The sequence below is a fragment of the Lethenteron reissneri genome, chromosome 23, assembly GCF_015708825.2.
Source record: "Lethenteron reissneri isolate LAM-NWPU_2019-01 chromosome 23, ASM1570882v1, whole genome shotgun sequence".
NCBI classification, from domain to species: Eukaryota; Metazoa; Chordata; class Hyperoartia; order Petromyzontiformes; family Petromyzontidae; genus Lethenteron; species Lethenteron reissneri.
This window is the reverse complement of record NC_083801.1, coordinates 15,456,431-15,719,961: the sequence shown is the minus strand read 5'-3', so window position 1 is coordinate 15,719,961 and position 263,531 is coordinate 15,456,431. Positions and strand designations below refer to the sequence as shown.

Here is a 263,531-nt window from a genome sequence, read left to right as displayed (position 1 = left end):
TGTGTACCGGGGGGGCCAATGAGGTTCTAGAAGAGGTACACATCAATAATCAGATTAAGAATATTTATTGACACTGGAGGAATCCGATGAGCTATAAGGGTCTTTTCCACAGATATCCAGTAGAGGCGGGTCAACAACATGTCTTTGGAGGCATGAGATAATTTACAGCGGTAGACAATGTGGCATTGTAGTGCTCAATTAAAGGAGTGTTGCATTGCATGAGGCAGGGATCAATATACAGAACGCAGAAGCAGAGAAGGAAGTGAAGGAGATGGATGTATGGTGGGGCAGAAGGAGATTGGGGCCTGTCAAGGAAGTGGCCTAGGAATGGAAAGTGACAATTTTACGATGTGTTGGTTCCTTAATGTGACAGGTGAAATGCTGGTCCTTGGATTTTGGGATGACGAGGTGTGAGTGTGGCAATGGGAGTGAGTGGGATATGAGATTAGTTGGAAGAGATCTATGGATTCTAAGATTGACTGGGAGGTTGTTGTGCTGCAATCAGATGGATGGTCAGCATGAATATTGAATTCGCTAGTAAATGATGACTGGAGACGCATAGAGACCTAAGGTCGAGGTGAGATCAGAAGGGTCACACGTCAAGTTTTAATTTGGCTTTGGTGGATGGTAGGTGACAGAGTGCTTGAGGTTGGGAGTAGAAGGTAGAGCTGGACATTGTTACTCTTGCACTATTACCCAATGGGAACACAACCCTGGTCAGTGTAACTCTCAGCTGAAGTGATTAGGTTACATGACTTGTGTGAGAAAACAGACGTTTGAGGTCTCGATACGCAATGTGTATCTGACATGAAGTCAAATATTATCTCATGTGTTGCTAAAATAGAAAGTCTAGCAGGAGGCAAGCCTATGATGCAATGCGCATTACTACATGTTATTGGCACAGCATAGGACCAGTTCAGATATCATTTGCCACTGGTATAAGCGGTGAGCTGACCAGATGCATAAGCACAATGTACTCACCAATGCACCAACACTCCCCCCCACCACCACGTGTCAGGGCCCACGTGTCCTGCGTCTCTTTGTGTCTGCCACCCTCTGTGTTTGTTTCTCTGTGCCTGTGTGTACGTCTCTATGTTACTCTGTGTTTCTGTGCGTGCTCTCTATGACATATCTCTCTTCTGGGTCTATGGCCGTCTCTGTCGCTCTCAGTGTCTCTTTAATTTTGGCCATTCCACTCCTCATCCGTGCAGGCCATTGCTTGCTGTTAATACTGCTCAGGCAGTGTGTTGAATTATAGCAGCATCAACATGTGTAGAGAGCACACCAAACTAAAATTAACATCATTCACATTGTTGTCTAGAATATAATACCAAAGTAGATAGAAGGACAATGTCTCCTCTTATACCTGCCTATCCACATAAAAAATTAAAGTATTATTTCCAATAACCCATCGATCGACCCCACGTCCTTCTGGTAGTGAATAATTTCAGCAGCATTGATTCAGTACAAGCGAGCTTAGGACCAGTTTCAGCATACAAGTGTTTCATCAACAGTCATGCAGGCTTGACTCAATGGTGGTGCACCGCCAGATGTTAAAGGTAACACATGCTCCTATCTACTGAAATTGTCCTCTCCTAGAATGCCGTGAGGCATTCGGGTTGCGTAAAAATATATATTTTAAAATTTTTAAGGACCGATATTTGAAGGAGACGTTGCTTTACGCCGGGCTGTGGTGGCGCACGCCTGTAATCCAGCACTGTGAGAAGGTAATGGTTTGGTGGATTGCACAAATGTTGCGAAACTCAATTCTTGTTGGGCGTGGAGGAGTTGTCCACACACCGAGGCTTGCCAGGAGAAGGTGGTGCGGCCAACCTTTCGTTTCAACCCTCGCCTGTATGGGTTTTATCCAGGTGCTCCGGTTTCCTCCGACATGTAGAACCACTCATTAATGGGTCGATTACACTTTCATATATGGAGGACCGCAGATCTTGGGCAATTGAGCTTGGGCAATTCATGGTTCATTGCGTAGCTTCCTTCCTGCTTGTCTGTAGTTCGTTGCACATTTGAGTCGTTGTCTCTCTCTACGAGATTGAGCAAATACTTGCACGAGACAAGTGGACATTATTATACTGTACTTTACAGTTTTATTATCCGTACAAAAATTATTCAGACGTCGTCTTCGCCGCAAGCAGTATCTCACTTTCACCACTAGAGGCTAGCAAAGGCTAAATAATGTTGTTTTATCTTACACATCTGCTGTTGCCCGTTGATGGGGATTCTCCAATTTATTTTCGGAGGTTAGCTCGTCACATACTCTACATGGTAGATTATGAAGTCCTGGACATATCTTGCGAATCTAATGTCATTATAGTATCCAATTGCTGTTTCGAAACGTGTAAAATAAACATCGTGGAAAATGTTGATGTGAATTGAAAATTGAAATTACAGCAGCCAGTGATGTTTTAAAGGAGTTCAACATAAATACACTGTGGAGATTCAACTCATGTGCAGGTACTATAGACGGGTTGTTTGCATGTTTTCCCACAAATATGTGTGGTTCATGCAGACTTGATGCCTTGCAAACGTTATCTCTTTAGTGTTTGAACATCTTAACACCTGTTTTATTGCCAGAAAGGGTAAACCAAACCTATTCAAATTATTCATAATTTTGGATATACTGGCAAATAGGTCCCATAGATTTCGATTTAAAGCTTTCGTGACTGCAGGGATTCATCTTCTTGGTTCTTTCGGTAAAGTCACGTAGAAGGGAAGTAATAAAATAATAAAAATAAAAACATAATACTTCCCTTCTACGTGACTTTACCGAAAGAACCAAGAAGAAGGTCCCATAGATATATAGACGAATTGTTACATCTCAGGAAATTGATGTACGTATATTTAACTTCTTTCGCATCGTACGGAGCCAACCGTGTTAATAATCGGAGGTGGAGGGGAATTATAGGTTTAGCCCTTTCTGGCAATAAAACAATTGTGTTAAGATGTTAAAACACCAAACTGAAACCTTTTGCAGGGAATCATGTCTGCATTAACCACATATACTAGTGGTAGACATGCAGAAAAAACACATGCTCTGGTAGTATATGCATTACCTTTGAAACTGATTGGTCCACACCAGAGACAGCTTTCTTTAGAGCCTAGTCTCAAACTGTGTTCGACCAGAGGACGCCAAAAGGCGAACAGGGGAAGGACAACAAACTAAACACAAAAAGCAGTTCTAAATACATTATTTTTTTATATAAATGATTTAAAAGTGCATAGCTTTCTAATATTGGAAGGAAGTGCGTTCGAAGACGGCCGCAGAATCGCATCTGAAAGCAGGACATGCAGTGATCGATAGTGATGGCTTTGGGAGGCCTTCATCCAGCAGTGGATTGATGATGACTGATGATGAGTAAATATCAAGAGTACTATATATTGCAGTGCAATTTCTACTGAAAAGTGAATAGATGCCTTACATGCATACCCATAATTATCAATGGCACAACACACTAATTTTATTGTAATTACAACCATGTAAAAAATATAATTAACAATGCATATCCATTTCCCTGCTTGCACACCAATACCTGGCCTGGCAGCACCTCCTGGGTAGAATGATTTAATGAAGATATAGACTCGTTTCGTGCTTTCAAATAAGCTCTGTGATGTCCACGTGCTGGTCCTGTAGAGTGCGATGAATACTCATTACAAACATGCTGACATCAACGGCAACAACGGTCTGTAAAATTACAGTCCTTTTGGCTCTCCAGACCAACTTTTTTTGTATTTACAAATACAGTGTTCCCAAATTAAATTTAAATTAGATATTGCTGTAATGCAATATTGCCGTAATGCAATATCTAATTACACGCATAATGGTTGCTACATGTTCATTTGGTGAAAATATGGAGGTGTACTTGCAGGCATGGAACAAAGATTAATATGTAAGCTTTGTGCAGCAGGCGATATTATCATCGCTTTATGAGCTCTCGATGTGTTTATTTATACTTTTATTTTAAATGGGTTTTACAACAAAAACACAAGCACAATCAAAACATATATATACACATTTTTCATATCGTAGTGAATGGTAGGGTGCCTGTACTATCGTTGTACAAAGACAACTTATTGGCATGGGTGTACAATATAAACGGTCGAGAGACCGTTCTCATGTGTGGGGTAAAGTGTGAGTACTCCCACCTGTTCCAATATATCTGGCCAGGATGGAAGAGAAGGCCAAATATTCTCGAGGGTTCTTTTGAGCTTCCTCGAGTGGAGGCCCTTTTGCCAGTAGTGGCGAGATGAAAAGTTAAATTGTAAGAGCTGCACCCTTACCTTGTATTTAATACTGTAATGTAGAGGCAACAATGGTGTATGACCAGCAAAAACAATGGCTCTGCATTTCACCATCAGCCGTGCTCAATCCACTGCTGTATTAATGTCTCCTCAAACCATCACCATCTCTTGTGATCCTGCAATTGAATAAACCACCTAGCACCCGTGCATGAGCAGATTTCATTGCTCTATCTCCTGAGTGAGCAACACCTTAGAGGCGTTACTGCTCGGGGCACCACGGTGGAGAGATGTTGCCTACCTCGTCTGGTATACAGGAGGTCGTGGGTTCGATTCCGACCCTGACACCTGCTGTATATTTGGAGTTTGCGTGTTCTCCCCGTGGTCGTGTGGATTTTTTTGTGGGTCCTCTGGGGTTTCCCTCCACATTTAGAAACATGCCTTTCGAGTATTTGGCGGCTTTAAATTTACACATGATAAGCCACTTCGTTGAGCTATCATTGGTGGCCAGATTGCTTCTGAAAAATAATTATATATAGCTCAGTGGGCCTTACCTGATAAAATAAAAAGTTTAGTTTAATCGTTTATGCAGATGAATACCCTTTATTTAAACTAATTGTTTGGTGATACTGCGTAATTGGCAGTGGTTAACAAGCACACATAACATAAACTCAACACATTAGTTAATAACACTATGGCCTTAAACGGAATAAATATATAATAGGTGACGTCTTCTTGGTTCTTTCGGTAAAGTCACGTAGAAGGGAAGCAATAAAATAATAAAGATGGATCCCTGCAGTCACGAAAGCTTTAAATCGAAATTTAATAGGTGACGTTTCAGGCAAAGGCTCTTTATTCATGGCGCCTGTCCTATATTTAGTCTTAGGTTTCATATTACACAATCTTGCAAAATTATTGGCAGTGGTTAGAGTATTTAAAGAAAGTGTAAAGTCACATGGCATACAATTTAGGCCGGCAGTGTACTCGCTCAAACACACCCTATAACATAATCTATGTTATTTACAAGTCTCCTAATTTACACCCTGCACCCCACCGCTATCCACTTTCAGCATAGCAATAATTAAAATAACAAACAATGGGAGATGAGCTGCCTTTGCAGGTGGTGCTTCATAATTGAGACCCTATAACATCTGCTGACAAAAAGGTTTCTTTTATTAGTACTTCTGCTTCCTCATAGTTATTAATCAGTGGGGAGTGATGGATGGTGGCATCAGATGTGATAATGCATATTCACCAGCTGCGTGCAATTGCACAGATCTTGCTTATGGTAATTTTGAGCATTTAAAATATCATGCGTTATGATGTTTGTCGTCTGTTGTGGTGCTGATATTGGAAAAGACGTGGGGTTTTTTCATTTCCATTTTTATAAAGGATCACTTGTCTACTCTTGGCTTGTAGGATCAGTAATAAGTACGACACTTTATATTTTAAATCTACAATGCAGTCCTGTATTTGTAGCCAAATTGTGGTAAGGGTAAAAGGTCAGTCCTGCAATTGCTTGCACAGTACTAGAGGGAGCTTTCGAGTGTATTTGGCCTACTCTTCCATGCTAACCAGCCGTGTTGGAAGAGGTGTCAATACTCACACTTTACCCCACCACACATCACCCTGCCGATTGACTAAATGTGGTGTTACCCATTTATTCCGCGGCGTGGACGAAGATCGAGATTCAAGAACCTTGCCGTTGTTTCAGCTGCCGCGCCGGGAGGTCGAATCGAACCGTCCACCTCTGGATTGACCGTTGCACCTTGACAGCTCCCAAATCGGTATACCCTGAATCAAACAAACATGCTATACAGTATTACATTTAAACATATTCAAGTTGGTTACGATTGTAGTCTCCATTCAATGCGATATAAACAATACGCCGTATCAGTTCTGTCCAATTTATATGGCACCTCTTGAACGAATACTTTCAGTGTTACGTGATATACACTGTGAGCAGGATTGTGACGCTGCTGTCATTTGAAATTGTTTTCTGAATTCTGGGTGAATATTGTGGAGTAGCAACGGCATGATTGTTTAGTTGAGTATTCTTTTTTTTATCACCCTGATGAATTATGTTCAATTATAACATAACAGAGCTACATATCATTGCACAGTGAAGCATTCATTAAATATAAAAAACAATATCGCCCATTAAATTTCGATTTAAAGCTTTCGTGACTGCAGGGATTCATCTTCTTGGTTCTTTCGGTAAGTCACGTAGAAGGGAAATAATAAAATAATAAAAATAAAACATAATAAAATAATTCTCACGACTCATCTTCTTGGTTCTTTCGGTAAAGTCACGTAGAAGGGAAGTAATAAAATAATAAAAATAAAAATAAAACATAATAAAACAATTCTCACGACGTTTCGGCCACAACGCAAGCAGCCGTCCTCAGGTGAAAACCAGGTCCGTCGAGGCGACAGAGTCAGACTCTGTCGCCTGGTTTTCACCTGAGGACGGCTGCTTGCGTTGTGGCCGAAACGTCGTGAGAATTGTTTTATTATGTTTTATTTTTATTTTTATTATTTTATTACTTCCCTTCTACGTGACTTTACCGAAAGAACCAAGAAGATGAATCCCTGCAGTCACGAAAGCTTTAAATCGAAAAATTCTCACGACGTTTCGGCCACAACGCAAGCAGCCGTCCTCAGGTCTTTCCGACAGACCTGTTCTTCACCTGAGGACGGCTGCTTGTGTTGTGGCCGAAACGTCGTGAGAATTATTTTATTATGTTTTATTTTTATTATTTTATTATTTCCCTTCTACGTGACTTTACCGAAAGAACCAATAAGAATATCGCCCATTCTTTCTTTCTTAGCCATTAATGTTCAACTGCTGGGCTAAGGTTTCCCTTAATGTATTCCACTCTTCTCTTGCCACGTGCATCATTGCTCGCTTGTCACCTCCATCCATTGCACTCCTCCATTTCCACTTTCTCATTTTATGTCTACCTCTCTTATTCTCTTGAACAGCCTCCATAATATTTTTTTAGTTTTGCCCATCAGTCCTCCCCGATTCCATTCCAGTCTTTCACTTTGTAAAATGACATCTGTTACCTCTATTATGTATCTTAGTTTTAACTCTCAGATGCTAATTTCTGATGTTTCCCTGCTCATTACATTCCACATCCTCTGTTTCTGAGTATACAGTACTTTTAACTCTGTTGCTTGTTGTTAAGTTCGAGACCAGGTCTGTGCGCTGTAAGTCATTATTGGTGAACGAAAATAACTATATACACGCATTGGTAAATTGCCCTTCGTGAAGCTTTTCAATGAGAAAAATCTTTCCAAGCACGAACGTCTCTCTTGAGATGTGAGATACTGTATTAATATTTTCAAACTACTTAGCATATGTAATTTGAACATACAAAAGCACTTTGCCATAATTGTATTGCATTACCTTAAATTTTACAAACATTTCTTAAATACAAAAATAGGTTTATTTTATAATTCACTAATAATACTAGATTGTTTTTTGTCATCTCTCTGAGACTAGAATTATGATTTCGGTGCTTTCACATGCCGGTCTGAAAGGTCACTAATGGAGTTGGGGTTGCAGTACGGATCAGGCCAGATGGCGTGAGATAAAGTTACAGGTTATTGGATTCGCAGCACATTATCGGTGGGTCTAGCAGATGCTATTTAAGTGAAAATGACAACATTTGCTCTGGCAGACCCATTGGGGGCAGGGACAGTTACTGCAACAGCCCCAATATATTACATGGACCATTCCCCATGTAACGCCTCTGGCAAAGCACTGCAACTCTCCGGAGTGATCGGTGCTTAAATTCTCATTAAAAACTGCTGGTAGCAATCTTCCCTTTTTCTTTGTACACTGTCCTCTCTCTCTTCTTTCCTCTCGTGTGTGTCCCCCAGCTACTCTTCCACTTTATAACGCAACTTCGACCACTAAGGTACCCTCTCAAGGCAAAATACACAATGCCCTCTTTTTATATCATTATTGTACATTCTATTGTACAAAAATGCAGTCTACCCATTATAACTACTGTACAGTGGATATGGCCTTCCCTTAAACAAATGTATGCTGGTTGATTAAACTGGCCATGTCTATTTGAGATACATTTTAATATTGTCTAATAACAGGCCATTAAGACACAAAACCATTTCCGAATGAGTTGTTTAAGACACGAATTCCCAAACCTGATTTCTGCAATCGAGAGAACGTCGTGTGTACATCCCATGTAGCCATCAAAACCATTATAATAGTGCAATATTAAAGTCACACCGTTTAACCGAAAAGCTAATGTGCAGTACAAGTCAACCTAATTGCACCGCATGCACTTCTGTCACAAGTTAATGCAGTCGATGCATTTACCAGCAGCTCATATGGTAATGGAATATCCGCCCCACCAAAAACTACAATTGCCCAAGATCCGTTCGAAAGTACTGTAATCAACGGTGAAGGGAGATCTGACGCGATGGCCACATCTCAAGCAGTGCAGGTAATTGCACGGTGCCAGTGGACTATATAATCGTGTGAAGAGACACAGATGCTGCCGAAGGCTTTATACAAAAAAAAAACGATGTTGGAAGCTGACCGGACAAGAGGTGATGGGTCTAAGAGTTGTGGGGCTTTTTTTACCGTTAAATGCGTAAAGTGAATGAGGTACACATTCATAACCACATATATGCCCTGGAGATAGAGGAGACGTGAACAACTACATCACGGTGCGTTGTTCCAGATGCATCACGTTGTCTTGGTGTGGTCGAAAACTGTTTTTGCAGTTTTTTTGCTTCCTTGCCCAAGCTTAGGAATTGATGTTCATATGCAATTTGAACTTATATACTTTATTACAATGTATTTATATGTAGTGATTTACTCACCTTTCCTATACTTTCCAATCCTATGGCTTTTTTGCAATTGTTATTATGATAGCTTTCTGACCTGCCCCTACTGGACATGTTTGAAAAAGAGTTTCACAGCTAAACGGATTTCTCCATGATAAATAAAGATTCTGATTCTGTGTGAAAAGAAACAGAGAAAAAGTTCCCATTGTATGAATGTACTGGATACCCGTAGCTCGTTTTTGTAGTCTGATTCCTCGCTTTTTGGTATGTTAAAATTATCTCTGTACTCAAACAACTGTAGCTGACATAAATATTTTTACTCACTTGTACAGACATGGGATTTTGGAAGCTGAATGTGAATAATGCTTAGAGCCACACGCTTTGAATGACCACTCACGATATTCCTTGGCTGCATCCTAATTCACTGCCATAGGCAAAGCACGAAGGCTGAGTGGTAATGCCTGCTGCATGCCACCCACCGCTCTCCAAATACATTTCCGAATAAAACAACACGGGGAAAAAACATCATAAGCATTACAATATTGGTAATGGTTTGTGTCAGTGCTGCATATATAAAGGTTTATAAACAAAAGGGGCTCTTAAATGTTTTAAATGCCCATCAGAGGCTCTCTAAAGCTCCCCCTAGTGGAGGCCTTTTCCGCCAGAATTGGCTTTAGCAAACAATTGCAGAGCTCTGTTTTCCTTCACCGTAATGTGGGGCTCACGTTCCCTGCGCCCATTCCAAATTTCTCCTGCACTGTATCCACGCTGCAGCCTGTGCCCCCCTCCACCCTCACTCACTGGGCTTGGGTTTGTTGTAATCCTTGCAAACTAACATCTTTATTTGTCAAATGTGTGAACTCTGAAGTCATTCAGTATTGGAGGTGTGCTTTTTTTTCTTTAAAGCAGTTGAAAGTAAATTAACTTTGGAATAATTAAATAATTTGTAAGTATCCGTGGGGTGTACATTTTATTCTAGCGTATGGGAATGTGCTAAGGCACTAAATGCCAATGTCGAGGAGTGCCAGCAACGAGAGAGGGCTTTAGAGAGAGTTGGTGTAGTTTTGCTGTTCCTCCTCCGTTGAAGACGCGCAGACTACATACAGTGGTTTACTCTACGGTCAACAGTTTGGGTTGACATGACCACGGTCGCACTGTGGCTCGTGTCTATAGTTTACCATTCATGAAGGAGATGTGCACGGTGGCCTGTTGATATTCTGATGCCGTGGACTGTTAACATCCGTGTTTTTCAAGGAATGTCAAAGCCAGGAGGTGCGATGTTTGGTTCTCAAATCACGTGTTCATTTCTAGTCGTCTGCGTTGTTCCACTCAGTTCGTCAGTTGACTTCAGGATCTGGATGAGATTCCAGGATGGCGACGGCACAATCCCAAAAGGGGGAATCTGGACTTGAGTCAGCGGCGAGATAGCATTGCTGAGGCCTTGGTTGATGGGTAGGTTCTTTTTGGCAAGGGATAATGTACACTCCTTTGCAGTTTGCAGGATTGTATAGATGTGAATGTATTACAGACTTGCTGGATCATGAACTGGAATGAGCAACAATAAAGAGCAGGCGGAAGCCGGACGAGAGGAATGGAAGTCGTTCACCCGAATGCATGCCCCTGTGTGGTTTCAAAAACACCGGTCGTCCGCACCAAGCGTGGAGGAGTGTAACATCGTTTAAAGGGGGTGAATACAAAAACACGACACACAATTTTGCATTTTGTCTAGCCCCCTCCAACTATCGCAGGGAGTTTGTACATCAAATAATAAGACTGTCAAATTGTAGGATGGCTGAGCCTTTGAGGGTAATCAGTCCCCCACCACCCCAATGTTATGAGGGTACTCCACCACACACTCAAGGAACAATCTCAGGATCGAGCCACATTGTTTTTTTTAAGGAGTTAACCTACAAACCACAGACATTTACAAATGGCATCAGAAAAAAAACCAACATAAACAAATATAATGCATGCCAACGGTTAAGTTAAAAGCATAGTTACATTCAAAGCATTCTCGGATATTTTTGGATCACACAATTACAGATGCGAGTTAATGTCACGAAGCTTGCTGCAGTCCGCACTCAGTGTACACATGCGGCATTGTGTGCCCGTACTTTTCAACACAACAGCGACGTTGTGTTCTCTGTGGTGGGTACGCAGGAAGCAAAAAGGTCCTCCTCCCAGCACCAGCTCAACGATTCAAATGTCCTCATCGTCTAAGCCACCCAGCTATTTGAGGAGAAGCCCTCTGAAAGGCCCTTTGTTCCTGGGACTTCAAATATACTAAACCTAAGCCAACTGCGAAATGAGATATCGCAGGCATAAAAGCGAGTTAGCGACAAATGAAAATCCCTAGGTGCAGTGCTGGCATCTCCTGGCCTTGTGGCGTGCAAACATTGGCGTGCATGAAATGCTTGCATAGACATAGACTAAATTATATCACAAATGAATGGGTGTTGGTCCTTTGAGGCCTATTTAGCATTCCTCCTTGGCAATAACTTACATTCTGTGGATTTTAACTGTGCTCTATAGTATAAAAAATCATCTCAGAATGGGTTTAATTCCCATGTGCTCATTGCCGCTATGCGGCTGAAGTGTACTTAAGTACATTGAAATTATTCGTGAGATACTAATAATTTGTAAATAGTTTTATGTTTTTTTTTACAAATTGCTGAATAAAAACATGACATTCTTGGCTTTGTAAAGGCTCTGCTGGTAATATTCCCCATACTGAGAGTAAAATGTATCATTTACCATACCATAAATAACGCAACACTTTTGATTCACATTCCACGCTGGAAACTAAATGTGCAAAATTCCAAACAGCATGGCGGTACTGATGATACAAATATTGACACCTGATTATAGTTATGGTCTGATTCTAAGTGTCTGTGAGGTTCATAAGAGTGACCTAGTTCAATGATTAATGTCATTTTCTCTTAATCTTTTTTACAATACATCCAATAATGCTTCGGACAACTGGGGAGTCAGGCTATTCATAAGCCTGATTTAAGTGCAGTTTAATCTTCACACCACTCCTTGATTCAATATAAACCTTACACTGACCTAAAAGTCATACCCACCCTTACACAAAGTAATTTAACATGACTACACTTTCTATTTAAATTATCCTAAATCATATTCAAATTTAAACAACAACTTTGTACCTTATTACATATATGATATTACATGTGCTTAAAATATTATTTATTACTATAATAAGCCAAGAATGTCTGTGTCCCGTACGTGACGTCAATCCACGGTGACCAGCCCCCCTCATTAGTAATCATGAACAGGTGACGTCTTTAATAATAATTAGCGGGTGACGTCACTCCACATGGGGGCGGGGGCGAGGCGCCTCCTCCCCCCTTCTCAGCATCAACTTCCAACCCTCACTACAAAGGCAGAACCCTCACGTCACGCGATCTCCGCTATTGAGACATCAAAGTAAAAAGGACGTCATGATGAACAAGAGATTATAACTTTAAAATGAAATATGTCTGTGTCACCGCTCCCTTACAAATTGCACACGAATTGATGCAATGAACATCACATCGCGGTCTGCTTTTCGCTTGCAAGTTTCAGATTTACTGCAATACACCCGTCCTTGGACGGGCAAAAGGCAAGTGCATGATATTTAAATACAATATGGGGTATGGGAGAGAGTGGTGGTGCACTGGTTCACACACTGTGCTCTGATTCTGGAAACCTGAGCTTGATTCCAGGATGTGGAGAACATCAGCACTGTCTAAACCTGTCCAGAGCTCTCCTCTTCCCTGCTGCTGAACCAAACTACAGCGAGAAATGATGACTAGGGACACAACCTCCATGACCAATTCTCAACGGGGAGGTCTTCATCCAGCAGTGGATTGACGAATGGTGGTAAATGATACATTGTTATCATCGCAGCATCATCATTATTTGGGAAGTATTACAATAGTTATCGACTAGATTTTAAACAAGGTTGGCTCTTCAGATTCAGACTGAATGCGGCGCCATGGTGGCGAGATGTTAACTACCTCGCCTGGTATACAGGAGGTCGTGGGTTCAATCCCAACCCTAACGCCTGCTGCTGTATATTTGGAGTTTGCGTGTCCCTCTCCCTGTGGTCACGTGGATTCTTTTCTGGGTCCTCTGGTTTTTTCCCCCGTTTAGAGTATTTGGCTGCAAAAAATGTTCACATGATAAGCCTCTTGACCTATCGTTTGTGGCCAGGTCGCATCTGAAAAAGAGCGATATAGCTCAGTGGGCCTTACCTGGTAAAATAAAAAAAAAGTTATTTCGTAAATTTGTATTTAAAGCTTTCGTGACTGCAGGGATTCATATGCTTGGTTCTTTCGGTAAAGTCACGTAGAAGGGAAATAACAAAATAATAAAATTCTCACGACGTTTCGACTGCAACACAAGCAATCGTCATCAGGTGTGAAATCTACAGCAAGAAAATTTGAAAAAGTGGCGGTTTTTTCTTAAAATCAGGTGGTAAGGCCCCCATAGTGCTGAGAAGCTCTTTTAGAACGACGACCACAGTCCAAGACTGTCGGCATTGGGGCAGTTACAGGAGATTGCAGGGTGGAATGCACAGGATAACAACGGTAAAAGCACAACATATTTCCATAGAAAACGTGCAAAAACTTACTGCAAACAGGATAAACTGAATATTCCTTACGAGAAAAAAAATCAAACGAAAAATGTCTGCCAATAAACCGCATATACAGCCTCAGACACAATGGTGTATATGTCACAGTTGAAGCATTTGTGGTTGCGGCAGAAGCAATCCATTATCTTAAAGCAAATTTAACCAAGATACATTTGGAATTAAAAGTTTGGAATATTAAGTGTTATCTTATTTTACATTTATATAGCACGTTAGCTGAAGGCACTTTACATAACCGATGTGATCGTCTCTTAATCTTTCTCACAACACATCCAATTATGCTTCTGGCAAACTGGGGAGTCGAGTAATTCACAAGCCTCATTTAAGTATTAAAATATATTACGTGAAACATGACGGAACAAACCGCATACCTGATTAATAGTAGATGGATCTTCGTAAGCCAGGCTCTCCTCCACGCCTGTAATCGAGCGCAGTGTGGAGTTTAAAGTTTTAAGTTTCATTTATTAGGTATAGCCCTGTGAGCCATTCGGCTCTTGAATCGGGTGCAACCGCAACAAACAAAAAAACAAAAAACATGAACAAGAAAACATCTTAAAGTGACTATGTGCAAACAGAAAAGACAGCAAAATATTGCAGAAAAATCACCGTACACCAACACTGTGTGCAAAAATCCCAGTGGGATGCAAGTCAAACAACAACAACCACAAGACAACTTAGATCAAGGCCATCAGTCTAACTCTGTACTACAACAAACAAACATGGCCAAACCGAAAAACTTTTCAAAAATCACCAAAATAAAGCCATAAAAGTAATGAAACAGTGATCATAGGAACTGTGACCGCATTTTCACAATAAACGACGTAAACAACATGTATTACCAAACTCTGCAGCCATAGCTGGCTGCATGAGTCACTCCATAACAGTGGAGGCGAGGGTTAGTGAACCACTGCAACAAAATGCTGCGAAACTCCCTTCCCTTGGGAGTCGACGTTGCCCATAGCCTGGCTCGTCAGGAGAAGATGGTATAGCAAGTGAACAAATCGCCATCTGTTTCCATGTGTACGGGGGCTCGAGTGTTGCCCTCTCGCACGCGTGGGTTTTCTCCAGGTGCTAGGGTTTCCACCCACTCGTATCATAAACACTCATCATTAAGTGGCTGGAAAAAATATTTATATAAAAACCCAATGCATGACCCTCCTGAAAAAGAGTTCTCCGACTCAGAGTGGGTTGCTATATAATAAAAAGTTTGTATTATTATTAAATAATTATAGGTAACATTGAAAACATTCTGCCATGGATCAACATTTATTTTACTGGTTAGAGATAATTTAACACGTAGGCTTTCGCGACCAATATCATTCATAATATTTTTTGAGTTATATCGCGTAAATTTAAATGTTGTTAAACCCGCCACCACCCGGCACAGCCAATTAGTAAGGTTTGTCACGTAAACAGGATATGCCAATTCGTTACTAGTACAACACACCAGTGTAAATGTTGTGGATTTGCTCTCCAACACACCGGTGTGCTGTACTAGTGACGAATTGGCATGTTCTGTTTAACGACACATTTATATATTTACGCTATCTAACCCAAAAACTGAAATTATGGTTAGAGATAGCATACCATTTTCGGAAAGAAACATTTTCGAAAAAAATGTTGTGTGTGTGTTTACATATCAGTAAAACACACAAACCAGGATGAGCCTTGACACGTGTTTCTCTGGAGGCTGTGATTACATTTCAGAGGCCTAATTTCCAATGACAATTGCCTTTGGCTGTAACTCAAATTTTACATCAGTCCTTATTTTAAGATTGCAGCTATTGTCACAGCAAGAAATTACGTAATGTACTCCTCCTATTTTCCTATATTGATTTTATTTTTTTCTATCCACAAACAATGTACACGTGTCATGGGTAAGGTGAAATTGCTTTAAGGAATATATTCTCAACAATCTCCCACTGAACCTTATAATTTTTTAAAATAAATAAGGCAGATCTGAAACAGGACCAATACCTCGGCCGTGGCTGATCATTGTTTTATTGCGGTGGACTCACACGAAATAGATTTCACTAAGACAAAGGTACTTTGCAAACCCACTGGCTATCAACACAGATTCGTGGATAAAGCCACCCATATATATATAGACACAGACACAGTTTCAATCGAGAAGATGGGTACAAACTGAGCAATCATTGGAAGGACGTTATTAACCAGTTTAAGTCATAACTGGCTGTGATGTTCCCATCCTACCACCTTCCGATGTTAGCTGTTATTTTCGGCTCTTTGATTCTTACATTAACAGATACAATTTCTCACACTAGCACAGCTACCTCGAGGTTGCTGCTCGGCGATCTCCCATTAACATGCTAATCTCTCACGTAAACATGCGAATCTCTTGACATTAACATAGCCACCTTGGTGCACTCGTCGTGGAGGATGCTCGGCGATCTTCCATTAACATGATCATGCATTTTGGCGTCATCTGGTCCAACACCGCGTGAGACTGGGCTCTAAGAAAAGCTGTCTTGGGTGTGGACCAATCAACTTCAAGGACAGTGCATATCATTATCAGAGTTGTGTTTTTTTTGCATTCCGACTGCAGGTATTGTGGTCAATGCAAACATGACTCCTTGTAAAAAAGGTGTCAATTTTGTTGCCAGATAAAAGGGTAACATTTTTTATCATATTTTGCTACTGGCAAAGGAGGTTCCAATGGTGAAAATTATCATTTTTACCTGGCAGCCCTTTGATTGGTGGAAAACCCACCACTGCTTCAGTCGCTGACCACCACTCACATTAACATTGGCTGCTGACATTTGGGCTACGCCCATTTCAAACCTTTATAAAGAGTTTACCTTTAGAAGCTAACCCCCTTTTCCTGATTACGACCGCTTGTGTTGCGATCAAAACGCCGTAGTTTTTTGTTATTTTTGTTATTTCTTTGAACCTATCTACGTGACTTTACCGGAAGACCCAAAGAATATGAATTCCTGCAGTCACGAAAGCTTTAAGTCAGCATCACCGAATTATTTGTTAATTTGTATCTTTCTTACTTGTCAGGTTACAGTGCAAAAGTAGTAATAGCAACAAATCTGGCGTACTTCTAAATGACCCAAAAATTTACATCACGGGAAGCGCCATCACTTCCGTGACGTCTCACCGGCGGTTCTCTGTCCAAAAGTTGTGGCACGTGGCATCGGGGTGATGTTGGATGTCTTGGATTTTCTGTTTGCACATAGTCACTTTAAGATGTTTTCTTGTTCATGTGTTTTTGTTTGTTGCGGTTGCACCAGATTCAAGAGCCGAATGGCTCACAGGGCTATACCTAATAAATGAACTTTGAACTTTGAAATGTTTGTACTCATGAAGGCGAGTTAAATTACTGCAGAATTGTACATGGTTCAAACACCCCGTGGGTATTGCAATTGTCAAATTGTCCTTCCGAACCTGAGATGTTAAAATCTATTGTACAGCATATACCGTATGAACATCCACGTTTGTTTAGAAAACTAACTCTTTAATAACAGCAAAGTCCCACTGAAGCCACTATTTACAAGGGCCTGACCAGCTAACGCTCTCACACACAGCTCTGTAAGCTGGTTTTACGAGCAAACGCTGCTTCAGCTTGCAGCAAGCGTGACCTGCACCATCATTCATTCAGAGCCGCGAGCAGCTGTGCACCAACCCGTGCCGGCCTGTTGTTTATTTAAGCACATTGACGTCCACCACTTTTATAGAGTCTATAGCACATAAAGAATGATTGCTAAGGCTTTCAGCAAATGAAAAGTATGATTTATAGGACATTTTTGGTTAGCCTAAGTAGATATAGGTTAAACATTTCACTTACAGCTCGTTTCTCGTCTTCTAGAGAATGTTGAGGCTACTGTATCATCCCCATTTGTGAGCTTTTTGTGTTTTCTTTACCATTTATTTTCACGTATAAAAGACACAATATGTTTCCCATGATAAGATTTTTTTTATTGTTTTAAAGGAGGCCTGCCACTAGTCGTGGAGATTCTAGTGAATGGTGTTTTTTTTCTTTCAATAATTGTTTCACAACAGCAGCACAAGCATGAATGCACTCCTATCGTGTTTTGTTTCGTTTGTTGTAACATTCTGACCCCGTGCCCCTACTGAACATGTTTTTTTAAAAGAGCTTTATAGCTCATCGGATTCCGCCAGTATAAATATTCTCATCGGATTAGGAACAACAGTGGTGAAAAGTCAGCAGAAGGAACGGTTCTACATTTCGTCATAGTGCTCATAAAGCCATGGTCAATCCACTGCTGGATGAAGGTGTCCCCCATCCGTTGTCGCCATCTCTCACAATCCTGCGATTGCTGCAATGAACGATATGTGAGATTTATAATTTACAACTTGCACTTAACATGTTGTCAGAATGGACTAGGATCGTATAAAAAAAATGCCCCGATGATGGACACCACCGGGCAAAAGGAAACCTGGGGGGCCAAGACCAGTGCCGACTGTGGCCTATTGGACAATACGGCCCTGCTCAAAGACCACGTGGCGTAAGGATGTGAAGGACGAGCAGTGTTCAGCCGCTCTTGGGGCGAGGATGAACACGTTGCCAAGGACAGGAAGACGTGGAGGGAACTGATTGCGGCTTCGTATCCCACAGGGGATGAAGAGGATTAACTAACTTAACAAAAGGTCACCATGTCTGAACTCTATAAAAAATAAATTGTTCAGTAAAGCCAGGTAAAGAAATTGTTTTTCAAACCTATATAATAGAGGTTTTAGTATTATATTTTTCCAATATTGTAAACCATTATTTGGATTGATGTTTTTTTTTTACATTTATAGAAAGTTGACATTTAACAATAATAACAGCTTGCTGAAATTTTTCCTGGAACCAAGCACAAAGTGCGATTGCATGCTGTTCCCCATTAAGGGGGATTATTTCATACAAATTAAATGTTTTATGCCTGTTATTAATGTTTATTGGGCTCCCGCAGCTAAAACAGCCTCAACCCAAAGTGATCCAACTATTGTTATTAGGAAGATCTGAAAGCAACGACTTGTTCTCTCTTGCACATATTCCAATACGTAATCTAATCTCAACGGGGATGTGCTGACTGGATGCTTGTTGTGCGATGAGCCGTGGGGCTATTTCGAAGCTCATCAGGAGACGTAAATGGGGAAGTGCGGCAGGGGCAGTGAACACATACCAGGATGAGAAGCTCACAAGGGAACACCATGCGAGATTCCTAAAGGAATAACGAGGTTTACTGCAATGTGGAACCATTTGTTGGTTTACATGTTATTGTGTATGGGTTCCCACCCCACCCCCCCCCCCCCCCAATGTATTTCTCAAAAAACAAAGCCTTCTCAAGACATTATGAATTACCAATAGTCACTCAGGCCTATCAGCGCATAAAACACTTCGCTCTGAAGATATCAATATCCATTACCGCGGTTATTGATCGGGACACCATCAGCTTCCACAGTTCTGATTTTGGAATGTTTGATGCAATTGTGATGTAAATTATACCACTGACGACAAAATGAGCGTTTGCATTTAACTGGAATGAATGTGAACACGGATTTATGGCCAAGATTTTAACAACTCATGCAGACTGAATTTTTTTAATTAAAAAAATAAACATGTCATACAGCATCCTTTTTACTTTTTTGGGGCGCCACGGTGGCGAGATGTTACCTACCTCGCCTGGTATACAGGAGGTTCGTGGGTTCGATCCCGACCCTGACGCCTGCTGTATATTTGGAGTTTGCATGTCCTCCCCGTGGTTGAGTGGATTTTTCTCCGGGTCATTCGGTGTTTTCCTCCACACTTATAAACATGCGTTTAGAGTATTTTTCGGCTATACATTTCCACATCAGCCATTTCGTTGAGCTATCTTTGTGATAGCCAGGTCGCTTTTGAAAAAGTGATTTGTAGCTCAGTGGGCCTTACCTGGTAAATTAATAATTAAGAGTATTATTCTTAGGTTTTTTTCGGTAAAGTCACTTTTATTAATTTTAATGTTTTACCTACGTGACTTTACCGAAAAAAACCTAAGAATATGAATCCTTGCAGTCACGAAAGCTTCAAATCTAGAATTTAAGAGTATTCTTTATATTTGAGGTGCCCCTGTTCAAAGCCTCTTTTGCCTATTTGCAGCTTTTCATCCCACCGAGTTAAACTGGATCGGATGCACGCGGCCCCCCCACGACATTTTTCTAACGAGATCTCCTTCAGGCAATCACGCAGCTTCTTATTCTTCTGCTCCAGTTGGCCGATGACGCGGGCCCATACAAATGTCACGCTGCGCGTTTCTCGCGAGCCTGCTCAGTCGTGGAGAAGGGCAACCTCCGACAATGCCACTTGCTAAGGCACACAGCTGCTTCTTCTGCACTCCAGCGTATTCCAAAAAGATAATTGTGTTGTTATTTTTGCACTCTTGTTTGATCTTGCGACCCCCCCCCCACACACACACCCATTGCAACAATGTTCCAATTGACAGTTGTGGAAACACTACGCAGGATCATAGCCTTGCCATTGCATACCATGACGCAATGCAGGGTGCCAATTATTAATCGTTATCGTTCCGCTCGTCTTGCTCAGCCAGGCGACAGCCGGCTCCGTGAGCAGTGTGTGTGTGTGGGGGGGGGGGGGGGGAGGACCCTGAGACCCCCGTCGAGTCCGGCCAGGGGGGGCACTCATCGACGACGCGAGCCAGAGTGGATTGTGGTCACGTTGGCCTCAGGTGCGGATGTTGGCTGGTGTGGAGGGAGGGCTGCCAAATGAATGCTGCCAATGTCGTAGAGAAAAAAAAGTACTTATTGAAAAGCAACTCTCTTATTCTTCATAACGTACACGTTTACATTTTGAGAGGAATAAAGGACACACAATGGTGCATCAACATCAAACATAACTGGGAAACGAAATTATGATAACATGGCAAGTGAAAATACAATAGTGTTACCGATTGGTTCGCCAAGAAACGTATGGATACATTTGAAAACCAACCCTGCATTCCTACTGTTGGACCGAAGAATACAATTCTCGGTAAATGAGTGGTTTCAAGACATATGTATGCAGAAAACAATATGACCAGACTTTTGGATCATTAAAACCCACCACCTTAACCTTCTGGCTTAAGCTAGAGATGTTGAGGCCTATGGGCCACCTTGCTGATCTCGGAAAGGGGCATAAACCATCATGCGAACTCCGGTCATCCTCGCAGCGGCTTTTGGCTGGCTGTCGAACAAAGACGGCCACTGCATCGAGCGCTTTCAGATGCGCTTCTGCGGCCGTCTGGAACGCTCTTCCTTTCGATATTAGGAAGCCACTGGAGCAATGCACATTTAAATCTAGATTGAAAACTCATTTATTTAGAATTGCTTTTTTTTGTTTCGGTTGCTGTCCTTCCTCCGATTAGCATAATTGGCTACGTACGATGCGAAATACGTTCAACATACATATACTCACCTGTAAAATGTGCTCAAAATCGTCAACTATATATCATTTATTCTAGATTTGAACCTTTCGTGACTGCAAGGATTCATATTCTTAGGTTTTTTCGGTAAAGTCACGTAGGTAAAACATTAAAATTAATAAAAATAAAAAATCACGACGTTTCGGAGGCAACACAAGCTTCCGTCTTCAGGTGAAACGGTCACAGCAAAATATCTGTACCTTATATAGATATTTTGCTGTGACGGTTTCACCTGAAGACGGAAGCTTGTGTTGCCTCCGAAACGTCGTGATTTTTATTTTTTATTTGTATTAATTTTAATGTTTTACCTACGTAACTATATATCACATAAATATTCAAGACTTGTGGACCATTATCCACATTTCTTCCCCTGAGCAAGGATTTATGTTTAAATATATTTCCTAATATGTTATCATTGCTTAATTAGTTCAAGACTTTCTTTGTGTGTCTATATAGTACGAATGCGTTAATGCATCAGTATATAACGGAACGTTAATTGAGATCTCTATATCTTCATTTCACCACTGAGCCGCATCGGTCTTCAAGTCAAGCAGTGACAATGTGGCCGCAGGTGCCGGCTGTGCATAATGGCGTAATGAGACATTTCCACAGTGTTGTAGATTATTCACGCATAACTGTGGGGCTCTCTGGTAGAACGTGAGGCATTGTATTTATCTCAATTATTTTTCTAATCGGATGGGACTGCGAGATTTTTGCATGAAAAGACGCAACGTGAAGAAATAACGTTAAATTGCACGGGCAATTATAGGGACTAAAAAATATAGATGAGCAGAACTATCGAGCCATATGGCACATTGTTCCAATTAAAAAGATTAGATGTGTATTTGAATCGAGTCCACGTATAAAGTATTAATCATCACCACAGCAATGGTTGTGTTTAAATGTTTACACATGTGAAAGTCGTGTTTAAATACTCTTTGGTTCTTTCGGTAAAGTCACGTAGATTTTATTTTTCTACCTACGTGACTGTACCCAAAGAACCAAAGAGTATGGATTTCTGCAGTTACGAAAGCTTCAAATCAAGATTGTGTTTAAATGTTTACACATGTGAAAGTATGGGACAGAGCTTCACCGCAATCAATTCGGTCATGTATTTATGTCATTTGTGGCAGTTGAAATTTGTAATAAACAGCATTTAAGTTACAATATAATGCAAAATTATCCAGAAATACATGCTTTGAGGGTATCAACTAGTTGTAGTCCCAAAATTAATTTAGTCTGATATAACCTTTTTATAGTTTCTGGGCGAGATGTTCACAAGAAACACAACAAAGCCAGCTCAGTGTAGCTATGGTGCCGAGGAACTGGATGCCTCCTCTCTGTATAGATTCATGGTGCAAGATGTGGCCTGCATCGTGATATATTACCAGATCTCAAAGCCACTGGCGTATCGCAATGCCCCTCAGCTTTGGGTCCTCAGGCCTCGTGTTTCACTCACTCCGGAGGAGATCACATGCAACTTTCCCCATTTCTTCATTTACAAGCTTGTTTGCTATCGTACGCTGAACAGGGGTGGCATTTTTTTTTTAGCAATGTAGGAGTGTGGTTAAAACCCAGCAAATGGGATTTGCCAGTCACACGACTCGCTGCTTATCAATCACACAAATCACTACAACCTGTGTTGTAAAAGCAGGGACATAATTCATGGGCAGGCAACATGACACGGTGATGATGTTTGGTGAACTCGGCTGGCCTCGCCGTAAGAGTTCCTCCTACGGCATTCTTGATCAGATGCTGTGCCAGAACACACATTCTAAATAGATGCCATAAACCAATTTTCAAGCGCACATTAGCAAATAATAAATTTGATGTGTAACAGCTTTTCCTAAAATCGCGCTCAAAATTAGGATTGAGGGGTCGGTATGATAAGAAAACGATGGCTTTTTCAGCTTGTATTGGTGCTCGTATATTAGCACAAGCCTCTCAACCTCCTCCACACCGACGCTCACATTACGAGTATTTCTCCAAAACGTGTTGCAAGATGCAACACGTAAGATATAGACCTGGGCTCATAATGTAATCGTAGTGATACTGCCAGGTCGAAACTGCTCGAGTTCGTTTGTATAAACAAATAATGCGAGGATATTAGTCTGGAAAGCCGATAGGCGGATGGAGTGAGACATGTTTTCATTTTAATGTGGACACAAAAGGGAGTTCTGTTCTTGAAATCCGAGAGAAATGTATTGTCTAATGCATTAATATCAGAGATGTAGCACCTGGAGGATAAATTTGAATTAAAATGGCAAAACAGTACTGTGAATACTGCATGAATCACATTCACATACATGAATCCGAGTCGGTGGAAATGTTTTGTTCAGCACAAAATGGTTTGTATTAAAAAACATTACCAAGATAATAAAGTTCCTGCTACATCTCATCTAAATGATACATTTCATTAAGTGTCGTATTTTAATAACAAATATAAAAAGTAACATACACAATATAAACAGACAGATGTAGAGTATTCTGTAAAGTTAATTTACTTTATTTTACAAAAGTGAACAGTTGATAATAATTCATAACAGCCACAGTTAAGCAATGTCACTAATAGTTCAAATACATGTCGCAATGGCAGTATAACAAACAAAAAACATTAAATAAAATATTTTTAGACTAAGCATTTATATCTCAATACCTTATAAAATATGACAGCCTGTATTCCGGTGGAATTAAAAGCCAAATTTAATGTCTTGACAAATACAGGTCACAAGCTCCCGTAAATATTCATGGATTTTTTGTTTCAATTTAACTGTTGATATAAACAGGGCAGCGCAGATGAGCAAAGAACGGCACAAACAAAGTGATTCTGTTGTTGCCGAGCTGCAGCTTTCCACGTACAATGTAACACGGGATGGTCGTGCGACTCGGAAGATGTTGCTCGCTACTACAATGTTCCCATTCCAGACACTTCTGAAGTGAGCCTGAAAGAAAAACGCAGAGGAACCGGAGGGGGCATATAAAGAGCAATACACGTCGCCAGAGTAGAATGTGACCTCAGTATGCCAATGCGGAACCCTGACTGAATGTGGCAACGCGCACACCGCAGGTGCTGCTGCCGTTGTTATTTTTTACGATACGGCTACAACACGCTGAATGGCGAGGTATTTAAAAAAAGTGTTACAAGGTTATCGTATATGAACGTACAGATTATGTGTTCAATATTACAGCGGCTGTAGTTGCGATATCGCAGGTTTGCAGCAGTGGCAAAACACGGAGAGGGCAGGGGGGAGGAGGAGGAGGGGGGGCAACGATGGTTTTCGCAAAATCGGTACGAAAACACAAGAAGCCCCAAGCAACAGCGTCGGCGGTCGTACCTTCGCGTGTTCTCAGCAGAAACGGACCGTCGTCTCGGCAAAAAAAAAGCTCATTGCGTGTAGTGCATTGCCATCAAAGTTAACCAAAGGCAAAGCGAACATTACAGAAGCTGAATATTAATACTGACGATGGCGCGCGGGTTTACACGCAGAACAGCCGCTTCGGTGGAAAGCCACCATACTTATAAATACTTTCGGTAGTTTTTCACCATACATAGACCAATACCTCCACTTTAACATACCTGGGTGTGTACATGAGCAACTCCCACAGCAATGGTTAGGGAAAAGAAATAACCCAGATCTAAAATCACAGGCCAGTATGTTAGCCTGCTTCACAATCTAAAAAAAAATCTATATGTACAATACGCAACTTTGCAGTGCTTTTAATTAATTTTCCATCTAAAACTATTCGCATCATGCTCATATACAAATGTCCAGTTATGCAATTACTACATACAGTAGGTAAAAAAATGTTTTCATATCAATTACGCATTAGTAATCCATGCAACAGGACTGGTTAAACTTGTGGGTGTGCGTCAATAGGAGGCGAAACTGTCAGACAGCAAAAACTCACTTCTGGCGGGGTCGATTAAAAACCGTAAGAAACATTTTGTTCTTATTGCAGTTTTAATACCTCTCAAAACTTTTTTTCATGTTTTTTTCCGCTCACTTTAATCTCAACAGAAAAATTATAATTACATTTTAAACTTAGCGTTTTGGCAGATTTTCATCAACCCAAATCGTGATTTCCTCCACACTTAACGTTTCCTTTACGACAGTAATCCGATGTTCACCAGCCACGTATCTCGTACAAGGACTAGATTGTTCTCACTTGATAGTTTGCATAAAGGGCTAGCTTTACATAGCGCTGAATAGACGTTAACCCAAAGGTGTACTGTAAGTTTTGTATGGCATGTGCTTGGTGTGCGCGCATGTGGTAGAGTCTGTCCAAATCCACACCGACGGCATCGACGATCGAACAATTATAGAGCTTCCGAGAAGCCAAACACACAGAATATACGCAGCAGAGGCAGCACATCCAAAACAGTGGAAGACATGACAAAAGTATAACAATGAATGTTATAAATAACACAATGATAAACAAAAAAGCACTGGCAATTTTACACTTTCCAACGAAGTATTAACTACCAAAAAATATATAAACTGGATAACAGTGAGGGTTTTATGTCGACAATGGAGGTTGTTTTGCATTGTGCCCTGCAGGTTTTTCTATCACCATATTCTGTATTTCTACAAATTACATACTTGCAGTTTTGACATAAAACCGAAAGGTGTAACCTTTGAAGAAAAATTTGTAAATGAGGTTTTGGTTTTGTTACATGAAAATAACATTGAGGTTTGATCCCTACATTACCTTTTATCAAATAAAAAAAATAACAAATTGACACCTTGGATTACATTTTTGATTCGTTTTTTTTGTGTGGAGGTGGCTGGCATTGCCTTTTCGACTGTTATACCTTTGGAGACGGGGTAGCATTGAACAACAATCAAGTTTAGACTTAATTTTTTATTTAGTTCTTCAATATTAATGACCAATTATTAATAGTAATTTCAACATTTTTTGTTACAATGCTCACTGTGACATGCAAATGTCCAAACTGCCAGTTACCTATAATCTCAAAGTGAATGCTTATTTTTTATAATTATCTTGGGCCCTGGTTGCTTCAGATCATGAGGACGAGCAGCCTCAAGCCAGCATCATCATCATCATTTTGCTCCCATCTGGTCAATACGGAGCAAACTTCTGGCGCTCGCCTTTCTTGCCCCCGGTGGCAGCTGCGGCTGCGGACGGCATTTTGGCCGTGTAAGCGGTCAGGCCAGCCAGGCCCGCCAGCGAGGCCCCGGGGGTGGCAGCGGCAGCAGCCGCCGCCGCATTTAAGGCCAGCAGCGGGACGGCCTTGAGGCCAAGCAGGCTGGAGACGGAGACAGGCACGGCGTAGGTGGGAGGAGGAGCAGGGTGGTGGTGGGGGGGCACAGCCGCCGTTGCAGCCAGGGGGGTGGGGGCGGAGGCTAGTGGGGTGGTGGTGGTGGTGGTGGAGGAGGAGGCGGGCTGAGGGAGGTTCAGGTCAACGGGGTTCTGGCCGGAGGCAGACTGGTTGGCGGCTTTAGCCATATCCAGGCTGCAAACGGAGAGAGGGATGGGGATGGGGAAGGCCGAGGGAAGGGGGTAGCATGGGACGGGGGGGAGGGGGGGTTAGGGAAATTAAGGGTAAGGGGGTGGCAGGGTCAACGGGAGGGACAGGGTCAAAACATTCACGGAGGGGTTAAGTAGGCAAACACAAGGGCAGTACATGGATGGGGAAGTTAAAGGGCAGGGGTGGGAGGCAGGGGGAGGAAGAAGGGAACATGGAATGTGTTAAAGAATAGAAACAACAAAAGGGCATCCCATGAACTGATGAAGAAACATTACAAAAACAAAAAAGGTGCGATGCAGCCAAATGAAATAACAAACAAAGAAGAGTTATTATTCATGGAAACAATGAGAAATAATCTAAAAAATAATCCAAAACTATAAGCATATTTTGAAGTTTGGCAATCATGCTTTGGAGGCCTTCTAATCAGTATGCTTCAGACTAAAGAGGGACATCTCTAAACACCAAAGATCAATTCAAACTGCTGATGCATACATCAACAAGTGCCCACACGGTCACCACATCGCGCACTTTCAGATGCGCTTCTGCAGCCGTCTGCAATGCTCTTCCTTCCGATATTAGGAAGCTACTGGAGCTATGCACTTTTAAATGTTGATTGAAAACGAATTTCTTGAGAACTGCTTTTTTTTTCAGTTTGTTGTCCTTCCTCGCACCTCCGATTAGCACGGTTGGCTACGTACGGTGCGAATTAAGTTCAATGTACATACATACACACACCAATTCAGTAGACTAAAACAAACGTTAACAGGAAGTATTTAAGATTCTAATGGTACAAAATAAATGTAAAATATTTCTTAAAAATGGTTACTCCTTACAATCTATACTATCTCCAAGAAGCATACTAAAGCTTGCAAGCATCATATAACTCCAGTTTTCCAGGAAAATAAAACAATTATGTCCCTTTAAGCAGTGATAACATAACTGTCAATTATGAAATATTTACAATTGTCAATTTAGTTTCATGATCAGCCTCTCAATTAAGCTCAATCCTCCTTCACGTATATTTTTGTAATTGGTTAATACAGTTTATTATAAACGTTTTACACTGTGTATGTTTAACACGTTTATTTTAAATGCAATATATATCCTGTGTAACACAACCACATCTCTATGTGTTAAGTGCTACTGAGGTTAAAGAACATTGGTTATTGATTTACATAGAATTCAGCATTTATGACAATGTAACGATTGTTACTTAATGGAATGTTAAATACACAACACCACTGGGATTAAGCTAAGAAGAAAATCAGACCAATTTTGCAAACAGCATCAACACGTACTCCAGTCAATTTGTGAAGCTCTTCCAATGACGGGTGACATTTTAAACTGGGCCCATTTTGAAAACAATCATTTTAATAGCTGTTTTAAAATATACTATTATAACAAGCATTCCACAGTCTTGGTATATGTCTGCGTGATCACACAAACGTCAGCCTTTCATTCCCCTTCTCTTAGGCGAATGCAGACTCTTTAACGAGCACTATTCATATGCAGTACCAAACACGCACAATGCCAACTGTTCACCCACGGGGCTTAAGCAACGACAATACAAGACATGCGTCACGAATGGCTGCAAACGGCTCCCCAAACTGACAGCATGGTGGAGTTCTTTGTTTTGAGCACCCTCCGATCGAGCTGGAGTCATTGTCTGGACAAGAGCTGCAGTGGGCCAGGACGAGGTGCAGGGCAGGCTAGGCTGTAGGCCTTGCGAGGCCTACCTTGCATTGATGAGGTACTGTGCCAGGCTGATGTTGGCTGGCGATCCTATGATGGTGATCTGTCGTTCTGCCGAGCCTTCTACCGCATTGGCGATCTTGATCTGCGCTCCAGACATCTGTCTGATCTCGTTGATTTTACTGCCTTGTCTTCCGATTATGCATCCTACCAGCTGCAGGGGAAGTAGGGATTGAGTTAATAAGAGTGCACTGTGCAGAACGCCATCTGCTCAGTACAATACACGTAAATCATGGAGCTTTTAATTTCATATTTATTTTTCCATTTGAACATCTTCCTCAATCAAATTGATATTTTATCAATGGAAAGCATTTCCCACCTTGTTACAAAAACACAATGGATTTTAAATAACTTGTGTACCTGACATACATTTTTGCAGCCAATATGAGGATTAAAAATTGATTTTTGGATTGATTACGAACCCAACCAAAAACAAATCTCTTCTGAAGCTCGTGCACTATTCATATTTCCCTGCTAGATAAATTGTGTGCAGGCGTGCAGTGAACTGACAAAGACATTTAGAGTTGACACTTGTGACACTTACATCATTGGGAATGGTAATTTCATGTGAGGTTGTCTGAGCATTGTCCAAACCTGCTGGGCGACAGCACAAGTGACAATTTTAGAATAGAAAATTCGATACAGATCTTACAACATAGTTCATTAAAAAAAGACAATGCACGTCTTGTATTTCTTGTTGTAGCCACACCAGAAGAATATTTTTGGTTGTGAATGTTAACACTGTACTGCGGTAGCCATACAATGACTGGAGGTGTTCAACCGTATAAACTATCCAAACTCAATGTGTTGATGATAAGTTGATCAAGTAAGTTTATATTTATTGTATGCCAAAGAGTTTGGAACCTATAAAAAATCTGCCAAAAATTGCAATTATAAATCGTCGACCAATGTATGAGAATACAATTATTTTCAAGACATGTGAAATTGTTTCCACGTGAAAATATTAGTGCAAGAATCACTGAGCCAACAGAGGATGGAGCCTGAAGATTTGAAGATATCAAGACGTACCATACATAACACGAAGGTTGAAGTGAAATAGAAGCTCTCACAAGGCAGTACAGAAAAGTGTGGATAAATCCTCTCAGAATTAATGAAGTAACTGTGTAAAACCGGTTTTCATTTCTCATAACCATATATTTTAGCAAAAAAATGGTAATAACCACCATTGCTGGGTTTTCCTGCAGAGGCGAGTGATATTAATCTGCATTCTCTCCCATGTACCTGATATCACGGGACACTGTTTTAGGTTTCAGAATAACATAGCCCTCATTTGCTTGCATGAAACATTTGCATGGCACTTTAAGAAAATGCTCACAGTGAACGATGGCATTTGCAACCTTAAATGTAGTTTCTGTAATGTAAATGTCGTATTGACCTGAAAATATACACCTGTTTTTTGGACCTAACCCATCTCTACCAATGAGATTGTTTAAGTATAATGTAAAGAGAAGTGCCAAAAAGAAGCAGATTGAAAGGCTGCAACGGAATAAAACAAACGCAAAATAGGTTTTTTGGGGTTAACATCTTAGGGAAATGGTTTGGATGTAACAGATGCAGGAAGAAGTTAGTAACACAAATGCGGAAGCCAGGGGAGGAAACATACTCACCTTCATTATAATCTCCCCTCCGCCAACTGAAGCAGGGGCATGCACAGTTGACTAATCCAGGGCAAAGATTTATGAGTGGATTTATTTATTTTTACAATTGTTTTTTTTTGGTTCTGTTTGGAAAACATAACTGTTTTTCCAAATCAGGTAGAGGCTACACAGGACGTTGAGACGACAACATAATTGTTGTCTCTGGGGAGCCTTAAGGTGGGTAGGTACGTACCGGGGAAACCAGGGGTAGTCTGTCCGAGGGGGGTAAAAGGGGTATGCTGCATAGCCAGCTGATGGAGCTTGGTCAACTGCAGGGAGGGACAGGGTGGAGTGTCGGGTGTGGGGTGCAGGGTTGTGTGAGGGCAGGATGGGGGTGGGTGGTGGGAGCACAGTGCAGGGCAGGGTAGGGTCAGGTGAGGGGAGGGGTGTCGGGTGAAGGATGTTGGGAGGCAGGGGGAGTGCAGAGGAGGGGGACACGGAGTGAAAGAGGGAGGGAGAGATGGGTCGGGGAGGGGGAGATTAGAGCTAACAAATCAAACGGAAGAAGATTACAGAAACAGTGCAAACTGGAATTAAAAAAAAGGATTAACGGTGTTATCACGGTGGGGAGGAAAAGGGAGGTTGAATTAGGTTGTAGTATCGATAGGTTGGAATCAATGATTTGGGGATGTCAATATGTAGCAAAGGTTGGAGAAATAAAACTGGACTAGGACACAACAACTCAACGTTAAACTGTCTAAAAGTGATATTACCCAGCAGTACCTTACAAGGACATACCACCGTAAAGACAGTAGCTGGACCACAGCAGATATTAAGATTTTTCAACATCTGCTGTGCATTCCATAAAATTATTTTGTAGAAGGTAAACAAAACAAGAAACCACACCGACATGTACAGCACTTGCTTTATGAAATTGTATTGGTGTGAGAGAGGACATTGGCTAATATGACTGTTAGACAGTTTTTTTGTATCTAAAATAGCGCTTTGGAAGTTTATTGCCATGCAGTACTTCAAAAGTTAGTGCTGGGTAGCGGGTTGGAGTACTGGTAACAGTAAAAATGAAATCATGTACCGGGTTTTGCATTGTATGATGCATGTAATGGGCAGAAGCAGCTCCAAAAGAATCGTATGCCTTTTGCATGCTGGAGAGCCATGGTGCACACCCATACATATCTATCCCTAAGCACGAATCCTGATGTGAAACGAAACGAAAATTATGTTTTTAAGAGTACAATAAGAAAAAGTATTTCATTTCTTTTGTGCAGCTCAAAATACAGAAGTGATTTGCACATTAAAAAAACTATTTGCATAATTCATAAACCGATATACCGTAATGAAAAACAACTCCACAGACATTTCACATTCTGTACCATCACCACAATGAAACACCTGAATGAACATTTGTATACTTCAGACAAATTGTTAAAAAGACTTGAGAGTAAGAAACTCCCAATAAGTTACGTCTCGCTTCCACACGTACTATTAACACCAAACAATGAGCTTGACGCAAAGCGTAATTACGCTTAAAAAAAAACACAATGCAACATGAGAAAGCCTGCACAGCCTTTCAGTATCTTGGGCTGACGTTTATACATTTGTAAAGTCATAATAATACAATTACAAAACCAACAAAACTATGAATCACAACAGCTGTTTATGTGATGTATAATAAAAGACTGTCTTTAAAAAAAATATCAGATTGGTGATTATTTCCTTGTGCTAAAAAACTAAGCTTCAGCATCTACTATGTAACATCGGATGTAAAATTCTGGCAAACAACAATAACTACCAGACAAACTTACAATACTCTCTTTTACTTATTCGGTCAAAACTTTTTAAATCAATAACAAAAATATAGATTACAATTGGCTTGCAACAAATTAATAAATTAACTGCAAACAGTTCAATCAAACGTCAAATGCTGCATGGACAGCAAATGCATACGTCACAGGTGGCTGCCACTCGCTGATACAAATGATCTGTGAAATGTCATCAGGAAGGACTCACATCTGGGTGAGGAATGGCATATTGTCCCTGAATGGTGTACGCCTGGAAAACATTAACGCAGAGACCAAAACTGAGAAGATTATAGTATCAAACCTCGCATGATATTAAACAGTGCACCCACATCAAAACCAGACTAATGGATATGGCCGTAATCCATACCACAGAATCAGATCTGCACAGACTTCTCATGTGCACGTGAGCGGCAAGTCTCGTGCATGAGGCAAACATTCACATTTTAGCTGTTTCTAATGAGCATGAAAACAAATCACTTTCTTTCACCTTTTACATATCCATGTCATTTTAAAGCATTTTTTGGAAACGAAACGTCTTACTTGAAACAAGCACATGCGTAGCTTAAAACAATTAACTTATTGGCAATTTAAATAATTCACTCTTTGCTACTCAAAATAAAACTGACCAACAATAAAAACGAAACATGATCAATATTTTACATTCATTAGCTTACATGTCTACAGGTAAAGAGGGTGATGTAATCCGTTAGCTCAAAACATTACTGCAATTTTAGTAGAAATGTAGACATGGAGTGAACTTGTTTGTCTCCATACAACAGTTTACAAAACCCTCTATGCCGTCGTTACACATTTACTTACACATTTTCTTTCATTTTAAACTTTTTTCCGTTAATTTATACGAGCAGCAGACCATTACTTTTTGAAAAACACACATATCAAAAACAGACAAATAATAAAGCTTTAACAAATTCAATGACATTTCAAAAAAACAACGAGTAAAAAATGAAGGCATTGGGAACTAACTGTGAGGGCTGGCGGGTGGTGCGGTAAGACGGCAGGGTTGCCCGCGTGAGCAGCGAGGCCATCCGGCCTTACCTGCCCGCCAGCGAAAATCACCGGGGCGGAAGCGGCCGGCTTGGGCCGGTACGGGATGGTGGCACCTTTAGGTGGGGACTGAGCAGGGCAAAGAGGGCAGTACGTGTGCAGGGTGGGTCAGGGGTGAGGGTGGCACAGGAACAACATGGGGTGTGGAGGGAAAGGGGAGTGGGGGTGGTGGGGTTTGAGGTGGGGTGCAGTGGTTTGGGGAAGAGGGAGTGGGGTGAAAGGACAAGGACAAAGGGGCAAGTGAGGAGTCCTTTGAAGGTGTTGTCTATTGCAACAAAAAAAAGATGCAGGGAAGACACAATCTTGTGAGGACATTTTATGATCTCATACGGGAAAATGGACGTAAAAACAATAAACATAAGCGTCTCGCAGAGTTACCTCACCAATGTTTTAATGGCTATAAAAATGATTGACTACAATTATTAAAGTGGAACCTGGCTAAACATTGTTACGGTCATGGGAATTTTCTCATTCACTTCATGTCGGTCAGACAGCGATTACTTCACAAATATTGCACGGGTAACCTCGCACGGCACAGACAGATTATTCAATCATCTTAAGAGTGCAATTGCAGCATCGGTCCTAAAAGTCTTAGAATAAAAATTACAATTCTACCACAGACGTCAGCCTTTCATTCCGAGAGTGCGGGTGACTCGCTGCCATGGCCATTACCTCCAGCATGACCACACAGATTTGCCGCACACATTGGATGATTGCTTCAGGCGTGCCAGAAATTGTGACGGCTCGCTCCGTGGAGTTTGGCAGCAGGTCGCCGGCAACCTGCACCTGTGCCCCTGTCGACTAGAAACACAGCTCAGGATCAACATCAACACGACGGAATAAGATGGACAATTAAAATGTAGTAGAGCTCAAGCAGTCCACCACAGTTACCAAGCATACATAAGTAAGAAAATGCAACTGATGTGTCAAATAATAAACGTTCATAAGTTTTTATGGTTAAATTAATAATTTATTTGTATACTATTCATTTCATGGAATAGTAATGTGGTTGCTAGAACCTTCAAGTTTATGTCCAAGTTTCTTTTGTTTAACCAGGCGACAACCCCCGAGACCATGACAGTTTAATTTTTAAGTGACCTGCCAGTATTGGGTGATGATTGCTACATATAATCCCAATCGAGTAATTTGCGGATGATTTTTCAATTGATGCCGACACATAATGGCCTATTCTTGCGAGCGATATCAGGGAATCTTTTAACATCCGCTGTCAAGTGGACGTTGTGTATTGTCACAGTTAATACACACGCAGGAGGAATCAGTGCGGCCGCTGGATTCGAACCGTGAACTTCTGCAATGGGGACTAACGTGCTACCGCTAGGACACGTCACCACCTTAAACCTGAGGACATTCAGACCCCTGGACATGGCGAATCGGTATCTCGCGAACATAATGAAAACACATTCACATTGATGTAGTAGATCAGGCCAACGGCAAAGCCAATGCCCGATCCAGAAATACAAAGGAGACATTACAGCGATACACTCCTGCACTGGATTGTGAAAGTGTAGTTGTTGCACTGCATCTACATCAGCCACACGAAGGAAGAAGATGGAAAATCGATCTTAAGCACTCCACTTTCACCCCAACCATTACTGACTAGCATAACAAAGTATGATGAAATAATGCATGGGGAGGCCTTCATCCAGCAGAACGGAAGTAATATTTATTCGTTTTAATGAATATATATTGGGGCAAATACGAGACAGCTTAAATTACTGTAAATCGAGGAAAGTTTTACCCGAGTCCTCGTTCTATTTTCAATGTTTGGCCCATTGCTTAATGATTCTTTAAAGACATTGTCCAACACAGATTGAATTCTGCAGGTACAACTTAATTGTAGCCCATACCACATTGTCCTGGGAGTCGTCTATACAACTGTGGAAAACTGTCACAGGCACCTTTATCCAGTGGATGCAATCTTCGACGTAAAAAAGTTCCCTCCAAATATCAATTGATAATTCCATTTTGCCTTTGCATACTTAAGTTTGAGGGAATTTACATAAAATTTGTATCCTGTTTAGTTAACCTCTCAGCTTTTTCATGCAAAATATTACATCTCTGTAAGAAAACTATGTCGTCAATATTTAATTCGATAGGCCTTTATCAGGGCCCAGCGTGAAAAACGAATTATGTCGCTCTTATCCAAGATGATGAAAGCCCATTGGCAAAAATGTCATTTATTGCATTTCTCTCCACAGCATGAATTTAACTGATATTCTTGAACGCAATTAAGGCCGTTAGTCAAGCACGCCAAGAACATTCTAATCACCGTCATCGTTGTCACCATTCGTAAAGATTTTTTTTCGCAGTCTCCCTAACATTGTCTGCGCGAAATGCAAGTAAGAATTATGATACCGCTTCTGCAATTTAAACGTGAATTCACTCCCGAGGATGACGACACCGCGTACACTTAAACCAGTTTCACATTACACAAAGCGCTCTTCAAAATGTATGAAACTAATTTTAATGACATTAAAGCCCAACAGGCATTGTATTGACCCATCTCTTCTTTCAAATAAATACTTAATGAACAAATGCATAGCTTTTTTATTTATTAAATTGCAAACGCTCTATATAACTTGATCATATGATGGTGTGGGTAGAGTGCATGACTCACATTTCGGAAGGTTGCTGGGGTCAAATTCCTGTAGGAAATCAATTCAACCACTCTGTGCAAAGTCAACAACGATCTTCGATGGACAGACTGGCCTCGGACATGGAAATGTGGTATTTCCACCATTGGCACTTGGCCACTAATTGCACGTTTGGTTAGCCGATGTTGGTGCACATCTCTAAAGCGCACTGTTAGCAGGCACGTAAAAACGAGGATAAGCAACTGTGGGTCGAGTTTTGTTTCCCCCTCGAGTTACGGAGCAGTCCCTCACCTCTCGGATTTCACGGATCTTGGAGCCACCCTTGCCGATGAGCGAGCCGCACTGGCTGGCTGGCACCACGAGACGCAGGGTGACGGGCGGCTTGCTGGTCACTGTGCTGTTTGTCATGGAGCTGTTAATGTCCTGCCAGTGTGGGTGTGCACAGCGAGAAGGCGGCATCTTACTCAACTACCCAGTGCTTTTATCGGTAATAGAAAACATAAGGATGACTCCATTCTGCATGTTCGCATAATAATAAAATTATGATTTTTTGGTAAAGTCACGTAGAAAGAAATGTAATTAAATAATAATAGCATACGACGTTTCGATTGCAACACAAGCAACCATCATCAGGTACAAATGAATGTACAAATGCATGTACAAATGAATGTACTTGATGATGGTTGCTTGTGTTGCAATCGAAACGTCGTATTCTATTATTATTTAATTTCTTTCTACGTGACTTTACTGAAAGAACCAAATAACGATTCCCTGCAGTGATGAAAGCTTCAAATCTAGTTTTATTAAAATTATGCTTTAGTCAATAGGCCTCCTGGCTTTTCAGACCAATATTATCCAGCAGAATGTATTTAAGTACGAAAACTCGGGACCGATTTCGACCTTCTGGATCTTATCAGCAGAGTCTGGCTTATTAAACAAAGTCTGATGGGTTACCAGACATTGTTGGTAAGCATACACCATCTAAATGAGGGGGCCTTGTGTTCAACACCAAGGTGCAAATTACCAGTCGATGCTTTGGTAAACCCAATAAACAATAGTGCTGTTGTGGTTGAAAGAAATACTTGAAAAAATAAATGACAATAATTCTTACAGGCACTTGGAAATATACAATTCAACAAAAATGCCGATGCAATAAAAAACATTCCTTTTGGATCCTATTAAAATTATCAAGGCTAACCCAATGGGGGTGGCTAAAGCAAGCAAGTACGAGTTTCAAATTCCCATGGAAATCCTTTCGAAGAGTGTTGTTTCGAACCTCTTTCACACACGTACGTAGCTAACGGTGCTAATCGGAGGGTGCGGAAGAAATGCAAGGGCGGAGGAAACGTTTCGTACTTCTTCAAACTTCTCTGCGATCATCGCGAAGGCCTTGAAGATGGCGTCAGTGGGGCCGGTGATGGTGACGATTCGCTCAGGACACGAGCCCTCGGAGATGTTGATCCGTGCCCCGCTCTGCCCAGTGAGACACGGAGCTCTCGTTAGACGGCACCCTTAAGACCCAAGCTCAACACGCAACCCTCAAGCAGTTTCGTCGCCACACACGTTTTCAGTGGCCGCACGTGGTGTGAGTAGAGCTTTGCTTGATTTTACTTGTAACAGGTTGATGTTTTGAGTTAATTGTGTTTTCCGATATACATGAGCTATGTTTTTTTTGTAATCAGCTAAGAGTGCTGAGATGAGGTCCACAATTTTGTTTTTCTTGTCATATTGTAACATTAAAGACGGACAAACAATTAAACAACAAAGTTAAAAGCTTGGCTGAATGCAGCAAATATGAAAGCAAACTTCACAAGATTTGCAAATGCAAATCAATTGTATTCAATTAATAAAACAATGTAACTGCAGGTAACATGAAAATTGAACATAATTTGCATAATGAGTGTAAATATATCTTGAAATAGAGTTAGAAAATATTAATGGGTTGCCTGTAACTTCATGTTTTGGATAACTTGAGAAGGACTTGCTGGTTACTGTCCTCAGAAAAAAGCACGCTTGATCATTACCAAGAAAGCCATGCCACCTCCTTGTACCCAGTTTACCCATCCTTTACATTTGGGCCATGCCCTTGTCAAGCAAGGTTAAAGGAAAACGCCAGAGCTCAGAGAGTCCTTCCAGAATATTCCACAGACAGCATGGCTAGAAGAGCAGTGCTGCTTCATTTAGCAGCGGACAAACCTCCCACAGCGGCCTATGGTTCAAACTCATTCCGCCCTGCTTCATTTAAACATTCCCTAGGAGTAAATTTTATCGACAGCACTTTTTAATTTTGCTATTTGTGTTCAATGACACCTAAAATAATGTTGGAATTTTCATCAATGTACAACATTGAATCGGCACAGGCGCTCCAGGGATTTGGCTGTTGGCTAATGGGTAAATCTGGAGAGACGACACAGGCATTGGCTTCTGCGTGCGAGAGTTTGGGGTAGGTCAGTTCACTATTAATAACCAGAGTGTCCTCCCTTTTATGAAGAAGTGAGTGGTGCAAATGGAAGTTATTGTATATGGGTACAAATTTCAAAAAATGCATAAGAAAAAGTTTCCATACCGACCGTACCTCCTCGCGCATTTTTTTCACCGTCTCCCCTTTCTACAAAAAAATAAACATGCAAGAACCTTACATGGCACCAATGTGAACATTACAAATGTTAATTATTTACGTCAAATGAAGTTTCCGGAGTGCAGTGTTCAACTGTATTCGCCAGCATTAGAAACCATCACTTACCTTACCAATGATGCTTCCAACCTCCTACAAAGACAAGAACACACAGCGTCACTAAGCAATAAAAATGTACATTATGGGTAAAGATTACATGAATAATGACACAATTGGTGAACCAGAGTCTATTAAATATCTATTCAGCTTCTCAAAGCAACGAAGCTCACGAAGAGCAAAGAATTGTCTTTCAAAAAGTTGGAAAACCTTTTGAGATAATTAAAAATGCAGCTCACGTCAGATGAAATCAATGTTACTGAAATTATACTGAAAGGTTATTTTTGTTCTGCTAGATAAAACACAAAATACATGTCTTAATTACTCCACGTAACAATTCCCAATTTTTTTTTAATAACCACCTTTATCAGTTTCATATATACATTAACAGAACAACAACAAATTAAGGAAATAAAAGTGTTAGCAGAAACCAGGTAAACAAAATAAATAAAAAAAATTCTTCTAAAAACTAGTAGACCTGTTGATCGATTTCCAGGGACATGATGAGCCATCATGCGTGACCAGCTGTGAATGTCACACTGCGCAAGCTTTGCTGCCCCCCCCCTGCTCCCCATTCCCTCCCCATGCCCCCAGTGGCTGCCCCCCCCCCCGTGCCAATCGTCCACTCCGCACCTTGCCATGCATGAGCAGGCGGATCGTGAGCGTGACACTGAGGCCTCCCTCCTTGCCGCTGCCGTCCATGGCGCCGCCCTCGCCCCCGCAGTGCAGGCTGATACCGTCGCTCTCTCCCACCCACGAGGGCACGGGGCTCGGGAAGCTCAGGCACGGGTACACCTGTGGCGACGCGGGCAAGGTGGGTTTGGGGGTGACAACATTCGTCGCATTTTAAGTCGAGAACAACACGAGGCTTAGTGCTGCAAAATAGGACGCGGGCTTCATCGCTTTAGGCATACCAACATCCCCCGTAATATTTAGATAATAGTGCAGCCCTGAAATTACTAGCCTCCATGACTGCCGGTGGAAAGGCCTCCACGAGAAGAGCCCCCACCCCCGAGAAGATATTGGCCTACTCTTCCACGCTGGCCAGCCACAAGAATATTTATGGGAAAAGAATGGAAATATTGTGCTTTACTCTTTTCCCAAGATTCTGAAAGGTATTTTGATACATTGAAACGAGCCATAAGATCCCATACTTTGCATCTGACACTTTATTTTCGTAGTCGAAAGCAAATCCTCATGCTCGGGGCATAAACATTTTCATTATCAGAGATATTTTAATAACAATTAAGCCACCGTCTTCTACATTGCCAAACGACACGGTGAAGAGAGGGGGGGAACAATATGTATTCGTGTCCACGGTCCATAATTAGCCACAACATGGGAATTCGTTTATCAGATCGCAAGGTTAAACAAATAAAAATACTCTCCAGTGACATGAATATGCTCTCAAGTGACATGAATATTGCTTCCATCAGCTGTTGTCCATCACAAGAGGCCGTAGATTGCAACTGGGCCCTTTGCTATAGATGACATACAGCTATTGTGCATTGCCTGTTGCCGATAACCTTTTCAACATTAGAACATTTTGAGCGTTTAATTTTACGGCTCCATAATCAATACGGTACATCTAACCTTTTTCTTGCGAGGAGCATTATTATAAGCTTATTACCACGCAGAGCACATCGTTTTTGTAAAAAGCAAGCGTAAAAATTTGCAACAACAAAAAAAACACTTCCATGTTCTCTCACTCCAGGGACAGCCTTACAAGTGAAACACAACCGAAAGCAGCGATGGCTGACACCTAATTTTCATCTAGGCAACGTACAACATAACAATTCCAGCACCTACAAGGGTTACACAATGCATTCGGCTGCCCCGCTGAGAAAATGCGATTATTAATATGTCAGTGACATCTGGACGGATTGTATTGCAACAAATGTGGAAAGGAGGAAAGAAGACACCTTATATGTTACGTGTACGCTTTTTTGGTTAATACAGGGTACATATACATACATACGGTAGAGGTACGAGTATGCTATATATTTCCAAAATTCTAAATCTCCTTCGGTGTCATTAACACAGTCCTGATAATGAAAGTACCTTGAACACACACACACATTTCCACAAAAGCAGATAAAGTATTATCTTGGATCTACCCCAAGAGACCAGGGGTGTAACGGTTCAATACCCCCACCACCTCCTACCGAGCGACGATTCCATTCAGGAATCGCTTCCGTTATTCTCACACACACCACAAATTCGTGATTTCGTTTCATCTGCACATCGTTTCTGTTCACTCCAATGGCCAAAATTAAAACGCAAGGCCAGCGTGTAATTTGTACATGACGGTCACAAAACACATAACACCAATAATGTACCGAACGCGCGATTCGACGCACGCATCGTGAGCCTTGAGTATCGAAATTCAAAGTGCGCAGCGCTGTTAAACAACGATGGCGGTGACAGAAGGGGGTGTGGGGGGGGGACTGCTAGCACAAACTACACACACGCAGTTCACCTGCTTCTAGTCGGAGGCGAAGCGCCGGGGGTTCTCGGGAGATGGGCCACGGTCAGCATCAAAGTGTGCTCTTCTCATTACCATGAGGGTCAGAGCCTCCGCGAGATCCTCGCTGCACGAATCCCGCCGTGTCGTAAAGATGCCCACTTGAGTAAATCCCAACCGTGTGTGTATAATACGGCGCTGTCACACAAAGCAAAGGTGGCTTATTATACCACTCTTTGAAACGAATATGTGATCTTAGGACTGCCAGCCACATCTTTTGGTGGGGTAGTGAGGAAAGGAGTGGCGAATGCAATCAGAAAAGCTCTTTACTTTTTTTTTCCCTCTCCAACAAAAGCCTGTAGCATAGCAAGGGGGCTATGTTTTCAATTTGCTTCCTCCGATTGGTTGCCTTTAAGTATTCCCAATCAGCTTAGGACGTAGTTTGTTAATCTGGGTAAATTTGAAGCCTCAGATAAAAGACAAAGCAGGGACAACAGCAGACACGTATCAATCGTAGGCAGCCTCGATCTTCGTAGGCACATGGCTGCATGTTTGATAACTATGTTAACTATACACATCGGTATTGCAGCAGTTTGAAAAAAAAAAAAGAACCAATTTTATAACGAAAATTTTTATGGTGAAAAATTATTCACGTTTCTTTTTCGTGTTTGGCCACGTGGGGAGTTTTATGCAAAAATTATTGTCATTAACCCTCCACCGCGCAACGAGATTGTCACGATTTTAGATATTATTATATACACGTGGCCAATGTGTTATTCACAAATAAAGCTCCTCCTCAACAGTGGCTTAAGACTTTGCACGACTGAATTCAATATCTACAGACGACGTTTTGCATGAACTGCTTTGAGCTTCAAGTAACGAATTCTGAAATCGAGTGCCCTGCCTCGTACGATTCGCTGTGACATCACCAACTGCCACTAAAAATAAAACATGGCATGCTTAATGGATGAATAGTTTTGGACGTAACACATTATTAGCAGAAATCACGTGGCAGGATTGTGGGGGAAGGTGGGAGGCTTGAGGAAGCCTTTATCCAGCAGTATATGGAGCATGGCCGATGATGCTTAACTGACATGTTAGAGATTTCTCGAGTTGACGGATACTTTTATGATTGCTCACGTATCTACATCGAAGCGCTGCCTCAAGATCAAACGTTTTACGTTCAAGGGGCAGTGTCTTATAACGCACACAGTAAGCAGTACTGTTAAGTTTGCATTAAATAAACGAATTTAGGAAAACAGAATGGTTGACCATTCTACGCAAAATACGTTTATTCGATATGCGTAGGTTATTTTGTTTTAATCTCTCATTTCAAATGTGGATCAACAAGCCTACTCACAACAGTGGTACGTGCACATATATAGAACGACTAAGATGGCAGAACAATGACGTATCAAATTAAGTCTGCCAGGTGCAGTCACCAAGCTGGACCTAAATAAGGAAAGCTTTTAAGCTGGGCGTGCCAAAGACTTTGTGCTTATATAAGCATTGATTTAAATTTCGACTACCTGTCTTGCTGGCCACTTTTATTTCGTGAATGCTACTTATTAATTGGAGCCAAGATGCTTACCTCATCTATGCTGTCACAGCTTTGGGCAATAACTTAATGGTACCAAGAAGCTCTTTTACTTCATGTGCATAGTCTGCTAATGTCTATACAATACTAGTGCTCGCATTTGAAAAGGTGGATTTGTTTTAAATCCATCTGTATAATTACTTAATTGTATTTACTGTAATTAAAACAGGCAAAGGTGCAGCCCGGAAATTGCCTGCTCACCAGTTAGTCGATCAACAGGTCGCGTGCGGTGGGGTAAAATGGCGGGTCCTTCATTAAACATCAGGCCAGAATGGAAGAGGTCAAATGGACGTATTGGCGGTACACTGGTGCAGAATAAGACACCGTCCTCATCAAAGTCTGATGATGTCACCGTTGCCCTTGAGTGAGATACAGACTCTCTGTCAGAAGTTGCCTTCGATTCAGCAGCTGTTTTCCCATTCGAACGTGCGACATGAGTCTATCTTTTGATGCCACCGTCCGCCAAGAAATGCCAGAAATTAATCGAGGAACCGTCCGACCAAGCCGAGGCCACGAGTCAAATTTGCCTTTTGAACACGGAGCCAATCGTTATCAGGTTGGGTGCTATACGCCAACAGACTGTGAAACTTTGTGTTAAGCTGCTCCTAACATTCGTCTTCGGGCTGCTTGGACATTATGAGAGCCGATTTTGACGTAGCCCGCAAGATATTCTAACTGGGGTTGCGAATCGTGGGAAAATATATAATTATCTCGCAAAAATGGCCTTTTTTTTATACCGCGCACTGATGTACCACCAATGCGTTCAAATACCCTGCTGAGGACCAACTCCAGGAGCTACCTCTCGTGCAGGCCCTTCCATGAGCAGTGGCATAAGCAAGCAATTGTACTCCAGTAATAATGCACAGTCATTTCTTCCACTGCACCACTAAAAGCTAATATCGTTGAGGAGATGCCCACGTGACTTATTTGAACCTCTCTCTGTATGACGGACAGACAACTTCAGGTTCTCGTGGGATAAACAAGGGTCCATCTTTCCAATTGAACCGATTGGTCCTGCAGTTTTCACATCACAAATACCACTGCAGCCTCGAGAGTTTTACTCGTAAAAAAAATCCCACTCACTACAAAGTCATGAATCCTTCCAAGGATTATATCCAAAATCAAAATGGTATTTAAAATGCTTCATGGTAATGACTTATAACAGGTTTAAGGCCACTGAAATACATTTTGCCAAGATAACGCGTATAGTGTCAGTTATGCAGAGACAATGATTAATTTTCACAACTTAGTGTATATTTAACATGATTTTTGTTTAATTACCATTGTGATCGTAAAGTTCATCTGGTTTCCTCTGTTGTTTAAACTATGTTACTTAGCGATTACACTGTTTTTAAAATGTGAATTTTTAATGGTTTGAAAGTTACGTGATCTCTGATTTGTCAACTGTTGACAGCCCAAAGCTCAAATTTCTGGCAAATCCTAAGATGCACTCATCCGGGGAGCAGCGGGTTGTAATAAAAGTGCGCAACCAGGAATGTCACAATGGTTAGTACACGGGTGAGTTGATTTCAAGACTAAAAAAACTTTACTGTGCAGCCTGGGTTAATAAGACCTTTAGACTACTTGCTAAAGCAGGCTTCTTTAAACAATTCCCAATGCAAATTCTATGATTCTTTCGATAAAGTCACGTAGATAGAAAAAATCTAACAACAATAAAGTGAATAAAAAGAAGAAACATATCACAGTGATATTTTTTATTCACTTTATTTTTCTTATTTTATTATATTTTTTATGAGTATTAATTCCTGCAGTCACGAAAGTTTTAAGTCAAAATCCCCATGCAAAATTAATGTGACGGCATTCCTGGCCGTTTAATTTGATGATTTACTTACATAGTTAGCGTAACATTTAATACACCTCGCGGAAGCAAGTACACCGCTACGCCACAGCGCCGGTGAAAAATGTGTCCAAATTACCGTAATGGCAGTGATGTTCCCGGAAATGTGCCGACTGGCTCTGCCAAACCCAGCAATGAACACATTTGCTTGAACCTTGACCTTCTTCATCCTGGTATCCTGATCCAGTGCTGTGAGAGGGGCCCTCACAGCACTTGCAACGCGAGGTTTATTTTTACATGATACCGTTTCACTCGCCATCGCGCCACGTAATCTAGCCATCAACCTGCACCCATCTGCCACGATAATGCAATGGGGAAAATCACCTCTCTACCCGTGAGCCGAAAACACCTTGTCCGGCGAACGTATGACTTCAACAGTACGACCAAGTTAACGCATGACGCAATGCAGAATACGTTTTAACAGTATATGTAGCACTATAGTACCGTACTGTGCAGTAATAAGCCGCAGTCTCATACCTGTCGAGTAATTTATTTTCTTCAAAAGTTACTTGGACATTGTTTATAACCAAACCAAGTTGTCGATAACAGCTTTAAAATGTTTGCACAGTATAGATCTTCCAAAGTATTTTCTGGTACACGGTCTGAGAAGTACAATGTCCTTCAAAGTAATTTTTACATGCGTGATACATATTACATTTCAATGAACATTTTTACCAGGGATAATCCCTTGAGATCGAATGTCTCATTTGCAAGTGTTCATGGTGTCAGTGATGTGTAAAATCGCAACACATGCTACATACACATAATCACGTATGCGTGTCATTTTTACACTTGAAGCTCATTATAGGACACAATAAAGTACTACTCTAACTAATGTACACCATGAACATAATATGTAAGGCAGGTAAAGATGTGAAGGCAAGGAAAAGTGGACCACCCAGTAAAATATACAATAGTGGAGGACATTAGGGAACGTAGTATTACAAAACAAGGATTTAATCTCTCCGATGAATTTTTCCCACATAAAAAAAATATTATTTTGCACACAGCAGCCTTCACACCGGGCAGTCTCAGAGAGCGTCACATCTCATCTCAAACATTTGAAAGGTCTTCTCCGCTACCTAAAACGATATTCCGCCATTACACACTGCACCAAAGTACAGTACGGTAGACAGCAAGACTACTTGATTTTTTTCAAGATGATTAAAAGGAATAAAGCGACAGTGGGTAATGAAACGTTCTGCTGTTGCCTCCACCCTTTAATCCTGATTAAGAGCTGTGCCATCAGTCCATGAGCCGTGATTAAAGAAGTCAGTCTGCTGGCAACGTGCATATTCTGGCTCAGCCAAAGCCCCATCTGACGGGCCAGGGATGATGGACTTAATCCACCGACTCATTGACTAATCGGCTTTGGCACCATGGAGACATCCGTACTGTGGCACCACGAGTGGTCCAGCAGCATCCGGGGATGCTTATTGGAGGCACAGGAATGAACCATTGCCACTTTTTCAGAAAATATATAATTCCACGCACAAAGTCACATGCATGATCGCTATGAATAGGACAAGTTGAGCCCCCTTAACTGGTTTCTTGATATAAAGCAACCACTCGGGCTGTACGAGTTCCCGCTCGTAAGTAAACGTTACCCCAAGTGCGTCTCTTGGCACGAGCCACTGGGTTTCACGGTGGTTTATGTGCAGTGTATGACGAGTACACAAGACAAAGGGTGTAGTGGTGTCTTGGCTCACTGAGAGGGCCAATAACTGCAGTGCACTTCCTTGCGTGTGTTTAATAGCCCCCCACTACACTTTATGCAAAGAATATCTATGGCGGTATTGAGCTTAAATTTTTATAATACAATTTGTCTGCGGTTGCCCAAATATCAGGAAAAGGGGAAAAGGCTTCACTGCCAATATGGTAATTTGTACGCACAACACAAGATGTAAATATGCTCAATACAGTACTGGTGTTATTTCAAAAAGTGCCCAACACAATACATGAAGTATCGCGTGTTTTACAGCTGTAGGCACTGACACATGATGGTAAAGTATGGACAAGATAAAGCGCACCACCAACATAGAAAACCCACACTGTAAAATGCAATGCTCAAAGGTGAAAATCACTCACTTCCAACGTTATTTTTTTCCCTGCCAGACACTCTAATAATGTGCCTAAGTGAAATGTCCAACAACTATCGAAAAGGCCCCTAGCTTCTGGCCTCCGAAGGTGCTCAATGAACATTGAGACTGAATTTTATTTCACTGGAGTAAATTGCCCAAGGTATTCCAAAGTGCAACGGGTAATGAATGGGTCTGTGGTGGATGTGTTTGAGAAGCTGCCCTTGACACAATAGAACCCCTGAGTCCTGTAATCGCTGTGTTTGTGGAAATAAAATAGACCGTGTTGGATGTCGGACTAGCTCTGTGATTCACAGCTGGGGTCCCCAGGTAAAACTTGAGAGAAAAGACACGAGTGCGAACCGGCGAGATACATGGATGCGGTGAGTTGTGGGAGATGACAAATGTCCACTTTTTCATTGAAGCCACAACAGATTTGACCGTTTTTAAATCCTTTATATTAAGTTCACTTGCTTGCTTGCTTAGGACCGTGTAAATCTTTCGGTCGTTTTTTAACCCACTTCCCGTGATCCAATCGAGCTGACATTTTCCACACAGACTCGTTGTGCGTGACAATTAATGTTCGTGAAAAAATTTTCCCAAAATTTTACACTTTTTAGGACAAAAATATTATATTTAATTACCAATTGCTTAATGCTGCCATGGAATCATCTGACCCATAGGTGGCTGCCATCTCAAGCCAGAGGACGAGAGGACTCTAGCCGCCACGCATATAAAGGATATATAGTGAAAAACTTTGTTTTTACGGGTTATACTTGTTTTTAAATAAGGCTACAATGTCTGCTATATTTTTTATACGTTAATTTTGCCTCGGTGAATGGATTACAATTAAAAACGATAAAAATGTTCACCCTGGCTTTACACCCATACAAAATGTCAGTAAATCGAAATGCAAATTGAAGCACAATATAGTTAAGTCTGTAACTATTGTCACAACCCGAGCCTGTGATCGATTAAAATGATTGTCTCAATTTTTTGTATCTCTTTTGGACCGTTTTTCATTTGTCTTGCTTGTATAGTTTTATTGGCACCATTACCCTAATTTTAACAAAACCATAACATATCCTTACATGAAAATAGATTATTGCGCAATTTAACTTGGTGGCCCACCCCTCCTGGACATCTGTGAAAAAGAGCTTCATAGCTCATCAAATTGCTCTAGTCGAAATAAAGATTCTGATTCCATATATTACAAGCATAAAAATCAGTTTCAAAAGTTGAATCAATGTATCATTAAAAGCCTACAATGTAATGTGAAAAGTGTTTTACCAATCTGTCAACACACTCTGCAATTAAAGTGCCATGTGCCTCATTATGTCGAGAATATATGGATTTAGAAAACAAATATCTGAAAAATAGTGCAGCACTCCACGGGAAATTGAACTAATAGCTCAACCCTTTTAGTAAAGAATGTAACTGTGTGTGCAACACCAAGAGGAATGACCTACTTTCGAAGAGTCAACTATTGTGCATTAAGGCACAGTGTGCTTCTGGGAACAAAAAATATTACTTATTTATTACCCAGGAAGGTCCACCCCGAGTCTGAAACATCTTTTTCAGGATTGGCCCTGAATTGGGATGTTTGGTCAACAGCAATGACATGTTTTTAGCATGAGAGGAAACTGGACAACCCAGAAGAAACCCACACAGAACAGGGAGAACATTAAATATTCACACAGACAGCCCTCAAGTCAGGAATCAAACCCAGGACCTTTTTTTCTGCGAGGCACGAGTGTTACCCACTCCACCAAAACTGATGCCCAACGAGGCATCCTTTGAAGAGAATACGGAAGGCGTAGTGCAAAACTGACAATTGCTCAGTGCGCTGTCCCCGAATGAGCCATATTTTGCACGGTGTTGAGTGTTCCATTCTCGCGGCTGCCGCCTCCTGTAAAGTGATCTCTCTAATTGGCGGTGACATAATTTTGCCAAAGTAGGCCATTATGTGCCGTGTCAGGGCAGGATCCCAAATTTTAAACAATGCTCACAACCGAATGACTTACATTTCATTATAAAAGAACATAATAGTAATAAATAATCGTTTGCAGACCTGTTGTTAATCCACTGCTAATTTAAGGCCTCCCAATGTCATGTTAGTCATGAGGGTTATATGACCACACTTCATCACGCTGGCGAGTGTGGGTTGAAGGGGGACAGACAAACCGTTCAGATATTGCTCGCCACAGTCAGTCATGCCTGAGATTTTGTGTGTTTTGTAAAGAGCCTTGTGATCTTCGGGTGAGAGGCGCTTCAGAAGTGTAAATTATAAATTATTATTTTATACAACATCAATTATTATTTTATACAACATCTCATCGGGTCATCTGGTTCTAAGGAAACTGTAAAGTGACAAAAAAAAAGGATGCGAGAATAGGAAATCAGCAGAGAGATTCGAGCGTGGAGGTCAGCCCAAAATGGGGTTTAAGATTTTTCAAAACCACGTACGTTGAAAAAAGAACCCTCTCGATCACATTAACTGAGAACGTAGCCCTGACGTGCGTATCAACCCCACTGAGAAAACTTCGGCACTACCAATTAATTTCTATAAATAGTGGATTTTAAACCAGAGTGAGAATTTTCACTCCAGTCGTTTCTAATTCAGTAAAAGAAAATGGCACCTGTGAAATATCATTGGAGGGCTCATACAGTTAAGTGTTGCCTGTCGCACGATGCACGACTACATAGCATTTATGTTCTACACGGTTCTTTGCGTTGTGCATAATTATACATCGTTTGGGCCACAAGAGATGTTCTCGAACAAAGTAAAATTTTTCTAAAATGATATTGAACAAGAAATAGAAGTAACATATTGCAGAAACACTGCAGTAGAGGCATTTGTAATGTGCCGCAGAAAATAACCGTTGCACTATACCCAAGGGTACAGGACGCGTCTCCAAATGAATTGCTGTGAAAAAAAACACTTTACATGACTCAGACCCGTCACCTAAGTAGCTGTGAAAAAATGAGAAGCAAGAGATCACATCACATGCTCGACTGCGCATAGAAAATCTGATGGTCTGAGCGTTAATAATGTGATGTGCCACCACTGTGAAGTTCTTTTTGTCACTTTTTGTCCTGGGCAGCATTTGCTAATGTAAATTGTTCTTGGGCTACAATTCAAGTCACATATGACAAACACAAATCCTGTTCTACTCCTATTAAAAATGTTAGCCCTGGCATATCACATTGTATTCAATAATGTTTGAATAAAAAAATTGTGGTTGAAAATGTCTGTACTCCATTCATCCTAATAGGACTGCTTACCGATTATGATTTTGTTTAAACATGCCCATGGGAGCTAAAGGAATGGAATGTGTCCAAGTGTACAACCCCTGATGAGATGGAGCGATGAAATCAGTTCGTGTGCAGGTGCCCGTTGGATTAAATAGCATCGCAGGATCGTGAAAGGTGGTGGTGGCCTTCATCCAGCAGTCGATTGATCATGGCTGATGTTCATGCCGATGTTAAGTAATCCAACCAGTCTGATAACTTATGGAATTCAATTTAGTAATTACAGATAGGCCAGTATTGCAGTTTTTTGTTAACTTTAAGGTGATTGATTTATTTATTTTGTAAAGTAAAGACATTTTTCTTCTAATTAACAGATAACGCAAGTACTGTACGGTAATGAAAAAAAGGTCACAACCGATTTACTGCACTGTATGCACATCAACGATTCAAGCAACTCATGCACACGTCTGTCGCTTGAAATGTGTTGGACACATTGGGCATTGCACTGCTCTTACTGTATCGATCATGCAAAAGTAAAACGGGGCATCTTCTGGTCAACCAAAGCGCATGCAGACAAGCGCTTTCAGTTGTCACTAGCCAGCCGAGGAAGAGTCTGAACCCAAACAAGGCACAGCACGTGCGACCATGCACTCAAACAAATGCAAAACTGTGCCCTTTACTCTGGCACGGCTATCTTCAAGGGTGGGTGGAGAGGATGGATGAGGCAAGTGGAGAGTGTCTGTTGTGTGGCTTTTAGTGTCAGTGATCCGACTTTCAGATGTCACTTCAATCGCTCTGTGCACACAAATACAAATATTAACACGCTGTCGGCATGTTTAGTATAACACTGCCTATGGGAATAGGCACAAAATAATGAAATGCGGAGCATGCACAAGCTTTAACGGGCATGCAAATCTTTATCTTCTTTAAAAACGTGTACTTTCCAAAAAAACAGTCCAGTATAGATATGTATGTGGACAGTTCGATGTGCCAATGCGTTCTTCAATACGTGCACTGCCCGACACTGAAAGCCTACGTATGGTGCGAAAAAAGTTTAACATACATACAATAAGATTAGGCTGCTAAAGCTGTAATTTTTATTATTATTGTTACTTGATTGTGAATATGAATTTAATAAGTACCTGATTAAAAGCCCTCAATTCATATTGTTAAAATGCACCGACTGCCACAACCATTTAAAAACGCTTCAATTTTTCCATTACTTTTACTGCTTTCTTTATAACACATGGAGCAGGACCTTTCATACGGGGTTTCTTTCCCTGAAAGCCTTTTTAAATAGGACTTTAAAACAAAAACACCCTCATTACGGGTTCATTATTAGTAATTATATTACATGCAGCGTAATGGCTCTGCACCCTCTATAGCCTGCGCTCTTTTTTGTGCATCATAAATGTTTGCATGTAAATAAATTACTCATTATATATACTCAGCTTAAAAGCGAACTGTTTTTTATTGTAATTCGTATAAGGCCTCTTATTGCGCTGCCTTGCAGAGGCCTTCTCGCTGGCTGTGCGTAGGGTCATGCCTGCGTGCCTTTTGCCGTTAGAAGTGAATAAATGAATTCTAAATAATGTATGCATTCATTGCTGATCTGCACATGGCCTCAATTCGTAGGCTAGGCACTTTACTTTGATATCACGCTATTTTGGGATATTGGATATTACTAACAATGTTATCGAGAAGCCTAACAATGAGCCCCAGTAATATTAATGGTAATTTTGTTATGCTGCAAGCACAGCAGCTAAAAGCCTCCTTTCACTACTGAGTGGCAATCAGATAAAAAAACAAAAAGCACATCCCACTACCATTTATCATGTTTCACAAAGCAGGCAGCAGCCATCTGTAACACAGGCCCACTAAGCAGGTTTGCCAGCTGCCCTGCCTTCCCCCTCCCCTCCTGTGGATCAATATTCTCTCCAAATGCTATTAGCGAAAACAGCTCCATTATCCATCATGCCCACACGATACCCCCCACCTTGAGCCTGCCACTCCAGTTTCCCCCACCGTCACTGTTGCACCCACCACCACTTTTATGAAGCTGCCCAGTATAGGCGTTGCGCGAGCGCGCAACCTCATTCACCGCTGCAGGAGGGCCACCTCCCTACCACTTTACATTCATGCACAGCTCCAAGCGTGCGCCCACAATGTGTGCCATCCCATGCAGCATCGTGCAGCGCAGCTACGGGTATGTGGGTATGTTGAACGTCTTTCGCACCGTACACGTAGCCAACCGTGCTAATCGGGGGCAGCACAACAAGCGAAACACAAAAAAGCAGTTCTAAAGAAATTCGTTTTCAATCGAGATTTAAAAGTGCATAGCTCTAATGGCTTCCTAATATCGGAAGGAAGAGCGTTCCAGACGGCTGCAGAAGCGCATCCGAAAGTGTGCTATGCAGTGGCCGTCTTTGTTCGATGGCTAGCCAAAAACCGCGGTGAGGATGACCGGAGTTCACGTGATGATTTATACTCCTTGATGAGATCAGCAAGGTATTGTGGGTAGCAATGTAAAGCTACATAGAGCCACATAGAGGCCCATATTCACCGTGCAAACCACACACAGCATCGTTAGAACACGTGCGAAAAGTATACGTACAAAACCAGTTGAAGAGTTTCCAAGCTGAAGTAAGCATTGGAGAAGCACGCATCTCTGTGAGAAGCCCTCAGCTAGTGGTGTTAATTCCACCTTTCAATTAAGGTGCCATTATCGCCATAGGGAAACCATTGCTTGTCAACCTGCAACACAACACGACTGTAATATCTTGGATGGCGATGCAAAGCCAATTATTGCCGGGTGCAGTTTTATCTATTTTGCCAATTTCTCTCAATATTATCCTGATTGTGCTCACGGTGTCATGAGCGGAAGAATCCATTTGTATCTCTCACACACAGCAGGTGGTGTTCACAGGTCCAGGTTATTTCCCATGTGGTCCCCAAACTCTGAAACTCTCCTCCACTAAATATCAGGATCTCTGAGTCTGTGGACATTTTTTAAAACATCTTAAAATGTATTTATACACTTCTGTTTACTCAACTATTAGTTCATTCAGCAAATGGCTTTTCAGCATTGATTTTATCATTGTGCCATGTTTTGGTTTTAGTTTAAGAACTAATTTATGATGAGAGTTTACTGCTATGTTTTGCACTTTGTTTTGAGATCCTCATTGAAAGGCGCAATATGAATAGAATTATTATTAAATCTTTACAAGAGAAAGATCCACAGAAGTGGCTATCATAGAGCTCCCTCTGAAACTATTGTAAGTGCCCTCTGGGTCAACACAGTAGGGGGCAGCGTTTTCCCACTCGCCCTGCCACCATGGGTCATGTTGCTTGCATCGCAGTCAAACCGATAATTGAACCTCTCAAAGATACATTTTGGTGAGTTGAGTGCCGAACCAATTTTAACACGATGGGTTTTTGTGTCCAATCATTTGTGACCGGGTTGAGACCTGCAACTCACAACATTTGAGAACTGGGCTTCATTCAAAGGCGGCTGCCCGGCTTCGAATGCACAATCTCATCGGTGCCGGCTCGGCACTGACCTCTGAGGCACCAGGTCATCTCTATCCGAGTGTAGTTTTAAACATTCTGGACAATTCTGTACAACCCAGGACTGTGACCACCTCCAATCACAGAGGTCACACGTTCTGTCCAGTCACGTCTAGTGCAACTGTGAAGACTCGTGAGTCCCAGACAGCTCCCGGCATGTGTCGGAATGCTCGCCCTTGTGTCGGTGTGATGTCGCCTTGTGTCGATGTGATGTCGCTTGTGTCGGTGTGATGTCGCATGTGTCGATGTGATGTCCCCTGTGTTGGTGTGCTCAACCCCTATATCAGTGTGCTCGCTCCGAGAGGTAATATGGCACCGGCCACGGAATGTCACACCACAATAGTCACACCGAGGCTGCCCACGCTCGCTGCTGGGTGCGGGGGGGAGTTTGTTCAGGGAAGGGACGGCTATTTTTTGACAAAGAGCCTGAGCAGTGGTGGAGGGGGTCATGGGGGGGAACACTATCAATCGTGCAAGCGAGTAACGTGGGGCTAGCAGCTGCAACAAAGGCCTTTCTTGTGTCGCCGTCATGTACGCTTATAACAGGACTAACAAACCACCCTATTTCTTTTCCCAGCAAGGTTTTTTTTAGGTTTTTTTGTTACGACTTAAATACATTCGGACGTGCATTCCATGCAATTACGATCGAAGGAGACGATTTTGAATCGTCTATACGAGAGATGTCTTGATGTACGTAATACGTGACTTCGTTTTATTAAATTTGTTCAATTCAAGAAGGGCACGTTGAGTCTAGACACTCTGTTGAGGTGCGGATTGCTTGGGATGTTGAGTTCATTTTGGGTTTTTGTTGTATTTTTGTACATTGGAGGAATCTTGAATGCTAAGAAAAAACCCATGATGAAGAAGAACAGAGAATATTCAAATGCTGCACAGACGGCAACCTCGGTGGCTTTCCCTGTCTCCAGGGGGCACCCCCCCCCCCCCCCCCCCACTGTATAGGGATGTGTCACATACACGATCTCAGAATGATCCACCAATCCTGCCTTCAAATCCATACAAACGTACACCGCTATCCACAACAGGTTTTTTTTGGTTAGATCACGTAAATAGATAAATGTGTCGTTAAACCTGCCACCACCCGACACAGCCAATTAGGGAGGTTTGTCACGAAAACACAACATGCCAATTCGTTACTAGTACAGCACAGCGGCATATTGGAGTAAATTCACAACATTTACAATTCGAGTTCGACGTTTGTAATGACAACTTCGCATCATCAGGCGGGACAGCCAGAATTGTGGATAAATCCTCCTGTTGTTGGACAAATGCTACTCTTTTGTTGTTAAATACACCGAATATCTCATCGTTTTACCGTCTGATGACACCATTCAGCAAACAGCGACTGTATTCACCCCGACTCGCTGAACCCAGTGCAGCTTTTCCGATGGATTTAATAATGTCAATAAAGCACAACAAGTTTTCTAATTACACTCCATGTTACGGCTTTTGTTAAAGAGGTCAAAGCCATCAAGCACAAAATATGCAATGCACAGTATTTCCAAAAAGAAAAACGCAACGAGGCTAATCCCTGCCGATCTTAATCCACATTTACATAATCACTTAAATAATTTGTTTTTGTATTCGTTCAAATACCTCGCAACGCTAACTAGCGGCGTCTCGTCTACTTTACGGCAATAGAAAAAAATATATATATGCGCATGTTAACACAAATCTCAGTTAACACTTTACATTTAAACTTGCAACTGCACACCCTGTATATATAAAATTCCATCAATTGACAAGCAAAAACACAGCCTCTGACACACTTCAATCTTGCAAGCGTCGTAAAAGCGCCCACCACCACCACCCGGAGGTTATTAAACCGCAGACACACGACAATACTTCACATTTCACAGGTCACGTTTAGAAAGAAATTTTAAAAACCACACGAAGCAAGCCGCCCGGCATGTAGAGGTGGGGTGGGTGGGTAAATATCACGTTGCTAACTAAGCCCGTCGTGAAAAATAACCTAAACTAATAAAAAACTAAGAGTATCTTATTCTTGGTTCTTTCGGTAAAGTCACGTAGAAGGGAAATAATAAAATATAAAACAATATTGTATTGTTTTCTTCTTTTTTTGTGAGAATTTTTGTTTTATATTTATATTATTTTATTATTTCCCTTCTACGTGACTTTACCGAAAGAACCAGGAATATGAATCCCTGCAGTCACGAAAGCGTTAAATCGAAATTTAAGAGTGTCTTTATTGGACCAAGGAGGGCCCACCACTGAGCTCATACGGCTGGCCGCCAATGACAGCTCCACCAAAAGTGCTCTCGTCTCGGGCGGTCATCCTCGGAGCCAAATAGTCCGACGGCACCCTTCTCTAAATGCGAAGGGGGTGGAAAAAAACAACTCGGAGAGCAAAAAAAATCCACACGGTGAGAGAGCGAGAGAGAGAGATGAGAGGAGACATGCAACCTCAAATATACAGCAGCAGCAGCAGTCGTCAGGGTATCAAACCGATGCCCTCCTGCGCACCTGGCGAGGTAGTCGACATCTCGCCACCGCGGTGCCCCCACGGCAGTAACGTTGGCGGTGCCCACCACCACCATCACGAGAGAGATATTACTTAGTAGATCTTAGAGAGACATCCAGAGAGATCTTACTTGCAGATATGGCGGCACAGCTGGGCCGTAGCACCCAAGGGGCTCTCCAGCACAGTGCATTGCCGGTGAAGCGGCTTCTCTTCCTCTCCCCCTCCCAGTGGCTCTCGCCAAGTCGCTACTTCCCAAAGAGGCGCAAGTCGACAGCAGCAGAAGCAGCAGTCTGCCGGGGCTCACACGACTGCCCCAAACTGCTGTGAGAGCTCCCCAAGCCCCATGGGTTGGAAGGACCCCAAGCCCACCCCTCGCAACGCGCACAGCCCGCGCCTCGCATCCAACTCCCTCCCCCCTCTCTCTCCAGCACCACCACCACTCGCCCCCCCCCCACCCTCTTACCCAGCCCCCCACCCACTTACCCAGCCCCCCCCATCCCCTTACCCAGCCCCCCACCCTCTTACCCAGCCCCCCCCCACCCCCTTACCCAGCCCCCCACCCCCTTCTCCATCCCCCCCACCCTCTTCCCCAGTCCCCCAACCTCTTCCCCAGCCCCTCACCCCCTTCTCCATCTCCAGCCCCCCACCCCCTTCCCCAGCCCCCCACCCCCTTCTCCATCCCCAGCCCCCCACCCTCTTCTCCAGCCCCCCACCCCCTTCCCCAGCCCCCCACCCTCTTCTCCATCTCCAGCCCCCCACCCCCTTCCCCAGCCCCCCACCCCCTTCCCCAGCCCCCACCCTCTTCTCCAGCCCCCCACCCCCTTCTCCAGCCCCCCACCCCCTTCTCCATCTCCAGCCCCCCACCCTCTTCTCCAGCCCCCCACCCCCTTCTCCAGCCCCCCACCCCCTTCCCCAGCCCCCCACCCTCTTCTCCAGCCCCCCACCCCCTTCTCCATCTCCAACCCCCCACCCTCTTCTCCAGCCCCCCACCCCCTTCCCCAGCCCCCCCACCCTCTTCTCCATCTCCAGCCCCCCACCCCCTTCCCCAGCCCCCCCACCCTCTTCTCCATCCCCAGCCCCCCACCCTCTTCTCCAGCCCCCCACCCTCTTCTCCAGCCCCCCACCCCCTTCCCCAGCCCCCCCACCCTCTTCTCCATCCCCAGCCCCCACCCCCTTCCCCAGCCCCCACCCCCTTCCCCATCCCCCCCACCCTCTTCTCCATCCCCAGCCCCCCATCCTCTTCTCCAGCCCCCACCCCCTTCCCCATCCCCCCACCCTCTTCCCCAGCCCCCCTTCCTATCCCCAGCCCCCCATCCCCTACACCTGCCCCCCACCCCTTGCCCAGACCCTTCCCCAGCGTATACCAATACAAACACTTACAGTATTTACAAAGCCCCCCCCCCACTTCCTCATCCTTTACCTCCATCACCCCCCCCCCCCACACACGAATCCTCCATCCGTGCGCCTTCTCCATCGCTTCACCCTATCCCCCGGGGGTAATTACATGCTAATGAGCCTAGGCCTCTTGTAAAGGCTTTCACTCCAATTATTCCAATTACAGACGAGCATGCGGACATTTTACCGTGGGGCTGAACACGCCTGTCATGTTGCGACAAAACTGCAGTGGTTGACGTAAGATTTCTAAGCGTATACTTGTGTAAACGAAAACTATTCAAAAGCACTTTTTTAAAAATCTCAAAACCACGACAATGTATTTCCCAAGTTTTCTACTCGTTATGATCCACACAGCATGTGTACTATTTGTTTTCATGCATAACTCTTCTTCAAAGCGGCAATATATATAGAATATGCATACAAAGACGACATCTCCGTTAATAAAACATGGTCACGCCTGGCCTGTCACCGGGACAAAAAGGGGCTTCTTCACTGTAAGAATACGCTTCTCTGGGAAACTTAGACGCGGGAGAGAGACCCACGGTGGGTTTTTTTGGTTCTGTTTTACATCCGATCTACCACGAACGCCACAGTTCGACTCGGAGCATTCGCGGGCAACATCTCGCCCAGTGGAAGCTCTTAAAAGAACATCAATGAATATTTGAACACACTGTGGAACGAACGATTGGAAGGGGGGTAGGGGCATCAGGGATGGCGCAAAGGCAATTGTTTTCACTCATCACTCGGTTCGCTTAAGGTGGAGATCAGCGATCATTCGTATACCTAAAATCTAAAAAATGTTTAATGGTCGCTGCACAGAAGCGTGCATAAGCAACAATATTTCCCAAATGAGACTGTTTATTGTGTAATACTGTACATGTATTGCTGGCAGCCAAAATGTAACTTCTGCCAGAAACAATTAGTGTATACATATTTAATGCACAAGTAATAAGCCATGAGATCTTATTCCGAAAAAATAATGACAATTTATAGCACATCTTAATGGATGTGAGTGTGCTCCAAGCCTGTCTAAGTAGAGGTCAACTCTTTTATGTATTTGTGAACGTCAGTTAGAACTGGAAGTGCAATTTATAACTTCCACAAATGAGTCTTGTCATAACCATAGAATACTATTTTTAAACGAGGGATATATATTTTTTACTAAAACAAATTGAAATTGGAGCTTTAGGCCACTGGCAGTAAGAAGACACTTGAAGATTAGCGTCGAGTGCATTAGCAAATTGGCTCATTTGAGAAAGTGCAAAAAAAAACATAAAATGTGGTCAATAACAATCGTGCGAATTATTACGACCACCAACAGAAAAACACATGGGGGGGGGGGGGCATGAGATAGCAACTATGAGGCCACGCATCACTCAGTGCTGCCGAGTAGCACGTAAGTGTTGGAGTATTAACATCAGCTGTCCAGTTATTTAAACGAAACCATACTTCAATTGACAGTTGTGTGGCCGGCAACTACAGCAGTGATACAGTACTTAAATGTTGGGAGCAATGTGGCAGGGACACCCAAATGAACGTGTCCCGTCTGCGCCGGATTCTTTCCACCACAGACGCACGTCTGCCGTTTTGGCACAGGTCGTTACATTACAACATTTATCTGTTCTGTCCGTCAGCACAGCGGAGCCACTAGTACAGCCGTCTTCGTCATCCTAACACACTGACGGCCCTCACCTAGCCATGACCAAGCACATATTTTTCAGGGCGGTATTTCAATTAAACGTATTCATAATCACGGCCTGATCTTGCATATGTACGCGAGAGCGAACACGAGGTCGTTGTAAAATCCATTGTCGGTTCCCTCTGTCCAAGGGGTGGGTCTCACTCGGAGCAAGACTCTCCCTGCCATGGCCCACTGATCTGACAGCAGCTGCCAAAAATCAGCCGTGAAAAAATTCAGAGTCCAGCTGCAATATGAAACAACAATCCTTTGACGCAAGTAAAGGTTCTTCTTTCAACTATTTAGGCCTTTTTTTCTCCAAACATTTTTGAAAAATTACTAATTTTTCTGAAAGTAACACCTACATAACGCATGTAATAACGACACACAATGTCTGTTTCAACGTGAGGGATTGAAAGTGATATTGGCAGAAATTAGAATGACTTGGTGCCAATGTATTCTTAGATCCACCGGTGAGATGCGAGAATATTGTGCAGCTTACCTCCCCCGTCCACACGTGGTCCTGCCCGCTTCTGCCCTGCATCGCCTGTTATTTATTTGGCTTAAGAGATTCCTTCCAATTTACTAAATAACCAATCAAATCACTTGCAGAATTTTACCCGTTAAGTGTATTATAAAGCCTTGTAGGCACACCGCCGTATTAAGGGATCTTTGATTTCCACAATTGCGCAGACATTTGAGTGTTTCATTTGCAAAACACCGTAATTTCAAGTTGCATTTCAACAATTACGTCGACGCAGCACTCATTTTAGGAAACCATTATACGACCACTTTAAAATAGCAAAAGAATGACACAGCGTTGTCATACAGCAGCTATTCACTGCACTACTTCGCCACACAACAGCTGACGTAAATGGAATCACAACACACAATACCTTAAACCGACGCCGGCAGGCAACAGCAACGCCCTGGTCACAGGATACAGATAAATCGTCGTTCAAGAAGAGCAAGCTAACACCCAGCAAAACAAACCAAATTTACAAAACTGCACATCCCTTACCAAACACTGGTCTCAAGAGTAACCGCCACGAGAGAAGGGTGAATATAAAAATGAAGGAGCAAAACGAACTGGAGCGTAAAAAGTAAAAACACACAGACTCTGACGGCAGAGGGAACGATTGATAATGATTATGGTGGGACAGATGGGGTTGAGAGGCTTAGCTCATGTGCTAAAGGGTCACTGAGCAACTGCAATCAGCTGATCCAAAGCTGGTGCCTGGCTGTCCAATCACAATGAGTGAGGGACTGAATCTGGAGGTCTGAAAGTCAGCCTGCACTTTGCCATGACCACCGCTGTCCTTCCATGATTGGTCTCCCCCATCCATGAAGTCTTTCATCGGGCCCTTGTGTTAGCAATGCGAACTTAAACAGACGCAGTCTGTTCTGTTCATTCCTGCTCGGTTGGGTTGGTGAAAATGAACGAGGGTTGGGACAATGGTGGGGTTTGTGTCCACGCGGGTCCTTCCTCTATCTCGATGATGGCCTCTGGCAGCGACGATACGTGGTCATGCGTCTGCCATGAGGCTTGGCATTCCTGCCTGCCCACCTACAGCAGGGTTATTGTCGGGCGTCACAATCATATACATTGTGCTCTCTGCTGTAGTACGTGAACCTCAAGAGCATGAAAAGCATCAAATAACATTGGCAAAATGAAAAAATATATTATTTAAAAAAATCTACATTTACATTTAAATATAATCAATACGATTGTACAATATTAAATCTCCAATATGAGTTATAGAAAGTCATACAATGAAGATTAAATAACAGGTTAATAAAAAATATACAATAGGTGTTTATCAATGAGAGCAAAGAAATATATCCGATGTTTGTTATTATATAACAACGCAAAACACTTAAAGCACTGTATAGACCTCCACAATTAGATTTTGATGACATTTATGAACACAAAGAGACACCATTGTATAGACCGTGGTGCCTTTCACGACATCAACATTCCCAATGGCCGATGGCACGGCCACATTATTCCGTCCTATAAAATCCAGCAGGCACCGTAAGCGTGCAACAAAAACGAAACTCTGAACTGCGTTACTTAACTACTGTACAAAGGCTTCTCCGAATTAGCACTGCTTCCAAGGTCGGGCTTATCTTGAGGGCTGCTTGGCCCTTCCGATCCACTCATCATCGGCGCATTGTGCATAACAGGGCACTGAACAGACAAATATAACGTCTCAGTGAAAGAAAAAAAAACACTCAGAGGCAATCAGCAAATGGACTCGGACCAGGCCCAGCATGCCTGGTGAGAGTGCGGGCTAGGCGCTTGACAATGGCAGGGCATATTTGCAGTGGGGGGGGGGGGGGAGCACAGGGATGTCCAGATGGAAGTCTGCTGGGCATACATGAATGGGGATATGTTTTATATCAAATCAAACGCTGTGGGGTAACAAGAGGCGAATCCAGCGGGGGTAATCTTTGTCCTTAAGAGTTCTTCCTCTGAACTAAAACAGACGTGGCCGTGTCAGTAAGCGGCTCTGTGTCGCAAACAGCTACATATACATTCCTAATCTTGGTAACAAAACGACAACGTGCTTTTCATTCGAGAATGCACCTAGTAAACAAAAAAAATTGTCAACCATTAGACCGACCCATAAGCATTCTAACCCCAAGCCGACGTTTCACAAATTATTTACTTGTCTGCAATGCGACCATGGGGCCGTGGTGACACAGTGGTTCACAAACCGTGCTGTGAACGTTCCCAATAAGGTATTATTTGGTAGTAATAATAATAAAAAGATTTAAAGTCCTTTATCAATACACTGCTAGATGAAGGCTTTCCCATGCCATGTCAGCCAATGAGGATGTTTGACCATACTTCACCACGCTGGTCAGTGGGTACTGGTTAAGGGGGATGCCCAGGACTGGTTCGGCTATGTTAGCCGTGGACAGGGTTCGAACTTAGGTCACCTAGTTCACAGTGCAGTGTGCTAACCGTTACTGCAGCACCCATTATTTCGTTAAAAGGCGCCTTAAAAATAATGCATTTTCTTAGAAATAATACTGAACGTTCCACTTACAAAGCATTGACTTAAAGCACTCGAGAGCACTTCATTTTGAGTGGACCAGCACACCCAAAAATCGTAATACATGTGCACCTCTGCACACGAATGTTGGCTTTTGCATTGTACTTCATGGGCTGAACACACGGCGTGGGCCTACAACCCAATATTCTATGGCTTTTTTTAATGATGATGAATAAGGGAACAAATTGCATTCACACAGTAGCACGGAAGAACGTTAGGCCCTTGACCTTTTATTGATATAACAGATGATGGAAACTATCCGTGACCATTTGGAAAATGTTACGGATTAATGTACAACGAAATAGAAAACTGCGTAAGTTACCGGTGGTGTTGGAACAAATGGACGATAAATCAACTGCAGGTCCTACATGCTATGAAATAAATAAGCAAAGCAGTGCTGGTTTTAGGAAGCCCTTGGATTACATCTGTGGCTCGACAGTGACAGAGACGGTCACTGCGTTGCAAGCTTTTCAGATGCATTTTTGCGGCCATCTGGAATGCTCTTCCTTCTGATATTAGGAAGAAGCCACCGTGGAGCTACGCACTTTTAAATCATCTTTCTTTAGAACTGTCTTTTGCATGTAGTTTGTTGTCCCCCCCCCCTCCTCGCACCTCCAATTTGCACGGTTGGCTACATACAGTGCGAAAGATGTTCCAACGTACAATGACAAGCATGTAAATGGCAGCACGCTGCAATGTAAGACGAGGAGAGGGACACTTTGAACTGCATCAGTGCGCAATCTTCTCGTTACAAAGTGACACTTTATAATTCAGGAATGTGTTGACACTTGTAAAAAGCATATTCGCAAGATGGCCAGTCGAGAACAGTCAAAATATAAGTGCTCTGCAAAATGCATTCCACTATTACGACAGCTTCATAAACAATGCACGATATAATTATATATACAGCAATTGTTGTTTTTATAAATTTAAAAAATCCCATTAATCAATGACTGTGATCTGTTCACAATCTCAATTATTGATGTCCTGCACAACATTTGCCTATTTCCCTTCTCTTTTAGTGCGTACATTTTTAAGGCTCTTGGGGTAGCCCTGGCTCTAAAGGCGAAGCACACCGGACTTGTCGATACATGTCCACTTACTCGCCATCCACTGCCTGGCGAGAAACAAGCCATGACCTCCAAACCAACCACCAGGCTAATGAGCCACAGGAAATGCATCTAAGATTCGCCATCACCACACAGCAGTGTCTGCCTTAATATCCTATCGAAATGAGACCCGGGGCACTCTGTATTACCACTGCGTGCCAAGCAAAACCTGTTTTACAATTTAATTTCATAATAGATAGAATACTGTATTACGTTTGAAATGTAGATGACCATTAATCATCTTCATCATCTGCCATGATCAATCTGCTGCTGGATAAATGCTTTCCTCAAGCTGTGCCATCTCTAACGAGAATGCCCTTTAATAGACATGTGCAATTCAAACCTATGACCATGTCCGTACATAAAGAGTTTGAATACAGACATCTGTACATCCTCATCAATACATAATTTGTCAGTATCATGCCCTGAAACACAACACAAGCCCGTATTATACGGCAGACTACTGTATTTTGATTAATACAAAGCCAAGTTGTGTCGTATTATTCTCCTCCATTTGATGCAACAAAACAAAAACATGTCAAATGGTGACTGTTCAGCAGACCGGTCCGTTGAAAGTCAATTCACACATGTGACTATTTTAAATGGGAGAGGAGACAATTTGGCATTTGTACTAAAGCAATCTAATCCAAAACAATTATGACGAATCATAACGATGGTCACGGAAACCTTCGTTATTAAATTAAACACTTTCGTTAACGACAAACATCACATGCAGGGCCCACCGGACAAATATTGTCAAAGATAAATGTCGAGCTGCTCCTGGATGAGGATTTGTCAAAATGACCTAATGACAAAAGGAGATGACAACATTAATTAACGAACAAAACCTGAGAGTGGCAATTAAACACATGTGGACAGACTATAAATAAATGCGTACACTATTGAATGTCCGCTTTAACAGATTAATTGACTCAAACACATTTGACTATTCTAAATATAATGCTGGGCTAAAAAATATCCTTCTTGATAAATATCCTTAGAATGTCCTCGGCAAACCATAACGTTCAAAACCAATAATGCGTTGTCAACATTCACCTTTCACTCATCTACCGGTTGAAACAAAAAACTGTCTGCTTAATAAATCCTGGATTTGGGAGCCAGTTTCTGCCTCTTCGACCTGAAGAAAAGTCAACATTGCTCAGTTCACCGTTTTTCGGGGGTGTGATCTATCTATTGCAGGGCGGCCGGCGGCTTGTGTTTTAGCTATCAAAGATTTCCAGAGCTTGTTAAGAACATTGCCAGTGCACAAAAGCGGATGCAATGACGAGAGTGGGGGGCTCTATATAACCCCTCTCAGTATCGACCCACGCCAAAGCATAAAGAACTGCCTGGTGTTGCGGCTCCATTTTGGACGGTGTGTGTGTTGTCTCTCAAACTGATTAATTCAAGAATCCCTAAAAAATGTATATTTGTCAATTATAGGAATGGAGGCAGGTGCTGCGAACGGGGTTTTTAAGCCTTCATCAACTTTTAACGGTGTATCAACACCATGGAATTTTAAATCGATGTTACCCTTTTGGATCAATTGTTATATATTTTTTCAAAAGCAATTCTCTTCACCATGATGAATATTTTTTGTGACAAAATATATTGGGCAGTGACTGCTCCATTGATTTGTGTTACCTACAAGTATTAAATCCCACTGATTAATGAGCTTACAGTTACCAAAATGATAGAAGCTATAAAATATGTATAATTTACAAGCCTTTGTCAATTCACACCTCACTGGCAGATGAAGGCTTCCCCAGACGTCATCAGTCATGGAGGTTGTTTGACCATACCTCGCCACGGTGGTTAGTGCGGATTGGTGAAGGTGGGGGACCATGACCAGGAGTTCTGGGATTGCTGAGACCACAGCGCAGTATGCCAACCACAAACTCACGACCCCACAGTAAAACATTGCAATATTATCAGTTGTATAAATATTGACAGGCACTCAAAAAGAACCGTAGGTCAATAGTTAAAATACTGGCTGAAACTTCAAGTGTGGCTCAATATTCTCAGTGTAAAGTGCATGCACCGACCAAACTTAATTGGCAATTCGCGCGTAATACATCGGCAACTTTCTTCGGCAGCGGAGAGCTTGGTACTGGGAGTGCTTGTGGAGGTTGCAAATACCACGCCACGTAATGAGCGAGGAAACGTAGCAAAAATCACACACCTGCAGAAAGTACGTGACATGCACCTGGCCGACAAAATTACCTTAACCAGCGTTGGCTGGATGACCGTAATTATGTCCATCGGTAGTTGAAAAAACTGACCCTGGCGAGGAATCTCAGGGCCAGTTGTCCGAAAAAACGACTACGTAGGTTTCCACGCTGCCTTCAGGTTACGCATGGTGTGTGACATCTCTGTGACCGAAAAATATTTTATATTTAGCGTTGGTGTTTTGTTTTTTATTACGGATTTCTTGGTAACACTTTGATCAATGTCACCAAGTCCCTAAATGCAAAAACGTAATTCACATTGGATCTTCAAGCACGTTATTGTGACCCCTGCTACAGACTGACAAGAGACGAACACACGGGCCCAGGTAAAACATTCACGCTTTATCAACATTGGTTACAAAGCGTTAAGAGAGAGGGGGAATACAAACTAGTTGGCCAGCGACGTAGCATTGGTGCAAGACGAGTGAGGAACCCCAGTGCTATTATACGGCCTCAGATGCACGCGACAATGCAGTTTGTTATTTTCTAACTTTTAGTACAGTGGGTATATAAAACACATTCCTGCGGAGGGAGCTGGTAGGAACGTTGGGTTGCTCGGTCAATGGCCAGGGTCAACGGCGGCGTGGTGTATTCCGCAAATATGCCCGACTGTGAGGGCGGGCACAAACCGGCGTGAGTAGGTTAAACATTGAGTTTTATAAGGGCACCACGGGGTGACCAGCCCCACCCCACCCAGCCCCTCCCCACCCAGCCCCACCCCTCCCACCCCCCCACCCAGCCCCTCCCCACCCTCCCCTCTCCACCCAGCCCCACCCCTCCCATTTTTGGATGCACGACGGACGGACACAATAATCCCCTGTGGGCTGGTGTAACCAGGAGGTTCCTACCAGTATCATATCCACCGTATATAAAATCATATCCATTGGTGGAAATAATCACCATGAAAAAAATGGCACCGTCATTTCTGATACACACATGCAAGTCAATATGCAAGTGAATAAATACTTCGTTTTTTTGCTGGGGCCCAACTACCGCAGTTGTACAACATTGTGAATCCTGAGACATTGTGAATCCTGAGAAAAGGTATATTGCAAAAACTGAACACTTTTGACACCTCGAGTAGTGAAGAGCCTTGTTGAAATGTGCAATGACAGCTTGAGAAAAGGTGCCAATGACAAGTCAAGTTTATTTATTTAACCCTGATGCAAAATCAAGAGACCGGTGATAGCCAAATTTGCAGGAGTGACCCCGCGTCACCAAAATAAAAATAAAAAAAATGTAAGAAAATAAAAAAACAGCGACCATTGACTGTGTGAGAACATCCCCCTCTCCCCGACGAAGCGCCTCCCACCTCCCACACACACTTGGATTGATTTCATCACACAATTTAGTAATGGAAACAATGCGATGAGGCATATTTTAAGTGTGACGTTTCAATTACAACCCTGGCACACTCTCGGACTGAATTCAGAAGCGATGCCAACAAAACGTACACAATGACCCACCTTGACTTAAAGCTTTCGTGACTGCAGGAATTAATATTCTTGGGTCTTTCGGTAAAGCCACGTAAATAGGCTCAAAGAAAATTACAAAAATAACAAGAAAAAACTACAACGTTTCGATCGCAACACAAGCAATCGTCATAAGGAGAAAAAAAGAGGGGGGAAGCTGTTGAGGCAGGATGTTTTAAAGGTTTGAAATGGGTGTAGCCCAAGGGTCATAAGCGAAGTGAGTGGGGCTATTAATGTTAAAGTGAGAAATTTGCATGTAAATGTAAGATCGGAGAGCTACCTGTTATTTTCTTTGAACCTATCTACGTGACTTTACCGAAAGACCCAAGAAAATGACCTGCCTGCCAATGACGGGCCGGCCAATAATGTCCTTCTTAATTTGGTTAACACATAATTTTACTTATTTGAGGAAATAAATGGTTGCATAATACAATAATTTGATTTTGTACAAATATTAATGAATCCTAATTTGCTGAATGCTACACACGGCTTCAGGAGTGATGTGTCGGCAGTAGTAAATATGATATTTACTGCCAAAGAAAATGGGCTCCATTTAGTAAAAAAGTGTGTTTGCTTGGATAAAAAAACTGTCATAACATATTCCAGACTATAAACAATCACGATTACTGTTTTATTGTTTAAAAATGCAGTATTTATAAACTTGCAAATAATTTGTTTAAGATAGATTGACAAGAAAAAAGCCACGCCAAAATTGTGTTACAAATTGGCAGAAAGAGAAGCCGTAAAATATCATATTTTTCCAGACATTATACTGCACGGGCAAAAAAAGGTAAAAAAGATAAAAGTCAAAACATGTAATCTTCTACACAATATTATGAGCACTCCATGCCCCCCCCCCACTGCTGATACTGTAGTAGGCTCAGGCACTAACACATCAACCCTGCACCGAATCGCAACAATCATGCACTATGCCTATCTTTGCCCTCTACACTGATGTTAGCATGAGACGACACCTGTGGCAGCATTGTCCGCACAGCTGCTTGTCCCAGATGAGCAAAAATATAAAATAAAAACACAACTCTCGACCATATGCGCGTTATGGGCCTGCTGTCATCGCGTACGGACACTTGAACTTTACAGGGGAATACTCAAAAATATAGCAGGATAGATATAGGTGCAGCTCCAAATGTTAAATGGATTCTGCTTGGACATTTTCATGCAGGTGTGTTTGCTCGTCGAGTGCCCATGATCCACCCGCATGGATCTGAGGTGCAATTGCTGATCAAGAACATGTCCAACAAACATTGACCATATTGAGGACAAAATGAGAATCAAGACCTTCTGAACTGCTGAGCCCCGGGCAGACGTCAGGGTTCAGAACGCATGTTCACATCACCAGCTGCCCTCCCTCTAAAAGCGATCAATAGCCCGCTTCGTCTGTTGTGCATAACTGAAGCCTAGGGGGCTATTGTGTCTTCATCGCGGTGTGAACGCATCTTCTTTTGCTCCCCTTGCGTTCAGCTCTTGATGCGTTACTGCCCCTTCGTACATAGCGCAGTTGGCTACGCACGGTGTGAAAGAAGGTGAACATACAGACCAACCTGTAAGAGGCTGTGAATTTGATAGCTGCACCAGGAGCACATTGCCCCATCCATCCATCTCTGATACCCATGCGCCACCCATTAGATTGTATGCTAAAAAACTATTTTATGTAGGGTCATTCCCTCGAGAAGATATTGATAATATTGCCCAAGCCCGTGGACACTTTCCATGCATTCCAAACATCACGCAGCACGGTTATTAATTATGATTGCGGAGCCATCTGCACATTCAGATAAAACCATAGATCAAAGAAATAAATCAAAGATTTATAGTTCCTTTGTTATAACGTTGTTTAAGTAAAACAGTTTTTTGCCACTTTCAATTGCGGCACATGAAAGCCCTTTCCAACTTGAGTATGCCCTTGATGTGTAAAAAAAATATATTAAACCCAACAATGTTAGTCAAACTGTTTGTTTACAGTTTACAGCAAATATAACAATGTCGCAAACAATGTTCACCTCTTGTCTGCTTCTGCGATAGCTGTCACTGCCAGTTTCACTCAAGTTATTGCGGCGGATTGATTATAGCGGACCGCCGCTGAGAGCAATTGTCCAACGAGACTCGGCGCGCGCTGATGGAACGGTGCGACTCGAATGGTGTGGCGGCGGTCCCCGGGGAATGTCGCTGCACTGAGCCCGACAGCTGGGCACATTCGTTATTGACGAACCGTAGAAGGACAAGGAGAATGGTAGAAAGGGCAGTGGGTGCTCGAAAACCTACACAGAACTGTCACAAGCAGGGGAGACAAAGGCATATTTATAATCGTCAGATTGTCTTTCAACCGCATTAGAGAATTGCCCAGCAACCGTGAGGCACGCAAGTGCTATGTGGCGTTGATAAATAGCGCGTAGTTTTCTTTCAGTGCTTGATAAAAATAACACATTTTACAAATCGCACCGTTTTGAGGTATTCCTCTGCCCATTAAGAAAATGTCCGTCTCAATGTCACGAATGAGGGAATGCATGAAATATCCTGCACGTGGTCCTGTCACGGTTGGACGGTGAAGAGAGCTCCTCCCATTACAAAGGGGTAAACACAGCGCCTGTCCCCCCATTATACCACAGCATATTTATAATTGTCTGGCTACGTGTTCTAGCTGTCTCGCTGAGAGAAAGCAAAGGCAGCACAATGAGATAATACCCACAAAACTGCTACATTTCTAACTGCTATTCACGCATTGATGTGCATTAAAATAAATTACATTTCACTATATTCCATCTATGTGATGTCCATATCTTACATCACATTTTCCCCCATATTGCAGTAGCCTAAAGGTCAGGCTAATATTATAAGAGATAAAAAAAAGATATATAACTGAATATGTACGTTGATTTTATATATCTCTCATTGGAAATTAACAGCGGCTGTTTTAATAGGCCTCTATGAGAGTGTACCACAGTTATTTTATTATATTTAGGTGGACGTGAGAGACGGTCACTTTAACAGCCCTCGTGACAAGGAGTGGGCGTCTTTTTAACACATCTGCATGAAGGTGGTGATGGTTCTAACTTCTCAATAAAAGTAAATAGTGCCCTTGCTTCAAAAGATCGCTATGGGGTTCACTTGAATACATCCCTATGGAAGTAAATTGCGGTCTTTAGGCCATGTAAAGCTTAATCGGTTTCACAGATTCCACCCCCCCCCCTCCCCTTATAGCGCCAGGCATTGTCGCTTAGACCGTAACAGCCGTTCGTGAACCAACCTTGGAGAGACAAAGCCCTGGCACTGGGTGGCACGTGGCTGCCACGCGTGCCACAGCGCCTGTTCACTCACCATATCCGTGTTTTGCAACGGGACACCAGCACCGAAAATAAGTACGCACGCAAAAAGATTTTGCACAGCTGTGGCTGGGGGATTTTTTTTTCTTTTGAAGCATTGTTTCAACACACACCGAGGATGCAATATGGTTAGACCAGTGTAAATTTTACATCAAATCGAAAGGGCAGAGGGCCCCTGACAAGTAGACCATTGTCAATCTTATATCAAATGTAGATGTAAAAGGGCCCACACAAGGGACATCAAGGGTCCAAACACCAATCACAAACAATATCAGCAGGAGGCCTTGCCGGGTGAAAGTTTTTCCTTTTTTCCAACCAAAATCGTGGACGTGTTTTCACGAATTGTGGGATATTGAATTGTGCTTACAGCCTGCCTCCAAGCTTCACTTTTGACTTTATTTTAGCAATGCGAGCATTACTATAGAGCGCATTAGACCTTAGCCCCTAATACCTTCTGTTGGGAGTTCATGTGTGACTATGCAGATCACTTATTTTGGTCTAAAATACGTAACTCATATCGATTCGTGATAATCTGTGCATGGTACCTAAGGCACAACAATACCACACATGCAATTTCCACATTTAAAATGCAAAGTTAAGTAATACTAATAGCCCTCGTGAGCCAGGCGCCTGTTCTAGGAGAAAGAGATGATTATATAGATTTCAATCACCAAAATTCTAAGCGATATTTGAAATACAAGTTTTTTAAAGTGCAATTTAAAATGCACGGTTTTTTTTGGCTGGTGAATGCAAAATCGAATGTGTTGATTTCATTCGCGGAGGAGAGAAAAAAAACAGCGGACAGGTTTGGGCAGAGGTTATGAAGCCGCGGAAACCATCGAGGACGCGGCGATTGGCTCTTGAGCCCCATCAATCATGCGAGCCACTCTGACAGGTCAACAGCGATAAACAGAAACACCCATCCACATCGCCTGCCACCGCATCCCTCTCCTCCCAGAGGCAGAAGCGTCTGCTTTCTTTACTCACGTGAGATAAACCCTAGACTGACAACAGGGCTCATAGAAAACTGTACTGCCTCTACTTGAGAGACGTTTACAGTTGATAAACCACACTGTCATGAAGCACAATGTGAATAATAAAGCATATTCGATGAAATAGTGAAATGGTCATTTGATATACATACCAATGTCACTTATAACTGATGTTTGGTGGATTTAAACGACATTACGGGGCAATATAGGTGCAAAACAAAATACACAACATATCCAATTAAATTAAAATTGATTTGTTTTACCATCAAGTTGAGAAAATTATCCGAAAGACGTTATACTTGTGAAATATTTCGCAAGTGTAAGCTAGCATTTTGGTCCGTAATAATGTTTTTGTTAAATATAATTGTTTCAACTATATTTCCTTCACAAGATAAATTCAGTCAAAATTGTGTTATTAACAAGTGCGTTTTATTAACATATGCTGCTGCTGAACCAGCCAACATTATTCAGTATCAATGAGTATCTATACTGCATATAGGGTACATATATAAATTACATGATTTACATAATACACATTGGCTTGCCATAATCCTGGAGACAGTATTGAACTCCCGGAAAAAAGCTTTTCGCCTTGGTGCTGCTAATACACGTCGTCGGCACTAGATGGCACCTTTGCACAACTGAATATTTCCAAAAATCGGATATTTAAAAAACCCAAGCAGCCTCACCATATATTTTCAGCAGAATGCGAGCGGTGCGTGACAATGCATGTTGGACCGAGGAAGTTATCCGGGGGTTTGTTATTCATGATGAAGAATTAATCATGAGGATTGCAATGATTCATCAAGTGAATTTCCGTTAAATGCCATTCTTCCGAGATGTATTAAACCAGGTCATGCCCAATGACGGCCAACATGAATCCAGGATGCTGCCCACAGCGTCATCCCCAGCAGTCTCAACACTCCATCATCCCTACAACCTTGCAATTATGTAATCTCCTATACCCAACACGTGTTAAACGTTTTCCCAGTGCAATTTGGCAGCCAAACGGAGGAATGCAGAGAGGTCACGCGATGCACGCTTCGCCCTGCCTCTCGTTTCACAATTTACACATTCATGTGGTCGGTCCCCATGGCTCATGCAAACAGCATGGGACGCACGAGGCATCTATTTGATCTGACGCTGCTCATTAGCGTTTGTTAAAAATGGCAAGTGTCAGCCGAGTCGAAGCACAAACGATACATTTCACCCCGAATATCGTTTTTTTTTTAAATGAGCAATTCTCCACACGTAGGTTTCGCATGATGTAACCTTATGGTCGGCTGGCCGCATGATCTCTTTGATGGCAGTTAACCTCTGTAAAACTTTTTGGAACGAAAAAATGTACAAGTTGTAACAACAACACAAAGGTGCTGACAAGCCGTCTTGTGGTCGGGGTATAGGGTAAAGTCAAACACTCATGGGGATGGTGCCGTGGTGATGGTTTGGCTAGGAAATTAATGTTGACAGTTGGGGCCTGAGATACAAATAGCTTTGCTTATTCTGCTTTGTCCACTTCAATCCACTTATACTTTCCCCCCCCCCCCCCCCCGATGACATTTCACTTTTTTTGGCGCATTTTATGTGCAGTTGCTAATTTCTATCACTGAATTTGTCATATTTCTTTTATAGCATGCTTCTTGCAACGGTACACGACTACTGTACTTCAAAGATACATTTTGCTCTTGTAAAGTGGACTGTACATTCACGAGCCACTTAAAAAAAAGAAACAATATTCAATACAGTATCTCAATGGGCTGGTTTTTGAAGGTATGAAGGCGGCGACTGCCGGCGAAACATCATTTCCTACAATGGATGCACGTTATCAATGACAATTCACCGCTTTAAAATATTGTCTCTAATCCAGAATGGGTCATGGATGCAAGTTATCAATGACAATTCACCGCTTTAAAATATTGTCTCTAATCCAGAATGGGTCTTATTTCACTGCAAAGGCCCCCTCCCAATAGTTACCGCGCCCTCTTAACAAGGTCACGCCAACAGCATTTCAACCTGCCGCTGGGCCAACCGCCCCCAAGGTCGATCCTCAAATAACCTTTGGTCAGGCCTCTAGAGATCAATTTGTTACAGATGGTTCTGCCAGCACAACCAAGGATATACAAAAAAAACACTCTGCCTATTATTCTATTCCAAAATATGTCACGAAAATATATGTAATGCAGAAAAAAATCTGTTAAGAGTTTACAGTTTGACAGATGTTGGTTATTATATTGTAAGTGATTTACAACGTGTGCATATTTGGCAAATTTAACTTGCGATTGTAATACCCGGGCTTCTTGGCTAATATCTAAAACATCCTCAACCTCAGCTCCTTAATCCTTTTGCCACAGTAAGCTCGTGTTCGTGATGACAATTTACCCACAGTATGTTTTAAATCTCAGGTTTCAAATCACGTTAAATACATTGCAGTACTACACACGAGGCTGGCTTGAGTAACAAAATGAAAAAACGATATATATATATAGCCGGTAACGTGCCTGTATTAAAACACTGAAAATAAATACTGCCGCTAATGCTCATCGTACAAAAACAGGGACCCACTGGTATTTGACAAGCTGGTGTATTTTAATAATAGAAGCGTGCTATGCAAAGATATTCATTTACTCTCTGTTGTTTTTCTTTCTCGCTATTTTGACAACGTACTGTGGAGTACCCTTTACTGGCTTTACAGCAGTGGACTGCCCCTTCTGAGCTCTACACGACATCTAATGAAACTAAACGACTGCCACCAATTCGCTTCTTATTGCAAAGCACTGTATCAGGACCATTAAACGATAATACCATCCTGGCAAATATTGACTTCATGACATTGCTCTCTGGATGTTTGCCCAGCACATGAACCCTACGCCACTGATCACTGCATCTGAGCCTCAGTGCAAAAGGACCACTCTCATTCTATTCACATGTCATGGCTCAAACCCCCCTCCCCCCAAAAAATTGAAATTTTCCCGCAAAAAAGTAATGACTGTCTCCCCTGTAAACTATGATAAGCGATGTCTCGCCTGAAAAAAAATAAGCGGTAACGAATCTTGGTGGCTTCTCTCCCAGTTAAATAAAGAACAGCGAATTGACCCCAGTCTTCAACACATGTGGAAGGGGCATGCTACGAATAGCCACTTTGCGAGTTTGTGTGGTAACAGGCCACATTCCCGTTATGCAGGATTTCGCTCAGAAAACACGCACACTGTTATACAAACCACGCCTGTGACCTCCAACCCAAGAACACCTGGGCTTCAAACTGATTGGCTTTAACACAAGAGAGATGGAGAGTGAGTGTGAGGGACTGCAGCTTTGGCAGGTTGAGAATGATTTTTTATGCTCACAACTACCACAGCAGCATTGTTATTCGGGTGCTGGGGAATGCTGGCACGGGCCTCTGTAGGAGAGAAGTGACTGAGTGGGCAGGTACGCAGAGCCCCAGATGCACAGCTTATTAGAAACATTAAAAACATCTTCACGCATCAATTACCAACAAACATGGGTGCTTAGAAGTAGTGTATTAACGTAGAACAAAGCACAACATAGAGAGAAATTGGCTTAAATATTTACCACTAACTACCTGCAGCACTAAATTCAGATACTAAACTTATATGAAAAAAAATGTATGCACTTTTCAAAAAGCGTTTCTTTTAAATAAATGAAATAATGCTATATTTATTTTACTGTATAATAAAAAAAATCGCACATGCCAGTCATTCACATCTAATGGAGCTTAAAATATGATATGCATGATATTTTTTTGACACAGCACAGTTATTTACAAGCAAGAGAAATGTTCAAATGCATATTAATGCACTGCTCGCTTGGCAATGTGAACTGTTCATTAAGGGCAGCAGCAGGAGCATGATTAGCTTCAATCTGCACAGCAGTTTTATTTTAATAAAGCAAATTACTTTCAACTTGGCTTACTGAAATATCCAAGGGAGAACTGTAAACAAATGCACCGTGGTGCATTATGTAATGATGAATTATTTTTAACTACGTGACGCAATTACTTATTTCTATTAGGTACAATTTAATGAACATCACCGCATTATTTTAATCGCTTTCATATAGAGTCTTTTTCTGGAAATGCATAAAGCCACTCCAATATTTAAATGCTCGTACAAAGTGAATCCAAAAACAGATAACATACACCCTCACGGAAACAGATAGTTTTGTTCAAAGATGACAAGTCACACGTGCATTGCCCACCGGTAGCAGCAAAATACTTTCATATCCTCCAGAAAAAAACCCAGCGGTGGCTGCAATTGAGACCAGAAGGGTGTGATAATTACGTTATTTTAAATCTGGCTATGCTCACTAACTGGCAACTTATGTCACTACAGATGGTAATGCGAAAACAAAAGTGGGCGACGTTGTTTAAAAGCCGCCTTTAAGTGTTTCACACTGGATGTTATCCAATAACTCAAGACAGCCCTTCGATGTGTTTCCAGGTTGCATCGCGCGTTGCCCGGCATGCTGTCCCGACGTTCGATCAAAGTCCTGGGAGCCTCTTTTGGAAGCACTCAAAACTGTTCAGTTCCCAGCACGTGGAGCGAAACATCCACCACAGCTACACAGCACAACCTTTCAGCAATGCCACTCAAGGAATGTATATAAAAATACAATGGGGCTAGCAATTGAATGGTTTACGAAAAGTACACTGAACCAGAGGGATGGATGCAGTTGCGGTTTGCACGTATGCGTCACAAAACGCAGAATTACAAAGTCCCATTCAGTCGCGATTGAGATGACTGGTGGCACAAAATGAGGTCGCACATTCAGGTAGGACCCGCACAACTCCATCAATGTACTCGTTGATGTTTGCAGTCAAACTAGATTACTTCAAAATGCAGAATTTAAAATAAAGAAAAACTGCTCGCATAATTTGTAAGCGCTGTAATACAGCAAATAAACATTTTGAAACAATTCAGATTTGTTTTTATACCACCCAAGTCTCAAAATCTATTAAGTAATATGTTGTTATGAAGTTCTTTCTGTCTTTGCTACATTTATACGGCACAATGTGTACTTTTGAGCACTTGCACACATTTAGGACGTGTAAAACTAAAGGAATCAAAACACAATTACGTTATAAATGTTCTATATAAAATGAAATTGCACACCAAGTATAAAGCCGAGTGAAAGAACATTAGTCTTAGTATGTTTTTTACGATGCAGATATCTCAAGAGGGCACTTTGGAATTAAATTATTCACGCTTGGCCATAAGGGAGTGCCAAATTGGCAGCTTGGGGGACGGGAGGGAGGAAGGGGGCAAAGGAAACATTTTAGCCCCCAAACCAAGGGTGGCACAGTCGGGTTTTTTACAATCGGGTTTAATTGTCTTTTTATATTAAACCCGATCATCTGAGATTGGGAGAAATCTGGTTTAATTGGTTCTAATTGCAGAACCGCACTTCTCGACGATGGGCTTCATCCATTCCAAGCTAAGGAACTCACTGGCGCCCACGATTGTGGAGGAGAAGCTCGTGTTCATCAAGACCAACCTGCCCGCCGCATTCTACGACTACCCCGTGCCCGATGGCCCCCCGAGTACGATAGCAGCACCGACGAGGAAGCAGCCTAAACCTATCAGAGTTTCGTATTCATTAAACCAGGTTTTAATTCACCAAAATCGGGTTTAATTGTATTAAAGAAAAAACCCGATGTCTGCCGCTGGAAAAATCTGTTTTTTTTCCACCCATGCCCCAAACAGGATTGGTGGACTGTGGAATGGGAGCCAGTTGTAAACGGTAAACTTCACATTCTAAATTATTTCAGTGAGTAACAACATCGCTCACGTCGGGAGATGCCGGAGCCCAGGAGTTACGACACCAGGGGGCGACGCTAGACTCGTCAAGGATGCAGATTCTGTGCATGAGTTCCTTGACGAATTTTTGGGAAGGTAAATTATTCAAGATACAGCAAACTCTGATTTGAGTCAGAAAATGTAACGCACGCCCTCTGCACGTTAAAAGACGCCGACTCGTATGGGACCTTTTTGCCATCATCAAAATGATGAATAAATAAGAACAGATTGACCCACACCAGAGACAGCCTTCTTTATGGCCTTGTCTCACGAGTGTCAGTAGACCAGAGAACGCCAAAAGGCAGACAGCCAATCAGCTTAAAAGACAATGCATATATTAACAGAGCATGCTTGTTTGCATGAATTGCCACAAGTATGTGTGGTTTATGCAGACTTGATGCATTGCAATAGGTATCTATTTGGTGTTTTAACATCTTAACACAACTGTTTTATTGCCAGAAATGGGGCAAAGCTTATTCTTACTCCTTTATCACAAGCAGACTCGTGTAAGCAACTCCTCTCATCGAAGGAGAGAGGAGAAACCATTCCTATCAACCCCTTATCAGTGCCCTACCTTAATACAAACCAATTCAGACCTTATTGGTCACCCCGTGCCCTTATAAATCTCAACGTTAATCCTACAAAGTCCCATCACAAGGGAGATACACAAACAAATAAGAAAAAACATGTTTTTGCCCATATCGAAACGGCTGTACATCGTATGGACCTGAAAACTCAATTTCCCTGTACAAGAATACGGGTAAACTGCATGGGCTTACAGGTATGAGGAACGTAACACGGCTACAGTCTCTCACCTAGAAAGCCACCGCTTTTTTTCCCCGACTGAACCATCACTGAGAAATCCACGGCATCGCCTAAACCACATTCCTCAAAGTCCCACCACCCCAATTCCACCATGGAATCAGTTAGCCCCCCACCACCACCATCCTCTATATCCTGACTATCAAAAGTTCAGAATGGTTGGCGCCACAGATTTATATTGGCATGCGTTGTATAGTTTAATTTGTTATAAAACTATACAACAGCACCGTGGTGGCAATTTTATATATATGAGCAAAGCAAAATGCATTCTTTTATGACACTGGACAGCGAAATGATTAAACGGGGGCAATATAAACAGGACATTTGAAAATCTCCACACAAGAAGTTGTCAGATAGCTCAGCAGGAATGGTAATCTTTTCGCGCTGCGGATGAACACAGAGAGAATAACTCCCTGTCTCACCACCACGTCGTACATTGATACAAAATTATAGTACCTAAAATTCACACGTGCTCTTGCAAATCCAGGGCGATTTCAATTGATATGCAGGACATTTCGGTAGCATAGAATATGCCCTGCTGAGCTATCTGACAATGTGTTTCAAGTGACACGTCTGTTATTTCGCTTCACGTACGTAAGATTGACTTCTTCAGGGAAACATTGAGTTCCAGCAGAGGCTTGCAGAGGATGGAGCGAGATGTCAGGCATCATACAGAACAATCCATGAATCAGGTTTTTTGGATTAGATCGCGTAAATATATAAATGTGTCGCTAAACCTGCCACCACCCTACACAGCCAATTAGTAAGGTTTGTCACGTAAACAGAACATGTCATTTCGTTACTAGTACAACACACTGGTGTGTTGGAGATCCAAGCTACAACATTTACAATCTGAGTACGACGTTTCGCCAGTAATTACAACTAGCTTCATCAGGCGACAGCCAGATTTGTGGAGAAGTCCACCTGTTTGGTTCCTTAAATAGAGGGGTAGAAGGAACAAAACAGGAAGACTTCTCCACAAATCTGGCTGTTCTCTCTTGATGCTAGTTGTAATTCATGCAAAAACGTCGTACTCAGATTGTAAATGTTGTGGCTTGGCTCTCCAAAACACCGGTGTGCTGTACTAGTGACGAATTGGCCACGTTCTGTTTACGTGACAACCCTTACTAATTGGCTGTGTCGGGTGGTGGCGGGTTTCACGACACATTTATATATTTACGCGATCTAACCCAAAAAAAACCTTGTATTGTGGATGATATTGGTCGCGAAAGCCTGCCGCGTGTTAAATATACAGAGCAATACACTCGGCGGTGGAACCCGAGAATCCAATGGACAGCCAATCACAACCCAACTATGTAATGCAAATCACAGTTGCTACACATGGATGTCCAGGTGCAAGGTGATTTAGCAGCATGTGCATGGTGATTTTTGGTTCACTGTAGGTTACTCAAGGACAGGAATATCTCGGATGATGATGATGGACGTCTACCGTGCCCTTGTGCTGCCTTGTATGGGCTTGACAAAAAAAAAGGTATCTGTATTACGAACGGCATTTCTGTCCGGAATAAACGTCACCGTGATGTTTCCACAGCTGCACACGCTGGAAGTGGTTCTACCGGGAACCGTTACACGTGGCAGTGTGCATTTCTGCATGATCGGTGCCAGAAGGGTCATTTACACCACACGTACACACACTGCTGCTGGTCCTACCGATTCACCGGTGAACCACCCTATCACAGGATTAAATTAAGAACAAAAAAGGAGGTTTACGTGACATACTATAGCAGTGGGTACTGTAATGGTAGCAGAATGAGGTGAATGGATATCAGCAACGCAAGTTCAGTGTGCACCATACGAGGGTGAACATCGTTGTAGCAGGAAATACGCACGGGCACGTAAGAAAACCCATGTTGGTACTATGACTCCACCGTCCTGTACAGGAATTACATTAACGTATACGTAATGGTAAACATGCATAAGCGATGCTAATGTTCATATACAGAGTGTACTGCCAAATATGTATTAAACTGTTGATCAAATGTGAAATATTGAAGGCTTTTTTTCCAACCAATTTCACAGCAGATGAAAGGAAATTCAGGACACAGTGCAGCACCTCTCTCTTTAAAATACACAGCGTAGCCTTCGTGCATATTCATCCGCATGTGACGTCGTCTCATATACCTTTTCTCGGAATCAAACCATCACGATGACAACTGCTAGTCGAATGCGCTACGCTCATTTTTGGGCAGCTAACAGAGGTTTAATGATGCATCAATTCAGTGATGATACACGCATATGTATGAAAATTCATTATTTTCTTGTCATATACGCTTTACGTAATGGCTTGCACGTTATCTCTCCAGCCACGAGAGTCCGTTACATTCCCTACAATGTAAAAAATTTTGATCCACGAATCGGATCGGGATCCTGAAGAGTGACACGTCATTGAATGACAAGGGGAGGCGAGTCGTTACAGCTCTGGTAGTTCAAACAGATATCACATGCTGACTACAATTCAACCATTCCTGTATTACTGTATAGAATTACCCAATGTTTCACTTGCTCAAGTGTAAATGTGTGTGAGAGGGGAGATTTAGCCGACTCTTTTTTAAATCCTTTATATTAAGTTCACTTGCTTGCTTGCTTGCTTACGACCGTGCAAATCTTTCGGTCGTTTTTTAACCCACTTCCCGTGATCCAATCGAGCTGACATTTTCCACACAGACTCGTTGTGCCAGACAATTAATGTTCGTGAAAAATTTTTCCCAAAATTTTACACTTTTTAGGACAAAAATATTATATTTAATTACCAATTGCTTAATGCTGCCATGCAATCATCTGACCCATAGGTGGCAGCCATCTCAAGCCAGAGGACGAGAGGACTCTAGCCGCCACGCATATAAAGGATTTATAGTGAAAAATTTAGTTTTTACGGGTTATACTTGTTCGTTTGTCTCTTTGGTATCCGCATGCCATTGTCAAAAACTATATTTGGTCAATCCTAGATCAGCCAACAAATGAGCGTATAAGGCGTGTGAAGATTGCAACTGATATTGCAGACATATTATGTTTAAACGATGGACACGCATTGCGAATGGCGAACATAATTTTTTTTCAAGAGTTGCAATTGTAAGCAAGATGAAAAGAAACCTTGACAACGGATTTTTTTTCTCTCTCTCCAGCAGCTCTTAATGCATCCCATGCCTAGCGACGTGTTCTAGTTGAGCTAACAAATGGTCCAAATAACCGTCCCATCTGCATTTTGCACAATGCATCAGTTGCCATGGCTGGAACTGGTCAGCTTGCAGATATCCATGTTACAAACGGGAACCCAGCCAACATGTCATTAGCTAGCATGTGCACGTGTCACACGACGTACACACCTCGGTGTGTGTGTGTGTGCACCACGGCAGGGGTGGTGCCAAAAGATGTGGCATTTGCACTTGTGCTTGAATGGAGAGCTTTGTCAATCAATCAAGCAATCTTTACTTTACGTGCCAATATCGCACTCAATAAAGTAGGCATCAGTGCACATTTGCAACAGAAGAGAAGCGGTACAGGGGGCATACAGCAGCAGGAATAAAACAAATAAACTCATCACGCTATATCTCTATGCTCCCACATATATGATCCTCACAATCAGCAACCCGCACTGATCAGTGTCGTAGTGAACGGTGGCTTTCTATATATAACCCCTGACAAACACAGGCTGGGGGCAGGCCATCGTGTTACTTACTCACTGCAACAGAAACAATGTCATTCCACGAATAATTTGCCACCTGGGAGCCACAAATAATTGAGTATTTTTAGTCACATTTGTATTGGTCCTTCAAAAGAGCCTTTTGTGAAACATCCAATTTTCAAAAGGAAAAGCAGTGTGCAATTATGCCCGTGATGATAACGCAGTGCATTTAATGTGTATTGCAGCAGGATTTCCTTTGTTCATAGAAAATGAATAGCTTGTTTGTCCTGATCACATGTGCAATACGATCAAATTAAAACTTGCAGCTGCAGTAATGAACCATGAGAAGCAGCAATGCAGTATTTATAAGAATCAATTTCTAGTGAAGGGGTTCAGCAACATTTCCTTTCAAATCTAAATGCCCATATCATGTGAACAAGAATGGTCTCCAAACGAGTTTATGAAAAAAAGTGCAAACAATTAAGCTTGAATATATATAGTTTTACAATTATACTGTAATCTGCATTTATATAGCTCGAAATTCCAAAGAGTCTGAGGCGCATATATCAGAATCCTATTATCAAAAATCACTCACACTTGACATGGACCAATGGCTCTACATGAATAAAACTCATCTAGATGATTATTTTGGAAATGGAGCAGTTTTAGTAGAGATGCATTGTAATATAAATAAAATATTGAAGGTTATTTGTGCAATGATTGTGACCCATTTGACATGAATTTTTGCAAGTACTTTAGCAGTAAATAGGTTTTTCCAGAAAAAAATGCACCTCCCGAACTGGTTTGCCATACCACTGATGTCAGTGCGGTTCTGTAATCACTATTAGAGTTTCAAATGGAATAACTAAAATATGCACACGCTATATTTGCCATTCCTGGCAAGGTCTACTTTGTGATTTAAATAAGAACCAGCATATCAGACACTTTCAATGGAGCGGTTGATATATTTAAGAAAAGGTGTGCCAGTTAATATGTTTTGATCATACAACTCTTTGTCATCCCTTTTGGAGTTTCTGCAGTGATTCAAATGAAACGAAGGCTCATGGGCTCCATTGTGACTTCATAAAAATGTGGCTTTGAAATAGGAACTCTTGAATGGAACACAATGCGACTGCTGTTACCTCTGATTTAAGTGGAGGACCTAATACATTGACGCAAATGCTATTCAGTGCTTCAGAACTCCAATAATCCGTATTGATTTGGATAAAACATTTTTCAGATCCTGCGATCCATGGTGGTTAGTTCTATAATCCAGACAAATGTTTTCACACCGACACACTGCTGAAAATCATTGGAAGTCTCGAGACTCCATTAATCCGCAAAACAATTTCTATATTACAGGGCAAGCACGGTACTGTACGTGACAAGCTGAGAAATTTGTAAATTACGAAGTTACGATTTTTTCTAAGACCCAAATGGCGCAAATCTGCCCAGTTGGTCTATGTTAAGGGTTATTTCAGAAATGTTTTGACTTAATATAAAAAAATGCTAAAAATCCTCCTAAAATGACTACACAAACTAGCTGTGCTAATGCTAAACAAAAACCGAACCTCTGTTTCCCTACAGCTCTGCTACTACAGCTCCACATTATCCCTGCCCACTTCTACAGATCGCGTTCAGCAGTCCTCGAAGTGTTTTCGATCCACTGCAACGTCGCGTGGATTACGGGATTCGCCGCGAACAGCCAAATAAACCGAAAATTACAGGAATTCACAGAGTATTGGGGCATGAATTACTGACGTTCTGCTGTAAGACCTCTCAAAGCCGGGCCAATTGGGGGTGAGAGCCTCTCCGGTTATAGTGGATGACTGGCGGAATGCAAACAATAAAGTAAATTAAAATTGGCTTCCCCATGCTGCATCAATCCTGGGAGTGTTTGACCGTACCTTACGGGAGGGTTGGTTCACATCACTCGCCACTGACATTAGCCGTGTCCAGCAATCTAAATCAAGTTGCTAGGTTCACTACACTCCTTCCTCTCAGTTCTTGATTAGTCAAAATACACTGCTAAAAATACGTTTAGATTAATAACAGCCATGTCTCAATGATTTCACCTTTGCCTTTACCATTATATGTGACTATGGCCCCAAAATTGTGGTGGCTTCTGGGATTTTGCAAGTTTCTAACAGCGATTTTACCCACGGAAGAGCAAAGATGCATGGGTCCCAGCCAGGTGTCTTTGTCTAATGTCCAAGTGGTGAGTTTTGTCACCTTCTTGACCATGGCCTGGCATAACCAAGTGTGGCACAGTACAGTCATTTGAAATGCACAATTATATTCTGATTTAGATTTCATAATTGCAAATTTTACAAAAAAAAAAGGCACTGCTTGTGATTAAAATTTAAATGGCAAACCTAAACAGGGCATACAGTACATTTATTATTTATAGCGGTATTGCACAATGTAAATTTACTGAGCCTATGTTTCTTAAACTGTCATCACAAAAGTCCAGTATGCAAGGACTATTTAGCATTACAGTGTTCATTTTCTTTAATGAACACTAAAGCAAAATAGTAGTTGTCTAATTTCACATTTTCATGCAATCCGTTCTGTAATCGAACGTAACGTAAAAAATAATATGGTATTGATGAAAACGGCACGGAGAAGCGGTGAAGTGGGTATCAAGCCCAGTAACCTGAGTTCGATTCCTGGCCAGAGCTAAATTCGTGAAGTATGGTCAAATGACCCTCTGCTGGCACGGTGCGTGAGATATCGTTCATTTGGTGTGAGGAAACATGAACATTATATATTACTAGCGGGAAGTACCCGGCGTTGCCCGGGCGAAAAAGACACACACACACATCAACACACACACACACACATCGACTCACACAAACACATCGACCTAGACACACATCGACTCACACACACAAACAAATGGACTCACACACACACATGGACCCACGCACACACATCGACTTACACACACATCGACTCACATACACACATATCAACTCACACACCCGCATCGACTTACGCACACACACATCGACTTACACACACACACATCGACTTACACACAGACTCACACACACACACACATCGACTCACACACACAAGCCACATCGACTCTACAATGTAGACTGTATCCTGGTTCTTAACCTCGGTGAGCGTAATGGCAGTCTATAATGGCTATTAAACGCTCACTCAGTTTAACAACCATTGCCACAGTCTACATCATAGACTGGCAATATGCTCACCAGCGTAAAAAGCAGTCAACAGTCTACATTATAGACTGGCATTAAACTCACCCAGCTTAATAACCATTGCTGCAGTCTAATATTATAGACCGGCAGTACACTCACCAAATATAATAACCAGGCTAGAGTCTATACTCTTTGGTTCTTTCGGTAAAGTCACGGAGGTATAAAATAAATTAAATCACGACGTTTTGGGGGCAACACAAGCGTCAGTCATCAGGTGGGACAACCACAGCAAGAAAACAATTGCTGAAGTGGGCAAAAGGGCTGCTGTAACAAGAGGCTATATAGGTAAGAGAGGGGGGAGGAGAGTCTACATTATAAACTGCTAGTACACTCTCTCCAATTAAGAAGCAGTCCACAGTCTACATGAGTGGGTTTTTAGTTACGTATTATTTTTATTTAATTTATACTATTTTATTTTAAATCAATTTATTTTTTTATTCTCATTTTTCTATCTACATGACTTTACCGAAAGAACCAAGAATATAGTACTCACCTAACAATGGCGTGGTGAGGCCTTGTCCCATGCAGAGCCCCTGGCCTCGCCTAGATTGCCCAGCTGGCCGAGGTGGCACCTTGGCAGGCCGGGGCTGGGCCGCTACCCCCCCCCCCCCCAACATCCCCCCCACCCACTCTACAGTAATAGTAAGTAAGCGCTAAAATGTTAATATATACCGACCCTATAGTAGTAATTGCACACATTGGGGTGGGTTTGGGGGAGAAGAGGACATCACACTTAAAAGAATGTACTTCAATCTTGTGTTTTTTTTGCATTTTTTACGCGAATGAAAATTCCCCGCCCATTGCCGTCAGAACGCGTGCGCGTCGTTCGAGGCAACCACGTCTCGGCTTTGTCGCGCATGCACAGATGCGTGCTTTGGCCCGTACTCAGCGGCGCAAGGAAAAATAATAAATACTAAATGCTTAATGAAACTACTTTAAAGTTGACGGATGCAAAATCGGAATAGCGTTGGCTCACCACGGGGCTTATCGCGTGGTACCTGGCTACTTTTTTTTATCACGTTAACCCCACGGTTAGCGAGCCAAATCCTTCGCAAGTTTCGTCCACACACAGACAGACACACAGACAGACAAAAAAATGACGTTTATAGGTAAGAAGATTACATGAGCCGAGTTGCTGTCCTCCTATGCTTGTACATATGGGCTGTCGTATTCCTGTATTTATATTCAAGGTATCTAAATAGGGCCAGAGGTGGGACAAAGTCATTGTTATGCAAGTCCAAGTCGAGTCTCAAGTCATCAAATTCATGACTCGAGTCTGACTCGAGTCCAAGTCACATGACTCGAGTCCACACCTCTGCTAAATACAAACGTGCCTGTTGACAATGTAAATGAATGGAGTATGGTATGAGAATACTAATGGAAGCTATTATGTTAATACAGTAATGTGGTCTACGCAGTTTAGTTGAACATAAGCTGCAGTAGGCAGGATTTGTGATGGCAAAAGAGGCTTCAACACACACATTAACTTATTTCTCTGAGTTAAATACTGCACTTCATATTTCACTGCCAAAACGATTTAGAGATTTTCAATCCTGTAAATGTATAAAGGTCCAGCTGCCCAACTACAATCAATGTAGAACAAGCATGAGTCATTACAAGTTCGACTGACATGCAAACACGTGGTGATTTTCACCCATGGTTGGTCAAAGTATGTCCACTATTCTTAAGGTGTCTCGCATTCCATTCTATTCTTGCGTATGGCTATATGTTCAGGAGCTAAATGCCAATGTTTAGGTCTGCTAAGCACAAGAGGGTTTCAGGAGGGGGTTTGTGTAGCTTTGCCATTCCTCTTCCATTGAAGGAGCGAGCACTATAGTGGTTTGCTCTATGCTGTCGATTCTCTCTTCAACACACCGGTGGGCTAAAGAAGTGAATTATTTTGTCCTTTGAAAAACGTGACACATTTTTTACTGTTTGGCCGTGTCGGGTGGTGGAGGGTTACGACACATTTATAAATAACCCGATCTGACCCAAAAACCTATATTATGAATAATATTGATCGCGAAAGCCTACTTGTTAAAGTTTGCTCTATGGTCCATATATTGGGTTGCATCGCCAAACTGTGGCTTTTCTTTAATTCTCTATTTATGAAGGGGCAGTGCACACTCACGCTTAAAGTATATGCATAAAACTCCCGTTTACACCATTAATTGCTTGCTCATGCCACTGTTTGTGAAAAGAACGACACTAGAGGGAGGTCAATGAAAAACCACACAGGATTGTTGAGCCTACTCTTCTACTCCCTGGATGAGCCGTGAGTACCCACACGTTATCCCACCTCACGTGACTTGCCTATATAACTGACGGTGGTGCTCTCATTGTGTACTGCTGGGTGGACACAAGAAGCATTGCGGGGGGACTTCAGAAGCCTTCCCATTTCAAGTTCAATTTATTTTGTCGAGCCTGGTGAGAACTGAAGAAAAAAACCAGGATCGTCTAATTTGTATCGCTTCAACTCCCACGTCGGAAAGACAAAACCAATGACATCCGTTGCCGAGGTTCATTTTCGTCAATGCACAAACCGGTGCATTGCAAGTCAGAATCAGAATACTCATTTATACTGGGGGAATCTGATTAGCTATGTCGCTCTTTTTCACAGATGTCCTTATACATTTACGGTCCAGGAGGACATCTGTGCTGTATGCTAACCATTACACCACGGCAGCATGCGTTCAAGGCAATCAATACATGCATAAAGCATGCCCTTGTATAGTAGCAATACATTGTAGATATTTAAAGAGAAAAAACTACCACATCGCCACATGTACGGTGAACTTCTTTCGCACAGTACATAGCTAACTGTGCTAATCATATCGTCTCTCGCTGTTCTTCGTATCAAACGTTGTTTAATGACACCACGTTATACATCCCTTGCAAGTCAACCCGCCACAAAATAAACTGCCTTTTGTGTAAAGGAAAGCAATCACAACGCATACGAAGACATTTGTCCAAGTTGCAACGAGTTAAAACGACCGCTCTATTGCAATCAACGCCGAGGCACGAGTGTGGCTCCACAGAGATACAGCAGAGCCCGAATATTCTCCTGCAAGGTGTGAAGCAACCCTGCTGGAAGTGAAAATGGGTTTTTGAAGCTCAGCACTTCTATTTGGTTGAGCATATGGTACCGGGAAATTGTACAATATACATTTACAAACACAAGGCAGGGTTATGCTAACTATTTACGATACAGCAAATACGTGGAGTGTCATTGATGGGGGCACTAGTTTAGCGACAGTACCGTGTGAGTGGTACTATATGGACGGAGTTAAGTATAGGAGAGGTGGGTTACCACCCTATGTCGTTATCCCGTTAGTGTTAAGAGTTTGTGATGTTAGTTAATAAAACGTGTTGCCTCCAAGTTCTAGTGTGCGCCTCGATGGAACTTATTACATACGTAAATCCCCCCACGAGGAACAAATATAGTATTTGTAGCAGGCGAGCTTTGAATATTGATCCCGCATTATAAAATGGGCCAAGTGCACTCTATAAAGTGCTCATGTTAATAATTTGTAACGTCGACATGTGAAAACATATAACCATCAATCAAATAATTTGCCAATACATTATATATGTTCAACTCGTGACCGTATACATTAGGGGTGAATGATCCACCCTGCCCCCAGAGTGATTCTACGAATTGTCATGGGCCATTAATTTTTTCCCACATTGTTGTAAATGTAGCGAGTGGCCTCTAACACGCAACAAACTTCACATGATTAAAATACAGCACACACATCTTCTTACAAACACAATTGGATGCATTTATCATGATTATTAAGCAATATTAATCTATGCATTGATGCATCATTACGCCCCACAATTAGCCACTGTACTGAAAACAACACACGGTATACGCACATGATTCAATCTCATCATGTTAACCATTTAAGAAAGAATACTCTAAAGTATTTGACAAATATGAAGGCTTTTTTATTTATTATAAATATACAGTACTATATCGATTGCCTTTATAGACATGTTTACTTCTAAATGCCTGCACGATTGCTTTAGGTTAGAACATAGGGTTGGTGGGGACCCTACATTAAGAGATGAGCAAACAAACATTCTCTGATAATATATGCATTGTCTTTGAAACGGATTGGCCTATAACAGAGACAACCTTCTTTAGGGCCTTGTCTCACCACCAGTGTCAGAGCAGAGAACGCCACAAGGCAAACAGCACGAAGACAAAACAAACATAATCTAGATTTGAAAATACTCTGATAAAATGTTAGTATGTTTTCTGTTTGCATTCTGACCACAAGCATTGTGGTTAATGCGGACATGATTCCTTGTGGAAGGTTTCAGTTTGGTGTTTCAACATCTTAACGCCTGTTTTGTGGCCAGAAAAAAGGAGAAAAACCTATTATCATATTTTGGTACTGGCAAAGGAGGTCCCATGATGTAGCAGTTCACCCCAAGCTCTTATTACTCTGAACTCTGATAGTGCATTGGCTTTGGGCTCTATGCCTTTTGGCGTCCTCTGGTCTAACACCGTTTGAGACGAAGAAAGCTGTCTCTGGTGTGGACCAATCAGTTTAAAGGACAATGCATATATTAGAGTATTTTTTTTGCATTCTGACCACAAGTATTGTGGTTAGTGTAGACATGATTCCTTGTGGAAGGTTTCAGTTTGGTGTTTCAACATCTTAACGTCCTGTTCTGTTGCCAGAAAAAAGGGGAAAAACCTATTTTCATTCTTACCACCTGTTTTATTGCCAGAAAGGGTAAAACCTATTCTTGTTTTTTCATACTTAGCAATGAACGTGTTGAGCAAACAAATGTTGCTTCTAAGCTTGAATGACGTCTTGTACAACGCTCAAACTCGGGGCCCATGGCCTCCAGCACAGTGGTTTCTTCAACCTTTTTTTGGCTACCACATGCCACCCTCTCCTCCCTCACCTTGTCGGAACTTTGTTTGGTTCTGAGAAATAAACGCATTAATTAATGAACATCGATATTTTAACCACTTCTCCACTGTGCGAGGTAAACCCTCCTAACTAGCTTTGAGGGAGTAAGAAACAAGAAAATTCAATGGACGCTCTCCTGGTTACTCTTGGATGCCACATTGTTCACAATCAATGAGTCCAGAAGGGCCTTTCAAATCGTTCTGGGTTACCATGGGGGATTCTTTTCGTTTCCCAGTTATTTTATATTGGCAGATTCACACATGAATATTCACCAATGACTCTCGTGCATAATTTCCACACATTTATAAAATCACCTCACGTACACCCCCCAGGGACATCGTCACGTACACCCAGGGGTCCCGCGTACCCCCCCGGTGGAGAACCACTGCCTCTAACACACCACCACAGCCTGACAAAGACCGGTGGATTGCCAACAACAAATGCTGCATTGTAACTGAGCAAATTACATAGTGCTCTACTTCTATGTCCACCGTCTCATGCTCACTTGCTTTCGCCAAACCAGCTCTGACTAGCGTTGGTGGAGTGTGGCACAGAGTGGGGATGCTGTCATCCGGCAGTAGATCGACGAACACCACAAGAGGCAATACATGGCTGTATGCGGGGAAAAAAACACGAGAACAGAGGTGGAAAACTGTGGATTCTCCTCATGGGCCACTTTATCTTTCTAAGAGAATCCATTGCTGATAAACAAGGGAAATTAACATATCCTGAAGTATGTGTATATCCGTAAACTACCTATCTGAAAAGCTAAACAACTGCATGCCTCGAGCAGGCAGAAGATACTGTTTAAATACCTAAATAAAGGGCAACAAAGACAAATAAAGCAGTCTGAAAAGCTAAAGGCTTTCAAATCTCGTCTTGGCATGCCACCAGTCTGCCATTTTATGTTTGCCAAAATAGACAACGCAATCGCTACACATTATTCACGTGATTATTGGGGGTGGAAGTAAATTCTTGACTGCGGCGGTAGCAAGAGGATGTAGATTTGGGAATCCCTGCCCTAGATGAACACAAATAAAATCTGGAAATGTGTCTGAATGACACGGGAATAAAAGGAGTCGGAGGCATCAATGGGACGCAGAGTACACAACGATGGGTGGTTTTCAAGAACCAGTGGCACAAAGGAAAGATAGTGCAGCGATATGGCGGGATTTAAGAAAACGTGGAGGAGGTATGGCAGCGCAGGGTGAAGCTGTCAGGTGCCACTGAAATCATAAGCAAGTTTGAGCGTATGACAGACAACGGCACTGTGCTTGCAAATTGTGTGGGCACACAGCAATGCATCAGGAGAATGTCAAATGATTAATCATTTCAAAGACACCATTAACCTGTCAAATAATTTCTTTTCAGCAAACATTGAAAAAATATATACAGGACGAGTGTAAATGGCAAAAAAATGCGATGCATCACGTGAAATTTTCATCCAAACCTACAAGAACCATAAAATGTTTTTTTTTTACTTTCGCAGTTGGCCTTTGCAAAAAATAGACCATTTCAAAAACTAAGAAGTGAATTCCTCTTGAGTGTGGAAGTCACAGCACTCATGGGCACTGTGGGCTCTTAGACCACCAAGAAGGTGGTCATTGCATCAAGCACTTGAATGGCTCTTATTGGCCCCCTATAATGGCTGGGTTCTCAAAAAGTTCTTAAACAGCCTTGTCTAAACACACATTTTCATGGGGCCAATATTTAAGCCGTTGTCTGTATGTGCAGTCTACATGTGTTTTGCATCGTCTGATTTAATCCAGATAATACTTTTTGCCACACTATTATTATTTTATTATCATCATGCACGGGTCACAACAGCTTCACAGCCAAGCTCAATGGGACTTTACACCGATATCATATTTCTGCAATTTGTTCTAACTTAGAAACAGCAACTGGCAGCATTTTTGTTGTTGGAAAGGACCATTCAAGAACAAGCACCAATTATTAAGAGACCCTTAGGTCATCTGACAGATAAAACCGGTATACACGGGGCAGTGTTGTCTTAAAATAGATGTTGCATTGGTTGGGAAGTGAGTGAGGACACGGGGGTCATTAATGCAGACGTGGCTTAAAAGAGACCCAAGGAATAAACCATCTGTGTACAACTGTCAGAGATAGACATGGCCACAGGCCTGTACACTGACCCATGTGAAAAGGAACTTTGTTACAAGAGGTTTCCCATGATAGCAGCGTGATGGCTGGAATTACAAAGCAATGTCTTAAGCTGTAATAAGGCGGTTACAAAATCCCTGCACAATGCGGTTCTATGTACGTCAGTTCCTAAGTCTGTATCGGCAGGGTGCCTGGAAGATGAACTGAAAAGTCTTCACAAAGTGAGAAACATCTTTTATAAATCACAGTTGGTGTCCATTGCAATGTAAGGGGTTAATGCTTGTTTGCAGAATATGAAACACTCATAATTTTTAAAACATGCCCTCCGGCAAGGCTGTCTTTCAAATGTCCCCTTTGTATCGCCACTCACCACAAACAGGATTGCTGTTATTGCAAAAAGATTACCGTTTTATAAGAATGTGTGGAGACTAACAAGAAAAGAAAAGCACACATAGTACAGGTGTGTACACGTTAAGGGTAATTTAACTCCTATTGCCTAATGGTTTCCATTTAAACTGCAGTATTAATGATCGAGTTACAGTTGAAACATGCATGCTATGAAGAGAAATCCAACGAATTTTATATCTATAGATTTCAATTTACACCCCATAGTGCAAATAAATACCAATAACTGTCACTTAGGAATGGAATAAATATACTCCCATAATAATTTTAATTGACTTTCAGCGTGCAAATGATCAAAAAAGTGTTAATATGTAAGCAATGTGCTTCGTTAAAAGGGTTAATACATAATTACACAGCTTCAACGCAGGCAGAATTAAAGGCTACCCTCTAAGCTATAATTGCAACATTTATTTTTCACTCATACATATTTATCCATTGATCACAATAATAACATATTACAACTAACAATTTTAGTATGTTGCTAGCAATCAATTTCAGCCCATTTTCAAGGACACAAAAGTTCTGCATTCATTAAGTCAGAGATAAAAGGAAAGAAAGATAAACGGCAAAACCTAGCATATTTAAGAAGATGTGCGTGCATAGCTTGGAAACGAGTGCATGTCTTGGCTGGATGAGCTCTGCGCTTTGGGGACTCAAGAGAGTGCTCAGAAGATGACCACATAGTCGTGGCCACGAGTGAACTCATCACTACTATTTGCTATTTTTATCTTACCAGCAGTTTAAGGCCCACTCAGCCATATAGTGCTTTTTCAGAAGCGACCTGGCTACAAATGATAGCTCAACAGAGTGGCTTTATAACGTGGAAATTTATAGCGAACAAATACTTTCAAACGCATGCTTCTAAATATGGAGGGGAAAACCGGAGGATCTGGAGAAAAATCCACGCGACCATGGGGAGAACATGCAAACTCCAAATAGACAAGCGTCATGGTCGGGATCGATTCAACGATATCATGCATACCAGGCAAGGTAGTTAACATCTTTGTACAGGCTGCGCTGTTCTATTGCTGCACATGTGTGAATATGATAACATTGCAGGGCTTTATAAGCAGTGTTGTTTGGTTTTAAGTCAATTCGAGGGACTCCGTGGCATCATTTTCAAGAGAAAAACATTGTGTCAGTGCCACACCCACATTAAAAAAAAGAATTCACTTACAAAAATAACAAAAAATACACTGCAATGTAAAAGAGACTTCTGGACTTTAAGAGCTCTTGGTTCTAGACAATTAAAACATAAAAATGTATGTTTAAATTTACATCGTGTTGTTCATGAAAATTGCATCTCACAATCGCTGAGGATCCACCGACAGGCTGAAAGGCTGCTAGGCGGTGAGCTGGCTCCCAACAATTTATCTGTTCTCTGTATATATGAAGATAGTTTTAGCCAATCAGTGAGTATTAATACATCTGGATGTTTAGCAAATTTCGTTATGAGGAATGTTTTGTATTTAGGATGAACTGGCGTACCAGAGACAACCCATATATGAGATGAGACTCAAAGGTATCTGCACAGGCTGGGTGACCAAATCACTTGCTGTACTGCCATCTCCTGGCCACCTAGCAGCACAGCATGTTATAATTTCACAAACCTGCGTGGTGACATCTATGCATCAACCCGAACCTCGGCAGAGCTGAATTACATGCATTATGCACCATTCCTGGGTAAATTATTCATTGCCATGCATGCATACTGTGCACATTTTATTACAGTGTTTAATCTTCAGATGAAAAAATGTAGGGTAAAGTAAGACTTGGGGTCATTTTGGAAAAAAACATTTATATGGGTAAATATGAAATGGATAAATACAGTGACGTTAAACAAACGTTGAGAATTATAGTACTCGGTATAAAATACAGTGAAAAGACTGTATGCTGCTTATCTTAAAATGGGTACATTGCCAGTAAAAGCATATATTGTACAGGTAAGCACAATTTTAATGGGTTTGCATATTGTATCGGTAATTTTTTTCTTTCTCTAGTCACTTCTGAAAATCCGTCCGGCTTACTAAGTGGCACATACATTGAGTGGCACATAGACTGAATGGCAATTGTAATTTGCCTGTCGAGGTGGCAGGTTTCAGGGTACATATCGGACTATAATCTGAAGGTGGCAATGCTCCTGAATCACCACCTCAGCTTGTCTTGTGAAAAGGGCTATCGTATTTTTAAATATCTTACATGGGCAAATAAGATAACTTCACTCCCACGAAGATGCAGGGTGGAGTGTCAGAACTAAGTTATGAATGCCCAATCAGCAGTGAGGTTGGCTGCCTCGCACATTTGTTAGATGAGTGTGAACTTCATCCGAGTCCAAATAATACAATATTTAAATGCATGCCGACAAAGGGCAGCGTACTTTAATAGGGATTACCGTTGGTAGGGCTATTTTAATAAACACAATAGACAGAAAGGACAAGTTCAAAGGGCTTGTAGAATGCATAATATACGTTGACTCAGTAATACCCCCCCCCCCCACCCACATTGTGCAAGAGCGCAGAAGCGTCGTCAACGCATCTACGCCTCTTATATAAGGAACGAAACAGGTGGACTTCTCCACAAATATGGCTGTCGCCTGATGAAGCTGGTTGTAATTACTGGTGAAACGTCGTACTCAGATTGTAAATGTTGTGGCTTGGCTCTCCAACACACCGGTGTGCTGTACTAGTGAATAATTGGCATGGTCTGTTTACGTGACAAAAACCTCTATTATGGATTATATTGTTCACGAAAGCCTACCACGTGTTATACATCAACATCTTGCCTGTTATGAAGATTATGCTGTGTTCTCCAGTAGTGTCCCTCCAACTTTTGTCGGTTCTACATACTATTTAGTTTGAGCGGATATTTTGCAGCCTTGTTTGTTTACGACTATGGCATCAGAAAATCTTCGATGGTTAATACCATTTAAGTTCTTGCCTTTATTTCTCCAACCCAATTTTTGGAAGACATTGCAATGTCACTGTGAATGTCCTTGGTGAGAGCGTCGCTCCTTGCCCGACTCTTAAACTGACAACTCAGTGCAGCTGATCACATCTTAATATATAATTTGAGATTTCTATGTACATTTTATCAACAATTGTACGTGAAATCTTGGATGACTGCATACATTCCCACTTATTCAGATAAAAAAGATAAATTTACAAAAGAGAGGTATAATGGTATTTCATATACAGTACATTTATTTTTAAACAATATAAGGGTGTATGTAGTCTGTAGTTAAAAGTAACATTTCTATCACCACAATAAGCTATCACTTGTATTTAATGTGTACATAGTAATTATAGCATCATGATGTATGTATCTGTTCTGAGACCAATACACAATCACCTGAGGTATAAAATCATTGTTTCTGTGTACAATTACAGTTTTGTTTGTTATTCCTTAATTGTAAAGGCCAAGTGTCGACTACATTTGTCTAATGTGGTATACATCCTACAGTTTCGAATTTGCATTTTCAAGACGGATTAACCTTTTTCTAATTGAATGATTTGCACACATTGACCCTTAGGGATTCCTTAATACATCTGAATAATAGATCGATTGTCTGACTAAATTGTACAGAGTAGATTTTTAGCATGGTATAAATACAATTAAGGTTGGTTATTTCCATTATTTAAACCCTGCCTTTAAATAAATACAATTAGTTTTCAGCTGCTAATGCTCAATGCAGTAATTCTACCAGTAAATGACAACTTAACTATTTCTGCTTGGCAGCTAACAGCAGATTTTTTTTTATTATGAAATTAATTTGTACCTAATCGGTGCCTTACACAAACAGCATTGAGGCTTGTAATACATTGTTTGGAATGCATTCGGTTTCAACTTTGTTTCACCTAACAATTGTTTTTTTTCTCGAAGATTGAGCAGCCATGTTAGGCAAAATTATTTGACCTTTGCCATTTAAAAAAAACAACTGTAATCTGTGTCGTACAGCAGGAGCACACATTGTAGAGGTTATCAGCCCATAATGCATGGGAGAAAAACACCGTTCATCAGCATTTGCCGAAGTTGCCTTGTTTGCAACAGGCAAGACGGCACATAGCCACTGATTGTCCATGCGCTCTATTAAATGTGAGAACCTATTTTCTGGCTTTGGTTTGTACTGCTCCCAATTGACATTTTCCAGCAATTATTTTATCCAAATTACATTTTCTGTCCAATACATGCCAGTAAAAATATGTTATTCTGTGAATTGTGTTCCGAAACTGTAAGGATTACAGAAATTCAGTGAAACTAAAATGTGCTGTTTGGCTTTAGCAACACCTTTGACCGAAAGTTATCGAGCTATACAAACCAATCGGGAGCAGCTCGCTGCTTCCACGGCAATCACTGGCGGAGAGCTTCTGGCCACATGGTGCCACTCACAGGAAACCATTAATGATCATGTGCTGCTCCCAGTGGCTGTTTTCTTTGATCTATGAAAAGCCTTTGACCCGTGCTAAATTTACATGGAGAATTTGTTTCATTATTAGTGACTATTTCACTGTATCACACCAACTTTCGAGACCCACTGAAATCCTGTTTGGAATTTAGCACATCAGCCTAACAATTAACACTCATTTGTCAAAGCAATAGCCTTCATAACGAGAAAAAAGTTTAGTCACTTTTGGTCCAGTGTTTAGTCACACAATCAATGAGACCTCCATCTGAATTATTTGCAAACTATGCAATTTGGGGGTAAAAACACGATTCACCCTGTTATTTTTTTCCATGCCAATGCAAATTATAAAGTGCTATACCAACAGCTATATATTTATCCACTGCCGAATGACAGCCTCCCCAAACCACTGCCATCTCACACGATCCTGTGCTGTAATGATCCACCTAGCTGCTGCATGAGCCAAATTCATTGCTCCATCTCGACGGTTGAAGTGCTATCGGACGTGTCACCCCTCTGTCATTATCCTTGACCACTTGCCACCATCCTTGACCACTTGCCACCATCATCATCCCTTTTAGAGAAGTAGCCTGCCCAAGCCCAATTACTTTCTAAAGCACTATACCATACTACACTTAGTTTCACACAAAATATAAAATAGAGTTTGCTCCTTTATACATTGTACATAAAATATTATTACTGTAGTTATAATTATATTGTAATAATTTCACAGAAATATTTTGTAAACGTTTGCAGGAACCATCAGCATATTCTCATGACCTATTTTTGTTCAACAACCTACTAACCTCTAACAGACCTCACTTTTACATGACCTTGGTAGGCATCATTAAAATTCACACCAAGTTGCACTCAAACGATTAATATTCCAACACACAACCCCCGTGGGTGCTAATACAGCACACTTATGTGTTTAAAACTATCATATCCGGAGGCTACATCACATTAAAGTGGCTCTGCCTGCCTATAAAGCGCGAATATTGCTTTTTCTACGAACTGCACGTAAAAAAATGAGAAGAGTAAAGTATCCACCATGCATTTAAAATAAAACTCTTTTTTCGTGCTGCTGTTGTACAACACGTAACTGTGTTTATACGCGTACGATAAAAGTCACGTACATATGTGGTGCCTCAAAAGTGAATCAAAGCGCAAGATGGCACCAGTTTTTTTTGTATGAAGAATGAGACCACAGTAGAGTACACGACCGCATTTCCCATTGTGCTCGATGCTATTGTGACTTTGCATCGTTTTGACTCTAATTGGCAAGCAGGGTTTGGCGGATAGCCCCTATTGACGAGTATCTGAGCCGAGGTTGATTTAAATATTCCTTCTCCAGAAACCCCCAGGGAGATTGTTAGGTAAACTGCGGTGCTTGATATTCTTGGTGTAGAAATGTAATTTGCACTCAAGGTGACTTGAAAAGCACTAAAATCTCATTATCAACCAATCCCTCAAGGAAGTTTCATGAAAGCAAGAATAGACAAAAATTTAATTAGGACAAAAATTGCTTACCCCAGTAGAGCCCAGTTTTTCATTTAAGGTATACAGTTTATATGCTCTGCCTTGGAACTTTGCATCAGTAAACCTTAATAAATGTACAGTATTGCATCACTATAATTCAACAAAAGTTGTACATGTAAATTAATACACGTTTGCACATACATTAGAAAGCTTGTTTTACAATAATTTGAGCTTTTTTAAACACTTATATTTAGAATTCTTCATTAGCCATTATCCATCCACTGCTGGTTCGAGTCATTGCGACCTTTCACAGTTCACAATGCATGCCACTCGTGTTGTTCCACCAAAACTTGATTCCCTCCATTGGCTAATTCAAAGAGTTTATATTCTTAGGTTTTTTCGGTAGCTGTATCGTGGCTGTGACGGTTCCACCTGAAGACGGAGGCTTGTGTTGCTTCCGAAACGTCGTGATTTTTTATTTTGTTTTATTTTACTTTTATTAATTTAAATTTTTTACCTACGTGACTTTAGCGAAAAAACCTAAGAATATGAATCCTTGCAATCACGAAAGCTTCAAATCTAGAATCAAAGAGTTTAGTTATTAGTTGATTATTAAAATTTACTTTATTATGAACAACGTTATGATTAACCCTCACTGATCACGAAAAAGCTTAATCATCCGCCTTCTTTGAAGCACCAATGTTTTTCATTTGTATGCATGCCACATATGCGCACGCTGCTGCTTTGTTTATACCTACCAATTCTCTCAACAACATGACATGCTGTCAATGATATACACATACGTTACTGCAATTCTTCGTTGAACATTTAAAAATGAAATATGTATTTCCATACATATGCTGAGCTGTTATGATGCAATTCTTCGTTGAACATTTAAAAATGAAATATGTATTTCCATACATATGCTGGGCTGTTATGATGCAATTCTTCCTTGAACATTTAAAAATGAACTATGTATTTCCATACATATGCTGGGTGTTATGATGCAATTCTTCGTTGAACATTTAAAAATGAAATATGTATTTCCATACATATGCTGGGTGTTATGATGCAATTCTTCGTTGAACATTTAAAAATGAAATATGTATTTCCATACATATGCTGGGTGTTATGATGCAATTTTTCGTTGAACATTTAAAAATGAAATATGTATTTCCATACATATGCTGGGCTGTTATGACTTCACGAAAAAAATGTCCTGCTTGACCCCCTACTCACTCCACATTTCTCGCACACTACCACTCGTGCAAAGCGGATAAAAGACACGGCAGGCATCGTGCGAACGGAGTCCTCAATGAAGTAAATGTACAAAGGGGGGTGTCGAAAATTCTAAAGCCATTTGTTTTCAACGATTCATTCACAAAACGGGAGCAGTTTAAATACCTCTGTCCCACCTTGCTCATGCATCACCCACCCCCCTACGCTTGGAATTGATAGCGTCTCACCGGCAGTTGTGAATAATGAATAAGGTCAGATTACATCACTGCTACCGTATTACCAAGGATGGAACTTGCAGACTTGTTAACGGTGACACAAGAAACCCACCCACCACCGAGCGGACCTCCTGACAAAATCCCTTCGGGGCACTCCGCACTGCTGTTCCACAACAATATTTCTAAGCACGAGGTTTGTGAGAAGGAACATGGCCAAGGTTAAAAAGAAAATATGTTCTCCTTGCAGGGTCGACCAAAAGAACCTGCTACGAATGGGGTGCACTCCGAATGTCTCAATGGTAGATTAATTTGTACTGCGAGTATAGCTCAACCACTCACAATAACAACAAATTCTCATCGCGTGGCTGCTGTATCCAAGTAAAAACAAATGATGTTCGACATCCAGGCACGTTGGAAACCTTCTCACGCTGTTTTCTCGACTCTACTTCAGAAGGGTTCTACCAAGTTTTCGCAGTAGGGGGTGATGTTGCTATGTGTCGTTCCAATTGTGTAATCTGCAGGAACAGTATTGTAATGTATCAACACTAGCTTGTGTGCACGTCCAAGGACGGGTGTATATTGCAGTAAATCAAGAAATATTAAATAGAGAAATTGTTCAGCTCATGATTATTAATGAGAGGGGTTTGCCCCATGCGGAGTGATGTCACCTGCTAATGGTTATTGGGGAGGGGTGCAGCATGTGGAGTGACGTGACCCTCTCATGGTTATTGGGGAGGGGTGCGGCATGTGGAGTGACGTCACCCGCTCATGATTATTGGGGAGGGGTGCGGCATGGGGAGTGACGTCACCCTCTCATGGTTATTGGGGAGGGGTGCGGCATGTGGAGTGACGTCACCCTCATGGTTATTGGGGAGGGGTGCGGCATGTGGAGTGACGTCACCCTCTCATGGTTATTGGGGAGGGGTGCGGCATGTGGAGTGACGTCACCCGCTCATGATTATTGGGGAGGGGTGCGGCATGGGGAGTGACGTCACCCTCTCATGGTTATTGGGGAGGGGTGCGGCATGTGGAGTGACGTCACCCTCATGGTTATTGGGGAGGGGTGCGGCATGTGGAGTGACGTCACCCTCTCATGGTTATTGGGGAGGGGTGCGGCATGTGGAGTGACGTCACCCGCTCATGGTTATTGGGGAGGGGTGCGGCATGGGGAGTGACGTCACCCTCTCATGATTATTGGGGAGGGGTGCGGCATGTGGAGTGACGTCACGCACAGGACACACACACACACGTTCTTGGCTTATTATGAGTAATTGGGATGTTTGGTCAATACCAGTAACATTTGTATGTTTTTTTAAGCCGTGTTGAAAAAGACTCTGTATTAACACTGTCATGTTGGCCTAAACATCTCCCCTACAAATAAACAAAGGGCTATAACTATGTGTCAAATATTTATTATAATGAATTGCAGTCCCTATGTTGACAGAAGCAAAGCCGTCACGTGCATTCCTGTATTTTGGCATAAGCAATCAAGGCAGTGTTTCTTTCAGCTCATCATGCATGCCTCCAAAGTGTTCATGTATTGTGATTCATCAATTTCATTCCCGCAATCATCATGCACTACTGCGAATTAATTAACCTTCCATGGAGTGTTTCTGTTGAAGCAATGAATTCACAGTAGTCGCGCATTACTGACCATGTACAAAAGTAACGGATCGTTTAGTCCACTGTCTAGCATAGCGAGTATCTTTTGAGTCTGATGAGCTGCTATATTCTCGTCTTTAAAGTGTGGAAATAAGTCTGGCTAGTTTCCAATCTAAATTACACCCAGACTGCCTAGCCACGTTTGCTGTGGGGGCTTGCTGAAACACCTCGAGAGTGACATATCCCAAATGCAGCCTCAACCGAATTGCACGCCGTAATGCTAAGTGGCACATCAAAGTTGCAAGTCAAACCAAAATGTCAAATTGAAGTGAGGCCCCCTTTGAAGTGCAGAGTCCCGCTGCTTGCAGGGCACTTTATTGAATGACAGACACAAACAGGAGGCCATCAGAGATATGGAAGTGCAGAGACCCAAAAAAATAGATAACCTTGACCTTTATTACCGTGCAGAAATGCCAGTCTAGCGTTTAAAGCTTTCGCTTTGCAGACACATCAGTCGGTTGTTAATGCCTTTCATTGTCTTGATGCACGAGTGCTTAATTCAAATTAGAGAATGTGTAAATACCATCATAAATAAATCTGTGAAAAGACTATAAATCAACTGCACAACCAAACTACAATCGATATCCAAACGTCATTTTTGCTTTCAATACATCTGGCATAATGTATTACAAGCTAATGCTTACTTGTAAGCTAATAAGCACATTTCTTGAGATATTAAGCTGTTAATTTACCTGCCACTTACAGCACAGGATAACCAATCTGTTTTGAGATGCAGTCAACAAATGTATGTTTTATATAAACCGCAAATATTTATTAATTTAGCCCAACACATCGAACCTGTACTATTGCACATATATGTGGGATGTTTGTGAAGCTCTCAGCAGACACATTGCATGTGCAAATAATACATTAGTTTACACATTAACTGATATTTATAATCACGAATCCAAATCTAGAAGCAACTGAGAGCTTTATACATTACACCTGTATGCAATTACTTTGGAAGTGTCCAGGTATATTTGGTCAAATACTACATTAATTCTAGATTTTAAGCTTTCGTGACTGCAAGCACTCATATTCTTAGGTTTTTTCGGTAAAGTCACGTAGGTAAAAAATTATTTAACTTTTATTAATTTAAATTTTTTACCTACGTGACTTTACCGAAAAAACCTAAGAATACTACATTAATTACTGCAGGGGCATTTATTGATGCTGATGCATTGGTCCTCCTTTCCACGCTCAATGATATTCTTCCTTTCCACGTTGAAATAAAAGGGCAGGCCCGGTTTCTCTAAAGCCACAATTAGTGCACCGACATGGAAAACATTCCCAAATATAGCAAACGTGCAGAAATGAGAATTAGCAGTGTGCTTTGTTCACAGTCTCAGTGGGCACTGGGAGCAAGGCTCCGTGTCTTTTTGATCAATCATGGTGCACGGAAAAGACTTCTTACTCACCTATGATAATAATTAAATGGGTCGTATGTGGTTTATGCTTGAATTAGCTAATGAAGGGAAGGCACTTAGGCTAAACGACTTTAAAATACAATTTTACGTAATTGACAGTAGGACCCAGCTGCCGTTTTCAAAGCAACTGCCACAATTCAAGATATTTGCGCTCGGCATCTGAAGAAGTAAAAGATGTTTGTAGTTTTTGACACTGTATGCTGTCAAACATACAGTCCCGGGTTACGGAAGGGTTAGGTTCCCGAGAACGATCCGCAACCCGAATTTTCCGTATGTTGGAAACTGAACAATTTCCCCCCCCAAAATCAAAGATGAATTCGATGAACTTAAATCATAGTGAAGCTCTCTCCACGTTATTAAACTTTACTGTGCAGCGCCTACTTGTGCTTACGTAACTAACGCCAAAAATTCGGTTTACTGAATTTTTTAAAACATGATTTAGGGGACCATTTCCGTAAGGTCGGATTTCTGAAAGTCGGGTCTTACGCAAACCAGGAGCTGTCTGTATACTCCTGTACACTTTGTGATCAAACATTGCCTGGATCTAATATAGCAAAGCATAACAACCGTACACGTTCAACCTGTTTGTATTGTTGTACTCATTTAAACACAGTTGCTGAGCACAGACTCAAAGGCCCAAAATGTCAAACGGCCAGCGACAAACAGCACTATCGGAACCGTGCCTTGAACCGAGCAAAGTTGGACGAGCTTTGGAAATATATCCAATGGGGAGGAGCAGTGCGAGGGAAGAAGCAGAAATAGATGTGCTTTCACCTGCAGTGCGGAGGTTGAAGACAGCGTGGATGAGATGCCACCAGTCGATATGGTAGAACAAGCCCTCAAAAGATGAGTGGAGGAAATCAATGGGTGGAGGAAATCAATGGGTGAAGTTCATGGGAAGAGTAACGACGGTCGTAGCGAGAGAAAGTCTGTTTAATTATGATATTAAAACGCAATCAAGGCACAGCACAGTCTATCGATGAAAGGGATTTGACGTAAACATCTGTATTCGAACTAAAATAATTTCAAGCAACCTGAAAAGTTTTTACCTTCGGGACACGATACCAGAAATGTTGTTTTATTTGAGGCAAGGCTACTACTTCCACGTTCACATGCTTGATAATCTTTCACGATTACAAATACCGTAACTGCGATGAATGAAAATGTTATTATAACCACGACAAAAATCAAGAAAGCAACATTTGCCAAAGTAATGCACTATATAGCAGATTGTTTTCTTTATTATTTTGCCAACATTACCATTGGGAGAATGTGCTATATTACCCAGTCTGCACAACCTACATGGATGGCCAAGTCCATAATTTAACAATAATACAGGTTTTTGGGCTAGATCACATAAATATAAATGTGTCGTTAAACAGATCACCACCCGACAGCCAATTAGTAAGGTTTGTCACGTGAACAAAACATGCCAGTTCGTTAAAAGTACAGCACACCGATGTGATGGAGAGTAAACCCACAACATTTACTATTTGTTTCGTGACAAAGCTTACTAATTCGGTGTGTCCGTAGTGACATATTTAACGACACTTTTATATATTCACGCGATCTAACCCAAAAACCTTTATTATGGATAATATTGGTCGTGCAAGGCTACGTGTTAAACTCCATACTATAATTTGGTAGAAATTACACAAGCCCCTCTAACTGTGATACTTCGGCAAAAGCCCTGCCAAGGGCACAACAGAACCATTAATGAAAATCACCACACCCAACACAAACTCTACAAGGAACTCCAAACATCACATAGAGGAAAATATATTAAAACTGGCACACTCTGAAATCTCACATCACCTACACAAGCCATTCCTTTTTACAAGTATACATTTCTATCACACAAGCAACCTTGTCTACTTTCCCGTGCAAAATTCTTAGTTACATATTCATGTTTTATTAATAGATGCATACACAGCACATAAACATACTATGTTGTTTTATATGCTATTAAGAGGGTAGGTAACACTCATCCCACAATTTGATTCATTGTCCAGATATGGGTGGCAATTCGATCCAATTACTACATTTTTATATCTGGTTCGTATTTTATTTATTTACATCTCATTTTTTAAGTTTTGTTCGTTCAATTAACCCAAATATAACATGTGCATATAATTTGCATATGTTTTAAGTAAAATTGTGAACACATTCTTACATGCACTATGTCATGCATGTAAAGTAAAACCCATATACTGAATGATACATTACATTTTGGTTCTTTTGGTAAAGTCACGCAGAAAGAAAATAAAATTCGATTGCAACACAAGCATTCGTACCTGATGACGATTGCTTGTGTTGCAATCGAAACGTCGTATTCTATTATTTAATTTATTTTCTTTCTACGTGACTTTACCGAAAGAACCAAAAAGTAATTCCTGCAGTCACGAAAGCTCCAAATCAAGATTATAACTAGACGTGTATGTTATACGTAAATATTAAACATTTTCTCCTGAGGCAACCTGCAGTGAAATCATTGTTACGGCCACTAATAAACAGCATCTTAAGGAGAAATTCAATTTAGGTGCTGTTAAAATCTAAATTGTGTTATGTCATGTTTACATGTTATTGTATTGTTCACCATATTCACTCAGAAAACCCCATTGTCTCAACAGGGCCTGGTGCTCACTGTTTTAGCCGTTCCGCCAACAGGCAATGATCTTCGTTTGACTGAAGCCCCACCGGAGTAGATGTGGGTTTTCATTTTCACTCACACTTGCGTTACACCATCTATTTTGGCTTACCCTAAAGTAACCACATCTGGCAAACGTTATATCTAGAATATATTTTTTGGGAAATGAATGCACACCACAAAATGTATTTTAAACTGGCTGCTGTTTCGGTCACCGTTGGTCTCTACCTTGTTTCTATTACAGTTTAAGCAATCAGAGAATATCTGTATCATCGACAATTGTTCTTAACAATGATTATATCAATAATATATATAATGCAGTTGTCACACGAGTTTTGTTGTTAAAATGAGCACTTAGAATACATATTAAATAAATATATTCTTTGGGTCTTTCGGTAAAGTCACATAGATAGGTTCAAATTAATACAAAATTAAATAAACAAAAAACTACGACGTTTTCATCACAACACAAGCGATTGTCATCAGGAGGAAAAAAAGAGGGGAGAAAGCTGCTGAAGGAAGGCTGTTTTTAAAGGTTTCAAATGGGTGTAGCCCAATGGTCATAAACGAAGTAGGCGGAGCTCGTGATGTTAATGTGAGAAGTGAGCATGTTAAGGTAAAATCGGAGAGCGGCCTCCACGGCGAGCGTGCTGAGGTGGCTATGTTAATTTGAGAGATGATTATGTTAATGTAAGATCACAGAGCCGCTGCCACGTCGAGGTCGGCACGCGGAGGTGGCTATGTTGGCGTGAGAAATGTAATCTGTTCATCTAAAATCGGAGAGCCGAAGCCACGGGGAAAAGAAAAAAAAACTAACATCGGAAGGTGGCAGGATGGGAACATCACAGCCAGTTATGACTTAAACTGGTTGGTGACGTCCTTCCAATGATTACCGAGTTTGTACCCATCCTCTCGGTTGAAATTGTCTGTATATATAGGAGGCTTCATGAATTAATCTTTGCTGATAGCCAGTGGGCTTACAAAGTACCTTCGTCGTAGAGAAATCAATTTCGTGAGCCAACCGCATTAAAACAATGATCAGCCACGGCCGAAGTGTTGGTCCTACCGTGTTTAAAATCTGCCTTATGCTCATGAACACGGTCCGAGACGTCGTCTAGTTTCCCCAATGTAACTACTGCCGCAGACACAGCTTAAAATATTTTTGGTGACCTCTACTATGTATGGCAAGGTGATGGTTTTGATTGGGTCCTCAGATGGCTCTTTCCCAACGGTTGGGGTGATAGCTTTACGGATTGTGTGGTCCAAATATCCATTCATCTTGAAAGCTTGGTGCACGTGTTTCAGTTCACTGGCTAGGTGATGATGGTCAGAGATACATCGAGCTCTATGGTGTAATAATTTTACTAATCAAAATATTGAAGAAAAAACACATAAGCAAGACTGAACTTACTAAATTATTTAGATTAATGTATATACTGGCAATTCTCCCTGTGAAATTTACTACGAAACATTTATTCAGAGCGTACTTTCTTTTTTCTAATACGAGAATCAGGAATCCTTTTCAGGCCTCGAAAGGTCACCTTCCTCACACAGTGTGCCCATTTTCTTCATGCAACTCTTTGCTCAAAGCCATTGCTGTATATGCCTTGGAGGACTAACTTTACTAAAATGTAAATCGTGTGTGACTGTGTGAGGCTTTAAGTGTCACCGTGAAAATCTGTAGAATGTTTGTCGAGACCAATGCGATCATGCAAGTACATATGCATGCAAGTTTATGCAACCGTATGATTAGTGATGTACATTGTGTCTTCATGTATTTATAACAACATTAAAATGTATCTTAGATACTGGGATATATACAGTATTACTTATATTAGGATGCATGTTCAGACGAGGACTATAACCCAAAAGGCTACAAATAGTAAAACAATTCAAGCAGATTTGTTTGTTTGGTTTCCATACTTCCTCTAAACCTTAAGAGAAGTCATCCCGAACCAATTTATATCTGACACTTCTGTGCGGCTGACACATCAATTCTTGTGTCTAGCGAGCAGGCAGCGTCTCCACTGTTGCACGCGGCATAATGTGGCCAGTACCACCAACCCACATCCTGACAGTCCCACTGCACGTCTGTGGCCACCATCGGTGTGGGTCTGCATAACAAAAAACCTGACAGGCACTGCATGTCAAAATCGGATGTCGGGGGGAAAAAAATTTACATTAGCGATGAAAAGAAGTTTAATGAGTTTTTTTTAACCAAAATGTCAACATACAAAATGTCATTTAAAAAAAATTAAACCGTAAAAACAAAGTTTTTCACTATAAATCCTTTATATGCGTGGCATCGGTTTTATTTTATTATTCATTTCTGTTTTTCTTGAGTAAGAGTTTCATTTTTATCACATTGGTATTTTAAATTAAATATGAAATTTTTTTTTTCCTAAAAAGTGGAAAATTTTGGAAAATTTGTTTCACGAAAATAAATTGTCACGCACAACGAGTCTGTGTGCAAAATGTCAGCTCGATTGGATCACGGGAAGTGGGTTAAAAAACAACCAAAAGATTTGCACGGTCGTAAGCGTGCAAGCAAGCAAGTGAACTTAATATAAAGGATTTAACAAGCATACGTGTCCACGGACATGCAATTTCATAATTCGATGTACGATATTTAAATTGTTTCAGGAATTAATAACATACATTTCAAACTTCATACATTCACACTCTTGAATGTTTTATGAAATGGCCCGTATAAAGTTACATAGGGTTTTAATGATCCCATTCACATAACCTGTCAATCCCTTATCAGTGCCTACATTACAGACCAATTCAAACCTTATTGGTTACCCCGTGCCCTTATAAATCTCAACGTTCATCCTACAAAGTCCCATTACAAGGGAGAAACACAAACAATAGACAAAACACGTTTTTTGCCCGTATTGAAATGGCTGTATGCCGTATGGACCAGAAAACTCAATTTACCTGTACAAGAATGCAGGGTAATCCGTATGGATTGACCAGTATGCATTCACACACATTTGAATATTAAAATTTATTTTGTAGCCTTCAAAGGCTTCGAGGCAAGCACACAACAGCTTTTTCCTGTATTTAAATAACTTTTGTTGTTGTTGTAAATTTCATTCAGCTCATAACTGTCATTCATCTGGCTATTTGGAAAAAACTAAACATGTGCACAAAAATATTGCATACAATTCATGTATATCAGTGTTAATTACTATTCCACATCTATGCAAAACCATTAACTGAAACTCTAGGATTGTATTTACAAGCTACTCTCCAACAATATATATTTTATTAGGTGTATAAGTATACTGTGCAAGTTGTATTAGCTCTTTTTGATCCTCTACTATTAACATACTAGCCTATTGCCCGTCAAAGGACGGGTGTATTGCAGTAAAACTTGCAAGCGAAAAGCAGACCACGACGTAATATTCATTGCATCCATGCGTGTGCAATTTGTAAAGGCGCAGTGACACAAACTTATTTCATTTGAAGATTATAATCCCTTGTTCATCATGACGTCCTTTTTACTTCTATGTCTCAACAGCGTTACGGAGATCGCGTGACGCGAGGGTTCTGCCTTTGTAGTGAGGGTTGTAAGTTGACGCCAAGGAGGGGGGAGAAGAGGCACACATTAAATAGATTTCTCCAAGACGAAGGTACTATGCAAACCCACTGGCTATCAACAAAGATTTGTTCATGAAGCCATCCAGATATATAAACAGACACCATTTCAACCGAGATGGGTACAAACTGAGCAATCATTGGAAGGACATTATTAACCAGATAAAGTCATAACTATATTCTTAGGTTTTTTTCGGTACCTACGTGACTTTACCGAAAAAACCTAAGAATATGAATACTTGCAGTCACGAAAGCTTCAAATCTAAAGTCATAACTGGCTGTCATGCTTCCATCCTACCTGCCGATGTTAGCAGTTATTTCTGACTCTCTGAGTTACATTACCTTGTTAAATGCCTTTACATTAACAGGCTAAATGTCTCACTAACACAGCTGCTGCTCCCTTTTCCTCGATGTGGCGGTGGCGCTCGTTGTTTAATCGGCTGAATGTATTTCATTCACATAGCCGCTGCTGTGGGAGCCGTCTAACATTGACATGCTAATCTCTAATCTGGAGCAATACAATGGCTTCTTCAGCACCGCAGTCGTGGGGTTACATTAACAGATTGACATGCTCACCTCTAGCAATACAAGGGCCGAGGTAGATCTGGCTCTGCGATCTTACATTTACTTGCAAATTCCATCTCTAGCCCCACCCACTTACCCTTGGGTTGTACCCATCTCAAACCTATATAACCTCTGGCTGCAGTAGCTCTCTCACTATATTTATTCCTGCCTCACCAGTCCGCCTGCTGTATTTTTATCACCTGAAGACAATTGCTTGGTTGCGATCGAAACGTCGTAATTTTTTAAAACATTTCTATCTACGTGACTTTACCGAAAGACCCAAGAGTATGAATTCCTGCAGTCATGAAAGCTTTAGGTCAATATATAAATTATGTATACACCTTTCTTGGTAAGGGAGAAAGACTCAACACCATGGTGACTTTTTTTTTTGTTTCCGCTGAGATATTAGGGCGCATTTCGTTTTGTGTGTATTAAACCATTTACCTATTCAACATTCAGTATACAGAACTCTTATCTGTCGCCCTATTAGTCCTATTAGCGGTGTCAGGTTTAGGGCCCTAGTTCTTCCTATTATTTTCGATTAGCCACGATTTTACTCAATGCGTTTAGAAGCTACTTCCTAATACTCACAATTTGTGCACAGATAAGAGTCACGTGGCAAGTTACTCCTAATGTTCATGGGTTATCTGCACTCCATGTCATGTAAAGGGACTTTATGCAGCAATGCATTAACAAAAGGACCGTACATTACTAAATTGTTATTAACATTTGAAAAATATACATGAAGTGAACTAAACATGAACTACTTACCTATATGAATTACAAGCATGTAATGTTGCATTTCATACTAAAATGATTAATTTAGTGAATAAACACTCACATTGGCAAATAACAATACAGAATTCAGGTAAAATATTTACAGACGTTTAAAGAGTACAGTGTAATCATAAGCTGCCTATAAATATATAATTCACTTGTAGTATTGTGCTCCATATGGCTATTACATAATACTGACATTCAGGCGACTTACGCTTCGTGATTATCAGGACAAATAAGGTTTGCAACCACAAAGTAAAAATTACAACGAAGTTAATTTTTTTTAGTGCACATCACGAAAGATGTGGCCAGGTGGCTCGAGGTTCGAACTTGGCACTGCTGAGATTGTTGATGATGGACAGCCATGCATGATTAAACTGGGGTCGTCTCTCAAGTTTAGTTCGATTATGTCAGCCCGCGTCACCCATGAATGCACATAAAACATCAAGTTAAATTTGGTGTTTCACTTAATTTGGCTGAATTCCAATTCCGAGAATAAATAACAGTATGGGTTGGACTGGCATGAATAAACATTTTCTCTGTAGCAGCGTGTGTGGGGAAATGTTGGGCGAAAATTTGTATTATTGCCTTTATTTTACCAATGTGTTAACAATGTCTCCATCGCCAACAAAGGAATATATCCCCAAGGCCACATGTGTTGATAATTTTTTAAAGATGTGTATTGGGTACACAAAACGAGGGCGTTTTAAAAACAAGTTTTTGAATGTGTGCAAAATCACACGCAGGAATCGATTTACTTTTTCACATTGTGCTTACCATTTTCAATTCCATTAATGCTCATAGAAAAAAACAGAAGTCCACTAACTATAACTTCAAACCTTTGCACTGCACTTTTCTGAAGCTATTATTTAATTTTTACTTTTAACCCGTTTACTGTCTCTGTTTTTTCTGAAACACGTTACAAATTAAAATATGAACAAATTGGAGAAAATTTAAGGTTATGTAAATAGTGGCTGCTGTAAATAGTCTTAGGGGGTTGACAACATGAAGATGCATTATTTCATTTCCTAACCAATTCACACATACAGTACTTTAAAACACAATTTTTACAAATCTACAAAACAAAACATTATTCTAGTTCGAAATTACTTCAACCATTTTAGAAGCTATTCTTACAAAATACCTCCTTATCTAAAACATCTGTTGTTTATTCGAAGCATCATAACAATATTTGTAAATACATACATTCTAAGAAGCAGGGCCCTGGTCATCTACAATAATATAGTATTATTAATAAAGCCTAGAATTCATTCATAGAAGACATCCTGTTTGCTTGTTTGCACAGAGGACCAAATGTGTGCCCATTGAGAGCTGGTGTTTTTGCTCAAGATTATATATATTTGACCATATATATAATTAAAGAGGAAATGCTGATTTTAAATCAATATGGTAAGTAGTGGGATGAATGGAGCTACATCATAAGAATTTTAAATCTAAGGATAAATGTTGAAAAACGATCTGTAAATTGAAAGGTGTCAGGTCACCAGATTCAAAATAACAAAAATTTCCAAAAGAAGCTACAATTTCCTCAACAAATGTGGCAACACAAATGAAATATATATAAAGCTGACTATAGCATCCATTATTAAATGCTGTCTCTAGTAAGAAAACACCCTAATATGAAAAAAAAATCCAAGTATACCAGCAAATGTATACTGTATAGGAAATGTAATGCATTAATCACTACTACATACAACACACGGACTCTGGTGACCAAAAACATTGTAGTCCGTACACATCGTGTACAATCAAGAAGAAACTATTTCAACAAGGCTATTCAACTTACGTCGTCTGAAAAATTGGAGAAATACACGCGTGAACATAACAGGGGAAAGCATTGGCCCTCTCGTCATGATGACAATCAGTATTGCTGATGACAATCCAATGGCAGTGATCTATCTACAGGATATGAATGAAGAACATTATAAAGAAGGCTGTGAAGGTGGGCTCAAAATAAATAAGCACGGCAAATCAAAAGAATGTGCGATAAGTTCACTTTTTAAACAAAAATACTTCGAGAGACAATGCTGCAAAACAAGATAGTACCGTATATCCCAAAGGCAATTATTGATGGAAAATCAAAGACAAAATGATTAAATAAGGAGAAAAAACAAGAGCACTGTTGGAATAACAATTCTCAATGTTGTGCCTCTAAAGGAAAACGTTACCACAGTACATACTAGTTGCTATCAGAAGTGTGGACGTTCGCAAAGTAAATGGAAGCGAAGCAAGGGGAGGGAAATGCATGCTGGCACTTCAGCTGGGAGATAAAATGGGCAACACGTGGATAGAGAACAAATGCAGGCTCGAGACATCAAATTGACTGTAAAGCGAGTGGGCTTATGCGAGAAAAATGGTGAGTGATCGAAACTAACGATGCAGTGGCATATAAAGAGGAGGGAACGAACGCCAGGATACATCCACCGTGGAAAAGGGGTGCTGAAATCTGGTCATATGCAGGAGCCCTGAATGGGCTGTTTCATCACAAGACTGAGCTATGGCGACAGGTTGAAGAGGCCTTATCCAGCAGTGAATATATCATGGCTACTAATGAGATCGAGCATTCACTTTGATTTAATATTGCTCACAAGTGCATGAAAACAGAGGGTGAGCAAAACAAGGACAAGGTTTAAGTAAACATACGCCTACACAGTCTTGCTCACTGCTACACAATGTGATGCCCTTAAACAAAACTGTTTTCAGATCTTTTAATAACGTCGACACGAGTGCAAGGCTGTGGATACAACGATCTCTCGGAAGGATGGAAAGAGCACTCGTGTTACACTGCCTTTGCTAAACAGGGTCTGAACAAGGATAACATTTAGCATTAATTCAGTTATTTATATTAAAAAAGCACACAATTAAATACATTTCATAGGGTGCTCTTTATGTGATTCAATGTCTGGATTCATGACCTAAAGCAAGGTACCCGACCACACCTACAACCGCTCCAAAACAAGCTCCAATGACTGATTTCAGTGGCATCACTAAGAGCTGTTAGTAAGGGACTGCGTGTGAGCTGGAGTCACCGTTCGGGTGTACAGGACCCCCCCCTCTCTGCCACCATAAATAAACCGATGCCACCGGGTGAAAAAGACAAAGTATAGAGTTAAGAGTATGACCAAATGACCATCAGATCTTTGAAGCTAAGCAGGTATGAGCCTGGATAGAGCTTGGTTGGAATGGATGACCACCATGCACACAAGGTTGTCATATGCAGCTACGAGGCAATGCTACCTAAAGGTTATCAGCAAAATGTGTTATACTATACTTCTATGCTCCCATATCTATGCTCATCACCATCACCAACAAGCACCGATCAGTGTGGTGATCGGTGGCAATATAACCCCCATGGCAATCGCAGGCTGAGGAGGCCATCATCCAGGCATGGATTGACAAAGGGGATGTTCAATAACATGAACATATCCTTAAGACCTCTCATTCTTCCATAGTACTGCCAAACCTTAATATTCCACATTATAATACAGTATATAATCGATTCTGAATTGCATGCGTTTTTTTACGTTTATTGCATAAAATACCCAAATTGTTTACCAAAAACACACACATATTTTCAATCTAATTCACCACTTCATCTAGAATTCTCTTCACACATATGCTAATTGCTGCAGGCACATTACATTGTCAAGTCTGCCACATTTGCAGATACTGGGTAATCTCTGCATACATTACATGATGATAAATGCATGTGCAAATTATTTCGAAAAAAAACTGTTATAAGGTACCCTACTCATAAGATGAAAAACACATGTGCATGCTAAATATTGGATGCCCCTGTGATATTCAGACACAGTCTGCTTTTGTACAATTTTAATTCAAGCAATTGGCTGCTGAAGTTGGTCTGTGCCTGCCATTCTTTAAATGCATGCATGCATTCATGATATATGCACTTTAAAGAAAATATAAAAACACATTATACGTAAACTAACTTCATGAGTTTAACGCAAAAGTATGATTTTTCAGGCCATCCACCTCATTCCATTAGTTACAGTTCTTACACTCGTCAACGTTATGCCAAATGTAGAGCCATGCCTGATACTTGACGCTTCTTCCTTCTACATGTGTATTCATGAATTGTAATTATTCACAGTATGAAGAGTTGAATAAAGAGCACAGTTATTATAACCTTATCACGGTTATCACATCTTCAATGTGCATTAATGCAGTATGCACGCTAATACCTGTCATGCCCTTCATGACTTTTTAATGAAAAGCTCTTAGGGAAATGTTCCATTATAAAGCACTGTACAAGGTAAGCGTGTGGCCGCTGGCAGTAAATGGGAACCTTGCCAATGTTACCTAAAGTCAATGGACCAACCATTGTACAATGGTGTGGGTTTACTTACCTATCCTAAGCTAAACGATGCTTAAAGGACAAAGTCTGAGATATGTTTGACCTTTGTTTAACCTGGGGCAAAAGGAATATACAAAGTGATAAATGAAGGGAAGAGCAATGCATCCTGGCAGATTCATCTTGCACGTGCCTGTGATGTGGTTTTTTTGTAAAAGCCAAAAAACATATTACATTTGTATGTTTTGAGGTTTAACTCAAACCCAGGGAATCTATTTCATTTCCTCTGGGATTGCAACCGTTGGGATTGCAGTCGAACCATTGCCTTGGAAAAGCAGATAATAAAGTGGTGCTTTGCAGTGCATGTTAAACCATCAACATCATATACTGTAAAAGGAAACACCAATGTAAAATATTACACAGCTAATGTGCTCAAAATTTGTCGTCCGTATAGCCTAGATTCCAACAAAAATAATATGTACATAGGACTTATTAAGTTGCTGAATAACAATTTCGTTACCAGTTCATTAGCATTTTAGGTGGGAAAGGAATATAAAATGAGCTCAGATTGCCTTTGACCCTTAACACCGATTTAACACGCCAAGTTCCATTAAGCCATGAAAATGTGCTTAATGCTGCTGTATGATGTTCAAGCCCAGACAATATTAATTACATTTTTATAATTATGGCGACTAAAGAAAAACAGTTGTCACTTTGGAATGGCGAAGCTTTCATTTAATATTCCTTCACAGTTTGAATGGTCTAATTTCTTAAGGAAAACATGAATAACCTTTCTGGCTTGTGGAACCAATATAAAAAAAAAGCCTTTGTCAGAACACAACGGGAAAATGCACTTTATCATCCTCGAAATATGTATTTCACAGAAACATATGGCATGGATGTAAAATTATGAAAACGATGCAGCCAATTCATATTTGCAACTCAATTTTCTTCATGGTGCTGTCACGAATCAACTACGCCACCTCTGCGTCAGAGTAATTATTTTACGTCCAACATCTTAAGAGCTCATTAAAATATTTCCCTGTCAGTGTGAACTGATTACACTCATCGTATTTTGTAACAAGATAGTCAATTCAAGATAGACATTTTTTTTGTGAAATCGTATTTTTTCAAAGGGTCACAAGAGGCCAGTTTATAAAAATAGGTAATCTCGCCTTTTTAAAAACCCCATAATCCTTGGTGGGTCATATTTTGAAGGTAATGATCTAGTTTTAGAATATATGGCTTACTTGTGGAATGTAAGTGGTGTTAGACCCAGTACTGAATATATCACAAAGTATTTTGAGCCTTTTTCCTTGCAAATATTTAAAAAAAAAATCTGAATTAGACCTATTTGCTTGTCACACTCTGCCCAAGTAAAAAGCCACTTCATGGCTATACAGTACCAGTACTTACCCACGTTTAAAGTGTCTGAAATGTACCTCTTAAATCGTTGACATTCCCAAGGACATTTCACAAACCTGCACGTCTATTCATTTATTATACTGTGCAGAAGTAGATCCAGCATTTTGCTTATCTCTTTAATACCCTAGAAATACAAAGTTGACGTAAATTTGCCAACAATTATCACCTAAAAGAAAGTTTCATACATTCACTCTGAAAAAAATATAAACTAAGGTTGTCTTAATCTGGCTCTCAGACCCACAACGTAACATTATTGACCCTTGTTTTCCAACTGCGTTTGTGGTTCCCCAAGTTTCAGCAAAAGCAGACAATACTGTCGTTTAGTAAAGTGCAGGACTATTGCACACAGTATAATATTTTGTTACGTGTTGTTCACAACAGAGTACTGCAGTTAGGTAACGAACATTTGCCTGCATGCACTGTTAACATAAATAGATTTACACCATCCCAAGACCGCGTTTACTCAGCAATGGATGCATTCTTCTCAGCAAATCAGCCTCGTAACACATTGCTCATAACGCCTAATTATCTCATAGAAATGTAGAATTTCATGGACCATCATTTTTCAGATCTTTTATCGCCTTTTCTCATATTTAGACCTTTGGTAAGCACAATCGTTGTCTTAAAACACATCTTTTTAGTCATTGAATAGTGGTTTTGCAAGTAAATACAACATGTTAAAGTTTTGTTTCTAGACTTTGCAGGTAGCAGAAGTTTGCGCACATTACATATAGACGAATTGCAATACGGTGCCACCCCCCTCCCCCCAGTTTCACAATGACCACATTACACTACTCACTCGCCACTACACACTTTACCTGTTCACACGGGTATACTTCCGTTACAGAGTAGAGCTGTGAAGTTATTACGTCCGTAGTAAAAAAGAAAACAACCCACACACAAATGCCACGCACACATATACATACACACGGCACACTGTATGCAGGCACACAAGCTGGCCCTGAATCACAGTGCAAACAGTAAAAGCGACACACAGCCCCCATTGACTTAACAGTGCAATTCACATGCAAATCACAGCAAACGCATGCACGTTCAGCACCACGGGTAGCAAACGGAAAGGTGACAGAAATCCCCTCCCCCGCTCAAGCATGCACACAATAAAAATGTCCAATTACCGTAAATATGAAGAAAGCATCATAATGAACGTGGATGGGGGGGGGGGGCAAGGGGGAGCTGTCAATATTGAGAATTATAATAATGAAATACAGACTGGAGTAACAAAATCCACAGAACCAAGAAAGGACCAAACAAAGTGGCCCACAAAAGGACGCAAATGGCAATGCAAAAAAACCCAAAAGAATAACATTAAAAAAAGGGCAGACAATTACCGGCATATTAAACAAGGCTGGCAGCGTGTAGGAGGAATTAGCGTAAGCCATTGCTTCCAGAGCCCGGTTGGCCATGGGCCCCATGTGGTGGTGAGGTCTACTTAGGGCCATGGGCCAGGCCATGTGCCACTGGCCAGACAGGGCCGGCCCTGGCGACCCCGACCTCCACTCCAACGTTGTAGCTGCTGCCGTTTCTGTAGCTGCTGCTGCTGCTGTTGTTGATATTTCTCCTGGATGCTGTTCCCGTCCGTCAACCCTGTCACGTCAGTCTATCTTGTCTGTTTGTGGCAGCGGTGGTGGCGGTGGTGGGTGCCGTGAAGTTTTACACGTACGGTCTTTTTGAAAGGTTCACCGCTATCACTATCAGCACCATCGTCGCCACCAGAGCAGCAGCAGCATCACACGTGGGTGAATGGGGAGGGATGGGGGAGGAGGGTGATGAACGAGCAAGGGAGGTCGCGCGTTTTGCAAAACGGCAAAAGCTTCGACTTTGCGAAACTCCAAAATGAAACAGGGGGTGGGGTTGAAGAGGGAACACTTTAGAGCAGAGGATAACAACACCCAGCGTGTACGGACAAATGCATATACCGATAAGCACCGAGCAAACACAACGCTGGGAATATTCACGGGTACAACAAAAGTGCCCTTCCACCCGTTGCGAGATGTCACGATGCCAATGTTAAGCGCTGCACCGCGTGCGCGGCTCCCAATGAACGCACATCCATCACATCATCATCACCACACATTGCATCGCCCATACACGACCACGCAGCAGCAGCAGCAGCGCTTTAAATGCAACACAGAGCAGCGACGGAATTACAAGAACAAAAATGAAGATAATGGATGGGAAAATACACACTCACCTCGGGGTTTTTTTTTGGTAAAAACGGGGTTTTGTGGGTTTTTTTAAAGGTAGGTTTTAGGAAGGAGGTTGATGCACGGGGGAGTGAAGACAAAAAGGAAGAGGGGGGTGGTGGTGGGTTCTGGCTGGGGATGACTGCGCAAGGACAAGGTTTCTCGGGGAGCCAAGGAGCAGCAGGAGGAGGAGGAGGAGCAGCGGGTTGGGAAGGTGCTGTCTAGTTTAGACCCTGAGCGCAATTCTCACGAGCAAAAAAAAAAACCACCCCACTCTCTATATATAATATAGCCTGGCCGATTTGTTTTCTGGACAAAACTCACAACCACCAAGCCCAGCCAAAACGCGAGCGCTGCCCTGCCAACAACAACAAACACGCGACTCGCAATGAATGCGCGCCGCCCGCTACTCAGCGTTGCCTCGGGTGTGCGTGCGGGTGCAACGGGGAGCGAGCCACACATGGCGAAAACGCGATTTTTTTTTACTTCTCTCGCCGCCCCCCCCCTCCCCCTCTTTGAATTTTGTCCCTAAGTGGCGCGCCGTAGTAAATGGGAGGGGCGTCGTTCCTTCGCTCCCATTGGTTTGTTACGCAGTTGCCCCGGGCGACGGGTCCCCCGTCCACTCGATGGCGCCACGCCCCCTTCTCGATGTCTACGCCCCCCTCCTCTCCTCCTCCTCCCCCCCCCACAAAACAAAGACAAAGATCCCTCCCCCCTATAGCCCACACAGACTATTGGGGCAAGTGCTGACAGCGAGTTAGTTCGAGGTGGTGGTGGCCAACAAACCACGCCCGGCCGCCTTTGTCTCCCCACAACAGCGGCGATGTTTTTTTTATTACACCGCACCAGAGACTCATTTTAGGCTGAGTCGACCTAGGTGGGGTTGAGGAGGAGGAGGAACCGGTTCAGATAATCGCCATCACCGGTGTTGGTGACCGTGAGCAGCGCATCGAACTCGCGTCTTCGGGTTCGTAGCGCAGCGCGCTAACCGCTGCACCACCACTCCCCCCCCCCCCACTGACCCCCCCCACTACTCCCCGCCTCCTCCCCCCTGCCTCTGACCTTTGCACTCGCGGTCCGCACGCGTGACAAGTCGGTCACATCGCACTCCGTCGCTTGTCACCTCTGAAAGCTGCGTGCAGCAGCCTCATTCAATGTTTTTTGTTTTGTTTTACCCTCATCGCATCGCGTCTCTCTCTCTCCTGAAGATGTCCACGCGTGGTGTCAACGCGAGTAGCAGCAGCAGCAGGAGCAGGAGGCCGCCGGGTGTACGCGATGCTGATTGTTGATGTGGAAACTGACCCACAACTTGTGCATTGCAGAGTGCCGTAGCTGAGCCAAAGTGCGCGCCTGACCGATTCCACGTCAGCTCCAGCTTGCCCGGTAATCTATGGGGGGTACGGTATTCGTCAAAGCCGTATTGTCATTATATCATTGAAAGGGGTACATTTGCTGGAAAATACAGTTGTGGAGCCCGAATATCCTGTGACGATATCGCCCGCATGATCGGTATTTGGAAGCATAACGTGAGTTTACTGCAGGAAATTCTCACCGAGTCTTTTTTTTTCCCACGAGGGTTCTGCCAAGCGTTAAGCAGTGCGTCGTGGGTTCATTCTAACCGCGTGAATGATCAGGGCGGCCGCTGGAATCGAACCGTGAACCACTGTGGAAATCACTTCGGCTAGGCTATTCCTGTATGCCGCGTTTATCAAGGGCTTCCCAGCTCAAAGACCGAGGCTTTGTTAATGACAAAACAATACGTTAAAGGCATAGTGACGAGCACTCCAGTGATATCACTTGAGCGTTTCTACGGCACTCTTTAACGTTACCTGCAGGACGATATGAGCGTCTCCTGCCTGTGATGTTAAAGTCTCATTAACGTGACTTTGAACTCGCGTCTAACAGCCGCGTGTCGGCAAGAGCTATTTGCCCTTTGGGTTGCCTCTTTAACGCAAACTATACACGTGGCTAACACTCACAAGTGCAGAACATTTGAAACTATTTCGAAGTGCTCTGAAGCTACCACGTTTTTTAAAGCATCCTCTTCGAAGAGACACATGATTAAATAAGTGACGGCGAATACATTTGGAGTATGAAACGAATGGATTGGACATCTGATGGGTACGTTGGTGCTGTGTTGTGATGTGACAACCGCGATGTTAATGACTACTCCAAAATTACTCATTGACAGGTCACACTCCTCCTGCAGCAGGCCTGAGGGCGTTTCAGGAATGGACAGTGGCGTGCAAAGCCCTGCTGGAGAATTCTTGGACCTATCCAAGTTTCTGGACAGTGCCAAAGGGTGGTATGGCTATGATGGCCAAATAGAAGCAATAGTGGAGAAGGATTTTAAGAGACTCAAAGGTACTTATTCTGCCAGTGGTTATAGGGTAACTGCATTGTATTCCCATGCATTTACCCAGGGGGATTGTTTTTTTTTTACTGGCATACAATTATGGACAAATGAATTGAGACCTTTGATCATTAAAGAACGTTCACCCACAACAGAGTTTTCCGTTGTTCTGTTCTACGCATTGCATTGACAGTCTCAATAGGCTCTCATCTAATTGAAATAAAGGTTGCCTACTCACTTAATATGGCCATGGGGACTGTATGGCAGTCTATAATGACAATATTAATATTATTTATAGTTAAAATATACTACTACCCTACTCGCCTCAAAGAATGCAACTGTGCTTATCCATCTTTTTCTGTGGCCAGTTATGGAAATTCTACATTTCCATAGTTGGGCACAGTCACTACATAGTACAATTATTATTGTCGTCCAAATTCGATGATAGGCGGAAATGAGTCAGGAATCGGATTTCATTTGACAACTCTTTGATTGAGTACTGTATAATGCTCTTAACCATAGCACCGATTTATATATGAATTAGTGGGCTTTTTAAATTATGTATCTTGTAAAAATGTCCATGATTGTCACCATATCTTTATACCAAGACATATATTTTTTACATTGACAATGTTATCTTTGGAACTCTTGATGTTATGCAACTGGGCAGCAGGGCATTGTAATATTTGAGATGTTTATCAGCATAGCTTGATGGACAATAATTAACATTTGTTCATTCTGTGTTCATACTAAAGTTTATTCGTACAGTGGTTGAGTGTTTCCTTTTGTTTTATGTGGTTCATTCAATTATTTGTGTATATTTTGCTTTAAAAGATTCAAATCCACAATTTATTTTCTAAAGATAAATCATGTCATTGTGTACCTATGCACTAACCAGGTCAGTACGGAGAGAAGATTAATTCACTCTGTGTCACTGGTATTGTCACTCTCTACATTAAATCATAAATATCCTGACAGCTGCACAAATAATGTGTGGCACCACAGACCTGGGTAATTGTCAGATATGTGTCACATTGGGTCATGAAGGATATTTACAAGGTCCTGACAACTTCACCTCAATACCGATATGATTCAGAATGATGGTTCCATTTGGAATCACTAATAAAAATGCACATTTCAGCATATGTGCATTTAAAGGGCTTCTAAACTCAGGAGCAAGAACACTCGTACAATTGCACACCCTCTGCTGATATCCATGCTGTGTCATGTCTTTTGGAAGCTCCGTGGCTCATGCTGTGTTGCACTAATCCACTGTTTCACAGCCTTTTGCTGGTTTTAGCAAAAATCCTCCCATCACAGCTCCCAGAAGTCATGCAGCCATGATCGTACCACAATTATAGCTGGCTCGCTGCTACAGTATTGACAGAATCTGCCTTTTTGTTTCTTGGCAGCAGTGGCAAATCCATTGAAGGTGGGGGGGGGAGGCAAAATTCCCATCTTGAGACACCAACATTTTTTATTGTATTGCTATTCAGAGAAAATATTTTTTTTTTGGTGTAAGGCCCTGTATAAAAGGCTTAAAATTCTTGGACCGACCCCCCTCCCACCCACCTTGGGAAGTTTTTTTTATCCACTTCTGCTTGGTGGTGGTGCTTCTTGATCAAAGTTATAATCAAATGTCCAAATGTTGTTTTTGGTTCCATCGCAAACCAATTGCATTTGCTTTTAGTCTAAACTGTACTAAAACTTTGTAGTATTATTACAAACCTTGTGTGAACCACAACAGCTTATTGAGGCCTTCTTCTGCTCCTAAAAAATATATAAAATACTTATAGGCTATTTCAGAAATTTTTTTTAATCTTACAATTCTCAAAGTGTTAATGATATATAAAAGAACACAAGGGATTACATGTTTTTAAGTAAATATAATCACCAAGTTGCTCAAATATCTCCCATCCATAACTTCCAATATAAACATTGGAATTTTAACAAGCGACTTAGAAAATACCTTTAATTCTACTACATTATATTGCTGCTACAGACACAGCAGTCCAAGTAATGATTCAATACCTGCAGTCGTATCATGACATGTGACCGCTCATTTACAAAGGTATGATTATTTGACTGCGCGGTATTATTACAGAGTGGGGTGGACAAGCATAGCCCTGATCAACTAGCATCTATATCTCAAATGTCTGCCAGACTCGTTTGTCAATGCATACCGCTGTGTTATTACTTTTTTATGGAATTATTTTCCACTTGTGTCATTAAATACCGTTGGGTAGTCCGTTGACATTTAATGGCAATAATTTTGTAGGAGATTTCTGCCAAATAGAGTATTTTCATTCAAGAGTAATTTCTTCTTTCCCAAAAGAACATGCATGCCCATTATATGACTTTCAAAAGGGGCTTGCATAGTTTGCAATGCTCTTGTGAATTATTGAGTGGATAAGCAATATGGTGACTGATTAGTTGAGTCCGATAAATTATTGGATGAAATATTGCTTTCATAAATTCTACCCTGTTCACATAAACTATATAACATAAGCTTCCAAATCACAACCATTTAAATTGGTGGAGCAGTCTGTAGATAACTGCTCTTCACATCTCACTCTAGGTATTGCATTCATATCATCAACGTTAAGTGATGAACATAATACTCATACACCTTTAGAAGTTCTGCTCCTTTACGTTAATATTCGAAAGGTTCTGCTACTAAGCATGACGTATGTTAATCTACATCGGAGAACCTATTATTTGCTGCAGCTGAAGCTACAGAGGGTCTTGTTGCTTCATTTTAAACCATTGCCCAGATTCATGAATGATGATGTTAATCCATACCATGAGCATGGTGTCTATTCAAGCGTTACCCTTGTGTCTTGGAGTGCAGGTACGACCTATCTCGATCATGCTGGGGCCACTCTCTATGCTGAGAGCCAGCTTCAAGGCTTCATGCGTGACCTGTCGTCCAATGTTTTCGGTAATGCAAATTGTGCTTCATTTATAGTTTTTTTTTATTAGAATGTATGTATTTATTTGTAGCACTAATGTAGCCCAGGTTTCCCCAGGCGACCATGTCAATTGCATTCATTTTATTAAACTACAGTTAAACTAATAGGTATTTAACTAGTTCGCCAAGCTGTGTTTATAAATGTAAGTCTTTTCAGTTTTTACTAAACGTTTACAATTTAATCGTGAACGCACAAATATTTATTCCTTAAATAAACTTTCTTAACATTTATATAGTCTATATATATGGAACTGATTAAAAACATGTTTTATTTTTTGCAATTGCAGGTAATCCACACAGTCATAATAATGTCAGCAAATTCACCCATGACATCATTGAAAATGTGAGATACAGGTATGTGATACTCGTAATAGAACATTAAAAACAAGACGGACATGCTTATCACCGCTGATGGCCATAGTCCTCAAAATGTGGAGGCATTTATTCATTTGTAATATATTCATTTTCAATAAATATTCACATTTTGTAAATTGTTCAACAATTGTCACTTTTTGTCATAGTTCTCAATCGTTGAGACATTTTTTTAAAATGGCAAATATATACCACTGCTGTAAACCTCAGCCACTGCTGTATTTGTCAAATGTACAATATATGTACAGTGCTGTATGAAACAGTGGCTATGTTATAAATATCACAGAAATTTCAGGAATTTGTACACGTTTTTCCAGATTGATCCATCAGGCTGAAACGTCACACGTGTCAAGTCCACAATAACTTTTTTTTACAAGATCATAATTTGATCAGGTTATGGTCGGGTTGTGAATATCTAATGGTGCCCATTCATCGATTAGCATTTTCCAGTATACAGTAGCATATTGTGATTGCCATGGGCCCTGGTGCAAGGAATGATATGGGGCCCCCTCTCAGATTTCTCCCCTCATCCTAGCACGGTGCTTGCACCCCACTGGCCCGTGGGTTCCGGTCCAGTCACAACCTGCGCACTTGATTACTACACCACACTCAGAATATTGACGCATAAAATACCAATGGAAGAGCATTCGTGAGCAGGTTGGCAGCACTGTATTTACGCTTGCACGATCTTGTGTTGAGCATGAAAAGGTATCTGCGATGCTCCAGTGGACACCAAGCAGGCACGCAATGCACCTGTGCACACAATGCACATGTGCTTGATTAAATTAAGTACAATATGTGTCAAAATCCCCATGAACTTACTGTCATTACATCGCAATGTAATATTTAGAAATTGCATGCATCACTTACGCCCATAAATAGAATACCATCTTTGGGTGACATTACGTTTCCTCAAGTGGTGTGTCCTGAGGCGACTGCCCAGCATGCTATATATATCAGTCTTAAACAGCTTTTACCAACTCTATCAATCTATCGTATTCTGCAGCATGCCTGCCGTCTCTGTCTACATGACCGGCCACAGGAGGCTTCCAATGTTCCCTAAGCATTTATAGCTTGAGCCATGTTTGAGATGCATTGTTCCTCAGAAGGATTTATTTCTCTTTTTATATATATATCACTTATTCTTCATGGCTACTTTTCTTCCTGTTCATTCCACCACCTGCCGACCACTAAATTTACCATATGAGAAATCGAACCTCTTATCCCACACACAGTCAAGTGATGTTTGATTGTCAAGTGGCACTCTCGTTGAGACTGGGACATTTGTACGGCATATTGATGCAAGTTATATAGTGGAGTGCCTAAAGATTGCAATACAAAAGCCCTGGAGCATACACAAAGAGGGAAAACATAGTATTTTATTGTGGAGTGCCTAGGAATGTCCGTGGAAGAATAGTTGCACGCAACGCAGTACATGCGAATTTGCTTTGTAAGAGAAGGCACACCGCTAAACGAAATATGTTACGCACATAGGCTGGGTGTCCCGGGCTGTCCGACATAGGTTGAAAGCTTTGTTAATCAGAACAAAGACTGTAAAGTTACACACAGGTTTGTCATCATAACCCTCCAGTGATGTCACCTGACGTCACTCCCATCAATCAAAACAGTGACGTGACTGAAGCAAACTGTGGCAGAAAACTTGACAATAATGCTCAAGTTTTGATTTAAAGCTTTCGTGACTGCAGGGATTCATATTCTTGGTTCTTTCGGTAAAGTCACGTAGAAGGGAAACAATAAAAGAATAAAAATATATAACAATAAAATTCTCACGACGTTTCAATTTTCTTGCTGTGGTTTTCACACCTGATGATGATTGCTTGTGTGGCATTCGAAACGTCGTGAGAATTTTATTGTTTTATATTTTTATTATTTAATTGTTTTATGTTTGTATTATTTTATTGTTTCCCTTCTACGTGACTTTACCGAAAGAACCAAGAATTATAACGCTCAAGTTAAATTTCTCATTACCAAATCTTGAAACTCATGTCAGACACTCTGGGACACACAGCATAACTATGCATCTATAAGATAACGGCTTTTTGTTGATTGAATTGCATCTCAACGCTGTTTTATTGTTCTGCATTTAATATTAGTTTAAAAATTGCACTGTACTGTATGTCATTGTAAAATGGATGGATGTGTCGTATTTTACTTAGGGGTAGTTTATGACAGTTTTCATTGAGAGAAATGTACAAATCATGTACTGTGTTTAATTCTTAACATCCTATTAGATTTTTAAATAGGTAATGCCCTTGTCTATTAACATCAGGGACATTTGAACATGTAATGCATTTTATCAGGAGAACATGATGATTACTTTTCCACAAATTGACCATTGAGCAGCTAAAGCCTTTCAAATTTTATTGTAAAAAAAAAAGGTGACTGGGCAATAGTCATTTGTAACCCTCAATTAAGTTCCGCCGTCGTGTAGGTCACAATGCAGACTTGGCACGGAGACCCCTAATTAAGAAACATCCACCTTGCAGAGGGGGCACGTTACTCGGCTCAACTGACGAACCCAAACCATTGCACGCGTCTTATGGGGCAGAGGAAGAGACCCAGACAGGGTTGTTTTTTTGCCTCGATATTAAAGACGTAAGTGTTTGAGCCGCACGTAATTTAAGGCAGCGGATAAAGTACTGCCATTCCTGTTTGATAGTGCCACAAGTAAATGCATTTATTTATGGTTTTCATACACAGTGTACGTGTAAATGCCGAGGCGTCAACTTTTAAGTATAATGAGCGAAGCGCTCTCGGGCACGTGTTATTTCGCAGTAGATGCGTATATAAAGAAAGCCAGAGCCGGGTGAAGTGTTTCTACGGGGTGTGCAGGTTAGCCTGGTGTGCTGACTGAAGCAGGCACGGGAGTGCTTGCATAAATGATACATTAGACCAGCTTGGTGATTCATATATTATGAATGATGGATGGCACAGCCTAGCGATTGCATAAAGAAAGAGGGAAAATATATATATCTTAGAAAATGTGATGTCCATAATAATTCATGCAGTGATGTTGAATGTCAGTTTTCATGCGGTTAGTTAAAGTTGCTTACAGGCATATAGACATTTTTAATCGCCATTGTGGCAAATGACAAAAAGGACACTTAGCATTCCTAGTGTAACCACACTTGACCCCACATTTACATCTTTCTGATTAACAAAAAACACTTCCCAGTGTTAAAATAAAATGTAAGAAATGTATGCACGCACACTGTACACCCTACACATATCGGTTTCTTAAATACAGTATATCGAGTGCTGCATAAATACATGCATATTATTAAACCTGTCACAGAAGAACCCTTAATACAATGACTGCAAAAGTGGTGGATAAGGGATATGACTCATTAATACAGTTTGCCTGACCTGTCGTGAAGCAATACTCTGGCTTAATGCATTTTTTTTGTGATTTATCATCTCGGAACCAAAACCACAAACCTTTCTCTGCAACATTTATGATAAATGGAAGCAGATATTCAAGCCGTTCATCTTGTACTTGTGTTACACAAATCGAAAGCACGATGTTTTTTAAATTAAGGAAACATTCATACTCTGAGAGCACGAGATTAATATCTATAATATAGCTCCGTGAGTTTAATATTTTGGAATGTGTAGGGCATGTGTATATTTTTCTCTGCCACAGAAGGAAACTGTGAGTCTAATATAGCTCTCCTGCTTTTCTTCAGGTGAGCTTTTCAAAATCAGTTGTTGATTAAGGAAACGGCCCACAGCCAGGCTACCTACCGATCTAGGGCTAGTTGTTCAACCATCTCGTGAGTCAGCCAATCAATTTAAGGCCATATTAATTTAGTGCTTTGCGGGATGGCTTCCTATTATCCGCGATTTTTCCTTAAAGATAAGTGGATAAAAATTGCGGGTAACCCCACAGATAATAGGATCCATGATATTGGTCCCCCAGATCACGACAGATAAGAGTAATGTATACAATATCCTCCTGTCTGCATTTCTGCAACAAAAGCAGCAGCATCAGCAAAGTGAAAAAAAAGTGTGCTTGCACATCATTCTAATACAACTCACAATATCTCAAAGGGCTATATGTTAACGGTGGAAAAGCATTGTTTCATTTTCCCAAAAAAAAAAACACCTGAGATTGAGAAGCTGTGCAAGTGATTGTGAAAGTGCCTCAGGAAAATCATTCATGCTGACCGTGCCGGACATATTTTTCAAACATGGGAAGAGCTGAATTACAAAACCTGCACGTGAGGTGCATCTGTAGCCATCGTTGTGCTCTAAAGCAGCCACAGCTGGGTCATCGGACTGCACTGGGCAAAATATGCAGCAACCACCCGCCATGGTTGCTATTCTGTGCATCAGTTAAAGCCATTGGAGTTAATGAGAAATATTCTACCACTATACTCATTGGTTCTTTCGGTAAAGTCATATAGGTATAAAATAAAATAAATTAAATTACGACGTTTCGGGCGCAACACAAGCGTTGCCCACTTCAGCAATTGTTTCTTGCTGTGGTTGTCCCACCTGATGACGGACGCTTGTGTTGCGCCCGAAACGTCGTGATTTAATTTATTTTATTTTATACCTACGGGACTTTACCGAAAGAAGCAAAGAGTATGGATCCCTGCTGTCACAAAAACTTCTAATTTGATTATTCTACCACTGTCTCGTTGTCACTTTATTGTATGTTCTTGCATTGGCAGATGTGGGTTGGACAGTTGCATACATTTAAGACACCCCTCCTGAGATAATTACTGGTGGTGGACAAACTATGCACGGGCATCCATGTGAACATACAAAGTGAAAGATTTTGTACCATAGCTATGTTAATTTTTTAATTAAATGTGCAAAACTTGGCCTAATATTCCATGGACACCCCTTGCAATATTTGCATTACTATGCTTTTCCTCTTCCTAACTTACATTTTTCCTTTTGTCACATTTTGTTTCTTGACACCAACTTTAGAGTACCGATGTCATCTGTTTCGTTTGTCATTTATATCATCAACATCAGATACGTTCAATCCACTGTTCCATGAAGGCCTCCCAGAGCCACTGCTGTCCCTCTTGAGCCTGTGATGTAATAATCCGCCTAGCACCTGCACACGAGCTGATTTCATCACTCCCATCTCCTCTGAGTCCATCCTCTTGGATGGATTCCATTCCTTGGCTACCATTCTGTAATTATTCCTGATCGAGTGACATATCCTGTCCAAGCCCACTTAATTTTCTGAACACGTTGAATTATATATGTAACTGCTTATTTTCTCTAATTCACATGTTCATCTTCAGATCTCGAATTGTAATTTTAAACGTGCATCTCTCAATGCTTCTTTGTGCACCTTTGAGTTTTTTTCCCATTGTATTGTTTTTTAATGACCATGTTTCTGTGCAATGTCATGATAAGTAGTTTGCGCTAATGAAAAATGTTATTTCGCCATATTGGAATGTTACTTTTTATAATGAAGTTCAAAAACACCCTAGACCCACTATCTTACCCCTCTTTATTTCATCATTTTGATCCCAGTCTGCCTTCAATAGCTTTCCGATGTACTCATTCTGCCGTCTTCCAGTTGTATCCTCCCAACAGATATCTCCAATGTAGAGTACTGTATTAAAACAGTGATTAAATTGTAAGCTGCTCTTCATTAAGTACATTTTTATATGGATTAACACGTGTTCATTTAATTACCGTAAACGTTTAGATTATTCCCCTGCACAGTATAATCAGTTGCGAAAATTCAAATATGTTCGGTGTATAAGTGCCTCTTATCAGTAGTAGTAACTGTAAGACTGTTAAATATAGCAATAATGTAACAATCACCATATTAATGACAGTAAAAATGATAAAAGTACAGATTATTTGGAAATGGTGGTGCTTTATAAAGAGAGTTACCGTTGTTTAGCTCTTATGAGAATACAATCTAATTTATTGTCCTGTTGGAGGTATCTTTGGGAATTACCTTGTTAAATTTTGCTTTAAAATGTGTTACCAAGACATCACTTACCAACATGGATTAGTGGTGCTCATCACAGTCATATTTTATTAGTCGGGGAATAACATGAGTTTGTTGTGGGGTTTGTTCTCTCTTATTTGAACTTTAGAAGAATAATTCGACATTCATCCTTGTTTTATATTTATTAATAATTACACGAGTTATTGACCATGAAATTGTTTCGTGCGTCTGATTTGTAGACACCATTTCAACGTTTATGGTGAATACTTTCACTGTCTTGAGATTCGCTGGTCAACATATTCATTATGTACTACTGTACAGTATAAGTAGATGTATGTGTCCGGACTTTGTTAATCAACTCTGCGGTAAATATGGGATTTCCCCCCCCCCCCCTATTCTGAAAATGAGAATCGGCATTGAACTATCAAGGTGGCATTTAGCATTATTGCAGTCAATCTATGTAGCAGCCACGAGATACAGTAAACAATTATGGTAACGTTTTGTACTTGGCTAGGACTGTCTTTTCGGTGGGTCACCACAGGCTGCTTCTGTGTTTCAAGTTTGTTGATACAATTTCATGGTCTGACACCATGTGATTTCGGAGAGTTTTGGCAGCTTAGACTTATGCATACATACACCGTTGCACACTAATGCGCACACGTTTATTCGTATCATCGCAATGGAAAAGCGAAATTGCGCAATTGGTTTAGTTGGAAAATAAATGGAAAAGTTATCTGAAGTTTCGGACCATACTGCTGGAGTGCACATTCACCGCAGTGAGAGTTTTTCTTTTTTCCCAACAGCACATCTATAAAGTATGCTATTACCACAAAATGAAATTGCAATTTTAATGGGGCACACTAAACAGGGCGAGTATTGCGATGGAAGTTATTACAGAAAGCGCTTCTACACAACGGCTGAGTTGCAAATGTGTTGCAGAATTCTGAACCGTTGAAAATATTTTCTTTTAATCTCTGTGTCACAATATTGCGAGTTTAAAAGGAATCACCTTTTCACTAGTGAATTGCCATACATAATGATATATTCGATTTAACATGTAGGATTTCGCAATCAATATTATTCATAATAAAGGTTTTTGAATTAGATTGCGTAAATATAAATGTCGTTAACCCACCACCACCACCCGACACAGCCAATTTGTAATGTTTGCACGTGAATACAACTCACCAACTAGAGTAAATCCACAACATTTACAAACTGAGTATGACGTTTCGCTGGCAATTACATCCAACTTCACCAGGCGATATGCCTGTTAATATTGTCGGTTTACTCTCCAACACACTGTGGTGCTGAAGTAGGAACTAATCGGCACATGTTGTGAACTTGACAAACCTTGCTAATTGGCTGTGTCTGGGGGTGGTGGGTTAACAAGACATTTATATTTATGCAAATCTAACAACAACAAAAAACCTTCATTATGAATTAAGATATTCATTTGTTTGAACACATTAGGGACGGTTTGAAAAATATGTTTTGTTTCTCTGACCAGGATCCTCCAACATTTCAAAGCGTCCCCTGATGAATATGCCGTTGTCTTCACCTCGGGGTGTACAGCAGCTCTCAAATTGGTGGCAGAAAGTTTCCCCTGGTCCAGCGGGAAACAAAAGAACCCATCTGCGAAGTTAACGGAGCATGTACAGCCCTCCAACGGAGAGGACGTGTGCAGTTTTAATGGCGGTGGTGATGCAACATCTGAGCTTGACAGGCAGAGCAGGAGTGTGTTTTGCTACCTCACAGATAACCACACGTCGGTGATTGGCATACGTGTCTTGGCACAGAATGCTGGTGCCGGATGCCTTGCAGTGACCCCTGAAGAGGTAGAATCGGGCCCGGCTCAGACCTCCTGTGGCCCAAAGTGTAGATGTGATATTAACAGAAATACAGCTGCTGACAAGGTTAGTGAATCCTCAGTGGGCCACCAATGTGTTCAGACCCAGCAGGATGGAGGTGAGCCGCAGAGTCACGAGCCACCGCCTCCCAAAAGGCTCGAGAGACCTGCCGATGTCAAGGAGCTCCACCACCTATTCGCTTTCCCGGCACAGAGCAACTTCACGGGCAGAAAGTACCCGCTGCGCTGGGTGACAGCTGTGCAGGAAAGGGGAGCGGCGGCCCTGCTGCCGACCCAAGCAGTGGTGGCGCGAGAGAGTAGTCGGTGGCACGTCCTGCTGGATGCCGCGAGCCTTGCAAGCACGGCCCCACTCGACCTGTCGGTCCACGCGGCCGACCTCGTTCCCATCTCCTTCTACAAACTCTTCGGGTTCCCCACCGGCCTCGGCGCCCTGCTGGTTCGGGCGCCCTGCCAGGCACTGCTACTCAAGCATAGGGCATACTTCGGAGGGGGCACGGCCGCAGCTTATTTACCCGCGGAAGACTTCTATGTTCCTCGAGACTCCTTCTGTGACAGGTGTGGTTCACGCTCGCTTTTCCACAAGCGCGTTAATTCATTGGTCAGTAATTAAGTGCAATTGGACGTAAAATTATATTTTTAGGGAGATTGATTAGGAATAATTGGAAAGCTGCCTTGGGAAATCAGTTACTGGCTGTAACAGTGATTTATTTTCGTGGCGGAAGTGGCTCATTGTGTTTTTTACACTGAGTTTGTTGTAGTAAGATTCACTTTTAATAACACTTGATTCCACTTTAGAAGCTAAAAACTAAAAAAAAAACTAAATATATACAGAACTACTATTATACACAAATCATCGGTGACTAAAGGTGTGCTTACTTGTCCGTAGCAGGACATCCATTCTTAAGTTGGTGAATTAACAAATTGTGGCAGCATTTCCTGCATTTACCTTTTGGAGTAATCTGTCAGATAAACAAACTATAGTATAGTATTTTAGTTATAAATAAAGTCCAAGAAATTCAAGTTACCTACAATTATGCAAGTTATTTTGACTGCACTGGTTCTATGTGGATGTATTTTACATCTATTGCAGTGGTTCTTAACCTGGGGTGCACTCACCCACTGGGGGTGTGAGATTCCCTTTCTGGGGGTGCGAGACATGGCCAGATTTTTTTAGAAGGTAAATCATAGATAACACAAATTAAATACGGGCATGTAAGTACAGCTACTTTGTTTCATCAAACCTATGTATTTATTAACATACATGTTTTTAACGATTGAGAACCATTGGGGTGCAGTCTGCAGTAAAGGTTAAGAACCACTGATCTATTACAATGCTTTTGAAAAGTAGGGGATCATTGCAAAAGTGCGACGATGTGAACTTATCGGCCACAGTTCCACAACCTCCATGCTTCTCTCGAGGGGTGTAACGATGCATCGATTAATCAAATCTCAATTCTTCTAGCTCATGATACCTGCACCGAATCGCATGAGTAAGCATTGATGTTTATTCGATTTGTTTGCGTTGTGCAGTGAGTTCACGTGGTGCATGTGGTCACTAAATGACCCACTGCACTCACCACAATGAAACAAATATATTGTTAAATTAAATTGTGATCATTCTATCGCAAAAACTTAATTGAATTGCAGTGGGAGTGGATGCTTACACCCCTACTTTTCTCCATCTGAAATCTTTCATGCAATGTATTGTTCATCATCGATGTACACGAGGGTGACATATACACGCATGCTCTGTGGCTAAGTGGTTACAAAGTACAGCAGCAGATGTGTTAATTTGCACGTGAATAAAAATAAACCTCACTTGACAAAAAATGTCACGGCCTTACAAATGTCACGCCTCCAAAAAATATGGTAAATGTCACCAATTGATATGATGGCTTGCAAATTGTCTTCTGTCACAGATATAAAACGTAGATTTATTTATATTTTGTTTGCTGGATCTAAGCTTTATCAGCGTTACCTTCCCTTAGTGGGATGGCATGACTTTTTTCCCCTCATCTTAACGGTGATCATCTCCCCATTTAATATATCAGTTTCACAATTGCTGTAAATGTTGAATGGAAAGGAACCTCTCATCTTCAGCAATATGTTGCTTAGGAAAGAGCAATTTGCACGCATTAAAATGTTATCTCAGAAACGTAAGGGGAATTTTCCACACCCTCTTTAAAGTGTTTTTCCTACCAGTAACAATATATGGCAATGCATGAATGTATTCCCAGCCTTGATGGTTATCCTAGAGCTATTAAACAGTGTTCAATGGTGGTGGGAAGCAGTGACCTTTATGTTTTGGTCGAAATTACCAAGCACTGGAACTGGGAACCTTGCACCAATGTTGGAGGAGAATATATTTTGAGGCATTCTTGACTCTAGGTTGTGCTTACAATCATGCGTTTCCCTTTTAAGGTTTCCTAATTAATGTTTATTGACCCCAAATTGAAATATATTTCAACAACGAATGACCATTTTGCAGACAAATGCACATTGCTGATTACAAGCCGGTCCTCTTACCATTTTTAGGAGACGTGTAATGATTCCTCCGTCCAGTGATTGAACAAATTGTCACAATTTGGGGTCGCGGTCCAATTAAATTTTGTTTTTGTTTTTAAGTCTCGATTTTACCGTTGAATTTAGTATTTCTCCCTTTTTCAAATTTTGCCCCATTCGCTTAAATATGATTCGCATACAATTGACATCATATGCATGTATCATGAATATTCTATCTTCACATGTGATTCAATGCATGTTGAGCACAGGAATTGAGGTTAATGAGTGACTCGATGCATCGTTACGTGCCTATCGACATGCGACAGACAAGAAACTGCTGAAATTATTGGAAATCAAATGTAATGGAATATGTCCTGTGGCACAGCCAACTGTCAGATGGTTTGTTTTGCAACAGCTTTGTTGGCCGAGTCAGTCGCGATCGTACTAACGCACTGTATGCGATGACAGCTCCTGGCTTTGATTTCGGCAGTAACTGCCAGTGGCGGCAAAAAGACCGTCCGTTCAGAATGTTGGGGTGGCTGAGAGGGCTGCGATTGATCCCCCGCGTATGCACCATTTGTCACGCTGCTGTTCATGCTTCGGGTGGTGGAGATCGATAGCGTGAAGGGCCCAAGCGAAGCTCTCTCGTTTCCCATTGCCTGGCACACGGTGCCACCAGGGGAGGTTCCAATGCCAGCGTAGCGATCTCAGCAATAAAATCTGTGCTTTGCTACTGCTCCATCAACCACGATAATTAAATTAGCAGGCAGATAATTTAATCAATAGTGTAAAATAAAATTCAGCATAAAATGTTAGCTAAAACCTTTAATTAAGTGAGCGTTGTTTGTAAATCGTCAGATTCTATGCTAACTATTGTAAATGGTGCTGTGAATAAATTTTATATTCCTTTAGGGCATTCCACCGCCCCTACATGATTTATAATTGGGCACATTCTAATTTACTCCCTTATATCATTCGTTATTGTTTGACTGCAAGTTTATTTTCACGTAATGCATTGCAATAACTGTGCATAATATTTCAATATCGATAACTTCATCTTTATGGATTTTTCTATACAGGGCTTATTTATTTTTGTACTTAAAACTGGAATTCTTAAGAATGTAACTAGTGCTGTAACCATTCATTATTTCAGTTGATTTTAATGTACGCACATGTTAGGTAATAACAGCAAGTAGATTTTATTGAGAGCCAATCAGAAATGAAGTGAGTTATTGCTAACTAATGTGGAAGTAGCAAAAAATTGGCTGCATTTCTATCCTAACAAAATGTCAATGGGAATCATTAAACAGTACGTAGTAAATTAATGAGAAGCTGCATTGTAGCACTGCAAAGCGGTGATGTAGCTATCAAGTGTGCAGGTGGTCCAACTGGTTCATGGAGTGGAGTGGCCCACATGCTGGACTACGATGAGGGTGGGGGGGGGCCCCCAGGTTAGGGCCCCCCTCCCACCCTCTTCATTGGCGGGGCCCATATCATTCCTTGCAAATGGGCCCATGCTAACCACATCACACCACAGCTGTAATGACACTTAGTAGAGCTAATAAGCAATATAGTGCATTCTCTGGGTTATGAGATGCTCCTAAAAGTAAGAGTGCCCTAAAATTGTGCCCAGTCTAAACAAAGTTATAAAAATTTTGTCACACGTACACACCTACTGGGGATATAAAATACATCCCCCAACTTTAACTTTAAAGTACATGGGGGTAAATTGCGTCATAATCCAGTAAAAATAATACTCTATCTACAGTTTAACAGCACAAATCTGTGGAATGAGAAATCGTTTTCATCGGTCACAAGCCTGGGTGTTTGGTAAAGTGGAATTGGAAAGCAAAGGAGCACACCCAGTGAATGTACAATCAAGGTAAAATAGTTCCATTTCAGCAAATAAACAAATAGGGCACAACTAATGCCATTCATTTGTACGTGACTCGCATGTCACAAGACGAGCATGAAACATGTGGCATTTCTTTTTGCCCACCTGCTTTTCTGCACATATGTGTATGCTCCTTAGGCTCAGAACTTGCCGCACATGTTACAACCAGATGTACATCGTGACCTTTGACGCTGAAGCCTGGGGGAGTGCCATGGTGGAAGAAGGGGGGGGGGGGCCTGTGACAAAACAATTTGTAGCGGGATGTTTGATGAGAGCCATGCATAGTGCACTGCGACAGCCCACTGCACTTAGAGTATTGTAATGCGAAGCGCCACACCTCCACAGACGCTGTGCTGACGGCACACCGACGGCTTTCAATTTAATCTCCTTAATATAATAGCAATGATAAATATGTTACAGCCCTTTGTTAATCCGCTTCTGGAAGAAGGCCTCCCCATGCCCTCTCAGTTGTGAGGCTAGTTTGACAAGGTACAGGTTGGATGAAGAGGCCCTCGATATCCCCGTTCAGATACCACTCTCCACTGATATGAGCCATGGCTGAGAATGATCGAGTCGAACTCGGGTGGCCGGGTCCATTGCATAGTGCTCTCCATACATATTTTTCTCCTTGGTGAAAACAAATACAGTAAATACAGCAAAATAAACATTTAAAATAAATTCAGTTCATGCTCAAAACGAGTGTGGGGTGGTGTGCTTTATCTGTTTCATTTCTGAAGCAGTGGTGAAAATTTCACATTCAAATGGAAAGGACCAGTCTCACCATACCACAAAGTTTAGTGCAGTTGCAATAATTATGTTGATTATCATATAATTGAACACATTTGCATTGAAGGATCACAGCAATTCTCCAGATCCTTGAACCCGGCCAATGTCCGTCCACTTGTCCACTTGTGGCTAATCAAGAAGCCAGCAAGCAAGGCACGTTTTGTGCAATTGTGTGCTCATGCATATGTCTGTGCGTTTGGTGCATTTTGCAGTATGGAGCAATAGTGCGGTGGTGAGCACACTGCAGTATAAACCCGGCTATCCGGGTTCGATTCTCGCTTATGCCCGCCACCAGTGACGGTTATCTGGACCGGTCCTGGGCCTCCCAAAGGTCAACTCAGCCTCAAATCAGTACCTGGTGCAGTGTGTAAACATCGCTACGAGGGAGACAAAACCACACCCACCCCCTCGTGTGCCATGCCGGCCTTCATATGTGCTCACTAACAGCACTTCCCAAACAGTCTATTTAGGCTACATGGGGGATATTTGTCTTTGGTGCATCTGCCAAACATCTCAGCCAGTCAGCTCAGTCAGTCAACCCATGTCGCCTGGGTCTGTCCCGTGATCTCCTGCCAGCAGGCCTTCGACACTTCACCTGGCCTCAAACATGCATCTAGCCTGGTACAAGCGCTATGGTAACATCCACTGTTACATAGTGATAAATAGGGACTGTTATCATAGCGTAGTGGTTAGAGCATTACGCTACAAACCCAGTGATCAGAGTTCATTTACAACACAAGGCCAACATCACTGACAAATATCTGAACTAGTTCTGGGCCTTCCCTAGGTCGACTCGGTCTTTTAAAAAAAAATCAGTACCTGATCCAGTGTTTAAACACCAAGACTCGGGATACAAAAGTGGTGGGGCATGGTACTACTATCACATGTGTCAACAGCGATATAGATGATCTTTGTCTTTGTGTGTACTGCTGGTACAAGCTCGATTAGCAGTCCTCTACAGAAGCCAGGAGAGCATCTAAGGGTAAATGGGGAACACACCGTTACTGGCCGGCTTTGTCTCCCAAGTGCTAGTTTTGATACTTTACGCCAGGAAACCAATTTTAGTTAAGTTGACTTTGGGGAATCCCACACAGCATATGCACACCTCAGATAATCGGTGCTCAAAAAAAGCATTTCTCCAATTAGTCTCTCACATAATGAGATGTAATTGTTTTCTCTTCATCTTTCTCAGTGCATTTGTATGCAAAGAGTCTAAGTTACACTTAAAGAGCAGATATGGAGAAGCCACGATATAAAATATTCACAGCTCAAATGAGATGCACTTTCGCCTTAACTGCACATACTGTAATTGCTTTGACATTTGCTATCATTTATCGTTAAACATAAAGTAAAATTTTAGCACCGATTATAAGTGCTGTATCATCGTTATTTTGCAAGAAAAATGATAAAACACTTTTTGACTGCATATTTTAACAGTTTAAAACTCGATACTTTAATTCAAATCGATTTTTTTACACTAATCAGACTGCATCAAATTATGCATAGTACAGTAGAAGTACCCTGGAGCTCAGTCTTATGGACATAATTCATTGGCATCAATATTAGATTAATGTTGTAAAACAAATTCAGTTGACCTTTGTGCACAGTGCAATATTGACTGAATACAGTTATCTTATAGATATAAGCAGCGATCGAACAATGAGGTCATTTTAGCGAGCTTATCATTGCAAGGTTCGTCTAACGTGAAATGGGAAATGGCTCCTGAGGTGGCCTTTTAAACACTACAGCACAACAACGGCACGTGTTGTGACCGCATTTTGTGTCTCTTTCACTGTGCCTCGGGTACACCCTCCAGGTTCGAAGATGGCACCGTCTCGTTCCTGGATATTGTGGCACTGAGGCATGGATTTGACACCCTAGAAGGACTCACAGGTATGCCCCCCCCCCCCCCCCCCCACTTTGGAGAAACAATAACACGATATGTATCATGGGAAGAAAAATATATCACAATACCAGAAGAGGGGAGAACTACATGGAGAGCATTGTCTTGAGCAGTGGCGGTTGATCATGAGATGCCATTGGGGCCCAAGCCCCACGGTTATTTTAAAGATAATAAGATACATACACCCAGCTCCCTGTCCCTCCTTCCCAGGTAGGCTTACATGCCCCACAAATATATTTACCCACTAGCTGCCACCGAGTGGTGGATTATTATCAGCGAACAATAAACCTGACTTTTTAATGTCCTGGGAAGAATTACAGATTTCCCAGGGTGGCAGCTACCCCAAAAAGAGGACGATGCTGAGAAAAGCAGGGACAGGTAATGAACCCACTCACAGCTATAGGCAGCAGGCGCAACTTCATTAGAACGCGCCCTATGTGAGCGTAGACCCGCTGCCGTTTTCAAATAGAGAGACCGTGGATTCAAGAACTAAAGAAGCAGTAATGATGGTTTGGAAATAAGCATTAACACGGCAGGGGGTGCGACCCAACATACAATTCATTATTACGAATGTAACACTAGGCTGCTGCGGTATGCATACTTTATACAGCATTTGTCTGCATGCTTGTGAAAAATATAATTATACCCATGTAGATAAAGGGAATGGTTTAATAATTGGGGCTGCTGAAACAGCTTAAAATGCCTAAACTCACACACATGGGTAACACGACATTTGGACAATGATTGCATTTGTAATGGGTTCAACTGTGTCGCAGACATAGACTTGGAGGCAACACATTTATTAAGTTCCAACACACGGGGTATCTTTCCCCTTAACAGAATACCAACCTATGGTAGTGACCACCAGGCTAACTACACGAGTTACAACGTAACTGCTACTACGGACCGGGACCAACAGCTTCGGCCTGGGTCCACGTGTTGGAGACTCATTGAACGGAGAACGTAGACGAAGGATTTATCTCGGGACCCGGCTTATATTCTATGTGGCGTAGCCGGCTCCACCCTTGGCCATGTCCACCTTCCAGAATATGGGTCCCAATCATGTGACCACCCCTAGCCCCCTCATGGGGCCCCTTTGTAGACTTAACTGGTCACGTGTCCTACTGGGTCAACCAGAGTGCCATGGCCTCGAATAACCTCATCCTTCGGCTGGCACCCACACACCCTGTCCTGTAGGGTCGGCACAGCACACAAAACGTGGTGCCATCTCGCGCTATAATTCAGCGCTCACCGGGCCCCTCTAGGGCCGGTACTACACGCACACCAGTGTGGTATCCGCGATGTCGCAACACCGCACGCCGTGCCCCTCTAGGGCCGGCACTGCACCCAGCATGTTGACATCCAGCGATGTCACTACACATTCATGAGATTGCCAAGATTGCCTCTGTATTTGCATCATGCATATCACAGGTACTACAGGATATATACCTGTTGCCTTTGATCTGTCTTGTTCCAGTACCAAATGAAACACGAGGTTTAATTGGAATTTTCCCTGGAAGCCTCCTGCGCTTCGGAAAGCTTTTGAAGGGGAAAGCGCACGGAGTCAGAAATGTTATAATTTGCCTTGTTGGGCGCGGCTCGTAACTGGACATCAATCGGGGGTTCGTGTTCTCTCCCGTACATTCAAAAAACGGTGAGTAGCCGGTGGATGCGTGAGGAGCCATCCTATATGCAGCTAGGACTCCGGGAATATACAAATCCCAGTCGAGTTGGGACTCGCTGACCCAATGGCTCAACATGGAGGTCAGAGTCCTGTGCAGCTGCTCAACCATGCCATTCGTCTGCAGGTGGTACTTTCTTTGTTCCCAAACAATCACACACCTCGTGCAACAATTTTGAAGAAAAATTATTGCTCTGATCGGTCAGAAGACGTTTGGGAGCACCTTTGTCCATGACATAACCATTGAGGAATGCCTCAGTGATCGTTGCCGCCAACTGGTTGGGGAGCGGCCAGGCCACAGGCCATCATGAAAAATACTCGACTCCCACTAGCAAATACTTATTTCCACAAGGGGTAGTGGGAAATGGACCCAGGATGTCCAGAGCAACTAGTTAATTTATGCGGGAGACCTGAATCGATTGCAACGGTGGACAACAGGGTTTCGCCAGCGGTTTCCGCCGCGCGCACTGCACACACCCTTTCAACAAATTAGCGACATCCTCAGCCATGCCAGGCCAAAAGAAGTCCAGCTTAAGTGTGGCCAACATCTTATGCACACCCAGGTGCAACAGGCGCTCATGTAACGCCCAAATGACCAATAATGTTATAACGGTGCAACCCTCCGTCCCAATGCATGAGCAATCCGCCTCTAAGAATGACAGAGGCAACACCCCGTCGATCCCCGCCCCCCATCAGCCTCCCTGACACAGCGTCGCAGTTTAAGCAGGGAAGCGTCCTCAACCTGGAGGCGCCCCCATTCTTTGTGGTCCAACCCAATGACGGCGTCACGCGCCACCAGACCCTCGGCCACCTCAGATGTTACAACCTCGGCCGACGCCGCAAGGGAAGGGGGCAAGTGCTCGTTGGGCAGCTTACAGTGCCCCGAGCCCGAAAAACACGCGCACTTCCCCGCTCTTTGGTAATCCCGACAGGGCTGTCAGCGTTCGTGTGTCAGGAGCCTTTGCGATAGGTAACATTAAAGGAGTAGTCCTGGAGGAACTCCAACCAACGTGAAAGTTGGCCAGACGGCTGTTAAACACGCTGCGCGTACTGTAACGCTGCGTGGTCAGAGCGCACCTCAAAAGAGTCGACCATACAAATAGGGGCGATGCTGTTGCACGAAAAAGACAATAGCCAACAGTTCCCGGCGTGTGACACAGTCCCGTTGTTCGGCCGGAGACAGCACTCTGCTTCCGTATGCGACAACACTTGAGACAGAACAGCTCCAATTCCGGTGTTACTAGCGTCTGTATCAAGGACGAACGGCAAGGAAAAGTCGGGGTAGCGGAGGGGAGGGGCGTTCACCAAGCCATGCCGGAGCGCAACAAATGCGGCCTCCCCCCAATGGAATTTATGACCCTTTGCCATCAAGGCGTGGAGAGGTTTAGGGATGGTAGAGAACCTGGCGACAAAACGGCGGTAATAGGACGCGAATCCTATGAAACTGCGCACCTCCCCCACCGACGTGGGGGTCGGTCAAGTACGAACACATGCAGCTTTGTCTGGGTCAGTCGCAATACCAGATTCACTATGTGGCCAAGATACCGAACCGATTCGATAACATCGTCGAGATATACGAGGCACGAGTCCCACTGGAAACCAGCCAGAACCAGTTCCATTAATTGCTGTAATGTAGCCGGCGCGGAATGAAGACCCATCGGAAGCTGATTGAATTCAAACAAACGTTGTGGTGTACGAAAGGCTGTTTTGGGCTTAGAGTCTTCGTCTAGCGGCAACTGCCAAAACCCGGATAGGAGATCAAGAGTTGAAAAGAACCGCGCCCCTGCTAGAGCAGTCTAGCAGGGGCGCGGTTCGACACTGCACGCAGAGCATGGTGTCATCCAGCACTGCCAGTCAGTGCTCACCGAGCCCCTCTAGGGCCGGTACTGCACCCACATCCTCATGGTGCCCATGATGTCAATACATGGCACGCCGTGCCTCTCTAAGGCCGGCATTACACAGTGACATCCGCGATGTCACTACATATGTATCAATAATGTAATGATAAAAAATAAGTGGGTTTTAAATGCGTATAATATCATAATGATCTACCATCAATTCACCACTGGATTAAGGCTCCCCCAACCCACCATCATCTCTCTTGAAGCTGGGACATAATATAATAAATATTTTTTTCCGTTTTCTAAAACAAATTCATGAGGGATAGCTTAGTTTATTGCTTATTGTAGTTGTATTTAAATCACACTGAAGAAATATTGCAAGAGCGGTTAATGATAATAGTTTGAGGAAATTGGAATACTGGAGTGAGTAATCAAGCTCGTTGGTCTGTGAAGTGTTAAGACAATGTGCCTCACCAAACGTGACCTCAGGAGGTTTATCTTAAGTTAATGTTATTGAGTATGTTCTGTTCGTGCAGCTACTTGGCCTTGACACTTAGTATGTAAAAATAGAACATTGTCTACATCTAGTGATTATTCATATCTCGGTATTTTAAAAAAACATGAACAATGTTCTTTGAAATGGTGTGCACTTTGTGTGTGTATGTGTGTGCATTGTCCTTGTGGTTTACACTCTGCCTTATGATTCAAATATACGTTTACAGCCCTTTGTCAATCCACTGCTGGATGAGGGCCTCCCCAAGCTCTGCAAGTGATGATGACGAGTTATTTGATCATAGTTCACAATGCTAGTCAGTGCGGGTTCGTGAAAAGGATCTGAATGACCTAGCCTAATAAATTGTTGGCCATCATGCGCCACAGCAGCGTTTGAAACTGACCTGAGAGTTCACCAAGTTCGCTCATCCTTCATACCTGGTGCAGTATGAGATCAACATTCCCAACCTACAATTCTCCACCTCCCCCCAAACAATTTTTTTTTTCGTGTACAAATGTCATCACGTGTATTCGATGTATAAATCCAACCGTATTGTAGCCTAAGCACTGCAGAGACAAAGGGGTGACATGGTCGTACTCTCACTTCCCCTTTTGGTGCCTTGCCGCCTTCAATATATTTTTACTATCAGGCTTTAAGGACAAAATCTGAGACCCTTTTTATTGTTCTGTACTTTATGTACACTACACCAAATTGTCACTTGCTTATACACTACGGATATTTTAAAACGTGCTGCCTGATGTTAAACCATGTTTAGATTTTTTTTACAAAATCAATTGAAAGCACTTCCTTTGATTGACCATGCAGAATTGTTTTTAGAAAATCCATACATATGGCCAAATGGTTCGAAATGATATCACTCTAAAATGCAGCCAGTCTCTGAATTATCCTTGACACCCGTGAACTGTAATACTCAACGAAAGATAAATTCAACAAAGGAACACAGATTTTGTTTTCAGATAGATGCACCTGCGTTTACAACCCTCAGGATTGTGTCTCATCACAAACAGTGATTTCTTACAAACACGTTAGCCCTTTGCAGTTACAGAATTATAATCTTTATTTATCCTGCAGAAATCCGATGAGCCATGAAGCTCTTTTTCACAGATGTCCAGTAGGGGCGAGTCAGCAAACAGAAAACAACAATGCCTTAAAGTTAATTTCATTTTGGCACATGTGCTTCACAGAGTACAATAACAGCCATAAGAAAAATGTATATCTGTACATAGGGAATTATGTAAAATTCTGAATATTTATCAAAACAACTCATTTATCATGATTATCATACTTCTGCAGCATTGAAAATGTGTTCACGCCATAGAGTTCGAGATAAAATGTGACTGTGAAATTGACTGACAACTTGCAATTTGGATTGAATGAACATTACCTCAAAATTGCACCTCGTAACCTGCAAAAGGACATCATCCAAGATATCAGAGCCTCACTAAATTTCCGCGCATGCCACATTTCCATTTTCACTTCCACCTTTCAAGCGTGAGAGGGAAGTGTGAGTTGTTGAGCACCCAAAAACCGCATGGCATTGCTGGGCCCTAAACGGAACGCTGCGGGATTTCGCAGGCGGCATGGAGCGAGTCATGAGACACGCGTTCAGCCTGGCGCGGCACTCGCACCATGCGCTCGCGTCTCTGCATCACGGCAACGGGCGCCCCGCTGTGCGGCTCTACGGGGCCACAGACTACGAGGATCCCAGCACTCAGGGTGCCATCATCTCCTTCAATGTGCTGGGGCCTGACGGCGACATCGTTGGGTACTCGCAGGTGAAGCGGAGAGGCGCCGTAGGGAAAGCGGAGTATAATGCCGATCTCGTCAAGGAGCATAAACCATCACGCAACTCCGGTCATCTTCGCAGCGGCTTTTGGCTGGCCATTGAGCAAAGACGGTCAATGCATCGCGCGCTTTCAGACGCGCTTCTGCGGCCGTCTGGAACGCTTTTCCGATATTGAGAAGTCACCGGCGCTATGCACTTTTCAATCTATATTGAAAACTCATTTCTTTAGAACAGCTTTTTGTGTTTAGTTTGTTGTCCTTCCCCTGCATCTCCAATTAGCACGGTTGGCTATGTATGGTGCGAAAGAAATTCAACCTACATACAGGGTGCGGCCGAGCCCACCGCGAGGGCGCCTTCTGAGAGTCGGCATCTAACGTGCGTGCATGTGCAACGAGATGTTAATGTTTCGGGAGCTGCACTTGCGGTGGTGTAGAAGCACAGGTGGAAAAATGCCTGACCCCCACCATTGTCATTAACGAATGCAGCAGTATAACATATATTTCTACATGCTAACGTTTTAGCTCATAGTGCTTCATCAAAGCAGAAGACAAACTCGTGCATTATGAAAAGTGCATGTAGAAACAATAAACAACTTTTTCCGACGTGCACAACAAACACAGTAGGCAAACACTTTTTTGCAGAGAGAATATGGACTTTGTCGAGCATTGAGTATATTACGAATACATATTGCAATTCTGGGGAGGGGGTGGTTGCTATGTAGACAATCTCATATCATTAACATGGACAATCTTGGTGCATCCTGGGACCGTGGAGGATGGCAGTGAATTTGGGAGGTCTTCATCCAGCATTGTATTTGATCTTGGCTAATTATGATGTTTATGATGAACAATCTTACTCGTTGCAATGCAATGTGTTTCCCGGATGTCGTTAACGTCAGGTGGACCAGCTGGCTAACCTGCACGGGATCTGCCTGCGCACTGGCTGCTTTTGCAACACAGGGGCCTGTCAGATGCAGCTGGGAATCAGCAATGGGGATGTGAAGAAAAACCTGCAGGTGACGCTCAACAAAGTTTTTTTTTGTCACTGCCTGGGTATTCGCAGTGGCGCTGTGTAGCTTTCTGATGTATTTTCGGGTTGTTACCGCTTGTTGTTCGGCATGATGCCCGACCTTTTGCTCCACACGCTGGGAACATCTTACGGAACTGGGAGCACGTGGAGCGGGTCTACCGGACATCTGTGAAAAAGAGCTTCATAGCTCTGGATATCTCAGTAAATGATTCAGATTCAGATATTGAATCGTCGTACGACCAGAAAGCATATCAGAGAGCAACAGCCCAGATGCCTCAGTGGTGTTCTACTGTCGTATCATCACTGAATGGCGGTTGATTTATACTTTTAACATTTTTATTTTTCACATTTTTCTTGAAATGTACATATGTTGAACTTCTTTCGCACCGTACATAGCCAACCGTGCTAATAGGAGATCCCATATCATTGCCATGTCAGTGTCATGTCCGATATCCTTTCAAGTGACCACTGGTGCACATAATGCACTCAATGGTAATGTAGCATTTTCCTACCAGCCTTACCAGATAGAGTAAAATTTGTCACATGACAGTCAAATAAAGTGCAGAAACATACCAAAACTGTTTTCTTTTTGTTCGTGCAATGAGTCGTGACCAAGCAGAGACTATCAGCTTACTCCACATGAGAACCCCGTTTAATGGCAGGCGGTTGCTTGGATTCGAACCCAGGTTCTCGGCGGTTTGACCTCTGAGCCGGTCTGTTGTGACCCGGTGGCTTTGAAATAAAACGCACAATTTCCATGTTCATGAATAGAGTCACGTACAAAAGGAAGTCACAAGACATATATCTAAATTATCATGTAAACCGCTACTGTGAATGTGAATAGTAGTTAGCTGGCATGAATGATGGTAGACGAGAGTAACACAGCACCGCGTGAACTAAACAAAGCATCATCGCGGAAACTCGCTGTTCACATTAATTATCCTGCCTCCAGTAATATTCAGTTAATTTATAGTGACGGGTGCAAAAAACGGAATATATGAACACTTATTTTACGTGCTTAATTACTAATTTACCTATGATTATCTACTATAAGTGTTTGCCCTAATTTTTTTCACTACCTACAGAGTTGTGGAAGTGTCACTTCTTAAGTGTGCTTGTATGTTCACTTGCCTGCTGTGCCCCTCTGTGCCTCTCCTTACATATCTTCCTGCACGTCTCCCCTGCCCACCGCCCTGCTCACACGGCGTGCCCTGTGCAGGCCGGCCATGTGTGCGGAGACAACATGGACCTGCTGGATGGCCGCCCCACGGGTGCCGTGCGCGTCTCCTTCGGCTACATGTCCACCTTCCACGACGCGGCCCGTCTCATCCGCTTCATCACTCAGTGCTTCGTGGAGGAACGTCTGCCCAGCACCGCTGCAGCCACCGCCGCTGCCGCAGACATCTGTCACGGCCACAGCAAGGAGGGCACGGGTCCGGAAAAAGCGGCCGGCACATGTTCAGAGGAGCTCTGGTCATGTACAGCTCGTGGCGTCGACCGGGGGCTGGCGTCTCCGAGGTTCGGTGCGGCGTGCGACATAGGCCACGCCATGTGCCCTTTGGACGTAAAGGCGGACGGAGCTCAGCAAGAGACATTGTCCTGCAGCATCGCGGACGCTAATGCGGCCAAAAGTTCAATAGCAGATGGCCGTCAAGTGGTCCTGACCAACATCTTTCTCTACCCCGTAAAGTCCTGCGCCGCTTTTGAGGTGCGTATCTCCAATCCAAGGTGGGCTCTGGGCACGTGCCTTTGACACACGCAGCCATGAGTCGGGTTGTCTCAACCCGACACGCCAACCTTCATAAATTGTTGGCAGAGGACCTAGCCTCTTTAAGCTGCTTTTGATAGAGTTGTTACTCTTTGCCTGGCAGACGAAATGTGCCTGCCTGACATCTGTCAACAATGAATGCAAAGCTGATTGGTTGGCAGTCAGTGCTATACTGAAAAAACTAAACCCAAAAGACTCACCGCCCGCATTAATCCTTAAAAAAAATTCGTTCTAAATTGCTTTAACCCTTTTGATTACTTAATGAACTGCATAGTGGAATTAGCCATACAGATCATATTCTCAAGATATTTAATTATATGTTAATTAAATATTTTGTTTTGATGTCGGCTGCAGGCAATATGATCGTAGTTAATGTCAATTTTACTAATTGACCTAACGCTGAGTGTGAAGGTATAGCAACAAATGAAAGGCTATGACTAGATGTGAAAGCTGTTAAGGCTTAAACCTTGCACTACATCTGAACGTTTAATATCACACTTAGAGATGAGTTCAGCATTGAATTAATCATGATCAGATTCTCTATTTAGACTGGAGGAATCCGATGAGCTACAAATTGCATAAGTACATGCAAAAGGTTTCTGTTTGGTGTTTCAACATCTTAACAACTGTTTCATTGCCAGAAAGGGTAAAACCTATTCTTATACATACATTCGTGTTGATTTTTGTACACTAAATGTGAATAGTGGCTGTCTGACCACTCTTATACCATTCATGTACTCCCAATTAAAATATTTCAATTTCCAGCCTAAACAGTTAAAACATGAGGCATGTTGTTTTAACACAATATTGCTCCTGCCTACCTATCAAGAGGTAGTTATTTGATACTACAGTGAGCTTATTTGTGGATTACTTGAGGCGGGGTAAAATAATGTGACCTCCCCATCACAATGGTTTTTGCTATTCCAACCAGCCTGAAATGCTAGACTACATTTCCTTCATACAGATGAGTATGATTGTTTTTGTGTGTACTGACATTTTCAACTGTAGATTAGTGTGGAGGGGTGTTGAGGGCAATGCCATAGGGATTGTTGAGTTCGATTCCCAGCCATGGCTAACATCGGTGGTGAGTGGCACTGTATACACACCGCCTTTGCGCACCCCCCATTCACTGATCTGCGCTGCCCAGCAAGGTGAAGTATGGTTCATTAAACCCCCATGATCGACACAGCGTGGAGATGCCTTCATCCAGCAGTGAATTTCCAAAGAGCTGCGACTTATATATATTTTCAGGCTATTGCAGGTTTACCCATTGTTGATGCGCAAGCGCTCTCCCCATGTGCTGTTCCGAAGCGTCGGCCACGGCAGCAGCAAGCCAACGCTGTGTGACCAAGCCAATCCCTGAAATGCACCCGGAACCCATTCAGAGTCACTACAGAAGGACTCTTAAGTGCAAAGACATGTGACATGCGGCATGCCGTCAGGGCACTCGGTTGTAAGCAAGAGCCATTTTCAGAACCTTATTACATTTGGATCGATCGCAGGACCCTGTGAACGCCCTCCTGGAAACCCGGCCCCATTTCACTTACGTCCATGACACATCCATTTTCTTCAGACGGCCTTGCTGTTTTCGTAATGGCTTTAGGAACGCTTGGCCCTGAGTTTCTGAACGCCACGTGTATTGCAGTCCACAGGTGCTGTTCCTTAAAAAATGGCTGGCACATTCTAATTAAAATGTTAAATATTTCTAACGATTAACTCACGAAAACTGTAAATGCATGACGTTTACAGAAATTGAAGTTAACTTGTCCTGCAGCTCTACTCATAATTGTGGTTTTTTTTATAACCAACTAATGTTTTATCAGTTGTTGGCTCAGCTGTTTGCAGTGTGCTGTACAAACAGCCTGCCTTCTGTAGAATATTATAAAAACAAAACTAATCCTATACTCAGGATAGCCTCACAAAGTTTCTAGATTAATTCAAGTTGGGGTTTGCAAGGGATACTTAGCAATGTCCTTTTTAATGCTTTCTAATAATGGTTGAAAGTGTTTATGCATTAGCTCTGTCTGCCTAAAAGAGAAGCGGGTGCACAATAGCTCTCAGCATGATTATGCAATATGTACACAACTTAAATTAAAAATTCTGTTGTCAAATGGAGTTACCCTATTAAAAAAAACCCTCTCAAATTTTTTATGGATTGCCAAAATATGTGCATATTTTGGAAACAGTATTCCATTCCATAGATGCTGTAATTTTAATGATCAAAATGGTATTCCTCATCCATGCTTTGTGTCTAAAATGACACCGCTTGTTCTGGTTTTTATTATTATTTATTTAACCAGGACATTAATAAACTCATTGACACACACGTAAACATTGCCTCTTTTGGAAGTGGGACCTGGGCCAAACCACTCATCCAAGAGTTTTTAGGACTGTGACACCAGGCGTTACTGGTCGACCGAATTCTGACACTTCCGTTTATATTTTGCGCGTCCATTTATTTTTCATGAACTAAGAGTTTCCTCGCCATGCAGTATTTATCAGTGTGTCTGCTTGAGTGTTTCACAAGTCTTTTTTTAAGCAGCCTCTGAGTGTAGGTATGAATTTGTTCTTCCTCATGCATATTTAAGTACGCGTGTATGGGTATGTGCATGTGTGCCTGTATACGTGCACATGTGTGCTTGTCGGAATGATTGTGTGTGCAAGTGTGTAGGTGGATGTGTGTGTGTGATAATGTAGCAGTTAGCACACTGCGCTATGAAACTGGTGACCCATATTCAATTCACGCTCATGGCTAACATCAATGGCGGATATCTGAACCGGTCCTGGGCCTTGTGTAGGTCGACTTAACCTTAAATTAGTACCTAGTGCAGGATTTAACCATTTCCACTTGGAAGACAAAGGCAACCAGGTGTGTTCCTGGCCACACCACCCGTGCTGGCCTTCATAGGTGCTCGCCGACAGCACTTGCCCTCAACAGCCCTTGTATAGGCTATAAGGGGGATCATTGTCTTTTATATGCAATGTTTGTGTACCTGTGCACACATTCCATGTCAGTTCAATTGTAGTGCATGGGTCTCTTCCAGGACCTCCTGCCAGCTAGCTTTCGATACTTCACATCACCTCAAAGTGCATCTCCCCTAGTGCAAGCACTGTGATGATGGCATCACCACCACTGAGGGGTGAATAGCACCTTTTGTCGTGCACGTGTCTGTGTTTGTGTTGAAAGAATGGGGAGCACAGGTGGTATCTGCCAGTCATCTTAGTCAATTAACCCATAACACATGGGGCTATCTTTAAACCTCCTGCTAGCGAGCCATTCACACCTCATGTGGGCTCAGAGTACACCAAGCCCGGCACAAATGCAGTGGCAAGGTTGCCACCACTTAGTGGTGAATGGTGACTGTTGCTATTGTGCGTGGGTTGCAAGTGGAAGAGCAGGCTTTGTGGTGTGTGTATGCGTATCTTGGTGTATTCTTCGCTGTGTGCGAGGCAGGTTGACAGCTGGCCAGTGGTGGAGCAGGGCTTGTGGTGTGACCGCGTGTGGATGGTGGTCACGTCGGGAGGGACCTGCCTCAGCCAAAAGCGAGAGCCACGCCTCTGTCTGATCCGGCCCGCCGTCGACCGTACCACGGGGCAGCTGTCGCTCACCGCATCAGGTAGCACCAGCCCAGCAACGATGAGCACCAGCATGCATGTGAAAGGATTCGGCTCGCGCAGTGTTCAGCAAAGGCTTCTTTATTTGACAACCCAAAAGGTAACGTGCCCAGTCACACAGCAGGCGCGTTCTTTGCCACCTCAGCGCTCCGCACTCAGAACTCCTGCTATCCCACCTTTATCCCCTGGTCTGCGTTCTTTGCCAGTAAATAGTTGCCCAGGGCTTTGTCCCAGGAGATGACTCACTGACCAAGCATCTGTGAGTCTCCTATCTAATCTCTGCACGGGGCTTTGCCCCAGGTTATGATTAACTAGCTAGGTGCGATCCAACATATGTGTTGAGATTATTTCACACCGTATGGAGCTTGAACCATGCTAAAGCGGGGGTGCGGCATGGTGGTGCACACCTGTAAGCTAGCGTTTTGAGGGGAGGGTTAGAGGATTACATGGAGATCACACGTGTGATCTCCCCACGTTAAGCACATTTGGGTGCATATATATGTGGCAGAGACGCGTTGGTCAGATAAATACTTTGTTGCCAGGGTTACATGTGAACCAATGAAGCAGTTGTTGCAAGGCTTTACAAGAGTTTTTTATTATTATATTATGTTGCTAATGTTTGTGAGTGTGAAACCAAGTACTTGATACTGCCGTAAGAAATATATATTTTTTTTACAGAATAAGGAGCTTGACCTGAAGACTCTTAATACAAACTAGTAAATGCCTTTGTCAATAATATTTAGATTATATGTCTTCCAATTAAATAACTAACTATATTTAATGATATACCTTAGAAGTGGCAATCGAGTTACATTTTACAGAATAAACCGTGGAGTTTACATATTGATAAAGTTGGCACAGTAATTCTAAACTTGAGTTCATCTGTCCTTGTCTCTCCCATGAAGGAATGAAGGTTCTGGTGGTTCCCTTGCGAGGAGCTGTGGAGGAGGCGAGTATGGACGTACGCCTGTGTCACAGCAAGGTGTGCGGTACCAGGTACGCAACTGTGTATGGACACACACAAAGATAAAAAAAAACAAAGATCCCCCGTATAGCCTTAACAGACTGTAGGGGCAAGTGCTGTTAGCGAGCACCTATGAAGGCCGGAACGGTACACGAGGGGGTGGGTGGCCAGCACCACGCCCGACCGCCTTTGTCTCCCCAGTGGCGATATTTACACACCGCACCAGGGACTCGTTTGTGGCTGAGTCGACCTAGGGGAGGCCCAGGACCGGTTCAGATAATCGTCACTGGTGTTGGCCGTGAGCGGGAATCGAACCCGGGTTGGCGGGTTCATAGCGCAGCGCGCTAACCGCTACACTACCGCTCCCCACACACACACATATATATATAAACGCAGGTGCACATCTTCCAACACACAGATTGCCTGATACTAGCACGATTTTATCGGCGCTATTGCACAGTACGTACGCATAAAATGAGCGTAATATAGCTCTGATCTGGTGGAATTCACTTCAGTCATGCATCATTTAGTAAAGCAGGCCTTTTCACAAGCCACGTTACAATGCTGTGTAGTGTTGATGTGTTTGGCGAGCATAGGACTAGCTCGGTGCCAGTGGGTATAACCCTCCATCTGTTCGACACGCACACACTAAAACGCGTATTAATTGCACATGGTTATGCATTCATTAGAACCATGTACAAACTCAATTAGAGTACTGTATTTGCACTCTGATGTAGTGCTTGGCCTGCATGTGTTTTCATCTAATTCACTCTGCTTTTAGCATTTCTGTGTGGTTCACTTATTATACATGTTATTGGACAGTTTTATTGATGATAAATAGTTCAAGCATTTTGACAAATGATGTAGTAGAGTCCCATCAGCCGACGTTTTTCCGCATTGGAATCCCTTTGTTTTTGTACTTGGGAAGGCATCGTAATGCAATGGTTAGCACCCTGGACTCACAATCCAGGTCGCTGATCCCCCCCCCCCCACCGCACTTGAAACAATGGGCACATTTCGTAAATTCCTCCCGCCTCTTGTCTATCCTGCCGCATAATTGGATGCACCACAGTTTGGTTGGCAGATCGTGTGTGGGTGGGGTGAAGTGTGGGTACTCTCACCTCTAACAGTGGGACCAAAATACCCTCCAGAGGGGGCTCTCTAGAGTGGAGGCCCTTCTGCCAATTTCAGGGCTGCACGCCGACTCTTATTATCTGTGTGTATGAGAATAGGTTTTCCCCTTTTTTCTGGCAAAAAGACAGGTGTTAAGATGTTAAAACACCAAACTGAAACCTTTTACAAGGAATCATGTGTGCATTAACCACGATACTTGTGGACAGAATGCAAACAAAACACACTGATAATATATGCATTGTCTTTTAAACTGATTGGTCCACACCGGAGACGGCTTTCTTTCGAGCCTCGTCTCAAACGGTGTTAAAATGTTAAAGAAGATCAGGCTAAACATTGTTATAAATGTAACACGTGACTGTGGGTGCACCATCAGTGTTATTTATTTGTCCAGGAAAGCCTCACTGAGAATCAAGTGGTTTATTCCGACAGGCCCTGCATATCTGTTGGCATGTAAATGTTACGAATTACTTCAGAAAAAAACTGTTTTGCAAAATAAAAAAAGTAGGTCAAAATGAATGAGATATTGACAGAATGCAAATGAATTTTTCCAATCTGAAAAAATTCCTCTGAGCAGCATGGGGATCCAGGGCCCTCCTGGGATGTCGCTTTAAAATTGAATTTTAATTTATGTCAATTCCACGTGATTCACACCCCCATACTTTCTCAAGGGCTGCTAATTGGTTTGGAATCAGACGTACTGCTCAGGTTTAAATTTAGCAGCGTACATATCTCGAATGTTTTTTTTAACCAAGCTACTGTACACCTTCACAGCTGATAACAATTTACTGGTGCATATTAACCACATTAAACGACTTCCAGATCAGCCAGCCCAAGATATTTACCGATTGCGGATGAAATAGAGGTTTCTGTTTTTCCATGCCATAATAAGTTTGTATTGACGTGTTTATCATTTGTCAATCCACTGCTGAAAGCCTATGTGCCATGTCGGTCATAGCACGTTGCTTGACCATACTTCACCACACCGGTCGGTTGTGAGAGTTTGAGGAGGCAAGGATGGGTTCAGGTATCACTTGACACTGATGTTAGCCATGGCCGAAAATCAACTCGGGTCACGAGTGTACGAACCGCTGCACAACCACTCCACCTAGCTTACAGTATTCATAAATCGGAATATTTTATTAAAGTACTCATACATATCCCTTGTACGAGCAGATATTTAATTTAGCCCATACATTAGGATGTCACGTTCTTGGTTGTAAATGTGGCCCACGTCTTGCCAGAAATCCCCTGGCCCAGGTCTCTGCAGAGCCTTCTTTGACATCACTCGCACAAGTAGGTCATTCTTTAGCAGCAACATAGTCCAGACCACAAATGTTACCTGCAACAAACGTACAAAATGTACTGCTTTCCTTGTAAGAAAATACACTGTAGTTTAACAGACTCCCACCTAATTTCAAATAATGAAAATTGTATTGACAAATGCAGTACTGTGCATATAAAATGTTTTGTAATTTAATGCTCCCCACTATCACCAATCCACACAGACTGGTGTTGTGAAGTATGGTCAAATAACCACAACCTGCATGGCGTGAGGAGGATACCTTCACCCAACAGTAGATTGACAAAGGGTTGTAATGTTTTTGTTAAATGTACATACAAAGTAAGTACATTCATCATGGGTACTATTTACCCTTTTGACCTGAAATGGCGCACAGCTGGAAGTATGTTATTTCCATTGAAAATGTAGGAAAGTGCATACCATGGGAAATAAAAAATTTACACACAAAAAAACTATTCAGATGTGGTTTTGAAACTGCAGTTGCCTGGCTACACCACGGGCTAGTTATCCTCATTATCGAATCCTTTCTACTCATTAGATAGTCACCATTCCACGACTTAATTGTGCAGAAATCTTGGAAGTGCTGGACTGGAATTGAGGTTGGAAGCCTGGAGCCTGAGATGCATTGCTTTGGAGGATGTATTATTTCACACTGTGAATCACTGTTTTCCACTTCATTTTCACTGAAGCAAAGGCTGCCTCATCAAAATGTATCAACCCTTTTGGTGATATTGCCAAGCTAGAATTTGCCACAGGCTGTGCATAATCCCACACCTTTATTACACCCGTATATCACATCTGCAAAATCCCACTATGCGAGCACTCAAAGCTTCCTCTCCCAACAGAACAATGATAGCCATATGTGAGCTGCTGTGTTGTTGCCACTTTCAGTAAAACCATTGGCATCCCTGAGGCTCAGGTGTCAGACTTTTGGCACGGAGGGATGGACTGACGACACGTGCCATTAGCTCAAAACATGACCTGCTGTGGTGCTAGCAATTCAGCGTTGCGTCTTGTATAGGTTCCCGCCAGTGTTTTTATACATTGTGGTGACTGCAAGGTGAGGAAGAGGAGTAGGAGGAGGAGGCACGGATTTAGCCTTTCGTCGTGATGTGTGTCTGTCTCCTCGCTCAGGGTCACTGGCCTGGACTGTGAAGATGAGGCAGCCGAGTGGCTGACAGAATTCCTAGGGAAGAGCTGTCGCCTAATTCAGCAGGACCCAAGATCCAATCGCACGATGAAAGCAAAAGGTTAGAGGGAATGCCGCTGCTTTGGCATGAATTTCTGCCTCACCACTCGTTGCCTTGTTTGTATGTCATCTTTGACAATAATATTATTGCAGCTGCTTAAGTGGCTTAGCGCCACTAGTAACAAAATTCATTACATTGTCATATCATTGGCACTGCGTTTTTGTATTGGTGCGAAAAATATTAATCTTGAACCATCATCCAGAGTGTGCATATTTATATGGAATTCAGAAAAATAATATTCTCTTGTAACCATAGTAGATGACACATTTTTGGATGTTTGATTTATATAGTAGATCTGTAAATATACAATATGTATTAGATATATGTACACACACATTCTAGATGGGCTCTATAGAACTCAATCTAGTGAAGACCCTTTCATCAGCATGGGCATGAGCAAACCATTGCAAGCCTGCAACTTTTCCCTTTAGCTTTATATTAAGCGGAAAACCGCGATCGCATTGGACCAGCAGTGATGCACTGATGTTTTCTGCTGCCGTGTTGTGTGTGTGTGATAGGCCAGAGGCAGGCGGGAGGCGGTGCAGAGGCAGGGGCCAGCCTCTCTCTGGCCAACGAAGCCCAGTACCTGCTGGTGAATCGCACCAGCGTGGCGAACCTACTCTGCCACGTTCACGAGAGGTGCCATTCTGGGGTCTTGTAAATACGTGCGTTACATCAATAACAAGCCTTTGTCCGCAATACGTCTTGGAAGTTGCGTTCGTTAAAAGTTGGCAAAATAAAAGGGGAAATTAATTTGACATGCAAAGAAACGAACGTGTCATATTGAGCACCACGGGGGGTGGGGGGGGGCTGTGTTAATGCTTTTTTAACGATTTAATTCAATTCCGTGTTTGGACGCCATGCTTAAGCCTCTTGTTAATGAACTATTGCACATGCCCAACACGTGCTAATTACAAGGATAGCATATTGAATGTATATGGACAGTATTTCCAAAATCACAATAACTAATGATTTATGGCAAGTATTCAAGGCAAGTTTTGTCGGAAATATGCAGTTGTGCATCGAAATTTGAACACCGGGAAACAAGACAAAAACCCCAGTTTAATGATAACAAAGCACGCAAGGGGATGGTGTGGCCACACACACCTGACCACCTTTGTCTTCCCAGTTATGTTGATCACACCAAAGGGATTTCACAGTTCATCCACCCAGCGATTCTTTGAATGGTCCCGATTCAGGGTCAGAGTTTAATTCCAGTATATCTTTGGTCTTATATTTGCCATCTCATTTGTATTGTTATGCTTTCCCTGTCATTGTGTACTGGTTGCACAGTTTTGTTCATGCCATTACCCTGAAGGTTAGAGTTAACATATATTTTGTGTTATCATCATTTAAATGATCATTTACATGATGATAACATGAAATAATTAAATAATTGCCCCAAATTGCTAGGATCATAGCATAATGCGCTAACCACTACAACCCCACAACCACACATACCACAATCCACATTTATTGTAATCTGCCATACCCATACGTACCCACGGACCTCGGAAATATCGTGTGTCATGTTGAGTCGATGTAAGGGAAGCCCATGACCAGCTCTGAAATTGCTCGCCACTGAGTTTGACCATGGTTTGGAATCAAATTCAGGTTTCTGGGTTTGTAGCACATTGTGCTAACGACTGCACCACCACTCCCACCCCACACACAAAGACAGAGATCCCCCATATAGCCTTCACGGGCTGTTGGGGTAGGTGCTGTTAGCGAGTGCCCTCCAGACACACGAAAACACACAGGTGTGCGTGTGTGCGTGTTCAGGCAGGGAGAGGTGGCAGGACCCCCAGCACTTGACATGGAGGCGCTGGTGAATCGATTTCGAGCCAACCTGGTCGTTAGAAGCGACGAGCCTTATCAAGAGGACTGCTGGGAAACCGTCACCATCGGAGCCCTGATTTTTCAGGTCCATTCACCCTTTTCTCCTCCGTGTGTCATGTGCTTGCTGCTTGCATGCTGGCTTTCCCCTTTCGGTTTTGCATCCTGTATTTTCATTGCACGGTGGCGTTTTGCACCGGGGATCGCTTTTGCCTCTTAGCCAGCTGCCCTGTCTTATTTGGTGATTATGCGGGCGTTCGCATGGATGTCGCGTTTTTTATTTGAGCTCCGTTGTCAATGCCTTAAAGCACCAATTACATTTGTTACAGCACTATAGCAATTGGTGGGGGGGGGGCGAGTTACCCCTGCTGAAGACTCAGCTCCCCCCTCCTATTTAAATTTCTTTTGGTGTGGTAATGGCTGTGTTCCACACGTTTTAATGGCTGCTCAGACACACAGCCGTATCTGGCGTTTAATTTGCGAGCTCTACTTGACGATATGCAAACAGCCTGCAATCATTTTCAGGGGGGGTGGGTTAAGTGATGGGGGTGCCACAGCCTTTTCTCATACACGCAGCGGGTGAGAGCTAGAGCAGAATACACAAAACAAAAAGCAGATTTTATAGATACTCATTCTGTTGAAAGTTTAACATTTGTTAAAAGATTAGGGCTGTGTATTCCACCACCTAGGAGATAGCCTTGCATCCTCTGTATCATGAGACCTCCTTTGCCAGTACCAAAATATAAGAATAGGTTTTTCCCCTTTTTTTCAGGCAACAAAACTGAAACCTTTTTACGAGGAATGATGTCTGCATTAACCACATACAGAGTATGTTTTTTGTTTGCATTCTGACCAAGTATTGTGGTTAATGCAGACATCGTTCCTCGTAAAAAATATTTCAGTTTTGTTGCCAGAAAAAAGGGGAAAAAACCTATTCCTATTGCATGCTCTGTGTCTCGCAGCTGCTCAAATCTACTTGACTTGTGTTTGTTTTACTTTTGTTGCATCTTTTATTCCTCATCTCGGTGCATGCTGATTATTGTGAATGTGCTTGCCGTGTAAGGCGTCTCAAGATGCTTTTAGATTTGTTTTTTTATATAAATCCAGACGGGACTGTGGTGGACAGCAGAGGACAGTGCAGCAAAGTAAATTGTTGTACTGAACTTCTTTGCTTTCACATCTATGCTGTCCACCTTCATCAACCCTGCACTGACCAGCAGGGTGAAGTATGGTAAAATAGCCCCCACAACCCACAGCACGGCGTGGAGAGATCCTAATCAAGCAGTGGATTAACAAAGGGACGTATATGTACATAAATTCCAGTAGTATTCCTCTTACTGTTGGTAGTGTTTATATTAAATCTTGACTTAAAGCTTTCGTGACTGCAGGAATTCATATTCTTTGAGTCTTTCAGTAAAGTCACGTAGATAGGTTCAAAGAAAATAACAAAAAAACAAAAAAAACCTACGACGTTTCGATCGCAACACAAGCGGTCGTCAACAGGAAAAGGGGGATTGGCTTCTAAAGACAACTGCTTATCAAGGTTTGAAATGGGCATAGCCCAAATGTCAGCAGCCAAAGCAAGTGGTGGGCAGCGACCGCGGCGGTGGTGGGCTTTCCACCAATCTAAGGGCTGCCAGCAGAGGTCGCAACCGGGTACCCGATACCCGTACCCTACCCGATACCCGGCTACCCGTACCCGGCCGGGTACGGGTACGGGTAGCCGTTTGCGACCCTAGTGCGGCCGGGTACGGGTACGGGTAGGCCGTGAGTCACTGGTGAGTAACCGTTTGTCACTCATTTCGGGTAGGGTGCGGGTACGGGTAGGGAACGGGTACCCGTACCCGGCCGGGTACGGGTACCCATTTGCGACCCTGGTGCGGCCGGGTACTGGTACGGGTAAGGAATCAAAACCCGTTTGCGACCTCTGGCTGCCAGGCAAAAATTTGCATGTCAATGCAAGATGGCCGAGCATCCTCCACGGCGAGCGGGCCAAGGTGGCTATGTTAATGTGAGAGATTAGCATGTTAATGGCGGATCGTGAAGCAGCAGTCTCGAGGATGGCGTGCAAGATAGCCGTGTTAGCGAGACATTTTATCTTAATTAACACAGCCACCTTGGCACGCTCACCGTGGAGGAGAATGCTCGGCGATCTTGCATTGACATGCAAATTTTTGCCTGGCAGCCCTTTGATTGGTGGAAAGCCCACCACCGCCGCGGTCGCTGCCCACCACTTGCATTTGTATTGACTGGTGACATTTTGGCTATGCCCATTTCAAACCTTGATAAGCAGTTTGTCTTTAGAAGCCAATCCCCCTTTTCCTGATGACGACCGCTTGTGCTGCGATCGAAATGTCGTAGTTTTTTTAATTTTCTTTGAATCTATGTGACTTTACCGAAATACCCAAAGAATATAGTGTTTATATTCTCATACTCAAGTGTAAAACTATCATCAACAACAAAATCTTTATTTTTGTATTCATATCACCTGCTATGATTTTATATGACTCACTGGAGGGCAATATAGCTGTGTTTCGTGATCATGCACCTGCTCATTCAAGCGTTGTAATATGTGCAGTTTAAATTGGCATTTCATGAACAGTTAATGTTTTAACTGGCTAAAAATAACATGTTAGGAGCATATTTACCGAGGATATGGTGTCAGATTTAGAATGAAAATAAGTTAATGGATATTTTTTTCAGTTTCTCTATGAACAGATGTATGTTTGCACAGCATTATGGGAAACGGCAGGTATTAATATATTCTCACAGCATCCATAGCAAGTCTGTGGCTGGAGGATAACTGCCTGCAGTAATGAGACATTGTGAGGTTTTTTTATCGAATGAAGAGGGGGCTATGTAGTCACATGTTTAGCCTAGTGGTAGCAGAGGCTGTCAAGTGTGCTTTGATGGCACCTGTAATGATGTGGTGGGCTTCAAGAACCCACAGCTCACAGTGTGTGCTTCACTGTGTTCGTCAGATCCGCAAAAATTAACAGGAAACCTATAATTTTGAATTCTATGCTACATTGCTTCCTTTTAATGGCATGGCAGCATGGAGTGTATGAATACTTCGCAAATGATGTGCTTTCTATGGAGAGACAAAATTAGTTCTCAAACTGTCACTGTGATAATGAGATAACCAGGAAAAGCAGGCGTCTTGTCCCCTGTAAATTATTATTACGCTAGACTTTTATAAAATGCTAACATCTCTTGCATATGCATACAAGATAGCAGTATTTTCTTTTTACTTCTTTCCCGTCCTTTAAATTAAGATTTGCTATTACTGTTGACATTGGAAAGAACATCAATGTTAATTACAATGGTGTCATGTATTTTTTTCGCAAAATCACCACAACTTTTCTCACACACCATATCATTTCAATTAGGTACAAATGTACCTTTAAGTAAAAGTTCATCTCGTGCGCAAACAATTCCACACTCGACGTCATTAAAAGTGTGGGATTGCTCTGCGAAAAATAAAGCTGATGCAACATACGCTTCTTGCAGGCTGCAAGCGTAATGATCCGAGCGGGTAGCAGTCACGACAGCACGGGACTCTCCGTGTTACTGTTAATGCTCATTACCTGGCAATCTAAGTGATGCCGTCTTACCGTTTAAAATCATTACGTGTGCTCGTGTTGGGGTTGTGTAGCAGGGCGGGGGCTTAGAATCTCCCCCCCCCCACCCCCTGCGCCCACCTTGACTGCTGTCGATGTGCACCCTGTGGCTTTTTGAGTGGAAACATCACTCGCGTTCAACCGGCGGAGAGCATCTCCGAGTCACTCACCGCGTCTCGACGTGCGCCGCGGTTACCCGGCCACCACAGCAGCACAGCCTTCCTAGAGCCCCCCACCCCCATCAAACTCCCCCCGCCATGAGCATGCTTAGACAGATGTGGAGAAATAAATTTGCTACGTACATCATGCTTGCAAGGACAGGAGAAGAAGAAGAAAAAAGCCACTTTATTCAACCTCACAATAGTCACATAATTCATACTCTTAGGTTTTTTCGGCAAAGTCACGTAGGTAAAAAAATAATAATAAATGAAAGTAACTCAGTTAATTCACGATGTTTCGGATGCATTACCTACGTGACTTTACCGAAAAAACCTAAGAGTATGAATCCTTGCAGTCACGAAAGCTTCAAATCTAGAGTCACATAACTCACTTGCATGTGCATTACTGTGCACTTTTTCTGCGACCAAATTGCCCAAAATGTGACCCGAGCTCATTATATACCCGGAAGCAAGACAGGTAGGCGTTGTGGGCAGGGCAGTGCAACATGATCGCAGCCCACAGCACGTGGAGTGGCCCTTATCCAGCAGTGGATTGGACAAAATAGGCTGTACATGTGTAGAGGAGTAGAGGTGAGTGGTGGCGTCGTGTGCGCTGTCCAGTGCGGTGACATCACGGGACGTGGGATCGCACGCGCTGGGCAGTGCACGTGACGTCACCCCTCCTAGGCTATTTAAGGGAGACCCCGTGACGTAAGCGGGGTCACTGGAGGAACGGGGATAGTAGAAGGGGTAAGAGGGAACCAGGGATAGTGATACGTGTTAATAAACCCTGGCGGAAGCCCCTAACTCACCTCTGTCTCCGAGTACGTCCGTCGGAACTACTCAACACATGTGCAGTGCACTTTAACGACAGAGCCTGCAGCAGCGTTGAGTGCTTAAAATGCAAATGGATTTCAAGTGGACACACAGCACGTTTATGGACACGAACAGGTAGTTACAGGACACCAATTTGTAACAAAATGCATTCACCATTATTTTGTCACTTACCATAAACAATTAACCCACTTGTCTCAAAGTTGTCTGCTCCAATGGCTTTTGTCGTTGTGTAAGGCACTCTGAGATGCCCTGGCGTGAAGGGTGCTCTACCAAACAACGAATTCATATTTTTAATGTTGCTTGAAACGTTGAGTTGGCACAGGACATAATTGATCAAGTTTGGGGTACTCTAAGGAGGACCAATTTAAGTGTGTCCATTTGTGTCAACTAAAACGCTCGACAACTTTCTCGTGCACCGCATTCGTGCAGTGGTTGTATTTCCCGGGTTATAACGCTCCGGAAAGTAGGACGCATCCAAAACATCGTGTGCCCGGTGTCATTAAATGTATACAAATACGTAATGGCCACTCGCATACATACCGGATTATTAGATGCGCCCTCAAACGTTTCCTTTAAAGTACAGGTTGAGTGTGTCCTGTAATACAAAGACGTTGATATACCGCATGCATATATATATCCATCATCTACATAGCCTTTGAACATTTCCCTGCGCTTCGCACACAGTGTTGTTATCTGAATGTGCCCACCTTTCGCTAGACAGCGAGGAGGAACCCCGTTGCCGAGACTTTCATGCGACTTAGGCTGGCCCAACCATGAATGTGAGGCCACGACAGATTACTGAGTGTGGAATACATTAGTTTTCGTATCTTTCTGGAGTATGGTACTCCTTCAGTTTGTAAAGCTGCAGGTTAATCCAGATATTTATTGTGTGCACATGCTTATATGTATTAGGGGCCGTCCATAAATGATGTCACGCACCTGGGGGGGGGGGGGGGGTCAGACATTTGTGACGATGTGTGACGAAGGGGGGGGGGGTTTGAGAAATGCAACGTCACATCAAAATGCGCAACTTTAAATAAATATAGACAACACGTTCTACTTAATTGAATAGACTTTTAATGTTTTCTCCTACAACATCAGAGTGCAGCGCCACATTAAATACGCACTACAATGGCAATAGTTTAAAGCGATTTGAAGCATGTTTTATTTTTGGGGGGGGGACAGAGCCTTGTGACGTCATATTTGAGGGGGGGGTCTGACTTTTTGTGACATCGTGTGACGAAGAAGGGGGGGGGGGGTCAAAATCGTCCAAAATGGCGTGACGTCATTTATGGACGGCCCCTTACATATATCAGCAAAAGTCCTTGACCACTCGGGTCGTGAAGGTGGTAGTGGTGCCGTGAAGGTGATGGTGGCGGCACTCGGTGACACGATGCGATCCCGTCCCGCCTCCACTCTGCCCCTCTCACTTGGAGCTACTTCTCTCTCATTTATGCATCAAAGCACCATCTGCCGCGTCCCACCGCTAGACCTTGTGCTTTTGTCTGTCCCTACGCATAACAGCAAACAACACCTTAACTCACGGCTGTATTGCCCGTCCCTAAACCTCACCAGGTGAAATTGCCAGCACTTGGGAGTGCTTTGGAGATTGTTCTTCGGCACTTGTGTACATTAAGATCCCGTGTGTAAGCCAACACAGGCTGTTAGAGCAAGTGCTATTATTAGCGAGCACCTATTTTTATTACAGCCAACACTGCACACAAAGAGGTCAGTGGTCAGTACCACTGCCCGGCTGCGTTTGTCTCCCCAATGCTGCTGCTGTTTACACCGCAGTGGTTTTTCAGCCCAGTACGCTAAACGCTATCCTACCCCTCCTCCCCCACTGTGTGCAATTACAATTGAGATTTACAGAGTGTTTAAATTCAACCACATGTCAAGATACCGTACAAAACGGTGCAATGTGTATCGTCGAGTCAACGGAACCATATCCTGTATCAAATATATCTACAGTTTTCTTTTTAAATCAGAACAGTCAGTGACGTGTTCCTTTGAAATAATCCATTCATATCTCTTAATATTTTGCAAGGCTTATGGAAAATACGAGTCCTAATTTAATTCACATTGATTCGGTAGGCCTTGAGGTCTTTGCATTATTTAATGGAGTCAGTGCTACCTCGATTTGGTTTCGCAAGTGTTTTTGTTGAGATGAACCGTACATTTTCAGAGTGATGATTTTTTATGAAGTGTACTTGAAATTGTATCACAGTACACATATTTATTGCTTATAAATGATACAAACAATCTATAAATTATATATAAACATATACAAAAGTCACATATATATATGAACTTAGAACAAGTTCATTAATCCCGATATAAAAATGTAAAAAAAAAATCTGCCATACTGTACAGTAGCATACATTTGCAGAATTTCACCGGTTTCATTGGCTAAAAAATTTATATTCATAGTTATTTTTATGGCACCTATAAAAACGGTTCATTTAACTCTTTAAAAATCTATTACAAAATTAACTTCGAAAACAGGAGACTTATTTTAGAAGCTTAGACCTGTGTTTGCAGTAGCCTTTATTAGAAACCATAAGGATGGGGGCGCTGCACTTTCACTCAACAATTAAACCGGGGTAAGTGAGATGCCCTTGCCCAGTGTTTTTTCATGGAGCGCCCTTGCCAATAACATCTGGTAATCTAACAGCATCTGTTTAACAAGCCTGACTCTGCTAGTGACATCCAGAAGGTCAAAAATGGTCCCGTTTGCTTTCTTAAGTGGATGCTAAAACTATAAAAGTTTACACCATTGGAACCTCATTTGCCAGTAGAAAAATATGATAATTGTTTTTTTACCCTTCTATCTGGCAACAAAACTGACACATTTTTACAAGGAGTCATGTTTGCATAGACCACAATACCTGCATTCGTAATGCAAACAAAAAACATAACTCTGATAATGTATGCACTGTCCTTGAAGTTGATTGGTCCATACCCGAGACAGCTTTCCTTAGAGCCTAGTCTCACATGGTGTTGGACCAGATGACGCCAAAAGGCATTATCAGAGTTATGTTTTCTTTTGTTTGCATTACGACTGCAGGTATTGTGGTCTGTGCAAACATGACTCCTTGTAAAAAAGGTGTCAGTTTTGTTGCCAGATAAAAGGGTAAAAAACAATTATCACTATAAAAGTTGTTTTTATTTTACCAGGTAAAACCCACTGAGCTATTTTGCTCTTTTCAGACGCGACCTGGCCACAAATGATAGCTCGACAAAGTGGCTTATAATGTTTACATTTATAGCAGCCAAATACTCTAAACGCATGTTTATAGTTGCTGCTTGATATTGGTCTGGACAGCCAATAGGCTGACGGATTAAGAAAAAATGGAGACAGAACATAGTTCAGCTTATATTTTGGTCTTGCCCACAACGATCGCTTTCCTCAAAGTGCATTGCATTGTCACCTTAGCAGTTATATTACCATGCGCGGGTTCACACATTTTTCATCACTAGGGCTGTTTGCATGCATGTCCCTTACCGGAGTTCTGTAACATTGCAATGCATTTGGGTGGTTGAACATAATATCATGAACATGGCCTTTGCCCTCAAGAGTTCATTTTGGCAGCACTGCTGACGCTCTCTTATTGAGAAGTACCAACTTTATTACCGGTGCAACTTTATTATCGATAGGTCCCCGTACGTTTCACGAGCATCATGTCGCATGGCACACAAAAAAAAAGCAACCTCCACGGATCTGCTGCGCAGGCTGGAAATTGTGAGGCTCTTGCAGATAGCAACAACTTTTAGGCCTAATAAGCTCTATGAATGCTGATGTTTTTCTCCAAATTGGCTGGGATACCAATCACATGTGACCTCATTGAAAGCAATCATGCGTCTCTGCTGTCTGCATACTAATGTAATGGGGAGTATAAGAAAGAGGAAATAAACTCCGAGCGATGCGCGTCAAAAGGGCTTCCTATTAAAATAAATTATAAATGACACAGCATTTTGAATTTGCGCTTTTATCCGTGTTGTTGAGACTGTTGATAATTACAAAATGCTCCGAATTTAAAAGCGTTTTAAATAGTTGTGTATTCTTTGCAGCATATATACATACACATCTTTTGTATGCTTATTGTCAGCCAAATTAGTAAAATTGTATTTATACATTTTGTCATTGATGTTGGTGGGAGCACCTTTTCCATTGTTGTTATTGCCGAGTTTAAGCCATCCGGCTCGGTGGAGCTATGCTGAGTGCACTTGACTCACAATCGGAAGGTCGCAAGCCCATATTCTGCTGGGGGATTACTCAGGTTATCTTTTGGGTACCAATAAAATTGGTACCAGTTTGTGGAAAATCAACGGGGGCCATCTTATGGAGAGATAAGCTCCCATTACCAGAGTGTGGAATCTCCACCACTGGCTCAGGGTTGGGAATGGAGATGAACATTGCCCCATCGCTTGTTTGAGCAGAGAGACATGAAGGGTCGCGTCAGTAACGCACGTCGGCTCTGGTTTTGCGTCCAAGATGGATCGGCTCAGGCTGGAGCTGCTCAGTTGTTTTCAAATACACGTGAGTGGCTCAGCGATGGCTTGGCTCAGCTCAAGGGAATACTGAGCATGGCTGGGACCATGCTCATTAGAGTTGGCTCAAGTCACGTGTGGCTTTGAGCTGGCTCACTTTAGCCAGAGCCAAGCCTTAGCCGAGCCATGACTAAAAATACAGTTCTAAATCTTCAGTTTCAACCACAATGGAGTGACGAGCAAATAAGCTCTCAATTATATTGGTCACAAAGTAATAGTTGTCTTCTTGGCCTGTTAAACCGTATGTTATTTGTAATATTTACGTGTGCTGTAAAAGTGAAGTACATCCACTCTGAGCCCTGCAGTGGCAACAGTTAAAGCAACCCACAGTTCACCCTGCTCATAAATTGCTGGAGTTGAATAAAATGCCTGAAGCTTTGAAAGCTGAAATCTCGCATCCTTATGGGACAAAGTGGTGAAGAGTGCATTAGTTACAATATAACATTATACATTAAATCTCAAGCAAAGTGAAGTCTTGGGTCTTTTTTAAATGCGAGATAGTCATGACAGATTTAAACATGTTTTAGAACTAAAGCTCTCAGTGGCATAAAACAGATTATGAATACAAAAAAATCACATCTAAATATTACCTTATTTTGTATCCCTGTCTGTATGTAGTATGCATAACATGGTATACCCTGTATGACAATCAGACAGAGTATAAACCCTAGCCATCTTTTCACTGAATCTATCATTGCATTTCTCTCAGGGCAATAAACTCAGTAGCATTATTTTGTAAGTAAACAGTGGTCATGCTACGATTACACTGGTCCACACCTTAGAAATATAGAATGTACACTCCTGGCTTGGAACCATCAATGGAGATGAGCACCACCCTGTACCCACTTACTCATTATGTGGATAGACTGATCCCCACTTTAGGATTGTGGAATTTCCACAGATGGCTCGGTATCACCAATAGAGATGAGCATCGCCTAATGCCCACACAGGCAAGGGGACAAATTCCACTTGGCGTTGACACAAGCGAACCTCGTCTAGGCCTGAGGGGTAATTCTCCGTAAACAGTGTAAGCTGGGGCCCAGCGTGCCCACTAATTAAACACGTTCCTTCGGAGTGGGCAGGTAGGAACTTGGTTGGACAGCGCATTCGTGCACGACAGACAAATATGCACGACAGACAGACAAATAATCCCTGGTAGGCAGTGTGGAACCTGTTGTTCCTACCTGTATAATAGATAACTTGACTTGAGGTAGCGAGGCAGCCAGCCAGTAGCCAGCCCCCTTAACTATCGGCCCCTCCCCCTTGCTTAAGCTCCTCCCCTTACTCCCCCCTCCCTTAGGCCCCTCCCCTGAACCCCCCTCCCCTGACCGCCCCCCATATCCTTAGGCCCCTCCCCTGACCCCCCCCCCCCCATATCCTTAGGCCCCTCTCCCGACCCCCCCTCTCTTAGGCCGCTCCTCTGACCCCCCCCCCCTTCAGGCCCCTCTCCTGACTCCCCCCTTCCTTAGGCCCCTCCCATGACCTTCCTTCCTTAGGCACCTCCCCTCTCCGTACCCGGCAGTAGGTCTCCACCAATCAAAGAGCTGTTTATATTTTATATATATTTATGCACGACAGACAGACAAATAATCCCTGGTGGGCAGTGTGGAACATTGTTCCTAACTGTATGACTTGTGCTCCATGTTCCCTGGGACAGGTGACAGGTGGCTGCAGCCGCTGCCAGATGATCTGCATTGACCAGCAGACAGCAGAGCGCTGCCATGAGCCTCTGCGCACACTGGCCAGCCAGCACCGCAAGAAGGTAACCCACCACCCAGCGCTGTCTGCTTGATATTTTACATCACGTTGCCAGTGGAAGTGTAGGAGTCTGGGTTTGTACGTTTCTCGCACTAAACCAGGTGTAGATTTTACACCTTCCTGTTTTTAAGGTACCGCCTGTGTTAAAATTGAAAAACTGAATCCACATAAGCCAGCCATTCGTATTCTTAGGTTTTTTCGGTAAAGTCACGTAGGTAAAAAATAAAAATTAATAAAAGTAAAATAAAAATAAAATAAAAATCACGACGTTTCGGAGGCAACACAAGCCTCCGTCTTCAGGTGGAGTCTGCACAGCCCTTTAGGGCCACGTGGATCATTAGATTGCCTATAGAAAAAAAGCTATTCCATGGTCCGTAATTATAATACAAATAGTACTTTTTAAGTGATATGGATTACATGACGTCAGAGGCATCTGCACTTACATCCACATGCGAGCACCCCTGTTCCAACCACTGGTCTAATATCGCCAAGGTAAATTATTTTGACCCTAGGATAAATGCTCGAACATACCCCACTTAACGGCAGCCAACACCACCCAGACTGCTAGTTACTTGTTATTCATTCATTATTTTTAGGATTATGTCACCCAACAGCGCTCCTGTACTGTGGTTCCTGGTGGGGATGAGGATATGACAGCCTCTCAAAATACATCAGCCAAAATTTTGGTTACTGTCCAGGGCACTTGAGATCCAATTTATTTGTAGGTTGTTAAAGTACGAGCTCCCGTTTCTGCATTATTTAAATTCATACATTTAAATGTTATTCTGCGGTTAATAGTTTAAACGTTTCAAATATTAGCAACAGCGACTCCCCCAAGATACTTTCACATGAGACCTAGGGAAGCCATTATGGCGTATTATTATGATAGAGAAAATGTATCCTATGCATTATTCTATGCATAATTTAGTGAGGGTGGTTTTTTTATTTAAAGGTCGAATGCAGGGCTTTTATACCTCTCACAAGCCTGACTCATACCAGGATGTCCTGACAGACAGCTCAGGTTTTTCCATTGGCTGGGGAATCGTTTTAGCATGTTTCCTCTTGTACCCATCCGATGACACAACTGAAAAGTTACTGTATGTGATGTACTCGTGACAAAAAAAAAAAATTGGACGACGCCATACCATCCCCTGGCAGACAGCATGGTGGAAAGATTTAACAAAGCCCTCTCTGCCACATGGTCCCACATAATGAATGGCTGTCAACAGCTGGGATAGGCACACAGACTCGGCTCGATGTGCCAATCGAACAATGCCACACATCGCTACGGGGTATCCACCAGAGGTGTGGACTCGAGTCATGTGACTTGGACTCGAGTCAGACTCGAGTCATGAATTTGATGACTTCAGACTCGACTTGGACTTGCATAACAATGACTTTGTCCCACCTCTGAGGTGTGGACTCGAGTCATGTGACTTGGACTCGAGTCAGACTCGAGTCATGAATTTGATGACTTCAGACTCGACTTGGACTTGCATAACAATGACTTTGTCCCACCTCTGAGGTGTGGACTCGAGTCATGTGACTTGGACTCGAGTCAGACTCGAGTCATGAATTTGATGACTTCAGACTCGACTTGGACTTGCATAACAATGACTTTGTCCCACCTCTGAGGTGTGGACTCGAGTCATGTGACTTGGACTCGAGTCAGACTCGAGTCATGAATTTGATGACTTCAGACTCGACTTGGACTTGCATAACAATGACTTTGTCCCACCTCTGAGGTGTGGACTCGAGTCATGTGACTTGGACTCGAGTCAGACTCGAGTCGTGAATTTGATGACTTCAGACTCGACTTGGACTTGCATAACAATGACTTTGTCCCACCTCTGAGGTGTGGACTCGAGTCATGTGACTTGGACTCGAGTCAGACTCGAGTCGTGAATTTGATGACTTCAGACTCGACTTGGACTTGCATAACAATGACTTTGTCCCACCTCTGAGGTGTGGACTCGAGTCATGTGACTTGGACTCGAGTCAGACTCGAGTCGTGAATTTGATGACTTCAGACTCGACTTGGACTTGCATAACAATGACTTTGTCCCACCTCTGAGGTGTGGACTCGAGTCATGTGACTTGGACTCGAGTCAGACTCGAGTCATGAATTTGATGACTTCAGACTCGACTTGGACTTGCATAACAATGACTTTGTCCCACCTCTGAGGTGTGGACTCGAGTCATGTGACTTGGACTCGAGTCAGACTCGAGTCATGAATTTGATGACTTCAGACTCGACTTGGACTTGCATAACAATGACTTTGTCCCACCTCTGAGGTGTGGACTCGAGTCATGTGACTTGGACTCGAGTCAGACTCGAGTCATGAATTTGATGACTTCAGACTCGACTTGGACTTGCATAACAATGACTTTGTCCCACCTCTGAGGTGTGGACTCGAGTCATGTGACTTGGACTCGAGTCAGACTCGAGTCATGAATTTGATGACTTCAGACTCGACTTGGACTTGCATAACAATGACTTTGTCCCACCTCTGAGGTGTGGACTCGAGTCATGTGACTTGGACTCGAGTCAGACTCGAGTCATGAATTTGATGACTTCAGACTCGACTTGGACTTGCATAACAATGACTTTGTCCCACCTCTGAGGTGTGGACTCGAGTCATGTGACTTGGACTCGAGTCAGACTCGAGTCATGAATTTGATGACTTCAGACTCGACTTGGACTTGCATAACAATGACTTTGTCCCACCTCTGAGGTGTGGACTCGAGTCATGTGACTTGGACTCGAGTCAGACTCGAGTCGTGAATTTGATGACTTCAGACTCGACTTGGACTTGCATAACAATGACTTTGTCCCACCTCTGAGGTGTGGACTCGAGTCATGTGACTTGGACTCGAGTCAGACTCGAGTCGTGAATTTGATGACTTCAGACTCGACTTGGACTTGCATAACAATGACTTTGTCCCACCTCTGAGGTGTGGACTCGAGTCATGTGACTTGGACTCGAGTCAGACTCGAGTCGTGAATTTGATGACTTCAGACTCGACTTGGACTTGCATAACAATGACTTTGTCCCACCTCTGAGGTGTGGACTCGAGTCATGTGACTTGGACTCGAGTCAGACTCGAGTCATGAATTTGATGACTTCAGACTCGACTTGGACTTGCATAACAATGACTTTGTCCCACCTCTGAGGTGTGGACTCGAGTCATGTGACTTGGACTCGAGTCAGACTCGAGTCATGTGACTTGGACTCGAGTCAGACTCGAGTCATGAATTTGATGACTTCAGACTCGACTTGGACTTGCATAACAATGACTTTGTCCCACCTCTGAGGTGTGGACTCGAGTCATGTGACTTGGACTCGAGTCAGACTCGAGTCATGAATTTGATGACTTCAGACTCGACTTGGACTTGCATAACAATGACTTTGTCCCACCTCTGAGGTGTGGACTCGAGTCATGTGACTTGGACTCGAGTCAGACTCGAGTCATGAATTTGATGACTTCAGACTCGACTTGGACTTGCATAACAATGACTTTGCCCCACCTCTGAGGTGTGGACTCGAGTCATGTGACTTGGACTCGAGTCAGACTCGAGTCATGAATTTGATGACTTCAGACTCGACTTGGACTTGCATAACAATGACTTTGTCCCACCTCTGGTATCCACTCTTCTTCCTGATGTGCGGCCAATGAAGTGCGTCCTCCTATGGAGGTACCATTGGCACAAGAGCACCCACGGTGGTGACAATGGAAGCTGGAGCTGGAGTAATGTTGCTCACCCTCAATTCGGCTTGTGCTCAAGCAGCCAGAAGTGCGGGAAAACAGAAAGCACAATTTGTGGAAGACCAGGAGCAAAATTCAGGTGTGCCGGACATTCAGGAGGGTAATAGAAAATGGCTCCACTGTATTTCCTTAGGAACAGCAGCGACAATGCACCTGGGTCCAGTAACCCATATGAATGATACATCCGAGCAGGCGAGGGCCCTCGCAAGGTAATTAAAGGGTGCACGCATTCTTGTTTAAGTGTGCCGTTGAATGTCATAAACCCATGTCAACCTCATGGGACCTCCTTTGCCAGTGTCAAAATATAAGAATAGGTTTTCCCCTTTATTCTGGCAACAAAACAGTTGTGGCTCACAATGTATTGCCCCATCGCATAGAGAAAGGCATTGTTTCTGTGCTGTACATTCATACAAAGGCTGTGCTTGGTCACAGTTTACCATTTTGGGAAGAAAAAAAATGCCTCACATTTAATTATGAGGAGGTGTTGGTGTATTTTCTTTGGGTCTTTCGGTAAAGTCACGTAGATAGGTTCAAATAAAATAACAAAAAAACTACAAAGTTTTGATCGCAACACAAGCGGTTGTCATCAGGAAAAGGGGGTTAGCCTCTAAAGGCAAACTGTTTATAAAAATGGGCGTAGCCCAAGTGTCAGCAGCATGGGCGGGGTAGCTAATGTTAATGTAAGGGAAGTTGCTGTGAGAGGTGATGGCAGTTGTTGGTCGTGATGGTGCTGGTGCTGGGCTTCCACCAATTAAGGGAGTGGGCAGTAATGGTCCTGGTGGTGGGCTTCCACCAATTAAAGGGCTGCCAGGTCTAAAATGGAAACATTACAGCCAGTTATGACTTTAACTGGTTGATAACGTCCTTCCAGTGATTGCTGAGTTTGTACCCATCTTCTCGGTTGAAATTGTGTTTATGTGTCTATGTCTGTATATATGGATGGCTTTATGAACAAATCTTTGTTGATAGCCAGTGTGTTTGCAAAGTACCTTCGTCTTAGAGAAATACATTTCGTGTGAGCCAACCGCATTAAAACAATGATCAGCCACGGCCGAGGTATTGGTCCTACCATGTTTCAGATCTGCCTTATGTTCACGAACACGGTCCGAGACATGTTGCTTAGTTTCCCCAATGTAACTACTGCCGAAGACACAGCTTAGTTTGTAGACGCCGGGGTATTGCATGTCAGGGATCACATCCTTCACAGATGGAATCAGATCGCGAATTTTACGTACTGTGTTAAATCTAACCTGGATCTTGTGTTTGCTCATGATTTTGGAAATATTTTTGGTGACCCCTGTTATGTATGGCAAGGTGATGGTTTTGATTGGGTCCTCAGATGGTTCTTTCCCAATGGTTGGGGTGATAGCTTTATGGATTGTGTAGTCCGAATATCCATTCATCTTGAGAGCTTGGTGGCTGTGTGCCAGTTCACTGGCTAGGTGATGATGGTCAGAAGTACATCGAGCTCTATGGTGTAGAGTTTTGATGAGGGAATTATTCTGGGATGGATGGTGGTGGAAGTTAGGTTTTAGGTAGGCATCCGTATGGGTGGCTTTCCTGTAGACAGTGTCCCATTGAGCCATCTGGTCTCTTTTTGATTAAAACATCTAAGAATGGTAGCTTGCCATACTTTTCCACCTCCATGATGAATTTGATGGGTGGATGTATGGAATTGATGTGGTTGAAGAATTGGTTCAGAGCTGGTTGGCCATGTGGCCAGATGACAAACGTGTCATCTACGTACCTCTTCCACAGGGACGGACGTAGAGTGGATGGCTGGATGGCATCTGTCTCAAAATTTTCCATGAAAACATTGGCGACAATCAGAGATAAGGGATAACCCATTGGGGTACCTTCAATTTGTTTGTAGAATGTTCCATTCCAGGTGAAGTAAGTGTTGGTGAGGCAGTGTCTCACCAGGGCTGGTACATCAGCATTCAGTCTTTGGACCAAATCCTCAATGATTGCAATGGTGTCAGGCACAGTAACTTTGGTAAACAAAGAGACTACATCGAAACTAACGAGCAAATCACCTGCAGATAGTGGGATGTCCTTAATTAACGATACCAAGTGAGCTCAGTTAAGTACAGCTGCGGTGGTCTTACCAGTGAATGGTTGTAAGGTCTCAGACAGAAATCGAGCCAGTTTGTAGGTGGGCGAGTCAATGGTGGAGATGATAGGACGAAGGGGTGTACCTTCTTTATGGATTTTTGGTAAGCCATACAATCTGGGTGGTCTAACAGCAGAGGGTTTTAAGGAAAACCGCTTGGATGGTTCGATTAAAGATGTCGAATCAGTGATGATATTGTTGGTTTTTGTAACGAGGCTGTTGGTGGGATCTCTTTAAATTTTTGTATAGCTACCATCATTAAGTAGGTCCTGAATTTTGTTATTGTATGTGGTTATGTCCATGATGACCGTGGCATTGCCCTTGTCGGCTGAGAGGATGACGATGTCATCCCTCTTTTTTAATGTAGAAAGCTCAAAACGCTCATCTTTATGGATGTTGCTGATAGTTGTCTTATTTTAAGGATTGCAGCGATTTATTATTTTTCCACGTCTGCAGTTATGCGTCCCAAACTCTTAAAGGGCTACATCGACCCAGGCAATGATATCATCAACTGGGATGTGTTTAGGGGTGACTGCGAAATTCAACCCCTTAGCTAGAACCGATTTTAGGCTGTCGGAAATTAGACTAGTATTCTTGTCAACGTCTAACTTTTTAATGTGTGAATCTGGCTTCTTCTTGGAAAGGAGGTTGAACTTGGAAATCAGGTTATCTTTGCATTTAGCTGTTGGTGCATTAATAAATGTTTGTACGTGTTTATTTTTACTTGCATCAAACATATTTAAAACACATCTTCCCAGGCTTTCAAGTCAGATAAATCTCTCATGCTGAAGACTCCCTTTAGTGACTTTACCGAGAGACCCAAAGAATATCCCTTTAGTAGGTTTGTCTTTAGGCCACAGATGTTTCTCGTATCAATTGCTTAGATCTCAAACTGAAACAGATGGAATCAGCTTCAAAATGTACCCACCAGGTATCTCGCTGCATTAGTTATTTTCATGCTCTGTTTTTTTTGAAGTTTGTAAATGTTTACATTTCATAGCATATTTTGTAAACAAAAATTAATTATATATTTGTGTTGCGTTTCATTATTTGGTTATGTTTGGCGTGAACTGAAAACAGGTTCCCCTGAGAAATTAGATCTCAGGATTAAAAAAAATCCTGGTTAAACAAAAACTATTCGTAACACTATTGACGTGTTTATATTGCCACAATTCCTGGAATGTGTGCTTCATCTTGTATTTGCTTAATATATATTAAAATCACGTGCAAACGTAGAATGCAATGCATGCACACACTTGATATATTCCGTAAAATTTATGATAATTTATGCTCTTACTGCTGTAGTCAATTTACGATAGAAATGTAACCTTCGATATTAAACACATGAATAGTATTTTTTTTATTCAGATGACAAGTATGCTGTTTCGATCTCTTATACCAGTTTTAAAGTGGATTGCATAAATTCATTGTTAAAGTGACTTTGGTTAACCTTATAAAGACGTAATTTATTTTTTTCATTTAATTAAATATGAGTAAGAGCACCTCCCAGGGCACTGACGAGACCCCTGGCCTTTCTACTGCAGCTGAATTTCACATCTTTATTCGAGCATTATAGATTTAAGTGGCCATGGATTGCACGTTGTCAAGTGATATAGACCAATTCCTTGATCCATTGTTCACCAGAGAGCATCACTAATATGCGTAATTCTAATTTCCCACTTGACCACGTTTAATAACCTTTCTCGATGTCGAAGCATGGACAAGTTTACACCCCCTAGAATAATTACGGTGGGAAAATAAATACAAACGTAGGGGTTTCACTTCAAGAATAAATGAGCAAATTTATATGAATTATTATTGCTTCACTGGTTATGCAAATAGTGGCTTCCCAAACGCTCAAGCTCCATCCGATTCCTCTTCATAAAAAGCACAGTATACTGTACACACATTAACATTAGAACGTCAACTGTGAAATATTAACCGATCTTAGTCACCATCAACCGTGATTAATCCACTGCTGGATGAAGGCTTCGCCCAATCTGGTCACCATCTCTCTCGCACGATGCAACAATCCACACCCAGCACCTTCACGTGCCAATCTCGTCTCTTGGTAACTTAAAGCTTTTGAAAGGTCACAAATTGATTTCGTTGTTGCCATTACGGCATTGCTATTTGGCATTGCTGTGATAGTCCGCTGTCACTTGCGTGCCGTTGACCTCTGGGTGCGTTGTTGCCGAGGTTGAGTCCGTGCGCTGATTTTGTGCCGCAGATGGAGTTTGGGATTTGTCTGATGCAGAGCCGCCTCCCCGCGCAGGGCAGCATGCTGCACGTCGGCACGCCGGTGCTGCCACGATGCAAGGATTCATCTCCTTAGCACCATGGGCTACAGTCGCCGCACACGCTCGAGGCTATACTTTAACAACCCCTATTTGCGCTTCTGTGGCCGTCTGGAATGCTCTTCCTTCCGATATTAGGAAGCCACTGGAGCTATGCACTTTTCAATCTAATGAACTGATTTGTGTTTAGTCTATGGTTGGCTACATGTGGTGCGAAAGAAGCTCAACATACATACGTACAACGGAGTGAGTACACAGGGCATTAAGGCAAGATGTCACACTTAAAAAATTGTACCGCCAATGCAATATTTCTGAATAATTTTGATTTGATCACTTGGATTTGATTAAGTCCCTATAATCACTCAAATTTGTAAAAATCTATAATCTTTCAAACTGCAGTGATGATACACTCAAATACTGGTATGAAAATGTACCATAATCATGTTAATTTGATCCTGTGCTTGGGATGGAATTTTTATACAAATATTAGCATTCTGTGTTAAAGCACTGTTAATTTATATTTCTTAAAAGAGCAGCTTTAATATGTGTTTACCTTGATTCATGATGCGTTAATGTAAATAAATGTCAGCGTTTGCCAAGAGTAATTGCATTTGTGTGATAAATCGTAAATGTTGAAAGGGACACATGGCATTCACATCGATTGCTTTTAATATTTTTACATGCTTTTCATGTTTCACATAATTATAAAATAACACTTTTATGTGTCTGTATTTAGATACAGAACTCCTCTTATCTAGAACCCTATCACTCCTATTTTACCTGATTGAGGATTTTGGCATCCTGTATTTGCAGAACGGCTTCCTATTCTCCACAATTCTTTCATGCATAAGGACTACATTTGGGGATCATAGGATCAGCGATGTATCCCTTACATAACTATGGATAAGAGGAGTTGTATTGTATTATAATGCAAACCATTTTCACCTTTTTGCATTCCCCACTTTTCACTCCTTTTTACGGAGAAGCTATCCCTGTAAATCAATTTGAACATGAAAAAGGACAAACGTATCGTTCATCTTTTAGCTTTTAACTATTTTTTAGCTCTGAAGTTTATCTTAACATAAATACAAGTGAATATATATATGTTCTAAATGTCAGCACTTTAGCAATGAAATGTATTAAGTGACCTGGAAAATCACATGCCACCACTCGCTCCCCTCTGACCTGAATTTTGAACCTTCAAGATGGCTTGACATTTTGATAGAATAGGTCCACAGTGAGCTCGCATTGGTCAAGTAAATTTGTGAACCGTATATCTCATTGCCGTGTCTTCTCTAAATCAGCGCCGGGAAAGCCACTGGCAGTATTTCTTACGCTGCTGACGTATATACATTATTTTTCGTCTCGCATCACGAGACACGCTGGAGCACCTCCCTGCCTCCCACCACTGGCGATGGCCGCAGCCTCATGCAGTAACCTTTATTCCTCATGTGCAGCACGTAGATGTGCGGTCTATTTCTGTCAATGGATGAGATCCTCCCTACACCACGCCGGTTGTTAGAGGTAGTTTGACCATACCTCACCGCCCTGGGTTGGTGAAGGTGGTGAGCATAGGATGTGGGGAGCACAGACGTACAGTACAACTGTGAATTTGGTTGCACTGCCCTCTGCTGCCCCGCAACCTACAACAAACACCCTGGTTTTGCACGTTAGTCACCCGTTCAAACACTATCTCAACTCAACCCTGCTTAGACCTACTGAAATTTGATGAGATCGGGGGTACATCCTGGGTGATTTGGCCTTGAGCCATATTCTTCATGCAGTTTATAAAGTCAAGCACATCCCAAATGTGCGGTAAACCAATAGCAGCCTGGCAGCTGTGCACGAGCACAGAAGCAGCAGTGCCTCAAAATCTGGACGTGATTCTGTACAACTATCAAGTGTCAAAGCAGCCGAATTGCAGCCAGGTAGGGGGCTACATTTCATGGCCTCTGTCGCTTTGGAGAAGTCTATTCGTTGTGAATTTACATGAGGCACTCGTTTTGGTTCACAGTCATTGCATCGACCGTGCTCATTTCAAAAGCCCGAATTGCAGCCTGACAGCAAGCCACTTGATGCTGCCCTCTGTGTATGTTGAACTTGTTTTGCACCGTACGTAGCCGACCGTGCTCATCGGGAGGTGCCCTGTGTGTGTAATAAAGGCATTGGCCGTGTAGCCCGGGACCTCGCCAGCTTAGTGCCCTCCCGCCACAAAAAATACACACGCTCATTTATAATCGTTGAAATGCAAAAACTATTGCACTATGATGACTCCCTCGATTCAGTTTGGTGGATAGATTCATCGCGTAACTTTGGGCGTTACAATTCGATACGTGCCAAAATAAAAATGGGCGTTGTCCACTTAACCTCTCCTTTAGCTTTACAATTCATAGGAAAAAAAATCACGCTTGAAAACGAGAGCAAATAACCGAGGTGAACAACAATTCGGTAAAGTATTTGGCAACGGCTGGTGGCAAAACAGGAGGAGGAGGAGGAGAGCGATTGGACGGTTAGCACCTCCGATTAGCGCGGTCGGGCTACGTGCGGTGCGAAGGGAGTTCACACACATACATTAAGAGCGCCCCCCCATAAACTATAACAGCCCTGGGCCCCCATTAAAAAGTTCAACCGACGGCTGCCGACGCTGGGAAGTCGGCTGCTTTGCTTTGAGCTCCGCCTGCTGCTCACGAGGGTTCAGCGCAGGCGATTGTCGGTCCCGGATGCACGCGGGTCCCATGGCGAGGTCCCTTCTTTGCGTTGGCATAAAAGCGGTGAAAATGACCAATCTTCTTGGTTCTTTCGGTAAAGTCACGTAGAAGGGAAGTAATAAAATAATAAAAATAAAACATAATAAAATAATTCTCACGACGTTTCGGCCACAACGCAAGCAGCCGTCCTCAGATGAAGACCAGGTCTGTCGGGGAGACAGCATCTGATGACGGCTGCTTGCATTGTGGCCGAAACGTCGTGAGAATTATTTTATTATGTTTTATTTTTATTATTTTATTACTTCCCTTCTACGTGACTTTACCGAAAGAACCAAGAAGATGAATCCCTGCAGTCACGAAAGATTTAAATCGAAAATGACCAAGTTGAGGAGTCTCAAAGCATTCATGGAATATTCTAAACCCACTTGGAGTCAAATTAATGCTGCGACCAAAATGGATGATAACAAAAAAGTTAGCCTAGGGAGAATGCAGATTCAAAAGTGAAAGAAACACGAGCTTATTGGGTTTTTGGTCAGTTCAAGTATTCTAAATTCTAGTTACAAATCGTATACTCTACGTTGTTCAATATACAGTACGTATAAAATACACGTATATGTACTTAATACTTTTTGTAATCCACCACTGCCGGAAGATATCCTCATGCCGTGCGGCTTTGGGTTGTCGCGGGTTATTTTACTATGCTTCGCCTGACTCGTCTGGGTAGGCTTGGCGAAGAAGGGGAGCATAGACATTGAGGCGAAAGTACGGTACAGCAAATAGGAGTCACCTGGGTGGCATACAAGGAAAATGCCGCAGTGTTTTTGTGATAACTGAACCAGTCCTGCCCCCCCCCCTTCAAGAACCTGCACTAAACAGCATGGTGAAATATAGTCAAACAAACACCACTGGCCAACATTATGAAGCATGGTCAAATAACCCCCCGTGAACAACATACATGATGGGGGAGGCCTTTATCCAATGTGGATTAACCGTGGCTGCTGATGGTGGTAATACCCAGCATTTACCAGCAGCAACGATTAGCTGCTTATTTTTGTAAAATGAACCAAAGTGTGCATTTAAAATGTTAATTTTCGATTTTTTAAAATAATAATTAAAGAGTGTAAATGATGTACGAAGAAAATTAAGTTACACTGATCACTAATCAGTGCTAATCAAAGAGGAATTGATGTTGGGAAAAAAATATTGAAGTGTTTTTTTGTATCTTGTAAAAAGAATAGACGTGACTTTTTAGTTTTTATAATTTCTGAGGATTGACACTGGCACTGTGATGCCATCCACAGTATTCTGTTCCCCAGAACCACACGGAACATTGCGACATACTTCTGCTGAACAAAAAGTGTCAGAACGCATCATCGCACCTTTTTTATATTACAAATAAATCGTTCGCAAAAGTTCATGTACCTGTATTCTAAACACCATTAAGGAGCCTGTTGCACAATTAACTAATCTGAGATTTTTTATTTATTTTAAAAAAGCCACAAAAAGAACCTCTGATAAGGTTAACTATGCCCAGTTCATTTCGGAGATTCTGCCAGAATGAAAACTACAGCTCTTTGTGTGAGAAGGTCATACCTCGAGGCCTCCTGCCCATCATCTCAGCTGGATTTGCTCACGCGACGACGACGACGACGAGGAACTGGTACGTACATGCCCACTGCAGCGTGCGCTCATTTGCGTCTGGGCAATCGGTGCGCGTTGGGTCGAAGAATAACTTGCGGTGCGCGCTCATTATTAAACTCGTGACCTTTGGCCCTGGCTTGGCACTGCATTTTTACGGAGAGTGCTTCTATCGTTTACTCGTCTCTGGTAGCCGAGAGCAACAAGCCCTGGACTGTCAAACCCGAATGACATCACCGATCACACGATTGCCTTGGCTCATTTCAACGTGACTGCAGGACTTCACCGAATGTCATCTGGCACAGACACGTGGGCGGGTGAAGGTGACTCGATCACTCACTTTCATTAGATACACCTCCACGGCATGAATTGGCTGTAAAAAAAGAATTGAACTTGCTGACTTTATTGGTCGTGATATTGTGACAGCGTTAGCCGAGTCATCAGTTACAATTCCAGTGTTGCGCTGGTGAAACAACTGTTACATCGAGAGCATTTTGTGAAAACTTTCATTGGGGAAAAATGTGGTTCGTGACATGACAGGATAGTGTGAAATGGCACTGGCTTGGGGAGGCCTTCATCCAGCAGTGAATTGATCATGTCTGCTGCTGATGATGATCAACAGTGGTTGACATAAGGCACATGTGCCCTACAATAGGAATGTGGAATTACCATTAATGGCTCAGAATCATCAAGGAATATGAGCGCCGCTCAAGTTTTGTTTATGTGAATGCACTTTGATTGTGTTCATCCAGGTCACCCTTGCAAAAGAGGCAAGGTATAATTCATCTCAACGGGCCTGCATTTTCATCTGGTTAAATGAATGATACAAGTTCTTCAGTAAAACAAACAAATCATGTCAGCAAATGGCCGCGTCTGTGTTTCACTGAACTCTCATTCAAAGCGAATTCTCCAGCACACTGAACATATTTACACGACTGAATGTGTCAACAAAGACGTGCTCAAGAAACACGAGGATTTGTGCCTGGGGATCGTCAGACGAGCGCAGGGACAGAGTTTGTTACCCACTCCGACACACCCACTCGCCCCGACACCACAACAGATGGAGGAAAGTGTTTTATATTCATAACAGCTGAGGGTAAGCTGCCCTATTCCCCGGAGCACATTGGAATTAGTTTAATGGAATATAATGTACACATAACACGGGGGTAATGCTCCCGAGCTGCCCACTGAGTGATGAAAGCCACTCTGGAGTATGCAGCCACGCACACTTACCCAGGCACTTCGAATGAAGCAAAAATGCAAAACTACCGGCGATGGTGGTGGCCTTTTCCAATCTAGGGAAGTGTGCTAAACTAAACTACTTTTTATTTTACCAAGTAAGACCCACTGGAGCTATATAGTTATTTTCAGAAGCAACCCGGCCACAAATGACAGCTCAAACGAAGTGGCCTATCACGGTGAAATGTATAACAGCCAAATACGCGTTTCTAAAATGTGGAAAAACCAGAGGACCCTGAGAAAAATTCACACGACCACGGCGAGAGACACATGCGAACTCCAAATATACATGCCTCAGGTCGGGATCAAACTCACGACCTCCTGTATACCAGGCGAGGTAGTTAACGTCCCATCACCGTGGCACTCAGCCGTGTACGTAGCCAACCATGCTAATGGGAGGTGCGGGAAAACAACAACAACAAACATCACTGGATGCATGCCTAGGACTCACCGAGCCGTATAAAACGCGCGCGCCTCGCTCGCGTGCATTTGTTCTTCATTTCAATCATTTGATGGCACGTCGTCATGATGGGTTTTTAGTTGAAGGGTATGCATTCATTATTTATCTACCTCTGGCCTATGTGTTGAGAAGAAGGGCCACAACCTAAAACGTCGCTTACTGTATACTTGTTTTTAAGGCTGTGTTATTGACGAACGCGTTGGAGGATTTCTTTTTGTTAATTTGGTTATTAGTAAAATGTGCAACCGTGTCCATGACGGTTGTGTAGGTAGTTTGACCATACTTCACCATACTGGTCGCCAGGTTCACAGTAAGGTGACATCACCGCTCCAAACCCGATGTAATGTAATCATTTATGAACATAATTCCTTAGGATGGTGCCCTTTAAATGAACAAACCCCTAGATGCCATCGGCGTTTCACTCTAAAAGAATTACACGCGCTTCAATGTATTTTATGCGAAATAAGCTTGTTTATAAGACACCCGTGCACATGCATAATGTACACGTACAGGATGTTGAACTTCTTTCGCGCCCTACGTAGGCAACCGTGCTAATCGGAGGTGCGGGAAAGGACAACAAACGAAACACTAATAAATGATTAAAAAAAACAGGAGAATCAACCCAAATAACCCCGAACCGTGTTTTAGTGTAGAGCATTAAGCCACTTGTCATCACTGTTGTTTGTTGCGGCGATGGACGGAAGGGTAAGAAACTGGAGCCCCGTATTCAACAGAGATCAGGCCCCTTGTCTCCAAAATATGTCAGTCTACCAGGATTGCTTCAAGCAAGCCTGACTGCTGATGAGACATTGTGTGTCGAAGCCGCTCCTGCCTCACCTTTTGTTGAAAGCATTGCTGCGCAAATTATTTGCTTTGCCAAAAAAAGGCCTGTGTGGCTGATGGAATGTGTAAAAACGACGCAAAAATTTACGTGCAAAGGCCAAATACGTGGAGGTTTATCGTGCTTCATTCGCCAGGGTTCGTTCTGCCGAGCGTGTAAGACAAGGGCACAGCACTGCAATTACCTGCTCACTCCACTGCTGCCAGACACATCACTGGGAAGGGATGATGAGGAGGATGGTGCTGGTCGAGACTCAAAAGGAGAGAGTGGCTGCCGAAAAACAGAACAATACCGTGAGAGAGGGCAATGGCTTGGGGAGGCCTTCATCCAGCGGTGGATAGATCGTGGCTGATGGTAATCATGATGAGAAACATATCAGGGAATGAGACGTGTTATTTATATTATTCACAACGACGCCGATGATTATTTCGAATTATGTGCGGCATTGCTATATAATTGTGCGTCGAAACAGGTAGGGCCCCCACATCGTGCATTGATTCAAGCAATCTTGACTACCGATGAGAAACCGCATGTCGAAACCGATCGAAGGTTTCACTTGCCTTGAAAACCATGCTGCTGAAAAAGATGCACTCCCAGGAGGACCGTGCGCCTAACAGGTTGATGCACGAAATACATTTTATTTTCTTACGCGAATAGAGAGGCGTGCGAATGAGAACGTATATCGGCTTACCATAATAAAAAGTGGGCCGTTCCTGGCCCATCCCCCCCCCCCCTCAACCATTATATATACGGAGTGGTATCTCTTGTAATCTCTCATTTACTTGATACAGCTATCGTGCTGTGACGGTTCCACCTGAAGACGGAAGCTTGTGTTGCCTCCGAAACGTCGTGATTTTTATTTTATTTTTATTTTACTTTTATTAATTTACATTTTTTACCTACGTGACTTTACCGAAAAAAACCCTAAGAATATGAATCCTTGCAGTCACGAAAGCTTCAAATCTAGAAGTATATCGGCTGCTCATTTATTTTTGTCGCGTAGATAAAAGACACTCTGCTCTCTTCCGTGGTTGCCGAATCACTGCGCGTGACGCAGCCTCTGTCCCAGTGCCACTGTGTCCTCAGATTGCCTGCGACCTCGAAGATGACGCCATTTCGGCCACGCGAGATCGATAAACGGCTGCAAGTTGTGGAATTAAATGTTTCATTATGCAGCGAGCTCAACCGTGCGTGGCTACCGCCAGATTGTATGCACCCAGACTGCAGTGTGTACTTTGCATACGTGTGTATGTCGTCAGGCCCCCGCAAGTATGAAGTGCATTCTCCAACTCTTATGCACTCTATCTGGGCCATCGCCCAAAACGTCATCTATTTTATGGTTTTCCTTTTAGGGCAGTGTTATTAATGTGTTGAGTTTTGTGGTTATTTGTACATGTTAAGGTACGTGATTGTGTGCGCGTGCCCATACCAAAATGAATTTATGGCCCACATTTATGAGTTGGTGAATATTCATTTTTGGCCCATGTTCGTGAAAACGTGGCCATGTCTCGAGAACAAAAAATAAGGGGGCAGATCTCTAAGACAATGCATTTTAATCTGCGGCGTAGCTTACTGTGCTGCACTTTATTATTTTTTCTAAACATTTCCCTGTGGACACCTTTGCCATCGTAAGATATGTATATAGTTGTGTTGGAGGCAGCGTTTACACTTTTCACTTGAAGAAAGAGGTCTCCAAAAAAATTGACAGCTGTCTTTCAATTTCATTGCTTTGGGTTTTCTATGTTCTACACCATGCAATATGTGTACACACTGTTGGTCTTTGCACCGTGAGCAGCTCTGGCCCTGTGCACTTTTAGTCGAAAAGGGAATTTAACAGGGAGCATTCTGGCCAGTAACAATAACAATCCCTTGCGCATAAACGAGTCCGAGAGCCTGGATCTTTCATTACTTGCTGCTATCACACACAAAGCTTCCGCCCGTTGTCAGAGGTGAATGGAGCGAATTCTCGTTTTTTGCTCGGTGGTCCAGGACAAAATAAATTATGCCCCTTAGAGCCAGCAGTGGGCCTGCCTGTCAGGCTTTTATAAAACGCATCGAAAGCCCTCGGGCATCAAACGCACTGCAGAAAAGAAGATGGGGTTTTTTTGGCACTCCCTATTAAAACAAAAACTTTCAGGATTAAAAACACTAAAGTAAGTTTATCAGTTGATGTGTTAAATAGTATTATATAAACTAAGTTTGTTCGCATGAGATCCCATAATTCGAGAAACATTGTTTTTCATAAGTTTTGTAATACGTTCTGTCATGGGTGGTTAGTGGCTATCAGACGAAAATCGGGCTTAGGAAAATGTCTGTACTCTTGCAATATAATTATAAAAGACATATATGTCTGGCTGATATTTGCAAAAGCCGCTTATGCACACGTTATTAATGCTGCACTGTTCCTCTTGGGAAGCTTAATCAAACATTCATTATTTAGACAGCACAAATGGGTGACTGGTAGGGTAACAGCTACAATATTTTACAATTTGAAATAAACTGCGGTAATTATCATGACAAAGGTCTGTTTTATCTGCGTAAGAACTCCAAGGTGAATCTATTAAATAAAAGTACCGGAAATAGAGCAAAGTAACTAAATATATTTATTAATAAAAAAGGGGAATTTTGGACCGCCTGACTCAACAACGCTGCTGCCGGGACAAGCAGACTGAGAAACGAACGAACGATTAAAAAAATTAACCCGTAAAAACAAAGTTTTTCACTCTAAATATGCGTGGCGGCTAGAGTCCTCTCGTCCTCTGGCTTGAGATGGCTGCAATCTATGGGTCAGATGATTGCTTGCCACCATTAAGCAATTGGTAATTACATATAAAAAAAAAATCCTAAAAAGTGTAAAATTTTTGAAAAAAAAATTCACGAAAATTAATTGTCACGCACAACGAGTCTGTGTGCAAAATGTCAGCTCGATTGGATCACGGGAAGTGGGTTAAAAAACGACCGAAAGATTTGCACGGTCGTAAGCGCGCAAGCAAGCAAGCAAGTGAACTTAATATAAAGGATTTAAAAAAGGAGCATCACTATTTGTCAGGATCCTAACATCCCTCTGAAAACGTCTGATTTTATTTGTGAGTTGTCAATGAGAATGAGCTTATTTATTGTACAAACAGGTGGCTTTTGGAAAGCGTTTCGCTAATTGCCCCCAAGTCTCCTCCTGAGCAATCAAGGTGCCCCAAGTGGGTGTAACGATGAGACCGAGTCCTTGAAATATTGATGCTATTCACAATCGCGATGGTGCCCCCTGGGGCACCGCACAGGGGGCTGGAGTGCGAGGTTATGACATGCAGTGAGAGTCGAGTCAGGAGCAGAAATAAACTGAAGCGTGCGCGAGAGACATCGGGCCCAAGCAGAAGCTCCTCTCTTGCCGGCACTGTAAGACTCACTTTAACGATGTGTGGTGTTGCTTCTTCGAACTTTGTAAAATTAGTTCGGAGTCTGAATGTGCATCATGCATGGACAGGGACGGTTAATTAAAGTGGTTTGAGAATGTGTGAAATATATTATGAGGCTGACTCAATAATACATTTTAATGTATATTTGCAATGATATTATACAATAATACAGCTGGGATATTCAATAATTCGAGTAATGACTAATTATTGGTCCGAATTACTCGACTAATCAGGCAACACCAAATTAGTTGTGGAAAATAATCTCTGTTCTCCCGTGTGCCGCTGGACGGGAGGTGATGGACGGAGCTTGGTGACGACCAGAGAACATTGGCAATAAACAAATTATGTACGAAAGAAGGGTTGTTTCAAAATAATCACAGTGTTCGTTTTGTTAAACATCATCGAGCATCTCACTAGTTCATTGTAACGGGTAGTAACTTTCTGCCATTAGTATCTTTGGGGTGGTGGATGTGGCACGTTTAAAAAGAGAAATTGTTCTCGCAGCCCCAAGCCTTTCAATACCTTTGTATTCCTCACCTTCCATCCACGCTCTTGCCAGGCTCCACTCTTGTTCGGTTACAGGTTTGTAAGGCCATAAGATTGCCAATGCAGTTACTGCGCACAGTTCTACGTTATACTGGTAGGAACCCACTGGTTCCACCAGCCCACAGGGGATTATTGTGTCCGTCCGTCCGTCGTGCAGGAAGGGGCTGGGGGGGAGGGGAGGGTGGAGAGGGGCTGGTCACCCCGTGGTGCCCTTATAAAACTCAACGTTTAACCTACTCACACCGGCTTGTGCCCGCCCTCACAGTCGGGCATATTTGCGGAATACACCACGCCGCCGTTGACCCTGGTCATTGACCGAGCAACCCAACGTTCCTACCAGCTCCCTCCGCAGGAATGTATTTTTCGGAACGTCCTTTGCCAAAGGGACGCATCTGGGCATGAAAACGCTCTGGAGAGAAACACCGATTCAGTGCTTGCCTCCCCCTCTCACTTGCCCTGTAGAAGACCACGTTGCTGCACAGGATCTCACACTGATCTTAAACCGCACAGCTAACTGTGACTATGTCAGGATTGTATCTCCATCAAGTCATCGTGGATGGGCTGATATCTTTAAAGTCACCTACACACTGAGGCATAATTTCAGTTTTGATCCCAGCATTCTCAGGGATACTTACCGGACTACACCACATTGGCATTATACTCATGAACCTTTCCATTTAAATTGTTTTTTGGGGGAACTTTCACATACAGCAGTCCACCCTGCAGCAGCATTAAGCCACATCTCAGCATCTAAAAAGGTAAGCTCATTTAACTTCAACGCTTCGAGTCTCTGTACTCGCAGCCTACGGATTAGAAGCTGAAATATAAGCGGGGAGTGAATGGAACCCTTTGTACCTTCCTCCCCCAATCCCTCGTGGTAATTCATTCCATTCCCAGCTCCCGGTGTAAGTGTCGGGAGGATTTGTAGCCAGAATCACCGCACAGCCGCGAAGCCAGAGGCGGCGTTCCAAAGCGTCACATCAAAACGTCGCCCCCCGCGTCTTCCGTAGTTGACCGGCAACTGGGGGTTATCAGACGACACTCGGGATGCAATCAAAACACTTGCAGTGGCTCCGTACTTATGTAGCTCATTATGTTCCACGGGCTCGAACACTTTAGCTTTCACCCGAGTTGTCATACCAGGGCTTCCTCTTTGAGTGTTATAATTAGTGCAGTACTGCGTGGCGGCGGTGGTTACAAATGAGGTGATTGAGCTGTTCGCCTTGGTAAGTGGTGGTGGACGACTCTCCACAGTCTTCTTGTGCTAAATGGAATTGGCTCCAACTACAGCTGGAAAAGCAGTAGAGTTTGGTGCAATGAAAAGAATTTGAATCGACAAGGAAAATTATTTGAATCAAGATACATTCTTCTGTTTTAATGTGAAATGTATGTACGGTCAACTTCTTTCGCACCATATACGTACCCAACCGTGCTACTCAGAGGTGTGGGGAAAGAAGGTATGTGTGGAAATATTACTATGGCAGGCTCAAAAAAAACACACCGCGTATAAATATTTCACATTAATTTTCAACTGCATATAAACAGCATGGCTTATTTTGTTTTAAAACTAGACAAAAAGGTAATGTATCTTCTATGTTTAACAACATAGTCCTATAAACATGTATCCATGTACTGTAGATTGTTTATATGATATAAGGTGGCACAAAACAAAACAAAAAGCAGTAGCCGAAATGCGATTCCGATATTACATACACTATACACCATAAATTTACAACACAATAGAGTTGTATAATGACATCGATATATACTTAGACACATCTTGAGATGCTGTACGAAGCGTGACAGGGTGATCTGTATTGGGAGAGAGAGTTACTGGACACACACCGATAAATTACGTAAATATTAAAATCATACATAAAGCTCGAGCTCTAATGTGATGTCGTGGCTGAGATTTGTGAGCTAATTTCGCACCGAGGAAGACAACTGTCGCACCGTACAACACCAGCCATCCTATCTTCCATCCACAAAAAAATGGATAATTCGAGCAAGCAGAGACAGTGTTGAGAGAGGTGAGCCTGAAAAATGTGAACTTATAATCTTGGCTTGCTGAATTTACTGACTCGTCACAATTTTATGGCTTGCCGACTGCAATATTTATGGCTTGCTGGACGCAATTTTGTATTGTTTCAATTAAAGAGCGTTACCCAACGTTAAGGTATATGTCCGTGGTATATCATCTTGCCCCTGAATGTTTGCACGAACATATTTCTCGCTCTTCTGTGACCCTTCACATCGTTTTGCTTTACGTGAATTTGTGACATCAGCGCTGATCAATCCACTGCTGGATGAAGGCCTCGGAAGAAAAGCTGCCGCCACCGTCTCTCACAACCCACGATGTAACAATGCATCTAAAGCCACCGGTACCACAAGCCGATTTCATCGCTCCATCTCCTCTCAGGCACGTGGTCTCCCTTTGAAAGGACACGTGGTCTGCATGGGCTCGAACCTGGTTAAAATAAAAGCAATTTGCTTGAGGAATTATAAATATCAAGTTTACGCAAAATATATTGATGACCCCCCCTCCTCCTAACAGGCCCTCACCTCCACCACCACCACTCCTCAAGTGATTTAGCGGCTCATCGCAATATAGAGTCAAGAACCGACTCTTTTTGTCTTAATTCACCGTCCACATTGGCATCGTTGTTTTTTTCAGTCTCGTTAGTAAAATTGCAGTTGCAATTGCCTTAAACGTAACGGTATACTATTTTAACGTAATTACACGACTCCCAAATGACGACGAGTCTTGCAAACACGGTTCATTTTCATCATTACCTAAAAAAAATACTACAAATATAAAACTTCCTTGTCCGCTATTAGACACAGACATAACTATGTCGTTATCACCATCATCAGCCATAGTCAATCTACCGCAGGATGATGAACGCCTCTCCAAAACTGACTCCGCCTCTCACGATCCTGCCATGTAAACAATCCACCGGGCACCTGCACCCACAAACCTGGTTCCATCCCTCCACCCTCCTCGATGTACGGGCCTCTCAGATGCATTACATGCCTCGATGTACCAATAAAGAGGTAGTAATACAAAAAAAAAACCTCCATCAATAGAAGGTTCAAATGAAAGTCGTGATGCTCATCAGCAAAAGAAGGAAGGAAAAAAAAAACATTTCAACAACATATTTTCTGGAGGCAAGTCAGCAATGTTCCCATTACAGCACCGAGCCCTGCCCGCGTTGCGCATTTTAAGAACACGATGGTGCGCAAACAGCTGCGGCGCGCGACACGGGGTGCCAGCCTCCCCCCTCCTACTGCACCGTGCCTGCGTGGTCACGGTCAAGGTGCCTCATTTGCGGTTCGCTCCGCAACAGCTGCAGCCTCTTCAGAAAACATCAGCACGTGGCACGTCCAATGTTGCGCACTGCCCAGCGCGAATTGTCTCCCGCGTCAACGCAGCATATTACATCGCACAGAGCCGGCCCAGCCACTAAGCGACCCTTGCAATTGCAAAGGACCCCGTGGCCAGCAGAGGGCCCCCTAGAGTCACTGCTAGCGAGTGGGTGAAAAAAATCATACATCAAAGGGGCCTCCAACCAAATTTTGCTTAGGGCCCCCAAAGGTCTAGGGCCGGTTCTGTTATCGCATATCCCTCGACGCACGCGTCAACGTACGGCCCATTGTTTTTTGCAATCCACCTCCAGACGAGGTACCTTCTCCAGGCCCTGGTTATTCTTGTCTTGCGCACGATGGCAGCGATACGTCCAGGACAGTGGCGGCTCCTGCAAAATCTCTCAGGAGGGGCAAATGTCTGGATGATTGATAAGGATAAGGTCCACCCATGCAATGGATAAATTAACAGCTTAAGCATGTAAAGGCAACTTCACTTCTTTAATATTAATGAAAAATAAAGTGACTCTTACAATACATCTTGTTTGTTTCTATACTCACTATTAATACAATCCACTCAAGTTTATTTTATTAAAGATTCCACTAGGTGGCGACAAATTATATTGTTGGATGAAACGTGCTTACGTATGATGACGTAAGCACGTTAGGGCGAGCCCTCCCGGAAGCCATAGAGAATGCATTGCAGCGCCCCCCGTTCGAAAAAAAACATCTTTGAATGTAAGTCTATGGGGCCACTCGGGGCGATTCTCAGCCGGAGAGAAATCACCCAAAAAGAGGCGGTACTCCACAGAACGTGACATGACGCTGATTGGACTATATCCAGAGGCACAGTGACGGCTAGCGTGACTCTGTGGTTGAATCACATTGGTGGTGCGTCGCCCAATCGCCCTAATGAAGAAACCGCCCCTGGTCCAGGAGCTTCATGCCAATGTCGAGGTCTGCTAGCCACGGCGAGAGGGCTTCAGGAGAGAGTCCGTGTGATGTTTTGCTCGTGGTCCTCTGTCGAAGGAGTACAGACTACAGTGGTTTAGAATATGGTCCGTGGTTTGGGTTGCATGTCCACAGTCGCACTGCGGCTTGTCTTTATGGAACCTCTAGGAGTCTCCATGTATCTCTAGGTGTCTCAAGGTATCCGAGTCTAGGCATCTCCACGAGTTGACTCTATGGTCCACAGTGCGAGTTGCATGGCCACAATCGCACTGGTGGCTTTTTTATTTTCCACTTACGACGATGTGCACATCGGCCTGTTGATGTTCTAATGCGGTTCATATGGTTGCGCCACTGCTTTCGAAGAATGTCGTGGGGGTTATTAGACCATGCTTCACTACTGCTGGTCAGTGCAGATTGGTGAAGGAACGGTACATAGACGTGAGAGCTTAGAAGCACAGCACAACAATCTATGTTGCTGGACTGACCTATGGCTACCTATAGCTGTATTAAATCTCAGAGTAAAAAAAATATCACTCACGAGTCTTGGGAACTGGCATCAGCATTTCTGAAAATACATTTAAATTCCTTGATCTGGGTAGGCACTACAGGACCACATGGACATCCCAATGCAGCGTTACAAGCCTCATTAATCATAACGATATAATAATTTAATTTACCATAGCCTCAGTCATGTAAAGTGCACAACTAAAACGCAGGGCATTAAAAAGCCCAAGGCTTTAAAATACACGAAAAATCACATCGAAATTAAACTCTGAAATAATTACTCCTGGACGGTTTAAGCAGAAACACGTAGAGAAGAATTGTTTTACCCTTGTACAATATGTATCTGTGTATGCTAGCGAGCAGCACAGTCAGTCATCTGAGTGAGTCAACCCACGGCTCCTGCTGGGTCTGTCCCGTGAGCTCCTACCAGCGAGCCTTCGACACTTCACGTGGCCTCAAAGTGCACCAAGCTTGAAACAAGCGCCGTGGTTTGTTAGTGGCGAATGACAGCGGTTGTGGTTGTTGTTGAGTGTGCCTGCATGTATGTACATACTTACATGTGTACCAAAAAGCAATGGTTGATAAGAAACACTTTTTAAATAAAAATGTTCATGGAAATCTAGATTGTCAATGTGTGCACGTGTATGTGGCCACGTGCGCAGCGGTTATGAACCCGACGGCCCGACTTCGATTCCCGCTCACGGCCAACACCGGTGACGATTATTTGAACAGATCCTGGGCCTCCCCCCTAGGTCGACTCAGCCTCAAATGAGTACCCGGTGCGGTGTGTAAAACATCACCACTGGGAAGACAAAGGTGGCTGGGCGTGATGTTGGCCATCCAGCCCGTGCCGGTCGTCAGAGTAGGTGCCTACTCGCCAACAGCACTTGCCCCAACAGTCCGTCATACAGCCTACACCGGGGGATCTGTGTCTTTGCGTGCACGCACTATTTTTTCAATTCTAGTGGATTTTTTTTTTAAACCTCCTCCGTTTTTTTGTGACATTTTGTATTTTGTGCACAGGTTACTCGCCCGCATTCAAATTATGGTCCGGAACCTGCTCATGCAGCGTTTTAATAAATGATGCATTTCCAGCAAGTCGCTCGATGGATGCAATATATTACTCTGTCAAACGCGATGATTACATTGCATTATATATACACAGTGTGTGTGTGTATATACTGAAGACTGCCAAATGGGAAACGTGACTTCGACATCGCCACACAAAGAAACCCCAAATGAGATCGTGTCGCACGGCACGCATTTTATTTCCCATTGTCAAGAGTACGATCTGAAAATTAACACGGCCACAAACAAACAAAAAAACCATGCGATAGCTGAAGCAAACCGCGTGGTCACACCCTTGCAATGTGCGCCGATGTTCAGCGATGTAACCGAAGATATAAAGCAATTTCACTTGTCAATTATGGAATGTTTATACCAGTGCAGTGTTCTCCTGCGACGCGGTATACGGTAGCCGAATTAACTGTTGGCACTGCACGCGGTGGTGTTAGTGGGGAGCGCTCTCCCGAGATTCGATTCATGGCTAACGTCGGTGACCACGAGTACCGGGCCTCCCCTAAGTCGGCTCGGCCTTAAAACGAGAACCTGGTGCGGTGTGTAAAATCATCGGCATTAAGGGAGACAAAGGCAGCCGGGCGTGGTGCTGGCCACCCCCACTCGTGTGCCGTGCTGGCCTTACTTAATTAAGTGCTCGCAAACAGCACTTGTCCCAAAGAGTCTGTTAGAAGCGGGCGGGGGGGGGGGATCTGTGTACTGGCATTACATTTATTACATTTTCGGATTGATAAAACGTACAGGCAAGTGCGGGTGTTGGTGGCGCAGTGGTGAGCGCACTGCACTTCGAACCCAGCGTCCAGCATTTGAATTCAGGCAAGGCTAACATCAGGAGTCACCCGGGTTATTTATGTCCGTGAAATATTGTGCGGGTTATAAATTGCATTGTTATTATTATTACGACCAGGGCTAGATTAAGATTTTGTAGGCCCCTGGTGCTACTGGTACTGTGTGCCCCCCCCCCCCAGTAATATTTTCAAAAAGGAAAACAAAGTTAACGACAAATCAAATGTATTTTTACAAGGCTAACAAATACAATTCTGCATTCACAAATAAAATAACTTTTCACTTCCATCTCTGGAGGCCATCCAGCTGGTGGAGGCCCCTTGGGCTGCAGCTCCTAAAGCTCCCGTGCCTTAATCCGGCCCCGATTACCACTCGTACATAGCTCGTGATTATCTAACCGAATCATGGGCTCCGTGTTCTCACAAATCCGCAATGGTCAGCATTGGTTAAAGTATTAGTCACACAACCCCATGACTGGCGCGACCTTGGGAAGGCCTTGATCCAGCAGTCGAGTGACAAAGCTGCATCAGGTTTTGTTTTCGAGTATTACATTCCGATAGCCGTAAACAAGGCCTCCTATCATATTGGAGGCATCTTCATATTCCCTAATTCCTTGCACCACGCGTGTTTTTTATTTGACTTAATTCATGAATGCATAGGGAAAAGGTTCTCCCCGAGACGTATTCAAACCTTTTAAAGTCGTTATGTTTTCATTATCAATGTAACCACACCGCAATTAATTGATTTCTGTATCATTGATTGCGCTATTCTCGTATCATCATTGACGTTAATGTGGTAAAGTCACGGACGCTTGTGTTGCACCCGAAACGTCGTGATTTATTTTATTTTCTACCTACGTGACTTTACCGAAAGAACCAAAGAGTATGGATACCTGCAGTCACGAAAGCTTAAAATCAAGATTGACGTTAGTGTGGTTTGCAATGTTTAGTCTTTTGCGACGCACTTTGCATACATTACGCTTTATAAAATAAAAACATGAGTATAATTTAACTGGGTTACTTTACTTACAATATATTACTCCAATTATACATCATTTATGACAAAAGCCACAAATGTGGCTGGAAGTATAAATAAAACCGCACAAACGAGAAAAGAAAAAAAGCGACAGAATGAAAATTAGATTGTAAATATTGTACAAGGTAAAACAAGAATAGATTCTTCAACTGAATCATCACCCACAATTCATCAAATCATCGGCGGCGAATGATTGCATGTCTCGTAAACTATTAATTAATAATTTAATGCTTTAATGAATGCATTAGAAAAAGGCTCCACAGTAAAATGGCATATAAACAGCTTTCAAGCCATTGCCTTTTCACACGGTATCACCATATGTAAGTACAACCCCTGGGCTACAAAGGCTTAGGCTTTCATCTTGCAAAAAGAATATTAAGCCGTCAGTGAAAAACATCAAAGACCGATCCTTTTAGCTCTGATGAGTTCTCTTCCACTTGTACCCATATATAGCCGTGTTTAAAATATTTTGCAAAGTTGACTTTCAAAGACAAGAGATATTTAAATAATATTTAAATATCCTTTCCTAAGCCCGTATGGTTTGATGTTCACTGCCACAATCTAATGACAAAAGTGCCAGAGTTTTGATTGTGTAATTCCTCCCATCCATAAATGTATCAAAGGTAGTTGGAATTGAAGGGAGTTACGTGAAGTCGGCCTTGCCAGAGAGAACCCTTTTCAATTGCCGCTGCTGGTTGTTACTCAAACATCGATGTGACTGCACCTTTACGTTTTTTTTTCCCATTGAATACGTTTTGTCTGCTGACCAAAAGCATTTCTGATTAAAACCCACGTCTCCCGAGGTATCCATCCCAACAGGAATCACAATTCAGTTCCTGAAAGTTCCCACCCAGAACGTGGAGAAAACATGTAGGACATCGTGCCGAATAACACGCGGAACAACCCCACGTGTCCCGAGATATTCGTCCCAACGCCGATCTCACACGAATCACAAATTCAGTTCCCGAAGAAGCTCCCAGCACGTGGAGGGAAAACAAAAATCGCAGGACATCGTGACGCTCAACACGCGGTACAAAGCTCACCTCATCAGAGAGCGACACAGCACGGCCACGCACACCGAAGCAGTGTCATATTTCGTCCGTATTACAATCCAACCTTTCTAGCTGTCGATCATTTACGGTTTCAACAAAATCGAATGTGCGCAAGTATTGTAAACAGTGACCGGCGGTGTCATATTGACCTCTACAAAAAATTCAGTGTTCGTATAATAATTACCTGATACGCTATTAGACGGTTATTTATATATAAAGACATTTTGGTATTTAAAAAAATGGACTAAAAAGCAACGCTTAGAAAACAATTTCCCCTAAAAAAAATAGGAGGGCTGAATACATTTGGTAAATTTTTATCTGCTTTTAAAATCTTGACTTTGCTAGCTCTCACGAGACATCATGGTGTGGGGGGGGGGGGAAGATGCGTCCATTGGAAAAAGATCATCTATATATATAAAATCGTGCATGTCTGTCTGTCTGTGTGTGTGTGTGGATTTCGGACCATACGCACTTTCATTGGACGGCGGTTGCCCCTGGCAACGGATAGCGACGCCTTCGCCGCTTTCATTGGACCTGGCAACGGCTAGCCACGCCTTCGCCAAGGGCTGCAGTTTCATTGGACGGCGGTTGCCCCTGCCAACGGCTAGCCACGCCTTCGCCACTTTCATAGGCTCCGTAAATAATTAAATAATAGCCATTACACAGTATTGTTGGAGCGCTGAGGGGGGGGGGGGGGGAAGGCACGCCACCCATACCCTGCCTCTGCCGGGTGGGCAATTTAGGCGAGGCCGCAGGCTCTGCACGCTACTAGGCCTCGACACCCACCACGCCACTCTGAGGTAAATTCATAAAAGTTTTTCCTACTCTTCACTCCACCCCCACCACAATGTGTGCAATTAATATTACTTTTAAACCCAACGCGCCAACAATCGATTACTTTAATGTTCACTGTACAAATAGTCATTAAGCTGGGTGAGCGTACTGCCAGTCTATCATGTAGACTGTAGCCTGCTTATTAAGCTCGGTGAGCGTACTGCCACTCTATCATGTACACTCTAGCCTGCTTATGAAGCTGACTGCGTGTACTGGCAGTCTATAATGTGGACTGTAGCCTGGTTATTATAATCGATTCTTTATATGTTCTTTGTACAAATAGTCATTAAGCTGGTTGAGCGACCCCAGTTCCATTCCAACTCACGCCCACCACCGCTGACGATTATTTGAAACGGACCTGGCCCTCCCCTAGGTCCACTCAGCCTCAAACGCGTAACTGCTGTCGTGTGTGAACATCGTCACTGGGGAGACAAAGGCGGCCGGGCATCGTGGATCCAAGTCCCGGGCGAAGCCGGGTCATACATATGTGTGTATGTGTTTATGTGTATGTCTGTGTGTCTGTATGTATGTGTGTATGTATGTGTGTGTATGTGTTTGTGTGTGTGTGCATGTATGTGGGTTTTTTTCTATGTCTTTATGTGTATGTCTGCGTGTCTGTATGTATGTATGTACGTGTGTGCATGTGTTTGTGTGTATGTATGTGTGTGTCTATGTATGTGTGTGTATGTGTTTCTGTGTATGTGTGTGTGTGTATGTATGTGTGTTATGTGTCTGTCTGTGTGTCTGCATGTATGTGTGTGTGTATTGTGTATGTGTTTGTATGTGTTTGTGTGTTTACGCTCGCATTACACAAATGTGTTGCAGGTCTAAGGAGTTCCTTGCGCAGCATTGCCGCTTTATTATTTCAGTCGTTTACTGCCGTACGCACCCTGAAAGTCGTGTGTGTCCGCAGCAAGCGCGTGTATGTGTACCTATGGACGCGCGCGCGTGTGTTGTGTAGGGGGAACGGTAGTGTAGTGCTTAGCGTGCTGCCTGTGTCTGTGTGTGTCTGTGTGTGTGTGTCTGTGTGTGTGTCTGTTTGTGTGTCTGTGTGTGTGCGTGTGTGGTGTGTGGGGAGCGGTAGTGTAGTGGTTAGCGTGCTGTCTGTGTGTGTGTGTCTGTCTGTGTGTCTGCGTGTGTCTGTGTGTGTGTCTGTGTGTGTGTCTGTGCGTGTGTGGTGTGTGAGGAGCGGTGGGTGTAGTGCTTAACGCTACGCTGCTCTACCTACCCGGCGAACCCAGTTCCATTCCCGCTCACGACCACCACCGGTGACGATTATTTGAACCTCCCCTAGGTCGACTCTGCCTCAAACGAGTAACTGCTGTAGCGTATTAACATCGCCACTGGGGAGACAAAGGCGGCCGGCCGTGGTGGATACAAGTCCCGGGCGAAGCCGGGTAGTACAGCTAGTTCCATTGTAAAATGTCGTCCATTTCACGGTGAACTCTGAGTGCCGCCTTCAAGAACATCCCACTTTTTAAGAGGCAAGAGAAGAAGGGGGTGGTGGGGGAGGGGGGAACATCGTAACGTGCTAAGTGGTTTTCACACGTTTTGCTAGGCTGTTGCATTTTAATTGGCGTGGACAAAAAAAACCTGTCCATTTTTGAAGGGCATTGCAAGGGCACACAGCATCATTGCTTAGCGGCATTGGAATGGCACTTCTTGTAGTAGTGCAATGTAACAGCGGGTAAAGGTGCAGCCATGAAATTGCTGGCTCACACCTCTGCTGGTGGAAGAGCCTCCACTGGAGGGAATTCTATAAAGAGGCCCCCCTCTAGACCCGTCTCGAGGGGATGTTTGGCCTACTCTTCCACGCTGGCCAGACGTCACGGAAGAGGTGGGGGCGATATCCACTTTACTCTACAACACGCGACCTGCGCCCGTTTATACTGCGGGGTGGACAGAGGATGGTGGGGGGGGGGGAGGTTAATGAACTTGTTTGAACTGCCTAGCCTGGAAATCCAATTAAACCAGCGACCTCTGGGATTGCAAATCTAAAGTAGCATTCCGGTAACAATAAGTCAAAAGATACATTTGTGGTATACAGTGGCCATAGTTTATTACTTGGCGTTTAAAGTTCCACTGGTGTGGGGAACCATCTCGGTTAACCCAAATTGCCTTAGTTTTACCCATAACGCCTGGGTCAATTAACCCACAAGGCCCGGGCGAGTCGATTAACCCATAACACTTCGGGTCTATTCCGTGACCTCCTGTCCGAGCCTAGGACCACTTCATGCAGTCTCAAAGTGCACCTAGCTTGGCACAAACACCACGACGACGTGACCGTCATTTTAGGTGGCGAGTGGTGGCTGTCGTAACCGTGTGACTATTAAGTATCCACTGGTTTTGGGTTTTGACCGACAAATTATTATCTTGCCACTTAACTCATCATCGTCGCCATTATCCTTTCCCAGCCACCTTTTTTTGTCAATCCACTGCTGGATGAAGGCCTCTCGCGTAAAGCGACGTGGTCATTCACGCGCGCCCCTTGCCTAGCCCAGAAAATAAATTGTCACAATTGGACGTCTCGAATACATTTAACAATTGTAGTTGTTTTTTTGTCGATATTGTTTTTGCTCCCACGAGTTTTGTTTCTCATTATTTCTAGTTTTATTCAATCCGGTAGCGTACAATTAACATCCGCATACTACATTACACGTAACTTGCACAACGCGTGCCATAAGATTTTATGCATGTTACTTTATCGCATTTTTATCCCACGAATCCATGCATCACAAATTTCATCCAGAAACATGGTTAACCTGCAGAGGAATATACGTTTTATATTCATGGTAGAAAACTGCCATCTGCTGGATGAGACGTACGCTGCAAAACATTTTTGTTTATCCAGATAATTCTCATGTTGCTCAAAGAATAATGAAAGTGGCAGCCATGGGTATTATAAATACACACACTCACGAGAGAACGTCCACGGAGAAGGATCGACGAAACACGCTTGTGTGTGCACATGCTCAGTGGAGTTGTTGTATCGCAGGATTGAGAGAGATGGCGAAGGCCCTGATCCAGCAGCGGGTCGATCATGGCTGATGATAAATTAAGTCTCGTTGGGTTTCAAGGGCTAGGGGGTTTCGTTTTGGTTCGGGTTATTGCTCGAGTTAAAGTTGGTTAAGTTTAGTTCGGGTGGGTACAGGTGAGGGTTACGGTTCGTTATGGTTAGGGTGAGAGTTAGGTTTTGTTAGGACGAGGGTTTTGGTTAACAATAAAGATTGGAAAAGTTCACCGAAAAAAACCTGTTTATTTTGTTTTGCGTAAGAGCGTAAATCAGAGTGCCTAGAGAATGCCCATTCCGTCGAGATGGACCGTCATTGTCGACCACGACGACTCTTCTTCTTCTTCCCCGCGTTCGTCCCACTCATGTGGGGTCCGCTGTCCATGCCAACCTTCTCCACGCTGCCCTGTCCTGCGCCATTTCTTTTTACGCTCCTCGGACCACCGTGTCCGATCGCACCGCATCGCCCCCCACCTCTTCTTCTGCCTTCCTCTTGATCTCTTTCCTTCCACTTGCATCACTTGCACCTTCTGACCCACACAATGTTCCAGTTGTCTCTCCGCGTGACCGAACCACGCCAGAGCCTTTTCTCTCTAACCTTCTCTGTGATTTCGACCACCTCGAGTCTTCCTCGCACGTATTAATGTATCACCATGTCCTTCCTTGTTAAACCCAACATTCACCGCAACATCATCATCTGTGACTGCCAGAGCTTGGTCCTCCCTCTTTCTTGTGCCCCAGTACTCGGCCCTATAAAACAGCACCAGCCTCACCACCGTCTTGTACTATACACTACACTATACACTACACTACTTTCCCTTCAAGCAATCTGGGACCCTCGTATCACACACCACACCAGTCATATCTCGCCCTTCCATCCAGCCCTTGTTCTCATCTCTCCATTCAAGTGATCCATCAGCACCACATCGTTGCACCCAGGTACTTAAACTCGTTCGTCTTCATTAACTGGTCACTTCCAATTTGCAATCCTCCTGCATTATTTCCACTGACATTTGCCACCATAATACTCAGTCTGTCCGACTGATCCTAAACCCATTCCCTTCAATCTTTTGCACCCAGATCTTCAAATCATCTTCCACTACCCCTCTGCTTTCGCCACATAGCACAATATCGTCTGCAAACAGCATACAGTTGGGGGGGGGCTCCCTCTGAATATGTCTCGTCAGTGTGCCCAGCACCAGGATGAACAGGAAGGGGCTCAGGGCGGAACCTTGCTTCACTCCCGCTTTGACTTGAAAGCTCTCAGACCCCACAGCTGCTTCGCACATGCATGTTCCCCTCCTTCATACATATCCTGGATCAGCCGGACATATGCCTCAGGAAAACTTCTCGTACACCACCAGATTAGTTCTCTAGGCACCCTGTCGTACGCTCTCTCTAGATCAGAAAACACCACACGCAGGCCCCGTTTCTTCTCTCTGAACTTCTACATCAATACTCTCAGTGCAAAGATTGCATCCATTGTTGACCTTCCCTGTCCGAATACAAAACGGAGTCTCGCCAATATCCACCAGATTCCTCAGTCTCCTTTCTATGATCCTTCCCCAGAGTTTCATGGTGTGACTCGTCAATGCTATTCCTCTGTAGTCCCCACACTCTTGTACATCGCCTTTCCCTTTAACGCTGGGAACCAATGTACTCTCTCTCCACCCATCCAGCATTTTCTTCCCCATCCAGATTTTCCACAAAAAGCCCAAATCAATATATCAACACCCGTTTTCTCCCATGCAGAGGAAAATGTGCAGTGCCTTCTGATCGCCCTGCGGACCATTAAAAATGCATCTTCAGGTCACGCTGGAAAGTGAACTCGTGCGCTTTGTTCGCAAGTTTGTCCGTTGGAGCGTTCCACAAGACTCGACGCGCTCGCCATAGTACTTTCGAGTGCACCTCGCAGCAATCAATCATCGCTTCCCTACCGGCACATGAATGCTCGTTTTGCAGGCCAGGTGCCGAGTCACCGCGTGTCTACAGAGACAGCTGCCACTGGGAGTGCCCTTTTCAGAATGTGCCGAGAAGAGATGAAAGGCGCCTTGAGACGCCTCGGCGGGAAGGGCGGAATAACAAAAACAAGTCACTTTATTATCGTCCGGAAGCTTGGTCACCATACGTTTTCAGTCGGGCACAAGATCATCACTGCAGCAGAGGGACTCAGGTGTTGTCACCTCAGGCACTCCCAACTCTGGCAATTTCGGCATGAAATGGTGGTGTGTGTGTGTGATCTGGTGGTGCTGTGTGATGTCTTCCATCCGTTCTCTTTAACCGCGCCGAGCCAAGGAGTGTCGGTCATCGTAACGTGTCGACTATTTTTCATCACAGCTTCGGGAATACCGTCACTTCTTTCCCCTTCTCCCAAAAGGAGCAGCATTCCTCTTAAAGCTGAAAACCACATTATTATTTGAAAAGAGTATTCTCTCCTTGGAGTGGGTTCTGCTGGCAAAAAGGGGGCTCTGTTCATTTATAGTGGACTGATTTAATAACTTTCCACGAAGCAGTGACGGAAGTTCTCCATGGACTCCCTAATTGGAAAACACACATTGCGGCTCATCGAGTACGTACAGCTCCCCCCATCGCCTTTAAGTAAATGGATGTGGAGGGATGCTGCAAAAAGGGTACTTCAGACCGTGTTCCCTCTGAAGACCACCAAGAAGCCGTTGTACCACGCGATGCGGCCCTCGTCACCACGTCGTTGACCTCGCCCGGGCGAGCGCTCGTCCACGGGCCCCATTATGTTGACGTTTCTAAGAAACGGCGAGATTCTGGCGAATGGTCAAGCGTGGAAAGAAAACCAAAATTAATTAAAATTCACCACAGCAGCAACAGCCCATTTATACAAATATTAGCTTTACTACCCGCCTTCGCCCGGGACTTGGATTCACCACGCCCGGCCGCCTTTGTCTCCCAAGTGGCGATGTTCACACACCACACCAGTTACTCGTTTGAGGCCGAGTCGACCTAGGGGAGGCCCAGGACCGGTTGAAATAATCGTCACCGGTGTTGGTGGCCGTGAGAGGGAATCGAACTCGGGTCATCGGGTTCGTAGCGCGACGCGCTAAGCACTACACGACAATGCGTTACGCTTCCACGTGCGCGGGTCACGTGACAGATTTGACGTCACAGTTCACTTGCAGTGCAAAAATATATGCATTATTGAGCTCCCCCCCAAAAAGTGTATTTTTTAAATTTTTGCATGGTGTACAGTCTGGAAAGTACCCACAAATTTCAAGTTTGTTGCATGTCGGGAAGGACGCTAAACATTTTGAACACACACGTTCACAACTTTGCCTTTTATATATATGGAGATGAAACAAATCTTCGACCTGCAGCTCTGGCAATGCGCTTTCGGGTTGTGCCGCCGTGTTGTTTGGCATGATGTCCGACGTTTCGCTCCACGTGCTGGGGGCCTCTTTCAAGAATCGAATTCAGTATCCTGTTCGAATGAGGAGCAATGTTCTTCTACAAACCCCCAACACGAGTCTCACCTGATGGTAAGTCAGAATTGTGTTGCTCTCGACTGCAGAGCCGTAACCACGCACCTCACACAGGCAACGACGCATGCGATTTTCTAAAAATCCTTTATATTAAGTTCGCTTGCTTGCTTAGGACCGTGCAAATCTTTCGGTCGTTTTTTAACCCACTTCCCGTGATCCAATCGAGCTGACATTTTCCACAGAGACTCGTTGTGCGTGACAATTAATTTTCGTGAAAAAAAATTCCAAAATTTTACACTTTTTAGGAATTTTTTTTTATATTTAATTACCAATTGCTCAATGCTGCCATGCAATCATCTGACCCATAGGTGGCAGCCATCTCAAGCCAGAGGACGAGAGGACTCTAGCCGCCACACATATAAAGGATTTATAGTGAAAAACTTTGTTTTTACGGGTTATACTTATTACATGGGTTAAAATGCACTCTCTGTATGTGTCTAGGCAGTCACTGGTAAAAAACAAACCCAAACATATCATCACCAAACCTCGTGACAACCGATGCTCCGAGACGATGCTAAAACCACACAATGCAAGAGAACTGTCGTTACGCGATCTAGTTATCCGTGATTTTACCCAGTCTGTGGGATATAATCGTAGGGCCGCTGATAATTAATTTTCATGAACCCAGTGGCGGATAATAGGAGTTGTGTACATGTTTTTTTAAATGAAAACCAAGCATGCCAATTGTTGTGCTTCTTGGCCTTTTTGAAAGAGTTGAGAACCGCTCGTGCAGAAAGTAAACAACATAATACTTAATGACGTACAGCCTCATGTCAATCCACTCCCGAATTAAAGCCTTTCCATGCCCCGTGTTGGTCATCACGGTCGTTTGACCATATTTTACCCTTGGTGGACAATGTGGGTTGGTGAAGGGTGGGGGGGCGGGGTCTCAGGGCCAGCACAAATATCACTCATCACTGACGTTTCCCGCGGCTGGAAATCAAACTCAGGTCGCCGGGTTCATAGCGCGGTGCGCAAACCACTGCGCCACCGTTCAATTCCCCTGCTGGTGCGGTAATGCTCTCAACAGTGAACACAAGGCGATGGACTTTCAAAACCTTTGGCGCTAGCGTGCAGATGACAGCTGGCAATCATCGCCAAGGAGGGGACACCTCTAATCGTCACTTAATCGTAAATCCTGCACCGTACACGCTGTAAACGAGTGCTCTAGGAGAGCGCTAAAACAAAACATTGCAACATTTGTAAAAATAAAAAAACCGCAAACACAAACGGACGCGTGGGCTGAAATGTCAACGTGGATACCTTTTGAAAAGCAAAATGACTCTTCCGCTTGTCAGCTTCCTCGCACGCCCCCTCGCTTTGGGGAAATCTTAAAACTCGGCCAATGACCATTCCTTCCATTCGTTCAATTAGTCAATCCATGTCACCGACTTCCGGAACATCACGACCCCCATCAACATGATCAAATGCCACCGCAGCAGACAACGCCTTCAAATGGAGGTCGTTCGTTTTCAAAATTGCCAGCGAGTCTCCTCTTCCCGGTGACTTATTATCTTTATTTATTTATTGCTTATCCAAGTACGGTATTTATTTTGCATCCGACGAATCCTAAGGTCCTCGTTGTCAATGCTGGGTCGACCCGGGTAATGAGAGGACATTCACCTGAACTCGCTGGGCCAAGGATGGTGAATACGTACACGTGGTTATAGTTGCCACTACACGACAATACTACAAGGGCGGTATGATGGCGAGATGTTAACTACCTCTCCTGGTATACAGGAGGTCGTGGGTTCGATCCCAACCCTCGCCTGTGTTTGGAGTTTGCATGTTCTCCATGTGGTCCCGTGGATTTTTCTCCGGGTCCTCCGGTTTGTCCCCTCTACATTTAGAAGGCTTCGTTCAGATTATTTGGCCGAATACATTTCCACGTGATAAGCCACATTTCTGTCAAAGAGCTAAATAGCTCAGTGGGCTTTACCTGGTAAATGTGGAGGGAAAAACCGGAGGACCATGAGACAACGGGGAGAACATGCACACTCCAAATATACAGGCGTCAGGGTTGGGATCGAACCCACGGCCTCCTGCATACCAGGCAAGGGAGTTAACATCTCGCTGCCGTGGCACCCCACACTATTACGACGTTCTGCGTCTTCGATTCCTGCGTGCCACGAGATGATAAAAGGGCTCCCTTTTGCTGCTATATCACGGCCTTGAGTGTGACCCGGGGATATCGTCAGCCACAGGGGCCTCCTGCAGCCACATATTCTGCTGATGAGCGAGACCAACCGCGCTCGCTATCCACACATTAATCCCCCGTATAGCCGACAGACTGTTGGGGCCATTTGTTGTGAGAGATCGCCGAGTAAGGCTGGAACGGGGCACTCGGGGATAGGTTTTCCCTTTTTTTCTGGCAACAAAACAAGTGTTAAGATCTTGATTTTAAGCTTTCGTGACTGCAGTAATCCATACTCTTTGGTTCTTTCGGTAAAGTCACGTAGGTAGAATTTTTAAAAATTTTCTATCTACGTGACTTTACCAAAAGAACCAGAGGTGTTAAGATGTGAAAACACCAAACTGAAACCTTTTACAAGGAATCATGTCTGCATTAACCACAATACTTGTGGTCAGAATGCAAACAAAAAATACACTGATCATATATGCATTGTCTTTGAAACTGATTGGTCCACACCAGAGACAGCTTTCTTTTGAGCCTAGTCTCAAAACGATGTTAGACCAGAGGACGCCAAAAGGTGTACCACAAGCATTGTGGTTAATGCAGACATGATTTCTTGTAAAACGGTTCAGTTTGGTGTTTCCACATCTTAACACCTGTTTTGTTGCCAGAAAAAGGGGGACAAACCAATTCTCATATTTTGGTACTGGCAAAGGAGGTCCCGTGATGTAGCTGCTCACCCCGAGCTCTCATTACTCTGATAGTGCATTGTCTTTGTGCTGTACGCCTTTTGGCGTTCTCTGGTCTAACACCGTTTGAGACAAAGAAAGCTGTCTCTGGTGTGGACCATTCCGTTTCAGAGACAGTGCATATATTATCAGAGTATGACCACAAGTATTGTGGTTAATGCAGACATGATTCCTTGTAAAAGGTTTCAGTTTGGTGTTTTAACATCCGTTTTGTTGCGAGAAAAAAAGGGGAAACCTATTATCATATTTTGGTACTGGCAAAGGAGGTCCCGTGATGGGGCACTCGGGGATTGTGTGGCCAGGAACCACGCCCGACCGCCTGTGTCTGCGCAGTGGTGATGTTTACACACTGTACCATGTAAGGCCGAGTTGACTTAAACGAGGCCCAGACCTGGTTCAGACTTTTTCAGGATGGTCCTGCCAAGTGTTTGCAGTAGGGGGCGGTGTTGTTGTCATGCCAATTGAGTACTTTGAAGGTAATGTTTAAGCATTGGTATGTTCAGCCAATACCTGCGGAATTCTAAGGTTTGTTTCAGCTCTGGGAGAAAACCGGAGGACCATGAGGAAACCCACGCAGAAGAGAGGGGGTGGAGAAAAGCGACGAACTCTACGCAGAAAGTCGCGCCCCAGGTCCAGATTTGAACCCGGGTCCCTTATTGCGGCGAGGCGCGAGTGTTAGCGGTGTTTTTGTGTGCGCGTGCGTGCGTGCGTAGGGAGCGGTAGTGCACCGGTTAGCGCGCTGCGCTATGAACCCGGCGACCTGGGTTCGATTCCTCGCTCACGGCCAACACCGGTAGACGATTATCTGAACCGGTCCTGGGCCTCCCCTAGGTCGACTCAGCCTCAAATGAGTACCTGGTGCGGTGTGTAAACATCACCACTGGGGAGACAAAGGCGGTCGGGCGTAGTGCTGGCCACCCCCACCTCCTCGTGTACCGTTCCGGCCTTCATAGGTGCTCGCTAACAGCACTTGCCCCTATAGTCTTGTTAAGGCTATACGGGGGAATTTAGTTTTTTGTGTGTGCGCGCGCGTGTTTTTTGGCCACGTTACGCACGCAGTGATGGGAAGGGCCGGGTCAATAGCCGGTGCCGGCTCCAGCGGGTTTCGCGTGCTGGCCCTTTGCTCGAGTCTCACGGAAGGGGCCCGTCTGTCACGGGGATGGCCTGGGGGGGGGGGGGGGGGGTGGGGGGGTCTCCACGGAGACGGCACGAGCGCTCGCGCCTCGTCCCAGCGCGCGCGTGACAGAGAGCAAGAGTTAGGGGAGACGCACGCGCGCGCGCCCCCCCCCCCAACATCTTCCGCCGCCCCCCCCCCCTTTCCATTCATCAGGAGCCGGCGACGTCACACGCCAATGCCACCCCATGCCAATTAACAATCGCGGGTGTTACTCAGATCACGTTAGAGCCATTAGCGGGCGCTTTGTGCCAATATCTTGACGATTTGCTGCCCTTGCTGCAGACTTGCAGAGAGGCTGCTGCTGCTGTTGCTGCTGCTCGTGAATTCGACTTTGTATAAATGTGGGGACGGTGTCGGGAGGTAAAACAGAACAGGTTTGTTCAGCCAAGAGGATCAACTTTAAAAGTCAATGGAAATTACCATCAATGGTGGCATTTGTACTGCAGCTCCAACTAAAATACCCCAGTAGTTGTAGCTTGGCTTCTTGGCCAATGTTTAAATTGGATTTTAGATAATTGCGTGTTTTTTTTTATTTTTGAATGCAAAATATGTTCTTAATGGCAAGTCTCAATAATAATGTACAATCTTCTTGGTTCTTTCGGTAAAGTAAAGTCACGTAGAAGGGACGGCTGCTTGCTGTTGTGGCCGAAACGTCGTGAGAATTATTTTATTGGTTTAATTTTATTATTTTATTATTTCCCTTCTTGGTTCTTTCGGTAAAGTCACGTAGAAGATTAATCCCTGCAGTCACGAAAGCTTTAAATCGAAAAATAATGTACAGTCTTGGGTCAATCCACTGCTGGATGAAGGCCTGCCCACAATGTGTCAGTCAAAGGGGTCGTTAGACCGTACTTCACAAACACTGCTCAGTGTGGGTTGGGGACAGGAGGGCCTTAGGATTAGTTTCAGATACCACCTCCCACTACCGGTGCTTGCCGTGGCATGGACTCAAACTCACTGTCAGGTTCCCACGTGCAGTGCGCCAAATACAGCCACCACCCACCCCACGACCTCAAATTGCCAATAGTTGTGAACATTATAAAAAGCATGCTCTATTTAGCAGTTGTATTAAGTTGCAATGCTCTACGTGAAATAAAAAGTCCTGGTTAAATTCCAAAAGGGCTCTCTTTGACCCGAGTTTTTCCTGATTTACTCATTACAGCAGCAGCGTTCTAGTTTTTTTTATATTTCTTCCATTACGATGCCAGGGCATGCTCTAAATCTACAGACGCTTGTCAAGAGAGGCTGCTGCCTCGTGTGTGTGTGTGGGGGGGTATAACTTTTTGTTGGTGTAGAGCGTATTTTTGTTCAGCCACTCTGGATGAGGCCCCCCCCCCCTTCCATGCCTTGTGTGCCATGAGGGGCGAGCTTGAACAAAGTTGGCTACGCTGGTCCTTTACTGCCAACAACGTACTCTACACTTGGCTTTTTACGCTTGGTGGTTACCAATTTAAGCTGCATCTAGGCCCCAACATCTGCTTGGCTTTTTGGTTCTTTCGGTAAAGTCACGTGGCCGAAACGTCGTGAGAATAATTTTATTATGTTTTATTTTTATTATTTAATTACTTCCCTTCTACGTGACTTTACCGAAAGAACCAAGAAGATGAATCCCTGCAGTCACGAAAGCTTTAAATCGAAATCTGCTTGGCTTATTGGGAAATGACAAGATTTTGCACGTAGTTTCATTTGATCTTAGGCCATTCTCTTTTAAACGACAATTTCGGCCGTCTGTGGCCGCCTTATTTTAGCCCCTGCGGAGGGCTTCTCACACGTCGCTCGTTGCCTCCACTGATGTACTCCTCCCCCCCCCCCGAATGTGTGCAGATACTACCCTCTATTGTATGTAGGGTGTGTAGACATATATGGCTACAAAATAAATTGCCTTGGGGGGGGGGGGGGGCAAGCGACTCTTCTGGGGGAGAGGCAGCAATTTTTGTAAACCTGTTGAATCAACTTTTTACCCCCAGCCCACATCCGGGAGAGGGGGTCCACTCTCTATAACTGTTTGATTCAGCCCTTCGGAAAGGCTAGAATAATTTATTTGACGGACAAACGGAACGCCTGGGCTTTCATAATAAAATATATAACGATCGGAAATTCTCTCGAGTTCACCGCAGTGCGTAGGACGACAATTCTTCTCCTCCTTCCTTACGCACAGGCTGATGTAGATGGATGAGCAACCACTACGTCGTCACATACTGGCGGCCAAGCCAGACAACCGCGTCAGGAGCAGCGGAGTGCATCGCTGTGACAGTCTCCTTCGTATTTGTGGATCGGGCATTGCGTATGTTCCGGATGACCACAGTCGCACACTACAAGGCTAAGTGGACGATCAAACCCAGCGAGATATTCTGCATTTGGGTCTTTCACAAAGACGTCAGTGATGTTGTAGAAACGCGACTGCTGTTGTTCACTCGGGTAGTGGTCGCCACTCCACCTGCCCACTCCACCTGCCCACTCCACCTGCCCACTCCACCTGCCCACTCCACCTGCCCACTCCACCTGCCCACTCCACCTGCCCACTCCACCTGCCCACTCCACCTGCCCACTCCACCTGCCCACTCCACCTGCCCACTCCACCTGCCCACTCCACCTGCCCACTCCACCTGCCCACTCCACCTGCCCACTCCACCTGCCCACTCCACCTGCCCACTCCACCTGCCCACTCCACCTGCCCACTCCACCTGCCCACTCCACCTGCCCACTCCACCTGCCCACTCCACCTGCCCACTCCACCTGCCCACTCCACCTGCCCACTCCACCTGCCCACTCCACCTGCCCACTCCACCTGCCCACTCCACCTGCCCACTCCACCTGCCCACTCCACCTGCCCACTCCACCTGCCCACTCCACCTTTTTCACGCGGCAGTCTTCTCCATTCAGACGCAAACCAAAACACAAACGTCGCGCCATTAGACAGGAGAACCTTCACCAACCCGCACGGACCAGCGTGGTGACCGTACGGCCAAATATCCCTCAAAATCCACAGGAATGTGGACATCTGGCACCTACGGGGGGGGGAGGGAAGACGAGGCCTGAAGTTCGCGAGCTGCTATGCGCAAGTTACCCAGGTTGCGAGCAGTCTCTCTCGCATTATAAAAAAGAATTAGCCGGATTTTTAAAAAAAATCTCGCATTAGTCAATAACATTTCGAGGAGACGTGACAGGCAAGGTTTCGGTCAATGACCCTTCATTATTAGTAGAGAGAAGGGTCATTTACCCAAAAAACTGTCGTCCAAAAAAAAATGAGGTGACATTTCAGGCAATAGCCCTTCTCTCTGCTATGAAGGGTCATTGGCTGAAACGTCACCAGCCTTGTTGCTGAAATGTGTAGAGTTGTTTATCTGTGCACCACTGCCAACGGCAGTCACAACAACAACAACAAAACAATGGTTTTGCCGAACATTAGACAGACACGAACTACCCCGTGTTGGTCACTCAAGATTGTGACGCTTCCTACAATAAACCACACATTCCTGCAAAGGCGAGCCCCACGGTGTCAGTGTAGCACAAGGATCTTAGTAAATATGGGTTTGAAAAGTGATCAACATCTCCGAGCGCAGAGCTTCAATAATCTGCAGGCGGTGTGCTCATTCTGCACAAGTGCTGTCAGAAAAGCTAATGATGCCTTTTGGCGTCCTCTGGTCCAACCTCGTTTGAGACGAGGCTCAAAAGAAAGCTGTCTATAGTGTGGACCAATCACTTTCAACGACAATGCATATATATTATCAGAGGGTGTGTTTTGTTTGCATTCTGACCACAAGTATTGTGGTTAATGCAGACATGATTCCTTGTAAAAAGCTTTCAGTTTTGTTCCAATATTTTGGTACTGGCAAAGGAGGTCCCAAAGAAAAAGTTAACGTTTTGTTGCATAGGATGAGACCACCACACACAAAAAAGTGAATGATCCGAACGAGATCACCGAGACTCCGCCCGTCGGGAGGATTTTACGAATTCGGCCGTCGCTCAAAGTTCAGCGTTGCGTCCAGCATGCCTAGTCCTGGCACACACTTGTGCGCGTGTGTACACGCACGGCCCATTTTTGTCAATGCACTCCTGGATGTTGGCCTCCGCACGCATGTGTGGGCTGCAAGGGTTATTTGGGTGTATGTGTGCTCAACTTCTTTCGCACCGTACGTAGCCAATCGTGCTAAAAATCAGAAGTGCTTCACCACGCCGATCCGTGTGGGTTGGCGAAGCCTCTGAGAATAGCGAGCGGGTGGAGTGCAGGAGAATGGATTTCGCTGCAACTTCCTCCACTGCCCCGTATATTGCCCACCCTGGTGGTCACTCATCCACGCACAAGCCAGGCTTAACCCCCTACTTAACTTCCGAGATGTGAAGAGATCGGGCACATTCCGGTTGATTAGATCATAGGCCAGTATTGTATTTAAAACCGACTATTAAACTAAACATTTTTATTATTTTAATAGGTAAGGCCCACTGAGCTATATAGTTGTTTTTCAGAAGCGACCTGGCCACAAATGGTCGCTCAACGAAGTGGCTTATTACGTGGAAACTTATAGCAGCAAAACAAAAACAACTAACGCATGTCGATTCTAAATGTGGAGGGAAAAACCCAGAAGACCCGGCAGAAAATTCCACGCGACTACGAGAAGAACATGCAAACTCCAAATATACAGCAGGCGTCAGGGTCGGGACGGAACCCAGGACCTCCTGTGTACCAGGTGATGTAGTTAACATCTCGCCACCGTGGCGCCCCAGTAAAACATACTTTAAAAAAATCAAGATTGTGGAGTCCAGGCACTTTCGCATCCATTGTAGAAATAGACAAAGCTTGGAGTATCACAGCGTGCAAGTAATTTCGATTTAAAGCTTTCGTGACTGCAGGGATTCATATTCTTGGTTCTTTCGGTAAAGTCACGTAGAAGGGAAGTAATACAATAATAAAAATAAAACATAATAAAATAATTCTCACGACGTTTCGGCCACAACGCAAGCAGCCGTCCTCAGGTCCTCCCCGACAGACCTGGTCTTCACCTGAGGACGGCTGCTTGCGTTGTGGCCGAAACGTCGTGAGAATTATTTTATTAGGTTTTATTTTTATTATTTTATTACTTCCCTTCTACGTGACTTTACCGAAAGAACCAAGAAGAAGCGTGCAAGTAGTTTATTTAAAAATCACCCACGAATGTCAGTCATCTGCATCTCACTACATAAAAATGTCCCGGTCCATTGTGGTGTTCTCATTACGCCACTCTTATGGACGAGAGTGAAGCACTTGCCTATTCGTTTATGTAAACATATTGACAGAGCGCCGGCAACTCTAATCAGCGAACACCTGAAGTGGAGAAAGCGCAAGAGGTCCTTCCCAGGCTCAGGGAGATGATGAATGGCATCTTGAGGGTGGAGCGACAACAACAACAATGGTTGTCTTCCAAAAAACCCGTGCAGTTCCCCCCCCACCCCTACCAATTCGGCAAATGACGCATGGTCTATTCGCATCAACAAAGGAAGCACTGTCTGGTCATGGCTTGGCCGCGAATGGCCCATGCAGGTGTGTGTGGGGTGGGGGACAGGGCAGCTATAAAAGGGCCTCCTGGACACCGGCGTCTCCCTGCATCGCAAGAAGCGTTGGGCGGAGAGGAGAGCGACACGGAACGTCCCACCCCCGTTCGGCCTCGTCAGCGAAACGGCAAAAGTTTGTACGCAGAGCCCTCCTTCGTCTGTGTCGCTAACGCAGCGATGGCACAGCTGAGCAAGAGCAGGTACTTGTCGATCGCCAAGTAGATGCCGTAAGATATTGCTGGCCGATCCGTCTATATATATATACACATATAAAGATAACCTCCACCAGATGTATAAAACGACTCGATTTTATCTCAACGGGTCAATCGAAAATTGTGGAAGCGATGGCTCCCACGTCTGATAGGGGAGTGTGTTAAAGGGTTTAACACTTGTGGATTGTTTTCTCTGTACTGTAATTTCATCCTATGGGTTGTATAACTGAATCATCATTCATTTGGAGAAGCATGTAAATATTCTTCGCAAACAGCAACCATCGTCATTTCTACATCTAGATCTGGGTTACACAAAACCACATTTTGCCGATTGTTAAAAATTGATCACCAGCAACACCATCATTATTGTCGTCGTTGTCACTTCTTATTCGTGGTGATGACGTCGCATGCTTTCGGCGATATTTGTTGGATTATATAAAACAAATTGTATCATCTCTTGAAAGACGACAGAATTATCATGTTGGTCATGTGGACTCTCAACAATTGTAGCTCTGGACTAATTAACTAGGTTCTAATTAACAGTCATTAATAACAGTTATTGGTAGCGTTTACATTGTTATTGCGGCCTGTTATAATTCTGAGTATACAGTAAAGCATATATATAAAGTCAATTGTTTAATGCAGCCAACCTGAGCACGAGCCTCCTGGAAACATGAGACTCAATTTTTCACTTTCTCTGGAAAAATAAACATTTTAATTGGTCATTCTCATGAGCCATGTTCGAGCCACTGATGGAGTCAGGGCTTCATCCCTCCCACGCTGTCGTCATCCGTCAGTTACCCGATGCCCACGATTCATCTCGCTCCTGCGCGAGGAGCCGATCTCATCCGCTCCATCGCCGCTGGTGGTCATTCCTCTCCCCCACGTGCTCTCTTCCACTTAGCCTTGTAGTAATTAGCAAGGTTGGCTACGTACGGTGCGAAAGAAGTTCAACATACACAGCGCATACTTAATTAGTCGACCAAACGCTTGGCATGAAGCCGACCTGACTTCACTAAGCAAATTAGTAATAAGCTTGGCAAGTGGTTAAAAATGCAAGTCTGTACCGTGAACCTCATATCGTACCTCAAGTGATGACAGCTTGTAAATTAAGGCGCTTATCACCTCTCGATAGATGATATTTAAAAAGGTGTGATAAATATCGCTACAATTAATTATACGAACGGTTTTGCTCATAAGTGGGATTTTACTCTTGCACGTTAAAATGTAACAGATTTAATTAACCGCGTATAAATATTGATACTGGTTTGGAGCGGTGGCGCAGTTGTGAGCGCACTGGACTAGGTAAAAAAAAAACATTTTCATTATCTGTAACCGTTAAAAACCGGCTCCAGGGAAACGCAAAACCGGTTACCGATTTGCCGCACATATCAAAATGTCTCGCAATTAACATAATTTTTTTTAGAAACGGAGAAATCAAAAGCAGCTGCCATTGCGTAATGCTTAGAACGTCGGGATCGATTCCATCTCCCAGGGCAAAAGCTGAGAGACAATGTCACAAGTCCCCCTGCATCATCAACGCCTCTCGTCAACCCGGCAGAACAAACGGGTCCATCACAGTTGGTCGATGGGCAGCCAGGTCGCGTGCGCTGGGGTAAATTGCGAGTACGCCCACCTTCATCGAAGACGTCTGGTCAGCATGGAAGAGTAGGCCAAATACACTAGCGGCGGTGGCATCAGCAAGTAATTGCAGGGCTGCCCCTTTATGTATTGAACCAAGACCCCAGCCTCAAGTTATTCGCTTTCAGGATGGTCCCTACTTCCAGCGTTTGGCGAATTATTTTATTTAGTGCGAATCTTTGTAGCGACAAGTTAATGCATCAAGCAAAAGCGATACCATTGTTATAAACGAGATTTAGAAAAATATATAAAATAAACTAGTATGCGGGCATGTATAATAACCATACTTCACCAGGCTGGTCAGTGCGGGTCTGACGAGGTGGCGAGCCCCAGCCTGGATCATCGCTCTAGTTCAGGCCACTACGGTCAATTCCCTTGCCTGGTATGCAGGAGGACGTGGGTTGGATCCCAACCCTGACCGCCTGTATATTTGGAGTTTGCATGGTCTCCCCGTGGTCGCGTAGATTTAAAAAAAAAAAATCAACATGCGTTTAGAATATTTGGCTGCTATACATTTCCACTCGGTATGCCACATCCGTTCAGCTGTCATTTGTGGCCAGGTCGCTTCCAAAAAATAAGAAAATAGCTCGGTGGGCCTTACCTGATAAATGGGAAAAGAATAGTTATCCATTCACCATTGATGTCAGCCTTGGCCTGGAATGGAACTCGGGTCGCCCGGGTTAATAGCGCGCAAAGTGCGAATAACAGCCCTTCCCATTCCACCCCGTAAATATTCAACGAGACTACAACACGATTACGCTTCTATACTCGACATTATTACGAGAAGCCATGTGCGTGCGTTTCGATCTGTGTGCACTTGCATGTGTGTGCATGGTATGCAAACATGGTTTGTATGTGCCCCTGTGTGTGTATTGGCGGGGAGCGGTGGCATAGTGGTTAGCGCATTACGTAAATACAAACCCGGCTATCTGGGTTATATTACACTGGTCACACTTTTTCTGGCATAAGGTATTCCAACGGGTTTAAGGTAATTTTGGGGTGCTGATTCCAAATCTAGCATCAGTTTTTGGCTATCACATCAGGTTATTGAGATATCAAATATTGAATTTTTAATAAAAAAACTGCAGAAGAAAAATATTAAATAAATGTGGATATCTACATAAAATTATATTATAAAACACACTATCCTAAAAATACAGCACCATGTTTTAACACTAAAGCAGTCACTGACTCGCAACAACTTGCAATCATAAGTGACAGAGTTAATTTAAAATCAATGAAAATGGGGTATGCCGATAGCATAAAAATGAGATGTGATAGAGCAAATCTGAGATCAGATTTGGAATCAGCACCCTGAAATTATTCTAAAACAGCTGCAAAAGTCCAGGCCAGAAAAAAATGATTTTCTTTTGTTGACCAGTGTTATCGGCGATGGATATCGGAACTTACCTGTACACTGCTTGTGGGATCCCCCTCTCAGTCGCCTCAGCTCCAATGTTAGCAGCCGAAGTGGGTGCCCGAAAATCGGCACCGGGGAGACGACAGTGGCCTTTAAAGTGGGGCCCTCGCTAACAGCGCCTGTCCCCAACATTCTGCTAAGGCAGTGTTCGTCTCGCATTCTCAGGAAGGGGGGGGGGGCACTTTCGCCGATAAGACATCGTCAGTGCGAGGGCCGCCACGCATTTGTAACCATGGGGGGGGGGGGGGGGTTGACAGCAGCACGATGACGATGGAGGGCGGGTGATTTCACATTTGTGTGTTGTGGGGAGGCCACGGCGTCCAGGGGTCGCACTCAAGGCCACCAGTGCACCCGCGGGCCTTGCAATGAAGAACACCGTGCCGAGGCTACATTGTCGGGGCCGGGGGGGGGGGGTCTTTGTGTGTGCGTGCAGGGCGCTGCTTGCCGCCTGGCTGGCCATGATGATCGTGGGGAGACTCGTGGCACAAGAGCAGCGGTGCAACAACGACGCTCGGCAGTGTCTGAACCCGGAGCGACGCAAGGCGGCAGAGCAGGGTAAGGTGGGGGTGGGGGGTCGGTGTCTCCAGCATCATCAGCAGCAGAAGCATCATCATCAGTAGCAGAGCAATCAACAAGCCAGCGGTTCGGTCCACTTAAGGGAGGAATAATTAATATGCGCACGGGAGTGAAAGCAAACGACGTTGCAAGCTCGCCAATTCGCAATATTTGAAAGACATTCGCGCAAAGTTAGATCCCCTTGGACGTGTGTAATGAGAAAACTAAACGGTGAATTAGGAAAAAAATGCGTTTTGACTTGAAACATTATTAGGCACCGCAAGAGAATAAACAATTTTAACAATTGGATGCAGCTGGAATAACCGAATGCAAAGTTCAGGAGTAAATATCACGGACCGAGACAAATAGAAGGAAAGCCGACGTCTTTGTTTACCTTTCTTGTCCTTTGCACTCCTATCGTGTTGTTGTACTGTTTGCTGTTGTAACGTTCTTACCCGCCCCCTACTGCACATCTGTGAAAAAGAGCTTTATAGCTCATCGGATTCCTACAGTATAAATGCGTAGTCCGATTCGGATTTATTTGAGAAAGGACGTGGCACACCGAGACATGTTCAACGCGTAACGGAATGAGTAACGACACGGATCTGATCACGTCTCTCGTGCATTCTGCTCCGGTTTCGCCACCCGCTCTGCCCCCCTCCGTGTCCAATGTCCCAATTTTTGTTCAGTTCCTCGTGCCCCGAAACCATATTTCTTGTGGGCCCCGGTGCAGTTGCAGCGCCTGCACTCTCGATTGCTACGTCACGTGTGAGCGTGCGATGGCAAGTGGGGGAATTTGGATGGTGCAACTGACAAGTCACCGTAGCCGGTTAAAAGGAAACATTCCGGGGTCTGTGTCGTGACCCACCAGCGAGCCTTTGCCTCGGTCAACTCGGCCTTAAATGACCACCTGCTTTGGGTGTGTAACCATCAGCAGTGGCAAGGTTAATATGGCCAGGCATGGGGTGGCCGGCCACCGCACCTGTATGTGTCGTGACAACCCTTGACCATGTGCTCACTGACCGCACTTGCCCCAACATTGCAGGCAAACGCATTACGGAGCGGTATTTCTACTTCGTCTTGCGCGCGCGCGGTGCATCCCCACACTCGTGTCCGACTTTCTTGCTCGCGTCGTTTGCAGTGTCGGAGATGAACAAGGAATGGTACCGGTCTCGCGGTGTCAGGCCAATTAGCCGCTACGGGAAACGGCAAATGAGGTTCACGCAGACGCAGGGCGTGGGAGCCGTGCCCCTCGCCATGATCGCTCCGCGGTTTTACAAGCCCTTGGCCATCCGCTTTGCGGAAAAGGTCCAGGAGAAGCCTCAACAGTTTTGGATCTGAGCCGAGCCCTTTCCTGTGGCGAAGGCCGCAAGCCACCAACCTGGATTCACCGTGGGAGGTAAGAGCAGCGATGGACTCCACCTGACTATTCATCCATCTCCAAGGAGGGACCCTTTCGTGCTAGTTGCATTTTCCAATAACTCTCCCCCCCCCCACCCCCCCCCCGTTTTGCAACAGGGCTATGGCCGCAGACATGCCAAGCCAGCACCAGGCTGTTTTTCCCCCCACTGCAGAGCTCAAGCCGCGTCGTTGACATCACACGCCACAAAACAAGTCGAGTGCTGACCGATCCAACGCATGACGAAAATTATTAACGCCACCTCCACAGCCTCGCTTGGCTTGGAGCTAGAGGAGTTTCACAGTTTGGTGTTGGATCGGCTCGGGAAAATAGGCAGTGGAAAACATCCTGTAACGGTAGGGCGTCTGCGCTGGCCGCGGCTCGGATGTGTCAGTGGAAGTGGGGGTGGTTACAAGGGGCACCCGTTTAGTGCACGGCCCGACTGATGAGCGCCGCTCCGTAAGAGCTGGATCTGTTTGGAAACGGATTGCATTCACCTCGGCTTTTCTATCTCCTTATGAACATTATAGCTCGGAAACGTGCGTTTACGAGGTCATCTCAAATTTATCAAGCACCCTTTTTTGATGGTTCGCACTGATCAGTTAAAGTTGTCTTAGTCATACCTTGGGGGTTTTTTTTCTCTATTATCTTGGTTATAAAAAGGAAACTATCGATTCCTATATTACTACGTATTTCGCTCAGACGGCAGTTATAGGAGCAAAAAATGTAACCCAGTGGTGAGACGCTTTTTGACCCAGCGAGTATAAGAGATGCATGCAAAGCTACACTTTCAACCCAATAAAAACGGACCTTTTCACAACAACGCCCAATGGCCTTCTGCACCAAAACGTTTTCAAGGAGGCCCATTGGCAGAGCCATATTAATAATATAATTATTTGGGTGGTCAAATACTTTTTCACGCACAACCCTAACCATTTCATTTCTGCATTCCACTTAGCACGAGAATAGTATATTATGAATGCAAGTAGTGCACCGTGATTAAAGTCACACGCCAGCGATTAAGTGACGAGTGTGTGACGTTGCGATAACCATCTAGAAACCTTAAATTTCGATTTAAAGCTTTCGTGACTGCAGGGATTCATCTTCTTGGTTCTTTCGGTAAAGTCACGTAGAAGGGAAATAATAAAATAATAAAAATTAAACATAATAAAATAAGTCACGTAGAAGGGAAACTAATACAGTAATAAAAATAAAACAGAATAAAATATGTTTAATTTTATTATTTTATTATTTCCCTTCTACGTGACTTTACCGAAAGAACCAAGAAGACATCTATAAACCGTTTGCGGTGTCACCGATGTCGTTTTCGTGAGCCAGGTCACTCGTGCTCGCGTGACGGGGTTAAGGCTGCGAGCGTGCGGCAATTTTTCACCCGAGGCAACGCATTTCTTGGGTTGACGGTCCTTAATTGTAGGCCAGGTCAAGCCAGACACATTTCCACACGATAGCGCAACTTCGAACATCAAGTCATCCCCCCGTGTAGCCTTAACCGACTGTAGGGGCAAGTGCTGTTAGTGAGTAGCACCTATGAAGGCACACGAGGGGGTGGGTGTCCAGCACCACGCCTGGCCGCTTTTTTTTTATCCGTAGTGGCGATGTTTATTACGTACCGAACCAGGTATTCATTTGAGGTTGAATCGACCTAGGGGAGGCCCAGGACCGGTTCAGATAATCGTCACCGATGTTGGCCGTGAGCGGGGAACCGAACTCGGGTGGCCAGGTTCGTAGCGCAGCGCTAATTGCCACACTCCCGCTCCCCACATCAAGGTCACAACACGTACCCACCAGTAGCTTACAAATAGTAACGACCAAACACGCACCCACTCCACACCTACCTCATCTCCTCGGATAAGACTACCTCGGAATCAGCATCTCTTTATCCCGGGAGAAATCCGACGAGTTACGAAGTTCTTCCCCCCCCCCACCCCACCCCACAAATATTCAGTAGGGGACAGGTCAGAAAGTTACAATAATACTAGCCACCGTTGTGGCCATAAAAGGCCGTTTTGCCGATCCTTCCGGATATGGGGCCGTTCCCACTATCTGCAACAGGAGCGCGAGTCACCACGGTGGTTCGCAACCGTTGCGATGTTGACCGCTCTCCGTGGGGGTTCGGGGAGTTGTTGACACCCCCTAAATCAGTGGCTTCTTCACCTTCACTGCAGCCTTGCACCCCATTGGTTCTCGATGTTAATACATACATCGGCTCTGGTTAAACTAAGCAGTTGTACTTCCGTGGCAGTGGTTAATTTGTGTTTCGATTATTTACCGCAAAAAAATCTGGCCATGTCTGGCACCCCCCAGAAAGGGCATCTTGCACCCCCAGGAGATGCTTGCACCCCCAGGGGATGCTTGCACCCCCAGGTTAAGAATAACCACTGCCCTAAAGACTTCTAACGCCCCTTTGACGAGACACCCCTTCCACCGCAGTATTCCCACCTGGGTGCTCAATCAAGTGACCTTACGGCGTGACATCTGCACTCCTCGCCATGGCGAGCCCCATGTGGCCCTCTGAGCTCATCTTCTCGTCACCCGCAGGTCTAGCTCTTCTCGGGGGTTCAGGGCACAACAGTGCCAGATCACCACCCCCTTATCAGCCACTGCTTACCACGCCGAGCAGGACTGTTAACGGCACGAGTCAGACGGTAGTGACGGCACGGTTGGCTACGTACGGTGCGAAAGAAGTTCAACATACACCATTGGAACCTCATTTGCCAGTAAAAAATATGATAATTGTTTTTTTACCCTTCTATCTGGCAACAAAACTGACACCTTTTTTTACAAGGAGTCATGTTTGCATAGACCACAATACCTGCAGTCATAATGCAAACAAGAAACATAACTCTGATAATGTATGCACTGTCCTTGAAGTTGATTGGTCCACACCCGAGACAGCTTTCCTTAGAGCCTAGTCTCACATAGGTTGGACCAGATGACGCCTTTTGGCGTTTGCATTACGACTGCAGGTATTGAAAAAAGTCTATGAAAACATGACTCCTTGTAAAAAAAGGTGTCAGTTTTGTTGCCAGATAGAAGGGTAAAAAAAACAATTATCAAGTTCAACATACGTCAGACTATCGACATGTTGGTGGCGGGCGGGGGAGGGGGGCTCAGCTGCAACGCAGCGCACCGCTCCTGTCCCCCCACAGGATGGCGCCAGAGGCAGCCTCCCTCGCCCCACGCTGCTAGAATGTCTTCTCTCCCCCACCAGACCACCACCAACCACCACCACCAACCACCACGGAAATCTACCCAGTGGGGGGGGGGGGGGGGGGGGACATACTCTTAATTTACAACCCTGCCGTGCTGTATAATACAACACATAGTTTCAAAATCACATGACCAGGCAGCCTGTTGTGGTGCAATGCAGCTACTTACAGCATTCGGCGTGGCTGTTCTCCGTGGTCACGCCTCTCTCTCTCTCTCTACTGCTAGATGGATAATGGGCAGAGATGCTCGTACCGGTTGTCCTTCTGCTGTGGTCTCTCGCCGCATTTCCATACGGTGGAAAAGGGGGGGGGGGTCCTCATGCAGTGCAGTGTATTTGAAACTTGAGCTGCGTTTGGCACGGTCCGTTGCTTAATCTCCTTATGAAATTAAGCCACGCACCTGTTCGGTATAGAACGACGCGCGTGTTTTCTCTGCACGCGTCCTGAATTAATATCACCGCACGCGGTTCCTTCACTGATTATTTAATTCACAGCGCAGGCTGCGCTACTGATGAATTGGTGACCTCAATGAGGCTCATCAATTCCTTCATCACCTGGCAAACCCAAACCGGCTCTTCCTGTGCCAGATCACCATCACCCGAATTTTTACATCTAGATTGAAATTGTGTTTCTTTAAAACTGCTTTTGTGTGGTTTAGTTTGTTGTCCTTCCTCCCGCAACTCTGATTAGCGCGGTTGTCGACGTACAGTGTGTGAAAGAAGCTCCACACACAGTACATCCCATACATTCAAACACGTGGTCCACCCCATTCACCCTGTCACGGGGTTGACCCCCCCACGATAGTATGGCACCTCGATGCCGACAGGAAGGAAGCTTCGCAACATTTGTGTGATCTATCAACCCTTATTATTATTACTCTTAGGTTTTTTCGGTAAAGTCACGTAAGTAAAAAATAAATAATAAAAATTATAAATTATAGAAGAAATAAAAGGAATAAAATAATAAATCACGACGTTTCGGAGGCAACACAAGCTTCCGTCTTCAGGTGGAACAGTCACAGCACGATAGCTGTATCAAGTAAAGAGGTTCAAATCTAGAACCTTATTATTATATTCTTGGGTCTTTTGGTAAATTCACGTAGATAAGTTCAAAGAAAATAACAAAAAACTACGTTTCGATTGCAACACAAACGTTTGTCATCAAGAAGACGAACACTTGTGTTGCGATCGAAACGTCCTGGTTTAATGTTATTTTTTGTTATTTTCTTTGAACCTATCTACGTGACTTTTCAGAAAGAATATGAATTCCTGCAGTCACGAAAGCTTTAAGTCAAGATCTATCAGCCCTTGTCTGCACAGTGATGGACGACAGGCATGCGATGCCACCATAGCGGAATGAAGTTATAGTTCAATGCGGATCAGTGGCGCAGTGGTTAGCACTCCACTACCGACAAGAAAAAACACTGTTTGATTGCCAGCCACGGTGAAGTATGGTCAAAAAATCCCCATGACCGAAATGGCCTGCGGGAATCTGTCCTACAACAAAGGGCTCCATGAAAAGATATACCTTCCTGTAAAAACATATATCGCTCTCAAGACGATACATATTTACACACGCTTTATAAATGCCTATAGGAAGGAAAAAAAATGACAAAAATATTAGTTAAAAAAAACCTTCTCTGTATAAACAAAACACGGAAAAATTTTGTCGTTGTTTGAACCACCAAGTGTTTTGTTGACGTTAAATGACTCCAGCGTGGCGCTAACACTTCGACGTGGTGTCCGTGCCGCCTTCTCTTTCCAAGAGTCTCCTCCTCCTGCGACCCCCCCCCCAAAGTCCGTTCGCCATCCTCGTCGCCCCCCCCCCCCATCCTCGTCACCCCTCAACGATGTCCCAACGAAGACGATGTCCCAACGAAGATGATGTCCCAACGCTTCAGCGACGCGGTGGCCACGCACGGCGAGCGCGTCCCGAGCGCCACGGCCACCCCAACCCCTCCCCGGACACGCGCGTCTCCCGGCCGCGTGAGCGCGCGCCGCGTTTGCGTTTAACCGGGCAGCAGCGAATGCACAGAACACGCTCTTGTTTCCTGTAAGTAAAAAAAAAACCAGAAAGTGTATTCTTTGATTTTATTTAAAACACCGAAAACGATGCAGAACTTGTCGCGTGGTGTGGTTTTTGTTGTCGCCCATTAGTTTCAGAGCTGTGTGAACCGCGCTGATCGGAGCTGCGGGGGGAAATGTTAACAAACTAAACACAAACACATTTCCGATGTCTTCATCTCTCTGGGGGGTGGAGGTTGCGCCGAGTGATGCCTGGGATTTTTGCCCTTCGTGCTGGGAGAAGAACCGAAACGTCGAACTTTACAGAGCACTTTTCGATTTAAAGCTTTCGTGACTGCAGGGATTCATCTTCTTGGTTCTTTCGGTAAAGTCACGTAGAAGGGAAATAATAAAATAATAAAAATAAAACATAATACAATACAATTCTCACGACGTTTCGGCCACAACGCAGAGCACGTGACGAAAACCCGCGCCGCGATGAACCCGGTGATCTCGAAACGGCCACTCAAGGAACAACGCCTTAATCACACATACCTGGACGCTGTAAATACCCGACACGCATGACACTATATACACGGATGGAACGGCACATGTCAGAGGCAGGTTAGCCAGGTGGGGGGGGGGGCTTGTAACGCCCCCCCCCCACTCAGCCACAACCACTACAACCCCCCCCCCCCCACACACTTTTGAATAACGACTTAGCGCATCCTCCTGCTGAGTATGTCGCTTGCACTTTGCCCACCCGGTCCCGGGAGCTCGACGCTTCCCAACTCCCCAACAGCGGTGCTCCCACAAAGACCGAGGAGTGCACAGTGAGCAAGTATTATGACGCACCTCTGGACGGGTGCCGACACATCGCTGAAGGAGGCTTCCACGCAGATCAAGCTATCTTCTTGGTTCTTTCGGTAAAGTCACGTAGAAGGGAAGTAATAAAATAATAAAAATAAAACATAATAAAATAAAATAATTCTCACGACGTTTCGGCTACAACGCAAGCCGAAACGTCGTGAGAATTATTTTATTTTATTAGGTTTTATTTTTATTATTTTATTACTTCCCTTCTACGTGACTTTACCGAAAGAACCAAGAAGATGAATCCCTGCAGTCACGAAAGCTTTAAATCGAAATCAGATCAAGCTAGTACGGGAGCCTGTAGCATATGTTTATAAAGGGGCCATAAATAAATAAAAACATAACTATTAAAACACATACACGTTAACTTGCATAGTAATTGTATTTTTTCATTTGCTATACAGCCAGATAATACGACAAATCGCTCAACCTTAAAACGCCAGTCGTTCATAATAGTTGACGGTGGTATAGTACTACAGTAATAGAGCAAGTGCAGAATCACTGAACCCGAATTGATAGCTGGAAAGCGTTTAGCGCGGGTCCCTTGGAAGTGCGGGGCCCGTAGCTACATATGTAGCTACTTTTGCTACATATGTAGCTACTTTTTCTACTAAGATAATCCGGCACTGCTTCCAAGTTGTCCGGTACAAAAGCCGGACACACACAAGGTGGCGCCTGCGATTCCAATTGTTTATCAACTTACGGCAAAGAAGCTCGCAGCCGTGGCCGCTGCACACGCGAAAAATGTTTGGCTGGACTGTGCCTGCATATATTTGTCTCTCTCAGCAAATGTAATTTGAAAGATGAGTGGATACTGTCCATCAGCAACGACTTGAATGGGCGACTGTCACAGGGCAGCAGCAGACACTGGCTGCATTTGCCACATCGCACACGCAGCCCTGACGCCTGCAACATCAAAGGCGAGCACACGAGTAGAAAGATAATCGCAAAAAAACCAACACGTGCACCCACAAAGGCACGTGATTAATAAACACACGGACCTGTGCAAAGTTAAGGACAAGATACCCCTTCCGCGTAGCCTTAACAGACTGTTGGGGCAAGTGCAGTTAGCGAGCACCTCTGAAGGCCGGCACGTCACACGAGGGGGTGGGTGGCCAGCACCACACCCGGTCGCCTTTGTCTCCCCAGTGGTGATGTTTATACACCACACCGGGTACTCATTTGAGGCTGAGTCGACCTAGGGGAGGCCCAGGACCGGTTAAAATAATCGAACTCGGATTGTCGAGTGCGTAGCGCAGTGCGCTAACTGCTACACCACCGCTCCCCCCACTTGTGTATAAACACTGCATGTACACACACACGGACACAGATGTGTACACACACACACAGAGTCATGATAATCGTCTTGAAGTATATTAGCACAAATACATTCGTACAACGAAGAACAACTGTCGGGACAAAACGCATTTTAATTTTACTCGCTGCGAAGTAGCTATCATACGGTGTACAACAAACTCAAAACACATTCCTTCTTAAGCTTCCCGCAAGCTGATAAATATCCTTGGTATCTTTGTGAGGATCCGCACTCTGGAGTCGACGACCGGGGTTCGAGATCAAAATCCTGGATCACCCATCGAGGCATCTTCATTTGCTACGCCAAGCACACGAAGTTTTGCATCCACACGGAGGTGCAAGTTACTTAGTGTCGGCTGTCTTCCTCCGCCGGTCTCTTTTCAGTGTTTGGCTGTGCAGCGCACCACACACACAGACAGAATTCACGTGAATATTGCAGGATGTTTGGAGCGTTTAAAACAAACCCATCATTCTGAGTTTACATTCAGAAGAATTATACAGTAATGCAAATTAAAGCTAATATAACGGTGCAGCCCTGCATTTGCTTGCTCATGTAACTGTTGGCCCCTATCGTTTGAATATGAATTTCCACCGCTGGCTCAGCTCTAAATGCAAGGTGAGCAATGCCTATTATTCTTGCTTGAGCAGGAAACCAATGGGATTTTGTTGTTGTTGTAGTAATCACATTGCACAGGTTGAACCCACGTTTTACAAGCACGCAACAGCGGCTCACTAAACGGTTGGCCACGATCACGTCACTGTCAATAGTCATGCACATTGGAGTCGGACGGTTTATCGTGGAAAAGAAAAGTCTGTGGAGTATTCTACAAGCGGGACATTTCTCACTATGTGTCCGAAGTATACCAAACGAAATAATGTCCACGAGGATTGATTCTCCAAGAAAGGCGATTAACTGTCCACAAAAAAAATACCTACCCTCACATCGACTGTGTCCCACTCCTCCTGGGCTGCATGTTCAGGGCAGCGATCCGATTCTCAATGTCGGACACCTGCAGTCAGAGGAGGGCCAGCCGATTATTCGGGAGGGTACACGCAAAGCAAGGAACGGAGCCCTTTTATCGCTAACATGGTGCCCGTGCCTGAGTAGCTGCATGCACGAACCGTCCATGCATTCGCACGCACAGCATCACTAAATGTTGGGTGCAGAAGGCCGAGATGCGTAGCATTTGCATGTAGTGAACACAAATCGTTAACTAGTCAATTGTTATGAAAAACTAAAACTTAAAATTTTACCAGGTAAGGCCCGCCGAGCTATGTAGCTCTTTTTCAGAAGCGATCTGGCCACGAATGATAGCTTAACTAAGGCTTATCCTGTGAAAATTTATGGAAGCCAAATACTCTAAGCGCATATTTATAAATGTGGAGAGAAAACCAGAGGACCTAGAGAAATTCCACGCCACCACGGGGAGAACATGCAAACTCCAAATATACAGGCGTCAGGGTCGGGATGGAACCTATGACTTCTTGCATACTAGGCGAGGGAGTGAACATCTCGCCACCGCACACGATTCAATATTAAGTGTCAGAGTCCATTTTAAATCAATGAATTAATACATATCCTGCCAATATTATTACTCCTCAGAGGATACCCCGTAGATCTGGGCCTAATTTCTCATGGGAATATTCTATGGGTCACTGGTAAACTGAAGTAGGTACGTGTTCGGAGCTACAGCCAGAGTGAACAGTATACTGTATGTGGTGTGCTGGGTGCAGAAATAATTTACAGATTGACATGGCTGAAATTGAGCCCTGCCACGTTTCCATTACATTGCCATGTGGCATTGATAGTGATGTCACCTGTTGTATTTGCGTTTGACTCCCACGAAGATAAAGATTCCCCGTGTAGCCTGAGCAGACTGTTGGGGCAAGTGCTGTTAGTAAGGACCTATGAATGCCAGCACGACACACGATGTGGTGGGTGTCCAGCACCACTGGGGAAGACACCTTAGTCTTCTCCAGTGGCGATGCCTAAATATTGGACCAGTTACACATTTAAAGTCGAGTCAAGCTAAGGGGAGCCCAGGACCAGTCAAATATTCGCCACTGTTATTGGCTGAGAAAAAAAATCTAACTCGGGTGGCAGAGCACGTAGCACAAGTGTGCTATAGCCAGTACCCGACCGCATAACCGCACAGACAACGCGCAGCACTGAGGACCTGGCTCTCGGCATCCTCCAGGTGGGCCTTGGTGCTGGCCATTTGGTTCTCGAGCTCGGAGAGGTCGGTGTCCGTGCTGTAGGGGCTGCTCGTCTCCCTGTTCCTCTGGCGCCACACATGCCGGCTCGCCCTGCTATTCCCTGGCGTCACCTGTGTACAACCACGAGATGCTAAGCGTTACGTTGTTAATGATGCCAGGCTTGGTGGTGTTCTGTCGGCAAGGGTTTGGTGGATCACGATTCTGCTATCGGTGTCGTGTCACGACATTGAGAGCATCCGTTCACACCGCTCGCAGAGCAGTGCATCCCTTTGTTAGAGAAAACGGTCCAAGGAATGGATATCGGAGCTACCCCCAAAGTCCCTTCAAGTGACCTCTAGACCACACAGGAGGGGGCAAGCACTCTCCCACCCACACTGCCACTTCATGGGGAGGGAGTTAAAATTATTAATTTTCAGAGGTGCAATTTACGCGCGGAGCCAAATGTAACGAGCCTGAGAGTCTGAGAACACCAACTATGTACGCCTGAGAACACCAACTATGTGCGCCCGAGAACACGGTTTAGTCGCCAGCCGTGCCAGCTGAGCTCCCTGCTCTTTGAGCCACTTTTGGTGCATTCGTGAAACACCTAGTGCGTTTGGTTGTAAGGTGGCAGTACAGCAAGCAAGCAAATTAACTGTTCATGAGGACCTTTGCAGCTCATCACATTGTCTCTGTGTGTGGGCACTCAGCTTTCGTACCACACAGGACACTCGTTAACAATAAATGATGCACTATATCAAAGTACAACTTTTGAAAAAAAGGTTTAAAGACTCGGTGAGGCTATCTTGGAAAAATGGACTTCACAGGTATAAGCAACGTTCTCTCAACCCACATTGCTACGGACACTCAGCACCCCCCACACCATGTCTTTACGTAAACGTTTCCCCCTTGTCAACAGGGCCTGAATCCTTGTCAACACGGGCCACGAGGCACCCGTCATCGCAGTCCGTACGGCTGGTGGTCTGGGATGTGTAACTGAATGGGGAGTGACGAACAACCCTCTGTGACGAGGGGGCCGGAAAAATTAAAAACTACATTTTGCTGGCCGATGATGGACGTGACGGAGTCCATTAGGCCAGACAGCTGTCAGCGTCAGGGGAGCAGTTGCGTCAAATATCTGTGCGGAGTAGGGACCAGTGAAAATTCAAACCACAGGGCCCTATAAATAATGATAAAAAACATTAAATGCAATTTATCCGGTAAATATCCATAAAATAGCAATTGTCAGACTCTTAAGAAAGTGGCGATCCCCAACGTCACCCTCCTTTGGATGGGCCGCTGTGTGTAAATTAATGTGCATAGGCCATCGTACACTATAACTTCCAAATGCACTTTGAGTTTTGGGTTTCGTCACGTAACTAGCGCAGCTTAAGGCCATTTACATGATGGAACCACGTGTCACGAGTGCAGGGGTTAATCGACCACGGAAATCATGAATTCACTTTACAATAACTGCTTTAATCAATGAAATAAAAATGTGTAAAACATTTTCAGAAATAAACTCCACGAGCGCAGTTGAAACGTGTGTTTTCAGCATCCAAAGAAGAGGTGGGAAAGAACTGACGATGCCATCACTTCGTCATGCTGGGCATGCACTGCAGTGTCGTTTCCAGTGTTTTGGAGGTCAGATGCCCGGTGCCTGCCATTTTAAAATGGCTGCCAATTAATCGAAATATTTTCACACATTTTTTTCGCCGTATAAATAATTTGCTTCAATAAATACACCGCTCAAGCAAAATCGGTCGCGAGAAAAGAAAATATCATGTCAAAACACACTGGGTTTTAATTTGCATTTGATATTTAGAGAACTGTATTCCCCGATTCAATGTTTTTTTCAGACCTCTCGCTATTTTTTTCTTGGTCCCAGAACATTAGCTGGGAAGCTTCGCTGTTCAATTTTTATTTAATGCTGGTGTACTCACCGTTGCGATTCAATTTAAAATAACTAATGCAAGAGTCAGAGATGAAGAATGTGTGGTCCATTTTCGAGTTTGCCAGTTTCCCAGTGCTGAGTGAAATGGGAATGTGAATATCCGGGTGGGAAATACAGAAATGCCTACAACTGGGATGGTGGGACTTGAGCCGATCAATCTGACTTTCAGCCACAGTCCATGCACTCCCAAATAACAGCCCAAGCCAGAAACATCTTTAGTACGGAGATAATGGGCGCACAAGAGGATCTTCAGCTACGGTGAAAGCAACATATAATTCAGTGGGAGAAAAAAGAACAGCATGCCTTACACTCCGAGAACAAAAAATCGACCTGACCGCATGCTGCACAGCTTTGTCAGCAAAATACATCGTATTGTATCACGGGCACTTCCAAAAAGAGCCTTCACGCTCATATTCTGAGTAAATATTGAAGAACGCGAGCTTATTGGAGAGGCCTTTGTTTGTGCCATTACTGGTACCACGAGGGACCCATAAGCCCTCGGTGAGTGGCACTCCACAATCTCTGCAGCATTTCTAATTGATCCTCAAGGGCTATTGCCACTAATAAGCAACAATATGCTAGGAACAAGAATACTTACATGAGCCACACACACACACATACAAGCTGCTTCTACCCCAAGTCAAAATCGTTTGGCAATCAATGATAAAGGGGTAAAAGCTGCAGTGTGTCAACCTCTCCCATTTCAGAATACTAACGCGTTTTGAAGTTAAATACGAGTTTGACGCTTCTCTGCCCAACAGCATTTCTTTGGGTTTCCAACTGTGGCCTGACCATCGGAAGGAGTTCACGACGTGTAGGCCTCAGCCGAGTCGACTGGCGTTGCAGAGAGTTTATTTGTTCAGCATCGATTTGTGTGTGTTTTTATTTCTCGTGTGTGCACGGTTGTTTTTGTTAGAATTTCTGGGGTTCTTTTTTCGTTCCTGTACTTTATTTCGTTGTTTTTGTCGTTTTGGTGACCCAGGTCACCCTTGAAAATGAGACTGTCCTGCACTCTGGAGTTCTCACCACTTCGTTACACAAAGATACAATAACCTTAATAACTCAGAGGCAGCCTTTCAAAATGCAGCATGATGCAAGGAAAGAAGAAAAAGAGTGCCCTGCATGTGTATATGTTGATGACATCAGCCCTGCAAGTCAGGGTCCATATCGGTTTGTCCCAACCACGTCCACGCGGTGTCCCTGTGCGTAGATTGGATTCCGTGTGCGTACGTGTTGCAATGTGTCATCAAAATACCGGGCGACATCAGAAGTGGAGTTCTCTGGTATATAAATTTTCTTAAAAACACCCCATAATTTACATCAAGGCCAAGTGCAGCCCAGTTTCAGCTTATATGTTATTCAAACTGCTTTTTATATTATAATAAAATAGATAAAAATGGTTGAAAAATTACTGCCGAAATCTCAAGCCGATTCTTCCCGTGCAATCCATCGCTTCAGTAGCTGCTGCACAGTGCCTGAACCGGGACCGCCTGGTTTGAAGTTTGAAAACAATTTCAGCAGTTTGTGTGGAAATGCCACTAACAATTCAGCTCTTGAGCTTCGGGAGTACGGCTGTCAATTTTCTATTCACCAAAACCAAACATGCGCCACAGACACGCGATCTGGGAAGGACGCGCTCTGTGCAAGGTGCGAAACGCCGGGTGTGTGCCGTCATCGCGCGGGGCTGCCTGCCTGCGTGGCCGGCTTCCACCTGTCGCCGTCATTCCTCCGCCGGGGCTCGCCCTGCATCTCATCGCCGTCGTCAGAAAAGTCACTCAGTGGCTCCGTCGACTCTTCAAATCGCCGGTACAACGGTCGCCCTGCCTCGTCCTCCCTCTCCACCTGGTCCTCGTCCTCCTGCTGCTGCCCACATTGCTTGCGTTGGTGCTGCTGCGGCTGCTGTCTCCGAGCCGTGGCCCAACCGTTATCCATGGGGGGATCCGGCCGCTCATCTTCAAAGGGCGGCTGTGCTGAGCCGCGGTTCTCGTTGTGCTGATTAAAGGCGTCCTGAGATGGGTAAAACCCCCACAGAAAGCGAAGAAGGACGTGTTAATGATCTGTCTCATTCGTCACACAAAGACACAAGAGATTGGTCACGAGGTCGGTTTGTGTAGCGTGACTGCATTGAGGAGAGTAGGATAACCACCCACCCCCGGACTGCCCTGTGGGAACAGTGTTTTTCACTTTCTCAACTGACCTGGTGAAATTGGATATATTTTTTTGCGACTGTGCAATTCTCACACGGTGCCCCCCCCCCCCAAGATCATGCACACAGTCTCTGTCAAACGTTGTGTTAAGTAAGCGAGATACAAAAAAAGTAAATAGCACCCAGGGTTTCCAAGGTCAGGGTCACATACCTCATCCAGAGCCACAGAGCTGCCAACTCGGCCTTCCAGCCGGTACAGGCTCTGCTCTATAGCAATCAGGCGCTTGACGAGGAGAGGGAGCTGCAGGCAGGAGGGGAAAGGTCAGACCACAGCAGAAGGACACCCGGATTGCAGAGAAACCACAGAAACACCGGCCCGAGCAGAGCAAGGTTTAGGCAGCAGCACCGCAACATTGTCACCATGAATCGTAGCACCAACGATGGCAAGAAAGAAAACAATCACCATCAAAGAAGTCTCAATTATTACTTCCCAACAGGCGAAGATTGACTGCAAAGCTGTGAATAGAACACAGCTGTTACCAATTAATGGGACACTCATCATGTGCTGTGGTGTAGGATCATGAATAATTAGGATGTAATTAACAGACAGGATGTGTATTTATCTCTATGTAAAATAAGCGAATTCCATGTGCGGAGTTTGAGGACAAAGCGAACCCCTGCCCCCCAATTATAGAAGTCAACCTCCACTTATGGCTGATTCTCTAGAACATTGGCATTTATGGGCCGTCGTGAACGGATTCAAAATCTCTACATGCATTTTAAACGACTTGGTAAATTTTAGGGGTTCTTCCATAAAGTGAAACAATTTAAACTGTTGCAAATTACGAGACCATGGAACTGAAGAATGTTTTTAGCAGAAACCACTTTTCCATCCAATTTGTGTGCAAAAATTGAACGCCACTGATCTTGTCACTTTCTACAAATTACCTTTTTTCAAATGATTTTTTAATTTAAATAAGGGGAATTTATTTTTAACAAGTTATTTGTAAAATTAAAATAAATGGGACATTTTTATTTTGTATCATGAATACATTTAGGATGCGGTGAATAATTTCAACTAAACGTAAGCCCCACGTGACAGATACCAACGAATTACAGTTATGATTGGGAGGCTACTGCAAGAGCAATGCATCAATCAGAGCACGTGGCGCCGGCAGTCGCTGTTAAACTGACACGATCCCATTATGGAAACTGGGAAACTACTCAACCTCTCCGAACAAAAAAAAACACACATGGCAAACTCTGATTTAAACAAGCTACGTTATTGCTCCCACTTCCTCACGGTAGCCCCAACCATCGGCGACATCAGCCCGAGCGTCACCGCAATGTATCGGTCGCGTCGCGTACAACCAGTGACACCTCCGCCTCCGTGCGCGGTAGCCATGCGCTGTTCGCTCGTCCCCGTGGCCATGCCTGGTTGGAGGTGTAGAGCCGCTCGTTGCTGCCCAGGTGCGGCGCCATGGCCTCCATCGAGGCGGCGAGCGAGCGCGTTGGCCGCTGCTGCTGCATGCTCCTCCGGCGCCTGGGCCTCGTGTCCTCCTCCGGCGGGAACTCATCCCGCTCCGAGTTCTTAGCCGAGTCTGCGAGAGGCCGGGACAGCGCCGACCGCTGCACCCGACCGGACTCTGAGTCGGAGGATCCCAAGCGGGCGCGGCGCGGCCCGTCCGCGTCCTCCTGCGAGCGAGTCCTCGCCCGCCCGCTGGCGCTGCCGTCGGTGAGGCGAGAGGAGCTCCGGCGAGGCTTAGCCGCGCGGTGCTGCGCCGAGAAGCCGTGCTCGCCGGCCGAGTCTGCGCGAGAGAAAACACGGGAGAGGCACTGCGGGAGTGCTGCAGACCGACGGTCAAAATCCCCGGGTCGCATCAGACCGCGGAAGCTAAGCGGAGTTGAGCCTGGTTAGTATTTGAGCAGGGCACTGCATGCGGATGTTCCTCTCTCGTATGCATGGGTCTTCTGGTTTATGTCCACAAATGCCCAACAGTCATTGGTGGAAACGGCCAAATGCCTCGTACAAAAGGCTGCACTTGCGGCACAGGCAAACTCTTGGCCATCTCGCAGGCCAGTGATATCGGGGACCGTCACAAATCTCTTCGATCCACCAATGTTCGCCTCCAAATCGCTGGATCCGAGCGTGCACCACCACTGGCCCAGGATGAGACATTTAGGGTGAAATTTTCCTCTTGATACCAGTCTCTGGCATTCCTCGGGCCGTACCTTCGGACTCCATGATCAATTCCGGTCCATCCTCCATCACTTTCCAGTTGCTCACAATGAAGTCTGACCGTGCCCTCTGTAATAAAAAAAAAGATGGAATAATAATATTTCAGCAAGTTTCAACACAACACAAACAGCAAGCCTACAACACCTAGAACAGAGGTTGGCAACCAAATCAAGAAGAGGCATTTTTCCGAATGCGGTATAAAAATCCCTCAATATTGCAAGAGCCGCAATGCATGTAAATACGAGACGTTCCTTAATAAATAGCGTCACTCCTTAACGAGCCTCATGCAGCACCGGAGCCACAGGTTACCGACCCCTGACCTAGGAGTTGACATGCAAAAGTCGTGTGGCGAGCGTCAAGCCTGGGAAACGCACATATTAGAGGTGCGACAATGCCCTGATTCACAACACATCAAATTGTGCGTGTGAAAATTGATCATTATTATTAATTTATTACAGTATTTCACAGCACTGTGAGAGATGGCAATGACTTGGAAAGACCTTCACTCAAGAGTAGATGGCTGCTGACGATGATAAATGGTACTTGGTATGAAGTTAGTTCACTTGATCGCCAGAGTGCATCGTAAACGTTCAAACAGTACGGAATCTTAAATCCCATCACATCGCCAAAATCGTGACAATCATCAAATCAGAGCGGGCTGGCATAATAATAATAATAATAATTGCAGGCCTAGGGACACAGTGGGGTGGGAGAAAGGGTCGATGTGATTAAGCCAAACGCAGCTTCGTATCCCCATCCATGCAAATTACCACTTGGCGCGTGGGTGTTGTTAACGGTTGAAGGACAGAGGTTTGGGCATGAAATTCCAGTGCTGCCACGGCATGCAGGTGCATTGTTATTACACTGTCAGGAGAGAGATAACGAGCCCTAATTGGAAAGGCAGATAATTAGAAATGTGCCTGCCAGGGGCTGCGAATTCTCGGGCGCGAAGACGCGGTAGACTGCGAGTGTGTGTGTGGGTTCTCTGGACCCTCGTTCAGAATCTCACACACATCATTGCAACCAAAGCGCAACCTGCACGGTGCCAACCCTTTACTTATTGCTCAGCCATTCAAATGCTATTTTAGGATCAACGAACGCCGTACATGTGCAGTGAGAGAAACGGTACATCCTGATACCATGCGATATTCATTTGAATCTGAGTCACTTAAAGGCTTCTGTGAGTGAGCGTATCTCATGGAAAGGTACTGCAGGAACCTGGCCAAAGTGCTTATTACACCATCAATCGTCGTATTCCAATGACCAAATCACCCTAAATGTGTCCAATCTCGCCATATGTCTGATTGCACACTCGGGTTGTGCATGATTAGTACTTGGAAGGGAGAATCTCTGAGAATACCAGGTGCTGTAGGCTTGAGCAGCGAAGTAGCTATCATCTGTGCGCAGATTTGAGTGTATGGTAGGTTTTCTTGAGCAATTTCAGTTTTCTCCAACAAGCAAAACTCTCGTTTATGAAACTGGCCAAATAACCCAATGCCGGACCCTCCTGAAAATGAGTCTCGAGACTATGTGAGGACTTTCTTGCGTAAAACACTTTTATTAGTTCTAGATTTGAAGCTTCCGTGACTGCAAGGATTCATATTCTTAGGTTTTTTCGGTAAAGTCACGTAGGTAAAAATAATAAAATAAAAATTAATAAAAGTAAAATACAAATAAAATAAAAATCACGACGTTTCGGAGGCAACACAAGCCTCCGTCTTCAGGTGGAACCGTCACAGCACGTGACTTTACCGAAAAAACCTAAGAATACTTTTATTATTATTATTAACGATTGCGGGATTGGGGGCACCTGTGTCTCGCCTTGCCACCCAGAAAGGTGACGCTGTACACAGAGGGCTCGTCTTTGTGGTAGTTTTGATTCTGGATTTTAAAGTGGTGAGATGAACAATCATCTTTCAATATCTGAATAATAGTTGTGATGATTTTTTTGGGAGATTGTGATTAAAAAAATCCATGAACAGGTGTATCTAGCAATTTATTACAACCAAACAGTTGCTACATTAATGTGTTGGATTGTTCTCCAGATTAGGCCCACTCAAAAATAGCACTTGTATTTTGTAAATTAGACATTATTTTGCAGATCTTTGGTGTTTTGCTCATCTTTCTACTACTTTACCTTCTTAAAATAACTTCAATAAGTCACCAAAAAAGCTATCATTATGACCGATACGGAAGGTCAGAAAGCTTTGGAAAGGACACGTCGCTCGCAAGAAGGGTTTACGGCTCGTTGCCACTGTCATTGTTAAACACCCTGGGTGTTTGCCAGTTGCGTCATAATGCACTGCTCAAGACGATGCATTTACATGCGGCTATCTCTTCTTCTGGCATTGCGAGATGTTCTTCTCCCCAAGAGATGTCCCTTTTTTTTCGTCATCGTCGTTGTCATCTTCATTGTACCGGGACGTATTGTGGGCAACACCACAATAAGGAACGGCATAATAGCATCCCGTGCTGGTGAGATGTTAACTACCTCGGTGGTGGGTTCGATCCCGACCCTGACGCCTGCTGTATATTTTCAGTTTGCATGTTCTCTCCCCATGGCCGCGCGTGTTTTTCTGCGGGTCCTCCGGTTGTTCCCTCCACATTTAGAAACGCGCGTTTAGAGAATGTGGCTGCTTTAAATTTCCACACGATAAGCCGCTTCGTTGAGCTAACGTTTGTGGCCAGGTAGCTTCTGAAAAAAGAGCTGTGTAGCTTCAGCGAGCCTTACCTGGTAAAATAAACAAAATTGTTTATATAGTAACAATAATAATGATGAGGCAGGCAGGCAGACAGCTCACCCTGAGCGCGGCCTCGTGGTACCAGTCGGTGCGCGTCGCGTTGAACACTTGCTCCGACACGGTGCTCGGCACGGAGAGGCGCCGTGAGCCGATGCGCTCGCGGCTCCACTCGACCGTTGCTGACGCCTGCGAGCTGCGATGGCGCCGCATGAGCTGCGGCGAGAGAGGGCACGCGCGGTTAAGAACGGTCGGAAACGCGTCAGGTACGTGTGGTCGCCACGCTGGCCCCGACAGCGGCACCTTGTTTACAGTAGTTACGTGTGTGTCGAGCTTCTTTCGCGCCGTACATAGCCAACCGCGTTATTTGCGAGTGCGGGGGAAGAAGAAGAACTTCCACACAAAAAGCAGTTCTAAAGAAATTCGTTTTCAACCTAGGTGATTTAAAAGTGCATAGCTCCAGCGGTTTCCTAATATTGGAAGGAAGAGCGTTCCAGACGGCCACAGAAGCGCATCTGAAAGTGTGCGATGCTGCGGCCGTCTTTGTTCAATGGCTAGCCGAACGCCACTGCGAGGATGACCGGAGTTCTCGTGATGGTTCATGCTCCTTGACGAGGTCAGTGTAGGTGGGAGGACGAGTGTTCACCGAAACTCAGAGTGGGGGGACACACACGATACAGTCGATGTGAGACAAACTTTAAACAGGCGTCTAATGCTGGATGACGATATGATTTGCGTTTGTCCATTGTGCATTTTGTTCTCGCTGCAACGTTTTGTCCAGGCCCCCTCCAACTATAAATATTTATAATGGTGGCTGTTGGCCACCACCACGCCTACCCACCTTTATCTCTCCCTGGGATAATGTTTACACGCTCAACCGTGTACTCATTTAAGGCTAAGTCGACCGAGAATAGGCCCAGACCTCTTTGAGATATCACTCGCCACTGATGTTAGCCGTTGCCAGGAATTGAACTCAAATTGCCAGGTGTAAAGCGCAGTACATTCACCACTGAACCACCACTCTCAACAACACAACAAAGACATCATCTGTAGCCTACATAACCTCTTGGGGCAAGTGCTCTTAGCAAGCACCTTTTAAGGCCAGATTAGCGCACAAAATGGTTGTGTGGCCAGCACCACACCCAGCTGCCTTTTTGTCCCCGGTGCTGATGTTTACACAATGCACCAGGTATTCATTTAAGGCCAATTTTAACCTTAAGACTGAGCCCAGGACACATTCAGATATCACTGGTCACTGCTAAGATCAGTGACCGGCAATCAAACTCAGGTAGCTGGGTTGGTTCTCCATGCGAGCACCACTGCGCCACCTTTCCCCACACACACATATATATATACAGTATATACAATCCACAGACAGACAAAGATCCCTATTTAGCTGAAGAGACAAGCGGGGGTGGGGGGGGGATGCTGGTTAACGAGCACCTGTTATGGCTGATGGAGCGCATGAGTGAGCAGGATGTGTGGCCAGACACAGGCATGCCCGGTTGTCTTTATTTGCCAAGTTGTGGATTTCATTACACCGCTGTCCCAGGTACTAATTTTAGGCTTAGATCACCTAGGGAAGGCACCGTCCAGATTTAGAAAGCAATTGTCACCACTGCTGCTGCTGTAAACCATGGCCAGGAATAGTTCTACGTAGCGGCCTGGGTCAACCGTTCAATGCGCAGTGGCGCACACAATGACTCGAAAGATCCAAATGTGCCTTTTGAACCGATGGCCCTATTTTAAACACAATAATTACCACACGGTGGTTCGCAAGAAGTGTTTGGTCATGCATCGATTCGTACGTCAAACAGGTATTGATTAGTTTGTAAGCTCTTGACATTCGGTCAGGCTGTGCACAAAAAGATCAACATCCTTGCCACACAAATATTCCTCGTTGAAGCCACGACTAATGCGTTGATGTCTTTTGTTGTTGCTGCTAATTGAGTTATTGGCGACCAGCGCGTTGCCTTAATTTTTTTTCTCCCCCTAAATGTGAATCAATTCAGTCGTTGGATGCTGTCCAGCATCAAGTGGCAGGCAGCAGACACCAATTGTTGTGCTCAGTGCTTCCATTCATCTACCAGTAAACACCGAAGTCTGTTGTTTCAAATAATAGATGATTAGTAGTCGTGTAATGATTTGCTGATGAATCATTACCGTGATTCATCTACAACTTCGGTTGTACGTCAGTCATCTACAGAATGCTAAATTGGTATGTTTTTGCTGAATTGAGGGAGGGTTCAACATGACTAAAATGAACCTCAGACCTATGATACTGATTGTGAGTCATGTATGACCTTTGACCAAGGCATTCAACAAAAAACTGACTCTGCCTATGAACCCTACTAGATTTAGTTCACCCTACCAGGGCTTTCCTTGAGCAGACTGACTAGGCCGCAAAAGGTTAGAAGAGATCCACTTGTTATGTACATATGTGGAGGTACATATACTCTTTGGGCAGTGGGGAGAACTAAAACTTAGAAATATAATACCGGAATTTAAAATGTATTTAAAAACTAAACTATTCTTTATTTTACCTGGTAAGGCCCACTGAGCTGTATAGCTCTTTTTCAGAAGCTACCCGGCCACAAATGACAGCTCAACAAAGTGGCTTATCACGTGGAAATGTATAGCAGCCAAATATTCTAAGCGTACGTTTCTAAATATGGATGTAAAACCCGAGGGGTTGGGATTGAACCTACGACCTCCTATATACCGCGCAAGCTCGTTAACATCTCGTCACCGTGGCAACATTATTATTACTGTATTCATATTACTGTATTGTAATTATTATTAATGATTGCGAGCTCAGGTGCACCTTTGTAAATAGTTTTGCATCTTTCCCGAGGGCATCAGGTGACGATTACCTGCACCTCTGATCAGCACACTTCTTTTTGCACCGGCGACGTAAGGTGCAAAAGAAGTTCAACACACATACAAACATACCTGCTGGTAAATGGTCGTGGTGAGTTCCTCGGTCACCTCCATACGATGCTCCTTCAAGAACTGCAGCTCATTTTGTGCCTCCTGTTGTACAGATGTTAGTTCCCCACGTAACAAAAAAGAAAAAACATCATTAACGCACATCCAAGGCAACCGTCAAAAAGGCAGTTAAGAGTGTGTGGAGAGTTGCACACACGCAGAGCCTTCGCTCAACACAGGTGTGTGTATAAGACGGATGCATTGTTTATCCGCTGGAAAAGCATTATGAGCAGAGAGTGTGTGAGTACGATCATAGAGACAGGCTGAGAACACACTTTGCAAAGATGGCTTTGGGTTAATGAAACAATTTCGAAAGGTGAACACAAATGAACCCCCAGGTGCTCTTGTGATGTGTTGCCCACAACGGTATATTTTATATTTTTTTCAATTTTGCTTTCGTTATTTTAGCCAATTTTCCACAATTTTATCCAAATTGGGCTTTTGGCGTCAAGCCATGAGATGAACTCCCACAGAGCATTGCAGCAATTCGTGTGAGAGAAAGGCCAACAGAAGTGGATGAAACAGAACTACATCTGACTTCCACCCACGTCACCTTCTGATCTACACAATGAGGCATGTCGCCTGACAGCCAAGTTTAGCGCAGAACCAACATTTGATATCGTGCGGGTTTTCTTTGCGCATTCATTGGTGACGGGCTGAGATTGTCAACTTCGCTGTGCTTGAGAACCAACTTTAATCACAGACGGCTTTCCGGATTTAGCAGATCAGTGCTCTGACTACTGAGCCACCCCACCACCAATCAAGAAGCCTTTCATAGCCTCCGCTCATTTCAATTTTACGAAATGTGCACTGTGATCTTGTGATCGTAAAAGCCCCTGGCCATGATTAACGGCCCGTGAGCGGTCCGAAGATGGGTAAACCTGCACGTGCTTCATCACCGCTCGAGTGAGCGACTCTGGGTCCTCACCAGGCTGTCGGCCTCAGCCTCCGCAGTGTCCACGGCATCCTGCACCGCGTCCTGAGCCATGCGCAGGGCGATCACCCACTCCTCTGACATCTGCGTGTCTGTGCCGACGCCACGCATCCACAGTTAGCGCGACGCTCGTTGCGCTCCATCCCCGTACCATGATCTCCACGGCTATCCACACAAAACCTCCAGCTTTCCATATATAACCAGCCAGCAGTTGCCCAGTTGCCTGTTCAGGAGTATCATATCCAATCATCGTGGGAATTGAGGATCGATTAGTAAAGGCAAAAACTATGGATCACAGTGGTGCAACAGAGCTGACTTTGGAGGAATAAACGATTGGGTATGGAGTGATTATATATTTCTTTACGCTGGCACGAGTAAACTTTTGTCCTGAAGAGGTGACGGATGTTTGTGATGAAGTAGCGGAGCAGTGGTTAGCGCACCGAGCCACGAACCCAGCGGTCCGACTTCGATTCCTCCTCACAACCAATATCCGTCCTTAGCCTCCACTAGGTCGACCCAGCCTTGATTGAGTAGCTGGAGCGATGTAAACATCAGCACTCGGGAGACAAAAGGCGATTGGGCGTGGTGTTGGCTACCCACCCCCTTGTGTGCCGTGCCAGCCTTCATAGGTGCTCGCTAACATCACTTGCACCAACAGTCTGTATGAGGCTAAACTGGGGCTCTTTGTCGTTTTGGCTTGGTAACTCCATTCATAAACACCTCAATCGTGAAGGTTTCCCAAATCAATTACAATATGCTCAAAACTCAGTCAGAGTGGCAGTGTGCACAATACATGCAACGTCTCCCGCATCATTTACTTACCCCTACTACCACTTAGACCCTATCACTCATCGCCTTAATCACATCCCGACCTGACGACTGCAACTCTCTGCTCCAGATAACTAATCTCCAAATGCGATGCCAGATTTCTCATTCGCACCCGTGAATGAGACCACATCACCCCATTGTTCCAAACCCTCCACAGTTTCCCTACCCAGTCCTGGATCAACTTCAAGATCACACTCACTGTCTTTGAGACCCATCCATGGACTCTGCTCTCACTCTACTCCTCTCCACGCACTCTCCGCTCCAGCATCCAAGGCCTTCATATCAAAGCCTCCGGTCAATAAACACTCCACATGAGGTCACTCTTTACTAATCTGAAGTCCCCCTCCCTCCCCGGGTCTGGAAATCCCTTCAGTCGTCTGTGCTGTCGACTCCCCTGCTCCTAAATTTTGATTTAAAGCTTTCGTGACTGCAGGGATTCATCTTCTTGGTTCTTTCGGTAAAAGTCACGTAGAAAGGAAGTAATAAAATAATAAAAATAAAACATAATAAAATTATTTTCACGACGTTTCTGCCACAAGCAGCCGTCCTCAGGTGAAAACCAGGTCTGTCGAGGCGACAGAGTTGCTTGCGTTGTGGCCGAAACGTCGTGAGAATAATTTTATTATGTTTTATTTTTATTATTTTATTACTTCCCTTCTACGTGACTTTACCGAAAGAACCAAGAAGATGAATCCCCTGCTCCTGTTGCTCGTGTGTTCTACCTACGACTGTCTGCATTTCTATCAATTCTACGTACAATAAATACCCCCCCCCCGTCTCCAGGACGTCCGTGTTCCACTGTTTCTGTGCAGCCTCTCGAAATGGGGTTCACAGAGGTGCTTTATAAATACAAATTGTATTTTGTACTCGACTGCTAACACATTTCCAGAACATTTAAATGTGTTTTTAAGTGCTCGCTGTTGTTGTTATTATTGCAGTGTGCACATGGACAACTCACTCTTACTGTGCAGAGGTCCCCTGTGGTTTATTTTTGCTGACATGTAAATTGTGTCATTGGAACATGCACATGTGGTAATGCAATGCAGTAATTTAGCATGTTTATTTTATACATTTATATCTGTGTGTTAGGTGTTTACCAACCGAGTGGTCCAATATTAATGTCAATGGTTATACACGACCAAAATAATATTTTATGAAAGTACAAGTGTTAACAAAAAAAAATTTTACTTCACAGCCATTTGCCAATTCACCACTGGAAGAAGGCCCCACCACACGATGTGGGTCATGGGAGTTGTTCGACCAGATGCTACCACGCCGGTCACCACGGGTCGGTGAAGTATGGTGTATGTATGTATGTTGAACTTCTTTTGCACCATATGTAGCCAAACGTGGTCATCGGAGGTGCGGGGGAAGGGCAACAGAGCAGACACACAAAAACTGTTCTCAAAAAATGAGTCTTACATTTTGAGGATTTAAAAGTGCATAGCTCCAGTGGCTTCAAATATTGGAAGGAAGAGCGTTCCAGACGGCCCAGAAGGGCATCTGGAAGCGCGCGATGCGGTGCCCAGGGACCGGTGTTACTGTAACATGGCATCACGTAGTTGACCTACCTGGTTTAATTCGCTTATATCCTCCATTTTCAACATTTTCAACAGCTTCTGCGATTTGCAAAGAAGATACAACGCATTATTAGAAATGCACATTTGTAATTGTATTAATTTCAGTTACAAAAAATAAAAGTGTTGCATAAACGCCGACGGAAATCTTACAATTCCTTCAATAAGCACGGTTGGCTACGTACAGTGTCGATATAAGTTCAACATAGGTACGTACACACACACATCCACGGAATAGGTAGCTGATTAAAGTCGCTTTTGTACTCGACATCCGTGTTCATCAGGCATTGCTATTGCAGTGTTGTTCGTGGAGTGTCCACATTTCCTGGGGCCTTAACCTTGACGTGTACAATGGCACACACGCGTAGGTCTCAAGAACGACCTTGACATCCATCGCACACAAGGTCCTCGTTTTTAAATAATAAAGAAATGTCAACAACAAACAAACAAACACACAAACAGCCATCCTCCAATAAGTGTAGGAAACTAAATATTATTAGAAACAAAATGTCCCTGGCTGGCTATACAAACATTTACATAATACAAATAAAAACCTTACTCATGTTCACCTCCAAAAATGCATTCCCTCTCCGTAACCTTCTCAATGGGAAATGTCATTAAATGCATCCTCTCTCCATGGTACGTCGAGCCTTAGCAAAAAAAAATACTCTCAAGAACAGGACATAATAATACAATTCAATGCCAGCCATGATCAATCCACTGTTGAATGAACAGCACAAACAAAGCCGTCGCCAGGTCTTACGATGTTTCCACGTGATAATTATCCGGCTATCACCTGCACACAGAGAGAGCTGCTTTCATATCTCCATCTGCTTGGTGGACGTGCCCTGCAGTGATGCATTTCATGGCTCCCACTGTCAATATTCTCAAGTGTAAATTTTAAAACGTCCTTAACCGTTGCTTCTAATACCCCTGCAGCATTAAGCGTGCAGTTAATCTTATTTCTCTCGGTTCTTCTTTCGTACGGCTGCCGATGCAGATGCCGAACGACAACTTCAGTTTCACAATCAGGTGGCCAAGCCAGATGACCGCTTCAGCAGCAGCGGGAGCGTATCGCTGTGATGCCTCCTCCGCGTTGTTTTGCGGATCGGGCACCCGTGCAGTGAACGACTTGAATTAACTCGAACTTGTTTGACCCTCATCTGCGTATGGGGAGAGAATTCCGTCACGCCCAGAGTGTGACTTGAATTCGCAGGCGGAGGGATGAGTGAGAGACCACGGAACGTGCGCGTTCACGGGAGGGCTTTGCGCGCCACCTGCTGTCGCGTCGGGGCGGCTGCTGCCCAGAGGTCGCAAACGGGTTTTGATTCCTTACCCGTACCCGGCCGCACCAGGGTCGCAAAGGGCGACCCGTACCCGGCCGGGTACGGGTACCCGTTCCCTACCCGTACCCCACCCGAAATAAGTGACAAACGTTTACACTATGAGATCTCTTTTACCAGTGGCAAAATATAGTAGTAGGTTTTTACCCTTTTAAACTGGTACAAAACTGACACCTTTATTCAAGGCATCATGTTTGCAATAACCACAACACAAGTAGTCAAAAAAGCAAACAAAAAGAAGCAACTCTGATAATGATAATAATATGCACTGTCCTCAACTTCAAGGACAGTGCATATTATTATCATTATCAGAGTTGCTTCTTTTTGTTTGCTTTTTTGACTACTTGTGTTGTGGTTATTGCAAACATGATGCCTTGAATAAAGGTGTCAGTTTTGTTCCAGTTTAAAAGAGTAAAAACCTACTACGAGTGACAAACGGTGACTCACCAGTGACTCACGGCCTACCCGTACCCGGCCGCACCAGGGTCGCAAACGGGTACCCGTTACCGGGTACGGGTAGCCGGGTATCGGGTAGGGTACGAGTATCGGGTACCCGGTTGCGACCTCTGCTACTGCCGCCACCTCGCGACCATGCCGAGCAGAACCGGCCCGAGACCTTTGGGGGCCCTAAGCAAAATTTGGTTGGAGGCCCCATTGATGTATGATTTTTTTCACCCACTCGCTAGCAGTGACTCTAGGGGGCCCTCTGCTGGCCACGGGGCCCTTTGCAATTGCAAGGGTCGCTTAGTGGCTGGGCCGGCTCTGACGCCGAGTTCATCCAAATTGCCACCACCGACAGACGCGCCCCAAAGGATAATTGAGAGGGATGCTTCCTCCCAGCGGCTGCAGGAGAGACGGACGGAGGCCTCTGGGGCAGGCCGAGCTCGCGTTGTCTCTCGTGAGAGCCCCGGCGCATGAGACTAACTCCGGGCACAGCCAAGCCCATGGCACCGTGGCGGGATGGGTTTATCAGCTCGGCCAGCGGTTCCCAACTCGTGGGTCCGTTCATGAGGGCGGCTGGCTGTGTGGCGTGGATACATTGTCGGTGCATGAGAAATTACTAAGGGCCCAGTAGCCTCCTGTAGACTAATGGTGTCACCACACTTCATCTTACGCTTGATCCGATTAGCACGGTTGGCTATGTACGGAGCGAAAGAAGTTGAACATACATACGTCAAGATTGAGCCACGTATGGCGCTTATCAGAGGGAAATTCCCACAATTATCATTCCGTATGCATCCAGTGCCACCGCCAATGTACGTGATATAATTTCTCGACTTTCGCATCGCCAATTAGTTGAGACTAACGAGGGAGTGTCAGCCAAAGAAGGGGAAATCCCCCGCAGTTACACGTGTCTGAGCAATTTGTGCACAACAACAGAGGATCTTCAGTGGTGTTGTTAGACACGTGGTGTGCATTTATCAATTCTGGAATAATGATGATGGGCTGAGTCATCGAAGTCATTTGGGATTGAAGCTCACAACCTTTGGATTGCGAGTCAAACATTACAACTACAGAAGCACTTAGCGACGTTCAATACGTGCACACCACATACCTGTGTCTCCTGAGGCAAATTATTGATGTCCGCTTCAACTCTTGATTCTATGTGAAAGGGCTGTTAATTGTGGCTTTTCCGTGGAAATTCTAATAAAAAACCAGCTCTAAAGCCATTCATTATATTATCAATCCAAGACTGAATGAAAGCTTTAACCATGCCGTGTCGGTAATGGAATTATTTGATTTTACTTCACCACGTTGGTCGGTGTGGGTTAGTGAAGAGGGAACTCGGGTCTGATTCAGATATAAACTCGCCACCCTTGTTAGCCACGGCTGGGAGTCGAACGAGGTCCAGGTCACTGGGTTCACAGTACAGTGCCTAACCACTGCGACTACCAAGTGCACAGCATGAATTACACTAGAGATGGTTACTGCTGGTCACCAATCGTTGTCCCGTGGAGAGACCGGCCCCTAAAATAGGAATGTAGAGTCTCTGCTGTCAGTGAAAATAAGTGCCCCTCAACCTCCGTTTAAGACACCAAACTAATTAGAAACACTTCCAGTAAATGACGCGAAACTCATCGGACGAAAAAAGGTGCGCTCAGGCCTGTGGAGATACCTGACTTCCTTTTTTTAAAGTTGCAAGCTAAAAATCTGACGTCACGAAACGAGTCGTACCTCCTTCCACCACCACCACCTCCTCCTCCTCTTGCTTCTGGGGGCCCTGCAGCAGCTGAGAGAGCCACAGCTTCACCTTGGCGCTGCCAAACTGCTTGAAGCGTTTCCTCACCATGTCATAGTACCACTCGAACGATCGCGCCTTCAGGAGCCTGTGCGAGCGACACGGCGCAAGGGGACATCATCCATCGCCCAAAGCGGCCACGCCAATTGTATTGATCTCCGGCGCTCGCCGATTCACCGATTCACTCGAGTCGCATGAACACCGGTGGGGGTGGGGCCAGGTGCCTCCTTATCAGTTGTGAACTACACCCATTGATTCGTCCACCTGTATTGAGGGCCTCGCATAACGCAGATTTATGGCAGCCTACTTGCTGTGCTGCTGCATATTGAACACACCGCGTCGCCGGTTACTCATACGTGCGAAGCCCGAACACTCGGGATGCACCTCTGTTGGCCTACTGGGGCACGCACTTAACGGTTCAATTAGCACAGCCGCCCAGTAATTAGAAACGACCGCAGAGGTCAGAGGTTAAATCCCCTTGCCAAGGTCCCGTGTCCGTATTTTCTTGAGATTCACTGAACATGCCGGGATGTTGTGGTAGAGCACACACGGTTCAGCATGGCACCTCTTAGGGCCATAACGTTCCAGTGGAGAGTTTTCCGCTGGTCTCAATCACTGCCAAGTCACATAAATTATACAGCACAGTGCACACATAAGTAACATTCGTTATATACACAGTGTTGTATGCAAAAATATTAACTCATGCAAATCAGTAGTTGTGTAACAATGCACTGATTGATTCAAATCGATTATCATGCTCACACAAACAACAACCGCCATTGGCCACTAAGTGGCGGTGACGTCACCACGGCGCTTGTGCCAGGCTATGTGCACGTTGAGGCCACGTGATGTGTCGAACGCCTGCTGGCAGGAGGTCATGGGGACAGACCCAGGTGCCACGTGTCGACTGACTGAGATGCTCACAATACACGTATCGAATCATACGTGTAACAATGTTTTGTTTTACGGTTTATGCACGTGACATAGAAAGTGTACGCTAATATTATATGTTGGCCATTAAAATTAGACACAATAAAAACTAGATAGTAAAAACAAGCCAAAAAAGTAATCCTTAAATGAAACCAGGACCCCAAATCGTGACAATTCAATAACAATTAATCAAATAAGTTGGTAAATTTGAGGCGAGGGGAGACGGGAGCATTGCGCGCCCCGCCAAACCGTGCCAGGGCAGTTCCACGATTGAGGACGTACATTTCAGATACTTTAAGGATGACGGCAATCATTAGCATAATCATGGAACAGCCTTTTATTTGGGCATAGCATGTCAACCGATTAAGACTATTAGATTCGATATTGTGGCAACTGCCTGATCAGACAACTATCTGATTATGTTGGTTGTAACTACCAGCAAGATGTTGTAAATGTTCTGGATCGTTCTCCAACATACTGGTGCTGCTGAAGCAGTAGTAAATCGGCGCTTCGGTTTTTATGACAACTTTATTCATTTTTCGATTTAAAGCTTTCGTGACTGCAGGGATTCATCTTCTTGGTTCTTTCAGTAAAGTCACCTGAGGACGGCTGCTTGCGTTGTGGCCGAAACGTCGTGAGAATAATTTTATTATGTTTTATTGTTATTATTTTATTACTTCCCTTCTACGTGACTTTACCGAAAGAACCAAGAAGAACTTTATTCATTGTCTGTGTCGGGTGGAGGAGGGTGCACAACACACATTTTACTCACGCGATTTAACCCATAAAAAAAACAACCGTGAATCGTGTTCGTCGCGAAAGCCTTCGTGTCAAAGTTACCCAACTTGGTCGAGTATTTGAACCGATAATCGGGAGAGTAATCAATTAAATTAAAGATTTCATGACTGCAGGGATTCATCTTCTTGGTTCTTTCGGTAAAGTCACGTAGAAGGGAAGTAATAAAATAATAAAAATAAAACATAATACAATAATTCTCACGACGTTGTCTCCCCGACGGACCTGGTCTTCACCTGAGGACGGCTGCTTGCGTTGTGGCCGAAACGTCGTGAGAATTATTTTATTATGTTTTATTTTTATTATATTATTACTTCCCTTCTACATGACTTTACCGAAAGAACCAAGAAGTAATCAATTACTTAAATAATAATACGGAGAGGCCGCCGGTGATGGGAGGCCCTGGGGTATGGGGGGGCGGCGGGGGTCACGGTTACCTCTGCTTTAGGCAGACGCTGCAGAGCCGTGCCTTGGCCTGCCGGTTGTAGGCGCTGCAGTCACGGCACACGTAGAGGCAGCAGCTCTGGCATCGCTCGCGAGAGTTGATGAGGATGAGGAAGGGGCTGTAGCACAGGATGCAGCACTTGTCGTTGAAGGCCTCCTGCCGCGCGAGGAGTCCCATCATGCTCTTCTTCTCCTGGAGGTGCTCCTTCAGCTCGCTGAGAGAAACAGGGATTTAAATATTACATTACCGGGGTGAGACACTCAAAATCATCTTTATCATCATAACCGTGATCCATTGTTATTCACCAGGCACTAAATATCTGTATTTATCAAGTGCTTAAAATTTGTAATCGGAGTGTCACGTTTTTTTTATTTTTACATGACTGGTGAACTGTAATAGAGTGAAAACAGAACAACCGTCTTCTTATTCTTAAGTTCTCTCCCAAGGGTGCTTCCATGGCTCAAGCTCCACTGATTCCATCCAATCCCTCTCCCCTCCATTGCGCCCCACAGTGCCGCCGCCCGAGGGTTCTTGAGCCTCGTCTCGCGAGGAATGGTCGAGGTGGCTTCCTCCGTTGCCTTCCTCAACGGTGTTTGCTGTAATGCGTCACATCGCTGAACGCAGTTGAGCATTATCAAAATAATAAACTTTTTGGGTCGAGCGCCCTTCGTACAAGGGCATCAAGGGCATTGCAAACCAAGGACGAAATAAATCAGCTGAAGTGAAATGAAAACAAAGTAATTAAAGTAACGTGTTGCCCTCGAGATCTGACCAATGTGAATGCACAACGAGGTTACGTGTTTGAGAACATTCGTCAAAACAAAGCCAGTCAAATACATAACAAAGAGGACAGCGTGTGTGCGCGCGTGTGTGCGGCACTTGTAGTCTTCACAATCACGAGTGATTCTCGCGATCATGAATGTTTTGGATGTAAAAATAATGTTCCTGACGCCGTTTCAAACTTGTCAACTGTCATGGATGGATCGTTGCTATCCTAGCCGAGACACCGACCAACATGAAGCTCTACGCGATTTTGGACGATTTTTGACCCCCCCCCCTCGTCACACAGCGTCACAAAAAGTCAGACCCCCCCCCCTCAAATATGACGTCACAAAGCTCTGCTCCCCTCCAAAAGCATATTTCCATTTTGAAAATAAAACTTGCTTCAAATCGCTTTAAACTATTGTCGTTGTAGTGCGTATTTAATGTGGCGCTGCACTCTGGCGTTGTAGGAGAAAACATTTATTAAAACGTCTATTCAACTAATAGGGTTTTTCCCCTTTTTTCTGGCAACAAAACTGACACCTTTTGCAAGGAATCATGCTTACATTAACCACAATACCTGCAGTCAAATGCAAACAAAAAACAAAAAAAGGGGAAAAACCCTATTAGTATATTTTGGTACTGGCAAAGGAGATCCCATGATGAAACGTCTATTCAATTAAGTAGAACGTGTTGTCTATATTTATTTAAAGTTGCGCATTTTGATGTGACCTCACATTTCTCAAACCCCCCTCCCCCTCGTCACACATCGTCACAAATGTCTGACCCCCCCCTAGGTGCGTGACGTCATTTATGGACGACCCCTTGCTGCATGTATCCATTGAACCACGGCAAAGGTGAAGTAGCCGAGAGTGTTTGGGCTTTATTTGTCATCACTAATCACAACTTCATTCACCGCCTCTATCATTGAGCGCTGCATCAGAAGGCACAAATAACAACAACAAAAATCAACACATCCGTCAAGTCCTGAGAGGGGGGGGGAAACATAGTTGGTGACGTTTTGGGCAGTGGCGCTTCTTTGTGGTCAACAGATCCGCTAAGTTTTCAGAGTAGCATTTAAATTATAAATAGACTGGGTTGTGAAGCCTTAATTGCGTGGCGCACGGAGCATCCGCTGCGGACAACGCAGCCTCCCTTGCAGGACGGTAAGCAGACGTCACAACTCAAAAGCACGCATATCGTATTAACTTTCCTTGCGAGCCGTAACAAGAAAAATAGCTTCGCTTCTAAAAACATGATATTGCAGCATGCGCTCAAATTACTTCAACGCCATGATATTTTAATTAAGAAGTTAGCCATAAGAAAATTCATTATGCATAGTGAGTAACTTCATAATAAAAAATATTCAAACAGCCATTAACCGGTTGCCTACGCTAGGAGCATTTCATTGGCGACTGACTAATCTAATACAAACAGTGTGGACACAAGCAACGGTCCCCCAATGACTCTCGCCGTTGCCCTTACACGACAGGCTAGAGGAGATAACTTGCACAGCGCTAAAAGTTGGCCAACGATGTCCCCCCACCCTACCGCCCACCAAATATAAAAGAGGAGCCACAGATGCAAGGGATGAGGCAGGATTGAACATAGGCATGGCGCGTGACACTGCCGGCGCACAAAGACCGGTGTTGTTTCGCTCTTCTTCTCCGGAACGGCTCCTCTCTCGCGACGTGCCGCACCCCGCCCACCACCCCCTCCAGCCATCGCCTTTGCCACGACGGACAGCAGTGGCTGGAGATCCGCTAGGAGCAGTCAGTACAATCTCCTTCCAGTCGGGTGACACAAATTATATATTTCAGGGCCCTTTGTCATTTGGATTCAAACATTTAAGATTTTCAGAGGGAAAAGAGAAAAGAAAAGTCAGGGCCGTATGACCATAAGTGAGTTATGAGAGTATTATGTTATAATGTCATCAGGTTTTCCCTCGTCAGTGGTTGTAATTGGTCCTAGGACTGGAATGAAATGCTCCCCCCTCCCTCCCCGTTCAATTTCCCACTTCTGTGGAGCATATTGCCTGGGCCCCATCTGGCCTTGGGGCCTGATGCAGTTGACCCTCTTGCACACTCAATAGTTACTCCCCTGGTATGAGTTTTGGTTGGAGGTCATGGCCTGGTAAGATGGAATTTCCATCAATTTAATATTTTATTAATTTGTGCTAATTTCGCCCAACTTTATCCCGGTTGTGCTAACAGTACCATGCCATGAGACAAAGTATCAATTCAGATCTCTCACAGTGCAAGTGCAATCCGTCATGTTGGAGAATGGCCCACAGAAGCAGATGTCACAGAACTACCTCAGAGATGCCTTTAATTGACCTCTGGTTCAAACAGGAAAGGGTAGCAATCTCCCACCCGCTTTGCCATATGAGATTAACGCTTGCCAATTAATCCTCAGATGGAATTTAGCCAAATAAAGTGCAGAACTAAATTGTGCGTGAGAGGTTTTTTGTGTGTGCAGCAATTGATCCGGTGGAGACACATCACATTCCTAGCTGTGAGAATAAAGTTTAGCCAATGGTAGCTGCTGGCAAGCAAATCCAGAATCTCAGCGGAGGTAGCTCTGTGCTTTGATCTCTACCTCAAAATTCCCCCGAATAAAAGAATCCCGCATCCTTGGGCCAACCACCCAATGCTCTCCGGTGGCACCGACCCGATCTTGCGATCCTCGAGCTGGCGCAGATGCGCATCGCGCTGCAGAACCTCCATGATGTGAGCCGCCTCGTCCTGGCTCAGGCCACACGCGCTCAGCCAGCCCTCCATCGCAACCGCCTCCACGTCTCCAGGAGCAACCGGCAGTGACGGTGGCGACGGCTCCTCCTCGCCGCCCGCGCAAAGGCCTAGTGACAAAACAGCAGAGGTCACGTGCTTTCATTCACTCGAGAAAATAGGTCTCCCTTTGTACCTGCCCCAACACCATTTTGGGTCTAAGGGTTACGTCGAAAGGTTATGTTGCTCCATTGTGGGCAATAGCAAAATCCCAACGTTGTACTGCACTTATATGCTCCCATGTCTATGCGCCTCTCTCCTTCCTCAACCCGCACTAACCAGCGTGGTGAAGTTTGGTCAAATATGTGGGGAGGCCTGATGACAAAATGCAGGCCCTGGCTTTGGTTCAAGTAGCCACGTTGAAGGCGATGACACACTGGGGCAATCTAAGCGCAATAATCACATGCAGCAATTTTCACCAGTGGCACACTTACCACGAGCAATGACGGCAACTTGGATGGAAATTAGTGAAGGGATTCTGTCTAGAAAACAATATAAAATAGTAGCTCTCCCCCGATGGCTTTATTCTGGGTGTACTGTACGTGGTACAACTCTGAGCTGCATAGCACAACCGCAAACACAATCAGACACAATTTAGGAGGCACAACAGACAGTTCCACAGTCAGCAAAACTGTCTCGTTGAGTATATAATTGCATGAGTCGATGGGGTTTGCTTTGTGTTTAGAAGGTCGTGCGAGCCTGGCGTGACTGGAAGTGATTTACGCAAAGAAAACCCGTCACGAAGCATCATCGCTGGGACAAATGTATGGGTGTGGGTGATCAGATACATTGTAAATCGGAGAATCATTCACTGAATTCGATTGTGTAAAGGAATGCAGAAGTATCGCATTCCGAGACAAGATATTTTTGAACAGGTTATGTGGAAGTGCACTCTGGAATGTGGGTGGGGATGCGGTCGCAATTGGAGGATAATGATTTGAGCAAGGGATTATAAACTTGCTTTTCTGAGAGAATCGATCTCCCCATGACATCACTCTGCAAGTCATCACCACTGTTTGTTAAAGCAATAGAACATCTACCTCCAACAGTCCACTCGTGGGCTTAGTTACATTTAAAGAGCCAGAACAAGTTTTGAGACTTCCAGCTAATTAAGCCACCTCAATATCACCAGCCATGTACGGATTCACGAGGGTCATTCCGTACCAACTCAATCACAGCAATTGCTCGACCGTCTCAGACTTTTTGAACAAAAAATTCACCTGGGGGTGTTTTTTGGACCTGCGAAGTTCACAAATGCTCGTCATTTTTTGCTTATTGCATTTGCGTTGTGAGCTGCCAAAGGTCAACCTAAAGTAAAAAAAAAAGTGGTCTTGACTGGAAATATCATACTGGGTTCAATTGAAACGCTAACCATCATGTGTAGCACCTCGTTGAAACTCATAATGAACGAGGATTTTTAGAAGAAAACAAATATCAGAAGCCCCGAACTCACTTTTGGCAAGTTGCCAGACGAAGGATAAGTGCCGCGTTTTATTTAAACGCCAGAGATTTAATTCCAACGTCAGAGCAACGCTTTGCCCTGTAGGTGATTGTGGGTCTTTAAAGGTAAGTGTTGCTGTGAAGAACCTTGGGGACCAGTGTTGAAAATGTCGTCAACCACTTTTGGTTTCAAGTCCCCACACTGGTCATTACGTTAATCCCCTCTGAAATTTGAAGTTCTGATCATTTTGCCAAGATTAGGCTAAAATAATGCACGTAAGGGGGTTGGTTGGGGGCGATCGAAAAATACCCAAATAAATTTTAGATTTTTGCATAAATGTTGATGAGCTCTTCAAAAAGCAAGCAACACATTTTGGTGTCCACGGATTTTGGATTATTGACGTAATTTTAAGTTGCATTTGGCATAGATTAGAGCAGTGGTTCTTAACCTTTACTGCAGCCTTGCACCACTTTGGTTCTCAATCGTAAAACAAGTATAATGTTAACAAATACATCGGTTTGATGGAACAGAGTACTTTCGTGCAAATGCTTAATTTGTGTTTCGATGATTTACCTCTTAAAAAAATCTGCCCATATCTCGCACCCCCAGAAAGGGCACTTCGTACCCCCAGGGAGTGCGTGCACCCCAGGTTAAGAACAACTGCATTAGAGAATTGCTTATGGCCTCTTTGGTGATGTGAAAGTACGACATATTCCTATCCGAAATGGCGTTTTTCTGCAACTGAATCAAATGTTTAATTGCGTGTGGTGGCAGTGTTGAAAGCCGACATACACTGTGTTCAGTTTATACAATATGCTTCGTGTGTAATTCAGACCGTGTGTACAACCATAGGTGCACATAGACATTGATTATCAAAGTTCAACATTTCATACAATTGTTACCTTTGAATGTGCAAGCATTCTTCAAATGTTTACCAAGGGTTGGAAAATACACTGCAGCATATTAATGTTGAGTTAAATCTGTGTTAAGAATTTTTTTATTTTAACCATCGCAACGCGTTTCTGTTCGTGTACTGGCCAGTCTTGTTTTTATTATATTTTTTGCACAAAGTAGATAAATTATTTCCCTTCCGGTGGTCAACAATGGTGACCGAGAAGCAGCCAAGCGTTAGAACGTGTCCATGAGGAGGTCCGACTACGGAGCTGGGTCGATCGTTACATCCGGCAGTGGCCTTCATCCAGCAATGGATTGACCGTCAAATTTCAACGTCGCTGTTGAGCACACGCATCGTAAGCACGTACCGCCAAGCTGTGTCTCTGAATCTGTACGCGTTTTGGAGGCGGTGCGTTAATAACACAACACACGACGTTTCAAAGTGTGCTTGTTTGAAGTGTAGCTCGTACGCAAGGTTAAATAATGTACTCCGTTCACAAGCTGTAAGTAAGGCCAGCCAGTCGCTGTGGGACATTAAATAAATATTCCGGACACGGAGACTTAACATCACGGCGATCCAAAGCCAAAGCAAACACTTCCGTAGCAGGCTTGTTGAATAAACAATTAATCTGCACATATTTTACTGCACACAAACACGAGGCTCGCTATCGAATGGGACGGAAGACCGCTCTGCCCCAAACTACTCGCTACTTTTGATCTTTCATTTTGTCATTTTCGTTCAACAGGTGTGCGTTTCAAACCATGCGTGTCCAAATAAAACACGCGTGCTTGCTGATGTCGCGAATGGCACTGGAGGTCACGCAATGTCAACGTACACGAATGTATGTTGAACTTCTTTCGCACCGCACGTAGCCAACCAGCCGTGCTCATCGGTGGGTGCGTTTATTCGATGGCTACGCACTTGATCAATTTAGACGTGTTTTTATATGCCAGACAACTCTACCTCAATGACATATTGAACAATACACCAGACTGTTCTTGCTTGTGTCCCTCGAAATTTTTTTGGGGGAGAAGATACATTGCAGATGACAAATGGAGAACTTTATGGAGATTTGTGATCTCCAGGGTGATCCAGATGTCTTGTGTGACTCCCATCTAATTATCTAAAGCTTAAAAAAAATTCCGATCAGGTTTATCTAAAACGTATAAATGAATATGCAAGGGGAAACAATTGGTAGGGGACACTTAATTGGGAAGCCACGAGACATCTGGACCAACCTGTACATGCCGTGTGTGTGCGCCTGTATAAACAAATCATACCGCATTAAAATAATCTTGAGCTACAGCAAGCCCACGTTGCTCAGAAGTGACGATAGCCAGTGGGCAAGGCTGGTGACGGAATGGCAGGTGAAGGATGGAATGCACCCAAAGTATGACCACCACGGTGATGGAGCAATGCGATCAGTTTACATACAAAACTGAGATGTGACCGTGTGAGACCATGCCCATATGGGGAGGAAGAGGATAGAGCTAGGTTCATGGAGACGATAATTACACTGTTATCGGCTGTGTCCAAAGTCACAAGGAATGAAACACAAATATGAACATTGTTCTTCATGGATTAATGTAGACCACTGAAGCAACGCTCAGGGTTGTGAATTCCCCCACCATCTCCATCACCCCATCAATTCCACATTCACATGCAGGCCAGGTTGTTGGCCCATTAAGCTGATTTCGTGAATTACAGCAACACGACTCCTCTCTGTAGAAAGGGGCAGCTAAAAGTCTTGAATGGGGAGGAAGGTTCTACAAGAACTGGTGTTGGGAGAAGTTACAGCTGCGGCACGATTGTTGTGTTCATTGTGCGTGGCTGTGGAAATGCACACAAACTAAGAAGTAGGCAGCACCAATTGGCATTCGTCCACGGGCAATTTGCATTACCCATCAGCACAACCCCATTTAAATCAAGCTGCATGTGCAAGAAATGTTCTACAGGCTGCTGCTACTGCTGCTGAAACATTCCTGTTCGGTCGGATTTAATGTGTGCTCACCACACATACGCAAGCGCGTGGTAATGTAATTAAAGGCTCATGCTGTCTTGTATGTCACAGAGAAGTGTGGATGCCATCTCCGCGCTCGTATTGCTGGTCATTCCTATCATACAGAGCAGCGATGCGCTCACCGAATGAATTGGTCGACGCTCTCAGCGTATCGTGGAATCGTTTTGTCTTCCACAATTGTATTCCGATTTGGTTATAGGGGGTTACGTCATCATAATACGTACGCATGTATGTGTGTTCAACTTTCTTTCCCGTCGTACGTAGCCGACCGTGCTCACCGAAGTACACACGTCTCACGGAGCAGCGAAAACCCATTTGCGTTGGAGAAACGGTCCACGGAAGCGGATTTCACAGAACTACCTCTGACATCCCTTCAAGTGACCTCTGATCCACACAGTAGGGGGGGGGGGGCAGCACTTTCCACACACCCTGCCGTAGTGAGAAAACAGATTGAAAAAAAAACATTCTCAAAGCTGTCATTTGACCAAATTATGTGTAGATCAAAATTGAATGCGATTGTTTATTTGTGCGGCAATATGGGTGACCGGGCAGAGACCATCGACTCACTTACGCTTGAGAATTTGGTTTTAATCGCAGGCAGTTGTACGGATTCAAACTCAGGGTGTCAGCGCTCTCAGGTCAGCGCTCTGACCAGAGCCACGTGGTTACCCTGTTGCTCCTCTCGGGATGTGACCCGTTCGGCTGCAACCTGAAGAGGCTGCGTTTAGACTCAAGGTTGTTTGCTCACAAATGCTCGCATCTGCCTCCAGGCATAAGCCGTTGTAGTGGCAACACACGCAAATGCGGTGTGCATCCACGGCATTTGTTTTTTGTTATACAATTCAACAGAAATGTTATTTTAGACAAGTTTTACCACAATTTCTAACAATCTGTATACTCCCTAAATACGGTGTATCGTTAAGAATTGATGATTTAAGTATTTAATGATACACTGTAGTTATATCATTGTCAAACGAAGGTCAATAATTATCAGGTAATGCCATGACAAAGCTGCAAATTGTATATTTTGTTCGATTTTTTTTCTTCCAAAGCTGACCTGAAACCACCTCAACGCTCCAAGTGGTAGCTATCCGACATTTACAAAGCAGCAGTTGCTGACATTTCACCAAAAACTGCCGATTGTCGTCAATTCCATGCCGTTATTCACAAACACCAAGAATGCCCGACTGCTGCACCAGTTCTGAATTTACCAGATCCCGGGGCGACCTCTGGGCGTTCACTTCTGCGGCACCTGGACTGTGGCATTCTGCACCTGGACTATGGAATTCTGTACCTGGACTGTGGCATTCTGTACCTGGACTGTGGCATTCTGCACCTGGACTGTGGCATTCTGCACCTGGACTGTGGCATTCTGCACCTGGACTGTGGCATTCTGCACCTGGACTGTGGCATTCTGCACCTGGACTGTGGCATTCTTCACCCCTGGACTGTGGCATTCTGCACCTGGACTGTACCTGGACTGTGGCATTATGCACCTGGACTGTGGCATTCTGTACCTGGACTATGGCATTCTGCACCTGGACTGTGGCATTCTGCACCTGGACTGTGGCATTCTGCACCTGGACTGTGGCATTCTGCACCTGGACTGTGGCATTCTTCACCTGGACTGTGGCATTCTGCACCTGGACTGTGGCATTCTCCGCCAAAATGCTATCGAGGTGTCCAGTTCGCTTAAGGATCTTCAAGTCCCGTCTAAAAACACACATTTATCACTTCAGAAGGCACTTCCTATTTTAACTTGGTCATTGATTACGTCCCGACCCCCTCAACCCATTAATAATTCCTTAAAACGCGCCGTGATATGTTATTAAAGGCACTTCGTAAAATATAATAATGATGATATAATTGTTATTTCAGATCGCAGCTCGCCATAATCACGTGAGCATCCCCACACCTCCACCCCTCCACGATTAGACCAAAAAAAAAACCTCAAATGACACCGTAGCCTTGAATTACGATGAACACAACAGGCGACGTTTCGGCCAAAACGGCCCTTCTTCAAAGCACACGAATCGGACGCGACGCGGCGCGCTCCTTGCCCTACCTGCTGCTTGCGCGGCGAATTCCTCCCAAACGGTCAGAGCAAAACTCCACCCCGAGTGACCGTTCCGCGCGTCGCACGCATCGATCTCTCCGTCTCTTCTCTCTCTGTCTCTTCTCTCTCTCCGTCTCTTCTCTGTCTCTTCTCGCCCACGCACGCGAGAGAGTGCGAAGCGCCTCCCGCAACTCGATTCCCTCCGCGCCTACACCACGAGCGTCAGTGCCGGTGACGTGTTCACAAAGGCAGCACGGGACCGCTCAGCGCGGCCTCCACACCAGAGAGGTAACTTTACGCGAAGACGCCGCGGCTGGCGAGATGGGCGGTGGTCACCCAACCACTCACCCGGCCGCCGCTGCCTCCCTCAACCCGCACGAGCCACATTCCAGTGCCGCTCCGCCCCTGCCACCAAGCCCGGCGGCTTCCCCCCCTCTCGCAGTGTTTAAAGAGTTCCGTGCCAGCCGGGCACCGTCTCACGAGACCTGCCACTGCTGCCACTGCTGTCACTGTCGCTGCTACTGCCACTGCTGCTGCCACTGCCGCTGCTGCTGGACACGGTCGCAGCAACAGCGGAGCGACCTCTGGGCTGGTGTCGGGGAGTTCCGGCGAGCCCAGCACATCGATTGGAAGTGTCGCGTAGATTTCTCCGGTTTATTGACGAGGTGACAGTGAAGCAAAAACAACCGCGGCGCGTCGCGTGGTGGGTGGGGGACACCCAATAAAGCCGTGCGTGCCCGTAAAGGTGGTGGGTGGGTGGGTGTCGCTGTTTGGACCGTGGCACCTCGGTGAGAAAGGTGAGTTACGCCTGGCAGCGGAACGTCGCGTGCGTGGCGCATGCGTAACTTCCTTGTCCTAAAAAGGCGACGAAGCGCTACGATGTGACGACGGGCGCGCCAGGGACTTAGTTGTGCTTAACAAGGCGAGGTGCAGCATGGGGCCATTGTGTGCCCTGGCAACGGGGTCACCGGCCCAAATATACAGAAGGTTCGTGGGTTCGATCCTGACCCTGTATCATCGCGTGGATTTGTTTTTGCATGGGGCCATCGGTTTTCCCCTCCACATTTAGAATCAACAAGGCGTTCAGAGTATTTGGCTCCTATAAATTTGCACATGATAAGCCACTTCGTTGAGCTATGATTTGTGGCCAGGTCGCTTCTGAAAAAGAGCTAAAAAGCTCGGTGGGCCTCACGTGGTAATAAAAATAGAATAGAAATGCAGGGTGATCCATTAATAGATAACCACTTAAATCACTTAAATAATAGTGAGAGATTATAAACAACACAACATTTATACCCAAAGCCCCTACATGTCTCCCAGCAATCTCAGTACTGAACTTCGTTCCGGGTCGTATTTAACTGCCCACACCTCATATAATTCAGCTGCTCAAACAAAACAAAGTATACGACTACGCAGTAGCTGAAGCAGCCAAAATGAATAATAAAATAAAGCTATTTAAAGCCATCTGTCACTTAATGAAGGCCTTCCCACACCGTGTCGGTACGAGGGCTGTTTGACCATACTTCACCACGCTCTGCGGTGCCCGGACGGTGAAGGGGGTGGGGGGGGGGCATCCAGGACCGGTTCCAGTCATCAATTTCTAGTGACGTTAGTCGAGGCGAAGGAATCCAACTTAGTTCGTGGGGTTCACGCCAACCACTCCCCATACCGCTCCACCACAGCAGCGTTGTATTCTCGCTGTACATCATTTAAATGCCGGTAACTAGGCTGTGCCCGGACAGCTGTCGATGTCATTTTGTTAAAAAAAAAACCCCACACGTGACTACGCTGCGTATAAACCGATGCTATGAAAAAAACACGTGAAGGTGGCAGGGGCTGGTTGAGAGGCAGGGCTGGTCTAAGATCTAAATACAGACCAGACCTCGCCTCTCTCTCTCTCTGAGTAATAGGTTAGGTAATGATGGAGCGAGGGGAGCACATGCGTACAGGCCCTGGTGTTGATCCACTGCTGGGCGCGGACGTGCCCATGCCGTGCGTGTCCTACTTTGTCATACCTCACCACGCGGGTCAGAGCTGATTGGTCAACGTGGGGAGCATAGACGCGTAAGTAAATAAGTGCTGAACAACAATGGGGTTTGCTGCTGCTGCTGCACTGTTCAAAGATGACCACCACCTGGCACAGTCGCCAGAGACAGACTGCATTCCACGTCATTTGTTTTCATCACAGGCAAGAGGTATTATGGAGCTCTGTGTTAACGTTTAATAATGGGTTCAATTTGGTTACATCAGCTTGGCATTTGCGGGGTGTTTGGTTGCCACAATGGATTATCAGATCTCGCTCTGGGGTTAGGGGCTGTCCATAAATGACGTCACGCACCTAGGGGGTGGGGGAGGGGTCAGACATTTGTGACGATGTGTGACGAGGGGTGGAGGGGGGGTTTGAGAAATGTGACGTCACATCAAAATGCGCAACTTTAAATGAATATAGACAACACGTTCTACTTAATTACATAGACTTTTTAATAAATGTTTTCTCCTACAACATCAGAGTGCAGTGCCACATTAAATACGCACTACAATGACACTAGTTTAAAGCGATTTGAAGCATGTTTTATTTTGGGGGGGGGGGGGGCAGAGCTTTGTGACGTCATATTTGGTGGGGTCTGACTTTTTGTGACGCCGTGTGATGAGGGGGGGGGGGTCAAAAATCGTCAAAAATCGCGTGACGTCATTTATGGACGGCCTCTTATCTCCAGACATTCCAGTTTCCTCCCACATGTCAAACACACATTGATGGCATTGGAGAAACATCCCATTGCAGGGCCCTACTTGAACAAGTTTCTTCAATCTCAATGAGGCGCTCCTCAGTAGATAAATGTCATTATCCCAGGAGCACTGAGTTAGGTTTTTTTGTCCGCGGAGTTTCTGTGCCCCCAACCTTCATTATGGTTTATCCTCTCTACCGGGCTCATGTTGAATTGCATTTTTTTAAAGTGTCATAAAATTGCGGCAACACTAACGTCAATATTCACAGATTTTTTCCAACTGGCCTAGAACTCCCCGAACCGACCAAATCACCCACAATGCACCCAATCTCCCCGGATCCCAATGTATCCGATGTCGTCAGAATCGAGCCTGGATAGCGCTTGGATGAGTGACCACCACCACCACCAAGTCTATAATCACCGAGTGTAGACGGCACGGCGGGCATTAGAGGGCGGTGCAGCAAAATCCATTGTGCTGCACTCCGGCCGTCTTTGCCAACCCACAAGGATTCAAGAGGCCCTCATCCAGCAGTGGATTTGTGAATGGGCACCATATGCACATCATCTACAATGTGTACTTTGTACGCACGTGTGAAGAAATCACAGCCTCAACAGCTGGAAGTTAACCCGTTTAAAAAGCGAAACGCTTAACTTTGTAGCGATGGCCACAATGGTGGATGCAGAGTGTGACAGTGATGATATCATTGTCTCAAGACGATGTGCAGACAACAGAGCGTTGTACATGTGAACACGAGCAAATTCTCCGTTGCGCGGTTTACAAGAAAGCAGTGGCCTCCGTTCCGCCGCCGTTTGGTCAAATTCGCCCACCGCAGGGCTCAGAAAATCTCTGCTCGACCGCACAGCGCACACTCTGACAAAATTCCGCGCGGCCACCGCGACCACCACCACCACATGCAGAGTTCACAAAACACGGAGCTGATTAAAATAAGCATGGAACGCTGCCGTTTAACGCGGTCAAACTCAAGAGTTCTTTCTTGCGCATGTATATATGTACTTTGAACTTATGTCGCACTGTGCATAGCCAAAACGTGCTAATCGGAGAGGTGGTGGGGGGGGGGGGACAACGCGCCCAACGCTTACCTTCTTTATCTCCTTCACCCTCCATGACAAAATTGATACCACTTCACGCGGCTTCTCTCAACTTTGGAGTTTTCCAGCGGTGACTTTGGAGGCGTTCTGCGTGCGTCTTTTTTCATCTGAAATAGGAACGCCAAAAAGAGAGATTGACAAAGAGAGAGAGATAGAAGGATGTTTTCTCCCCCCAAACAACCGAGGCGTTGATCGGAGCCTGGCTCCGTGCGACCGCCGTCTCGATCTCCTGCGTTCGTGTGTCCCCGGCGAAGGAGATTGGCCGTCACGGTGCCGCCATCACGTGGCCCATGCGTGTCCGGCCCGAGTCAGCTGATGGAGGCTGTTGTGAAGTTTTCTTCTACATGAATGAGCCTATTGAGTCTCAGATATTTCACCCCTCGTCCAATGCCCCGATCCACAGAAAATCGATTTCACGTTAACAAGTTTTATGCGGGGCATCTTCTTGGTTCTTTCGGTAAGTCACGTAGAAGAGAAATAATAAAATAATCAAGATAAAAAGAATAAAATAAAATAAAATGGTTTATTATTTTATTATTTCCCTTATACGTGACTTTACCGAAAGCACCAACACTTTACATCGAAATTTATGCGGGGCACTTAGCGACGTCTTAAGGTCACCCTCCGTGCTCTTCCACTTGGGCTGACCGGTAACCTCGTGATCTACAGAATATCAAGTGTCAAAGATTGGAGAGAGAAGAAAAATCATCGACAACGCATTGGACGCTGCCCCTCAGTGTTGGACGAGATCAACTATCAAGGTTTTCCAGGAGAGCGAGTGTTTGCTACAGACAAGTCAGTAACTATTACACCCCCACACACAGCTGGCGATATGACTAATTGTCAATACTGTATTAAGGATATAGTACTGACGGATTAGCACGGTTGGCTACGCGCGGTGCGACAGAAGTTCAACATACAAGAATCGTGATTTAATTCAATCGTATAAATGATTAGCACTGCGGTGAACGTAGTGGTCTCCAGCACATGCGGGCACCATGTGTATCCC

The 263,531-nt window shown here is 43.8% G+C and overlaps 3 protein-coding genes across 33 annotated transcripts; 1 reads left to right on the top strand and 2 right to left on the bottom strand.

The window, feature by feature from the left end:
- Positions 1 to 23,638: 23,638 nt before the first annotated feature.
- Positions 23,639 to 118,167, bottom strand: LOC133346089 (poly(rC)-binding protein 3-like). Of its 24 annotated transcripts, XM_061557448.1 has the most exons (15): positions 59,636 to 59,751; positions 59,511 to 59,543; positions 38,859 to 39,020; positions 38,238 to 38,261; positions 38,061 to 38,102; positions 36,851 to 36,967; positions 35,786 to 35,917; positions 33,552 to 33,680; positions 32,799 to 32,948; positions 32,023 to 32,064; positions 31,088 to 31,207; positions 30,248 to 30,323; positions 28,941 to 28,993; positions 28,381 to 28,550; positions 23,639 to 26,629 (listed from the first exon to the last, which is right to left on the bottom strand). In XM_061557448.1, exons 3-15 carry the CDS (start codon positions 38,925 to 38,927, stop codon positions 26,236 to 26,238), a joined length of 1,518 nt encoding a protein of 505 aa, XP_061413432.1. In that variant the 5' UTR covers positions 38,928 to 39,020; positions 59,511 to 59,543; positions 59,636 to 59,751; the 3' UTR covers positions 23,639 to 26,235. The 24 variants fall into 24 exon arrangements, with proteins under 24 accessions (XP_061413432.1, XP_061413431.1, XP_061413426.1 ...); XM_061557447.1 differs by lacking the exons at positions 59,511 to 59,543; positions 59,636 to 59,751 and adding an exon at positions 117,763 to 118,167; XM_061557442.1 differs by lacking the exons at positions 59,511 to 59,543; positions 59,636 to 59,751 and adding an exon at positions 116,900 to 117,743 and having other exon boundaries at positions 32,871 to 32,948.
- A 295-nt stretch (positions 118,168 to 118,462) lies between these two features.
- On the top strand, positions 118,463 to 176,776 carry MOCOS (molybdenum cofactor sulfurase). Of its 5 annotated transcripts, XM_061557433.1 has the most exons (17): positions 118,463 to 118,721; positions 119,077 to 119,137; positions 119,946 to 120,118; positions 122,959 to 123,048; positions 123,366 to 123,432; positions 130,911 to 131,825; positions 138,269 to 138,345; positions 143,967 to 144,166; positions 145,076 to 145,192; positions 146,426 to 146,914; positions 150,429 to 150,591; positions 151,495 to 151,585; positions 155,122 to 155,237; positions 155,756 to 155,876; positions 157,020 to 157,161; positions 167,897 to 168,001; positions 176,109 to 176,776. In XM_061557433.1, exons 3-17 carry the CDS (start codon positions 119,986 to 119,988, stop codon positions 176,211 to 176,213), a joined length of 2,931 nt encoding a protein of 976 aa, XP_061413417.1. In that variant the 5' UTR covers positions 118,463 to 118,721; positions 119,077 to 119,137; positions 119,946 to 119,985; the 3' UTR covers positions 176,214 to 176,776. The 5 variants fall into 5 exon arrangements, with proteins under 5 accessions (XP_061413417.1, XP_061413419.1, XP_061413420.1 ...); XM_061557435.1 differs by lacking the exons at positions 118,463 to 118,721; positions 119,946 to 120,118 and having other exon boundaries at positions 118,823 to 119,137; XM_061557434.1 differs by lacking the exons at positions 118,463 to 118,721; positions 119,077 to 119,137; positions 119,946 to 120,118 and adding an exon at positions 119,148 to 119,875.
- A 47,580-nt stretch (positions 176,777 to 224,356) lies between these two features.
- On the bottom strand, positions 224,357 to 262,728 carry LOC133346087 (melanophilin-like). 4 transcript variants are annotated; one of them, XM_061557428.1, is made up of 15 exons: positions 262,514 to 262,728; positions 252,159 to 252,345; positions 248,719 to 248,940; positions 246,493 to 246,644; positions 242,969 to 243,016; positions 240,564 to 240,661; positions 239,600 to 239,680; positions 236,711 to 236,863; positions 233,903 to 233,978; positions 233,039 to 233,478; positions 231,882 to 231,971; positions 231,217 to 231,531; positions 227,552 to 227,701; positions 226,311 to 226,384; positions 224,357 to 225,765 (listed from the first exon to the last, which is right to left on the bottom strand). In XM_061557428.1, exons 1-14 carry the CDS (start codon positions 262,536 to 262,538, stop codon positions 226,313 to 226,315), a joined length of 2,109 nt encoding a protein of 702 aa, XP_061413412.1. In that variant the 5' UTR covers positions 262,539 to 262,728; the 3' UTR covers positions 224,357 to 225,765; positions 226,311 to 226,312. The 4 variants fall into 4 exon arrangements, with proteins under 4 accessions (XP_061413412.1, XP_061413414.1, XP_061413415.1 ...); XM_061557430.1 differs by having other exon boundaries at positions 233,105 to 233,478; positions 262,514 to 262,726; XM_061557431.1 differs by lacking the exon at positions 262,514 to 262,728 and adding an exon at positions 258,696 to 259,482.
- Between the last annotated feature and the right edge of the window lie 803 nt (positions 262,729 to 263,531).

Excerpts from the sequence above, each read along its gene's own strand:
- LOC133346089 (XM_061557438.1), bottom strand. The coding sequence starts at position 117,022 with ATGGCCTGGCCCATGGCCCTAAGTAGACCTCACCACCACATGGGGCCC. Across the intron at positions 39,021-116,899 it reads CAGCCTTGTTTAATATGCCG|GTGTACCCGTGCCTGAGCTT; the intron begins GTAATTGTCTGC and ends GCGTCGCCACAG. Across the intron at positions 30,324-31,087 it reads ATCATACAATGCAAAACCCG|TTGACCAAGCTCCATCAGCT; the intron begins GTACATGATTTC and ends CCCTCCCTGCAG.
- MOCOS (XM_061557433.1), top strand. The coding sequence starts at position 119,986 with ATGGACAGTGGCGTGCAAAGCCCTGCTGGAGAATTCTTGGACCTATCC. Across the intron at positions 123,049-123,365 it reads CCTGTCGTCCAATGTTTTCG|GTAATCCACACAGTCATAAT; the intron begins GTAATGCAAATT and ends TTGCAATTGCAG. Across the intron at positions 155,238-155,755 it reads TCGCACGATGAAAGCAAAAG|GCCAGAGGCAGGCGGGAGGC; the intron begins GTTAGAGGGAAT and ends TGTGTGTGATAG.
- LOC133346087 (XM_061557428.1), bottom strand. The coding sequence starts at position 262,538 with ATGGAGGGTGAAGGAGATAAAGAAG. Across the intron at positions 240,662-242,968 it reads ATATAAGCGAATTAAACCAG|ACACGCAGATGTCAGAGGAG; the intron begins GTAGGTCAACTA and ends GCGTCGGCACAG. Across the intron at positions 231,532-231,881 it reads GCTCTGTGGCTCTGGATGAG|GACGCCTTTAATCAGCACAA; the intron begins GTATGTGACCCT and ends TACCCATCTCAG.